Source organism: Columba livia, chromosome 1 (genome assembly GCF_036013475.1).
Source record: "Columba livia isolate bColLiv1 breed racing homer chromosome 1, bColLiv1.pat.W.v2, whole genome shotgun sequence".
NCBI lineage: Eukaryota > Metazoa > Chordata > Aves > Columbiformes > Columbidae > Columba > Columba livia.
Window position 1 is genome coordinate 93,972,774 of NC_088602.1, and position 288,358 is coordinate 94,261,131.

At 40.5% G+C, this 288,358-nt stretch overlaps 1 protein-coding gene and 3 long non-coding RNA genes across 6 annotated transcripts; 2 read left to right on the top strand and 2 right to left on the bottom strand.

Moving 5' to 3' along the window:
• Positions 1 to 28,553: 28,553 nt before the first annotated feature.
• KCNJ6 (potassium inwardly rectifying channel subfamily J member 6) lies at positions 28,554 to 198,159 on the bottom strand. 2 transcript variants are annotated; one of them, XM_021299679.2, is made up of 4 exons: positions 197,654 to 197,839; positions 148,668 to 148,716; positions 71,979 to 72,899; positions 28,554 to 31,936 (listed from the first exon to the last, which is right to left on the bottom strand). In XM_021299679.2, the coding sequence occupies exons 2-4, from the start codon at positions 148,690 to 148,692 to the stop codon at positions 31,611 to 31,613; spliced, it is 1,272 nt and encodes a 423-aa protein (XP_021155354.1). In that variant the 5' UTR covers positions 148,693 to 148,716; positions 197,654 to 197,839; the 3' UTR covers positions 28,554 to 31,610. The 2 variants fall into 2 exon arrangements, with proteins under 2 accessions (XP_021155354.1, XP_021155355.1); XM_021299680.2 differs by lacking the exon at positions 148,668 to 148,716 and having other exon boundaries at positions 197,654 to 198,159.
• Positions 36,174 to 65,294, top strand: LOC110365374 (uncharacterized). Its single transcript, XR_002424820.2, has 5 exons — positions 36,174 to 36,312; positions 37,234 to 37,452; positions 39,883 to 39,971; positions 57,982 to 58,054; positions 59,335 to 65,294. It is a non-coding gene; the product is annotated as an uncharacterized LOC110365374 (long non-coding RNA).
• LOC110365376 (uncharacterized) lies at positions 127,379 to 156,333 on the top strand. Of its 2 annotated transcripts, XR_010473566.1 has the most exons (6): positions 127,379 to 127,760; positions 132,485 to 132,765; positions 136,969 to 137,103; positions 149,581 to 149,709; positions 149,974 to 154,857; positions 155,305 to 156,333. It is a non-coding gene; the product is annotated as an uncharacterized LOC110365376 (long non-coding RNA). The 2 variants fall into 2 exon arrangements; XR_010473565.1 differs by having other exon boundaries at positions 149,581 to 154,857.
• A 14,563-nt stretch (positions 198,160 to 212,722) lies between the features above and the next one.
• LOC135579789 (uncharacterized) lies at positions 212,723 to 276,398 on the bottom strand. The gene is made up of 5 exons (XR_010473567.1): positions 276,187 to 276,398; positions 233,690 to 233,769; positions 230,837 to 230,954; positions 217,465 to 217,501; positions 212,723 to 212,856 (listed from the first exon to the last, which is right to left on the bottom strand). It is a non-coding gene; the product is annotated as an uncharacterized LOC135579789 (long non-coding RNA).
• Between the last annotated feature and the right edge of the window lie 11,960 nt (positions 276,399 to 288,358).

Here is a 288,358-nt window from a genome sequence, read left to right on the forward strand (position 1 = left end):
CTACCTATTACAGACTAGCTGGTTTTAAGGCCAGAAGTGACTACGGTAATGAAATAACCTGACTGGCATGCCGTTACCCCTAGAACTCAATCTAGTTACTTCTGCATCATTAAGTCCCTATCTTTTGGGTGCAGTAGAACATACTTTTGAAAAAGATAGCTGATTTTCCTATAGATTCTTCAAGTGGGAGGATTTTTTTCCGTGTCTCTTGAGTGATTCAGCTAGTTTATTTTCCATACTCTTGGTCCTCCTTCGGTTTTAGGACTGTTTAGTTACAGCCGCTGGCCATCAGATAGCTGGCTGCCTATTAGAATAATTAATAACTACTCTAGTTTTGAACTGTTTCACTTTATTCACGTAAAAATATGTTAACTTCAATAACCTGTGTAGATGGAGTTCCTTAAATCTCTAACTGTAAAGCTTTTATGGCTCTTCTGAAACTTCAGATGTTTTAAAATCCATTCTAAAGTGTGGACATAAGAACTGCATACAGCATCTGATAGTAATGTCAGTATTGCTGTGTGCGTGTAGTATGTGCAGGTACATTCTTGAACCTTTCAGTTTATATCTTCGCTTGTTTGTTTATACCTCCAAGATCGCATTTTTAAATCTTTCAGTCTCAGTTATTTGCATTAAAGATTGTAAATTTAGATGGTTATCCATCATGATTCCTAAGTCCTTTTCAGAACTGCTGCTCTTCCAGGATGTAGTCTTCCATCCTGTAAGTATAATGATGTCTGAACGGGACTGGTTTACAGAAGGGTTGGATTCACCTATAGATGTGACTCGTCTTCATTGTTTATCACTCTACCATCGTTGTTTTCATTAAACCATCGATGTGCTTATATTTTATTATTGGAAACTGAAAAATACCTGTGAAGATAACTCGTGTTGGAACCCATCAGAAACATCCTTTTATAATGAGGAAGTAACTTAAAACGCTAGTCTTCTGAAACAGAGTGGTGAATATGTTGTGTTGACTTATAGAACAAATATATTTCAATAAGACTATTATATGGAACTTCTGAATAGTATGGAAGTATCTTTCTAGTCTAAATTACACAACTGACTGCAAAGTACAGTTCTCGCTGAGTGCTGATCTCATGAGGGTAGTTTGTGTGTGATCCAACGTGACTTTGGCAAGTGATGTCTTTTACTTTGAGGGATGGATATTAGAATTGCACCGTCAAGCAAAGAAAGTCACCTTGCCAAATTTTAGTTTTCTGTTATATATCCCTGGTTTTCTGGGGTTCCATAGAAGCAACCTTATGTTGAGAAGTTTGCAATTGATATTTATTTGTCCACCTCATAATGATAGTTGGACTATTTTTTTTTTCCTTATCGATTAAGATACCTTGTTTTTATTTCAACAGTTATCCATACTAGCCCTGCCAAATATATATGATCTGCCTAGCCCTGAGAGATTTTGCACTTTCTGTTGTTGATTATGTTTTATGCCAGATGTTACGGAGCATCACAGAGTTCAGTCACGAGGTGATCACTGTGGCTGTCCTTGAGGTGAAGGTGATACACTTCAGGAGAAGGTGATACACTTCATAAGCCAGACAAAGGCTGCAATTAGAATTTTAAACTTCAGGCCCTTCTGCTGAATGGCAAAGAGAAAATGTAATTCACTTTAAGCAGTGTTCATAGGTTCTAGAGAGAAAGTAAGGATAGAAGATTTAGAAGAGGATGAGGGTTGGAATTGAAAGGATTTTCTGTGTGTGTGGTAGTCTAACCAATGTGAATAATAGAGGGAGGGGAGAGAAATACCCTTAGCTGGTGTGGAATTGTGCTGACCTTAATTGAAAATGAGACCAGGGGATTTTTTGGTGTGGTCCTGGTCCTAGGAGAGCATGTGAGGGAAGCCAGATAAAAAACGTAATGCCTGTGTTGAATGAGGCATAACAGTTCTACTTTGAGTGGAAAATACGTTTTTCACAGAAGTTTGGATTCCAGTAAATGAAGTGAGATATCTATAAAGTAGCTGCATGTTTTGGTTCAAGATAGATTTGAATCCAGGTTCTTTTATTAAGTACAAAGAATTGGGTCAAATCAGGAAGTTTGCTAGAGAGCAGGCATTAGAGTTGGGATGATTTTATTGTAATTTAAAAAGGCTAAATTGAAGAAGGAGGCTTTGATTTCTGACAGCAGACCAAACGATATGCTGGCAAGATCAGACTGGTAGCAGCAGCAGTAATGGTTAGAGTAGATTGTCAGCATGTAGGCAACTGAAGGGATTTAAATTTATTTACTAACTAGGGCTGAGATGTGTAGATTAAAATGGGCTAGAAGCAGAACCTAGTGAGACCTTACAAGAAGCAAATCACAGTAGATGTTATAAATGGAGTTTTAGAACTATAGGAATAAAAAAGGAAAAACCCAAGCAATGTGTGTTAGTGATCATTAATTAAAACTTGTACATGTGTTCAGTAGGATGAGAAGGGAAGCGAGGCTGACCAAAGACCAAAAAATTGTTGCCATGGAGTTGAAAAGGCAGAGGATCTATATGTCCTAAAAGATGTTCTATTGTGGATCTGCCTTAGGTCCTCATTTCTAAGACAGGATGCCCTCTGTTTCACAACAAACAAGGTTTCCTCAGCAACAGTGAAAAATATTGCAGAAAGATAACAATAAACAGTGTTACAGGTAAAAGCTGCTAAACCTCAAATAGAAAACTGACATCTAAGGAGAACAACCTCAGTATTTTTAGTGTAAATAACAAAAAAGCATCAGCTATTTATTTAAAATTAAGGCTAGTTATTTCCTTACTGGTAAGACAGAACTACCTTTGTTGCAATAATGTAATAAATCCTTCCAGGAAGAGTATATGGACTACATTTGGCTTTCTAAACCGAATTCCAATAATCCTGAAGAGCAGGTGCATCCAGGGCTGGGCAGGTTGGTCTGAATCTCAGTACTGAGAAACCTGCACGTAGATGATGCTCTTTGGACAACGGGGTGTCACGTGGCTTTAGGTGAACAAGGCAATGCAATTAAGCTTCTTGCATAGTACACTGGAATTTTCTTCTCTTTCCTGTATTCCTTCACAAGAGGTGTTTGTCATCTCTGGTAAGTCGTGCAGTCCTGCTCTTGCTCTCGAAGTGCTCCACTGAGGCAGCTTCAACAGGAATTTCTGCTTCCCACTCCTGCAAACTCCAGCATCCTGGAATACAATTGTCATCATGTCTTGGCATATGTTTTGGTTATAAGGGCATGCTATTTTCTAGAGCACTGCATTTTACATGTGAAATTCAGTTTAAAGCTGTTTGGTTAACACAGTACAAAAATGTTTTGCTTCCATAATGGTTTTGCATGCAAGCAGACAAATCTCATGGAATTGTGTACCGTAAGGGAGTCTTGCAGCATCTCCTGGGAACATGCTGGTCTTCAGTATAGATGCTTTTATAATACATGCAATGTTCTCTTGAATACATTAACCATTTGGATGCTTCGTTGCCGCAGCCTCCTGGTAGCGTCTCATGAAAACTTTTTGGGAAGACACTGTTTTGCCAGAGGAGCAACAGATGAGCAGTTTTACTCCTGCTAGAAAAAAACCCTAAGTCTAAAGGATTGCTTAATTTTTTAAAATCATGTATGCATTGCTGTTTATAATTTGTACTGATATCAACATTTTAATTCAAAGTATTTATTTGTTAAGGGGTATTGAAAGTTGGTATGTTTGCAGGACACTCTTAACGTGTTTGCATTGCACATTTTCATTCATCTGTGTAGTGTCAGCCAGTTCTCACTGCTTAAAGCAAGGGTATGGCAGTTGCATATGATTTTGAAGATGTGGCTTGGTAGCTTGCTTTTGGATTTTTCAAAAAGAACTCGGGTTTCCTACTGCTATATTGGCTTTCCGCAGTGAGCATGTGAAGAAATTTGACTCAATTTTCAAGGCAATCCATAGATCGATGTCTAAAAAAATTACTGTGAGATGAGGAAAAAGTTAAAAATGTTGCTTCTTAAATCCAGTTTTGTGTGGTTATCGCAGAAATGAGTCCTCCTGAGCACTAGTTTATGAATCTTTTGCAAAATCTCATGGATTTTAAGAATTTATTGAAACTTCAGATCGATGGGGATTCCATGTGGTTTTGAGTAATAACAAGAACAGCAGCATAGATATGCCAATAGAAATTAATAACCAACCTCCTGTAGGTGTCCCCGTGAGAAGGTGGAGGAGAGGAGATGAATGTGACAGATGTTGACTGTCAAAAGGCAATTAGTTGGTTAGTGACTGGAAAACGATGTATGAAAAAATAAAAGCTGAGCTTGTTTATTCTGAAGAAACTAATTGAAGATGTCAAGCAGAAAACCTCTCCTCCCAGACTGCCTTCTTCAGGATCTCTCTTCCCCTCGCCAGCAGAAGAGGTCTGTCTCTCACAGACCACTTGTTCAAAGCCTCCCTCTTCCTTCAGATTTTCCTGCCAACTTGTAGCTCATCCAGGACTCCCTTCACAACTCCTTCCAGCATAAAATGTCAAAAGTTGGCAGATGGGAGTTAATAATTTTGAGACTACGGAGATGATGATGAAGAGGAGTTTTCTTTAGGTAAAGCAGGCAGAAAGTCCTTGAGCAGAGCACATTCTGAGCTATTCTGTGTTTTCAACATTGAGAGACCTTGGAGTCAAGAATAAGCTGAGGGAATTTGGTTTTCAAAGCTTCAGTCTCACTTATCTCCCAAGACGCGGCTGGCACAGTTTAGTACCAGTGGGATTCCTCCTCTTTGCTGCAATGTGCCAGAGCACTCATGCATTTTTATTTTCATCTGAATTGGCCTCCTTCCTGTATAAAATGTTTGCCTTGTGTATGAGGAAATGCCATCACTTTTTTGTACGCTGTTAGTATTTCTTCCAAGAAAAATGCTGTATATAAGTTTATTCTATTCTGGAGTAACCCACTTTATTGTACTCCTCTCCATGTATGCCATATCACATCAGTCTGGTAGCTTCAGTACACAGAACTAATACCTATTTGTGAAGGGGCATTTTCTCTATCAACAAAATACGCTACAGGCTGAACCGTGACAGTGGCGGTGCCTTGAGATCAGGTGTGTCCACAGAGGTCACTTTGATACAGTGACAGCCTGCAGGTTTGTGTCCTGATACAACCTCAATGACCTGGGAGGACAAATGCAGAAATCTCAGTAGGCAGAGCTTTGAAAATCAGAAATGTCATATTCAGAGTTCTTTCATGGGGACAAAGTTGCTTGTCTGAAGAGAAACATAGTATCTTTGGCTAAAATAATTTTAATACCCTTTTCATTTTCAATAGGAGCTGTAGTTCATTCCCCTCTTCATAAACAATAGTATCACTTGGCCTTTTCGCCCCCCAGAAGTTCCCATCCTTTCTCCCTGCCGTTCACTCTGATGCCCTTCCCTACTTTCCACTCCAACCCTTGCACCCACTTGCCTACACTTTTTTGCTTTTTCCTCCTTTTCCTGTCTTTTAGCCTTTTTTTTCCCCCACCTTTGCTTTCCCTGCCTTTTCTGTGTCTTTTCCCTACTGTTCCCACTTATTTTCCCTGCTTTCCTCTGCTGCTTTGCCAGTCTCTACTTTTCACTGTATTCCTTTCCTTTTCTGCTTTTTCCTGCCTTTTCACAGCTTTTCCTGCCTCGTCCATGCTTGTCTTCCCTGCTTTTGTTCTCCTGCCTGTTCTTCCTGCCATGCTTTTCACACTTGCCTTCCTCCCCCCACCCTCTTCAATACTTTTCAGGTCTGTCAACCCCCTCTCCTGCTTTTCGCCATCTTTTCCTCCTTGTTGCTCTTTTTGCTTCCTCTTGGGTCCTTCAGGTTCAACCCTTCTCTTATTTTTGGTGTGTTCCAATCTTTTCCCAGCTTTGTCTCTTTCCCCTTGCTTTGACTTCTTTCATTTACATTTTTTTCCCAGATTTTCAGGCTGTTTCTTTCCTCCTGCCTTCTTTTCATTGCTCTTCACTATGCTGACTTCTTTTCACTGCCTCTTTCTCCTGCTCATTTTCCCTGCCTGTATTTCACACTTCCTTTTCCACCGTTCCTTTTTGTTGCTTTCCTCCTTCACTTACCTTTCACTGGTTTTTTGTTTTGTTTTGGGGTTTTTTTGTGTTTTTTTTCCCCACTGCCTTGCCTTTCTTTATAATGTTTTTCAGTTCTATTTCCCCTTCCTTTTCAATGCTTTCTGTGTCTTTCCCCTTCTTTCTGCCCACTCTCTCCTCAGCCCCCATCACCTCCCCTCCCACCCCTCCATTCTTTTCAGTGCTTTTCAGGTGTCCTTTCTCACATCAATGCCTTTCAGGTTTCTTCTCCCTTCCCCACTTTGTTTCAAATGTTTTTCATGTCTATTTCACCCCCTGTTTTCTGGTCACCTGTTTTGCCATCCCCTCCCTGTTTTGACTTCCCCTAAAACTTTCCAGGTCTTTTTTCATCTTTCCCATTCTTTTGGTGCTTTCCCATTCTTTTAACTGTTGGACCTCTTTTCCCTGCATTGATTTCTTTCCCATCCTTTTCTCATCTCTTCCTCGCTTGGAGTTCTTTTCCCTCCCTCCTCCCACCTCTTGCTTGCTTTCCGATTTCCTGGTCTGTCATCTGTGTCCTGTCCACACGTCCATCCTGTCACATGTGCCCCCCCTGCTTCCCCTTGTGTTCATTTAATTGCTTTTCACTGTTTTAAAGTATTTTCACTGCTTTCTATGTCTCCATGTTCCCCATGTTCTCTTGTTTTCCTTATTTGACAAACTTTGGCTGGCATCCTTTCCCATCTTTTCTCTTTTGACTTGTTTTCACTGCTTTTGTGGTCTTCTCTGGCCTTTCCCCTGCTTTTTCAGATCTCCATGTTTACCTTGCTTGTCTTGGCTTTATCTTTTACCTGCTTTTCTCAGCTTTTCTGACTTCTCCCTTCTTACCTTTGTCCTCCCTTTACCTCCTTGTTCTTTCCCTTCTTTTCAGGGATTTGCTTTCCCTGCCCCCCTGCCACTTCCTTTTCTCTTCACTGTTTTGATTTCCCCACCACCACCACTGGTTTTCCCCACTTTGACCTCCTTTTCCCTGCTTTTCAGAGACTTTTCCTTGACTGCTTGACTGTTTGGTTTTTTTCCTCTGCTTTTCTCCTTGCCACCTTCTTGCTTTTCTATCCTTATCTTTTCCTTCCTTCCTTTCCATGCTTTCATTCCTGCCCTCTCCCTGCTTTTCAGTGCTTACAGATGTGACTTTTCAGGTTCCTCTGCTTTTCTCTTCTGTTTTCCATACTTTTTCCTTCCTTTCCCCTGCTTCTGCTTGCCACATCATTGACTTCACTGATTTTTCAAGTATTTCCTTTCTTTTCCCCCCTCCTCACAGATTATTGCTACTCGGTCTTTCTTGCTTGTACTTCTTTTCCCCCTCAATTCTGTGCTTGTCACTGTTTTGACTTATATTCACTACTTTACAGGTCTTTTCCTCCTTCCCCAACTTCTTTTCCCTGGTTTTCACTGCTTTGATTTCTTTTTACTGCTTTCCAGGTCTCTTAAGTTCTTTTCCCTTCCCTTTTTCTCCCCACCCCCACTTTCCTTTCATTCTTTTCCTTGTTTTTCCCTTCTCTTCAGCTGTCTATTTTTCGTTGCTTTTTACTACTTTGACCATTTTTCACGACTTTTCAGATCTTTTAAATTCTTTTCCCTTTCCTTTCCCTGCTAGTCATTGCTTTGACTTCTACTGGCTGCTCTTCTGGTTTTTTTTTAACCTCCTTCCTGCTCCTTTTTCCCACTTTTCATTGTTTTGACTCTTTTCCCAGCCTTTTTCTTCTCTTTTTTTTCGCTGCTTTGGCATCTTTTGCTGGCTTGATTTCTTTTCCCAACCTTTCCCTGTTTTACTTCACCCCCTTCTCCCTGCTTTCCACTGCGCTGACTTCTCCTGCATTTCAGGTTTTTCCTTCTTTTCCCTTCTCTCCCTGCTTGCCACTGCTTTGACTTGGTTTTGTTGCTTGTCAGTGCTTTGACACTTTTTTGCTGCTTTTCAGTGCTTTGACTTCTTGTGGCTGCTTTTCAGGTCTTTTCCTGCTTCCACTTCACCACCCCGCACTCTTTGCCTTGCTGTCCCCCCCCGTTTGCTGTTTTGACTTCTTTTCCCTGGTAGTAATGACTTTGATTCCTTTTCATGGCTTTTCGAGTCTCCCTGTTCCCCTTCTTTTCCCTGTTTGTTACTGCTTTGACCTCCTTTCACTGCTTTTCTGGTCTTCCCCCTGCTCTTTCCCTGCTTTCCCTGTTTTCCCTCCTCTTCTTTCCCTGCTTTTCAGCCTTTTCACTGCTTTGACTTATTTCAACTCTCTGTTTTTTTTTTCCTTACTCATTATTGCTTTGACTTCTTTCCACTTTTTGCTTTTTTTATTTCGCCTCCTTCTCCATTCACTTCACTTTTCAACCTTTTTGCTGGTCTTTAGATCTTTTTATCTTTTCCCTTCCTTTCTCTGCTTTTTCCTGCTTTGGCTTTATGTGGCCCTTTTTGCTACTTTTCAGGTGTGTTTTGTTTTGTCCCCCCATCCCCCCTTCTCTGCTTTTCCCTTTCCTGCTTTTCAGTGCTTTATCTTCTTTAGGCTCCTTTCCTGGTATCTGGTTTTCCTTGCCTGTCACTGCTTTGGCTACTTGTCCTTACCTTTCATGTCTTGTGACGTCCTTTCCCCCCACTTTTTTTCTCTGTTTTTTCCTGCTTTTACTGCATTTTTCTTATGTACTTTTCACTATTTTGAGTGCTTTTTGCTGTTTTTCAGTGTCTTGCTGCTTTTCAGGTCTTCCCCTCATCCCCTTCTTTTCCTTCTCTTCCCTTGGTCTCTTTTTCCCCACTTTGGCTTCTTATCTCTGCTTTCCAGGTCTTTTAACTCATCCCCCACTCTTCCCTTCTTTTCCCTCCCTGTTTTTCATTCCCCCTTCTGTTTCCCTTCTTCCTTCCTCTGTCTTTCCTCATCTCCCTCTTACTCCTCCTTCCACTTCCTCTTTCCCTTCCTGCTTGTTGCTGCTTTTTCCTGCTTTGACTCCATGTTGCCAATTCTCACATCTTGTCCTTTTCCCTCTGATTTTCCCTTCCGTGCTTCTTCCTGTTCCCCCATGATTTTCATGGCTTTGACTTTTTTTTTACTGCTCTTTGGCTTTTTTCACCCCTTCTTTTCCTTTCCTTCTTTGCCCTTCCCTTCTGCTCCCCACTTCTCCCTGCCTTTTTTGCAGTTTTCCTCACCTTTTCAATGCTTGTCCAAGACATGCACTGCTCTGATTTTGCCACCGTTCAGCTCTCTGCCTTTTCCTCCTTTCCACTACTTCACTTTCTTTTCACTCCTCTTCCTTTCTTTTCACTTTCTCCCTCTCTTTCCCCTTTTCGCCTTTTCCTTCTGTCCTCTCCTCCCTTTCTTACAGATCTCTCCTCATCAGCATTCCAGTCAACCTCTCTAATTGGCTTCAGCACACAGAAAAGGAAATAAAATACATCTAAAAGTGTATGGACAAAAATAAAGTGCTGATTATCATGGAAACATCTATTTTTACTTTGTCACTTTGATACCTCAAACCTCTTGCGACATTTTTATCTCCAGTTAAATCCATTCAAACCACTTGACTGTAGTATGGAGTTGATCCCATCAAGAGTCAGAATGCATGCTGTAGTTTGCTGATACAATAGAATGGTGACGTTTATACGTAGAGGCTTGCAGATGGAGGTACAGGGGAGAAAAAAATCTGATATAACAAATGAACCAATTGATCCTTGAATGAATCATGCAGCTGAGATTTGAGAGATGTGGTATTCTAATCTTCCATGTCCATAAGGGTTCAAAGAGAGACTCTCATACTCACCATGGGGGTATCTCTTCTTTCATGTGATTTCAGAATAGACAAAGAGGTGAAAGAAAAAGAAAAAAGAAGCCCTGTGCACCTCGCCTCTTAAAATTACCTTATGGAGCCCTAAGGATTCAAGATTTATCTGGACGAGCAGAGAATCCAAAAGGAGGAGCAGCGTTTAGGTTTCTGGCTTTGGAGCATTTCCTAGAAAAGGAGACGGATTAGGATAAGGCCACTTGTACAAAAGTGCGATGTGAAATGGGTGTGAAGTATGTTCTGTTAAGATGAAAAAAGCAGAAGGGTGGCACAAGGCAAAGAGGTAAGAACTCAAGTTGGGAGTTAACGTGGGGGTCTTGGTGGCTGTGAAGAGAGGGATGATGTCCAAGCATTCTCCACAGCAGCACTTCGTGCTTTTGAATGTCTTGGTCACAGGCAAAATGGTGCAGATGGCTGGAGGTGGCTCTGCAGAATTTATGTGCTTCTCGCAGATTCATCTCTATGGGAACTATGGACATGTACCAGTTTTACATTGATGTGGCTTTGTTTCATGAGCAGTTACCAGCAGCTTTCATTTTCACCACTTTTTCTGTAAGTGCAGTAGGTGTGCAAATTATTAGTTAAAGAATAAAATAATACAATGGTAGTAAGAAATCCTTCCAGACACACTGAAAAGTTAATGTCATGCTATTTGGCTTTCATCACAATATTATCATGAACTATTTGATTGCTAGTAGTTGTAGGAACCATGTTATGACAGTATTTGAGTGTCACAAAGTATTTGTAATAGACCTAATGTCATGTTCTCAGTTTTCTAATTTCATTGGGGGAAAGGCAGGAGAAAAACATTAACCTAAGGCTTCTAGGTATATTTTACAACAAACTGCAAAAACTAGAAGTAATGAAACATCCAGAAGATATACTTGTTTCTACATTTTTTTTTAAATGTCTTTTTTTGTTGTTTTTTAGGTATCAGAGGATCAATATAAACATGATATAGGCCTTAAATGATACTAGTTACAGTTTGAAAGCAAACACTTGAATATAAACCATCTAGATAAAGGAAGAAGAATGAGAGAGATGGAATAAGGAAAACTGGAGTTAGTACAAAGAAGTAAAGAAGCAACCTGAAATGGATGAAAATTATAGCATAATTTGTTTTTTGAAAGTAGAGAACACTATTGGGAGAGTAGTAAGTCACACAGCAGCACAGAAAAAGAAAATTTGAGACAGGATGCAGCAGAAAAGAAGACAAAGACGTTCAAAGTTGAATAATTGTATGTGAAGGAACATTAATGGCAAAGTACAGCGGAGAAGGGCTCTGAGAGAACCTGTTTCCACCTTAATTCCTGGGACTCATTTATTTATTTATTAACTTAGTCTTCGGGGAAAAAAGGAGCAAAGAATAAAGGGAAAAGCGCAGAAAAGTGTTGACTTTATTCAACCTTCTACCATTTCTCCTGTCTTTTTTGTCACCTAAAGAAAGGCAAAAGGGGTGGGAGAGGTTTGTTAATAAGAGTGTTGCGTTTAAAACAGAAGGTTTTCAACCTATGGATACCTGGAAACCGATATACTTTCAAGCCTGTGAAGTTAATAATGGGAAGCAAGTCTATTGTCACTAGGTTGAAATTTGCTTTTTCTAGGCTACAGAAAGTACAAGGAACTGGAGCAAAGCATGATAGGAAATGTAAACTCAGAACCTGGTCACTGTGATTTTTGGTATGTGAGATGGAAACATGAGATGAATTTGAGAACTTCAACTTTAATTCTTGAAATATAATCATTTGTTGATTAAATTTCACTATACTTGGTTTAATTGGAAGTGAGCAGTGCCAAGTGGTGGTTGAATTATTACACTAGCTTTTTGCCCTTGAAGTTCAGATTTATAATCTGAATTACCAGTAAATTATACTGGAGGAGCCTGTCGTATTTCCAGTCAACATCTATCTATACTATAATGCTATATTGCATTTTTTTTCTTATACTATATCTACCAGTGAAGCATCAAGACCCTGACAAAATCAGTTATTTAGGTACATTTTAAACATTATTTTAAAGATAGTTTTCATGTATATGTTATGATTTGACAGTGCAAGAGAGTATTTGTTCAAATTGGGATTTTATGGTTGTGTCTGGTTAGTACTTTCTGCCTTCCGGCATCCTCCTTTAGTACCAGTCTTTCAAAGAAAAGTGCAAATTCTGGTAGAACATATAACACTTATGAGGGAGATAAAGAGATCATCTAGAATTTTATGGTCCATAACGTGTGTAGAGAAATCACAATATCTTATACTGACTTGGAAGATCTGAGGCAGCCTATGAATTAAGGAGATTTAAAGTGGAGTCAGCCTTCCCCCTGCCTGTGCCTTTCTTTTCTACAAATGTGACGCATCACAGGATTTCATTCTTTGCCTCTTCAGTCTTGCCTCTGTGACAATATCTCATCCCTGAGGAGGATGAGATATTTTCCATTATAAGGTGAGTATTCACACAAGTTGTGCAAATAGTTCAACAAATGTCCATAAAACTTCATTTCTGGAAGCACCTTTGGAATGAAGTTTAGTGGCTTCTGTGTTCAGGAAGAGCAGATACATTAAGTGGCCTCAACTAATCTAAAACAAATTTTCTGCTCTGAAGTAACAAGTCATTATTGAAAAGGCTTTTTGGTATTTACACAATTCTGATTATTCTGATGATTTTATGTATGCTATATCACTCATTAAGGTCTTTTGGCATCTATGGTAAATCCATTTAGGTTTATCTTTCTTTCATCTTTTTGTGACCTCAGGTGAGCGTATCTGGTCTTGATCTTTCTGAAAATGAATCTGCCTCTTCACTATTTCTTCCTGGCCACACTATTGCTGATACAAGCCAGGATGCTGTTGGCTTGGCCGCCTGGGCACACTGCTGGCTCGTGTTCAGCTGCTGTTGACCAACACCACTGGGTCCTTTTCCACCAAGCAGTTTCCCAGCCACTCTTCCCCGAGCCTGTAGCACTGCCTGGGCTTGTTGTGACTCAAATGCAGGACCCAGCACTTGGCCTTGTTGAACCTCATACAATCGGCCTCAGCCCAACGATCCAGCCTGTCCAGATCCCTCTGTATCTGCCCTCCAGCAGATCAACACTCCCACCCAACTTGGTGTCCTCTCCAAACTTACTGAGGGTGCACTCAATCCCCTTGTCCAGATCATTGATAAAGAGATTAAACAGAACTGGCCCCAATACTGAGCCCTGGGGAACAACACTCATGACTGGTCACTGACTGGATTCAACCCAATTCACCACGACTCTTTGGACTCAGCCCTCCAGCCAGTTCTTTACCCAGTGAAGAGTACCCCTGTGCAAACCATGAGCTGCCAGTTTCTCCAGGAGGATGCTGTGGGAATCAGTGTCAAAGGCTTTACTGAAGTCTAGGTAGACAGTATCCACAGCCTTTCCATCATCCATTAAGTGGGTCACCTTGTCATAGAAAGAGATCAGGTTAGTCAAGCAGTATCTGCCTTTCATAAACCCATGCTGACTGGGCCTGATCATCTGCTTGTCCTGTACACACCACATGATGGCACTGAGGATGACCTGTTCCATAGCCTTCCCTGGCATGGAGGTCAGACTGACAGGCCTGTAATTCCCAAGATCCTCCTTTTGGCCCTTCTTGTAGATAGGTGCCACATTTGCCAACCTCCAGACAACTGGGACCTTCCTGGTTAGCCAAATCTGCTGATAAATGACTGAAAGTGGCTTGATGAGCATCTCTGCCAGCTCCCTCAGTACCCTTGGATGGATCCTTTCTGGTCCCATAGACTTGTACATGTTTAAGTGGTACAGCAGTTCGCTAACCATTTCCCCTTGGAGTATAGGGGCTTCATTCTGCTCCCCATCCCTGTCTTCCAGCCTAAGGGCTGGGTACCTGGAGAAAGGGAACAGGATGATTCCTCCTCCATCTGTGTAGCTCTGGCTGCATACAGAACATTCATACCCACACACATAAATAGTTTCTACTCTTGAAGAGGTGCTCCATGGGAAGCTGGGGGCTGAGAGAGATAACAGGACTCTATTTTAGAGGATAGAAGTTACTGGAATGCAAAATAAAGCAATAACAATATTTGAAGGGACAAGCAAAAGGTCCTAGATTAGGACCTCTGTCCTTACAAGACATTTGGAAAGAGGGTGATGAACACAATGGCAAATCCCATAAGTGACTTGGGATGGTAAACGTGGGCAAAGTGCATGAAAGCTGTGAGAAACTTGAGAGGCACCTTACCAAACTGGGGAATTCACTGAATGGCATGTGGCCTGCAGTTGGATAGCTGGAGCTCAGAGAAAAGGTCTAGGGGGAAGGACTTGGAGAGGAGTGAGAAGAAAGGATGAAGGGAATGGAAAAATACTCATGGAGGGAGACTGAAAAGATTCAGGCTTTTTGTTAAATGAGAAGGGACAAAAAACGTATAGAGGAATTAAAAATATAACCTGGTATGGTGTAGCAGAACCTTCCACTCACCTCTTATTAGCGAAATATCGTGAAATTGTTTTGCTTGGAAAATTGAAATAGAACTAAAGTTGAAGGTGACGAAGTCAAAGCTTTTCTATGCTTTACTCTGCTAAGGCAATATAACTCATTGGAACCAAGGACTGAAAAAAGCATTGGGCAGCATATGGATAATGATTAATTAAAATTAATGACAGGTACTGAAGAGGAAAAGGACCCCCAACCTTGGAGGCATTAATGAGTTCCAATTATTGAAAGTTAGGAGAAAACTTCCTTGCTACTTGATACAAAAAGCTGCCTGTGCTCTTTTCTACTGTAGCTGCTCTCTTTGAAAGGTGGGTGCTTGCTGTAGTTGGGGACAAGATAACGAAGATCTTTTCTATGACTATGTAAGGGCTTTATGAAAGCCTGCCTGTCCTACAACCTTCTCCTTCATCACTGAATCCACATTCAGCTTCAGCTGTATTACATAAAAAGCTTCTTGTCCCTTGTTTTTGAATGTTGGCCAAACTCACACAGCTGTGAGTTCAAGAAGGCGTGTTTTAAAATCCGAACAAGACAGAGAAGGATTTAGGAGGGGTAATTGGAGAACCAGTAAAAAGTAGATCCAAGCATGCACATTTCTACTGACTTGTTTTTCCCTAGTTTAGCAAGAAAACCCTGACAAGGTAACTCTTCATCATTGTCTGAAATACATTTCAGTCCAACTCAGTGGAAGGGCACATTTGGAAAACCTTATGAAACAGTTGAATTGAAGTGGGTTCTTAACACATCTGACATGATTTGCTCATGTCTAATTATAGATACTGCTCTGTGTGTGTGTTTGATTTTTGCAGGGTGGCTGGAGTAGCTGTTTCGCTTGGCAGCGTGTGTGTTGGGCTGCCACCCTGCTCTTCATTCACTGAATTCTGACACTATGTTTAGAAGCACCAACCATCCAAATTATAATGGGCCTCATACTTTGCATTTAGACTGCAGAAGTTAAAGCCAATTAAAACAAGTGCCTCAGCATTTGATTTTTTTTTTTTTTAATTCATTTTAACATGTTCTCTTAAGAGAAATTTTAAGGGAGATTTTTAGTGAAATCTATTTTGATGTGGTACACTGAAGGTACATTTATTAAACCGGCCTACCTTTTAAAATTCAGTACACTTCTCATGCAGTCAATGCGATTTCCTCTCAAGTATTGTTCTAGAAGAAGGAGACAATATTTCTTAAATTTGGGATTGAAGAGAAGGGAAGGAAATGTCTACAGACACATAACTTCTTCATTCTCCCAATGACACATGCTGGAGCGGTACCTGCCTTTAGGCCTGTGAGGGGAAGTAAATTTACGTGTGTGCAGCCCCTTTTCTGTTTGTGCTGAAGAGATGTCGACCCCTGGTTGTTATTCGTGTGTGTGTGGGGTGAGGATAAACGCACCAAGCTGATTCTTGAAATTTAAGCTCTATGCTCACCTCTCTGCCAAATTTGCAGCGTAGCTTTAGACAAACCACTTAACTACTTCTGTCTCAGAGTTATTCACCTTGCAAAAATCTATAATAATGAAGCTTTTTTTTAAAGGTCTCTTTCAGTCTGGTGTCTCTTTGTTTATGATTTCTTCAAGAAGCTTGAATAATTTCTCTTATGGGCACAAACTGACACCATAGCAAATACAGCAAAATATTGTGCTACTCTTGACTGAGTATCTCTGCTCATTCACTCTGTAAATGGAGGGAAAGAACTGTGTAGTTCGTGACTAGTCTCAAGTAAAGAGACAAAGCAAAAGCTTACAATACTCTGTCTGCTGAAGAAACAAGAAAACCAGTGAGAGTGTATTTGAGCTGAGAAGTCCTGGACTTTGTCTAGGTGTATCGTGGACAAAAAAAACCTCACAAGACTGAATTCCTCATCTTGGGAAACATAAAAGGATATTTTGGCATTTATTAAGGAATTTTAAAAGCCATTTGCTGCGAACTACTGAAGGTGGAATTTGTGCTGTGTTTCTGGGGGCAGAAAACAAAATTGCTAACTCAGTCTATGATGTTTGAGGAGAACATAATTCAAGAGAGCGAAGACGCATGTGGTAGATCAGATAAAGTGCAGGGGCTGCAACTGTCAGCACAGAAATAACTGAAAGTGAATTTGAGGTAAGAGATATGAAGGATAAGCAGCTATTAATAATAACGAGACATTGAAAAAACCCCACAGCCGTTGATGGAAGAAATTGGAGACTGTAATGCTATTAAAAGGATTTATAAAAATAGTAAGATATGTTTGCAGGGGATGTTTCTCAGTCATGTCGGTGGAGTAATGGAATATAAAATGCAAGTTTCTACAGGTGGCACATTGGAGGCCCATAAGCAAGTTAGATCTCTGGAGCTAACCAAAATCCACAGCAGAGGAAAAACCTTACAGAAACAGCTGAACTGCTGTATCAGATGACCACAGTGAGACTACATTTGGTATAGCATGGAAAGCAGAAACGCTTGTACACATCAGTCAGGAGTGGAACGTGATGGGAAGAAAGCAGTGGATAAAGCTCAAAGAAAGTGAGGAATTTAAGCTAGCTCCTCCCTGCACCCCCTTCCCCTCCTACGCAAAAAAAAGAAAGAAAAATCCTATGAAAACCACCTAGTATTCTCATGAAATTATGATTTTGAATGGGCAGGAACCATTTTTCTTTTCTGAGTCATTGAGTCTAGACAAGAATATGAAGGAAAAAAAATTGCAGGCTCAGTGGAAAAGGTGATGTGCCAGCTGGCTTGACTGATAACAGAGTTTTTTTGATTAAGTACAACTGAAAGAAGAGCTCTCTGGCTGATAGTTCCCTCTTTTCTTCACAGTGAAAGTTAAAGAAATCTGTTTGCATGCATTTGAACATCTCTGGCCTGATATGTTATTTATAGGAGAAACATTTTCCAAAAGCAACAACAACAAAAATATTTGCTTTTCAGCATTAATATAATAATACAGCATGTCATTATGGTAAATTGTCAACCAGCAATAGCATGAACGTTTTGCATAGAGTACAAAATAGCACAGAGGCCTTCCTGCATGTCCCTTAGACCTTCAGCTTCCAAGTTACCCGAGTCTTAAGAAATCTAAAGAAAAGCATCATTTTACATGGATCATGACAAGACCATGGCAAATTAAAAAATCACTCTATGAAATGGATTATTTCACATAAACAGTCCTTCTATTCACTCCTGTTGAGTGAGAACCAGGCGAGCCTTACCAAACCAACAAGGTTGGGTTTTTTTTGGTTCCAATTGAAGCAAATTTGCCTAGAAAGACTTCATCAAGCTCTGCTAATGGCTCGTGGTCATTGCATAAGAACAATCTCACATCTCACTTGGAGGGAGATGTGGCTCCCCTTGCTGATCTCTTGGGCAGAAACAGCTACATACAGGCAGCAGGTTGTGTGTGTCTCTGGAATTAGGCTGGGAACTTGCACACCCTGGTAATGATTGTTCAGTGAGCAGTAAATATAACATCTTTGTAGTCCACCATGTTAAATGAAATTCAATGATGTGTCACTTACAAAACCAAATGGTTTTAAGATGATCTTGCAACATGCTGAGTAGCTCTTATAACATTCACAGTCTAATTTGGGAAAGGTATTTGTGCACACCCATGACCTTAAGCACACAGCTCCAGTCTTATCCTCAAAGACAAAATTTCCTAAATTGGTGTCGCAATACCTTCAGTTCTCATAGGAAAAATTATAGAATTAAGATGAAAATCTTGATGAAAATGTTACTGACTTGCTCTGCTTCCAGCTTACTTGAGCAAAACTCAAAAAGCATTATTGCTGCATGTTACGCTAACAAAACATGCATGTTGTTTGGAGGGTGTAGGCTGCTGTTTCATTTGTACAACAGCAACTGCTTTCTTATTTTTTTTGCAAGATGATACTTTTCTCAGAAGAGTTAGCTAATATTTTTCCTGTCCCTGGTCCTTTTATAGAAGCCATCAAATGTGATGTAAAATTTAGCATGAAGGGAGTAATAATCTATTGACATAATATAAAACTATATATATGTATACTCAGTTCCTTAATACCAGCAGGGGACTGAATCATGGCTAATGCTGTTTCTCCTCTTTTTTGTTTTCATAACAAAATCAAAGCTGAGAAACTTATTTTCAGTTATTTACCAACTTAAGAAAAAATGTGTATTAGAAGTCAGGTGTGGGAGTTGCTACGTATTTTAATGGCTCATAATCCCAAGTTCCTTCTCTGTTCATTTTAGTACATTGAATTTGCTTACATTCCTACCTGCTTTTCATGATTTTTATGAAAAACACTTGGAATCCAATCATTCAATCTGGATATTCATTTTAGAGGGGATGTGATACTTTCAAGTATTCTGAAGTCACTCTCCTGTTGTACAAAAAGCAAACATGAACCAAATATTTGCAAAAAGGTGAAAATTAATTAGAACTTTGGCAAACAGAAGAAATGGCTTATGGAAAGGTAGAAGTACCTTTGCTTTTGTTCTTTTCCTTCCCTTGTACCCAAAAGGACTCCCCTCTCTGATCTCTCAGACACATTTTTATTCTATCTTCACCTTTTTCTTCCTAACTGTGGGGTGGTGTTTTTTTTTTTTTTTGTATTTTATCACAGCACAAGCGCTCTTGCCCATCTTACTCCCTCGTCCATCTCTTGATGTGCTATTTGTAGCCACTGTCATCTTTCTGTGCTGTCCCTCATCCCACCCTCTCCCTTGGGCAGAAGCACCCTCACAGGGATGAGGAGGTTGTCCTCCAAGAAAGACTACTGATGTCTTGAATTCTTCCTCCTGCTGGCTTTCTTGTGTGGGGTCTCCTAGAGATCAGCTCTCTAAAGTTTGTTCTTCAGCATTTCTGCAAAGATGTGCCTCAGTCCCTCCAGAACTTATTGTAGGAGCTTATCAAACCTCTTGGATCTCTTCTCTTCCCCTTCGCCTTCCCATTCCCACCCTGTCCTTTGACAAAAAAATCTGTGTGGAAAACTCTGTAATCTGCCTCCCTGCCCCAGTCCTGCCTTGTCTGTCCCTAGGGTCAACATCACTAAAACTCAGCTTTATGGCCCAAAAATTAAAATCAAATTTACATCTAAATGCACATTTCCATATCACAGAATGTCTTGAGTTGGAAGCAACACACAAGGACCATCGAGTGCAGCTCCTGTCCCTGCATATGACAACTCCACAGTTCACATCATGTGTCTGAGGGCATTGATCACAAATTTGGGTGGAAATTACCGGAAGTCTTCTCATCTTCTTAGTGTTTCTCCATTGCATTTGAGAATAACTCTCTGTAGACAGTAACACAAAAGTTTTATGTGCAGCTTTGATTTTTCCTCCTTGTAGCTTCTATTTTTTTTGGTGGCAAATACAAAACCTTTATAGTGGTTAGTCCACATGTTGAAGCCTTGCCCAACTTAACAATAATGCTGCATCACTTTCTTTTCATATTTATCTGTTGTCTCTATCTTAACAGCTGAGACTTGTCTACTTAGGAAGTTTATCTAAATAATCTAAAGGTGTAATTTGAAGTAGATTATTTTAGTTACACAGAATCAGCTCATGACACTTACTCAAAATTTAAATGGCTTTAATTTGATTCAGTTTATACCAGTTTCCAAATAATGATCAAACAAGGCTGAGAGTTAATCATTATGGGCTTTTCAGAAGAAGCAAATTCTAAAGGACTTGAGCAATGAGGAGCAGAAATTTGCCTTGGGATGTAGCTCAATAGGTGGCCAGGATTTATTGTAGCAAATTAACTGATGAGGCAAGGGACAGAGTCCAGAATAGAAAACTGAGTTCTCACTGAGAAAACCTAGTTCTGGCAAATCAAAATTTGCTTAAGTATATAGCACATTTAAAGAAATATCTGTTCATTTGAAATCAGATTATAGTATGTTGTGTGATAATCTAGTCTTTTAACATATAAAGAAAGTATAAAGGAAAATATACTTTGATGATGTGAGAAAGTACTACCTGAAGATATTAAAAAGCAGTTTTTAAAGTGTCTCAGAGACTGAGATCTTTACCTACCAAACTCCTTATTTAAAATGTTATATTTACAGTTTATTAGCTGTTTCTCCCTATCAGTCAAAGCAGAACTCCACAGACATATGTTCTGTAGAAAATATCTTCATCCTATTGTCCTGTAACCCAAAGAAGCATTATTAAGTTTAAAGTATCCTAGTAGTAACAACGAAGCTCTTACTAGGATGGTTCTTCGAGGCAGATCTTTCATAGCCATCTTACCAAGTTAGGAGCACAAGACCTATTGGAAAGTATCTTACCATTTCAAATATTGTGCCTGTTAAGATAATTTTGTAACTTTTTACCTTTTTAAATACAAGAGTTCGTAAGATTGAGTAATTGAAAAAGTACCAACTAGAAGTGGTTGTATTTCATCCTCTCAAAAGTTGTTAGAGAGAGTGTGACAGGTTTTTTTCTCATTTTCTTTCTCCCTTGCTTCTTTTCCACCAGAAAATTATCAGTATTTATGTGAAACGGTACAACTGCCCAGTGGCTAATGATGAAGAACTTTGTTTATAGAAGAAATACGATCCGGGAGCATAACACACAAACCTCATCACTTTCGACCACCTGTAGATTCCTGACAGTTAATTTCTGTGACAGAGTATCCTCTGTTTTCATGCTAATGTTGGTGCGTATTCCTGTAGCGCCATAAAAGCAGTGACTGAGGTTTGCGTATGTGTGTTGAACCAGCTTTGAACTGTCTGATTCCAGCCCCAGCAAAGCACCCACAGGAACAGACCCTCAGACACCTCTGGAGCATTTGCAGGAAAGTGAGTTTGCAGGCAAACTGGCCACATTAACTCAGATAACATTTTGTTAATTTTCCAATAAAACAATTGCCAAACCCGCCAAGAGTAAAATACGATGTACTGATGAGGAACGTCACTTGCCTTTGGCTGAGGTGGGTGGAATTTGAGTCGATGAAAGTTGTGGCCCACTTCTAGACCTGAGGCTGCAGAGAGGTCCTTGCTCACCCACGCTTGCTGCAGCACCCATCGTAGTTGTTCTAATTTCTGTTTGTCCTCTTGCTGGATTAAATGGAAGATGGCAGTAATTGCCTCTCAGATTCAGACTCCATCCATTAGTGATATTAAAATGTGATGTTATTTACAGGAAACTAAAATACTGTCTCACACCTCTAAAATACTGTCATTTGCTGGTTTGTTTAGCAGTTAAGCTACTTACCATTTTGATACTCAGCATTAACTTCCATACTTAATTTTTGTAAAATGACCATACTAAAGAACAGAAAAGTGATTTTAGGTATTTATTATGTCAAGTGGGCATTTTTGATCCATACCCTGAGGATTTTTGGGCACATCATTTTGAAGATGTTGGCCTTTGTCCTTACTGTAGCTGTGTGAGGTTCATTCTGTGGCACATGGAAAACATTGAGAGGAATGCAACTTAGGGCTTGTTACCAGCGGCTTGCTTGCTGCACGGATTACCGAAGGGCCAGCAAGCTGATAGGAAAATATTCCTTGTTTTGAGGGCTCTATCTAGGGCTTCCAAGAAAAGCTTTGATTATTTGCTACTATTTCTTGAATTGTCAAGAAAATCCTTGATAGTAAGTTTTACATTGTATTATTGCTAAAGGTACTCTAGGGTCACAGTGTTCACCATCAGACAGGCGCTCATTCCTTAGGAAACATGGGCTTCTCACCGTGTTTGTCAAGAGCAACATCAAGAACACAGTTACCATGTTGAAGTGGTACAAAACCCCAAAACGAAGCAAAAAACCCCAACCAACCAAAACCCAACAGATAAAACCTGAAGTGTACAAGCTATTGAGATATTCAGAGCGTCATTGGGGAAATGGGAGGAAGAGCCTTTTTTCCTTTTCCCTCTTGTTCTTTTTTTTTTTTTTCCCCCTACCCCTCTCCTTTTTTAATTTTATTTTATTTTTTTCTTTCCCTTTTTATCTGACAATGAAATTTTTCCATTGTGGGACAGCCGCAATGCAGAAGAAGGCAGTCAGTGTTTCCTCAGTGTTTTGGGTTCTACTCGGAGGGGCTGTTGCGGGAGGACATTGGCATTTCTGCCAGTGTGCCCGTGTAACTCTTCTCCTTTCTCCTGCTGCTCACAGGCTGTCAGCTATGATCATTTTTTAATCATTCATTTCTTAGATGGCTATGCACTCATTCCAGGTAGATCAGGAGAGAGTATTGCCTTTCAGCCTTTAGAGGCACAGCTCCAGTTTCAGCCAGTGACTAGAGAAAGTCTTTGTATCTCTGTGCGAATTTTATGGTAGGAAGGCGATCTGACTTGAGCTTCTGCAACTCTGTATTTAAGATGATCTAACATTAAAAATTTCTGTCTAAGTCAGTTACAGCAGCAAATTGAGCCTACATGTCCCAAATCCCAGGTGGGTCCTTGGCACTTTGGTCCAAACCCTTCACAAGTCCATTTTTGTGAAAATGTACAGAATGTCATATTGGGAATAATATAATTTTAGCTGTAATCAGAGTCATGGCAATGACTGACTCATATTGTAAGGGTGGGCTTGGTGGTGGATTTCTTCACTGCTAGATATCTCCAGCAGTGTATTTTATTAAAAAAAATATTAATACCTATTCATTTTTACAGTAGGTAAACTGACATTAATTTGATGGTGTGAATTTGTTCATTATCTGCAAAGATGAGCAAAAATGGATTTTTCATCTTATTCAAAGGAAGTCTCCAGCTGAACAAAACATTTTGTTCTAATATAAAAACGCTCCATTACTTTATTTTGGAAATGCGAGGGGAAAAAACTGTGAATAGAATATTCCCTTCTGATTTGTAAAGAGATGTATTTCACTTTCTGTGATTTTTTCTCTGAAGCAGTTCACTGTATTGATCTTCTTCTAATTACCAGTGTTAATCCACAGTTTACTCAATAATTAATAATTAAGAACCCCAAATAAATAATTTTTTTACAAAACTAGAATTACTTTTGAGAGGTCGTATTTTTATGGCCACGTAGATTTTTAGCAAATCAATCAGAAACAAAGAGAGAACAAACACTGTCCTTAAAAAAGAAAAAGGAAATAGTTATTTAAATTTATGACATAAAGCCACATTTTTCTCTGCCATTTTTTTTCAGGAAAACTTCTATGTAGTTTTCTTTATTTATTTCTGTTCTGCTGTTTTTTCTCTGAGAAATGAGGCTAAGTAGAAACTTGACTCCTTTTACATGTATTAGTTATCGTATTAGGTGGTCTTGCTGTGATTTTTCTTCGAGTTTATTTTGAATTTGTGCCCCTCAAGGGATAAAAGCTTTTCTAGGATCAGTATTTCTTCCTTGTCATGTAGATGGTGGCAAAAGAGCCTAAAGACAGGGTCTTGATGAGGCACAATGGTTTTTGTGCATTGAACAATTTCTCCTTTCTTCTGAATTCAGTAAGTTTAAAACCAACGCCATTCCTCCTTGGTATTACTTTAATACATTTCACAGTGGGGGAGAAGTGCTGAATGGGATTTAAGTGATGAATTCTTTCCCATGTCTCTTCTTGTTATGCAGATTTCATTTTGTTGATTTGGCTAGTCAACTTTTTAAAATAATAGTTTTGGTCATGCTTTACTGTATTTATTAATAGTAATTTTGCACATGTCAATGAAATTATACTTTTGTATAAAAAGTAAAAAATGGCCAGTAGCATGCCTTAGCTCTGAACTCTTGATTCCGTGGCCCTGCCCTTTGGCCAAGACTTTTGTTAGGTTTCATCTGTCGACTCTTCGCTTCTCTGTATTCCTTCCTTTCCCTTACCAGGGATCTTTCGTATTTGCTATGAACCATTTTACCTTTTGATCAGAAAATGTGTTATCTTGTTTTCCTGTGTTTTAAGTATTGAGCTTATTAGAAATGAGGGTTGCTGTTTTCTCTGCTGACAGCTTCCATTTTTTTCTTACAGAACCTACAGCAAAATGCAAGCTGTGCAGCCCCCTCCTTTTGTCCCACTATTGTTCCTTAAACCAATTACAATAAAATGCCATTAGGAGAGTCAAGTCGTTCTTCAATCTTGTTTGGTAGCATCTTTAACACATTTTAAAGTGCCTGTAGTGGTCCCCAGGGTGCCTAAAAATTTGTGCCTAAAACCTACCACAACATGCGTGGGTTCTTTAGGAGTCTGGCATGTATTTGACGTGGATGGTATTTCAGTGAGGTGGTGACCTTCCCTGACTTCATCATCTCCCAGGGAGCCTAAAAGCAGGAGCAAAAGGCAGCACAAAGTTCTTACACAGTCATCTGAGCAGATGGTCTCTCTTCACAGAAATGCCTTCTAATTCCTACTGATCTTGGTAAGACCTGGTAAATGTTCAGCATTTCTGAAAATCACAAGTGGAGATTCAGGAGGTTAGCTGTAGCATCCCATCCATCTAAACCAAAAATGTTGCTGTGAAAAGGAAATAAGTTCTATCACTGTCTGAACAATACTCAGTTTGGGTTCCCCATTCCCGATCTTACTGATATTTTCAGATTAGAGATTTCTCATTAAGATATCATCATCTTTTTTTTAGAAAAGGTCCTTTTTACTTTGAGTTAATTTTGATTAGAGTTACATTAATGGGAAGATTTCTTAGGCATCTAAAGAGCACTTCAAGTGGTGCGATGCTCCAGTCCTGTTGGCTCAGCTCAGCAAAAGGCTGCATATGATGTGCTGTGCATGTGACGTGGACCGAAAACTGTATATCTCATTGCCATCCTTTCTGAACTAGAACGGTGCCATCTCAAGCACCACATTGCACATCCTTTAGTATGGATATTTCAGTGAGGAATTAAGGTCGTCCTGGTCACAACGATGGGGAAGCAGGCAGGGAATGTGGCTGTGAGGATTTGTGCTTTTGTGCCAGGCATTATCCTTTCCTCCGCTGGAAGCTTCAGTCCAACAGGTTGTGAAAAGCATGTGGAGGAAACTGTGGTGAGGTAACAGCTCTCCACCAGTTCTTCCAGTTCAAACCTTCCAGAAAAGTTAGTGCAAGTGGCTGCCTATAATCATTTGAGGAAAAAGAGCTCTATGGCTTGGAAGAGTGGCTGATACAGACTTCAAAGCAAGCTGGTAGCGGGGTGGTGACTTCCAGAGAACTGACCATGAGGTGCAGCTATGAGTTTGCAGCTTTTTTTTGGTCTAAAATAAAAAAAGAAAAAAAGGTTGGGAGGGCTCTCCCCAGTCCTGCCCTATGAGAAAAAAACCTCAAAGCATCTGGTATTATTTGAAACTCTGAAGTTTTTATTCTGTGTGGATGACACCCAAGTTAGGGAGGATAAGGGAAGAACTGTGGTTTACACTTGTGAATTTGCTTAGAATAGAAAACAGATTTCACACTTGAGATGAAACAGCAAGATATGCGGGTCTCTTCAGAATGCTATCTTTGGATGTGATGTCTGTATGCTATCTGTGTGAAACTGTGTTAGAGCATCAGTACACAGACAATAAATGGGAGAATGGCAAGTGATAAAATATTTCTGCCATTACACTGAAGTTGCCACTAAATTATAACTTATTGAAATACAGAGGATCTGAAAAAATGGAAATTGCTAGAAGTATGCTCAAACTAAATGCTCAAAATTAAGTGTGCCCTGGAATGTTTAACACCACCTCTCCCCTCCAAAAAGCTGAATCCTAGAAGTTTAAAATTCACTCAGGAAGCATAAAAGAGCATCATTTAACATGAATAATAAATCACGGCTTTCAGATCTTGTCTTTAAGAATTATTTACAGTGCAAAGCCCAAATTTATGCCTGCTTTCCAAGTGCATTCCCACACGACGTGTTTATGAGCTGAAGGAAAAAGAGCGGAAGAGAAGCCAACTTTTGTTCCTGTTTTATTAAGATTTATAGCTTAAAAAGTGTCTGAGTGAGGTAATGTAGCTGTTAAGGAGGCTGACATTCTGAAAAGAAAGTTATTTTGATTGACAGAGAGAACCAGAATAGTAAAAAGTTTATGTTTCACAGTCAGAAGCTCTGGTAGTAGCAGCTAAGAAATGTTCTGCCCAAGGTATCCAACACTTCCATTGCCATTTAGACAAATTACGTTTTCAGCATTGAGCCACAACCACATTAAATGACTGGAGGAAATGGTACAAATTCACCACTTGCTTACATTCAAATCTGCAAAAAAACAGGAGCCACACATACCCCTTCGTCCTGCTGGCCAGGGTTTCTGAGTGTAACATCATGCATCTTCTCAGGGCTGTGTGCCACTGCACCCGCCTGACAGCAAAACTGGAGTGAGATAAATTTACTTGGCTTCCCTCCACCTCCACCTCATGGCAAGGCTGGTCTGGTGAGTGGTGTTCAGAGCACATTAAATGCAGGACTTGCTGCATTTGTCCCCTTAGGAGATGCGGTAGCTGGTTGTGTTCAGAAACACAGGCAAAGGTCGTGGTGCTGCACCTCTGAAGGCAGCAGCTGTCTGATGGCTGTGCTGGCTTAGGAGGTGAGACACCTGAGCACCATGTCTTTCCCTGCCATTTAGCCAGTGAGCACCCTGATCCATAGGATGGAGGATGTTAAGGACCCAGGGAATGAGAAGTTTTCCATTCTTCCCTTAAAAACACAACGATTCAAAGCTTCTTTGGGCTAGCAGGAGAAGCCAAGAGCCAGTCAGTCCTTGGCATGGGGGCTGGGGCTCTGCCATCACTGTTATGGCAGAGTTAGTTCCCTGGGAGACGAGGGTCGCGGCTTTGAATCTCTCTGGGCTGAAGAGGGCACTGAATCCAGGTCTTCTCTCTCCTAGGCAGCCCAATATCATGCAGCTGAGTGAAATAAGGAACTTCTGCCTGGTTTTGACAGCCCTGGGTTTCCGCTTTAACCCCAGCAGAGGAACATGGGCAACCCCAGATGTGAGCATTTCCATGTACGAGAGTTAAAGCCAGAGCTTGCCCTGAAGTTAACTTCAAACCACCCATCAAGCATTTTCCTCTTGCATTTGCCAGCAACTTGTTCCACCTGGCTGGGCAGCTGGTGACTTTTCTCTGGCATGCCACCTCCTTCACCTGCCTTGCAAGGGATGCGCAGGGCTCTCACTCAGGGCTACACAATCCTCTCCACATATGCTGCAGGTACCTGCATGATTGCAGCAAGGCCCTTCATAGAAGCAGTCATTCAACTTTGATCACAAAGGTTACATTTGTTGGGATGGCTTACATCAGTGCCAATGATTATGGTTTTGTAGGGCAAAGGTCTAGATCATAACAGCTATACACATCTAAGAGAATGTTTGCCTTTTTTAATGTTTATTTTGAAATAATTTCTGAAATTTATTTTAATGTTGGTAAGATGGTATTTATTGCTAAACAGTAAGCTTCAGCTTGAAGTACTTGCTGAAGGTAGAATTCTTGCCTGGTATAAATTTTTGTTGCTCCATTAAAAGCGGTATAACTGTGTCTGTCATCAATATCTGAAAGATCTGGGCAAGGAAGAAACAATGAGTATGTTATTAAAAAAAAAAAAATAGACGAAGGAAAAAGAAAAAAAAAAAAGTGAGAAGGAGCCAGAGAGGACTGTGCAACACTGTGCACGAAGTCTGTATAAAGCACTTCTGTTCACAGAATCACAGAATGTTAGGGATTGGAAGAGACCTCATCATTGAGTCTAATCCTCCTGCCAAAGCAGGAACACCTTGATGAGGTTACACAGGAATGTGCCCAGGTGGGTTTTGAATGTCTTCAGAGAAGGAGACTCCACAACCTCCCTGGGCAGCCTGTTCCAGTGCTCTGGCACCCTCACTGAGAAGAAATTTCTTCGCCTATTTAAGTGGAACCTCCTGTGTTCCAGTTTATACCCATTGCCCCCTGTCCTATCATTGGTTGTCACCAAGAAGAGCCTGGCTCCATCCTCGTGGCACTCACCCTTTACATATTTATAAACATTAATGAGGTCACCCCTCAGTCTCCTCTTCTCCAAGCTAAAGAGATTCAGCTCCCTCAGCCTTTCCTCATAAGGAAGATGCTCCACTCCACTGTTCATTGAAGAAGGAACTGAGAGCTTCACTAGATTATGGAGAACTCACATTTGTATCTCTGGAAATTCTTTTGCTCCTGGAAATCACAAGATACTCTGAGAAAAAGACATCAAAATATATTAGTGAATTATATAGAAATGGAATGGGTCTTGGTTAATTATGTAGGCAATTATATTAAAATGTTGCTATACTCATGTTCCTTAAATGTGATTTGCCAAAAAAATTCCTATAGGGCACAGATATTTCATAGTATATTGTTTAGGATTAGGAGATGAATTTCCCAGGTTAAATTATTTACTCTTAATGAAAACACCACTCAGTATATACGGCTTGAAAATCCATTGTTAATTAACAGCATTCAATTCTTAATTGTCTTTTTTACCAGTTCAGTTGAAATCATTGACACAAAATACATTGTTAAACTGCTTAATCAATCATTGTAGAAAAATAGAGGTGTTTGATAGGGACATTCTAGTACAAAGTTACATGAAGCTTCCCAGTTGAAAGCTTTGGAGGCTTCTATTATTTTTTTAAGCTTATGTTACAAAATTGAAATTTCATAAACTTTACAGTCCATACTACATTAATACCAAAGACAATAAAATACAGGGAGAGAGAGAGAAAGAGACAAACACACACACCTTAAGCTTTAAGTGCCCTATTCACAAAAATATAGCTTACACATGCGCATGCCCCAGAGGCGGAAAGTCTATTTTTTTGTGCTAAAGGACACAAAAAAGGTTTAATTAGGGCCCTGAGCTGCTGTTCTAATTAACGCAAACTTTTGTTAAACTGCAGCAACGAATTATAGAGTGGCCCAGTAAATTACAAGAGCAAAAAGCAGGTTTATCCTCAAAGGAATGCTTTGCTTTCAGCTCATGCACCTTGCACTAGGACTGATGCGTGCGTGCGGCTCGTCGCTACCGATGCTGTGGTACCCTTGACTCCTCTGCTGGAAGGTTTCTGTCTTCCAGTGGAGGTCTGGAGCCACTCTTCCTTAAGAACACTCGGTACCCCTCATGGGTGGCCTTATAGGTGGGTTGTGATGGACGAACCGGAGCACTTGGCAGCTGGCGGTGATGGAGCAGAAGAATAAGCTTTAAAAAGTCTGTGGCCACGTGAGTGTTATTTCAGAGGAGTTAAGCATAAGTAACCTTTACCAAGATTCATAACCAGCCATCCTGGGTGGAGGGAACAAGAATCCATACCCTGCACCATTCCTTATATCACACTGCTTTGTGAAAGCCTTTTAGGCAAAATGTTTAGAGCTGAAACAAAAACCACCTTCCATCCAGCCTGACCTGCCAGTCCCTGGTGTGCAGCTCTTTCCCTGCACCTGACTCTGTCCACCTCAGCATAAAGCACAGCTAGAGGACCTACAGAAACCCCCACCTATTACCCACTCTCTGTGAAAATCAGCGAGGGGCAGTTGCTTCAGCAAAGAAAAAGGAAAATAGGTGTGAATTTAATGTGAAAGCTATATCACAGTGCAAAATTTCCACCCGCCCACTAAGTTTCTCCTGAGGTGATTTTTTTTTCTCTCTTCTATTTTAACGTAAATGTTTCTGTACAAATATGCTTCGGATTCTCTTCAGTGTATTCTTTCTTTCTGGAATAAGCAGGTATTAAAAAAAAAAACCAACCAACAAAACCAAATTAAGGCTGCAGCTGCTTCTCCTTCACTGATGGAAAGGCTGCTCTTGATGGGCCTGAGTGGAAGCCCACTGAAAGCAATGTTTTTTTCAACAGGTAGTATTTTATGTACGCCGGGCCTGACTGAGTGGTCCTTAGTACTGGGCAATGCCACGCGGTGTGAGCAGCCCCTTACGGAGCACGTCTGTGAAAACATGACCGTACATGTCAGCTCCTCTGCTCACATGAGTGTTGCCGTGTAAGCTATGCAAATTATCACTGCCCCAGTAATTTTAAAGTTGTCAAGTCAGAATATACAGGATTTACATTGATTTACAACAGCCAAGGAGCTAACCTAAGGTGAAGGAAGTCATTAGGGAACAACTGTCATGAGCATGGGTGGCAGGAACCATGTGATAAACCCCCCTAAAGCACTTCCCACAGGGATGTCACACCATCCATGACTCTACTGGACTGGCTGAGCACCGGTGCTGTCAACAAATGCATTTCATTGATCACGGCTTCAGATGAAATTCAGCTGTTTCTTTCTCAGCTGAGTAGCTAAAATCTACTCGCTAAAATGCAACATTTGGTTGTCAATGGCTTGTGCTGTTCGTGTAGCAAATTACTCTGCTGACATCCCATGGTTTTGGGTGGGGAGAAGGGAAAAGTTTACCTAGATATTGCACATAAAGGATAATAGCTCCACATGAAACATGCTTGCTATATTAAAAGTATATAGCAAATTCTGATTTGCTATGAGTTTGCCACAGTCTAAAGTTTAGGTTGAACTGCCAAAAAAATAACCAGGAATGGTTTGCCTTATTTGTAAACATTTTCACAGTATATTAGTAATTATGTTACAATTTCTCTACCCTGCTCTCTCCCAGACTTATGGCTTTTTAGAGTCAGTGAAATGATCTGTTTGGCAAACAGTGAGGTACTCTAAATAGCTGCCAGTCTGGTACACTGAAGAAAATGTCATGCACTAGAAGAGCCATAGATATAGGGGAAAAAAACCAGTTACACTCCAAATATTTGAAGAGAAATGTCTACTTGGTGGGTAGTTAGCTTTTGCATCCCAATATTTCTAGAACTCTTGTTTCTAACCCTACATTAATTACACATCTATGTACATTATTTAGAAGTTCTTTACTACAGTACTTTTGTACATGCAGTGTTTATTACTAAATGTAAAGAGAAATTAATTACATAAGGCATATGTACAGTATTGTGTTGGATTGCAGATCCTTCTGTTCACCTTTGTCTTAAAGCTGCAAGGCCCATTTCGTAGAGGCTTGTCACCTGGTTTGTGAAACCATCCTAAAATACGTAAGAACTGGATTCAAGGCCCATTTGATGAGCACTAATTAGTCTTTCCTTTTAAATCCCTTGTATATATTTCCATCGCTTTTGTTTTATTTTGTTGTTGTTGTTGTTGTTGATGTGGATAAACCTGGAGGTCTGAACTCAGAGAGGTGCTGAGGAAACCAGCAGTCATTACCAGGGTGGGGTTTCATATTCCACCATCGATAATGGGTATTGCAGCTTTAACCCATGCCTTTGATTAGTCTGTGAATCTCTTCAGTTTAAATTGGGCAGGTACATATTTCATATCTTAAGTATTTATTTTCCTGGAATTAAGAATAACAAGGAAGAAAAAAAAAAAAAGGCATGTTGGAGAAAGAACAGGGGAACAAAGAGGGAGAAGATAAAGGAGATGGTGTGGCCCTTGTGCCTCTGGTGGTTCTACACTTTGGATTCATTCTCCAAGTTGGCCACATCACCATTTCTCTCATTTTGGTCATCTTGATTCTTTTCTTCCTCTTCAGTTTCCAGCTCAGCATGCTGGTCCAACTTGCTGGAAACAGACCACGTCAGGGGCAGCTGGGCTCGGCTGGCCATCTCTGCCAGCTCTTTGGCACTATAAACTGGTGTGTTGGTCTCATATGTTTCATGAAAACTGTTGTAGTCAACTTCATAAAATCCATCCTCCAGAGTGAGGACAGGGGTGAAACGGTAACCCCACAGGATCTCACTCGTGATGTACGAACTTCGAGCTTGGCAGGTCATTCCTGTAACAGAAATGGAAGAAGTGCTGTAACAAGGACCCACAGCTTTCCCAAATCCTTAATAATTTTTTCTTATAGGCAGAGAAGTGTATGTAAAAAGGCACATGCCAGAAAAGAATTAGATTTGACATCATATGAGGTTGAACTTAGAAAGCAATTTTACAGTGTGTAATGTATTTCATGTCCTTTCCTTCTGTGCATGTACATAACAACAAGTGCTGAGTCTGTGAGCAAAGATTAACATTGCTTTATTAAATGCAGTTCTTCCCGTATTTCATCAATGGGTAACTCACCCACTGATGAGTCTCAGATGGTTTCTTGAGAGCATATGTGTCTTGCACCATGCCATCCTTTGGTTCCCCGACATGTAACAAACCCATGCTACTATGTTCAGCACTTACCCAGGGTAACAGAGGAATTTATACAAAAGCTCTTCTCTGCCAAAACCAAGCCCTGAACCTGAGATCCATGGGTTCACTTGGCTCCTCTAAAGGTTGGAGTGGCCCTTTAGTTATGCTGCTTTGAGGTTTGGGCTGGTGGACAATCCACAAATATCAGCAAAACTTCTGAAGGACGTTGTGATAGTGTGTGATGTTGACTTCAGATAACAGGGACTAACTTCTTTGTTACCTTCCGTTTACAGCTCTGGGAGCTGCTATAGGGAAAAAAAATAACCTGTAAGATACTGTATTTTGTTGAGAGGCATGCAAAGAGGCAGCTGTTCCAAGCTCAAAGTGTACTCTAGGGTGTCCTCTGGGTGAAGAAACACTGACCATGGCAGGGGCCTGTGATTTGAAGAACCTGCCCCATCTTGGGTAAACCACTCAGGGAAGCACTACAATAAAATACTAATGCTCAAGAGTGAAGGGAGAACCCAGTGGACCAGGAAAAAGAAGCAAAAACATGCTGCCAACTAAAAAGGAGTATGTAGAGAGAATGTGATTGTTTTCGTTTAATTAGTTGCACATTATTAGCTAGGTATTACTAAGCAAAATCCAGCTGAGCAGTATGTGTCAAATACTTAGTAAATACAATTACATAACCCCTGGACAAGCCTGCCACACATCAGTTATTTAGAAGGTAATCATAAGCCATTTTAAAAAATAAGTTTAATTTTTTGGGCAGAAATGGTAGTCCGTAGAATTGCACATCTTTTCTCTGCACTGCTGACATCATATAAAGTCATACAGAAAGTCTCAGGAAGAGGAAACTTTGGTAGTTTAATATCTCTGCTCTTTTACAGGGCTGTGCAAACTGCTTCACATAATTCTGCCTTCATTCTCTTCAGCCTCCTCTCCAAGCTCAGACAGCTTGCTTCTGATAGGTGAAAGCTGCTGTTTCTTGTCTTTTTCGCTTACAACATCACATTTGGAAAGGCATTTACCCACTGTTACCACCCTGTGGTACTTCAGCCCTTCTCCAGCATTTCTCTGCACTTGCTGCAGTGCCTCAGACTCTGCAGAGCAGTGGGTGACTGTCAGGGAAAGCTTCAGCGTGAAAACTGCTGCACCATACCTACCTGCTGCAGCCAGGCAGAAATGTGACCGTACTTCAACCCTTCTTACTCATCTAATTTATCTTTCCTTATGCCTGACAAAAATACTCAAGCCTTCGTTTTTCTTGGTTTTGCAGAACAAGGCATGTTCCTATTTCAAGTCTCAAGTAACGCACCAATGGAAATCTAAAGATCTTGCCACTTTTCTGTTCATTTCACAGTTGGGAAGCGGCGAAAGGACACAAAATCATCTCTTGTTACATTTCCTATGCAATTTTTAGTCCAAAGGAGATCTTCTTTCCCACAAAACGACAGAGGGAGAGGAACTTTGCAGCTCACGGAGCACTATACATTTGAGAAACAAGCTGCGCAGCAGCCTCCCCACAGGGTCATTAGTTTTGCAGCGCTCTACCAGCCCCAGAATCATGGGTGCAGTGTTGGGTAGAACGTCCCTGCCCCAGGAGAAGGGCATCAGCAGGCTGGGGGCAGAGAGGGCTGGCTGCAGGGTCTCCGCTGCTATCTTGGGCACCCCTCTGGGCTGGTCTCCTTTGCTTCTCCTTGGTGGCACAATGAGATCGGTGACCCTTTGGATGGGTTTCCCCGAAGGAGTGTGCCCTTCCTAAAACTGTAGTGTTTCTGATCCCTCTCTCTGCTGCAGAAATTTAATTTCGAAGGGATCAGGAAATCTGGGGTTTTCATTATAATGGTGATGAGGTTAAATCAAAAAACCCATAACAACCCTGAAGTTCCTCTGAAACCTTCCTGTGCTCAGACCGAGTACTCAGTGATCCTGAGGCTTTGGTTAGGAAACATTCATTTGTCTGGTGGGAAAGAGAGGGTAAAATTTCTGCAGGAGGCGAGAAGATGAATTGAATTACGTTAGAGTTAGAGCTCATTAAAAACAAAGGAGCATCTGAAATTTTGACCTGTCTCAGTTTTTAATTTAGTCTCTCATTCAGCAATGATTTAATACCTGTTTCTTTTCTACATATGATAGATAAAATACTTTCAGAACTAGAATGAAAGAGGTCTGATTTTTCAAGCAAGTAAGTTGAAATCAAGTAAAAGTCTTACCTAGTGAGGGATGTGTGTATGAGAGAGACCTTATAATGTCTCTAAGGGTTTGAGAAAGGTAATATAGAAAAAAAAATTGTATGTGGATCACAAAGATTCCAGATTAAAACATGCCATAGTTGCGGAGAACCTTGAAGTGATTGCCAGCGTGACGTGAATGGCTCTGGAAGCAGAACAGAGAGATTTCTGCAGCTCTGCACGGTACAGCTTCAGCAGCCTCTGCCTGTGCTGGCTCAGAGGTCCTTCAGCTCTGCAGTCAGCAGAGTTTCTGGAATGTTTTCTCTGCATTTACACCCTTATCATATATTATGGTGTAATTTACACACATTTTATTATACTCCATGTTTTAATTTGCCCTGTAAAAGGAAATGTGACTTATTTGCTGTAAGTTCTGAGCATGCCTTTGATTGACAGAGGAAGCTGCATTTTGTGTGAGGAAGTTTTAGGCTTTAGGTTTCCAAGTATTGCGTGATTTATTCAGTAATTGAATGGTTTATATGTAGCCATAGTTCTGTTGCACAATGACTTTAAAAATGATTTTGGTCTGACATTTTGACTAATGTCTGCTTTTAATTGGATCTCTTCAGGGAGGATGAAAGCTGGGGAGCTTTTGGAGCTACTTAGCCCAGCATTAATTTGACTTCTTCAAAATAAGCTGGGAAGTTAAGAGACCCAAATAATTCATTCTAAATTAACTAAAACTATAACTGGAAAGAATGGTCTAGTTGAGAAGGAGCTTTGGAGACCAACAAAAACCACAAGGCTTATGTCTCAGGCCTTGCTGTGATGGGTGGTGGTGGAGGAGCAGCTGCCTGCCCCTGCCTGTCCTGGATCTGCAGCTCCCCACGCCATCTGTCCATCTGTCCCCGCTGCCTGGCATGGGGGACAGCAGTGGTGTGATTAGGTTGCAGTGCAGCGGGCTGACGCTTGCACCTGTTCCCCTTGCTGCATACTGTATTTTAAAAGCACTGTGAGCTGGTGAGACCTCTGATGGTTGCCCTTAATGGCTGTCTCACGCCTTTAAACTCAAAGCATTTTTAATCAGCTGTAATGAGCCTTTGTATATGTTGCAGGTTTCTGTTAGGTCTTGATGACAGCTCTTTGGTTTGTTTGTTTTATGTGTGCACAGGCTAGGGAATCATGACTGAGTGTTGTGCAACTACTTGATTGCTGAGCAAGTTACCTAAGCAGTAGTTAATTGCTATCTTACTTCATTGTGTTTTTCTTTATTATTATTATATTTAATGTTTAGTTAAAGCTTTGTGTGCTGTGACCAGTGTCATAAGAGTTGCCACTTCTCTGTGAAAGACACACACCATGGTGGATACTGTTCTTTCACTCCCCTGTTCCCATTCCTGGCTCAGAACTATGCAGTCAGAGTTGCAAGATGAATTTTGTTCTTGTTTCATTGCAGAAGGCAAACTAAATTATGGGGATTAGGTGAAGGAGACATTTTTTTTAGGCAGCCAGTCTAACATGGCAACATTTTAATTGCTTTGCTTTCAAATGGGAACAAAACAGGTCCTACTAGCTCCACGTGCCTATTAGCTCCATGTACCTGGAATCAGCAATTAGTTCCTACTTTGGATAGTCTTGTCACCATACAGGACTAACTAAATTAAAATGCGTAATTAAAACTTTAATTTATCCTCTAAATGCTTATTATTCCTGTTCAACGGGTGGGGAGCTGAACAGCACAGAGACTTGAGCAGTGCTGCGGAGTGACGGGCGGCTGGTGAGCAGGAACCAGCCAGCTGAGCCACTTTCTGTCTGCATTTAATTTGACACACGGCCGGGCTCCTGCTGCAAGGTACCTGGGCTGGGGGGGGGATGCTGGGAACCTGCCCATGGGTTAGGCTTTGTGGGGCTTGATCACATCCATGACATTATATCCTGTTTGCTTCAACAAGGTTGGGACCAGGCTCTGGCTTCTGATAACACATGGGCTGTTCCGCTCCAGAGCACAGGCTGTGGTGGCTCCCTCTGCCTGACTGGGAGCATGGACACTATTTCAGTGCACCTCATCAGCATTTTTTCTTGCAGCTAGAATGGAAAGGTTTTATCAAACTTAATATTTGCACCATGCAGTCTATGAAAATGACAGAATAATTCCCTTAAGCTGTTGCCGATATGCGGGTAAGGCTACAACCCCACCTTTGACTGATTAGAATTAATAACAAAGTTGATGCCACCTCCAAATTCATTACTCTTGAAAACTTGCCTTGTGCAGCTATTTCGAGGTTGCAGTTTGTTCATGCTGTCTACTGCTATTTAGGCTTATGCTTTGCACTGTCTTACAGTGCTACAAGGCTTTGGAGCAGTGACCCAGAGTGGTTTGATGTATTTCTTCACAGCACACTTAATTTAAGATTTTGTGGTAGCTTACACAATAATATGTTGTGTCATGCACTCTTACCGTATACTATTTCCCTTTGTCATGGGAGCTATCAAATGTAAAATGCTATGAAAAAGTTAGAGGGAAAAGGGTACTTCGGAATAATGGAATCAAATACGTGTTTGGGCTGAAATACAGTGATTCTCAGCTCTAGGTCAGCCTACTGCAGATTACACACAGCGACAGCCTTCTTCAGATCTTTTTTTCACTTGAGGTGGTCTTTATTATAACAGGATTTTTTATTTTAAAATTGCACTCCTGTGATTAAAAAAAGTACTCGAAAAGAAGGGGGCAAGAATTATAGCCCACTACTGATTGCATCTTTTTGTCTGACAGCCACAATGTCAAGCTGATTTCAAGGTTCAGCAGTTTCCTGCTGGCCCTTAGCAGAATGGGGGAGACTTTCCATTGCACAAATGGAATGGGATGTCCCATAAGAATGACCTATTTTCAACCATTGCATGGGAAGTTTGCTTCACATTTCAGCCTGGAGTAAGACCTCAGCAGCAGAAGACTCGAGTGTGCACAGAAAACAGTGGTGTCACCATTTCCAGGGTGAGTAGAGTTTCACTACAGAATTTGGTCTGGGGTATCCAGCTGGGAGTTGAGCCTTCCACATGCATGTGCGATGCTGATATTATATTGCTTTCACCCTGTTTTGACTCATCCTTTGCTGAAGGATCACTATAGAGGTTTTGATCTGCTTTGTCAAAAGGTTCATTTGTATCACAAGAACCTTTTAAAAACAAACCCAAGCATGTAGGAAATTCTCCACCTCTTGACATTAATTCCTACAGCCTCTGTGTCAGTGCTTCTACAGTTTGGCTGTAGGAATTATGAAGTAGGGAAGGTGCTGACTTGTAGTGTTAGAGCTGACTTTTGCACCTTGCCTGGGACAACAGTGAAGATGGGAGAATTTTACTTAGACACTGTGATAATGACACTAATACTGAAGTACTTAGATGAACGCAGACCTAGTGTCTGAAACTCCAATATGGTGCTCAAAAAAGCTACAGTGACTTTCTAGCTTCACATGGGCCAGCAGTGTGCTCTGGCAGCCAAGAGGGCCGCCCATGTCTTGAGGTGCATCCAGCACAGAGTTGCCAGCCGGTGCCAGGGAAGTGACTGTCCCGCTCCGCTCTGCACTGGTGCGGCCTCACCTGGAGCACTGTGTGCAGTTCTGGGCAACACAGGATAAAAAGGATATAAAGCTACTGGAGAGTGTCCAGAAGAGGGCTACCAAGTTGGTGAAGGGTTTGGAGAGGAAGCCTTATGAGGAGTGGCTAAAGTCACCTGTTTTGTTCAGCCTGGAGAAGAGGAGGCTGAGGGGAGACCTCATGGCGGCTACAGCTTCCTCACAAGGGGAGGAGGAGGGGCAGGCGCTGATCTCTTCTGTCTGGTGACCAATGACAGAACCCGAGGGAATGTCAGGAAGATGTGCCAGGGGAGGTTTAGGTTGGACATGAGGAAAAGGTTCTTCCCCCAGAGGGTGGTGGAGCACTGGAACAGGCTCCCCAGGGAGGTGTCACGGCCCCAAGCCTGACAGTGTTCAAGAAGAGACTGGACAACACCCTCAGACACATGGTGTGAACTGTGGGGTTGTCCTGTGCAGGGACAGGAGTTTAACTCGATGATCCTTGTGGGTCCCTTCCAACCCAGGACATTCTATGATTCTAGGTTCGTATCTGAGCATTGCTCCTGTGTTTGCTAAGTATCACCAAGCAGTGTCCTACAAGGCAGGGAAATGGTCTCTGCCCTGATGACCTTTTTTTGGTCTCAAATATATTGGGTGCAATATTCGTCAGTCTGCTATTTTTAGATGTTAACGAGAATGAGAAAGCAATGTGTGCTATTAAAAGCAAGCAAAAGGCTAGGAGTCAAGAACTCCTGATTGATATCTTGGTTCTGCTGCAGACATTGTGTAGGCTTTGGCAAATTATGTAGCTTTGCTGGGTCTGTTTTGTTGGTGTGCCACAAGGGACATGCTGAGATTTAGAGGCAGTTGATGTGCTTGTAGTATATTCTCTTCCTCATCTAGACCTTCACTGTCAAATTTGTACTAAACAGTTCTCCCTGGTGTGAAAACTATTGCCTCAAAAATGTAGAGAGATTTAGAATAAAATTTCAGTAGTGCCACCAAGTTCTTATCAGAAACATTCCGTATTAGTTAATAGGTTCTCTTTAATCAAGCTAAAAACCAAAACCAAAGCAAGAAAAAACTCATGTTGTACCCTGAATTCAGCACTTTTTGCAAAGCCTGAAGCATCAGTTGTCATTGCTGGAAAACGTTGCAAATACCATGCTCTGGTAAGATATTTTTCCCCTCCTTTTTGTATGTATGTACATCTGACAAGCATTTTTTTTTCCAGTTTTATTTGAGTAAAAAAATCCTGTAAGTGTGTATAACCTCTCATTCAAAGACAGCAATGGGAAATTCCCAGGGGTTCTGATAACTTGATTTAGAAAACACCTGGAAATTGGATGTTTATCTCATCCTGAGCAATGTCCAAAGCTCTTGAAAGGTGTAAAAACTGGACAGGTGTCTGTGAGAATTTCAAAGCATCTTTGCTTCAGCGTGCCTGGGTATTGGTGTGTGACATCCTTGTGTTGTGGGTTATGAATGGTGTGTGTGTCTTCTCCATGTCCAAGCTATGCAGCATGGCCATTCCTGGCTCTGGTGCAGGAGCTGGAGAGATGAGTGTGTGTGTGTGTGAGTGCGAGAGGAAAGGAAGGGAGAGATGTGTTTTTCCTATAAGAATATACGGAATTAATTTTTTTGTTTGTTTTGTTTGTTTTATTTTTCCTTCTTTAACACTAAAAATGGTGCTTATTTCTGTAAATGATTTGATATTTCTATTTTCGTATTTCTTATTTAATCAGACTAAGAAGCTGATCACTATTTCAGAAATTCTATAGCTTTGATCTAATACCATCTGTGAATTCTGATCAGAGGTCTTTGTGGTAACTGCTGCCTTCATCACACAGCTGATGACGGGCCCAGGGACAAGCTGCACATCAGAAAATGCAAGTTGCCATGGAGTGGGCTGGAGCAGCTGGCCTGACCATCACCAATGGTAATAAAATCACACCCTCGTGGGAGAAGGCATATATTGTTAGGTCACGTTTGCACAAGAGGTGAATATGCATAGGAAACTGAGCTGATGAGAAGCCATAGTTTCTAGTCAGTGGGACTTTCTGACACTCCAAAAATCTACTTATTTCTGAACAAGCTGAAAATAAATAGCAAATATAAAAAAATAGAATTCATATTAAGTTAAATTCTAAACAGAGTATAACACGGATCGTTCAAAGCATTTTCTTTTCATTCTGATTTCTCCAAATGTGATATATTGTATAATGCAGCATCCAAATAAGAAAAAGTTGCCCATGTTTTAGTCTTTTTCAAAATATTAAAAAAATGCACATATTTTTCCCCCAGTAGATTTCAATGCCAGTGAAATAATATTTTCCAGTGGAAAAACGCTGAGTTACAAATATTAGAAATATATCAGGAATTCAATATATTTCACTGACTATTTTGTGTCTAACTTCTTGCTTTCTAACTGCATGTAGCTTAGTCTCCAAAAGGGTACATGATAAGACAGAAAAGCTTGTCTGATTTAATTTCAAATGTGCTGCCACTTTTAGCTAATACTACCATATACATTCTCAATAAATAGCTTCTCAAAAAGACAGTACAATTACTATTCAGCCAATATTTAACCTTCATTTAGCCTTATATTCAGGCCATGCCCAGCACAAATCAAGCTGCCTGATGTGTATGAATTTTAATCGTTTTTCAGCTGTGCTTTTTCAAATGGATGATGATTACATTTTTCTGTCGACTAAATCTGTGAAATTTAATATATCAAATAACACAGAGTCTGACCAGGGAGAGAAGCTTGTTCCAGAATTGGCACTTGGAGTCCTTGGAAACGAGAGACTCAATTCGGCAAAGCTGGAACATGAAGTACGAGGATTTTTCACCCTACTCTGTGTTTGACTGTTGGGACGCATTTATAGATTCAGAGGTTTCTCAGACATCGAATCAGCACTGCACAAGTGCTTTATTTCTCCTAGCAGATACCTGCACAAAAGGACATAGCAGAATTTTGTTCTAAAGAAGCCGCAGTACACGGTTGTATCTACGGCAGCTCTGCTTTCAAAATGCAAAGTGCTGAGTAAGAGGAAGACCTGTCCTGACCTTTTAAAAATGCATTGCTATTAATTCACAGGCTTCTTCCTGAATCCTGGCTCGCAGGTGGGATGCGCTCCTCCGGTGTGGTGCGTGGGCAGCCTGCTCCGCAGCTCCCTGATAAACCGCCGAGAACAGGCAACAAAGGCACTGGGCTCCAGCTGAGCCGCCTGCTGCTGCCTCACACAGGAAGGGTCCTGGCAGGAATTTTGTCTAAGCAGCACAACCTGACCCATCAGGGCAGCATGGAGCAGGGAGGATCTGAGGTGGCAGGGGGTGTACGGAAGACCCCTGGCAGCACATGAAGGCTAGCAGTCCTGTTTATGGTTTTGGACCTATCCAGCTGTGTTGCTAGGTTGCTTCCTTCACAGAGAGGATGACCAGTCAGCAAGAATCACAAGCTTTTGCATGAGTTCTTGTTGGCTTCTTATTTTGTTTCCACAGTCATAAGCAACGTCTTAATTCTTATTCGAGAGAACCTCAGGAAATATGTAATTCCTGCAAATATTCCAGTTTGGTTGCCTTTGCATTTGAGAGCACTTTGGGATCAGTTTGTTTTATGGTCTCTCTCCAGTCCCTAGATTCAGTGCTGCTGGGGAAAAACATCTCAGAGAAGCACCAAGAGTGGGGAGGGTGGGGGACACCCAGCTGCACTTCTGGTGTGCAGTGATACTGTGCTACAGCTGGCTTCCTGCAGCATGATCTCAGGCTGAGAGAGCTAAAGTCCTTTCCCTCACCTTTTATGATGGGTTGGAGTGCCATGGGAAAATCTAGCTTTGGATAAAAGGGTGAAGAAGGAGCTGCTTGAGCTGCTGCATTACTCAGCTTGGGAAAGAAAACAGTAGAACAGCTCCTGTTATTCTCTGTCCTGCATAAACCCAAAGTCTAAATGAGTTTAGCACCTCAGAAGCAGGTTCATTTCTCTCCACTCCTTGCTGGGGAGGCAGAAGATGGGTATGGGACAAATATAAATGGCATGTAGGAAATTAAGAAAACAAAATGCATCCTCTAACATGTATAAGCTTCACTGGTAAAACCCTATGCCCTTTTGAAAACCCCAGCTTTGATGTGCAGTTCAGGTGGGAACTGCTGTTTCTCAAATATGTTCAGGCTGACATTGCAAGATGCCATCGCTCAGACACACCTGCAGCAAACCTCCCAGGGTAATGTCCAGGGATTGCGTTAGTAGAGCTGGATGCTCTGCAGGCTTCCTGCTCAACTGCTGAGAATATAGACCCTCAATGCATGTGCCCCTGCAAAGGGATAGAAGCATTGTTTCTGTGAGAGCTCTTCCAAGATGGCATCCCTCAGTAAGTGTGCAGATGACACCCAGTTGGGTGAGAGTGTTGATCTGCTCAAGGGTAGAAAAATTCTACAGAGGGATCTGGACTGGCTGGATTGATGGGCTAAGGCCAACTGTATGAGGTTCAACAAGGCCAAGTACCAGGTCCTGCACTCGGTCACAACAACCCCAGGCAGCGCTACAGGCTCGGGGAAGAGTGGCTAGAAAGCTGCTTGGTAGAAAAGGACCCAGTGGTGTTGGTCAACAGCAGCTGAACATGAGCCAGCAGTGTGCCCAGGTGGCCAAGAAGAAGGCCAACAGAATCCTGTCTTGTATCAGGAATAGTGTGGCCAGCAGAACTAGGGAAGTGATTGATGCCCTGTAGTGGGCACTGGTGAAACCCCGCCTCAAATCCTGTGTTCAGTTTTGGGCCCTTCCCTACAGGGCAGACATTGAGGTGCTGGAGAGATTTCAAAGAAGGGCAAAGAAGCTGGTGAAGGGTCTGGAGCACAAGTCTGATGAGGAGCAGCTGAAGGAACTGGGGCTGTTTAGCCTGGAGAAAAGGAGGTTGAGAGGAGACCTTATCACTCTCTACAACTACCTGAAAGGAGGTTTTAGCATGGAGGGTGTTGGTCTCTTCTCCCAAGTAACAAGCAATAGAACAAGAGGAAATGGCCTCAAGTTGCACCATGGGATGTTTAGATTGGATATTGGAAATATTTCTTCACAGCAAAGGGTTGTCGGGTATTGGAACAGGCTGCCCAGGGAAGTGGTGGAGTCACCATCCCTGGAGGTGTTTAAAAGACATATAGATGAGGTTCTTAGGGACATAGTTTAGTGCCAGTGTTAGGTTAATGGTTGGACACAATGATCTTAAGGGTTTCCTCCAACCAAAATCGTTCTATGATTCTATGATTCTATCCTTTAAGATGTATATAGAGAGAACCAATCTCTTGTGGAAAAATACAGCTGACTGCTATGTAGGCTCTATGCTATGTAATGCATGGCATACACAACCCTCTTAAGGAGCATATATTAAGCACACAGTAGTAACTGGGACTGAGATTAGAACAAAGACTGTTTAGGCATTGCTGGAATCCCACATTAGCATTAATATCAAGGGATGCCTGGGAGAAAAACCCCTTTAGATGGAACGATGTTTGCTGTGAAAGAAGTATTTTCTCTAGCAGCTTGTACCTGCTGCACACTTATGCTGTCATGTCTGTGAGATAAACATTTAATTAAAATAGATTAGTGATCTATTTCACCTCTTGCTGTGCAGACTTCTTGAACAAATAATTTGAGTCTGCATATTCAGATGGCTTTTGTTTCTCTTCTTAAAATGCTACTTACAAAGAGAAGACAACATCCAAGGTCTGTTCAATCCTGAACTTCACTGACTTAGAGCTTTTTATAAATATGTCACATTTTACTGGGGAAATGTTTGTGAACCCAGGATTAAAGACAAAACAGTGTGAACATGCAGCTTGGTATGCTGTAAATTTCAGGAAATAAGGAAGATCAATAGGCTTTTGACAACAAAATCTGTGAATCACCCACAAAGTATTCTGGTGGTTGGTTGTGGCTAATGGCATTGCTGAAGCCTGGTTTAGCTGTTGCGAAATTGGAGGAGGAGATGAAAGAGAGTTCAGGATAAAGGACTTGTTTCTGCCAGGCGGATGCTGGTGAGAAGTGATGTTTGGAAATGCAACACAAATAAAGAGAAATCATATTCTATCCAAAACCACTTGAATTTTTGGTAAGCAACAAAATATTTCAGTGGGGTTGCCTGGGCAGTTTCATAACAGTGCATCCTTTTAGGTGGGTTGGAGAACAAGTTGAATGTGGGTAGGTGGTACTTGCTTTTAGAAGAGGCAGCTTGAAAAAATCGTTTTTTCTAAAGATACCTTAGCTTCAGAGGTTATATTTTTGTTTTATATTTCACCCAAAAGAGAACTGAGAGCACTGGTGTAGAGGTGCTCCGTGGTTTACAGAAGAAAGCTCTAAATCCTGATGGCATCGCTGAAATCATCATAGCTGCCTTTTGAGAAGGTTGGCTATTATCACACATCAGCCTGCAAAAAGCACCTGGGCATGGGGATGTGTGAGAGCTGGATCAGTCCAGCTCTATAGCAATGGCTAATAACACCACAGCTGCTTTCTGGCTCTTTAACCAAGCAAACAAGCAACCAGCCCTTTCTCTGGGCATTTTGGATGAAACTTAGCTCCTTGAAGGCACAGCCTTTTAGCAGATGGTTGTTGTACCTGTGTTTAATTGAGCTGGCAGCTCTTCTCTTCTCTCTGGTGGCTTACGCATGGACCTACCTCTAACCCCAGTCCAGTTCCAATGACCTGTTGGCACCATAACCCTTGGAAGGTGGAGAAGTTTTGCTCAAGTGTTTTGAAGCACATATCTGGTTTTATGAGTCTTCAGTGTAAGAGCTGAAGGGGCTCAGTGCTGTGGTCTTGTCTGAAGGACACTGTACATGGCCCAGAGCTAACTTAGCTGCTCTGGGAGGAGGAGGAAGAATATTTAGTCTAATTTTGCTAGTATTTCAATGGTGACTTTGGATAGTAGACCTTATACTCTTTCATTTTCTTAATAGGAGAGAGTTTAAGCAAGCAAATATTTGTTCATGCTATTATGTATTGTGCTCGATCAACTCCTTTATAAAAATATTTTTAGGGAAACTGTTAAACTGGCTAAGCTTAAAAATTCATCTGTGATAACAATAATCTTTAATTAAAATTTAAATTAGGTTTATTGATTCAGTTATTGCTATCTTTATAATAACAAAAGAATCAGCTAGTCCCATACTTCATGCAGCTCTGATTTTTGATGAACTTTTGTAGGCCTTCTAGCAGTTATGCAAAGAAAATCATCCGCGCCGTTAAAATCCTCCCACTGAATAGCAAGTGGGTTTTGATTTTTTTTCTTTTTTTCAGTTCATAGGATGAGACTTATTAAGCTGATGCTTTCAGGTTAATAATATTGGCTATCTGTCAACTTTAGCAGTGTATTTTTGAAATGAAGGACTGAGCAAAAACTGTTTGCCTCAGGGAATGAGATGCAAAGTCTTTCACTTTGAAACACTATTTAATATTTGAATTATGTCAAAATTTATATCTATATTTTAGCTGCTTGGCATTCTGCCTGATAATAGGTGCTATTAATATACCTGCTAGTAGATCAATGACCATTTTAGAAAAAAATAATACTTAGGTTGGTTTTAATTGACTCTGGTTTTTTTTTGAGGTGGTAAGGAAGAAGCTGATTCTGATCTTTAATTACTGCCTAACCTTTAGCAATGAGCCAAATAAAGGAGAACAGCAGCAGTAGAACCGGGATTTTAGGAAAGCTTCAGTACTACTCTCCTAATATTTCTATTCTGGGAAAAAAATAGGAACAACATATTTCAAGCTCTAGGCTTTTCAATGTAGCACTTTCCTCAATGTCTGAATTCATTTAAAAGAAAAAAAAAAAAAAAAAAAGAGAAGAAAAAACCCAGCCAAAAGTTATTTTGCTCTGTTCCTTCTTGATGTGTTGTATTTAAACTGGCTATTTCTGAGAGGAGCATAGACAAATCAATGCATGAGAATATGTGTCTGATTCTGCCTCAAATATTTCCACCTGGTGATGGAGCACATAAAATCTGAGTTTCTTAGATGTGTGCACCTCATTTATGGAGACAACAAAGAGTCCTTGGGACTTTTTAGCACACCTGAATTCTCCTTAGTTTGACAATATTTATCTCATCTGGTGAGAAAAATTAGTTGTTTTGGTAAGGAAAAGATAATGAGTTTGAGACAAGGTGGCTAGGCATGTCATAAGCCGTCTGAGGAAGCAAGGAAAAGAGGGTGCTCACACTTGAAATTGTGCAGTTCCCAGAGAAGAGGTACCTGAGATACTGCAGAGGAATTTGAAACAAAGTGACTGGGCTTTTGAAGCAAGAAGCACCCTGTATAAAAGCCTGAATAATGTCTGTGATAGGTGTTCAACACTGAACATGGGCTTGGTGTTCAGCACGGATGCTAAGCTTTTTTCTCCTGGAATGGCGATCACAAAGCACTTGTTTGGCAAAGGATTATTTGTCCTGGGTGCTGCGGTGCTGGATGAAAGCTGGTTGGGTCCACAGGGCCACGAGTTGCTCCAGTCCTCCCTGGCTGTGAGCACTTGAGTTGCTTTCAGCTTTGCAACTGTGGGTTGTTTCATTCCTCTATTTCAGTCGTGAGGTGGCACTCTTCTACCAGAAGAGATAGCTTACATGGATTTTGAGGTATGCATATATGTAAACTAAGAAAAAAACCCCAAAACAATACCAGGAAAATATTGTTGAGATATTATTGCAAAAGTTACTTTCAAAATGTCTGGGCAGGCAGGCAGATGAGACACCACCAGGATGCTGTGTGTTTGTGGCAGAAATGTAGTATTTGAAGGAGATACCTTGCTGAATTCTCTTTGAGCTAGAGCTTAGTAGCTTACTTGATTTTCTTCTGATCCCCACACAGATTTGAGGCATTTCTGTACACCAGCTGCAGACTATATTCTTCTTCATGACAAGCACAATTACACAGTCTCTTTCTTGGAGCTTTTGTTACTGCTGCCAGACCACTGCTAATTTGGAGCACTTTGTTGATATATGGTTTGTACAATAACCACTTGGCTGAAACTGGACATCCTTCACTCTGATGGTATCCTACCTTTCAGAAAATAAACTAGACCAGGCTCCCAGTTTCAGAAGCAAATGGGGAAAAATAATAAACCCAGGCATTGCTGGCCAAAGAAATATATCTCTAACATTGCATATGAACATTGAACATGAGGTTTTGAAAAATGTATGCCATAGCAAATGTGAAGCACAGCATCAGATTGTAGTCTCAGTCAGCAGCAGTTCAACCCAGGAGCCTCTTCCATCAGGATATAGCTATTCCAGACTGTGGACCTGGATCAGATTTCCACAGTTTTACACCTCCATGGGCTCCTTGCGAAGTCTCAAGCAAGCTAGCAGATGTCTGCTTGTGAGGCAGCATCCTCTGGCTCCTGCTGTGTTCCTGAGGCATGCTTACCCTCCAGGATGGGAAAGAGAAATAAAACTTGGCATGCTTCCTATGAAAGCTTGCTGATCCCTTCTCTCCTTCATGCTTGCAGTGAACCAGGCTTGGGTAGTAGGAGAGCTCAGGGACAAATATAAAGTTACCTGTGCTTCCTTCAAGCAGTGTACATCACAATATCTGGGCGGAGTAAGGGTTTGAAGACAAGGCAGGCTGAAGAAGGGGACATGAGTCTGGCTAGAGTTCAAGAAGGCATCAGAAGAATTCTGAATCCAACCAGCTCTGTGCCATACAGTGAGCCCTTCTCTCTGCTCCCATCATGACATGTTTCTCCTGGCTACCAAAAGAAATATACTGCCACTGTCTTCACTTTGTACTTACTCCAGGCAGAGATTTTTCTAACCAGCAAGATAAAAGAAGCAAAAACTGCACAAGGCAATTTACTATCTAACTAAACCTGGGAGGTGCTCCTGGGGCAGGTGACAGATTGATAGGGCCACCTTGGCTTCTTCCCCTTGTTTCTCCTTGAAGCAGAGCTGAGGATCTGGGCCCTGATGTAAGTGTTCATCACCCCCCTGAGGTTGAACTCCTGTCTGGCTAATCTGAGACCAAAGTGGACTGAGCAGTCTTGAAGAATGAAGACTATTTTCTTTTTAATCACATGTTTCTGAAGAGAAAAAGGAGAAAAAAAACTGCAATATCTTATTCCCGGCACAGATGTGAGTGCTGGAAACAAAATAAAAAATGTAGCTCACTGAGAAGAAGTTTCTTCTCAAATTTAAGTGGAATCTTTTGTGTTCCAGTTTGTACCATTACCCCTTGTCCTATCATTTCTTGGCTTTTGGAAGAGAGTGGTTTAAGTCTGGATGGGGGTGGGTTGCAAAAGTCTCTATAGGAATGGGGTTGCTCTTCAGGATCCCTTACTTTTGTGGAGTTTCTCCAGTTTTTTTGTCTGACTGCTGATTTACATTAATGCTTGTGAACCCAAGTGTGGGAATCCATATGGAGTTTCAGCAAAAGAACTCATCCAAAGGAAGTCAGCCCAAGGTAGTGAGGATGTCATGACTTGGGTTATTCATATCTAAATTATAATTCAGCTTCATGAAACTAAAATGTAGCTGACCTTACACATAGGTTTAAGAAGCAACTACAGAACTGGCACATGCTGGCTCCTGTGTGTGTAGATGATTAGCTGCTTCTCATTTGATACAACCAGAGATTAGACTTTATTCTGGTTTTGCTGGAAATGGAGGTCAATGAAAAACAATACAAATGCAGAATGTATTATACCAATAAGTTTTCATCAGAATCCAGAAGCCCAGCAGGGAACGAATTGCTGAGGCTCAGAAAGGATAGTACTAGTGATGTTTGGCTCTTATTTCCTGTGACCTTTTATCTGAAAGTCTCGAAAGAAGGGAAATATTATTATTGTTTTACCAATGGGGAAATTGAGGCAGAGAATGGTGACTTGCCGTCATGCCTCATAGAAAGTGTGTAGCAAAGAAATGCTACTGTGATGAGGATACATACATTTTGATAGCCATTTGGGGGCATGTTGGCTATCTGCTGTCCTTTGATGCGAGCCAGGAGGAGTTTTTGGCCTAAAACACTGATGCAGTTTTCATGGAGAGCTAATGTTTTGGAAGAGCATTTTCTTCAGATGCTGTTATTTCAACACAGGCAAGCTTTTGCTTGTTACCAGGGTCTCAACAGAGCTCAGTATCTTTCCTAAGACCATTTTTCTCGTTTGCTTTAAGCAGAACAGGGTAGAGAAAGCTTGTTTTGGGAACAGAAGGCAGATGAGATGGATCACGTTATGGAACATGAACACGTTTTCCCGGAGTCGCAATTGTGCTTCCTCAGCCTTTTCCTGTTCTCTGCACAGTGGAGCTCTCCTCTTCTTTTAATAACAAATTAAAAATTTCTACTCTCAGAATAATGGCGATTTTGCCTGTGGGTGCTGTGATAATATGAGCCTGTGGCATGTGCACACGCACGCACACATGTCGAAGTGAGTGATTTTTGTGGTTCTCCTGTGCCCAAAATAGCAAATCCTTGATGTGTGATCCTTAAAAATCCTCAGTCCCTTCAAAGGCTTAATGAGATAGGTTGATTATCATCAAATGAAAATTACTTCAGTAGTATAAGGGGAGGAGAAGAGAATTTAACTGTCAGCAGTGAGACAATTAATAGATTTCAGAGAGGCACTGGGACAGTTAAGACATTGTTAAAAGAAAATAACTGGGAAATGATGGATAGATCAGGCTATTATAAGTGTATGCTGAAAGTGAACTACAAATCACCACAAAATACTATGGTATGATGGGATTAAATTGGCCAACACAATGAGTGAAGCTCTGTTGCACCATCACAGTGCAGAAACATTTGGAGTTCATATTTTTGGAAAAGTTCAATGGGATTTCCTCCCTCTCCTCACACAGGAAGGCATTTGTAGTACAGAAAGCTTCACATGAAAATGCTGTACCAAAACTCATAATTAGTTTTCTGCACAGTTTACCAGGGTAGTATTACACATTTTGGCTACAAGAAAGGCCTGTAATAAATGATAGCTCTTTCAGCCTGTTGGCAGATACAGCCCAGCCATCAGTCTTGCAAATGTTCCTGAAACCATTGAAAAGTTGAAATAATTTGGAACTCTGGCTTAACACATTACTAATCACACAACAAAGGGTTTGGTCTGATTTCACCAGGCATACCAATGGAAAAAAAACCCCTATGATACTCTCAAATGCCAGCACAGGGGTAAAAGCACAGCTAATCATATGCTGCTCCCATGATTGAATACAAGCTTCAGGCCCAGTATTTCAGGCAGCATTCCTCAAAGTTTGGTCAAGTATGAAGGCTTTCATTTAACAAATCCCTTTGAGGGAAGGAGAAGCCAATTAATATTTCTTTCAGCTTCCTGACTGATAATGAGAAAGAGAAATATTATATGGTCCACTTGTGAACTGCCTGCTCTATCTGTGATATGTGCCTTTTGGGCTAACCAGTCATCCTCTTTCTGTAGCTGTCAACTATCCAGCTGATGTGTTCAAAGCCAATGACAATGGCCCAATCCATTCTTTACAAAAGTCAAAAGTATCTTCTGGCTGCATTTTACACAGAATCACAGTATGTTTGGGATTGGAAGGGACCTTGAAAGATCATCTAGTCCAATCCCCCTGTCGGAGCAGGAACACCTAGATGAGGTTACACAGGAATGTGTCCAGGCAGGTTTTGAATGTCTCCAGAACAGGAGACTCCACAACCCCCCTGGGCAGCCTGTTCCAGTGCTCTGGCACCCTCACTGAGAAGAAGTTTCTTCTCAAATTTAAGTGGAACCTTTTGTGTTCCAGTTTGTACCATTACCCCTTGTCCTATCATTTCTTGGCTTTTGGAAGAGAGTGGGGTGGGTTGCAAAAGTCTCTATAGGAATGGGGTTGCTCTTCAGGATCCCTTACCTTTGTGGAGTTTCTCCAGTTTTTTTGTCTGACTGCTGAATTGCATTAATGCTTGTGAACCCAAGGGTGCTAATCCATATGGAGTTTCAGCAAAAGAACTCATCCAAAGGAAGTCAGCCCAAGGTAGTGAGGATGTCATGACTTGGGTTATTCATATCTAAATTATAATTCAGCTTCATGAACTCTGTAATACCTAGCAACAATAGCACATCAGCTTTCCACTACATACAGTGCCACAATGAAGTCAGATCAGGCTGGCCTGCTGCTGTTTAGGTTATTGTTGTACCTTGAATTAAATTGCTGCGAACAAATATCTCAAAAGAAGGAGCACAATCAGAGCCCTGACACTGCAAAACTGAATAATGTTGTAGCTCTCACTGTTGCTAACAGGAGAAAGACAGATGTTAAGATGGCAGCTGCAGAAGAAAATTCACTTTGCAGCCTTTTTATGCTGTCATATTTAAGAGAGAAAGCTACAAGTATAACTGATTAAGTATGATGCTTTAGAGGAGGATAGTTTGGATTTGCAAGAAGCTTTGAGTGTCTTGTTTTCCTACAAGTGCTTCCATCTCCCTTGGTAAGCTAATTTTAAAAGTTAATGGCCTAAATCTTTTGGTGTGTTAATGCTGCATTGTACTGCTTCCATGGTATAAAAGAGCACTAAAGCAGTCTCCTTCTGTCGCTGGAGATTTTCTCCTGTCCCAGGGAACTGCTGGACAATATGAGTCAGCCAGAAGGGATCTTCCATGAGCCCCAACCTGCCTGGAGCAAAACCTTCTGGGGAAGAAGTGGGATGAGAGACATAACCTTACACCTCGATTTTGGGTGATGACTGTCTTGGGGCTGTAGGCTGATAGCAAAATAATTTTACAAGCTGCTGACAGAGCAAACAAACCCAAGACTAGAAGAGCACTGAAAGACTGCAAGTGGTGTTTTGCATTACCACCATTGCTCTACCCATCAGCAGATGTGGACCTGTGCCAATTTCGATTGCATACTTGGAAGAAGGCATGAAAGACAGTGAGGGATAAATGATTCCCTGCAACTTGTTTTCTCAGGTATGCTGACAAGACAATCAGTACCCTTTTTTTCTTTTTTTTTTTCCTTTTTTTTTTTTTTTTTTGTGTGTGAATTACACTGGCAGGTGGCTGTGGTTGGTACACCAGCTGCTCTGGGACCTCAGAAGAGGTGCTGAGCCAGCTGGGCATCAACACATCCACTGTGCAGTCAAAAGGGAGTCTAAATGAAAGGCTAGTGCTGTGTGTTGCACCATCTACCCCAGTCCTGCAATGCACACACTACATACTCACATGATCAGAACCAGGTGTTTTTGGAAGGTTTTTGTAAAGACCCTGAAAAAACACAGGGTGCTGCAGCAATGGTGTCCATTACAACAGCATCAATTGTGATAACATTAGTCAGAAGAAAGAGGAGACTGGCAGGAAGTAGTAATAACTTTAACTGGCCAGTTTTAATCTGCCATCTTAAGTTAGTCTGACTACGAGCCAGGGAAAGACACTGAAAGAGGGACTGACTGCATGGAGAGAACCCCAAACTCAGCTCTCTGTTTGCCTTGCCCCTCTGATGAGAGTACAAATCACGGTAAGCCAACATGAACAGGGCATCTAAAAAAGGAAACAGAAGTGAATAGGCAATCAGATAGGTCACTGTTGCAACTTGATGCCATCATATAGCAATAGCTTAAACTTCCTGCCACTTAATTCTGTTGTCATCCAAGAGACTAAACAAGCTCCCAGCTTTCCCGATTCAGACTGGTTGTTTTCCACACAAGAGCTTAAACTTTTTGTTTTTTTAGTTGAAGGAATGATCTCATCAGAGTTAGTCTGAAATCAGAGATGTGGACAGGTCTTAAGCACAGCTGATGGTTCTCCTCAATTTCAGGTAAAGGAACTGACTTTGGGCATATATATTCCTTCTTCATCTCCTACCTGGGCAATGCAATTTAATTCAGTAGGGCATAAAACCATGACTCCAATCCATGCCGAATGCTGAAGCACTTCCAGAGACACATCTTAACTGTCATTTCATCTCTACAGTGAGAACAAAAACCTGTGCTTATTTTCAAGGTGCTCATCACCTGAGACCAGAATAATGGTGGACTGTTTCCATCTTGGGTAAGGATGGTAAAAATGAAGCTTTTATGTTTTTACAGAGGCAAGAGACTGAGGAATAAACTCCAACAACAACTAAGACTCAGCAGCTTTCATCTGAAAGGCATTTTTGACCTTGTCTTTTTAATATAAGAACAGAATAGCATGGATCAAAGGTAAAAAAGAACCAGCCATCACATCTGACACACACTTCTGATGCAGAGAGGCTGTAGACCACTTCTGATACATTTCAGTCATGCTGCATGAAGCCTTTAGACACTACAGCAGCAGGAATCTGTCTGAGAAAGGGACAAAAAGGAGCTTCCTGGGTAGACAGTAATGAGACCAACAGGGAACACTTCTTCCTGGGGAAAAGAGTCACTTACTAAAGGTATCTTTTTTCTTGGGACAGTCAGGAAAGGGCTGTGGCAAAGGATACAGCTCCGAGAAATCTGAAGGACAGAATAGAAATAGAGGGGTCAAGAGTTGTTTTTTTTTTTCTTTACCCCAGGGTACCTGAGTTGCTGGGGACAAGACAAAAGGGCATGTCTGAATTTTCCTTTTTTGTTCCTATTGTGCCAAGTGTGAGGAAGCAGAAGGTTAATCAGCTGGGCCACCTGTGAGCAGAGTGGATGGCTCAGTGGGACCAGCCCTCAGTGGTTATGAGCATCTAAACAGGTGGGGTTGAGGGTTGATTCTTTGTTTTGCATTAGGCTTTGATACTTTAGAGGGGACAAAAATCTCTAGGCTAACCCAAAGACTGCTGCTAACTGACTCCCATGCTGCATTTCTGAAGGATTGCCATGCAGGAGCAGCACAGGTAGCATCCAGGCTGAACAAAAATGCTGTGTGGTGGAAAACTGAAGCTGTGGAGAAGAGGCCGGCATAGGAGCAGATGTGCCCCTTCTGCCTTGTAGGTGAGCGCAGCTTCACAACATGTCACAGAGAACTTGAAAAAGATGTTTGGATTCCAGAAAACGTTTGTCCTAAATCTCAGTGTTTTGTGGCAACGTGGAGAGGCATAACTCTCAGGGTGTACCTGTAGGTTGTCAGCACCAGAACACAACCTAGAATGTGAATAACAAGAGATGGAGAAATTTTGAACTGTGTCATCAATGTGAGCTACCAGAGAAGAACAAGTTTCACATGTTCGGGAAGGATATACATGCATTTTTTTTGTGTCCTGGGCCATTCTTATCCTGGTGTTGGTAACACTCCTGCTACTGGTTGTACAATTCAGCCTTTTGAGGTGATCAGCTCAGGTAAATCTGGCCTCTGTGTGGCAGATCTGCCTCAAGGGAGAGCAGTGAGGAAGATAAGAAATCTCTCCTTTTTCCTTTTGCCTATTCTTTCCTCTTTCTGTCTTTGTCAGAGAATGACAGATGCCTGTATGTCAAACTGACACACCATCAAGTATAATCTTGAGCTGAATGAAGGCTGTAATTTGATTAAGGGGCTCTGACAGATTTCGAAACAATGGCAGTGTTTTAAGACTGAACCTGGAGGATTTCATTCATGGTGTAGGTGCTGCATAATACAGTTTTCATAAACCTTTCCTGCTCTAACAGCTGGAACATCCCTCCATCTACTCATTCTGCTGAATTCAGAGGGACTGAATAGAGCTGAAAGATATTGTGAAAGGGGCAGGTAATGAAATGAAACTTCAGGGAGGCTGGATTCAGCAAATGAAGACCTGCAGTGATTTGACAGCTGCTGAGAGATCTGTGTGGAAAAGAAGCTGAAACTCTCACAAAACACAGAATTGGTTTGAGATTACCTTCTCAGCTCTCAGTTCAGATCAGGGTCACAAAATTAATAAACTGGTGTTACTTGGCAAAGTCCATACTTACACATGAGGGCTGGTATAAAACCAGTTGAAACTCAGCAAAGTTGACTAGAATCCACAATGCTGTCAGCAAAAGCTTGAGGTGAAAAGCTGTGGGTCAGAACTGAAGACTTTTTTTTCACTTGCGCTTTCTCTGAAAGTCATAAAAAATTTTTCTCCTGTATGAGGGCCTTAGCAGAGGGATGGGAATCAGACATGTGGGTCAGACCTAATTGCTCTTAGCTTTAATGGCTCAGATTCACTTGGACTCTGGTTTGCAGATGGGTAGATGGGATGGCCTTATGCATCCTTCAGGAGAATGCTAGGTTCATAAACTGCCCACCAACTTTGATGTTTTGGCTAAAAGATTTTGGATATAAGCAAGAAAGCTAAAATAACTGAGTATTTTCATGTTCATCCAGCACCATGAAGGACACTCAGAGGAAAGGTCTCCAGTTTCTTTTTGATGGAGGGTTAGATCACTGGACTGCCAGTGGGACATGGGCTTCACTTCTTTGGAGAGAACCAAAACATCCTAATAAATAAAGGTGTCTCCTGGCTTCAGAGAGAAAGAAGACCTAGTACTCTGTTAGAAGGAAGGGAATATCTATTTCGTTCCTGAGAGTCTACTTCAGTAGCACCCACGCACCATTCCTTGTATTGGAAACTTAATAACTTCACTTGAAAATCATGCCTTTTTGATGGCAGTGGAAATAACATGACTTTTAAACAAGTAGAGGAGACTGTCATTGAAGTCGAGCCAGTTATGTGGGAGTCAGATGATTAAGGTAGATACGATGTAGGAGGGAAGAAATACTATCATTTGGAAAAAATACTGTATTTTGAACAGGTTTAATGTAATGTTCTCTTCCAGAAAAGTGAGGTTGTTATTATTAAGTGCACTACCAACATTAGGTGCAGGGCTTGATACTCTGTTGATGTGCCTTTTCTGTAATTGTTCACATCCATGCAAATTAACTATAAAATGAATCTAACTTACTGAGTTGTACAGCTGAGGTGTGGGGGAATTATGTGCTCACTTTTTCAGGTGTAGAAACAAGGAGGCAGAGGATGAGGTAGGAGGAAATTTGGATCTCATCTGGGTTACGCCAGCGTCTGCCTGTCTGTCTGTAATGTAGCAGCCCAGGGATCTGTTTTCTGATCTTTCATTAGGTCTGCTTTATTCTTGTTGGCCTGACCTGAGTCAGACCTGCACAACGTTGTTCCCTTTTTTTTCAGAGGGACACTGCTACACCAGCCAGCACAAATAATTCATCCCTTCCAGGGTTCTTGAGTCACATAGGGCTCTCAAAGTGGCCTCTGAGGCTGCAGCCCAGCAGTCTGAGGGGCTGTTGTGTTGGTGTGTGTAAAACAGCACCTTAATTTACACCTTGGCTTAAGGCATATGCTCAGCACCTCAACGTGCAGCAGTGTCCACATCTGGCACCGCTGCCCACAGCTGGCACCTCTGCAGGCAGCCCGGTGCAGGGAGAGCAGCTGGAGGGCAGGGGCAGCACCGCTGGGTGAACGTGCCGCTGTGCCTGAGCTACAGCAGCTGCGCACCGGCTGATGCTGAAAGTTCTGTTCTTGTTCTGAAGTGGGTTTCACCTCTGAAGCTTCAGACCCCCTGCTCCTCTCTTTGCTGCCCATTGGAGGTGTCTTGCTTTTGGCGCATGTCTTCTTCACTGGACCTGCTCCTGGTTTCTCCCTGTGGGCCCAACCCAAATCCAAATGAGACTAAAAGACTCAGATGTGAGCACTTTTTTCCCCTCTCAGATCTTATTCCAATGTGGAAGCAAGGAGCACTGCTCACAATTGGGGAGTTCAAATTTAGAGCTTGATGTACTCGTATTTAGGCTTGATGTATTGCTGATATGGTACTTTTTTTTTTCTTTCTTTTTTTTTTTTTTCCCCACTAACCAAATGCTCTTGCTTTCAATTACCCTAACTTGAGAAAACAGGGAGGAAGTAGAAAACCTGCACTGAAAATCTAATAAATTTGGCATCTGAGGTAGATTTAGTGTAATATCTCATGGTCTGGATGCAATAAAATCTCAGTGTAGTGATTATGCAAATGTAATAAGCCCTGGTGATGATGCAGTTAGACCTAAATCAATGCAACAGGAATCTTTCTGTTGATTTCAGTGAACTCTGGGTGCTCTCATAGACACAGGCTACTGCTTCATCTTAGGGTCTCAGCATTTTAGTATAAACAAATGCCCTCTGGGTAGCAGCCCACAGCAATACCATTTAAAATACTATATTTTACTATCAAAATGGTTTTGTGCTGCAAACAAGACTTACCCACAAGCAAATTTCCTTTTGTCCTCTTTGACAAACCTGTACAACTTTCAAATTGGTAGAAAAAATAAGGTAAAACATAATCTGTGCTCTAAATACTTTATACCACATTATAGAAAGCAGCTATTTTCTTTCTTAGCAGAATTACTGGTCTCTGAGTTTGCAGTGGAGGAGATAATTGACCCTGAACTATCATTAGGATGACAACCAACTGCTGTGTAACTCAGCCTCTGAGCCCACAAGATGTTCTGCATCAGCAAGGATATTTTGATTTGTATCAATTAGTCTGCTTTTCTCTAGAACTTTTTCCCACAGATGTAACCAGCGTATCCACAAAATGAGTTAGAGGAAGGACCCTGTTACTCATTCATCACCTAGGCTGGGATTTGAGGGATCATGTATATTTGAGTGGCCTCTGCCCAAACACTTTTCCTGGTATGTCTTGCAATCTTATAAACTCAGTGTTTTTAACAATCTGTGGTTAAAAATTCATTGAAAAAATTATGTTTCTTCCTTGGCAGATTACAACTATCTTCAGGGTCCCTTTAGCACCAGGCCTTCAGACTCATCATAATGAAAGTTCAAGATTTTACAGTCTGAAGAACAAAAGGGTACTACCCCAGTACAGATATTGCTTTTACAAGCTATTCTAGACTGAGCTTACTATAATTACACAACATATATTGAAAATACTGTTGCTGTACATTATCACTAGCTGCTTGGAAAATCCTCTTTATATGGTTTCATCATTCAGTTGTAGTGTGACGCTACAGGGTCTCAAGATAAAGACATTATAACATGTATTATAAATGCCAGTATGGATTTATGAGCCAACCTGTGTTTTTTTGCTTTCACAGTACCAATTCTACACTGAGTACTAATCTGCTGCTGTATACCTGTTCCTGCTCTTTTTGCTTAAACTACCTGCAGGTATGTTATGTATTTTGTCCATTTAAGTAAGCTATGTCCATCCTCAAATGAAATATTAAATTGCTTTAAAATTGATTTTTCCTTATCTTCTCAAGTCCTGCATAGCTGAGACAGTGGAGATAAGGCATTCTGTACTGTATTGTGCTGTTTTTACCTGGAAGGTATCTGGTTGAAGTGTACTGCTCTCCCAGGGGTCAGTGATAGCCCTGTGCTGGCTTTTTTTGGGAAACAAGGCTGAAGAGTGCTACTCAAGGGCAGACTCCAGCTGCTGCAGCACTGCCTGGACCTCCATGGGGTTGCACAGGTGTGATATCGCCTGCATCCCTGCAGCACAGTGCACATTTTTTGGTGTCCTCACATCCTCCCAGGTGCCTGGGGGGAAGTGCAGTGTGCTGCCGAGGGTCTGGGTTGTGAGGAGGGAGGGAAGTTCCTGGCTGCCTGGTGTTGAGGTTTCCACAAAAATTGGGTAGCATCATGCAGTATCTGTTGATTAGATTGCTGAGAGGCAAACTAGATGTAGACAGCTTCCCTTGGAGAGGATGATAATTTGAGCTTCTGTGTTGGGGCTGCTGCATTCTGCCTTGCTCAGCTACCCAGGCTCCCTCCTCCGAGCTCTGAAGCCATCAGCCTTTGTTTGACCACAGTGCAGCAAGGAGACAGCCGTCCTGTGAGCTGGGTGTTTGGCACCAATGTGCTGAACAATCTCACATTTCCATCACACACTCAAAGCAGTGGTTCATATTCAGCTCGAAGCACACTGGATATTTATTTATTTGGGTTTTAGATGATACTTTTTGCTCTATCTTCCTTTTTTTCTCAAGTTCAGGGACTTTGAGGTAGGCTTAGCATAAATAATTGCTGAGATGGCAGAAGAAACAACTCATACCAGAAGTGAATTCAGCTGAGCAGCTCTCTCACATCCTCAGGGACAGACAGTGTGACTTAAATATTTTGTATAAATTTTCATCCAGCTGTTCTATAGACACACACACACTTTACCCATAGTGATGTATAAGATAGGGAATTGCCATAGCAAGTTAAAGACATCATTCCTACCCTATCCCTAAAAGCCTCTCAAGTGCCATGCGCCGTCCCTCTACTTTGTTGAAATTCCTTATACCAGTCTTCCTCAGTCACCCAAATCCCTTTTGAGCTCAGTGCAAATCAGCCTATATTTTTTCATCTCTAGCTTAGCTGCTGATATTGCATCCTTGGAGTTTTACATCACTGTTTTGACCCCCAAAAGATGACTGTGGTTGTTCTGTGTTCCCTCCACACAGGTGTCTATGTCACAGTGGGACATTGCACAAAGCTGGAAATCAAACTAGTTGAAGAACGTGGGAATGGGAGGCTGACAGCACTAATCTATCACGCCCATGCTGTTTTGCAGTCCTCAAGTGGAAGATGCTGTATGAGCTGCTGGATAGAAATTACTATGATTATTTATTTCTTTCTGTGCATTTTATTTTGTTTGTTTTGTAGACATCAGTAAAACTCGCCTGCTGTCTTTTCAGCATCACAGGTTGGACTGTTGAGCTCTTCAGAAGACTACTTTGAAATATTAAAATTGTCTGCCTTTTGGGCCCTCCTAAAAATAAGTGAGAACATAAAAAAACTGAGGAGGAGGGGAGCATGGCAATTCCAGATGTGTGATGCCCAGACCTCATATTATAAACAGGTTTTCATGCTCAAGAAACCTGCTTGATTCTGAAGGGAGAAGAGATTAATCTGGAAAAAACTTCCATGGGAACTCCTGGAGATATTTTAATTTCTTTGGTCTCAGTATTCTTCTGGTCTGCTTGAAGTGATATTTACATAGTGTAATGAAAAGAGTTTTGAGAGAGAGATCTGATCTCTGTTTTGTCTGCCATAAAGAAGATCAGCTGTGAGATCTGTGTGTTTACAAGAGTCCCTAGCTCTCTGCTCTAGTTCTGTTATCTTTTAAATGAAATCATTAGCACATATTTGTAACGGACCTGCTATACCTGGTGAAATTTTGGCTCTCAGTTCCTTTCTTTGTGACAGATGATGCACTAAGCCACATATGACAGATGGAAAGCATGGTAGGAGGTGGTGATTTGAGTACATAAGAGAGGAAGATGGAGTAAAGTATATTTTCACAGGCCGAGCATTTTCGTACATAGCAGTGTTTGCATTTGCCGTGAACAGTTTGTATGATGAAATATTCAAGATTTGTTGGGGCTGTCTTTGTGGAACGGCTTGTTCCATCCATACGCAGAAGGAACAGTGGCTGTGGAGAACAGAACGGCTGCAGGACTGCTGCAGTATGGCGTGTCTGAGGGAAAGATACCTTGACTGATACCACTATTCCTCCCATAGGTGTGGAGTCTCCTCAAATGTCACGAAGTCCCCTTCTAAAACTTGCAGTATGGGTACTTTATCTAGATTATAAATATTCATCTGCTTCTAATCTTCCATTTGCTTTTTAATTGGAGTCTTAATTGTTTATTCTCTGAGGCCATTAGGAAGCTGACAGGCACTGTACGGCTCAATTTATTTCTTTAGGGTCCTAATTCAAAGCCACCAGAGACTGAGACCTACTCCACAGGTTTGGAAGAACTTTGGGTCAGGCTCAAAGTTGGGCATTAAACATTTGATACACATTGATAGGGGGTGTTTCTGGAGTGGATTTCTATCACTGATGGCTTTTGAATACTAGAACAGTATTTTATATCCCTGTGGAGGGTAAAGGAAGGCAGATGTAGCAAGGCTAAAAATTCACGTTTTGTGTCTTAAACCCTGGATCTTGACTAATTTAACAGGGTTTTAAATGCTGTTGTAGTTGTGTTCAGGTCCTGAGGAGAGAGTCTTGAAAAGGAATTTGAGCACAGTTACAGAATAAGTTGATCTGCAGCGCAGATAAGCAACTTTCATTCAACTGTTTCTAATTCATTTGTAAGTTGAAAAATGAATACTGAATCTACTTTGAAATATTTGTCTTTTAAAATGACTTAGATCTTTGCATCATTATTCTTCGCTACAGAAAGAAAAAAAAAGTAAATTTAATTGTAAAATCAGGAGAACAGACCAGTTGTTTTTCAGGGCAATAGTTGGAGCAGGCCAGTTGTGAAGTGTGGGCTAGTGCTCATTCTGCACTATATGCTGCGGTGCCTCCCTTGAGCTGATGACTCTGCAAAAAGATGCACTGGGAAGGCTTGAGTTGCTGTCATAAGGGCACCCAACATGAGGCCAGATCAATCACTCGTAAAGCACCAAACTTGATTAGTCAGGTGCTGGCAAACTGTGGGGCAGTTGTGTTGTGAAGGCAGCTGCTGGCCTCTGTCCTCCCAAGAGAGCCTTCCCATGACTTGTGACAGGAGAAGGGCATTTTCCTCAGACTGCAAAGCTGAACCTCCTTCACTTCACAGCTCTGTAGATGTGGCTGCTGCTTTTGAAACACATTTTTGGCCAGACAAGAATCCCTGAATGATTCAAAACCTTTGGCTTCGGACTCCTACACTTTTTCACAGCATCTGTCGTGGCCTTATTGGCAATTAGAAAGTCACTGCTGCACTTATTATCTGAAGAAGTAGCTCATTTTTGTCTTCTCACTGTAAAAAAGATACTAATGATAAAAGAAACTGAAAATTATGAAAAGGGAAGGGATATTTTTCCATCCTGGAGATATAAGTATCTAAGTGTAATAAATTAATACTTCTTATGCAAGGGTGAAAAAATTGAACCTAATGGCTGGTTAAAAAAAGTGCCAACACAATTTAGTTGGACTGGCTGAGTCCTAAATTTATTTTTTTTTCCAAAGTCAGATTGATTTTTCTCCTTTAGTGGTAAGCCCCTGTCTCTTCAGTTCACATTAGTCTGCATTGATCAGAGACATGGAATAAACGTTTTCAACTCTGATGTGCCTTAGTGCTCCCCCTAAAGACAAATTTTAAATGTCTTGACTCTGTTACTGGATACAAGGCTACCAGTTGTGGTGATGATGATGACAACAACAATGATGATAATAATAACAATGATAACTGAGCAATTGCCTGTAGTTGGATTTTGTGTTGACAGCTTGAATCACACAAAGCCTGTCCAATGGAGAGAGAAGCAGGCAATCGCAGTAATGTTGGATGCCCATCTCAATCTCCCTTACTCTCTAGAGGGGCAAAAAGATGCAAAAGAGGTTGCTTGTGGCCAGAGGAGTGGGACAAAATCCAGGACAAGTAGGAAATGCTGTGAATTAGGGCAATCTTTGGATCACTCTTCAAAGACTGGTTGTCTGACAGAGCGCAGCCTTACAAGTTTAAGATTTCCTCTTCCATCAGACCTCCTGGAGCAAAGCTGGGTTGCACAGGCTGCCTGCCTGCCCACAGCAATGAACTCATGCTCCCTAGACAGTTCTGCCTCCTCTTTCTGAGGCATTGCTGTCTCCAGTGGTTCAGTGGTGGCCACAGAACAGCTTTCAAGTATATAAAACACAATGTCTTAAATGGTGACATGAGAGAACAATGGAAGCTATTAGCTGGGCTATTCATTTTTCAAAGCCATTCAGTTCTTCACAGCTATAAAATACTAGGAGGAGCTGGCTTTCAGTTTTATAATCACAGACTAATTTAGGCTGGAAGAGTTCTATGGAGTCATCTGGTCCTACCCATTGCACAAAGCAAAGCCAAATAGTATGATTTGCTCAGGGCTTTTGCAGTTCAGTTATGGATATCTCCAGGGATGGTGATTCCCTTATACTCCTGGACCCTCATTTCAGGGTCTTACCAGCTTTATGTTTTTTTTTTTTTTTTTTTAAAAAAAAAGCTTTTCCTAGTTCCAATCAGAATTACCTGCATTGTGACTTGTATATGTTGCCTCTTGTCCTGTCACCCTGTCCCTCTGAGATGTGCCTGCCTCCATCTTCTCTGTAATCTCTCAGTGGTAGGTTCAGACAGTGATAAGACCCCCTTGCACTGCCTCTTCCCCAGGCTGAACAGTCCCAGCTCCATCCACTTCTCCTTGTGTGTGCCCTGTGCTCCAGCCCCTGACTATCTTGGTGGCCCTGCTGGACTGGCTCCAGTAAGTCCATGTCTGTCTTGTACTGGGGAGCCTTGAACTGGACACAACATACAGGAGTCGGCCTCACAGGTGGTAAATAGAGAGGAACAGTCACTTTCCTCAAGTTGATGGGTATCCTTTCACTAACACTGGGCCTTATTCACCAAAAGGACTTATTTTTTGTGTTTATCATTCACAAGCTGAAAAAATTGTGCTAAGAGTTGTAGTTGAATGAATTGCTTAGAACTGTGTTTGCAGAGAATTCTACTCAATTTACTCCAATGAATTTAGTATGGGCAGTAGTGTTCATTGTATATGTGAGTCTGAGACCATTCATTTTCTCAGAAAGCCTGTACCTAAGGGCAGAGGTGGGCAGCGGTGCTTGACAGTTTCCCTCCTTGTCTTTTTCGTCTTCTAGTCTCCCTATCACTTTGGTGACATCAGGGGCATCCTGGTCTCTTCCAACTCTGTTTAGTAACAACTATGAATTAAATGACAAATCCCTTTGGGTCCCCTATTAGCCTTGGGCAGAGCTGGAAACTGTCCTGAAGCACGCATGTCGGCTGCCCCATCCCCTTCCCTTGCTATGGTAGTGGCCTTCATTCACACTGACCTAACCATACGACATTGCCTTCCTCAAGTGCTCATGGTGTGAGATCAAGTGCTGATCAGGTCTGTCTGGGGAAATTATTTGTACAGTTCATGGCTTTGTAAAATTAAACTGCTGGGAGGAGCCTGGGAACCTACAACCTCGTGTTCTTTGCAGAGCAGAGAATCCCCTAGGGTGTGTGTTACCCTTCCCACCATTTATTTCTGGGAATGTAGTGGAGCTGATCCAAATATTGCCTCTGAATTGGTCTTCCAAATGAAATATTTTCATTCCTCAGAAATCTCAAACAGGTTGCTCATAACCTCTGAAAATTTGTTTTGGGTGATCTCTTTTGTTTTTACTTTGTTTTCATGTTTTCAGAGTTTCTTTAAATCAGTGTTTCTTTATTGGCTAATCTGTTAGAATGGAATATCTCGAATTCAACAATCCTGTATTTATTTAAATCCTATTTTTTTATCAAAAGTTTTCTTCCATTCCACAGAAATCCCAATAAGTGAAAATTGTCAAAATCAGGAAGAAGAAAAATCTTGGAAAGTGTCATGACTCATTTTTTGTTTAATTTTCTTAATAATGGTGGGAATGAAGATGAGAGAGTGAGTGAGCGAGAGCACAAGGCTGATCACATGAGCTTTTTGAGCTGTTCACATTCGTTGTCACAGCAGCTGCCTCATCGCTCCCAGAAGATCCTCTTTCCATCTCTTCTGCAAATACAGCATGTTTAGAGAAGTGCAGAGTGGAGTACAACCGGAAGAACGAAATGTGGGTTGTTTGGCAATTACACCGTCTGTCACATGAGGACACGCTTTTTATATCAAAATCAACTTTGTAATAATAAACCATAGATGTTCAGCGTCACTTACTGGGACATGTGCCTAACATTAAATTAATTTTTAGACCAATCTGACTGCTGTCTGAGCATGCCACATTAGAATATGGCTGTTTGGTAGCATATTCTCAGGCTGACACTCTTGGATTGCCCTCCTCACCCACTGAACAGAGCAGGCCAGGCCCCCTCCAGGTGTGCAGCACAGACGAATGCTGCTGTGAGCTGCAGGTGGGAGAGCTGAGAAATGTTTGGCTGCTCCGTATGAACAGTCCACATGCCTACACTGCATCCCGTGCCTGTGATGCTGCTGCTTGGACTCAGGCTCAGATTCATCAGTGCTGGAGTTAGTTGACTCCTCTTCAGTGACACCCGCTCTCTGATAACATGGATAAACTAGAGCTAAGCTGCTTTGTAGTGTCAGGGTGGTAACAAACAGGCAGCGCATATCAGCAAGTCCGAACTTGTGTTCAATCTTCCTTGAAATGCTCTGACTGAGACCATTGAGACCATTGCAAATCTTTGTAATTGGTTTGTGCTGGAACCCCTTGAGGACTTTTTTTGTAGTGGCCTTGGAAAACCCAGAAGCTGTGCCATAGCGGGAGATTTTAGTGCTGGCAACATCTTCCTAGAATAGAAAGCATGTACTCATAAGTCTTCTCTGTCTTTGTCATGTATATTATGTAGCCAGTGGTGTTAGCTGCAGTCCATAGCTTTGCTCTTTTTCAACATTCTTCAGTCTTTCAGGTCAATTTTGACTTTACAGTTACTGCTCTATTAAATTTTGTGAAAACTTCCTGCTGAAGGTGAATGATCTGTCTGCTTACATTCATTAGAAACTGATGTCAAGTAAGGAGGCCTTACTATTATCAAGGAGTGTAATGTAATGTGTTTATCCTTCATTACAATTCGGTGAGACAGAAGAGGAGGAAACAGTACAATACAGCTGGAAATAAATAAGCATCAAGGGCAGAAGTGAAAAGATCTTTTAGAAATATGGGCGAGAACAGAGTTTGCCAAAAATATTTCCCACGGATTTGAATTGCAGGCTAGTTAAGTATTCTTCATAACTGGAGATCAAACATGAGTGAACAAAGTAATCAACATGAAAGAATCAGTTCATTTTGGCAAAAATTTCCAGGTCTGAGACACTGCCCTGACTCAAATCAGTGTGTGCTTAGGATTTCACTGCAGGAGCTCAGCAGCCTTGGATGACCAAAAGCAAAATTCTAAAATTAGAAATGTTAGCTATATTTTTCCTTTTCCAAATCAGCCATTTCAGAGCTGACCCTTCATTTACACCATTCCAAAACCAAGAGGACAAATGGAGCATGCTCAGATTAACAGCCGTCATCTTGAAAAGTGCTCAGAAGTGTAAAAGGCACTTCATTGTCCCAAAGTATTTCTCAGGAGGGCTCAGAAATCATGTCTCTGCTTTGTAAGCAGGTGGAAAATGTTCAGTGAGCTAATTCCCCCTGGGGAATCCTTTGACCTGGATAACACTGCTGTGCCCTCTGCAGAGAATAATTCCTTTGGTTTTGCAAAGTGGAGATCTTTGTGATGGAGACTGTGTGGGCACAGGGGACATAAGCACTGCTCAGTGCAGCTCGGCATCTACTTTCTTGGTCCCTCCAGCAATACAGAGAGTCATTCCTTGGTGTACAAGCTGGGTCTGGAGAACCAAGGACTCTGCAGTATTACCTTCACAGATGCCTTGCTTCTGGGCCAAAACTGATGGAAAACACAACTGCTTGAAGCTATGCTGGAGGTAGTGGTGTTTGTTAAGTGTCTGGCACCCCAGGGTTTTGAGGGGAGTCTGCTGCTGGTGGCCAGTGAGGGACGGGCTGGTCAAGGAGGAGGCTGCCAATACAGCTTCCCACTGTGCCCTTCTGCTGGGGAAACAGCAGCAAGGCCAGTGTTAAAGCACAGCTTCGTGATCCTGTCATTCCCCTGGCCATAGAGATCATGGGCCCTGCAAGGGATAACCTGCATAGGGTCATGAGTGAGAAGGAGTGGTGAGCAAGGACGAAATTTTGGGCCTCTCTGCTGCTACTGTGCTAGGAAAGGAGCAATGCTGGCAGCAGAAGTCTGCAGGAGTGTGCAAACGACTAGAAACTGCCCTTTCTCTGTGCTCAGGATGACTTAATATGGTTTGCAAGGACATGATGAAGCTCTTCTGCAAGTTTGATTTGTGTTCAGAACAGAATTACTTAATAATATCTAATTTGCTATACAAATGTATTTTGTATAGCAAATTAGAATTACTGATTGAATCTGAATATTATATCTGAATGTAGGTATGAAAGATGGACAATAAGCTATTGTCAAACTCTCGGTAACATGTTTGCATAGTATACCACTACTTGGAGAATAAAGCTGTAAAACAAAATGGGTAATCCTTTTTCCCTGACTTCCCTGAAAGCAATGTAGATGTTCTCACCAAAACTTTGGTTGAAATACTAATAATCAGCATATCTCTTTTCTCATGAACTTACTATTTTGCATATTATTTTGACTATTGTGAAACTGTAATTGCTTCATTTAAGCCTTAGAGTCTCCTTCACCAAACAGACTAATCTTTTCCACCTGTACAGAAAGTTTCCTGCAAGAAACACCACAATGAAGCTGGAGTGCCTTTCTTTGTTGGCATTCAGTACTCCAGCTCACGACTGCAATCACTTATGCTAACAGCCTTAATTTTCTGTTAGAATTAATAACAATGAAACACTTTCTTAGAATTAACAAAATGAAGATGTGAGCAAGGAATATAAGTGAAAGTGGTTGGTGAAAAGCACTAGGGAAAAGTGGATATATGAGAAGGTGAACCTAGTAGTGCCTAGCATTAAAGATGTTAAAAATCTTAAAACAGAAACAAAAGGAAAAGTAAAGATTGGAGAGTCATTGTATTCTGACCATTCCTGAACTGGTGATGATCCAGTTTAGAGCAGAAGCCATTTATTCTTAATTCTTCTGTTTAAATTGAATTTCAGTCAATGTATGTTGGTCGATCCCGGAGTGCAACAATCAAACCTCCTTTCATCAATTACTTTGCAGAAACACTTGGTTGAGAGAAATCCTGGTTCTTTTCTTCCTTTCGTCTATATCCCTTTAAGAAGCAATTTGAGAGCATAAACATCTCTACTTTGAAGAGCAGTAAAAAATGGTAGTGAAAACCGTAACCCAAGCAATGCTCATTTAGAGAGAAGGCGAAGTCTGCTGAGATGTTTTGAAAGACTGGAACTGCTAACTTACATATCAAAGGGAGATACTTGTTAAGATTGGGCCAGGATGAGGGGTAAATATGGAAAATCATCCAGGAGAAATAATGAAGACAATATATCAGTCAGTCAAAGGGATTGTAGTGAAGAGTGGGAACAGCTTTCTCCAATGTTTGTCTAGTTTATAGCATCATTTACTATATAAATAACCATCTATGTGAACCTTTATTGCTTTCTATACACATATCCACAGCTGGCAAGTGTGTTTGTTTACGTATCTAGAAACCGTTCTGCAAATACCGCTCTCAAGCTGCCCCTGTGTCAGAATTACAAATGCACACTATTACAAGATTATTTGTAAAATTACGCATGTGAACCTAAAGTTATCCATCTAGCTTTGACAGTTATAAATGTGTAGATCATTTTCTTTCCTTGGTGTTCTAATTTTCATGTTTTTATTTTCAGACCGGGAATTGTCAGAGTGTCATCTAGTGCTCCCTACTGGCCAGATACAACTTCACCAAGATTAAGGGTCTTGCTGGTTTAGGTTGAAGTACTTAATATTCCTTTCCTTTGTTAGAAAGTGCTGTCTTCTGTAAATTAATGCAGGTTTAGAGAAGAGATTTGAACCAGGCTGCTTATGCTGCTTACGACTTAGGAACCACATTACCAGCAAGGCTATGAGCTCTTCAGGATACTCCTCATTCTCCTTCCCCCCCTGCCCCATGTGAGAATTATATGTTTGGAAGTAACTTTTTTTTTTTTTTTAAATGACTAGTTTGCTTATGATGATACGGCCTCCTTTAAAATAGATTTCACTAGGCAAAAAAGGCTTAAAAGTTTCAAGCCTATTGCTAGGAAGAGCCTATTAAATTATCATTACAAAACCTTAATTGTAGAATTAAAAAAAAAATAAAATGAAACCAAATAAATAAATTCTTCAAATCCAAGCTTTTATGCCTGCTGTTTAGGAGAGACAGAGTTCAGGATCTTTGAGTCTAAGGTTTTTTGTTGATCCAAGGAAAAATAAAAACATTCTCATATTCCATTACTATTAATATAAATGTGCATACTGTAACAAATGTCTTAACCGGTCTCTAACAAATCTCTAGAAAAAAAATAGGAAAGCAGTAGTGGCTCTTTAATATAAACCGACCATTTTGAATGGCAAATATCAAATATTGCTGAACTGAGATCCGTATGTTAGTCATGTTCTTTCCAGTTAGTACATTTGCATTTGATGTTACAGCTTTACCATAAGGAGTAAAGGGATGCCAGAATCCTGCTTTATCAGGCTGTGTAAAGGTGGGATCAGAGCCTTTTCTGGTATGAGGCTATTCTGTCAAAACCACAGCTGTAGTCTGACGCTAAAAGAAGCATACGTGCCTCAGAAATGGCTTCTCTATTAAAGGTGGATGTTTTACTTTAGTTTTTGCAGAGTTAGTATAAATCCTTGTGATATTTCTGCTGAATTTTAGTTTGGTTAATTATTTCAATTTCATTTATGAGATGCATTATTTTTCATTTCCTGTCCCAATGTGCAATGCAGAGTTCACATGACACTGCATAAACAGTTGTGCTTCATACTAGAGGCAGACATGCTTTTGGAGCCCTTAAGATGGGAAGTATTATATATTTATAAAATGACATCACCTGCTCAGTAACCTTAAACAGAGAAATATCAATGAATAATAAAAATAATAGTCAAAGTTTATACTTTGCATTTTCCACAGTGTTCCATTTCATTAAAAGGATATTGTCAGAGTGGGGAAACTCTGAAATGAAAGAAAGAATTCACTGGTCAAACTTGGGAGTGGATTTTCTGATGAATAACACAAGGTAATGATCTCAGTCTGATTTAGACTGATGAGCAATGATACTGAGTGATGATATTGCTATAGTAGAGGTCACAGTTTCTTAGCTTCAGTTTTAATGTTTTTATATCACATGACTTTGACCAATGTTGGCAGCTATGATGGGTAGTATATTGCTTGCTGGAGCTGGATATCTTACAAACAACTTATTTTGCTGCTTTCGTTCTACATTGGGTGTAAGAAGGAAAAGTGAATATATGATGGCCCAAATTTGCATTCAGTATTTGTCAGGATGTAACCGGAAAATTAAAAAAGGGAAAACATCTAGGTTTAGTAGAAAGTTTGCATGATTGTATCTTCAACCAAAACAACCCAATACATGTGTGTAAAGCACAGAACAAGCGGCTACTTCTGCACAAGCATGTTTTAGAAATGGTACTGGTAGTTACAACATTAATCTGTCTGCTGCCATAGTTAAGGGGCATTATTTGATCTCATGCAACTGTGTGCTAGAGAGCTGACCCAAACAGAACAAAGTGGAGAAGCTTCAAATGGCAAATGTAGCTACCTATCCAGTGCTAGGGTAACAGCTTCATCCTGGGTGGCTTCAGCAGGTTTTCAAATCACTCCATCCAGTTCCTTTGTTAATATGGACTCTTCTACCATTTCAACTTAGAATTTCCCAGCTCGAGCAGTCCCCTCTCATGAAGGCTGAGAGAGGCTGAGTAGAAGCTGTGGTCAGTATCAGAGCAGCAAAGGAGAGCCCAGAGAGCCGTGTGGGCATGCAGGGGTGCAAATGAGGTGAAGGAAGGAGTTAGGGTTAAACAAGGAAGAGTGATGAGGAAGACCACAAAGCTACATTTGATGCACTGCAGAAGTATACTGTCTTCTTGTAGGTATTTTTGGTGAGATGGTTTTTATACTTCTACTACTTGCCAATCATTTTTCTGGAAAACATGATGTTCAGTAAACCTGAAAATATCCGCTGTTCTTTAGGATGTCAAGTTCATTTGGTTGCAATCCAGAAATTTCAAAATGGTTTGATCTAACAAACAGTAATTTCCTCATCATCTTACCTGAAGGTGATGCAGATGTTTGAAACCTCTGCGCCCACTGAACCTATCAGAAACACTAAACATTTCGTCTTGATTTCTCTCAGTACCACCTACTTCCTGGAAAATTTGGAAGCAGTGCATTTACCACTTCAAATTCTCTGCCAAGTTCCTTTCATATTTTTTTTTCTTTTTTGTTTTTTTGCTCCATTTTTGTCTCACACGTTTATTATATGGTGACAACTGCAGTTTTCTTCTGACACCACATAATAGATGTGTGAAACACACACAGATGTTCTAGTAAGAGACTGCTCTTTATTTCCTGGCTCCAGTTGCAAAACATGAGTCAGGGTTAGAAAGGTTATACCTCTGTCAGAGATGTGTAATCAGCATCCTCAAACTTCCCTAGTTTTTGCTAGAGTAGTGGGGAAAAATGGCAAATCTTCTTTTTCTGTACTCAGTGTTTCCTCCTCCCAAGCACATATTTTCTTCATTTTGTACTTTCAATTCCCTTGTATTTATCATATTTACTCCAGAGATTGATGCTGTCATTAATAGGAAAAAAAGTATACTAGCATTCTGATTGCGCAAGGTACAGCAGTTTTAGAGAAAGCATCCTCCTACTATTCTGGCTTTAACACAAAGGAGAAACATTATTAGCCCATTTGCTGTGTCGAGTGATATCTGATGTTCTGCTGTGTAATTGTAGGTAATGACCAAACAGCCTCTCAGCAAGACTCTGGTGACATAACATCCCTTATTTATATATAGCAGATTTAAGCATTCTGTACACATCTGCAGTGTGTAGGGAGCCTCAGCGAAACACAAAATCAGACAGATCTTTTGTGAACTGAAGTGCAACAACCCCCATGTTACAAGTTAAAACAAAAACAAGCAAACAAGCAAAAAGAGAAAACTGAACACATTATCACTTTCTACTGGATCCAAACAAGTTAGGACTTTCACATGTGAGGCAGTTATTTTGCAGTTCCCCATGTGTGACTGGAAGCAGCAGGAATTATGGTACTTCCATGTTAATCGTAAAGAGAGTTTTATATTGAATATTTTTCTAAATCATTTTATCCCACAAGGTCCTAGTGGGTGAATTGCTCCTGCAATAGAATGACAAATAACCGGGTGACATGCTGTGAAAAATTTAGAAAATGAGAAATGCTATCCCGTTTTCCAAACAGAGCAGAAACAACACTAATTCCATTAGGCAAGATGGAACAGACAATTAAACTGGGCATGCTTTTAATTTTGCAGCTAACCAGATAACTAATGTCTTTTTCAAATATAATAACTATTGAAGTGATTCCTTTAACGTGAAGCAAACCCACTGATTTTCCTTTCTAAAATTAAAGCATTTACCTTATACAAAGTATAAGAAATGTTACCTGTTGCCTCCACCATTCCTTCTAGGATTACAACAATTTCTAGCTCCTCTTTGGGTAACTGGGCTTTGGAAATCTCCCAGAAAGGACTCTGCTGGTTAATTTCATGGCTGATGATCAGTGGTGAAACCAAAAAGAGACGATCATCCCCTGTGTAATAACCTACGTTGATATCTGTCTGGTTGAGTGGTATAAATTCCCCCTCCTTTGTCTGTTTGGATTTGATCAACTTGGCTCGTATTGATGCCTCTACAATGTGTGAATTCCTAAGGTCTCCTACTCGGAACATCAGACACAGCTTTCCATCCCGCATGGAAATAACTGCGTTTGTAGAAAAAACCAAGGTTTCTGCTCTCTTCTTGGGTTGGGATATTTTCACAAACATGCAGCCAACCATGAAAGCGTTGACGATAGAACCTAAAACAGACTGCACTAAAAGCAGAATAATTCCCTCGGGACACTTGTCCGTGATGACCCGGTAACCATACCCAATGGTGGTTTCTGTCTCGATTGAGAATAAAAAGGCTGAGACAAACCCATTGAGGTTGCTGACGCATGGGGTCCACGTGCTGTCCCCTATATGATCCATATCTCCTCGCATGTAGGCAATTAGCCACCAAATCATTCCAAAGAAGAGCCAGGTCACAGTGTAAACCATGACAAAAATCAACAGGTTGAACCTCCACTTGAGATCGACTAAAGTAGTGAAGATGTCAGTCAAGTAACGGTAAGTCTCTCTGACATTCCCATGGTGGACGTTGCATTTCCCATCTTTCCTAACATACCTCTGGATTTTTCTCTTGGCACATTCTTTGTTTATATTTTTTGGCAGATCCTCTCTAGCTTGTTTGGGCAACTTTGGCTGATGAATAGTGACAGGGCTCTCTATGTCCTGCTCCATTGAGTCTTCTTCCAGTACGTTAGCTGCCATTAAAAACAAACAAACAAGAAAAAGGCAGGCATTATTTTTCTTATTATTTCTCTAAGTCAACACACAACTTCTTCCTGTATTACTGGCATGAAATCACTTTTAATCAATGAAATTATCATCCTTGTTCTTTGCTCACCTATTAGATGCACAACACAGAAGTCAAACGATGTCAAGCATTCCCAATTTGTTGCTAAATAGAATTACCTTGAAGAAAACTCATTCTTGTATCAGGTCATCCTATCTATACCCATATTTAGATTCTGCAAGATGTGTTCAAAAAGATATTTCTTCCCCCCAACCCCCTTTACAGTTTAATAAATGACGTTTATTATGTACCAAGAAAGATCTTCTGGGAGATAGCTGATATAAATGAAGAAATGGATTTGCCTGGGGGCTTCAGTCAAAAAGATGAGTACAGAAAATGAGGAATTATTGAGCTATTTTTTCTATCAATTGCATTGCTATGGGGAAAGTACTAAATAAGTATAAGGAATTTAAAAAAACCCAACATTTTTCAGAAAGAACCAATCCTGCACTTGTTGAAGGAAAGACAGGCTTTAATGCAATATATACCAAGAGCAATATATACCAAGAGCAACACAAACACATTTCCATTCCCAGGTCAGGAAATAATCCATCCTCCCAGTAACATAAAACATACAGTACTTCAGAACACGATTTCATTTTAATTCAGTATGCCTGTGGCCTTTAATTCAAGTGTGCCTTTTTCTCTAACTGTATGGGCCTACCCAGTGTTCCCCCGTAAGTGTCTTATGAGAATTGTAAAACCAGAGATGACAGTAACTGCCTTTTTTTTTTTTTTTTCTGGCTTCCCAGCTTTTTGAGACAAATGGCTTCATTATGCTTCTGTGCAAGAAAGAAGAGTTTTGCATGAAGTTGAAGAACCGGTGAGGTCTGGGGTAGCTGTTTTCCTTTTACTGGAAATCCTTCTGCACTCTGGGGCTTGTTCCTGCAGGAATTTCAGCTCTTGAACTCCTGATTTTCTCTCTTCTGGCTAACTGCTACCATTCTGCTGCCAGGCTGTGGAAAGAAAAGGCTTCTGCTGGCTCTGCCTGGGCACTTGGCTCTGAATATAGTAGCACTGATGTGATGTTTTACCATTGGTTTACAGAGCTGCTCCTCCTGAACAGTTAGGGTGTTGACCTGCATGTTGTCGGTGTCCCTTGTAATGGCCACAGTTACATTAATGTGCTGTGGTATCTGCTGGGCTCCATGTCTCCACTTCACACTGCCCTGGGCAGTAGACCCAAACCCCTTCATGTGGGGAAGCTACAAGGGAAGCCTGGACTCTTGTCCAGAGAGAAGGTTGCATGAGGGGCTGTTTTTGGTGGGACAGTGTGGCTTGAAGAGCATTCTAGTGTCCCATTCTTGGAAATACGCACTACATAGCAGATCATCTGTGGAGTCTCACAGCACCTGTAGCTTTTTCCTGATGTGCAGACTCATTCCTGTGGAGGAACATCACAGACCCTTGTAAAGTTTTAGGGGTGGCTGAAATCACAGAGTCACACAGAATCACAGAATGTTGGGGATTGGAAGGGATCTTGAAAGATCATCTAGTCCAATCCCCCTGCCGGAGCAGGAACACCTAGGTGAGGTTACACAGAAAATAAAAATCCATTGGAGACAGTTTGCCTCTCCTGACCAGCTTCACTGCCAGCCAAGCCTCTGACAGCCATACAGCCTTTTCTGTGTTAAAAGAAAGGCTCAAAGACCAACAGTAGCATGGAAACCCGATAGCAGTTCTGTGTTTAAAGACTGTGCATTCCATCCTGTGTCACTTCTTCAGTTTGCTGCTGTGTGTAAAGAGAGCATTATTCAGACTGATGGTAGCGTCAGCACTGGAAGTCATGTTTGAAGGCAGTCAGTTCTCTGAATGAACTTACCCCAGTTGGTGACAGTGTGCCTACTTGCATTATCACTAATGCTATATAATGCATGACGAAATAAACACAATGAAAAGGCATTGCAGAAACTTTGTGAGGCAGACTTAAGCCAGAAAATTTGAAGTTAAGGCTTCACACTTTATACTTAACCCTCTATTGCGCCTAAGGAAATTTTAGTCCACAGGAGCTATCACATCACGGGAGTAACAGACCCCTTAAATACTTATGAACACCCTATGAAGGCTCTGGCTTTTGAGGCATTAAGGGACTGTATGTTAGACTAGTAAAGCTGGTTTACTGTCGTTCATTGTATTTAAGGCATTACGAATATTTTGCTTTCATCTCCCAGTTAGAGTCTGGAATGAGCACAGAGACAGTGTGCAGGTGTCTCCTGTTGCCTTTGAGAATACACCTTACTTTCAACCTTGCTATTAAGAGCAATCATGTCCCAGATCTCCCTGCCTGAGCATCTCTTACCAGAAATGGCAAAGTGTACAGAAAACCATAAGAGGGCTGGGAAGGGACACGGGTGCTGATTTTATTAGTGGCATCAGGGGAAATCCAAAGGTATGTCCCCATACAGGGATACCTACTAGGCATGTGCTGCACCCATGTAGCCTGCTTTACATAAGATGTTTATTTCCTGTAGGAGTACTTGCTAGCAACAAAGCACCTTTGATCCACACAACAAGTTTTAGTCATGCTTTCAAAATGCTTCATGTTGATTAAGCCCTTGTGCACCATAACCAGACTTTCCCATCCTTTGCAGTACAAGAGCTGACACAAAAAGAGAGGTAAAGGCCACGTTTTCTCAAGCAGCCACAGGTTTTGTAGCAGGAGCGAGGTACCTGCTGTGCTCCCCAGAACATGGTGGTGGGCTGTCCCTATCACTGTAAGTGGCCTTTAGAGACCTGCCCCTTCCAACGTGGGACAGTTTTTCTTACCCTTGAGAGGTCGTACCAGCCCCGAGTCATGCAGGTATGTAAGAGGGCAACTTTGGACAACCAAAGCCAGTGGCTGCATTTAACATAAGTCTCTTTCAGTTATAGCATCTTTTTAACACCCTTGTGGACATTTTAATTTCCCTGGGAGCATCTGGCCATTTTGTAAACTCTTCAGGCTCTTTCCAGAGCTGTGATTTCTCAGCTCTCAGGCAGTTTTTGAGAGGAAAAATTAAGGTCAAGTTTTTAGTCTTTTTCTGCAAGGTGTCTGTTTACTCCTTCCCTCACCCAAATTCTCCTACTGTGAGACCCATCAAATACCTGCATAGGGAGGTTTCTAGATCAGAATCACAGCATGACACTATCTCCTGGCCTGAGTTCTTACTACAAAGTGAACCTTGGGAGCATCAATTCCCGAAATAAGTGATCCAAGGATTGTGCATCTGTGTGTTTCCATGGAAATGCTTGATGAATAAGTTTTAAACACATGGCAGGATCCCTGTTCACCACTAAGGTTGAGGAACAGCCACATATTGTCAGTGCCTTTGCCACAAAACAGTTTGACTAATTATATTTTTACTTGATATCAACCCAATTAGCTTATGCTGTTTATTTCATTTAATTTTCCTTCTGGTTATATAATGGCTGTCATGGTTCCAAGAACAAGGGAGTGAATAGCAGCTATCTCATTTGAGAGCTATTTTTACTCTCTCAGCTTTTCTTCATTACAAAAATATATACATATTATTAATCTGTGCTGCAAAAAAAATTGTACCTCTTCTGAATGCTTCCCCATCTGCCAGTAAACATTATGTTTGTTTGAACACAATGGCCAGGTAGTAATACCATGCCAATTCAGGCCAATTTAGACTACTCCATTCAAAGTACTTGTTTCAATGAGTCCCTTAAGCAAATGCATACAACAAGTATGAGATTTGAGTGACTTGTTTCATTTCCCAGCAAATGACAAGGACTTCTCCTAAATAACTCCCTGAATAGTTCACTTGTGTTTCATCGTAGCAATATGTACTGTCTATGGCTACATTAGTAAATTAAATGTGCCCAGGCCTATTCTTTAGCATGGAGGCTAAATGGAGTGGTACAGCCCACGCTTGTATTATTGAACTCCCGTTGTTTTCAAAGCAGGGTAGGTAGTCTCATGCAATCTGCTTATTAGGAATAGTCTGTATCCCATGCTAACACCTGAAATATAGCCAGGAATTGTGTGTACTCAGTTTTGCACTGGTCAAAAGCATGCCAGGGGCTTTTCTAGGAATTTTACCATAAAAGGAATTAGGTGCCGGTGCTTGGGAACATTTTATTTTCTAGTAAAGATGCAACCAGTGTTGGTGTCCTGGTCTTGTCTGTTGCAGAAAAGCATTGGAGAGGAACAATCCAGTGTTTCCAAGCACATATTTGTATTTAGAGTCTGAAGAATAACATGAATCCAGTATCAACAACTGACCATGAGTTGTACAGGAGATGCTCTCATGATCTTCAGGGCTCTGAATGTTATGTATTACTATAATCCCTTAGCAATAATTTTATCATTAGCAATGTGATTTTTTTGTACATTGGTAGTGCTTCAGAGATCTTTTCCTAGTTCTGTACAAATACAAAGCAAAAGTAGACATGTAAAGAGCATACTTGTCTAATTTAAATACTTGTAGTCTGCTTTGATTGTATACTGTATTAGAGCAGCAGGATGACCTGCGAAATAATTAGGAGGTTTAACACAGAATATTAAAATTTGTGACTGACCTTTTCATAACAGAAACTGATATAGTTTAGTGAATGTTTCACTGTAATTTAGTAGACTAATTATATCTCTTGTAATATAGTTGTGAGTAGTTTGTATGCAAATTTATTGAAAATCCACTATTTAAAAAAAATCATTTATAAACTACAAAGTGTTCTCATGGGCTTTATCGCACGTATACAAATGTTGAGTAGACATCATTTCAACCGTCATTTCTGTCTGCACACAGGTCATTCCCCACCGTCCTAATAGGATGAGAGCAACTTGTAAGTTAAGAGGGCATTTGCATTTGTAAGGTCCGAGCTTGCTTTTTGTGAGCATTTTTCAGCATTCACCTGTCACTTGCTGTAATCACAAGCCTCCCTGACACTGAACTCTTCTGCGGAATATATGGAGGTCCTGGAGGCTCTTTCTGTTCCCCACTGCCTCTGCGAGGTTGTGAGGCTTTGACATCAGAAGGCGGCATAGCGCTGCTCAGCACAGGGCATTTTCTGCAATGTTCAACACTCTGCTCTACATTGGGATCTTCTCTGTTTTATTTCTTGCTTGTGATGCAAGGAGAAGTCAGAGAGAGGAAGCAGCCGGGAAGCTTTCAAAATGCTTTGCCTGATCGCTGGCTGGTTTTAGCCATTGTTGCAGACCTTTGTAAAAATCTCATGTCTGATGAGCAGCGAGGGCACAGGAACAGATATTCTCAGAATAGAGGGGGATTTGCCTGTTCGATGAACTCAACTTGTATTGCTCTCAGTGAGATCAGGTAATCTGTACTGCAAGACACTGTGTATTATCAGTAGATATGAGGAGAAAGAGTCTTGTTTACAGAAAAAAATTGAGCTTTTTATGATCAGCTGACAATTCTAAGCCGTCATTATCACAAAATGCAGGTTTCCTTCTGAAAAAGAAAGGAGTTAGGGTCTGGTCCTGTGCTGTTGAAATCAATGCAACATTTTCTATTCACTCGGCTGGGAGCATTGTCTAGTCCTCGTTTTGAAATGTTGAAATGTTCAATAAACACTGACTTGGCAAATTAATTCAAGAACAAAATTACTTATTTGCACCCATAGAATCATAAATATAATTTCAGAGATAGCACGTGTGTGATTTAAATTTATTTTAGCAGCAGTTTTCACTAGAAACGAGATGCAAATTGAAGCACATTTATGATTAGAAAGGAGGCTGTAAGGATGATACCTTGTTGTTTCACACTACCTGTTTCATCGTTGCCTTCTAATTCAACTTGATAAAAATAATGTTCTGTATTTTCATGTCTTTTAAGCCTGTGCAGCTGCAAAAAATCAGCCTGAGTAATGCTTTGCCTCTATGCAGTACAAACATTTCCATTCATTTCTGATTCTTGGCCCTTTTATAATGCAGGATGGAAAATGAAGCTGATACACGAATTTAAAAAGAAGTCTCTGGTTTTGATAGTCATTTGACCTTGTAGTTTTCGTATTGGATTCTAACCAATTTTGTTACAGAACTCAGCACTAAAGGCTCCAGAATGCTGTTTACATCTGCTCTGCTAAACATAGTTTCATTTGAAGTACAGGGAAGCCAAACAGCCTCAGCTTTGTTATGTATATGGGGCAGTGTAAAAAGGCTACACATTCTGAACCTGTGAAGAAGTGTGGAGACAGTTGATTATCAACATCTTCTACCTTTCATTAGGCAGAAGAATTGAATTATGAAACTTGTTTACTCCCTGAAGTCTGAATGCTTGGATTCAGTGTCAATTCAGAGCCATCTCTAGTGCAAATGTCTGGCATAAAAAATAGTTTTCTGGAATAAGGAGAGTTTGCTGTTACATATCCCTGCTCCTCTATGATTAGTCTAGTTATACATGATTTTTACCAGAATTTTGGATTCCAGAAAAGCTTCAGCTAGAGGTTCAGAGCAGGAAAGAGTTCTGAAAAACTGTGAATCTACTCAAATTAACCTATTGTTTTTGATGTCTTTCTCAGCAGGTGAGAAAGATAGAAAGGATGCGGGTATTTTTGGACTTGGAAAATGAATAATATTGTCACTGCTGCTGCAAGCAGTGGAACAAGGTCAGTGGCAGAGACAGCCCAGGTGTCCCACTCTGAGTCATGCCACCTGGCCACATCAGACCTTGGCTCACGTCTAGCATTTCCATGTGGCAAAACTACTGGCAACTGCTGTAGTAAGGATAATAGGGATCATAATGATTCACAGTGCTGACAGTCCTTAATACCTGCAAATACTCTCCACATGCTTTCTTGCTGATACCTCTGCATCAGATATAGGTCTCCCCAAGTTGCTGTAAGATGTCATTGTCTGACGTGCCCCCTGAGAGATTTCTTTTATGCAGTTACCCAACTACAGCTATTTCTGCCAGTTACTATCACATGTACTAATGCCAAAACTTTTAGTTGTCAGTTGCACTATTTCTTCAGAGATTTGCTAAGAACTCAACTTTTCATCTCTGTGGGATGTACCAGGAAAAAGGAGAAAGCACGAAGGAAGCATACTGATCTGACTGTTATCAGTTTCAAACTGTTTGTGTTTATGTGCTCTAACTGCTAGAAATAAAAATAACTTTAAAACCTGCTTAAAATAATATAATATTTTGGGTTATATAAATATATATAATGGGTTCTTGAACAACGTCCTGCTTAACACAGGACCAAGTTCAAAGTTAGATTACTTTGCTCAGGGTCAAAGTTGGGAGTTTCCACAACCTCTCTGGGTCCTGTCTCAGTGCTGCACCTCTCACATCAGGGATTTTTTTTTCTTTATATCAGATTGGAATGTCCCTCACTGCAGCTTGTGCTCATTGCTCCTTGTTTTTCCCTGTGTACCTCAGAATAGTATGGCTCCATCTTCTCTGCAGCTTTGCTTTAGCATCTAACTGTTGATTTACAGCTCAGCCTTCTGGAGAAGTTGCGTGAGGGCTGGGTAAATCTGGTGTCTCCATATATTTTCCTTACTGATTATGTAGAAAAAGAGTATTCTCAAGTTTTGTGAGAAGAGTTGAGGAGAATCAGTTCCTTCTTCTCATGATTCTTTCCCATTAAAATTTTTCCAACTGAAAACTCTAGCAACAAAAATTAGCTGATCAGCTGAACCTTTCATATAGATAATTCTGACTCATTTGATTCTGCACCTCTAATGACACTGATATCTGGGGAGTGCTCCTGGTTGTTTCTGGAAGCTGAAGTGTAAATAGGAGCTTGGCTGACCTGTCCAATGCTGGTTATCTGTACTGCTAAAAGTTAGCAAGCTACCTGTCCTGGCTATGGCCCATGCCTTCTAGTCCTCTGAGACAACACATGGGAATGGTTTGGAAGACAGTATGTGCCACGGACTATTTCCGTTAGACAAAACAGATGAGACTGCATCAGATTTTGCTTCTTTTATTCTCATCTGTCAACACTGTCCAGGCAGGCTTCACTCCCTCAGACATCTCCGTAGGCCTTCATGCCACCTCTGTGTCCAGCAACATATAAACTCAGTGTGCAGCACAGATCTTTCGTTATTTCAGATAATTAAAAGTGGAAAAAAAAACACTGCCAATATCCTAATTATGTCTTAAAACTAAGAGATGTGAAGTCCACAAAAGATTCAGAGCTGTACCACTTGCTCTCAAGGCTGAGGAACAATTCCTGGCCTGATTTTCTTTAGCATTGTGGATGTAGTCAGATTGGTGATGGGCCCAGTGCATGTTCTGGTAAGTTAAAATTTAGAAATCAAGGCAGGCTGCTATTACTCTTGTCAAAGTCTACATGTCCAGTTAGGTCATTAGAGAGGAGAGAAATAGACCGTCACAGAAAAAGCTGATATCACCAGTTTTCCCAGACCTTCTCTCTCTTTGTTGTTTTTTATTTCAAATATATTCCTGTCCTTTTTTCCTCCCCTTCCTGAAATAAAGGTGGCTTTACTTGAATTTCCATCCTTGGGATAGCCCAATACAATTTTTGCCTGCATTACTGAATGACTTGAGACAGCTTTGTGCCTGAATATTCATAGAGCTCCTTGGACAGGCGTTGGAACCATCTTGACTGCTGCACAGACATTCTCTAACAGCTTGCTTTGATCAATGAACTATCATAAATACACGGCATAGGAAGAACAGAGAAGAATATTTTTGTCAGAAAGTAAGGACTCGATTCAATCAATATGCTGTACCAGTTGACTGAAGCCAATAACTTATGAAGTAAGCCTGCAGACCAAGCACGAGAACTTCTAGTACTTTCCTACAGAAATGGCAGAAGACACTGTATGTTGATACAGATCTTGGACCTGGCCAGCTCAGGGCTAGGGGCTCTGAGATGACTTTGAGAGTGTTTGTTTTTTCTCTGCAAAACATCACCTACACTGATTAAACTTTCCTTAGGTCAAGATGATAGTTCACTGGGGAAACCACCTGGCATTGACACCATGGGTAGCGTGTGTGTGTGTGCGTGACAATGCAAAGTAGCTACTACTGGCGCTACTCTGCAGATGGGCTGATTTTGCCCATCAGTGTCTTACTAGTGAAGCAAGGCTTTTGGAGTGCAGTTTGAATGCCATTGGTAAAGATGAGGTATTTGAAGTAGAAAGAACTGTCACTTGCTATGTCATCTTTTTCAAGAAACATGGACTACAGAGAACAGAGTGACTTTGAAGCACAGATACCTGATTCCTCCTACCCTCAGTTCTCAAAACAAGAATGAAAAAATGTCAGAAACTTCCTTCCTTAAATTACCTTTTTTATCCCCTCAGTTTACATCCAGCTGTACCCCAAACAGGCTGTGCCCGGGTCACAGACATTGCCTAAGTGTACTGGATTTCCTTCTTCTATTACTGTTGCATGAAGTTAAAAAGGGAATTAGAAAGACTGGGAAAATTGAAACAGCCAAAAACTTTATTTTTTTTGTCAACAGAGATTTTTTTCTTGATAAATTCTTTTCAGGCAAAGGAGAATTTCAGTGGCTTTTGTTCAAGGTAACATATTTCAGAAGAGACAGGTGCTCCTCCCTTACAAAAATGAGCCTGAATTTTAATTCAATGTTTTTGCACACTTCAGAAGAAAAAATATTTATTTTTTTCTCATAGATGCTGGGGAAACAACATTTCTGTGACTGCTGCTGTCTCTCATGGTGGTGACTTGGTGGATGTACGTAGTTTTCTGTCAGCTGATGTGACTGACATTTTTCATTTGGCCTGACATACAAAACCAAACTCTTGCATGCAATTGTTGCTTCACAAATGACATTGTCTCTGAGACCAAGCAGTTACTCTTGTTACTTAGTTTATCTGAACAGCTGCCATGTTCCTTACATCCCCTTCCTCTTCCATTTCTTACTGCAGTTGATACTGGGATTCCAGCTGCTTTCTTTAAGCTAAGTAATTAGGCCACCATTAGCTTCATCCCCTTTCCCTGCCAAAAGAAGTCACAGTGAAATACAAAGACCTAGTTTTTTGCTACTGACTTCCCAGTTTCTAGACTGCAGAGAAAAAAATAACTGAGAAATAAGGCTGGAAGTGACATTTTAAAAGACATTTAGAAAAAGTAATTTTTAAAAAACTCCATAATTTCAACTGGGTAAATGTTTTGTTTCAGGTTGTGGTATTTTGATAGCCTAGAAATAGTGCAGAATAGTGCTTTAGTCATGAATCCTAAGGAAATGAGCGTATCCATCACTGCCTGGACTCCCCTCAATCACTTTTGAAATTTTGGCTGATATTTAGGCTTTTAGTTTTCTTTCAGATCTTCAGATAGATTCTGAAACATGGACATAGCAGCATTTGACATTGATGTGAAGGCCTCGGAAATACTAAATTCCTACCAGTATCATGAAAACAGACTGAATTAACCACATTATCAGATGCCAAAGAATCTGTGTAAGAGAGAGCTACAAGAAATGTTTCTTCGTCATGAGTGCGGTTGCTACTCCCAAAGCTACAGTCAAATATTTTTTTCAAATAGCTATTCCACTTAATGGCCCTGAGAAGTTTCCTCAAAAAAGATGTTCCTACTTTGTGTGGAGCCTGAGAGTTTTCTGCTTTTATTTTTCAGGCAGTAAGAGTACAGCCACAAGTTGGATCTGCCTAATGCTCATATTTGACGTAAAGACTTCAACAGTCAACAACAGGTTTGTTTAGGTCAGAGTTTGTGGCTTTGTCTACTGAGTGCGAGAAAATAAAACTGGCTCAACTTACGCCCTTTTTTTTAAAAAAAAATACATTGTTTAGTTGAATAAGAACAAAAGATCAGATGATATTTTTGTTTCAATCCAAATTTTCTGTTACCTTTGTTTAATTTGAATCAAAACCCATTTACCCTCTCTGCAATGAGCATCAGCTACACAGGGCTTTATATCCATCTACATATGAATTTGTTAAAATATGTATTTAGGCAAGTACAATGTCAGACTCCAAATGACTTAAAATGTAAGTCAAAACCACAAAAAATGTTTCCATGTCAACAAATACCAAATTTTGTCTTGAAATAAACAATTCAATGGTGTCTAAACAACCACTTGCTATGTTATTTCACTCAGCTTACATAATAAACTAAATAGGTCTATAAACTTGTTTGAAAAAAAGAATCAATGGAATTGCTGTGAAATTGCTATAATTGCTATAATTGCTATTATCCTTTTCTAGAGTGAAATAGGTATCAAAAAAAGAATTGTAAGCCCTGAAACATTTTGTAAATTGGATTCAATTTGACCAACAGGATCTTCCAAAATATTTTATGAAGGAAAAGACATTTGATTTCAGACTTTCAGAAATGTGGCATTTCGTCTGTGAAATACTGAAGTCTAGGAGCTTTTAGCAACAGTTTCAGACTTCACATTTTCACTCTTTGTTCACAGTAAATTTTTACTTAACTTTAGGAAACAAATGTCTTCAAAAGGATCAAATAACCTCAAATTTGAAGTTTTGTTTTTTTTTTGTTTTTTTTTTTTTTTTACTTTGTTAAAAAGAATGTAAAAGTATTTTTTTTTTGCTCTTAGTTTTTCCTATAGTATTTTTTCTTTTTTTTTTTTTTTCTAGTCTAAGTGAACATAACCCATCATTCACCAGGATTGTCCCATGCATGAGTCAATAGTTCATCGGTTTCCCCTCTAAAAATAAGGTACTTTGAGAGGTAACTGGAGCCTTTCTGAAAGACTTGGAGATACTGGGATCTCATGTTATCCCAGCTGGCTAGTTTGCAACATCCAGTTTCTGAAAATCTGTTAAGGATCTTGGTGGCATTTGATTCCTGATGGCATTTGATTCTGGGTGGCTGAATGTAGAGTTTAACATGAAAATAAAATACTAGTGTAGATTTCAATTATCTTTCTACAGTATGTATGGATCTTACCAGAACAGGCTGAACCAGTATTATGTTTTTTAAATAATTGATGTTTTAGAAGGTACATTAGCCTTCAGTTAGTAAAGCTCATCTATCTTTATTGGAGCTAGCAAAGCCTGGCATGAGCACAAGTAATTCAAAGTTTTAATAGCCTTTATATGTCTTGAGAGAAAAGAGTAGTTCTGCTTTTCATGTATCTCTTGATTCATATAGGGAGAAGATCTGCTTTTGAAAGGTATGAGCTATCTTTCAGGGATTTGCTCATAAACATCAGAAATACAGATTGCTCTTGTTAGAGCTACTACCTGAAACAATAAAGATGCTGGAATAAAATGTGAATTCTATGTCTTTTTTAGTCAGGTACATGTAGTTGGACTCACTTAAAGAAATAGTTGATAAAAGAGCTGACCTTTTAAAGAGAAAACAGCTCCTGTGCAGTAAACAAAAGTAAAAAAAAAGTATTGAGCCCACAGAGGAGAGCTTTTGATAAATGAATAGACTGTAACAAGAACACACTTCTTGTGCATCCAAAGCAAAATTAAATGGAAAGCCGATAGAGCTTGGCTGCTTCAGAGAGGTTTTCATGCATGAAATAAGAGTGGAACATTTGCAAACAAATCACCTTGTGTATTGGGTAGGTTTCTGGTTTTATTCTGTTTAGAACTAACTCAGAGCCCATCTGTGAGGCAGAGGCCAGTGGAAGAAGGATAATGCTTTGCCAGAAATGAAGCAGGGTTTCAGCTGCTCACCCTGGTGCCTGAGTCCTCCAGCAGCTCAAGCACCATAGGAGCCCACCTGGCTGGTCTAAAGGGTGTGACTAGTGGCTTTTTAGATGCCCAGGCTTTCTCAATAGGGACAGCAGTTGTAAGAGAGGGCTTCTAAATCAGAGCATGTAAAATGGCAGGAATGCACATGGATTCATTTCTAATGAAATGACAAAAGCTTTAGAGGGCCTTCCCAGGAGGTCTGATTGTGCTATCCTGGTGTGCCTGTTGATGTGGGAACATCAGAGGGCATGGGTGTCTGGGAAAGAAATGAGGATCCTGGGATGTAAGAGGTGTAGGGGGATGGTAGTCAGGCAGAGTGAAATACGTGGACACAGGCATGGGCATGTTTAAGCAGGCAGAAACAGGAAGTGCAGGCAGGCAGCTGGTGTGAAAGTAACTACAGTAACGCTACAGTAACAGAGATAGGGAACTGGCTTTGTATTCGAGAGGGCGATGGGAAAGGAAGAGCTTGCAGTATTCACAGTTGTCTGGGTTTGTCTGTAGGATGAGATTCATTTGTTGTGTTACAGAGAGTACCTTTGTCTCACTCCTTGCAGTTCTGTGGCAAGACAGCCCATTTATGCTTGAGCTGTAACTTCCTTCTCTTTGTCTGGGACAAAAGGTGTTGGGGTGAATTATGATGAGACAAGGAAAAACAGGTATCAGTTTCTTTCAGTGACTTGCCCAAAGTCTTACTCAAATCCTTGACTCTCATCTAGGGTCTCAGCTGGTGCTGGATACCTCAGGACTTGGATGCACCACCAATGAGGACCTGCACAGATTCCCTGCATCCCATGGATGGTCAAGATGAAAATTAAGATTCCTTATTTCTCATTTGAGACCTGAGACCCGAGGGCTGCTTTGCTTCCAAAATGGGAAAAAAACAGATGAGAGTCACAGCTTCATTTTTTTCTCAGGGCCAGGAGCCACCTTCAAAAACCAGGTAACATAGTATTGTACTGTGTGTTTGCATGGTCTCTGGGCCTCAGGAGGCCATGGAAGATCTGAGGGTGGTAATAGAGATGGGCAGCCAAAGGCATGGAGGAGTCTCAGCACTTGCTACTCAAAGAGATGGTAAGAAAAGCCTGAACTCTTCAGTTTAAAGAGGCTGAAGGCTGAGAGGGATGGCATGGAGGTGGAAAACAGAGAATCTCAGGGTACTGTGGATCCCATACAACCAGTAGGAGATTGGTTTTAAAACAGTTACAATAAAGTATTCCTTTAACACCAGGTAGTGGCTTCAGAGGCTTGCTGTCCCTGGGAGACTGTGGAGCTGGACAATGTCAGGAAGTTTGAAAGTGGTTTGGCAAGCCCATAGATAGAGGTCTTTGAATAGACAGTGAAAGGATGGGACAGGGATGCTCCTCCAAGAGGGTTAATGCAGGAGGTAGGGTTGCAGGGGAATAGGTGGGAAATGTACCGCCAGGCTTTCATGCTCTCCCTACCATGGCATGGTAGAGCACTTTTCTTCTTATATTCTCCCAGGGGTATAATATCCCTGTTTCTCTTTTTGAAGTCATTGACACATTCTCCGAGGTTAATGGGAGGGTTCATAAGAAACAGACAGATGCTCAGAAAGATATTTTAACTCCATTCTGATAGGATAACTTTCTTGTTCACGTAAATACTGTGATTAGTTCACATCAGAGGTGGTTTGGTCGTACTTCACTGCTATGATTTCTGAGTTCAAATATAGACTCTTAGACTTATTTTTTTTCCTAGCCTTGCTAGTTGCCAAGGAGATCTAACCATGTAGATTGTCTGCAAAGGTGGTAATTAACCAGCAATGAACAAGATGGACAGAAAGAACTTATTGGTAGAAATGAAAATTTCAAAGCAGTTCTTTCTTTTAATGGCTAGCATGCAGAGGCAATCTGATAAGTTCTTTTCATACTTTGAGCAGGCATCCTCATTTTCCTTCACAGCATGATCTTGTAAACAACTGGCTTTCAGACTGGTGGTTAAACAAAAAAAATGAAAAATGTCCTCAGATTGATTTGGATGGGATTTTTTTTCAGAATATCTGGCATTTAAAAATAGGATCCAACAAATTATCCTGCCTGCCTATAAATAACAATAGTTTGGATTTATAACACAGTGTTCAGCAAAATTATAGGGTCATAAGGTAGGGAGGAGCAAAGGCAAGTGCCATTCATATAACATGTTCCTCTTTTTATCCTACGCAGACTTAGCTGGTACATGGGGTGAGGAGTCTTGGATTTGCCTTTGAGTAAAGAAAAGACAGGATTTGAATTTGGGCTGTCATTTAAGCCTGATGCTTACTATGGATGTTGGGAGAGAGGAAGGGTGAAGGAGAGGTAAGAAGGGTCTTAACTCTTACTGACTCTCTTGGGAATGCCACCTGCATTTCTCTACTAATCTAACCCGTAAATATAATACTGTTTCTGTATATAATAGCTATATTTTCCTCCTTAGGAAAAAAAAAAAGTTGAAAAATATTTACCTAGGTTGACCCAAATGTACAGATTTTAAGCTAGAATACTTAAACCACCACTTTTTCAGTAAATAGGTTATTTGCCACCAAAATGCCTCATAGGCTATGTCTCAATGTAACTTACAGGCACATCTAGGATGATGCTAAAAGAGAAGTTGTAAAAGAGAAGTTCTTTGCAATATCAATTGGGGAAGGCTCAGTGTGGCTGAGAGTTACCCAGACACAACCTGTGGGGAGGAAAGTGGAAAATCTGCCGGTTTGCTCTGGCCTTGTCACTTTAGGAAGTTTTATTGTTATCATTACAATTTTTATACAAACTGGATTAAGATTTCGAGCTTCTCTCCAACTTTCACACCTCCTATATGTCCCAATACAGACCTTATTTGTGTTAACAAATGCATATTTATTTCTATCTACACAGAATATGTGGGAGTCATGTGTGAAACGAATAATGAGAACCTGAGATACATGGAATACAAAGCAATGAATATGTGTTCAGGAAGAGTGGGGGAGACACACAGGAACCTCTTTCTTATCTGTATACAAACATATTTTTTTTTCTCCATTGGATACTGAGCTCTGAAACAGTGACTAAACCATTTATTTTGGGGCTGTTAACTCCTCCTCCAGCTTGTGAGACTGGTATTTTGCTCTGGAAGGCCTGTGCATGAAGCTGCATCAGAGAAAGTTTTATCTGATGCTTCCTCAAGCAGGCAACAGGGAGCAGTAGCAGAGCAAGCATTTCCTTCTGCCTGATGTGTCTGGCTGCTGGAGAGTAGCCCCAGACCTTCTGCTTTCCTCTGAAGCCCAAGAGAGCAGTGCATTTGTAAATCAGCACTCCCGGAGGAACCTGAAATGATCAGCAGTGCTAAAGCGAAGTGGAAAAAGCACTGCTTCTCTAGTCACAGACTGCCTCTCTTGGTGAAGGGTGTCAGAGGCAGACAGCAGGATTTATCTGCTCCCATACAGAACACTGGGAAGACAGCTTGGATAAGGGTGTAATAGTCATGCAATGAGACATTAACTCACTTGACACCTCTGTTAATGTTGAAATAAAAAAGGTACAGACCTATGTACTTTCTGTAGACTGATACGTGATAGGAGATGCTGATCACATTTCTTATTTTTGTGTATGTATAGGGACCCTAAAGAGAGCTTTATCTGAGGGTCCCCTGCAAATTTCTTTGAGACTTGGTAAATGGGGGACTGGGAACAAAGACACTTGCTGCTGCATGATCATCTAAGCCTTCCAGGGACTCAGTCATCACCTCTAAAATAGAGAGAATCTCAGCGACCTTCAGAAAGAGGAAGGAAACATATAGACCACACTGGATGTTACTTGTGCAAGTACCAAAGAAGCTGCAACTGCATTTCTAAGTTAATCTTCGTTTTGAGCTCTGATCTGTACAAGGAGCTGATGTCCTCTATGGCCACAGGACTGCCCCCAGTGTACAATATGACAGGAACTACACCTTTACCACATCAATGTATTTATTATCACTGTCTTATACAGAGCAAGCTCTGCTAGCAACATCAGGCAAGCTATTAATAACAGCTGACTGTGGTAAATGTCTATTAGTTACAATTGATTTCAGCGTTTTGTGGCTGACCTGAGCATAGGCAATCAGACCATAATACTATTCACATGTAAATTAAGTACAAGTTCCTATTGAAGGGATGATGTGACTAAATGGTCAGCCTCTTGCTTTTCATCTGTGATCAGTTTTAACAAGTTGCCTGACTTGCTTGCTTTCACCTTCCCTCTCTTGCAACTACCTTGTTTATTTATTTTTATATTTAGCATTAGTATGCCTTGTCTCTGGTAAAGCCTCCTTGTCAAATCAGTAAGGAACAGTGTTTCTTCACTCATCCTGCCCATCATACTATTTAAGTATGCTGATGTTATTTGGCCCAGGCAAAATTAATAATAGGAACTAAAAAATGCAGCTGGACACACTAGTAAGTATGTTTGTAGGAGGCAGCTATGTATTATTTTATCTCCACATAGGCGGGGAAAAGCAGTGCTCAGTGCTGTTCACAAAATGCTCCCTTTCTTTGGCAGGCTGAACACATTTAATCTTCTGTGGTGTTATCCTAGGAACATTAATGCAAATAAGGGTGGCCTGGAATCTCCTGTAAGAGAAGTCATAGCTTAGTCAGGAATCGTAGGGTGAAATTTCAGGAGGCGTACTATGCTGGGCATCAGATTTAGCGATTTTAAAGGCCCTTTTTGACCTTTTGATTAAAAAGACTCCCAGCATTTTTTCTCCACCTCCTCATAAAGCTGCCTCTGCTTTCAGTCCTTCTGTTCCATCCTCTTCCTCCTTAAAATAAATTGGAACTGTTGGCCTCTGGTCAAGTGACTTAGAGCTGTAGAACAAGGCGGTATCCATAGGAGAGAACACCTACACCCTGTTTTGCTATGTAAAGCAAGGACTAGTGGATAAAGTAGGAGTCTGGCAATTATGCAGCATGGAATCTCTGACCTGGCAAGGCACTTAAGACTGGATCTAGTATTGGCCTTGAATCCTGTTTCACTTGATTAAGTGCTCAAATTCTTGTAAGATCCAAAAGCATGGGATAAACCTTCCCTGGACACTTTGTACTTCTGGCACTTACACACTTTTGTCCAAGTGGCTGTTGCTGAAGTGGGTCTGGTACTTTCACAGTGGGCTACAAGAGAAGATACACTGCCATAATGCAGTGCGATTTGGCACTGGAAACTGGAAGCCAGCAATTGTCAGAAAGCGGTAGCCAGCTCTGAGCTGTAACAATGATGGTTTGGGAGATTTCTTTTTCCTGTCCTTTTACAAGACACAACAGCAGAGGAGAAAGAATGTAAAAGCAGTCTTTGTAATGCAGTAAATTCTGGGATAGATTATTTTCTATGACTGAGGCTCTGCCAATCTCCCTGCTGTGCGGGGTATCTGGATGCTGGTGAGGACTCCTCGACTCTGTGCCTGCTCACCTCAAGCAGTGCATGCACAAGGCAGAGAGGGTTACCAGGGAGGAGGTGTGGGAAACTGCTTTGCCACCTGCTTGCCCATAGGAGTAATGCATACAGGGAGTTCACAAAGTGTGGGGGCTCAAGGGGACACAGTTTTCCATTTCCGAAAAAGTCTCTCCAGAGCCTTCTCTTCTCCAGGCTGAACAATCCCAAGGCTCTCGGCCTTTCTTCATAGGAGAGATGTTCCATCCTTCTGATAATTTCTGTGACCCTCTTCTGATTCTACTGTAACAGGTCCATGTCCTTCCTGTACTGAGGGCTTCAGGGCTGCTGCAGGACTCCAGGTGGGATCTCACCAGAGCAGAGGGGCAGAATCATTTCCCTCAACCTGTTGCTCACACTTCTTTTGATGCAGCCCAGGATATAGTTGGCTTTCTGGGCTGCAAACATACATTACCCACTCATGTCCAGCTTTTCCTCCACCAGTACCCCCAAGTCTTTCTTGTCAGGGCTGCTCTCAATCCCTTCATCCCCCAGCCTGTATTGATACTGGGGGTTGCCCCAACCCGGGTGCAGGACCTTGTACTTGGCCTTGTTGAATCTCATGAGGTTCATATGAGCTCTTTTCTTGGGCTTGGCCAAGTCCGTCTGGATGGCATCCTGTCTCTCAGGCATGCACCACTCAGCTTGGTGTCATCCCCAAACTTGCTGAGGGTGCACTTGATCTCACTGTTTATGTAATTGTTGAAGGTATTAAACAGTACTGGTCCCAATAACAGATCCCTGAGGGACACCACTCATCACATTTTCCTGCTTGGGATTTCTAGAAACCTTAACTTTTTTTTTTTTCTTTTTTTTCCAAATATATAAAAGTAACATATGATTCACTAATTTTAATGGACATGCTGATATTCAGCTTTAATAGATCTACTTTGATGAGGACAGTCAGACTTCCTGCTAGTTTCAAATTCCAAAGAAACTTCTGCTATGGAAAGGAATATTAGAAGTACTGGAAGAATTTCATTTTTCTCCTGACCCTTGTAAACATCAGTAGGAGAAAAGTGTGTTGATCACTCTGTTCACTAGGGATATTATTAGCATTTGCTTACACTTCATAGCTTCTGCTCTGTATGAAGTGGTGAATATATGGTAACTCTTTGGAACAGAGAAGTGAAATGCTCTGAAAATGGAAAGAATCTGTTGTTATAAATGCAGGGATTTGAAGGAGAAAACCATAAGCAGAGTTTAATAGATGTGAGAGATAATATGTTAGTTGCAATGGAATAAAGCAGCAAAGAAGACTTAGCAGGTTGTGTGTCAGGATTTGTTTATTTATTTTCATGAGGCTTTTCATCCTCAATATCTTTTCTGTCTAAAATAAGAGAGGGATACTCTTCATTTCCAAGTTGCACTGGGATGTCTCTAAATGACAAACCAATTTGGATATTCTGTTTTTCTTTTCACTTGTTATTTTCCTTTGCATTGTTATCACTCTTTCTGAGTTTTAGAGCTTTGTAGCACGGGTTTTGGTTACAAAAATAGTGGAAATCAATACCATCTTAATATCTTGTGTTCTCATGGTCTTTTTTGAATTGTGTACTGTTTTCACATGTTTTCAAGGGAGTTGTGAAGGTGCCAGTCTGGCTAATGTAACTTGTCAGTGCAAGCACACTGAACACTTCAAGTTATCAGGTGTTAAACTCTCCTCACCAAATACACTAAATAATCCAGCAGCTACTGAGCTTCATACTTGTGGGTAGAAGAGATCTGAGAGCGTCTTAAATCTCTGGGTTGTAGACAGTGTTAATCACAGAGGAAAAATGCGTAACAGCCAATAAGAAATCAAGGAAGTCACAGAGAGATGTTGGTCTGTCTTTTCAAATACAGTTTACTACCCATACTCTGTCTCAACAATGTCTTTCAGCATTCAGTACCTAGCATTAAAGTAATTATTCCTGCCAAGGTAGTTGTTAAGACTATCAATATTACCCCCACTTTCTATTGTGGAATCTGTCAGCCTGCTATAGCATTTCAGATGAGGCAGTTGGCAGCTTTATGTTAAGCACTAGCCTAATGCGCATGCACACTATAAATCCAGTCACCTCCTTCCAGAAGTACTCTTCTAAGTAATTATTTTTCAGTTAAAAATAATTACCCTTTCCCTCATTCAAGCTTCATCTTCTTCTTCTTTTTTTTTTTTTTTTTTTTCCACCCTAACTAATATTTTTTAGACTGACCTTTCCCTCCAAAAGCTTCAACGTTAAGGATACCCTTTCGACTCTTAAACAGGACACTGCACTCAAGTGGATGTGCAATGGTCCATTTCAAACTGGGCTGGTACCAAGCAAGAAGAAGAGGTCTGAACACAAAACTGCCAGGAACAAAAAAACCTAACAATCTCACTGAAGAAATGGAAAGTTGGAACACCTGTATTTTTGGTTTTGTTGAGACTGCATTCTGTAGTAAGTGGTTCAGTGCAGTGGAGAAGTGTGGCATATTTTGCAGTCGTGAAACTCACTGTAGAGAAAGAGGAGATTTAGGGAAACTCAAGTAACTGCCTCCAAAGAAACTGCTAAGAAGGGAAACAAGTGGCTTGTGCGATACAGAGGATGAGACTTCCACTGCTTTGTCTGTGGACAGAGGACATATTCAAAATTGCACTTGGCCACGTAACTGCAACTGGAATGTTGTCTGGCCAATGTGACATTTGACAAAAGCAGCATTTTTGGGGGGCAAGAGAGGAAGTCTTGTGGTCTGAAAAATTTCATCCTAAAACTGGAGGTTCACTCAAGAGTTACTGATTTTTCCTTTACATATTTTCCATTTCCTTTCCTCCTCCTCAAATAGCATTTTACATTTTCAAGCTTTGTCTCAGGTGACCCTAAAGAGACTAAACCTTTTGCGTTGTGAAATTAGGGAGTTAAATGTTCTGACATTGCTGCAGTTGTATTAACTATGACTATTTGTACTTCAATTTCGTACTACTGTTTTTTTCAGAATTTTCCTTAATTTTGTGTTTTCAAGCACATTCAGTGCTCTTCTTCTGTTACAACTTCCGGCACTAGCAGACCATGTTGGTTGTGTATATCCGTAAACATGTTCCATGCGGAAGACAGAATGTCAACTGCAGTTTTCATGGCAATGGTAAGATTATTCTTGGGAATAAATTTATATTTCATTGTCAAACAAAACCATAATCCTATCACTTGGTATTAATTTCTTTTATTGCTTGAATTGGAGGGAAGCACTTGGGAGAAGGAGGCAGCCCCATTACAGTTTCTCTTGTCTGAGGAAAACGCAGAACTCCCTCCACCTAGAAAACTGAGTTTAGTGTGAATTTAATTATCACACTCTGCTCCCAGGAGCATCCTGTCTGCAGAACAGGCCCTTTTTTTTAAAACCATGAGTCTTTATGCTTCCCTGGCCTGCACGTTTGAAATAAAAACTCTGTCACTGAGAAGGACAGTCTGAAGGTTGTGGGCAGGTACTTACTTTTCAGGTAGAGCATTTCTATATGGCTTCTGTGTTTTCCATTCTGTCCTTCCAAGGGCTCTCATATAAACAGTTTTATTAGAATGGATTATCTACACAGCGTACTGCCTTCTGCTCATTTATTCATCTACTGCTCTGGCCAAGTGTCTCCTGTCCTCTCTAGTGGCTGGACAGTAAACCCACCCTATCTGTGATCCATGTTTTCAACATTTCTGTTTTTTGGAGTAAACTTCTTATATTGGATTTTTGCTTGGGCTCTTTATCTATTTGTGGACTTCTTACAGCTGGTAAGGAAAGCCCCAAATGGAAAATGAATATGCAAGAGAGCTAGAGTTCCTTCAAACTACAACAGAGAGAGAGCAGAAGATAATTTCTGGAGTAGAATCTGATGTTTTTTCATTCATTTTCTATTCACAAACTTCTAATGATTTCTTGGCAATCACACTGGAAACAATTTGATAAATACTTCTGGGACTTTCTTCCCTTTAGACTTTCCCTTGATGAACTTATCCTAAAGAGTTTGCTGTAAATATTCAGTAAGCTGGGTTTGACATCTGGGCTTGGTTCTCCAGCTGGGACTAGTCACATAAATCCCATGACGTTTTTGCCATTTCCTGGTTGGATGGGTTGGAGAACACATGGAAGCTCTGAATTTGTCACTGGGGCCATCAGTGCAGCTGAGAACCCTGAGCTTGTGCATCCACGCAGTGTCACAGCAGTGCCTCACTGCATGGGGACACCAGCCTGGCTCCTGAAGGAGCTGTTGGTGTACTGGTGCTGTGCTGAGCCTGAACGCCTCACCCAGGGATGCCACCTCTTGCTTGTGGAAGTCTTGCCTTATACCCATGCCTCTCCAGCTGTGAGATGCTCTGTGCCTGGGCATCCCCTGAAGGTGCACAGGAGTGCAGCTCTCCAATGGGGCTGATCTGCCTTTGGCCTTGGAGCTGCCTGAAAGATAGTCTGCTGGCATGGATATGCCTATGAAAAGTAGCACAGTCAGAAGGAGAAAGGCAAAAAGGAATTTTTGTTAAAAAGCTTTGCTTCTGAGCATTGATATTGTTTTGAGAGAGACCAGGTTATTGCAAGATGCTCATGCTACTGCAGGGTTAACCTTACTCTTGTCCTGTTTGCTGTTTTGTTATGAAGAATGAAGTCTCATCTTCTTGAAAGAGCTTTGAGAATGTTCTCTCACAGATGTGGTGAGCCAATAGAGCTCACCCAATATAGCTTTCCTGGCATGGATATTCAAGTCACTTGACACTTAGTGAAGACCTTTCTGATAAGAAAGAACCTTCTCCAGAGGTCCATTCCAACACTAACCATTCTGTGATTCTATGATTCTATGAAGTGTCTGCTGAGTCTTTTTATGTAAAATAATATTTCAATTGCCCTTAACATACTTTAGCCTCTGCATGCTGTTTAGGAAAAAAAAAAAAAAAAGATACCAGAAACTAATGTTTACAGGCTTTTAAAGGAACAACAAAACAGCCATTAACTGGTGGTAACCAGTGGTTAAGAAAAGCTTGCATAACTCATTTGCAAGTGGATTATTCAATGCACTCAGTTGCACTTTGCTATATTTCTGTGTTTCGTAATCTTACATCAAAGATTTTCGTCTAGCTGTTGCAAGTTCTACAGGACCAAATTGTGCAGCAGGAAAACTCTGACATGGTTGCCATCATGGAAACATGGTGGGATGGCTTATACAACTGGAGTGCTGCAATGGATGCTATAAACTCCTCAGAAGGCATAGGCAAGGATGGAGAGGCAGTGGAGTAGCCCTGTTAGGGAATGTTTTGTCTAGAACTTAATGATGGTGACAACAGGGTTGAGTGTTTATGAGTAAGAATCAGGAGAAAGCCCAACATGGAGATACCCTAGTGGGAATCTGTTACAGACCACTCAATCAGGATGAAGAGGCAGATGAAATATTCCATAAGCAGCTGGGACAAGTCTCACAATTGCTAGCCCTTGTTCTCGTGAGGGACTTCAACTTACCAGATGTCTGCTGGAACACAATACAGAAGAGAAGAAACTGTCTAGAAGGGTTCTGGAGTGTGTAGAAGATGGTAACTTCCTGATACAGCTGGTCAGTGAGCCAAATAGGGGAGATGTCCCACTGGACCTGTTGTTAGTGAACAGGAAGAACTTGTGGGTGATGTGATGGCTGGAGGTCACCTTAGGCATAGCAATCATGCAGCGATCAAGTTTTTGGTTCCTGGAGAAGTCAGGAGGTGGATCAGCAGAACTGCTATCTTGCCTTCCAAAGGACAGACTTTGACCTGTTTGGGAAACTGGCTGACAGGGTCCCTTGGAGGCAGTCCTGAAGGGCAAAGAAGTCTGGGAAGGTTGGACATTCTTTAAGAATGAAATCTTAAAGGCACAGGAGCAGGCCATCCCTATGTGACAAAAGATGAGTCTGCAGGGAAGAAGACCAGCTTGGCTGAACAGAAAGCTTTGGCAGAAACAACAAAAAAAAGGAGAGATTATGATCTTTGGAAGAAGGGGCAGGCAACTCAGGAGGACTACAAGGATGACGTGAGGTTATTCAGGCAGAAAATTAGAAGGGCCAAGAAGGCCAACAGTGTCCTGCTGTGTATCAGAAATAGTGTGGCCAGCAGGACTAGGGAAATTATTGTCCCCCCTCTGCTCAGCACTGGTGAGGCTGCACCTCAAATCCTGTGTTCAGTTTTGGGTCCCCCTCTACAAGAAAGACTTTGAGGTGCTGGAGAGAGTTCAGAGAAGGGCAATGAAGTTGGTGAGGGGCCTGGAGCACAAGTCTGATGAGGAGCGGCTGAGAGAACTGGGGCTGTTTAGCCTGGAGAAAAGGAGGCTGAGGGGAGACCTTATCGCTCTCTACAACTACCTGAAAGGAGGTTGTAGCATGGAGGGTGTTGGTTTCTTTACGCAGATAACAAGGGATAGGACAAGATGAAATGGCTTCAGGTTGCACCAGGGAAGGTTTAGATGGGATATCAGGAAAAATTTCTACATTTCTTCACTGAAAAGCTTATCAAGCATTGGAACAGGCTGCCCAGGGAAGTGGTTGGGTCATCGTTCATTCTGTAACATGCATTAGGTGGATGACTGCAAAAATTAGTAGAGATGCTTCATAAAGTTCTGTTTCTAAGCATGGTTGACTTGCATCTGAAAAAAGCAGTGTTTAATAGATATCCAGTCACCAACAAAATGTATCTTTAAATTTTAGCATGAGCTCATCATAAAAACATGGTAACAGGACTTTGAAAGTGCTATTTTACAAAAGTGAGATTAAATGGTTTGAATCACGTCTTCGCTTTTGTTACCCGATTGCCTACAAAATCCAGGAAACCTTCTTTGTTGTATGTTTTATCATGCATTAGAACTTGGCAGGCTGGTGTACTTCACCTAAGACTTCAACATACACATTTAAAATATGCTGATTGTTTTCAAAGCTATAAATTAAAAGGCTTAACAAAGCTAGCAGCCACAGGTTCCATGGAAACCAAAAGTACCTGAGTCAACAGAGATGCAGAGTCAAATGCACATTTCTTCATTTTGATTGTCCCTTGCAAGTAATCGCCTGAGCAACTGAGGTTATACCTGCTGGTTTTGGAAGCCCGTAAATTAGGTTCAATTGACAAGGTTTAAGATAGAAAGCAAAATACCCTAAACAACCCCCAAGAGAGAGAGATTTTGGAAAAAAAAAAAAAAAGTTTTAACACTAAAACCAGTTGAAGCTCTTGTTTCAACTCTGTGGTACATCCTCTCAACATGGAAATAATTTCCTGATCATTCCTATAGCATTAGTAGGGCTTGTAGCTATTAATCTGCTACCTGTCAATACACGAATCACAATATGCGTTGCTTTTGCTGGTCACAGGGGCATAGTCCTGCAATTCAACACTGCACATGGAATTTACTACAGCTGCAGTGGGTGTCACATGCCTTGCTCTAGTTTGTTACGGGTTAAGCACTCTTCCATGATGGGTCAGAAAGTCTCCGAAAACCACCTGGCTTTCCCAGAAAGGGGTTTCACTTCAGATTTCCCGAGAGAAGTAGTCTAGATCTAGATGTATTAGGTGCATCATATAAAATCTCAATGTGCAAGACACTTGCTGACTTTTGTGCACCTTTGCAAATCTGAACTTCAACCCATGGCTGTTTAAAGATTTGCAGGTAAAGCTGGCTAGGGAACAATTTGTGTTTCATGACAGCTTCTGCAGTTTTTGCAACAGCTGCTGAGCTTGTGAAGTTTTTCTTCTCTACTGAAGGAAGACCAAACCCTTAAGAATGATTTTTATAGAATGAACCAGTGGTAAATAACCCTTTTTGTCTTATGGGATCGGATTTTTCAACTTTACTTCCTTCCTGCAGTCCCTCTGACCTGATAGCCCAGTTCAAAGCTTTAGAAACCCCTTCCCAGTGCCAGTTTTCCTGAAACTGGAACCCACCTTGCTAAGGATTTTGACTTTCAAAGAAAAATGTCTTTCAAGAAATCTTTTTGTCAGAGCCATTCCAACAGGTTCACATTCCTGGCGCACTCAGCCCCTGCTCCCTGATCAAGCTACATGAGGAAATAACATAAGATGTAAGGACCTATGGGCTGTGAGACTATTCTCTGGCTCTCCTTATGTCCATTTACTTGGAGCATGAAGCCACTATAGAAAATATAGGGTGGAGTAAAGATTTTGTGCAAACTGTGTAGAAACTGCTGAATTTTTGCACATCTCTGGTGAGCTAGACTGGACTCTGGTAGCATAAGGAGAAACCTGGGCAGTGAGGAGGAGCAAGACACATGCTTGACTGAGAGAAGTGTAAAATCTTTCTATGGCTTTACTGTTCCTATGCCTTTTCTATCTCATATTTAATCAAGCTGTTACTAACATCAAGGTGTTTTGTCTTTTCACGTGAGAAGTAACATAACGTACTAAAGTTTTGAGACATAGCCAAGCTCTATATGAGATGGAGCACTGGTTAAAACATTGTCTTCCATCCAGGAACTGCCAGCTGTTGTGCCCTACATCAAGACTAAACTAACCACTGGGGAGCAATGGACTGAAGGAAAATTTTTCTGGGACGAGGAGGCTAATCAGTCAGAGAGCTGAGGTTTTCTGGGTTACCTCTGATATGAGAAGGCACTAATGTGACTATTAAGCACTAAGCAGCCTTTGATCTGTGAGTCATTTGGTATTCTTGGCCCAATGAGGGCACATCTGCTCCTCTTTGATCCACAGGGCAGACTCTGGGCTGATGATCTGCTTTCCCTGGGGGTTCGTGACTGGTTGCAATCTGTTAAGTGGACACAAGATAGTTGCCTTAGCAAAGACTGGGGACTTTCTAAAATCCCAGAAGTTTATTGACAACAGATGCATTTGTCAATCTAATTTGCTCTCAAGGCTTCCCAGTCAACTATATTGTGTGCAGCCCATTAGGCATGATCTAAAGCAGAAAATTTATGCCGTTGGGTGACAGGCGAAGTGCAGATCAGTCTCTTGCCTGTTCTAGCTGGGGCACTACCGCTCCCCCATTGTCACATCCGCTCTTTCAATTCATTCAGTCCAGGACATGCTGACACCTGTCACCTCATCTCTGATGACAACATTCAAATGGGGTGACTCATTATTTCTTAACAGATACCCAAACTGGCATGATCCCCCTGCACTGTGCTGCTTCATCCATCTCTCCTGGTCCTGCTCACCTTTCCTCTCCCCAAAATAGCTCCCCCCTTTTTCCTCCGTTAGGGAAAATACAGAAGTTGTGCTAAACAAAGCCTCTCCAAATTTGTTCTGTTTGGTCCTACCATTCTATGAAGAGGGGCTGAATTAAAGGTTGTTTATACCCTGAAATAAAACAGAAGTATTTACTGATTTTATTGCTTGTACTGCAATGACTGTATTAGGACCAAATGCTATTCAGAGTAATGAAAGGAATGGATACTTCAATGACAGCATTGATTTTGATCTAACACAGACTAATATCTAGTGCTGGCGCAATGCAAATCACAGCCAAATGAGATTTTCATTTGCTGCAACAGAAAATTATTAAAAAGCAGGACTCCGTAAATGCATTAACATATGGTGATGTGACTATGATGCTGTCTACACTCCACAGGGCTCGTGGATAACGTGTTGAACTCCCCTCTCCCCCAGCTCCTTAAGCAGGCATTTCCTAATTGAAGAAGAGCAAGTAAAGGCCAGGGCTCCTGTTTCTAGCTTTTGTGTCAAACACCAGCTCTAACTCTGACTCCAGCTTCCCAAGACCAAAACTGGATCTATCTTTCACATTTCACCTGGAGAAGTGAAGGCTTCAGTGACACCTTATTGCAGACTTTCAATATATAAAGGGGGGTTATAGGAAAGATGGAGAGAGATGTTTTACCAAGGTCTGTAGTGACAGGACAAGGCACAATAGTTTTAAACTGAAAGAGGGTAGATTTAGATTGGATGTAAGGAAGAAATTTTTCATGATGAGGGTGGTGAGACACTGGAACAGGTCAGCCAGAGAAGCTATGGATGCCCCATCCCTGGAAGTGTTTAAAATCAGGCTGGATGGGGCTTTGAACAACCTGACCTAGTGAAAGATGTCACTGCCCTTGGTAGGGGGGTTGGAATAGATGGTCTTTGAAGGTCCCTTCCAACTCAAAAATGTCTGTGAGTTCTTTTAATTTCCTTTGGATGCTGTTGGCAACATGTTACTTAGCCAAATTTCACCAGCCATCCATGGTTAACACATCGTGTTCGCAAAACTGAATAATGATCCTCCACAGGTCCTCATGACAGATTGACCTAAAGATTATTTCAGTTCACTGCTACATTTGTATATGCAATTCATGTGTTGCTGAGATCCAAAGCAGTTGGGACTGTATTCTATAATTTATGGAAGGAATTAAAAAGACATAATGTTAACTACGAGAGCAGTAACCATATAACTAGTATAGTCCCGAGTCTTGACTTCCAGTTTCATAATCCAGGCATAAATAAGACTGTTAAATGAGATTCCTCTTCTGATCAAGACCATGCATAACAATGCTGAATTTGGTGAAAGAGATAGAGAAAAAGAGATAAAGAGATATTCTGAGAATCAGGAGAGTAGACAAAATAAGTAGATGCCTTCTTTCTTCCTGAAGCTCCAACCTTAGGGCTTCTGAAAGGAAGTAATATAATGTATCTCCCTTTTTTGTAGCAAAATCAGTCTGCATCCTAACCTACTATGGTTTCAAAAAGACACCTCAACTTTTAAAAAATCCTTTTCAAAGACAATGAACTATCACACTATATTGCAAGACAGATATTTTAAACTTCTAGGTTTCCCAGCCATTGCATGCTTTTTAGGGGAAGTGTCTCTTGTGCACACTGGTGGTTCATTGCACAGCTGGAGTGCCTTTGGCAAATGAGAGGGTTATGATGACTCTGCTGGAGTTGTGCATTTCCTATGTCTCTGTAACCACTGGCACAAAGCAGCTCTTAGTGCTTTCCTGCTGCACAAGGATTTAAAGATTGCTTGGGGACAGGGAGCCCCAGAAAGATAGCTGACAGTGAGCAAAATTGATGTGAGAGGAGGCAATGAGCCCTTCCTTGCAGTGGAGTGCTCCACTAGGAGAAATGGTGGTAAGGGTCTAATTGCAAGTCCTTTGCTTCCACACATAGACACTGCTCAGAGCAAACTCATGGCTGTCGTTGTTGCTGATGGAATCTATGGGCTACCACATACAGGGGAGTGTTAGAGGTGCCCTGTCCTGCTGCTGAGACCAAGAGGGCCATGGCCATGTGAGATCTGAGGGTGCGCTCTGTAGCTCAGTACCAACATTATCAACTGCCAGGGATGACATCCTCTTGTGCAGACCTGTTGCATGTGCTGCATAAAAGGCCGTCTCTTTTCCCCATGGCTAGAGCATGGTGTAAGGAACACGAAACCTCATGTCATAGATTCACAGAATAGATTGGGTTGGAAGGGACCTGCAAAGTTCATCTAGTCCGATGCCCACCTGCCATGAGCAGGGACATCTGCAACTAGATCAGGTTGCTCAGAGCCCCGTCCAGCCTGACCTTGAATGTTTTCAGGAATGGGGCATCTCTAACATCCCTTAGCAACTTGTTCCAGTGTTTCACCACTCTCATTGTAAAAAATTTCTTCCTCATGTCTGGCCTGAATCTCTCCTCTTTAGTTTAAAACCATTACCCCTTGTCCTATTGTAACAGGCCCTGCTAAAAAGTCTGTCCCGATCTTTCTTAGAGGCCCCTTTTAAGTACTGAAAGGCCACAATAAGGTCTCTCTGGAGCCTTCTCTTCTCCAGGCTGAACAACTCCAACTCTCTCAGCTTGTCCTTATAGGAGAGGTGTTTCAGCCCTCTGATCAACTTGGTGGGGTCCTCTGGACCCTCTTCAACAGGTCCATGTCTTTCCTCTGCTAAGGGCTCCAGAGCTGGTGCGGGACTCCAGGTGGGGTCTCATCAGAGCAGAGTAGAGGGGCAGAATCACCTCCCTCAACTTGTTGGCCACAAAAAATCATGAAAGTGTGAAAATAACACACCAGCCTTTCAAACACCAAGCCTAACTTAATGATGGAATAAAATGTAAGTAATTCTGTCTCGATGAGAGAGTGTGTGTTAAGGTAAGGTAAGAATGGGTCAAGACCTGTCATTCTCAAAAGGACTAAGAAAATGAAATACTATAAAGGATGAATCTCCAGCTGGTAGATACTGTCTTCACAAAAAACCTGTTGATTTATGTTAGCTAGAGATCGCATACAAGGTGTTTTGTTAAAGTTCCGTGGGAAGAAGAAAATCAAATTTCAAGTGAGGAGAGAGCTTTGTGCTTTCAATTTAAATAATCAACTGCATATGCTTTTACTAATTCTATTTTTTCCTGATTCTTAAAGTTGACTAAATTGAAATTCCTTGTGGCCAATCAGTGTAATAGCCTCAAATAATAAAGCTGGAGAAACTATCGTCACAGTAGAAACTCTGAGGGTAAAATGATAGCAGAATCATTAAGGCCCACACCAGAAAATCAAAAGCTGTTTCCATTCAATATCAATGCATGTTGGGACCATAAACTTGCTGAAAGGCCCCACTCTTTCCCACTAAAGTGTATGCAAGTCCCTGCCCCATCAGATTTGCTGCCTTTGTTGTGCAGTAGGTTGCTGAGCTGAAAGTGCCTGTTTATCACAGTTTAAAAAATAGATATCCAAAAGGAAAATTGTCTCCTTTCAGGTACTATCTGGAATGTACGTTTGTTTGTTTGTCTTTCCAAATCTATCAGCACCAGTTTTAAATATTGCCTGAATTAGAACAAATATATATATTGATTTTTTTTCCTGTTTGATAAAGGAGCATAAAACAAGATTTCCCTGCCAAAGGGATATTAACAAGGTTCCTAGCAAAAGCAAATGCGGTAGTCATTTGTAATTCTGCACCTGCCAGATGCTATCATGAAATATGTACTTTGTTTAATTGAGGAAGGATGTTGCATTGTTTGAAGAAGTAGTTCGATTTTGTTGGAAGCTGGTCTGCGTTTTCCAAATGGACAAGAACCTGCCTTTTATCACAAAGGGCCAGATCCTTATGTACCTCACCTCAGCAAAATATATGACATCTGTGTGCCAGAAGAAAGTTCCTTGAAATCTTTCCATGAATGGCTCAGATTTTTTTACCCCTTGGTGGTGACAAGACTGAAAAGAAAATTAGCATAAAATTCACACCTTCCATGACGATAGCCCCCAGGTATTAGCAACGGCCAATATGATACTCAAGAGAATAATGGACTGAAAGCATCTGGAATGCACTTTCTTCAATCTGAGCAAGAATTATAACAAAGAGCAGGTCTCTGGAGGTGAAAGTCAGCCATTGCTAGGGATCTCTTTGGGGTGATGTCTGAATGTTGCTTGCTTGATCACACAAGGAGAGTTTTGAATTGTGGTAAAAAGTGACTCTTTCACCAGCTGTTCTGAGTCTTCTTTGCTGAAGTGCTGACTCAAACTCTTGCTGCTCTCTGTATTTTGTCAACATTAATATCCTGATTTCTATGATGTGCCTCTGATCACTCTCTTTGCCTTGGGCCTAGGCTGTACTGCAAACTTTCCACAATGGAAGTCACCCATCACAGACTACATGCATTTGTGCACACATTTGATATAAGATGCCTATACTTAACTTGTTTGAATGCTACCTCCTGCTCCAGCTGTACAAGCCTGCAGATAGAAGACTGCTATCAGCAAAATGCTTTCCCAGCCAGGTAGGCATGTCAGCTGCTGCAAAACAAGACTCATAGAATCACAGAATTTCCTGAGCTGGAAGGGACCCACAAGGATCATTGAGTCCAACTTATGTCCAACCCCAAAATTCACACCATGTGTCTGAAGATGTTGTCCAATCCCTTCTTGAACTCTGCCAGGCTTGGGGCCGTGACACCTCCCTAGGGAGCCTGTTCCAGTGCTCCACCACCCTCTGGGGGAAGACATTTGCTCAATGGCTCTGCCTACTGCAGATAGACCTCTCACGGCTTTTAGCTGGTTTACGCAAGTGGAAAGAGGGCTGTGTGTTCTTGCAAACAAGGTTTGGGTTCTGTGCCCTGCAGGGCCAGGTCAGCACTTGGTGGGTGACAGAAGGAGGGTTTCTCTGTCCCAGCAGGTTTCATTACGTGGGGCTGGTGTGCCCTACTGCACAGTGTGGTGGTGAGGAGTGAAATCCCCTTCTGTAACCAGTGCCAGTCTATCTTTCTGGGTTTCATTGTTCTTATTTTTCTCCTTGTGCCAAGTGTCTGACCTGACAAGCAGGCTTCCCTTTGACATGGAGATTACTGAATAACAGAGCTCCATGCTTTGCTTACTGGCTGCCGGCTTGCCTTCCCCGATGTCTTTTCCAATGAAAGAGATATTCTTCTCTTCTTTTGTGCCCAGATCTGCATGCATATTCTTTGATTGCCAAAACTTTCCTGCATTCAATGGTTTTATCAGTTCCCAGATGTTTATTTGCATGTATGTGTACAACCCAGCACTCCTCTCCCCACTTTTGTAAAAACATATAAATATTTGAAACAGAAAACCATGAATGCAATTTCCCCACTTTTGTTATTTTTAAGAAGTATTTCAAATACTGCAGTGTGTGGGAAAATAAAACAAAAACCAGCAGAACACACACTAATACGTAGTTTTATTACTTGTGCATTAATAGAAAAGGACTGTACTAGTTCTAACTTCAAAAGGAGTTTAGTGTTACGTTCCTTCAGCATATGGAAGGTTTGTTTGATACTGACTTGATTAGGATTCTCTTGGGATCTATTCCACATCCTGCCCATTTGTTTCCTCAGACAGATATTGTACGTGTTCCTCTGCCATTCCCCATGGAAATGGCTCATTGCCCTCTGTCTGAACTGCTTTACAAGGACGGTTGTAGGGAGCGTGTGGTAATGATGACAAAGCCTGCAGTGCATGCCAAGCAGGGGATGGTTCCTACAGAGGAAAATGCAGTCTGCAGACAACCTGCCTCCAAGTCTGACATCAGAGGCAGCTTTTCCCCTTATCTCTCAACACTTAAAAATATGCTGTTAGGCATATCTTTTGCGTGAAGTACTGGGTTTGAAAGCTGAGACAGGTGCAAGGAAGGATGAGATGGGCAATTTAGAAGCTATGGTACACGTGGGTACAAAAAGAAACAGTTCAGCAAAAGAGCTGGTTTTCTATTCTGGGGTTTTGTTGCTTTTTTGTGTCTCCTTCATTCTGAGATAGTACTCAGATGTATTTGTTCATGATACTGGAAACTTTCTTCTGGGCTTGCATAGAAATCAGAATCAGAAACAGGAAGAAATTATGGGACTGGCAAGGCTGGGTGCCATAAATGAAATCAAAACAAGAAAGGAGTGATTTTATTTTTTTTTTACAGGGTGGGAAATTGTTCCTGAAGTTGCCCTCACATGACAGGTAAGGTGACTCCTCATTGCCTGTAGAAGGTAATTGTATCTTCTAATAGATCAAGTCATATAATTTGGGTTGCAAACAAACAAACAAACATGCTTTTAGGCAGAAGGCTTCTTTTTTTTTAGTTTGGAAATGGAGTGTAGGAGGAATGCATTAACAAAGTAATGACCCCTCTGCAGGGGTAACTGGACGAAATATTCTTGCAAGCATTATAAAGAACTTTTGGTCTCTTCTGGCCTTAAAAGCAGTAGAGAAAGTAAGAAAAAAAAATCTACCTTCCAGCACAGAAGAGTATTTTTTCCTTGCTGATGTGAAGGTATGGATTTATTGAGATGGGTAAGAACAGCAGGGCTTGTAGCATGACCTGCTCAGCACGTGTGTTTTCAAGCTGGTCTTGTTGCACAAGAAGATCCTCTTCTCTTTCTCCTTGACCCTACTGGGACTGCCCCCAGTCCTTACCAGTGCCCGAATGATGCAGGTCTAAAAGTTACACAACTGTCTCCCTTTTCTGTAGCCTGTTGTTTGACTTGCTTTTTCCAGGATTGTTGGGGAGTTTCCTTTAATGGAAGGAGGTGGGTGTCTCTGAAATGGTTTTATTTTACTTTTGTGGTGTGAGTCACATGAAGTGTTCTAACTCTGTTGTTTTCTTTGTTGTCCTTTTTACCAGTTCTCAGTTGTCTGCATAAAGTGCTATAGTGCACGTATGACCATGTATCGGTCCATAACACATAACAAGTCAGCCTGTGAAAACTGCCTTAATGGGAAAGAGGAGAGGGATGGGGTGACTTGTGCAGGCTCTTCATGTGTTATGGCTCTCGCTTTCAGCAAAAGAGCTACAGTTGTTCAAGCTTTGGTTTAGGCTTAATCCACCACCATATGCTTGAGGACATGTCTACACGTCGGTGTGGTTTTATCATGTGATTTTTCTCATACGAATTGCTGGCCATCTGATGCTGGCATCCTCCTGATGTTTCATGTGAGGTACTTGATATGAAGATAATGCGTACTGGCTGAAGGACCAGAATGTGCAGAGCAGAGTCAAGGCAAAATGCACCCTGACTGGGTTTGGAACATGATTTCAGATTGTCCATGTCTACAGTGCAGAAATAAATGTCAGTGTAAGTATATATTTGCCTTTTTGCTTTTCTTGACTACTGCTTGCTTGAATCTTGCATAAGTATGGATACTACAGCTAATATGTCTAATCAGGCTGGATCAATGGGCTGAGGCCAATTCTATTATGTTAAACGAGGCCAAGTGCGGGATCCTGCACTTCAGTCAAAACAACTCCAGGCAGTGCTCCAGTCTTAGGGAAGAGTGGCTGGAAAACTGCCTGGTGGAAAAGGACCTGGGGGTATTGCCTGACAGTCAGCTGAACATGAGCCAGCCCACATCCAGCTGGCCAAAAAGGCCAACAGCATCCTGGTTTGTGTCAGAACTAGTGTGGTCAGCAGGATTACGGAAGTGATTGTCCCCCCCCGGACTGGTAAGGCTGCATCTCAAATCCTGGGGTCAGTTTTGGGCCCCTCACTACAGGAAAAGACATTGAGGTGCTGGAGAGAGTTCAGAGAAGGGCAATGAATCTGGTAAGGGGTCTGAAGCACAAGTCTGATGAGGAGTGGCTGAGGGAACTGGGGCTGTTTAGCCTGCAGAAAAGGAGGCTGAGGGGAGACCTTATCGCTGTCTACGACTACCTGAAAGGAGGTTGTAGCATGGAGGGTGTCGGTCTCCCCTTCAAAAGTAGCAAGTGATAGAATGAGAGGAAATGACCTGAAGTTGCACCAGGGAAGTTTAGATTGGATATTAGGAAAAATTTATTCACTGAAAGGTTTGTTGAGCACTGGAACAGGCTGCCCAGGGAAGTGGTGGAGTCACCATCCCTGGACTGTAGACAAGTAAATGTGGCACTTAGGTGCATGGTTTAGTGGTGGACTTAGTAGTGTTATGTTTACTTTTGAACATGATGATCTTAAGGGTCTTTTCCAATCAAAATGATTCTATGATTCGAGCTCAGTGTCAACACATTGTTCATATGGTCAAAGGAGAGTGTTCAGCACCATTGGGGGATGATTTGGCCCATATGTCTGGTTAATTTTCCAATGTGCTGTCTCCTTTCCTTTGTCTATGAAAGATGGCCATACTTCTTCTAATGCAGCCCTGCCTGGTGGGTACCTAAAGCTATGCATGACGAAAACAGGTGTAAGAGCTCTGGTTTTAAATCTAAGTGAGTGTTCTCCCTTCCTTCCACTCTGTCTTCCCTTGTTGAATTCAGTAAGGGTTGACACAGATGCAGGGGCCAATACGAACAGAATAAATTGCAGGTCACCACCCTAATTATTCTTGATATAGGGAGGAAAAAGATATTAAGAGGGAGGAGGCAAGAGAAGCCAAAAAATACATGGTTTTAGAGTAATGTAACCAATTATTTTAGAATATAATTGAACCATTAATTGGACCTGCGTGTTAACTGAGAAAGGGATATTCTTTGTTAATATGAAGCAATTATCTACTATCATTTGTCTTTTTACTGCTATGCTTTCAAGCCTGGCTCAACTATCTATTATTCCACATAGTCTATTACTAAGGTCAGCCTCTGCAGTACAGTTCAAATTTCTGTCAGTTTTCTTTTGTTTTACTGTGGCTTTGTAGCAAAGTCCATGAGGATGTTAGTAATTCTGTCTGCTAAACTGCGGGTAGATGGTCTGCAAGAAAGTGTAAAGCCACACTGAACAAAAAGACTAAAACAAAATTTTGAGTATCTTTCAGTCAAGTGAGCACTATTTATATTTGTGTACTGAATGAGACAGGATCCATGGAAAAAAGAGATGGTGGTGTAGTGTAAGTAAATGCTCTTCCATAATGTATGTGCTCTAGCAGGTGGGAATGTGAAGTTTTCCTGGGCCTTTTGAATAAGTGTATTTTAAAATTTCTCTTATTTTCTCACGGTCACACCCAGTAAAATGATTTGAATGAAGCTGACCCAAACCCAAGCTGGAAGTTTAACTTCTGCTGGAAGTTAAAAGAAGTTTAAAGTTTTGCTGTAATGGGAATTATAAGGCAGCTTTAACAATAGGTGATACAGCTGGGAACTTCAATTAGGTTAATTTGACCACATTTAAATCCACTGTGAAGGTGAGTAGAGGTCCATAACTCTTTCTGTTTGTCTGGATGCTAGATTAGGGCTTAAGATGCGCACCACCAATATTTGCTTGTCCCCAGATAAGCAGCAATGTCACATTTTCTCCCTCTTTTAGCCTGAAGAAATGTGTAATAGCAGAGGGCAAAACATCATGTTGGAAACAGAACTGCTGAACCTTTTGGCCAATACATTTTCTGTGAGTTACAAGTTAGGAAATGCCAGTGTGAAAATTTTAGTTGTCACAGCATCCTGAGCTATGTGTCAACCTGCTGGTCTGGAGCAGCCTCTCAGCAGAAAGGAAACAGCAAGCAAGAAGCTGCTGCAGATGAACAGAGCAGATGCTGGTGACTGAAAGTCAAGAATCCTGAAGTACATGCTGTTCAGAGAGGTGGCACATTTCGGGGTCAGTCCTCTTGCTGCACTGGAATTTCACCTGACTTATAGTCTAGCATTAATTAAAGCCCAAATGCTAGTAACTATAATCTCTTCTAGTATCTTCATAGAGTTTAAAGCTCACATATTTCAAAGTATGAATAAATCACCAGACTAGAGTGGAAAATCCAAGTACCATGTCTATACTGTATTCTGAGATTAACTGATCCCAAAACCTTCCTTCATCATCCATTGAGCTGCCTTTGACAGGGAGCAGCTAAGAGCGGAATCTTATAGCCAGGCCTTCTGGAAATGCGATGAGATCTCCCTCAGTAAGGAAAGGCACTGTCAGTACTGTTAACTTTCTTAACAACACTTGAGGGTGTCTTTTATTATTCAATTTATTTGGAGTAGGACTGATGCTCTAAAAGCTGTTGTTCTAAACAATAATGACTTCCATATAGACATTGTGAACTAGCCAGAGTTCAGATCTTCAAAGATGTAACCCACAGAGTATTCAAATGAGTAGTCACATTGCATTTATCCTCAAGATGTCTACTGAAAATGAAACTAGCAGATTAACACATAAATTTGCTGTTAGGTTTGCATTTCATTCTATTTATTTGTATATTATTTGCTTGTCTGATATGAATTATTTTGAAGGAAGACAGTGATTTTTTGATGTGCAAGGTGTGATTGATATGTAAATACAGATAATATGCAGGAAAAAGGATGAAGTGAAGAACTTCATGTGATGGAAGATTTAGTGAGCTTTCTTTTCTCCTGCAGGAATGGGAACTGAAGATAATAAAGCTATTGTTACACATGCTGAATGCATTTAATATTTTTAATCAGGATTAATGGACAGACACTGGAAAATTTCTAATAGTGCAGCATATTACTTCTTTTCATTTTCCTATCAAAATAACCAGTTTTGGTATGAGAGAATCACTACAGGTTGACTTGTCTTGCTGACTTCCTTTGCTCCTTTGGGCTCCCCTGAGCCCCTGTTTTTCCTGTCATTTTGAGACATCAAACAGTATTTGATCAATGCATAGTAATGCCCAAGGTTTCAGTAGCATCTCTTGGCTCTCCTAATGGTTGCCCTTTTATAATGAAGCAGCTCAAATTATATCACCTCTTCAAAATGTGCAAGGGTTCTAGGCTGCTCCTGTGCTTCCAGGCTTCCCAGAGTGCTGTCAGCCAGGGAGCATGGTCTCATGACTGCATGCTGGTGAGATCTTTGCATTGTCCTTGTTTGCTTTTGGGGTTGCCAACAGGACAAATGAAACATAGGTGGCAGAAACTGAAAATCAAAGTGTGCTAATCTAAACTGCCAAGATGCAGAGCTATTTGCTTTTATTAGAAAAAGTAACTTTTCCCTGTTTAACAAAGCAAAAAGGAGAAAAGAAGGCTGTGATTCTCTTTTTTTTTTTTTCAGGAAAGCTGCAACTCAGAGCATCATGTGAGTTTTTGCTACCAAGTTGTTTTAGACTGGTTATTACCAAATATGGAGGGGGGTGTGGTTCTTGCTGTCCCTTTCAAATTCACCCTACTCAAATGGAGTATAGCACTTGTCAGTTACAATGCACAGAGTGAAGAACATCCCATAGTGTCCCACAGGGATCCTTCCCTTCTCAAGCCACCTTGCATAAAGGATGAGATGGGGCAAGGCAAAACCTTTTCCCCCTTCCTAGCAGCTGCATATTGATGGAAATCTGTGGTAGTGCAAGAGAAAATTAAGCTGAATGGAGGAACAATTTGATTGCCTGAAGGTCTTTCTGGTACCTGGATGGAAGACCGTACAAAGAATTTGGAAGGATGAAGGAAGAAAGACTGGAAGGCCTTGAGGAGAAGGTGGTGTCCAGAAGATTCAGATTGAAAAATGCTCCATTGTTAAGAAAAAGGGATTTTGGTGCATTCTACTACTGATAAAACAGCATTTGGAAGTTTCACAGATGTGTGAATGTTCCCAGTCAGGCACCCTATATGAATCTGAATTTTCTATTTTTGAAGTTCATCCATGGTTGTAGCAGAAGACACCTTGCCATTGCAAGGATGTGAGCACCATTACAAGGAAGAGGATGAATCTCACATACTTTCAGGAGTATTTTAAAAGCTTTTGCTGCATTGTCCTTACAGGGTTTTGTAGGGACCAAGCTGGATGGAAAGGAATATGCTCAGCAAGACTGTGCTGGGGAAGAGAGAAAGCATTGCTGTGAATTTCACTCTTGCTGTATGTCATGCGTGATCTGATTTCCTTAGAATGCTTCCTGATCCTTCTTCTGTCATGTCATGCCTGGCAAAAATGTCTCTCTGCTCACTTGATGATTCTACTATCAATGAGCAGTTGTCATTTATGGTTTCTATGTCTTTAATAAGATTTAGTTTTGTGTTATTTTGACAGTTCATAATTATCTTGGTGAATTATATAGGAGTTTGGATATTAGTTTCGCTTGTTTCTGAGGACGGAAATATTATCTCAAGAGTTTTGTTCCCAGGTTGGTTTGAGAAGTTTTTCTGATAATGTGACCTATCAGTTTCTCATCTGCGGTGACAACTGTTGAAATACATCCTTTGGTTAACAACCAAATTAATCATTTTTGTTAACAATAATAATGAGAACAAAGCTTCTGTGTGTAATGAAAATCCCTGCTAGTAGCACAAGCAACAGGCTCTGGTGTACCATGATTTCCTGTAAAGATGTTTATTGTTTACACGACAACCTGGGACACATTTACCTTACTTTCTCTGATGGTCAAGTGAAAGGAGCTGAAGATGTGATGTGTGGGAAGCTTGACCTGCTCTGGATGGACTTAGAGGATGGTCATGAGAGATGGTGCAGAAGGGAGAAATCTGTCAGTCCTAGGTGACTCCACTCTGGGAAAAAGTCATCTCTGCTCTTACAAAGACTTTCACAGGCATCTCAGAGCTCTTTAAGAAATGTGCACTGTTGTACCCAATGCACCCACGTGATCTGTTTATCAATCATTCAAGTCTCTGGAGCAGCTTAGCTCCCATTGCAGCAGTCTTGTTCGTGCTGCTCAGATGTATGAGATCATGACTGATATCCAGAGAACATAAGAAAATTTGCTTGGTATTCCATGACACAAACAATAGCTTAGTTTTTGATCACTTGGAGGAAAATGAAGAGGGAGAAAGGAGGGAGCAAGGAGAGCATGTGAATAACTAAAGCCATGCGACTGATGCCTTCCAAACTGCTAAATTTGATATAGATGTTTAATTTCAAAGGCAACAGAACTAAGTTTCCTATCTGTAGTGTAGAGCTTGGAACCAACAAGACAACAGCATGCAACTGCAAAATGACTGATTTTCAACCAGATCCCCACTTAGCACTCTCACAGTTAAACATTTTCTGTAGATTATGCTTTAAAATAATTTATAGTCTCGATTCACTAGCAATCCTGAAAGAAAAGAAATGGAAGCCCTTTCATTTCTCTAAACATTTTAGACATGGGACCCTTTTGGGAAAATAGGGATTTCTTTCGGCAAGAGACCAGAATCTGCATAAGAGAGCTGTGCCTAGGTGGTGACAGAGCATGTATAACTTTGGACTGATTTTGCATCCATGCTCATGGTCTCAGGTCAGGATTTACTTCCTCTCCCACAATGACACTAAGAATGGCAAAGGAGGGAACAATAAGAGATCTTCTGTCCCTTCCCTGGAGTCCAAAACATGGGGCTTACCTCATGGTCCATACTATGCCTTCCTGCTTTTCAGTGGTCCCAGTGCTTGGGACATAAAAATTTAATGATGGATGTGAATGGATACATGTGACTGAGTGAACATAAAAGGAAAAAAAAATGCCCTGAGAAGAGATGTCAGTCTTCTTCCCTCTGCACTTTTCCCAGGCTGTAACATGTAATTCAAAATAGGAAAGTGCTTGGAGGTAGTCTAACTGCTGGTTGGTTCCAGAGACTGCAAATGCCCCTGTTCCCACAGCTCCCCCTTGGACAGGAGAAAAGTAATTTAAATAGCCAGTAGATTCTTTCACTGTGCTGGTAAGACAAACAAATTTGTTCGGTGTCACTCAATGGACAATCCTGCTTACCTTTTCAGTCAGCTTGCAAAATCAATTATAAACTCTAGATTTTTAGCTCTTGTGTTTGCTTGTGCTCCCTGAAGGACTTGTGGGACTCTGAGCAAGCTGACATGATTTGGCACTGATATGACTAGTGCAAATAACAAGTCAGCCATCTTCTCCAGGTTTAAGAATCCTCTTCTAGATTATCTTAAACTTGGAGAATCCAGTTGTGAGGATGTAGGGGATGGTCTTCCATCTTTTTTTAGTGACCAGTGAAGGGAAGAAACAGCCTGTTAGATCCAGGTAGCTCCAGCCTGAGGGCACAGCTGATGGCACAGGATCAAGGCCATGGCATTTCCTAATGGAGTGGTTTAATTTTCCTTGAACAAGAACATCAGTTCCCCAAAAGCTGACTATCTCAGGAATCAGCACCTTTTTATTTTGCCCAGCCCTCTGGTTTGCCTCATTGAGCAAACCTTCCTTCAGGCTTGGACACTAAAGGAAAAACTTTGCTGTAACTAATGTTCTGCTTACTTACCCAGCTATCACATCGACTTCAGGCTATGCTCATGTGCACAGAAATCAGACATTTAACCTTTCACTCATTAAATGTTCCTTTTGCATGGAAGCAACAGCTTTAGCATAAAGTGGCTGGCTCACAAAAATGGAGGAGTGGATTTTGATCTGAAATCACAATGTAACATAAATATAATGATAGCTGCAAAATATACATCTTCTTGTGTGTTAAAAAGGGAAGATAATTTAGGGAATCAATGTTTCCACTCAGTTCTGGGTCTTCTTCCTTCACCTTGAGAACTCTGTATCAAGCTGTGATGCAACCTGTATTATTAAAATGGAATCCCTAGCTATATCAGTCGAGACAGCTATGTCCTGATTCAATGTATGTCACCCAAAGAATGTCACATTGTATCCTTCTCCCTGAACTAGTTAGTTATAAAGAAATTCTGATGTGTTTTCACATGAAAGAAGCCAATCCTAATGACTGAGGAAGGATTCAGCCAGTAGGCTGCAAAACTCTTAAAAGCCATTTTAAAGGGCTCATCAGAAAAAGACTGCTAGGAAAACTACACACATGGGTCTTCCTCGGCTCATGGTGTCAGAGTCTTAGTAACTGGTATATCTCCCTCTGTATTATTTAGGTAAGCTCTCATCACAAATATTTTCTCATGAGTCTCTTCCTTTAAGTGGAGGTGGATGTTGTATATTAATTGGAACAGAAGCACTTCCTATCTCATTATGGTACAAAGACCCAGCATATAGTATGTGGCACACTGCATTTGCAGACATTGTAAGTTACCAAAAGGCTTTTAACAGATGTATGTTTCAGAAATTTTGAAAGACTGCTCTATTATATTCTATATTGCACATTGTGAAGATCCTGTGGGCTGAGTGCACTACACTCAACAGGCTCTTTGTTCCACCACTACATTTCTTTTTCCTACAAGTTTCCTCCAAGAGCTGGGATTTAACTCACAGGCTTTCCTTTCACTCTTCTGATTGGTCTACAGACAACCACATCAATGGTAGAGGCGAATGGCTCTATGTACTGGTTTTGATTGGGATAGAGTTAATTTTCTTCACAGCAGCTAGTATGGTGCTGTGTGTTGGATTTATGACCCAAACAGTGTTGATAACACAGGGGTGTTTTAGCTGTTGCTGAGAAGTGCTCACACAGCATCAAGGACTTTTCTGTTTCTCACAACGCCCCGCCAGCTAGTGAGCTGGGGGTGAACAAAAGGTTGGGAGGGAACACAGCTGTGACAGCTGCCCCAAATGACCAAAGGGATATCCCATACCATATGACATAGTGTGCAGCAATAAAAGCTGTGGAAACGTCTAAATGCATTTATCAAGAGCTGAAAGTCTAGATGGTGGGTTTCTAAGCCAAGAGGGCAAGCACTAGGGTTGCTATTCTTCCACCAAAACTAACTGAATTTTGAATACTTCCTAAGCAAATCTCATGTTTAAAGTTTTTGGATGCAATTTAGTAAAGAAACTTAGTTGCCCCTCAACAATATATTCAATGCAACTACTTTATTTATTTATTTTACTGTCTTCCCACATGTGGTTTCTTTTTCTGTCACAATAAATGAGCAACTGGTCAACTACAGCATGCAGACATGCCTCTGCAAGTTCTACCTAGGAAGGTGTAAACTATAGGGTTTCTTTTGGTTGGTCCAGTTTTCTAATTTGCTGGTTTTGATTTGGAAGGCTAAGATGATTTTTTAAAAGCTTTTATTTTTGCCTGTAAGTATGACAAAGGCAAAACCAACCCTACAGCTAGACCCTACAGTGTATGAGGACAGAAGCAAACTCCCCTAATTCCCACTTGGCTTGAGTGGATGACCTGCTTGAGACATTGTCTGAAACATTGCTGCCTCTTGCACTTCTACTACAGGTTTTCAAGAAGGAGGAATCTCTGCCAGATATTAGAAGAAAGAAATGACCACTCTTTATTTTAGTAAATCCATGTTTTCCTTCACAAATAGTCATATGAAGCATGCTCATTTGTAATAATTACGCATGCTTAGGCGAAAGCTATTGGCTTGAGTTTTCAATGTGAATATGGATACTTACAGTTGAAACAAATACATGTAGCCCTAGGCTCCATCAGCTTGGATGCCACTCTCCCCAGATTCTTTGTATAGACAGTGGAGGGAGAGGATGTCCTCCGGAGCCTCCTAATTCAGAGTATCTAAAATGGGCACTTAAATTAACCTATGCAGAAGCCTTGGAAGACAAGCATTCTGACACAGCACTGGAAGTTAGGTGGTTTCACTGGTTATTCTGATGTTTCATAAAATGCCCCCTGGACTATGTCAGGTAAAGGGAAACAGCTTACAAAATCCAAGAAAAGAACAAAGGTTGGTGCAAAAGGAATTGCAATTTCTGCATTGCTGAAATTTGCCATTTGATTTTGGAATACATTCTTAAATAAATGTGGTTATGTTATGCACAATTTTAGTGTGATTTTCTCACTTTATTTATTTATTTATTTTGCTAATGACTTATTACTTGCTGCTTATTTTATATCCATTTTAGACTATGAAAATGATATTAAACAAAAAGCAAATTTGAGCAAATTTCTTATTTAAATTCAAAATGGGTCATAAAGCAGTGAAGACAACTCACTACATCAACAATGCATTTGGCCCAGGAACCGCTAAGGGATGTACAGGGCAATGGTGGTTCAAGAAGTTTTGCAAAGTAGACAAGAGACTTGACGATGAGGAGCATAGTGGCTGGCCATTGGGAACTGACAATGACCATTGAGAGCCATCATTGAAGTTGATCCTCTCACAACTACATGAGAAGTTGCTGAAGAACTCAACATTGACCAATCTATAGTCATTCAGCATTTGAAACAAATTGGAAATGTGGAAAAAGCTCGATAAGTGGGTGTCTCATGAGCGACCAAAAATAAAAAAAATCATTGTCTTGAAGTGTCATCTTCTCTTATTCTATGCAACAACAACAAACCATTTTGTACTGTGGGATAAAAAGTGGATTTTATACAATAAAGGACCTCCAGAGCATTTCCCAAAGCCAAACTTGCACCTAAAAAAGGTCATGCCCACTGCTTGGTGGTCTGCTGCTGGTCTGATCCACTACAGACTTCTGAATCCCGGTGAAACCATTACATCTGGTGAGACAGATACACTGAAAACTGCAACATCTGCCACTGGCTTTGGTCAACAGAAATAGCCCAATTCTTCTCCACAACAATGCCTGATTGCATGTTGCACAACCAACACTTCAAAAGTCAAACAAATTGAGTTATGAAGTTTTGCCTCATCTGCCATATTCACCTGACCTCTCTCCAACCAACTACCACTTCCTCAAGCATCTCGACAACTTTTTGCGGGGAGAACGCTTCCACAACCAGGAGGGTGCAGAAAATGCTTTCCAAGAGTTTGTCAAATCATGAAGCATGGATTTTTATGCTACAGGAATGAACAAACTTATTTCTCATTGGCAAAAATATGTTGATCATAATGGTTCGTGTTTTGATTAATAAAGATGTGTTTGAGGCTAGTTATAATGAGTTAAAATTCACAGTCCAGAACCGTGATTACTTTTACACCAATTTAATAAATTGTTCAGTAAGAAAAGTGGGTGGATTTTCCAACCACTCAGTGTTTGATGGTGCTACAGTAAAGTTTGCTGCTTGTCCATATTTTATGGAGGCAGGAAAATCAGAGAATTGTTCATTGTAAAGTAATGGTGGTTCTAAGGGACTACAGATTCACTTCTCATTTGCTGACCTCTGTAACATGTTGGGTAAGAGTTGGATCATTTCCTGAAGAAATTCCTGATGACATATCTCCAGTCTCACCTACAGTGTTCCCAGTACAGTAGTTGGTAAAAGAGTAAGAGAAGCATTCAGTTCAAACTATAGCCTACAAGACCATAAGGAAAATAAGTGGAAGAAAAAAGGAATATATACACAGGCATAATGTAGTTCTAAAATGCAAATTAATAAAATTGCCTTCTTGATGACACAATCCAAATGACATTTAATGAAAGATGGTCTATTTTGATGTGGCAGGCTTGGAAAGGATTTCAGTGATAGTTATGCAAATAAGACACCAAAACCCCCTGCAAATTACTGATCTGCATATGAGTATCATATGCCACTAAAATTGATGAAGATTATCTGCCTCCCAAAAGGAAAAATTGTATTTTGGAAGGTGAACAAAGGAAGAAAGAAATCTGATGATTGTATGATATAATTTTTTTTTGTTTTGTTTGGTTTTGTTTTTTTAACCAGCAGACAAAGAGCTGAAAAAGTGTCACAAAAATGAAAAATGACACACAAAAAAGGGACCTAACAAAACATGATGGTTGCATTTTGTTTCTCAGGACTTTTTCTGAGCGGATGGATTATTGCTAGTGCTTCAGTAATAGCCATCACGTAAGATCCCCAGGGATCTGAGGTCCTCTTAATATCTCTTGTCAGGGAAATTTGGGAGTGCTGGGCTCTTTCTGGTTATTCTTTCAGGGGGAGCAAGTTTCAGGCATTTGGCTTCTGTTTCTAGTTCTGTCCTAACCAGCCGGGGACACTTCATGCATATCTGTTCATGTACATCTATACCTATATCTATTTGTGTGCATATACGTATTACTTTTTGCTAGTAAAACCAGCTAATTCGACAGTTTGGAATACTGAAGTAAAATTAAACAGCATATATTAATATTGCTACTAATGATAAGTAAGATCATTATGTCCACTTTATTGGTATCAGTAGGTTCTTTGGTATATTTGCTACTGCAGTTTAGAGTTCAGCTTTATCTGCATTTCATGGCCACCCATTTCATTGCTGGAACTCCTCTGTCAAACATCATAAGGTGCTTCAGGGCAAGGCTGGATTTGGATCTCTTCTTGTCTATGCCTTAGTGCTGGCGTGGTACTTCAAGAAACTGATATCTCTGCTTGTATGACACATTTCACTCAGCTGCCAAGCACACAGCTCCATCTAGAAGAAAAAAAGCCTCTGCTTTCCTTTTGAAATAGTTCTTGCTATGAGCTGGCAGTAACAGACAATCGTAGGCTCCCAAAAGACTTTGTTGTTCTTCTAGCACTATAGAGGAGGCGTGGTTAGGCTTTTTGCGTGTGCATGCCTGAGGCAGAAAGAGAGAAATTCTGGATTTTCCCAACATATCATCTCCTGTGTCAGAGTGACTGCCAGCTGACATGGAGCTGTACTGTCTGCATCCCGAGACTTAGAGCTATTTCTGAGTTGCCTTCAAAATAGTTACTCTCTGCAAAGAAATTCACAGCACACTGAAAAACGTCCCCTGTACCTAAGCAGTCTTTGAAAATCCAATGAAAGAATCACTCCAGGGCATTTCTGACTGAAGGCAGTAAGAGCAGCTTCTCTGTATTTGCTGCTCACTGATTGGTTAATGGCACTTTGGCACATCCCTGAGGGCCTTTTCTAGCACAAGTACAGAATTCTGCATCTCTGGCCCCAGGGGCTGTGCCGGGCCTGTGAAGTGCCTTGGACTTTCTCCCTGTCAGGAAGCTGGTTAATGTATTTCATGCTGCAGGATTGTGATTCCTCTTTGCCTTTACCCTTCTGCTTGACATCTGCCTCTGTTGCAAATATGCATGGAAATCTATCTGCTTGGAATATTTGTTTGAACTGAGCATGCACACAAGCAAGGTAACAGTTGATGCGTGCATGTGCTAGTCATGAAAACTAAAATTAAGCCTCTGAACTGTGTGTTCACTTGAGTTCTTTATTCCCAACTTAGAGGTCAAGTGGACACCAGGATGCTTGCAATTCAATGGAGAGGTGATGACATTCAGACTCTAAATGGTGTGTGAACTATAGCACCTGGTGAACCAGACTTTGTAAAAGAAAATTAGTTTTGCTTGTCGACCTGAAAAAACATATTTGCCACTGGGTAATATATGTGAAAAAGGTACCATTTTCATACTTATATTTCATTTCTACCAGCTACCTATTCCTACTCCATCTTTCCAAATGAGACAAAACATAGCTGTTGATGAAGGTAAAACATAGCTGTGGCTTTCTTACGTGTGAGCTGAATAACAAGATTAGGGTCAAGTGATTAATGCTGTATTGGTTTCCTGTGCAGAGTGTGTATATGAGACTAGATTTCCTCTCAGGCTAAATGGCATATTTACATTATTTGGAGAGTTCACAATGAGCAGTTGAGGTGGCCTGAGGTATTTCTGTTAACAACCTTAGTTACATTTATATTGTGATGTGTCCCAGAAGAAGACTGTACTTGTGCCGAAGGCACAGAAGCCAGGAAAATTGTTCACCACATTTCCATAGACATCTTTTGGGATGTCTAGCAAGTCTTATTAGCAGGGTTTTTTTTTTTTTTTTTTTTTTTTTTTTTTTTTTTTTTTTTCTGGCACATCTGCATTGAAACTATGGGCATTAGATTTTGTTGCCCTTTTCCAATACATGCACTTCTGCTGCAGTGCACCACAGCTCAGCTCAGACTTTTTGAAAATATAAGCCTATATTTGCACCTCTGGGAGCAACACTGCCTCACCCTGCAGTCCTGTGGAAAGGTAAAACTCATGTTTCTGAGGAGCTCAAATAGTATTTCAGTGCCTTTAAACACCAATAAAACAAAACCAAATAAAATAATAAAAGAAAAGAAAATAGTTTCACCGCTAAACATTCTCAGTAAAGTGACTATTTTTTTTTTCCCTCAAACAACTAAAGATTTATTATTAAACCTAAGCAAATACAAATGCAGAGTAATATAAAGAGCTTGACTCAGACACAGAGTTAAAGCTGGAAATAATTCTGTCCTTAATCCACTCTGTAGTGCCCTGTGGTAACATTGGTTGTCATGCCAAAAGTCTAATAGGCTGCTTACAACCTCCTTGGATATCAGAACAAATGGGCCAAGGCACATTTTCACTGCAACATGCACTGAGCTTCTCATTGCACTCCGAACCGGTATTTAAAAGAGCATTTACAAATGTAATTATTATTACCTGATTATTGCAAGACATTTCCTTGCTGTATAAACGATAAATGGAAATGTAAGTTCGGATTGTTTATGGAATACACAAACTAATTTTTTTACTCTTGCACAATTAAGTAAAGCTTGAGGTGACATCAGAAGTTTGAAGCTGTAGGCTCTCTAGTTTTTTGTTTCTATATGTCTATTTTTGGCTTTAATCACTGAATTCCTTGGCTTGGGAACTTTCAAGTGTAGTGATACCTAGAAACTATGCACACAATACATTGATATATAGCTGGATTGATTTTCAGATACATGGAAGTCATTTGGCCATTGAACTCCTCTTTAAATATTTATAAATATTCCTGAAAATGTATATATAATATATCATGTGTGTAGCGAAATTCTTTGAACACAGATTAGTGTTGTTACTCCTCCTTATGCCTGTGGAAGTGGAGTAATTGGCAGAGTTTGGGAGGCAGTGGCAATGAGCTTACTGAAAAGTGGCAGAACAAAAGAGATATCAAGTTCAGACTCACTGAGAGATCTTGTGGGTTTTTTTTCAGCACTGATAGCACAAATGAAAATAATATGTATGCCCTGGGACTGCTGCAATGCTTAACTGATTGGCCTCTCTGAAGTTCGATAGCAGCTGGTAAATAAAAAGTTGCTATTGCTGTTCAATAGCTGGGAGAGCTTTAGACAGTCCCCGCTGTCTATAGTCATACTGCCCATCCTTTAATTTTATGCTACTAATTGGTGAAAATGCCTTGTGATCAGCTGCAGGACCAGCTAATTGAACAAGTAGGTTCGATGCCTTTGACTCATTCTTGAATCAGATATGAATTTCTCCCATGACTGTCTTCTTCTTGCAACCCTGCTTATTATTTTTCAGTCAATAGGAATGAAGTAGTTTCCCTGGATCTGTAACTTCAGAGTAAAATAGGCAGAAAATCTGGAATGTCTGCAAGAAGTGAGTTAACAATCAATAAATGGTAAGAGAAATAAAGCTCCAATACTTCCCTACTACATTATCTCTTTCTCTGAATTGCAGAAGTGGTTTTAGTTTCCCTGATCCTATGCCCCAGGGCACAATTTCTATAGAGCATACAGAATATCATGCTCCCTATCAGACAGCTTTACAAACAAGTTATATTGCTGCTTGTGATTCTGTCAAAGCTGTGAGAGTGTGAACTTCTCAGAATATGTATTTATATGTTCCTTGAGCCACATTTGAGATGACATTCGTAAGATTTCTGGTGCAGCTGTGAGGGTATCTCTAACCCTGCTCTGGTACAGCATTAAGGCAGGCAGATGGTCCTAGGAAAGGGACCTGAAGGAGCTGGAAGAGGTGATCAGGTCTCCAGTGTGTCAGTGAAGAGAGCGACGTACCTTCACAGGAGGATCCACAAAAATCCACGGGCTGAGCTGCATTTACTGCCACTGAAGGCAAAGGAGCTTAGCCTAGACTAACCACTCAAGTAATTACTCAGTTTCTTAATTGATGACAGGCTATGACTGGGCCTGAAATGTCACGGAAACTGCTGATTATTTGCCTTGAAGTGCCATGCTGCAAACTGCAGTGACTGGAGAGCTGCCTGCTAAGCAGCTGAGAGCTCTGGTCAGAGACCCTGATGATGACCTCCATAGAAATGTCTGGGAGCATCCTTAGTTTTCCCAAGACAAGCCTTTACCACCCTCTGCCAGTTCTGTCACTTTATCAGGCAGATTTTGTGCCTGGTGTGAACTTCCAGTCTATTGCTATTTTACTGCAAGCCAGGTCTAAACCATCTGGTTTAAAACTAGCAGGAATGCTTGTACGAGTTATGGCCACAGCAAGGACTGCACTGCAGATATATCCTGAGGCTTTAGTTCAGAAAAAAAAGTGCAGTGATCCACACAAACTGTTTAAGCTTGTTGCATGATTAGGACCTTAGAGTCTGTCCTGTAATACTGAAAAAAGTAAATGCCTATAGTGGCTGATAAGTACTGTATTGATGTTTTTGTGGCTAACTTCTGATAAACAGACATGAGATCTTAAGTGACTTTCATTTCTTCATGAAGGAAGGCTCTTCTATCCATGAAGACTACATTTCAGATGAAAGTAATGTTATGATATGATCAATTGCAAATAGAGAAAGAGTAAATAAGGGTACAGGTAATAAGGAGCAAGGACAAATAGATGATAGCCTTAACAGTATGGTGTGTTCCCTCACATGGGCAACATCTGTCTTATTTTCCTCCATCTGCTTCTACAACAACGGATGATTTATTTTATTTCTAAGGACAGAGTCAGGTTTCTAACGTTATTCATAGAACTGCAGAGTAGTCCAGGTTGGAAGGGACTTTGAAAGACCATCTGGTCCAACCTTTTGTAGGGAAGGGAGCCTGATAAGATTATCCAGCATCCTGTCCAATTGCATAAGGAAAATCACCAACAATGGGGGCTCTACCACGTCTCTGGAGAGGTTGTTTCACTGAATGATTCTTACTGTAAAAATTTCTTTCTTATGTTGAAATGATGTTGAAATTTTCCATTCTGCTTCTGTTTTCAACAATCCAATGCAAGAAGATGCTCAAGAGTCCCTTGCAGCAGGAACATAGATGTTTGTCAGTTTGGCTAGGTGGGCTACTAGTTCTAAACCTCTGTATTAGGTTGTTTTATTAGGAAGGTAGTAATTAGTCTAAACTAGGCAACTACTGACACAGTTTAAAGCAACAACAAAATTACGACTGATGAAATATCTTAAAGCATCTCATAAACAGGTGAATTCATGCTATGATCTTTTCCTGAGGGTTTATTAGATCTTAGAAATGAAAGCTGCAATGCCAAAATCCAGCCCACAGTTGGCTGTTTTAGCCTAGGGGAAAATACAAATACATTTTCAAAGCAAAATATCAGGCTACCACAAGCCATTACAATTGTAATGTGAAATGTTATGGTACTTAGTTTGTTCATGTTGTTTGTTTGCACAAACATCATCATAAATTTCAATTTCCTTTATTCTTGTTTATATAATGATTTTATAGAAACATTCCCTTTTTTATTTTTCTTGGTGCTTCCTACTCTATGTAGTATGTACAAATACTGTTGAATCATAATGCTTGCCTTGAACTTGCTTGGTTTATATGCTAGATGGACGCTATCTCTGGACAGGGTCAATAGGTAAAGATGCTCATATGCATCAACCTCTGTTGCACCCAGGAAGCATCACTGCTGCAAATAGTTGTCAGTATTGTAGACAGCATGGTGTTGGAGGCGCAGTGGTTTTGCCCTGCAGGGGAAATTTGGGCTTTCTAGACCTAGGCATACAACACGTAGCTCTACTCAGGCATACTGGGTCCAGAGGAACCATTCAAATGAGTATGTGCTCTGATTTTTGATTTTTTTTTTAATTTATAGATAATTTTATTTTCTGTCTGTTAATTCATTCATAGATTATACCTCTTACCTTGGAATAGAAAGTATAACAGATTTTGACATGCTATTGCACTGACTTCAGTATCAGTGGGTACCACTGCTGGCATCAGAAACCTTCAGAGGCCTTCATAGCAGTGAGTTCTGAAACCAAACTCCTTATGGGAAGAATGGAAGCAAAGAGGTTTTTGATAGACTTGTAGCTCTTTATTTTTGCCTAAAACAGTGCCATCACTGCAATCTTCTGCTTCCTTTGGAAAACCTGATATCCTCGTGATGGGAGAATATTCTCCTGTTCCTTTTACCTCCAGTCTTGACTGTGGTATGGCAGGGAGCTCTCAGCAAATGAACCTAGGACAAAACACAGGGGAACAGTGGCTTTTCTTAGATGCCACATTCTGAGTGGAGGTGGGAAATAAGACCATTTGCTGTGTGGAAAGCACTGAAAGAGGAAAAAGGTGATGATTCAGTTTGTGTGTTCCCAGCTGAGGGCAAAATGCATCATAAGCCAACTGTAATTTCTGCACTTGTCCTTAGAAAATAGTGTGGGTATGTCATATAACTCTGTGGGCTTCCTTGGTGCAGAAGCCGGTGAGGGAACACAAACAGATGGAAAGCTATCAGCGTGGACTTGTTTTTCCTTAGGAATCCCAGTTAGAGCATTGGTGCCATGCTTCCTAGCTACCCTGTGATATGAGTAATTCTACCCTGGGAGCTGAAACAGGCAGGGAGGTGGAATGGGAGGGAAGGCACTTGTTCACCTTGTTTGTCTCCATAAAGTATCATGACAGGCTTTTTAGGCTGAGCAAAGAATATGTGCAAACAACTCCCTATGAATGCACACTGAGACAAGACGAAGCTCCTTAGTGGTTCTCATACTTACAGCTGTTGTCTCTGAGAATCAGAAATTCTGCCCTCTGCCACGCTGCTTATGTTCTGTGTGGCTGAACTACTGGGAAATAATGACAGCTCATACATGCTGAAATGAATCTTGCTGGGGAGCTTGCAAGTGAACCTGCATAGATGCAAAGGTGGAATAACTGCCTACTCTTTACCATGTGTTTGAGAGAACCAGGACCTGCAGGACCAGGAGGGACAGGAGAGCATGAGCAAAAGTTGTACTGGCAAACTTGTCAGGGGAGGCTTGCAAGGCATCTTTCTCAGCTGCTCCTGGCTTTATCCATTGCATTTGCATTTGCATAAGCTCTAAATCAGACTGAAGTTTAAAATCTCTCAGACATCAGCGATTTGAAGTACTGACTATAAAACTTTGCTGAAATATGCATGAAATGTATTTCAGCTAATACATTATTAATTTTGGTAATGCCTTATCTCTACCAATGCCAGATATATGGAGTGATGAGCATTAATATTTAGAAAATTTGTCATAGGTGTGTGTGCATACCTGCTGGTTTACATACCTATGCAGGTGTCACATGAATGTGACTGTGTTTCCATAAGCACTGCTTATGACTCAGTCTGATGCACACTGGAGATAAAAAGATTTGTATCAATTTTTCCTTTTAACTGTTTACTTCCTGTTTGGTGACCTTTTGCTCCTGATGCAGGAAGAGCAATAAATGCTTTCACTAACTATTCACAGGAAAAAGCTTTAAAATAATATTTTAGAGATTTTTTTTCATGGAGCATTTTATTTATATTATAAAGTTGGAATAAATAATTGCATGCTATATAGAGTAGGAATTCCTACTTGTCATGTTTTTTAAGGCTTCAAAGTATTTATCACTTTTAAAAACCTGAGTGATAAATTTCCTGCACTGCCTTCCATCAAAGCTGGTTAGAATGTATCTTAAAATGACAATTCATTAGGGTATTTCCAATGTAGCTGCAGAGCTTTCTATCATTTTCTGAACTGTATTGCTTATATAATAAAGCTAGTAGGAAATTATAATCTTTGCTGACACATGTTTCAGCTCTTGGGTTGCATTTAGTGAGGTGAATATAAAATAATGTGAAGCAATGATTACAGAAAGAAAGAACAAGGAGTTACTCCATCACTTTTCTACACTAATACAGATGAAATTACTGCTACGGTAAAATAATACTATGCTAGCTTCATCACTTTATTCTCAAGATGATACTAAAGAACTGTAATATTTTTAAATACTTGCAATTTTTGGGGGGAGAACTAGAAAAAATGAAGGTTTTGATTTGTATTAATTGGTACTATGGAAGAACTAATTGATTACTTTTTATTTTAAAACATGTATATGTATGTGTGCTTGGAGTGACTCCAGATCTATTGGAGGTTTTCCTTACATTGAAATCCAGCTTCCAAACAGATAGTTTTCTTAATCCATCATGTGATCACATTACAAATTCATTTTAAGATTAAATTCTTACTGTTCTCTTCATAATAGATAGGGGAGTCTCCTCCATCAGTTAAAGTCTGAGAATAACACATATCAATATGTGGATTTTTAGATGGAAACATGGTACAAAGTCATAATCTTTGAATAGTTGCTGGATTTTACCATGAATGCTGTGGGAATTAGCAGCATGGAGATTTTGTAATTCTAAAGGCAGGGGCTTTCTGCTGCACCGTGTTCGGGAGAACTCCTGTAGAAAGCAGATCCTCGGGTGTTCTTGAAACTGGTTTAGCTGATTTAAGGAAACTTACTTCTGTTTCTCTCAATGAAATACTAAATGAGTTAACCGCTGTTAGGTTTTTTGCAAGTGAACACGAAATGCTTGATAAATCACATTCCTTTTCTCTAGGTCGTTATCTCAGATGTCGTGCTACTGCTTTTTGTCACACATGGTTGTAACTGGTCTTGCTCACCTTGGTGTGAGGATATATTATTTGTCTTGTAGGTACTGAATGATGAAAAATTAAGTGCTTCTCCACTGTATCTGTGAGAACATATTCCCAGCGAATCTCTCAGGTGGCTTTTCATATGATGTGCAAAGGTAAATACATTGACAGTTCTTTCTTTAATGTTAAATCTCCAGTAGGCATTTTAACAACCACCACTTGCCATGTAGATGTATTTCAGTTTATGAAAACTGGTTTCTTTGTTCTTATAGGATTAATGAGCAGAAGTAACCCAGAAATGTTACCAAAACTTGAAAGAGGAGAACCTGGATCTTCTCTGAACACCATAGAAGGTGAAGAGGGCTCTGACAGCCTTCTCCACCCCTATAGCAAGTGCAGGTATCTGTCCTGCTGAGGTAGCTTAATGCTCAACTTTCCTTCCTTCCTTCCTTCCTTCCTTCCTTCCTTCCTTCCTTCCTTCCTTCCTTCCTTCCTTCCTTCCTTCTCTTTGGAAAGTTATACCATCTACAACTTTTTTGGAAAGACATTTATGTTTGACTGGGGCCAGGAGTGCCTTGTTCTGGTCTGATATTAACGTTACTAACATTGTCTCAGTAAATTAATTCTGGTTGCCACTTTCTGCCTATGGTTTATACCATACAAAAATGCAGCATGCTTGCAAATCCATCAGTGGTTTATAGCACTGGAGACATTGCTTCAGCATCTCACTTTTTTAAACACAGAGGCTGGACAGTCTAATAAGAAATAGACACAGTGGGGATGTCTGGTGATGACTGCCATGCTTTCTCCTGCCAGAAACGATCTCACCAAGAAGGAAGTGCATTATTCAGGGGTATCACAGTATCACAGTCTGGCATTAAAAGTTGTTTATCAGCAGGGACTATTCATTAGTGAAAGACAGGTCTTGCCTTTCGTGGGACGGGAAAGAGCTGGCAGCAGAATCAGATCAAGGGCTCAGCACCATCTCTGCCTACCCACCCCACTGGCAATGCATTTCAGAGCAAACTGTGCCTCTCTCCTCTTAAGTACCCTGATTGTGTGGCACAACTACTAGTGCACGGCTAACAATAAATCTACTGCTATTTCAGCATAGTTTAGTTCTGCAGTGGTTGGTTCAAGCAGGATGAGAGCTTCCTCCTGCCTCTCAAGCAGTTATTTCTGTGCCACGGGGTGGGGGAGGGAGTCTGCTGCACTAGTTTGGGATCTGTATTTTCATCTGCTGCTGACAGAACATACACATGTATCCCATCTGTATTCCATCACCATACGATGACAGGTAGCTTCCTCTTCCTTTTCAAAAGAAGAGCTGGTGTGCAAAAGTAACTGTATTAAATGAGATTTTAAAGCCACAATGTTAGCAAAATTAGGACATGAGTACTTATAATATGGTCTTTAATTGTGTTTTGCCTTTTTCTTTGGGAAATCTTCATCTGCAGAAGGAGTGAGGTTTAGTGTGTGAATCAGGGATATGCAGTGAAAAAGGTGGCTGGTTGTACATCTAATTTCTTATTCACTCATAAAAATCACAGGTGTACAAATAATTAACTTGTAATTAGATGTCCATTTAGTTCTCGGTCCCTCTCATTTAGTTGTTCGTTTTGAAAGCTTACAGAAATACTTAAGGTTGTGGTTGTCTGTCATTAGAACCACACACTCTTGGTTTCCTGTGTGTTCAGCTGAGACCTGTAGATTCTGGGTTTAATCTTGGTTGCCAAGTCGTTGCACCTGACATTGCTGAGGCTTAGCACCTTGGGCAGAGGGCCTACTAGGATGCAAACACACTGGGGCTCGGGACGTTGTTAGTTGTAGCCCTCATCTCTGGTTCTTCTAGTGACCTTTGGCAGGTAAGTCTGAGCTCCCATTTCAGTTTCTGTCTGCAAGATAGAGACAGAAATAACTTTCTTTATTGTCTGCAAGTTCCCACAGGACGAAACAGAAGGAAATGTGTGAGCAAGTGGCGTGACCTGGGCATATTAGTACTGGTCCTTCCAAGCTTGAGGATGCCCTGAAACCACAGCACTTCAAGCTTTTCACTGCAGATTGATGGGCACAAAATATGTATAGACACAACTGCTTTTTCACTGCTGCTCTCATATGTTATTGTCATGTACAGATCAGCTCTACATAGTTGCCCTTTTACGTTATTGCCAGTATAAGGTTTAAAACCAAAGCAAATTCTCACCAAAGCAGTCAGTCCATGACCACCTCCTCCGATCCAATCAAGGCTTCTGTAAGATACTTATACATTTCTACACACACAAATCTGTGCATGTATGTGTGTGTATATATCTCCATTGAAGATATTTAAGAAAAACTTTGTGCACATGAAAATTACTCTATTTTAAATAATAATAAAACCCTCAGGTCTTTAATCCCTGGTACATCAAATATTGCTTCTAGTTATGTGGGAAGAGAGTTGAGGAGGATATTAAAGCCTGAAATTACTGAGCTGTTTGTAGAAGTATTTAGTGAACGTGGGCAATAATCTGTTGTTTAAAAAGCAAAACCCCAAGGATTTTGAGTCCATGTGTTCAGTGTGCATGCATGGCACGTCTATCTAATTGATCAATATTTCACAGACCAAGAACAATTTACATGACAGACTATAAATTATAATGGCTCCAAAATCAGCCAGTATAAATGGATTCTAAGCAGTGTGAATCAATAACAGACGTTTCTCTAATAGCTTCCCCACTGTTGGTGGGAGACAAAAGCTGAAACACCACATCTGTTGTTCTGTTGCCACCTTGGGAATGCCTGATACTACATAACCCATCTAGCTCTCTGTTCTGGTCAATTTTTTTAGATTTTCTATTGAAAATCTTGGCAGAGTAATCTACAGCCCTGTGCGGAAACTTAAGATCTTCACTGTTTGTGCCCAAGCAAATCAAACTTCAGCTTGGATTTATTTAAGCACAATTTCTCATTGACTTCATAGCCAGATGTCAGGAACAGGATAGTACAGTTTTGCGGGACACATGGTTTTGTCCCCAGTAGTAAGTTCAGCAACACAATGAGGATTAGGTAGTGGTAGTTAGCGCTTCTGAAATGCTGAGTGTTTATGGAGAGACACACTGTGGCTAAGGATTTCCAAATGAACACAGTCCACTTCAGACAACCCTAATTCTCTGTCTTCTTCTGTCACACCTATAGCCTAGTAAAAGCATTCACCAATCCCTTCTATGCTTTTGTAGGTCTGCAATGAATTTTCTGTGCTCTTTTCTTTCTGACTCTCAAGTCCCTCGCTCTTTCTCCTTGGTTGGATCTCAGTCATTTTTGAGCTCCTTTAATTGTCTTTTTTTTTTTTTAAACCAACAACGACAACAACAACAAAACAGCAACTAACCAACCAACCAAAAAAAACAAAACAAAAAAATCTACAAAAGCCAGAAACACCTCTCACTCATTCCTGATGATTCTGCTATGCCTTCTTCCATGATGCGCTGAATTTTTTCCATTTATTTTGTGTGGGTTATTGGTGAAGAAACCTTTCCCTCAAACAAACAAAACAAAACACCCCAAACAAACCCAAACCAGACAAAAAACCCCAAAGCAACTCCTTCTTCCCCAGCAATTTCTGATTCAACAATTGTGTGATTTGTATAGATCTGCTAGTGATAGCAGTGAAAGCTTACCTCTGTCCCTGCCAGCATTACTTGCTTAGCCCCACTCCCATTAGCCAGATCCCTCTGTCCCAACAGTCGCTCTACTTCTTACCCCTGTTCATTTCCCCCACTCCTCTGCATGGTGATTTTGAACTGGTGATGACTTGTCCTCTAGTACCTGTACTTTCGAAGACGTGTGGATTTTATGAAGTTATACGGTTGTCAAGGTTTAAAGCAAGGTGGCAATAAACCAGGCGGCAAAAAAACAGAACAATGGGTGAAAATAAGATATTAAGATTCTGACCTACCTCTTCACTACTCCCAACTTTTCTCCGTTTCTACTGAACTGTAATTAATTCTTTGATTCCTAGTCTAATTTTCTTAAGGTCTATCTGACAGCTGAAGGTTAATTTGTCTAAGAAAGGATTTCTTACTCTCCTCCTCCCTTCCAATAAACCTCTCGTCTTCATTCTCAGTTCTTATTATCGGTGTGAACAGAGGGCTCTGTTATTTCTGTCTCCATAGTATTTCATCATTTCAGTATAATCTTTCATTCCCCAGGTTTTCCCTCAGTTCTTCGCTACTTCGTTAAGAGTTTTTATAATGATTTTATATGCCTTTTCTATCTAATAACATTACTAAAACTGCTGTAAAACGCTGTATGATATACGTAAACAGTAAAGCTGCAATTGTGTTCCCAGCCTTTCCTGTTTCTTTGCTAGCACTTTTTCTATTGTTAGTTTGAAGATTCTTCTGCCTTTCAGAAAGCACAAGAAATCAGATCCTTGTTGAAGATGTGCTCTTCTTTCCTCTGTCTATTCACCCTGCATCCTTTGACAGTGCATTTCCTCAGTATGTCCCATAGTAATGAAATTGCCAGTGAGTCATGGTCACTGAAGTATATATTCCTTGTTGTGCTCTGCTTTCTTGTGTGAACAATCTAGTGCAAGAGCTGTATTAATGATTTTCCACAGATTGCTTTTTGTACAGGTCAGTGTATGTGTCTAATAACCTAAAAATTAAAAACCGTAATGAATAACTGGCATGAAAAGGAGGAAGAGACAGTAGATAGGTGTATGGCAAGTGAATTAGCACTGAGGACAGTTAGAGCTCCCTGGTCAGTCTTATTGGAATAGTGTCTTTCTAAGCGTCAGGGAAAATACTATGGATTGCTTGGTGCGTTTCTGCATATAAAAGGGATAGGAGTGGAAAACAGGAAGAAAGAAAACAGTAATTTTTTTTCTCCTCTGCAGTAATCCATAGATGTTTGGCTGAGATGGGCTAATATTAAAATGAAAGTACATTGTCACACTCCTCCCACACCTCCGAGCAACAGACTGAACTATACATAAGAGACAGTACTCCCTAACATCTGACTGAAGCATGTTTGCTTTCACTGTGCCAAGAGGAGCATGGAAACGGTATCAACACCTTGCTTTAAAATGCTGTGAACAAAGATTAAAAAAAAACATGAACAGAAGAAGGAAACTTATATCGGGAGCTCAACTTGTGATTTACACTGACAATTTCATTGGTAAGCAATTCCATTGTTGATTTTTTTTTCCTTAATTTCATAAGTTTTTACCTCTTAGCTCTCCCTGAAGCTATAAACCACCTCAAGCATAGTAAACCAACAGCAGCTGTACCTTTCTTCTTTGGCAACACTACCTGTTCTCTTTTGCTAGCCTCCCTGCCCCTAAAATGAAGATATACTAGAAAAGTATGACAGAAGCATCTTTCCCTCCCTCCCTCCCTCCCTCCCTCCCTTCCTCCCTTCCTTCCTTCCTTCCTTCCTTCCTTCCTTCCTTCCTTCTTTCCTTCCTTCCTTCCTTCCTTCTCTCTGTCTATCCGTCTCCATTTCTCTCTTTCCCTCTTTCAGCTGCCCCTCACTCCTCACCAATACATGGTCCATGGTGATTCCTTAAGACTTATAAATGTCAGTCCTTCCCCCAGCCTCCACCCAACAGATTCTGCTGTTTCAGTTCTCCAACATCTCTTACTATATATAGCCAATTCGTCTAACGGAGTAGAAAAGAAAAATCCTTTACTTTCTGTAGGGAATACCAGCAAAGCAGCAAATATTGCCATGGCAACAAGCCTCTCAATCCATCAGACTCCTGCAGTATCTAATACATAATCTGTAAGGCGGGGATTAGTGTTGAAAAATGAACATGACATATTGTCACTTCAGGTTTTAATATCCCTTCCCCATGACCTTAATTAGCTCATCTTATTTTGGGTAATTATTCAATTTCTGATAGAAACTTTTATTTTATTTTGCTTTACTGAGGAAGCTAATGTGTGATCTGCCTTCATTAAAATGCAACTTTTGACTTTTTCCCCACAAACATGCCACAAAATGGGAGTTTCTATAGTAACACACAATGCAGACTTAATTTGAAATTATAATCTCTCGATAAAGATGAGATTTCCCCAGCCCCCTTCTCAATGTCAGTGTATTTTCTTCTTCGTCCTCATTTTTTTTTTTTTAATTAAATGGTTTTGCCATGGTGTTATACCTGTCTTCTGTTCCAAAGGAAGTTCAAATGAAGTGTCTTAAAATTAAGACCCACCATCTAACAGCACTGCTCAAGTTAAAAATATACAGTCTCAGCACAGTCTCCCACAGTCTTCTTTGTACATTATAAATTTTGTATAATTTGGTTGTTTTTTGGCCTCCTCTTTTGCTTGAACTATTAAATTCTTTTGCTACAACTGTCTGTATAATGCCATGGAAGAAGGATAACTGCATTGAAAACAACTCCACTTGCAAGAATTACTGGAAAGGCTTTTATCAAGTTTAATGGTAGGCCTTGGATTTTTACCCTCGTTTTCTAAGACACACACAATTATGGATTCTATTTGTTTCATATTCAATGTGACAACTTAAAAAAATTTGAATCCACTGACCAATTGCAACAGCCTTTAAGAAACATTTTCAGGCCTTCTGCTGTTGAGTGGGAAAATGTAGATCTGCAAGATCTTTTGTCAAGCATTTGGAAGTGGAGGTGAGAGGGAGGGAGAAGAGAAGGGTTTGATTACAGTTGGGGTCCAAAATAAGAGCATGCAAGAGTTAAATGGTTCCTGCACAACTGGACTTTCCTAGTGAGTCAGAGGGAGACAACTGCCTTCTCCTAAACACTGGGGTATTTGGAGATGGAGCTGACACATAGTGGAAATAGTCCACATGTAAATGGTTTGGTGCACCAACTCTCATTAAATCCATTCCACAGAATGAAGCCTAAATCCCATGGTTAATCCCTCCCACCAACAAAGTTCTCCAGGGCTTCAAATCAGGCTCCTCAGGGCCAGAAGGTTTACCATTTGGATTTATCCCTTCAAGCTGTGAAAAAGGCCACAGAGAGCACTGCCTCCTTCTCCTCGTGGCTCTGCACCTACAAGGGAGGGACTCCCAGTTGTGGACACCTGGATGTTCTTCACAGGCATTTGCACAAAGCTCTACAGATGTTTCTGAACAGCAAGCAACAGAGTTGTGCCAACAGCCTGACTCAGGCTTTGCTACCAGTCCACCTCTTTGCCAACAGGTTTCTTCATGCTTGTTTCAGATATATGCCAAAAGAGAAGAAAGGGTAAACTGTATTGATTTTAAGGAATTTACTGTAAAATTAGACCATTTCAAGCTGCCTTGAAATGTTATAATTGTAAATGTTGCAAATGTATGCAAAGCATATTTTTTTTTCCAGAAGCCTTTGGGAGTTCCGTAAATGTCAGTCAACAGAACAGAATCTCTTGTAGTAGGGGCACAGAATGAATCAAGACAATATCAGGATTTAAAAATCTATCACAAGCTCAAGACATGGCAACACAATGATATTTAAGACCTTGATACTGGCAGTCTTTCCATTTTGTGCACTGTTCTACCTGACTAGCAGTCAGTGTGGTCATACTTTAATGCAAGGATCTACTAATTTAAAGTTACTAACATAAAGAAATCATTTAAATGAGTTCATGAGTCTCCTTCCTTTTCATGTTAACATCATGGGCACCTTATAAAACTAGAGAGGCAGAAGAACAGTAGGAGGTTTTTCTGTTAACTTTAATGGGTTTTGTATCATGCTTTTCATGAATTCATTTTTAAACATTGCAGCCTAGCACATATGATTGAATGGATACTAAAAATATGCAGCATTCACCCACAAATTAGTACAACAGCATGAGTTACTTGCGCCTTAAATAGTAATACTCCCCTAAATAATAATGTTATCACCAAAAAGACACTCAACCACATGCAAGAGCAATATGCCATAGGAAACAAACTGACTTAGCAGGAGGTCTGTAGATAGTTCTTCTCTGCCTTATTAAAAAAAAAAAAAAGCTAAAAAAATATGTGCCAATACATCATCCTATGTTTCTGTAGGTTTCAGGGGAAGTTATTCACTGCCTATCATTTAAATAACGATTCATACAATACTAAACAGAGAAGAATAGACACTTAAACTGCCTCCCAAATCTGTCAAGTGAAAGTATAGGTTTTCTAAGCTCAACAAAAATGTGCCACTTTTAAGGACAAGTAATCATGCTATTTGTTGTCCTTTTGATTTGCAGCTAGGTTAGCAAACGCTTCGCAGCACGTGATATGATTCCATTGTGTAAGCTCCCAGGAGCAACAGAGGAAACCTGTGATGTAGAGATAGCAGGCTCAGCTTGACAATGATAAATATGTCAGATGATGACAATCATTCTGTGAATTTAGTTCTTGTGAATGAACGAAAATGGTAATTTAAAGTGTCATGATTTGGAAGCATAATCATCTCTCTATCAGTCATCACAACCAGTTGTAGGAGAACTGAGCCTGATATTGTTCCATGCAGAAAGTGTGAGCTGCATGAAGCCATACGGATACAGATTTGGAGTCAAACAGAAGCATCACATCTGACCTCTTAGATAAAACAACTGAGCCTAATCACTTACATACCACTAAAGTTCTACTGACTTGATGGAGATGAGGCAGAAAGTATGTGTTTATACAAGTGAAATATATTCTGGGTTTCGTCTCCAGTCTCTTTAGCCACACCACTCTCAGTCTTCACACTAGCTGGGTGAGGGAGAACAGGGCTCAGGGAGAGCCCTTGTAACAGTGGGCAGTGACTCTTCTCAGCCTCAGAAGTGTTACGGGTTTTCTGTCTCTTTGTAAGCTGCTACCTTGCCTTTGGGAATTTGATAGGATCTCTAATATCTTGTGACTAAACTGGAACAGTTTTGTAGCCATGCTTAGAGTTCTTATGATTGCTCAGGTGGACCCATACTGACACTGCATTAAAAGGGTCTCTGACCTTAAAACTATAGGAATACAGGTAAAGTTATCTTATAACTGCTGATACTCCTAATGTGAGGCTGGTGGTGGTGATGGTAACAGATGGTGTTAATAGGTGATGAAGAGGGAGATAGAAACCAATCTTTCAAGCAGACTGATATGAAGTTCTTCTGTGGAGCCATCCACAGAAGAACTTTTTGCCTAGTCTTTATTGGTTAGTGGATCACGATCACTTCCTTCTAACTTTCCTCCTAGTGGATTATCTCCCTCTAACTCATTGTTGAGTTGCTAAGCTGCATGTTTGTAGCCCACCAGCCAATCTCTACCAGGATTTTTTTAAAGTCTTTACTCTGTAGTTCTTTGTCACAAAGTGTTTCATAGGTTGCATGCTCTATGGAAAGCATTTCCTCAGATGTGTTGGCATTAAGGCTTTCTGATGTCTGTCCATTATTTCACTTATAGGTGTGTGGATTAAGAAATGCGCTTATGAAGTATGGTGATGAGAAATTGGAGGAAGTTCAGCAAAGAGCAACCAGGACTGGAGGCCTTCGATGCTGAAGTGAACTACAATATCTAACCCTGCAGTTCAACTATGAGGTGATTATAGAGGGGTTCTGCAAGCTGGCAAATATTTGAAGAGGGAAGACAGTGGAATTATTTACAGGAGGCATGATAATAGAAAGAAGGAGCCATCTCTAGTTCACAGTATCACAGTATGTTTGGGATTGGAAGGGACCTCAAAAGATCATATAGTCCAATCCCCCTGCTGGAGCAGGAACGCCTAGGTGAGGTCGCACAGGAACATGTCCAGGCGGGTTTTGAATGTCTCCAGAGAAGGAGACTCCACAACCTCCCTGGACAGCCTGTTTCAGTGCTCTGTCACCCTTACTGAGAAGAAGTTTTTTCTCAAATTTAAGCGGAACCTCTTGTGTTCCAGCTTGATCCCATTACCCCTTGTCCTATCATTGTTTGCCACCGAGAAGAGCCTGGCTCCATCCTCATGGCACTCACCCTTTATATATTTATAAACATTAATGAGGTCCCCCCTAAGTCTCCTCTTCTCCAAACTAAAGAGACCCAGCTCCCTCAGCCTTTCTTCATAAGGGAGGTGCTTCACTCCCTTAATCATCTTCGTTGCCCTATGCTGGACCCTCTCCAGCAGTTCCCTGTCCTTCTTGAACTGAGGGGCCCAGAACTGGACACAATACTCCAGGTGTGGTCTCACCAGGGCGGAGTAGAGGGGAAGGAGGACCTCTCTCTATCTACTAGCCACCCCCCTTGTAATACACGCCAGGATGCCATTGGCCTTCTTGGCCACAAGGGCACAGTGCTGGCTCATGGTCATCCTGCTGTCCACCAGGACCCCCAGGTCCCTTTCCTCTACACTGCTCTCTAATATGTAATTTCCCAACCTATACTGGAACCTGGGGTTGTTCCTGCCCAGATGCAGGACTCTACACTTTCCCTTGTTAAATCTCATCAGGTTATTCCCCGCCCAACTCTCTAGCCTGTCCAGGTCCCGCTGGATGGCAGCACAGCCTTCTGGAGTGTCAGCCACACCTCCCAGCTTAGTGTCATCAGCAAACTTGCTGATAGTACACTCTATTCCCTCGTCTAAATTGTTAATGAATATATTGAATAATATTGGCCCCAGTACTGACCCCTGAGGCACTCTACTAGATACTGGCCTCCAACTAGACTCCGCACCATTGACTACCACTCTCTGGCTTCTCTCCTTAAACCAGTTTGCAACCCACCTCACTACTCTATTGTCTAGACCACACCTCCTCAACTTAGCTGTGAGGATGCTGTGGGACACTGTGTCAAAGGCTTTACTGAAGTCAAGGTAGACCACATCCACTGCTCTGCCATCATCCATCCACCTTGTTACATTCTCATAAAAGGCTATGAGGTTGGTCAAGCATGACTTACCCTTGGTAAAGCCATGCTGACTGCCCCTAATAACCCTCTTATCCTTGATATGCCTTGAGATGGCACCAAGGAGAAGCTGTTCCATTACTTTCCCAGGGACAGAGGTGAGGCTGACCGGTCTATAATTACCTGGGTCCTCCTTCTTGCCCTTTTTGAAGACTGGAGTGACATTTGCTTTCCTCCAATCCTCGGGCACCTCCCCTGTTTCCCAAGACTTGGCAAAGATGATGGAGAGCGGTCCAGCAATGACTTCAGCCAGCTCCCTCAGCACCCGCGGATGCATCCCATCTGGACCCATGGATTTATGGATGTCCAGAGTATTTAATTGCTCCCTAACCCAGTCCTCATCAACTAAAGCAAACTCTTCCATTGACCTGGCTTCATCCGGGGTCTCAGGGGTACAGGGCTCCCCAGGACAGCCTCCGGCAGAGTAGACAGAGACAAAGAAGGCATTCAGTAATTCTGCCTTCTCTGTATCTTCTGCCACCAGGGCACCCACCCCGTTCATCAGTGGGCCTACATTGCCTCTGGTGTTAGTTTTATCTGCTATGTATTTTAAAAAGTTCTTTTTGCTGTCCTTGACCCCTCTCGCCAGCTGTAATTCTAAGGAGGCCTTGGCTATCCTAGCTGCCTTCCTACATCCTCTAACAGCAGCCTTATATTCTTCCCAAGTGGCCAGCCCCTGCTTCCATGACCTGTAAACTCTCCTCTTCTGCTTGAGCATACCCAACAGATCCCTATACAACCACGCAGGCCTCCTGGCTCCCTTTCTAGACTTCCTTCGTGTGTGGATGCTCTGATCCTGAGCGTGGAAGAAGCAATCTCTGAATGCAATCCAGCTGTCTTGGGCCCCTTTTCCTTCAAGCAGTCTCGCCCATGGGATTTCCCCCAGCAATTGCTTGAAAAGGCCAAAGTTAGCCCTGCTAAAGTCCAGGGTTGCAATTCTACTTGCTATTCTGTTCCTGCCACCCAAGATGCTGAAGTCCACCATCTCGTGGTCACTGCAACCCAGGCAGCCCTCAACCTTTACTGCTTCCACCAGACCCTCCTTGTTAGTGAGGATGAGATCCAGCAGTGCACCTCTCCTAGTCGGCTCCTCCACCATCTGCATGAGGAAGTTGTCATCAATGCACTGGAGGAGCCTCCTGGACTGTGGCTGGCTGGCTGAATGGTCCTTCCAGCAAACATCAGGGAAGTTAAAATCCCCCACAACAACCAGGGCCTGTGACTGTGAGGCCACTCTCAACTGCCCATAGAAGGCCTCATCAACTTCCTCAGCCTGATCTGGTGGCCTGTAACAGACACCCACAACAGTGTCACCCCTGCCAGCCTGCCCCTTGATCCTGTCCCATACACTCTCAACTCGCTCATCATCCACTCCTGGGCAGAATTTAGTACATTGTAGTTGCTCTCTCACATAGAGAGCAACTCCACCACCACGCCTGGCTGGCCTGTCTCTCCTGAAAAGGGCATAGCCATCCATGACCACATTCCAGTCATGTGAACTGTCCCACCATGTTTCCATAATTGCCACCAGTTCATAATCTCCCGACTGAACACAGGATTCTAACTCCTCCTGCTTATTCCCCATGCTGCGCGCATTGGTGTACAGGCATTTCAGGGAGCGAGCAGAGCACATCAGTTTCTCCCTAGGGGCATAGGAGGCCACCCAGTCCTCAGTTTTAGAATGCTGCCCCACTGGGACAAGCCTAGCTACAACCCCATCCCCCTTCGAGCCTAGTTTAAAGCTCTCCAAATGAACCCAGCTAATTCCTGCCCCAGCATCCTTTTGCCCCTGCGAGATAAACCTTTCCCGCGTGACACTGTCCGGACTGGTGACTTATAAAACCAACCATTATCAAAAAAACCAAAGCCCTGCCTGTAGCACCAGTCTTGGAGCCAACAATTAAGAGACTGAATTTTCCTATTCCATCCCACATCGTCCCTTGAAGATGGAAGGAGTGAAGAGAAGATCACTTGAGCCCCTGAGTCTTTCACCATCCTTCCCAAGACCTTGAAATGGTTCTTCATTCCCCTGTTATATGGCAGAATTCCATGCAGTGCACAATGCTAATGGTGAGGATCGGCAGGTGCACACAATTGTTTCCTCCCTTCCTTGAAGAGAGATAGGACTGTGCAACGTGCTTGGACTGAGACAGCAAAGAGGTCAATGCTGGAGTCTGGGATAGACTGATGTTGGGGTACAGAACAGCCTCATTGCACAGTCTTCGCTATCCCTGCATCCGGAAAAAGGACTGCACTGACTCAAAGGAGAACAGAACTTACAGGTCTCTTCCTTCTTGTTGGTTTATATTTTAACAGCACTCTTACTGTTGGCAATGACTCTCACTGGAGTCTTTTTGGTTCTCTCCTCCATGTAGTTCAAGATACTTTATGGTAAAAGGAATAGTGGTAAATAAAGTTAGAAGAGCCTGAGCTATGAGTGCAGACAGTGGTTCAGAAATAATACACTTTGAATTAATGTGTTCTGTGCACAAGAGAGAGTTTGACTTGTAGGCATTATTTTGCCTGTAATATGGATAATATGGTCCCTGTTATCCCCTGTCAAATGTTTGAAGAGCAATGGAGGCAGGTGAAAAATACAGGGAGAATATAGTCCAGCTTTACGGATTAATTTAATACCTGATTATTAGGCTTTTAAAAGACATCTATCAAAAATACCACAGTCAGACCTTTCTATCATTTAAATTGAAGAATGCAACTAGACCCTTTTTCCAATGAAGTGGTGTATTTGTTTTTCACATCAAATACTTTATCCTACCATGTTTCGTGATATTTTCTATTCATGGATTCTGGACACCTTTGCAACTAATTTTCAAAGAATAAGGGTTTCAAAATCCAACATATTTATGGTACTACCTGTTAACAGCTGTTCTTGTACATCTCAGATACCTTTTTTTTTCCTATATTGTTTTTCCCTTAACTGTTGACCAGTATGCTATGCTTATGTGCTACAACTAAAATCCATTACAGTCTTTTATCTGCTTGATAGCTCAATAAGCCTGATCAAGGTCAGACAGTTTTCTGTAGCTTTCAGAAACATTGATCCTGTTTTTCTCCATTTAATTCAACTCATCTGCTCTCTGTGAAGACAATTGATTAGACATTTTTAATTACTTCTTTATCTGGAGTAAATATGAACTTCCTGCCCTTTATGTCTATGGTGTGGGTTTTTTTTTCAGCACTGCACACTGCTCACTTCTCCAACTGAAGTCCATTGTTGGTTAGCACCTTTGGAAGATTTAAATGCATGTTAAATAAATATAGAAAAAGCTCTGCATCAGAAGAGTATTGAAAGTGTGAATCCAAGCCCTAAATAGCTGGAAATAGACAGTTAAGCATGCAGCTGGCCCAGATGTGAACATACCCATGCTGTTTAAGGTATGATGAGAAAATGCTGTCTCAAAAAAGGCTTTAGCCACCTAACTGACATTTTTGGCAACTCAGCCCCATACCAAGGTGCTTAAAAACTGGTACTTAAAATCTGAAGTGACTTCTGCTTTCCATATTAAATTTCTGCACTTGTTTAAACTAATTTTGGTCATGCACAGAAACAATGGGCATGTATTTCCTTTCTAAAGACCGTCTTATACCTAAGTGTATCTCATACCAGATCTCATAAAGGTTCACAAGTTTGCCCTACTGCTGATCAGAAGATGTTATTGCAACATGGCTATGGATGGGGTACTGTAGAAAGCAGTGCTGTGGGAAGCTGTGAAGGGGTTTTATCAGATAGCTTTGTGTTTAGACCACTTAGGTTTAGTGTAGATGGGGGCTTGCTCTAAGAAACATGTGACTGGAAAACCCAGCTTTGCTGTGCCATGGACAATCGTGATGGAAAGGCAAGGCAATGGGAATTCTTAAATAGTGTCAGACTGACTGTAGCCTCTGTTGGTGGTGATTCTGAGCTAATAAAAGTAAGTGAAGTACTGAAACACATATTACCATGGAAAATGACAATCTCAATAGAATAAAGTCTTTTAAGGTGGAAGTAGCAGGAAATGCTGTTTCAATATAAAGCGCTACAATGTAACCTATATGTAATGACTGTTCCTATCTATAAAACCAGACATTTTTACTTCATTCATAATTTGGCTCTTGTTTATCTCATCCCCAATATTTTCAGTTTAATTTTCACAAAGATTTTAGCTTAGCAAAGTAATATTAAAAGTGCTATCAAAATGTAATATGTTTTTGAAAAATCTGAGCTTCTAGAATCATATGACTATGTGAGAGTCTTGGTTTTCATTTGAGAAAAAACATTTCTGTTCCTCACACTTGCAGAGAGTGGTTAAATACAAGACCCTTAAAAGCTCAGAGAACACAAACCAAATATTCTTCACATTTTTGTGTTCTGAGGACTGGAAATACTGTCAATCAGCTTCCTGGTTAAGCCAAGTTTCTTTTGTTTCTTATTGCATGCATAAGTTCACAGTTCTAAGCCCCTGCTGGTGTTTTGCAGAAACAATAGGACTTCTTGCTTTCTTGCATAATGAAGTCCTGTTTTAAAATTTCATTCTCCTCTCAAAACCTGACTATTAAGATGGAGAATAGACTGTATTTTCACTTAATGACAATTACATTGTTCTTTCTATTCTTTTTGTTATATGCATCAGCTAATTTCTTCTGAAATAGCAACAACAATATTTATAAAAATAATAAAGTAGTACACATTCTGGTTACTTGTAATTTAAATTTAACAAAATATTTAAGAAGTTAATTTGGAAATTAATGTTATCAACCTATATATGCAATATCAAATGAACAGTAATTAGTTATTCCACTTGATTAAACATTTCTCTTTATGGCTTAGTATTTTCCACAACACTACTACTCCAGAAATACCTATCACAACAGAACTCTTTTCTTACTGAAAACTAAGAGGTGATGAAAATACATATCATGGGAAAAATGACCTACTTATTCTACTATGGCACACCCTCATGAAAAGGCTAACCATCAAAGGATAACTGGATATCTTGAAAATAAATGGTTCTAACTTCCTCAAACATGGGCAAATGTCTCTCAAATCAGCTTTCTGAATGCTTTGGAGTTTTTGCACTTGAATTTTGTGTTGTAAGAATCTGCTATTTCTAAAGAATTTGATTGTACTTGGTAGCGGTGGAAAATGTTAAACTGGATCTTTGTACTTAGAAATGCTTTCTGAGACTGAAGAATCAGTACTCTAGACTGATGAGGTGCAAACTCAAGGTTTAGGACAGGTTCTTCAAAGTTCTCATTCTATATATGCATAACTGGTGGTGTGTTCACAGAGGACAGCATTTATGCATGCACCACCAACTTGTAATGTGATAGTAAAAAGCTTAGCTTTCTGAACAAAAGACAAAGTTTAAAGGTGTAGTACTGGGGAAAAAAAAGTTGAAGTAGAAAGGTCACAATATCATAGAGCAAGACAGAGAATTTTGGATATGTATTTACTGTAATGCACCGTACATTTTTCTTACATGCCATAAAACAATAATTCAAAATAATTAGAACTGCTCAAAAAAATCCAGAACATAGAAATCCTGGCACATATAAAGCTTAAAATGCTGTGACTTTAACAGAAGAGATATTTTCCTCTTTATAAACCCTATCTACAAGTATAAGAGAGCAATAGGAAAGGGCAATAGGGACACTTCAGATTCAGACATTGGAGACAAGAAAAAGAAAGCTTTTGGGAAAAGCACTTCCTCACAAAACAGATCTCTCCTAGGGTTTCTCTGCTCCTGAAATTCTTTCAGGTTAGCTTTTTTAATTTTTTTTTTTTCTGTTTTTAGCACCCCCTGAGTAAAATTCATGGCATCCATAATTCAGGTTGTTTTATCTGGAGTCATCTAAGGTCTCAGTATTCATTATTTCATTGTCTTTGGAAGTAAATTTACAGACATTTGGAATACACATTCTTGTAATAATGGAAGAAATATCCTTATTTTAAACCAACTCTTCTGCCTCTGGCTCTCTTCACACAGGTGTATCGTGGCTTTACCTGGTAGCAGCACAAACATGACTGTTTACTGATGTGCCCCTGCTGCTGGAGAACATCTTAATTGGATGTCATTTTCTGTCTAAATGCTTTAAGGCAGCCAGCAATGCCCTTTTTGATTCTAGCCTGTAGCAAGTTCTCACTGCTCATGTCACACATTGATTATGTTGCAGCTGTCATATGGCACATGAGATCCATGCTTCTGCATAATTTGGACCTGAGACCGTGGACTTCCTCATTATCTTAGGGAGAAGATTTTTTACAAACTTGTCTGTCCAGCAGTGACCTGGAGACATCAGTCTGGATGGAAGAAAAGGGACACACTCACATTCTCACTTGGTCTTCAGCAATAAGCACATCTCTGGCAGGGCTTTTAGAAATATCAGGACCCTGAGGAGAGTTTTGCAGGTGTTATCCAAGCCTGTGAGCCGTCATGTTGCAAAAGAAGCAACCATCTAGCCCCTGGCATAAGGTAGACATCCCACAGATACCAATTACGGGTTGTGATATAGACAGCTTGCTTTGACCCAGGGCAACTCAGGAACAGGTTGCACACCCTGACTAGCTGGATAGCAGGGGAGAAACTGATGGAACTAGAGAGGAAATTCCTTTCAGTATCATAACACTGGACCTTAAAATGAATTTTCTAAGGTACTATCAAGGCATCACAATATTTGGCTACTCACTAAATGCTTTCTAATAATTCTCATTCCTCCAAGTATTCAAAAAAGTGATAATTCCTGAGGACTGGGTAGATCTGTACAAGATATTTCTCTGAATACCTATTCTTTCATATTGGCCAAATACATCAGGCTGAACATCTGGTACCTTTCTGTACTGTTTAATATTTGCTCTCCTATATTTCTTGCTGTGCTTTAGCTATTCGCAGGCAAGATGATGGCATCATTCAGGTTAAAAATGACCACTGGTGCATGGGAAGCATGAGAACAACAGGGACAGAAGAAAACAAAAACCATGAAGAAAATAATTTGGTTACTGGTTTCATTTACATACTCAGCTTTTAAGTATTCTGAGATTATATGAGGTAAATTGCCCAACTCAGGCTATAAAGAAATTTCAAAATGCATATGGATTTTAAGGCATTCTAAAGGAATTCTTGGACAGCTCCCTGGGGCTCAATGTAATTATGGTGGCTTTCTAGTAACTCTGTGCAAGTGTTGTAAAATAATAACTTAGGGCAAAGAGTGGTCTTATTCGGTATGCATTTCTGCTTCCGTATCAGCTCTAAGGGACTATTCAAAAAATTTAGCACAGTATTTCGTTCAGGTTTGCACTTTAACTGCTGTATTAAAATGATTCCCCCCACACACCTTTTGTTTTTTTTTTAACTTTCAAGGCAGACTGTTCTCTCAACACACACAAGTACAGGGCTCTGTCATGGTACCTTATATCTTTCCATCATCATAAATGTCCTACGGAAATAGGACAGAAAGTATTAAAACATTTTTTTCCTTACCAATGTTCCCTACAATGTGACATTCCCTGAGAATGGAGGCACAAAATGTGACAAAATTACAGACTTCCCTGCTGGCGAAGATAACAGACTTGGAACAACACTGCATCTCTCAGTATTCTTCTTAGCATGCAGTGTGACGTGAATCTCAGGTACAGGGATTTTCTTACTGCAGAAACATTCAGAGAATCTTTATAGAGAAAAAGAGGCAGAGAACACTGCTTGGTAACTTCATCAGAGCATTTCGATAGAGAGAAAAAGATAGAGCAGTGGAGGGAAGGAGACTGAATTTTTCTGGAACTGTGAAAAGATATGAGCAGAGGAGAGACAAGAAGTACAGCTCTTGGGTGAAACTGAAAGACAAATAACTTTGTTTTATTGATACCACAATCAAGCTGTTTCTTCAGGCCTTTGAAATCCTTTAAGGCCTCAAAGGCCTTTCTTTATTTCTTTAGTTCCAAGAAAAAGGCCCTGCAGTGCAAACCAGAGGTTCACCCTATGCCAGCTTGTTGCTTCCCCATTCCATTTCTTCCTTTTAATCTGCAATAGCTTTAAAATGAGCACTGTGGTACATTAACTAAGACTTTTCTTTCCAGCTTGCAACACAGTTTATGATTTATTAAAACTATATAAAAATGTCATTAAATCATCTGAAAATTTCATAAAAGGCTTGCATGAAGTATGAACAAATCCTCATACAAAGCAGCAGTAAATCCTTTTAAGCATGCTGTCTTAAAGAAGCCAAATAAAAGTAATTCAGAAGACAAACACGAATCTCAAAGGAATTGCACAGTGTATTTCTGAACTCATGTTCCTGATCAGTTATAAAGTTTTACAGAGACCGCTTCTCTGATTATTCAGACCATTCAGAAAGTCTGCTTCCCTTCCCCTAACACCTTTTGGTGAGATTCCTTCACATTGTTTCAGAAATGTTGTGCAAAGCCCAGCAACTACCTCACACTTTGGGCAGATGCTATTTATCTGCTTCCACCTTTGATAACAGGTTCTTCCATTGTTCCACCTGTCTCCCACCCATTCATCAAGACAGAAGTATACAGCTATCCAGCATCTAGTAATGTCAATGAAGTGATGGGATTGCAGGATGTTTCAAAGAGTGACATTGTACATCTACAGAGACTAATGGAACAAAATTAGCACTTATTACAGCAGAGAGTTTCTCTAGATTCTGGTATCATTGTCCTTTTGGTCCTTGCTAAACTCCAACGTTTATCTTTCCACTGTTAGCCACATAGGCTTTGCTGCACCATGGAGAAATATTTATTTCTTCTTACAAATACAGCAGAAAGTATAGCAATGTGGATCCTACTTTTAGCTCAAAGAATTGAAAATCTCATCTATGAATCTTCCTTAGAAACCTGAATTTTGCCAGATCGTATGAGATGCAGACAGTGGGGGAAAGAAAAAAAGGATAGAACAACATTCAGATAACAACACACATCTTTATGGCAAGAACTGCATCAAGTGCTTTAATGAGAGTTTAACTACCCTTCAGTAGGTTGCCATGTATCTTATGCCATTGCCTGTAGTCTCTTACTGATAGTATTGCTTTCCCCATGGGGAGAGGAACTCCTAGGTTGACTTTTGTGTTCAGTCTGTGCATGAAGCTTCACAACACTACATGGATGTTCTGCTGCCTCTATTGCATCTCGCAGGTCTGCAGCACCTTTTTGTGAGATAGGTTGTTTCAGATACTGTTTCGGTTGTTTCGGATATTTTATAGCTAATAGACGTGACTCTGCTCTGCAATGGCATATGTAAGTAGATACAAAGAACGATTTCAAAAGGAAGTGAACTGAACTGGGAGAGCAAAAAGTCAGAAAAATGCTGCCTTAGGAATAGTCATTCTGTACACAAACAGAAAAAATTAATTGGAAAGGACTTTCTAACGTAAAAGAGTCTTATGCATGTCTGTGTTTCTGTCTTTCTATAGTCTCTGGTTAAGCAGTGTAAAAGATTTATCTCTTTTCAAGTCAATTTATTTAAGCTTGCATAGGCTGTGGAGCTAAATAAGTTTTGGGAAAGAGACAATGGTTTGCCTGGATTTTGTCCTAAATGGTCTCAAAATTTTGTTAAGAAATAAATTATACAGTCTGAGTCTCTCAGCTACCAGTGTTAACAGGCCATTATCTAGAACCCATATTATGGCAGAAGTACAGTTAAACAGTAACAACAAACAGTTGTTTGTTACATATTTAAAACAACACTTGTTAGAAAACAGCGAAATCAATGGAAATCTTTCCACATATATCTCTGGGCATAATTCTTGTTGGATGAATCTAGCACAGGTAACAATCCTGAATAATTACACTGTATTTAGTGTGACCATTCATAAGCTTGTAAATGAATGTATGCACTAACTTGTATCAAGTAAATTAAAATACACAAGTAGTCACATTCTATTTAAATAAAACTCAGCTCATGAAGTCAAATATATAGTACCTGCTTTGCTGGATTTATGTCCAAAGGTCCAAAACAAGTGATTTAAAAGTGATTTAAACAGAAGTGATTTAAAAGTGATTTAAACAGAGCATGAAGATGATAGCAGTCCTTGTTTTGGGGATTTTTTTTTTTTTTTAAGGAGTGGAATGATTTATGATGAAGTTAGAAGTGAATACAGGGCTAAATGAGATCCCTGAATGCAAGCACTATTTTTTGGTTTTGTGGTATTATGTAAGACAGAGGAACAGATGGAAAAAGAAAGTGTTTGAACTTCCTATTTGTACTCACTCATTGACTCTGTCAATTTGGCCATCTCTGTTTCTCTGTTGGGCTTCTCCTGGGGGAACAGACAAAATAAAAACCAAACATATATATATAATATATAAATATACTTGAGTGCAAGTGGCAATGTGATGGAAGGACATTAATCTTTTATCAATATTGTATTTAGGGATTTAACTTTACTCTTAAATAGCTTGCACCTCAGAGATTTTTTCTTGTAGTCTCTGGATTGTGTCAACTATGAAGTGTGAAACTTGTATTAATTTCTCTCTGTGTATGTATGTGCATCTATTTGGAGTAATTGAAGTGATAATGGAGGATGACATCGCCCTCTGTTTTGTGCTCTGCATTAAAACTTGCAAGTGTGTTAGGACATCCTGACAAGAGATATGAAAATAACCATATCACAAAACAAAAGTACTGAAGGAAAGAAAACACTTATTAAGGAATAAATAAATTTCAGATGGAAGCTGGAGTGAGTAGTATTGTAGTGGGTCTGACACCGAAACAAACTGACTGAAGTATTGCTTCATTTATTTTGGTACACGAGGGACTCCACATCAAACCTGCTTTTCTTTGTCAGTTGTTTTGGCAATGTCCTGGTTTTGTTAAAAAACTCCAAGTTTCTCTTTTGGTGAATTTCCCTGTCAGCTAAAGCCTTCATATTAGCTGCATTTTCCTGGAGAACCAGATACATGTTTTGGTAAACATAGCAATGAAATGCAAGGTCATTGATAAGCATGGATGGACATCTCACGAGAGGGACAACGAGAAACAGGTGACCAAGAAACTGACCAACGGTGTATAACATTTCATTCACGTGAATACTTCATATAAAAGTGGGAGATCACGAGGATCTCATCTCTTTTTTCCTTCTCTTTTGCCCTTTTTCGTCCCTTCTGCTTATGGCCGACATTAGGAGAGGACCTTGCTAGTCATCCCTGTGAACAGAGGCCTAGTGACAGACTGAATCCAGCTCCAGTTGGCTGCAGAATCCAATCCAGGACTTTGGGTGCTGGCTCTGCAGTTGCTGGGACTTTCAAGATTGGTTTTGTATATTTTGTATTATTTTGCCTATTCTTACTAGTAGCATTAGTAAAACATCTTTAATTTTTCCAACTCTTTTCTCTCTGTCCTTCTTTTCCTCCCGATTGCCTGTCCTTCTTGGGAAAGGGGGAGAGGGAGGGGCAAAGGGGGAAAGCGTGGGGGAGAGGGGGTTAACAATATATCTGCCAGGGTTTTATTGACACCCCTCAATCTAAACCCTTGACAGGCATCATTTAAAAAATCTAATTATGTTTTCCTGTTGCAGACACTTGTTGTAGCTGTTGTAACAAAGCCTGTTTTGACAGAAGATTTGATCACTCAAGAGCCCCTGGATTTGGTGGAACTTCTCTTAACAGGGACCGATGCCCCTAAGTACACCTCAGCAAAAGCAATGAAGGCTGGGTCTAATCTCCTGATTTCAGAGCCACAGTTTGGGTTGAATTTAAACATGCAGCCCTTCAAAGTCCTTTAAACTCTAATTAGCTAGTTTTGAGAAGATGTGGTGGGGCTGCTCTCACCCTTAATGATGCCTGAAACTATACAAGTATCTTTGGAGACTGAGTCCCAGCCCCATGGGTAAGCAGAGCTAGTGGTTACCTGTCCCTTACCCTGCAGCTGTCTTCAAAATGCAAGCAGCCTGGATGTTCACTAATTTTAACCACAGCTGAAAAATCCAGTTGGAAAAGTCAAAAGGGAAAAGGGCTGGGTGTGAACACTTATTAATAAAGGGTGTGGGAGCCTGCCTCCACCTCTGTTGAGGCCGCGAGAGAGGGTCTTGTGGGCCGTGGGTGCGCAGATGCTAGATCTTGATTGAAGCAGCTTTTTTTTCCCCAAAAATCTCAGCAGAGGAGAGAATTTCCTCCACAATATAATTTAAATGTTCAGCACCCCCAAAGAGATTCCCCCCACCCCCTAGCTCAGCTGTGGGACACGGTGTGGATTTCTGGGCAAGGTGGCCTGAAGTAGCTGCTGGAATGGCTGGGAAGAGGATTCAGCATGGTGGCATCTCCTTTTGGGTCTATACCAACAAATAGCACTGGGACAAGCCACAAGGCTGAGAATGGTGTGAGAATGGTCCCTGACAGGTGTTATTTGACAGTATAGATGTAGTCTTCCAATGCTATTTAGCTATGACATGAGCAGACCCTACTGCAGAGATGCCAGGCTGTCACAAGAGCTACCCCTCCTGCTTTATTCAAAAGAGCAGGATTATCTCATGACTTCAGAGGTGGTGAGATCTATCCATCTCCATCTTATCCCAGTACTGGCTTCTACCTCGTGCAAAAATATCTAAAAGAAGTATTTTCTATACCAAATATGCTACCACTTGTACTTCAGAAAGCTAGAATTCTGCTAACAAAAAGCTTTCATAGTAATAGGAAACATTGCAAGGCATGAAACAAGCAGATAATGCTTCACAGCTGTATGCATACCCCTCAGAGCATTTGGTATTAAGAGAAAGGTTTAAGGTTATGTCCTCAGTCTGTGGTGAGGTTAATGCCCTAAGTCATGCTGATAATATAGCATTCAGCATCATTCATACATTACTATGAAAGAAAAACAGGAAAAAGAAAGGAATAGCACAAAACTGTCAGAAAAAAAAAAAAAAAGGTCCTGTATGGCAATTTCTTGCATGGTATTAATCATCAAAGGAAAGCACAGCACTGTGAAAATCATCAGTAATTTGTGTCCACGCTGCTTTATAATATGACCTTAAAACACTTCCTTCCACTAGAGAACTTATAGTTTATCAGGGAGGAACGGTTGGGGAAGACCAATGTTGTGCCCTGAAGATGGAAGGCTGGATTTAGTAGACTAATAACAAAGTGTGTTTTTAAATATTAATACTTTGCTCTTGCATATTATTAAATACTTTTTACTTATTATGTGGTCTATCATGAGGACATAGGAGATTAGACTGTCATATCCTTTTAAAGTGAAAGTATTAAATATAATATTTAAGGCGAAGGTTGTAAGTTTTTGAGCCTCTGAGTTCTGCTAATGATCAAATATTTGTTTTGAAGCAACTTGTAAAGGCAAGCACTAACAGAATGTACTTTTTCCTCCAGTAAAGGCATAGTCCACTGACAGGTAAGCACAGAAACATTTACATGCAGGGACACTGCTTATCTTCACTGCCGTAGTTGGAGTACAGCAGGTTAAAGAAGAAAGCTAAGGTTCTCAGGTTTATGATACCGTCACCTGTGTGAACTCCCCTATTAGAGAGAACATGAAATGGCAGCCAAGATTTAATTAATTGCTGAATTTGAAAATATTGCAAGAGTTTGATTCACTTTTCCTAACAGAAACGACCAGGACTACTGAAGTCCTTTAGAAGGTAAACTTGTGTGAATGTTGTTTCTCAATAGAATAGGTTAAAAAATGACATCCCATTTTCCATGAATTTCATTGAAAAATTTAATCTTTTTTTACTGTTATCATTGAAGTTTAGAATATTTTTGAAATTATTCTTTCACATTTTGCATTTTTACTTTTCTCTGATGATCACAAGTATGTGCACACACGCACACTAGGGAGTTCTTTTGGAAGCTCTAAGCAAATTTATCTACTTCTCTGTTTTATCAAAATGGCATATTTTTTAAAAAAATTGAACTCCTCTAAGAAATTTTGGTTTTGATGGCAGATAAAGAAGGAATTCCATCCTTCTGACAGAACGAGTTCTAACATTAACTTGGGGGAAAAAAAACCAAAACAAATTAAAATATACTTTTGGTCCTGACTTCAGCTGATGTGATTTTGACAGTAGAGTAAGACTTGGTGTATTTTTTAAAAAACAAAGCAAAGCAACAAAGAAAAAAACCCAAACCAAACAACACAGTTTTTCCTTTCAGGATGGAACTTTGTTTAAGAACAGACTGTGGTAGTATTCCCTCTTGGGATTACTGGGTAAACAAGAATTGCCTCCTCAGAAAGCACATCAAGAAAAGCGGGCCTTATTTTTCATCTCTCCTAACATAGTGAGGCTCATATATTTTGTTTTCTGTAGCTATGTAGTCAGTCAGCACAGAGTGATTTCTGCAGGGGTTTGAATCCATGAGGTGTTACTGACAGCGTACCTGTCCTGGGGCCAAGAAGCCAAATATTCCACAACCTCAGGGAGGCATCAGAGACAGCTTCTGTTCCTGTAAGAGGCTGAATTGTGTGCAGAAGTGTGCTACCCTTGCATACCTTTGTGACATGGCTACCATCTTCCTGGGTGCATAAAAAGCCATCCCGGTCTTCATATTTTAAATGATATGCACGTAAAGTGTAAGCGATAGATGATACTGTTGTGATGCAAGAAGGGACATGTGAAATGTAAATTGGTATGTGAAGCATGTTAACTTCAACTAGTAGAAATGGCTATTTAAAACATTTCTTCATACTTTTTGCACTGTTGTGAGGTCTTTCATTCAGCTGAGGGTGTAAGAAAGAAGCTGCAAACTCTCCTTTTGTAGTGGAGCTGTTTTCCCTTCTTTTATTTATTTATCAGATATTTTTTAGCTGTGTGCCTTAGTTTATTTTGAAGACTTTGACACTGATGAAATTTAAACATTATTATCAACTTATGGTGCCTTTTCTCACTGAACAGCCAGATAGATTTAAAGATATTTCCTTTATATAAGCTTCCTTAAGGCAAATAAACAGTTGCCCAATTCTAAATATCAAAGACTGTGGTGTCCTGTCTTGCATTGAATTTAATCTCAAATTATTATCATGCTGTTGCAACAGCCATGGGTTTAATGTGGTGCTCAAAGTGGTTACACAGAAAGTGTGGCCGAAGAATATCAGGCACCTTTATGTACAGCTCTTCTTGCCTGGCTGCCCATGCTGCATGGTCTGCCACAGGTTCTTTCAGAAGGCAAACAAGATGATGTCAATAGTGCTAACGAGGCAGTGCAGACTTAACCTTTTCAGTGTCATGCACGAATGGAGAGTGAGGATTGTATAAAATTCCAGACAGGGTTCAAAACCTGGAGTGCCTAGGTCACTTGTCCTATAAGGAAAAATTATTGGGCAAGATAGTGCATAATCTTATAATTTTCTTGTACTTTTTCTAATAGATTCCTCTTCAGCAGCTGTTAGCTTCAGCTGGCACAAATTGATAAGATCATGATCGTTGTTTAGTTGTTTTCCGCGTGTCCGAAACATCTCTTGTGCTTTTGCCAGTTCACAAGTACATCAACATGCCAGGAATCTATTCAAGTCATCTAGAACTTTGGATAAAATTTCTAATAGTATTTCATCAGTCCTGTACTGGCTGAGCTATGGATCAGAAGTCAAATACATTATATCCATTACACACACTTTGTGAAGCTTTGTTACTTTTGAAAGTAATTCAGTAGCAAATCCCTAGCAATTTCATTGATAGATCCTTTAAGGCAATAGCTATTCAATCACTAAATGCAAATTCAATGAGCAAGAAACAAAGAAGAACCTTTCCTGAAATTTTAGCTTAGAGTAATCTATCTTGGAATATCTTAAATTACTTTTCAAACTACATGGAAATGGTGTTATGTTTGAAACGCTATTAAATGAGAATAATACAATTTTATATAGTGTCTTTCATACTCATGACATCCTCAAATGCTTTACAGTAATGAATTAGATACTGGTTGTTAGGCAATGGTGTGTAGGCAAATGCAGCACTCATTATATGTTATTAGTTTTTGAAATAGCATACACTCTCGAAAGCATAGCCTATTTTAGGTGAAGAGGGATTGTTGGAAGGAGTTGGAGCTCTTCCTTTTAAAAATGCTGTAGGAACCTTTACTTCTGTCTGGACACATAGCCAACAAAGGAAAAAGTTCGCTTAAGAGCTCATCTTTAGGACCTCTATCAATGAGATGTGCTGCGTTATTGCATTATTTTACTATTACTAAAATTCAAGCTGTATGTAAAACCCTCCTAGATTTATGGGAGTTGCTTTTCATGCCTCCCTGTCCCAAAGCTAAAAATTAGTGTCTATCTTGTTTATTTTTATTATTCTGTTTTGCCCATCCCGAGAAAGGTGATTGGTCCCAACTGTCTGTTTCGTCTTGTCGTCTAGAATTAACTCTTGGGTAAGGACTGACTGTAATGACTACGTTTGTGCAAGACCCAGTACAGTGTGATCTCAAGCAGATTGGCTTCCTCCTCAGTTTTAAAGGTGAGAATACTAGCAAGTTATCTGCATTCCCTTGCAGTGATCCCAGCATTTGAATGGCTAAGAATACATTCTAGAGGACTATCCTGTGCTTGGCAGAAGAGGTGATTTCCATTTGCATCCATTGGAATGAGCTTAAAATACAGTATTTCAGTAGATGGTGTGAACAGAGTTCACTGAGCATGTACCTTAGCTGGGTTCACTAGAGTTATCAGGCAGTAGGGGTGAGTATGGCTCATTAATATGTTAAAAGTTATACAGCACTCTCAGTAGCTCTGATATAAGATGTCTTACATGGAGGAAATTTGCATGAAGAGCAGGAGGAACTGAATTCATTTCTCTGGGTTCGGGAAGATGGTTTTTACATTTCTCATAGTTTTTAGTTAACTTACTCATAGTTCACACTTGGTCTGTGAAAAATGCATGGACAAATCTTTGTTTTTTTTCCAGGCAGAAAATCAAGCAGCAATTCTGGAAAAGCTTGTCAACTCCCCTTAGACTCAAGATACAAAGCCTACAGAGTCGTGTATTAAATTCATTGCAAATACATTGTCATTCTGTAACTAGGAGGAACAAATATTTGCAAATTAAACAGTGGTGATGGTATGTTGTGGTTCTGAGTGTATAAAACCTTTCTAGCAGCATAAATAAATGTTACTGACTGCTGTTGAGTATGTATGAATATTTTTAATGTACTTACATCTACCAGAACCCAAATAAATAAAAACTAGTTTGAACACAATGAAGAGAAAAACTAATCTGAGAGTTTGCAGGAGAGAGAATACTGATATCTATGAAACAAACAAAAAACCCACCAAACAAAAAAACCCCAAACCAATCCAAAAATGACAAAAAGGACAGAGTGAACAATGTTATGATTTTGGCATTTTAAGTAAGATCTAAGCTGTACTAAGCCTCAGGCTTTCAGTTTTTCTTAAATAACCTCAAGAACCTCATATTTTTAAACTATTAACTTTGATTGCAGAGAATAGGAATCTAAAAATAATATTAAAAAATCCTAGCTTTGGCAGCAAACCTCAGAACTACAGGCATTTAAGTATCCTTTATTTGTTGTGATAATGGTGCCAGAAGATGCAGATAATTTTACTCACAATTGTGTTTTACATTTTTATGCTTTTAAATACTTGTTGCTTCTGCTGTCAACTGCAGAAGAGTCACTTAAGCATTAATATGAAAAGGCCATTAAAGAACTAATGGGAACATTGAACAGGGATAGGTAAATGAAGAAATATTTTGTGTATCTGAAGGACCACAGGTGGGAGTTAAGTAATGTTATGGCCTTATTACATGATTATAGGTAGGTATATTTTCTTAGTTTCTTTGCTCTAGAGGTTGCAGTATACCAGCTTAATTTTCATCTCCCATTACAAAGAACCTACAGAATGTTTGAAGATTTATGTAATTCCCTTAAATCCCAGTAAAAATACATCTCTTCTAAGCCAATGAGTTGGGTTGACTAAACACTAGGAGAGCTTCCAGTTCTGTACTTTGACAGCCAATGAACTACATGTACTCCTTGCTTTTGAGAAACTCAGCTTGGGTGTTCTAACAAATTATGGATGAAGGTAATTGCAATGGAGTATTTAAGTCTTACGTATAACATTTTTAGCCTACATTGTGAAACTAAGCAAGTGTAAGTACAAGCTGAAAATCGAGAAAAGTATCCTGGCAACAAAGTGATGTAATGATGCTATACTAAAAAGACGGAAAAGATTTTTACTTAGGGCTATTAAAATTACATTGGACAAACCAGCATAAATTCATCTCAGCAAACAATCTTCAAGAAAGAGTGGATAATCTTGTAGATGCTTTGGCATCTAAATCTTCAGACTTCAGGTAAGGTGGCTGTGTACAGTTAATGGCTGGTGAAAAGCTCTGTAATCAGCAGAAATGTTCTTACCAATTCAAATACCTTTGGATCAAACTCTTACAAAATAGCTATTTTCCTTTTTTAGGGCAAAATTCATGAATATATTCTGAATAATAACAGAAGAAATGTAAGTTACCTTGAGAAAACAGCAGCTACACTATTTTTAAAAGTTGGTGGAAACCCTTAAGTGGAGATTTACTATAGAAAAGAGACTTAAAAATGCTTATCCAATCTTTTCAGCTGTTAATAATACATAGGTTTAGGTTTTCATGAACTCATTGCTTCTGTGCTCTGCAAAGGGAAAATCTCAACTGGTTGTTTGTATTTGTATAGCATTAAATTCCAGATTTCAATAAGTATCACTCAAAGAATGTTTATAGGCTGGGGATTTCACACAAAAAATTATAGGTGGATGCATGTCTGACTGAATCTAGAAACCATTATTTAAACTTTTTAAGAGAATAATTATCTAATAAAGTATGTTTTGTTTATTACTTGCCTTGATGCATTGCAAAAATAACTCATCACTGAACAGAACAGATCAAACATTTCCAAACTGAACCTATTTCCTCAAGCACATTGTGAGACCTAAATGATGAACATAAAACTAGGGAAACTGACATTTTTCTTTGTTTTGTGCTATGATCATATTCATTCAATGGAAGTTCTTAAACAAGAACTGTCTTCAGTGTCAGATTTGGCTCCAATTGAATAATACAAGTATCTCACACAGTTTCCAATTTTAGCAGCCTTTTGTTGTTAAATCTATTTTAAAAAAATCTTCAAATGCAGATATGTTGAGAAAAAGAACAAGTAACATGTCAGATTATGCAAAAATGCTAACAATGAAAATACCTCCCTGTTCTACTGAAAAACACCTGAAAATACAGCCTATTTACTATTCCCTGAGAAAAATGGACCTTTTTGTGGCTTATGCTGATATTCAGGCTCGCTTACACAGATCTTTTTCAGATTAACTCCAAAAGCATTAAAAAAGAGAAATGCTGTGGTAAACCCAGCCTTTCTGAATTTGAGAACTGATACTTCACTCTCAAGTTGGTGTCATCCACACAGAAAATTCGGAAAATGAGAGTGTGGCACTTTCCATATGACTACTTGGTTATTAGTGACCTTTCCACCTTAGAGTGAAACTCCTTTCCCCAAACACACAAAAGTCACAGCCTTGGCCTTTGATCTGCCAGCTTTTAGAGCTAATGAAGATAATAACAGGAGCTGCAGAAGAAACAGTCAAAAAGGGACCTTCGGACATATGGCTTGGGGTTTATGTCAGCTAAGTTTAGCCCACTAAAATTTTGGATATACTGTCTAAACAAGTTATTTAGACTCTTTGTAGCATTGACAGAGGGAAACCAGTACCTCCAAAAGTAAGTTGCCTGTCCTAATAAAGGTATCTCAAGTAGATGAATTGCTGCTGGAAGTGCTCAGCTCATTAAATTACAGCTGACACGACTAAGTCAGGCACAGTATTTACTTGCTACATGGCTAAAGACAGGGCACATCTCTATGAAATCGCTGTGGTTTTGAGTGTCTTCTTTCTGCTGTGCTAAATATTTGCTCCTACCCTTCACCTCCCATTCTCCTCATGCTCACATGCTGTTTCTTCCTTTTGTTCTCTCTTGTCATATTCAGCCCATCACCTTTCCTAAAATGCTCTCTCCCTTCCCTTTTCTGTCCATCTAACTTTATAACTAACCTTCCTTCTCTCTCTTCACTTTATCCTGCACTTCCAAAAAGAACGGTTGTGAAACCAGCACACTGTTGCTATCACACTGTACATGCCTCCCTCTCTACCCCTCAAACCCATACATACTATCTTATTCAAATAGACTGTACATGTTTGAGGCCCAGACTCTCTACTGCTTGAATGGCACAAGCTCAATCATATCATCACCTCCAAGTCTTTAAATGCTGTGGTGATATTCTCTCAGTATAGGAAAGACATGGACCTGTTGGAGAGGGTCCAGAGGAGGGCCATGAAAATGATGAGAGGACTGGAACAGCTCTGCTGTGAGGACAGGCTGAGAGAGTTGGGGTTGTTCAGCCTGGACAAGAGAAGGCTCCAGGGAGACCTTATTGTGGCCTTTCAGTTCTTAAAGGGAGCTTATAAGAAACATGAGGACAGAATTTTATTGGGGCCTGTTGTGATAGGACAAGGGGTAATGGTTTTAAGCTGAAAGAGGGGAGATTCAGGCTAGACATGAGGAAGAAATTTATTACAATGTAGGTGGTGAAACACTGGCCCAGGTTGCCCAGAGAGGTGGTAGATGCCCCATCCCTGGAGACATTCAGGGCCATGCTGGATGGGGCTCTGAGCAACCTGATCTAGTTGAAGATGTTCCTGCTCATTGCAGGGGAGTTGGACTAGATGACCTCTGAAGGTCCATTCCAACTCAATCTATTCTATGATTCTATTATGCTATTTTATTATACATGATCATAAATTACAGAGAAGTGTCAAATGCTCATTAATTAAAATGCAAAACAGAGTGAAAATCAACCTACTGTTGCTCTTGCCATTTTCCTGGTGCTAAGATCAAGCTGAAAAAGAGTTCTGACTGCTCTAGGAGATTCACGCTCGTTGTCAGCTGAGGCTAGAGATAGCATTCACATTTATTGTTTCAAACTAAAATCAAAGGCTCTTTTCTGTAAAGGAATGCTGTCTTGGCACGGTGCAATGCTGCCTAGAGATCTCCAAGCAACCTCTAAAAGAACAATAACTGCCAGCAAGTAAATTAGTTTGCAAGAACCTTGCACTAATAAAACTGAGCTGCTAGTACTTGAGTTAGCTTTTTACCTAGACGTGTTGTATTGTGCCATGTAGACATATGTATTGTGTCTTGGGGATTTGAACATATTTTAACTGGAATATCTGGAAAACTCTGTGTGAATCAGACTAAAGATTTACAAGTCAGACATAGCAAATCTATGTGTTCCTTCAGATAGTATAGCTGATTGCACTTTATAGACAGTGTACTTTATATACAGTGCCATATAATGGATAGATTTCAAAATATAGTAGCTGGAGTTCTCTCCAAGTTTAACCACCCCTAAAATGAAGCTAGCCATTTCTGTTGCTTTTAATCTAAGTGTTAACAGTGATAAAATATTAATAGCTATTAGCTTCTAAAGGGAAAAATATGTGCTCTAATAGAGGTAGGATAGGATTGGATAGAGCATTTTTTTCCGCTACAAAGATAAAAAAACTGAAATGATACTACCACTCGCAGATATATCTTCTAGACTCCTTGATGTCTCTAAGAAGGCTGCCCCTCACTTTCCTACGATTGCTCTTTCCTGAGCCGTCTAAGGTCTTCTATCATACACCCTTCCCTCACTGTCACTCCAAAGGAGTCCCTACTCCTTTGACATTACAAAGCTCTGTCTTTTCCTTCAACTTTTTTGATTGTTTTAACCAATCCTACCTCTGCTGGATGTGGTCAGACCACGGGTAGGCTCAATCTAGACAGAGATGTCTCAGTGCAGAGTCTGGGTCTGACTTCCTTCTCCTCTGTGGTATTTGAAAAGCCTCAAATTAAAGTGACTACCTTGGTTTGCATTCTACTAGAGACAAATCAATTCTTCTTTTCGTTTCCTGAGTATACAGTAGTAACAAGATATCTTATTTTTTCTGTCCACCCTCTGAAATCAACCTTGATGATCCAATTCCTCAGCTCAGAATTATTTTCACTTAGCTAAATTGATTGCTATGTAATTACTAATTTGATGCAAGCTGGTGTGAATCATGGCTACAAAGGGTTTCATATCAAGCAAGTTAAAAGAACATGATGTTTACTATAGTGATTATAATAACAATTGGAAAATTTAAAACAGGCACTCCAAACACTTATGAAGAGAAAATGACTTTTTTGGGCTTTATGAGATGGCGTGTAATTGTTTCTGCAAATGGTCCGATAAATCAGGTTTATGGAACATCACCAGCATGACCCACATGATCCCAGGTTACAATTCTCAGTCTTTTTATGCAGAGGAACTCACAGTACACTGGGGCCCATAATGGCGTTTCAGTGTTACAGCCTTGGGGACCAGCATCTTGTCAAAGGTTTCATCCAGTACCTCTGAGGATTCGGTTAAATGACACCAGCCTTTTCCATATAATTTCATACTTGCTTATATTTAATCTTTGTGAAAGTACAATTTACCTTCAACTTTTCTAGGAACTTTATAATTCCTTTTCAGTATCCTATTTAAATTTGTGTTTCTGCTACTGTTGCTGATGTGTGTAATTCCCAGAACCAACATTTATTACTACTTCATTTTTTCTTCATGTAAAATGAAAAAACCCAAAACATATTCCCTCTCTCACTTCTCTGTCTTCCTCATTTTTTTGAAATCTGTTCTTTTAAAGTTTGGCGTTGCTTTTCATTGTGTCATTGCTACTTTATGGCTTTCTCATAATTTTTACTTGGCAGTTTTTGCACTGAAATTATGAGGAGTGTCCAAATTTTCCAAGCTACTAAACGTTTTCTGATCCCATTGAAGGTGTGAGCGATGAATACTTTTGGAAATTAAGCCCTGAGTGTTTTAATAGAGTCATTATCCCTGTATGTTGTCACAACAACTAGACCCTTACAGTGATTCAGATCCAAATGGAAAATCACATCCCAAATTATATTAGATGTGGGTACATGCAATTATCGTCACAGAAGGCACTTCAGTTTCCATGCTCATTTAGTCATGTTTTTCTCAGCTGAGCCTGCCAACAAGAGTACTAATTAATGTTTTTTCTAACGTGGACACCTGCCCATTAGGAGCTACCAATTCTCTGTGTACAGAGAAAGGTGTCAGATAGCAATTACCTTTTGTGTTCTGCTACTCAGGTCTCTGAAGAAATTTTTCTCACATTATCAGACAGGTATGAGACCTCTAGCACCTTTGGATAATTTTCAGTTTTCTGCTTAGGAGGGGTTCCTTTGGTTGTGTGGTGGTGTTGTTTATGGGTTCTATTTGACACAAGGTCACATTATTTCCAAAATCACTTATTTTGTGGTTTTAGGGGAATTCTAGATTCAAGGAGAAAGAAATTATTGCCATATTATTTGGCATACCCAAACACACAATTAACAGTAGTCAAGAACTAATGGGTTTATCACATCACAACTCCACTTCCAGAAAATAGATACGGAGTATTTAACTGCAGCACTTTATAATTTTCTTATACTTCCTTATTTGAAAAGAGAAATATCTCACTGCAACTCTTTAGTGAATAAAATCTGTCTTACTACTTTGAGACTCCTGGGCTGTGCTCTTCAGCACAACTTTTATTATTATGATTTAAAATCCTTTCTTCATTCTGCCTAGCACAGTACAGTACATTGTCTAATACAGAAGTTACGCACAGTATCTCCATTAGTGAAAGTCATGATAGCAATCTGAACTAGATGAGAAAAACTGAAAAAAACTACAAATTGTCTACCTCTTTCCTACCCTATTTCTGGTAGATGCATTATGACCTATTTCTTGGTTGATGCATAGCCAAATATAGCATTCTCTGTGTGTTGGTTGTATATTTTGTTGAAAGGCATCATGATTTTAATCTGATTTTCTTGATGTTCTCCAAATCTGAAGGACTCTGATCTACAGAATGTGTTGTATTTTAAATATACAGATTTTAATACACTACTCTTATCCTTCTTGTTTTCAAAAACATCTTGAACTCATTCCTCAGGACCTGTTTAACCAAGCCTAGCCACACTGAATAGTACTTTACTCTTTAAGAGATTAGCAGGGCTTCTTTCTGTGGGAAGAAACATTAGAATTTGGCTTTCTGTATTTAGCCCTAAGGAAATCACTTGCCTTCAGCAGAACCAGCTCATGCTGCAGGAGTGGGGGAGAGGGCAACAATGGGGAGAGGAAATACTATGCAGGGGCAGAAATGCTTGAAGGAGCTCAAGGCCATGGAAAAGCCAGAGAAACACACATGAATTATGCAAAGAGGGGAGGATTGCACAGCGGACCACAGTTGCATTTTGGAGAGTGGAGTTAGAATGCCTGTGTCAGCATGGCAGAGTCTCCTAGAGGAGCCAGTCAGCCTGCTGAGAAACAGTTTGTCAGCTTGGACTTAGTGCTGTGCTAACGCATTTGGGTCTTGAACAGCTGCTTGTCTAAGATGTGCTATGTGAGGGGTACCAGCCCATTCAGGTCTATCTCAGGAGGGTGGACACCATTTGATAGGTTAGTGTATAATATTCAAGGAAAAAGTAAAAGAACAGAGCTTTTGGAGTTTACGTTTCAAACTTGAAGGTCCTAGTTGCTTCCACTTATTTGACTGAAGAGTATGAAAACAGCTTACTATGGAGGACAGCTGAATAAAATTACTCTGGAAATGAAGCGAAGTTCAGTTTCAAATAGATTACATGGACATGTACATCCAAATATTTATTTATTTATTTATTTATTTATTTATTTATTTATTTTCCAGACAAAACAATGGCAGTAAGATGGATGAATCACTGGTCTTTTCTGGCAGTGCTGAAGGAAAATTTAAATGGGTGACTTCTTCTTTGCACTTTAATGGAGATGCTACAGCAAAGACTGGTATTTGATGTGACCAAAAAAATTGCCTGATTCCTTCTGTTCGCAGACATTTATGTTAATACCTTTTTCTGTTATAACCTCTGTTTTTTGTTTTCGTTGGTTTTGTTTGTTTTGTTTTTGTTGTTCCCAGCCATTTAAAAATAAAATATATTCATAAATGACCCCAGGGCTATCATTCCTTTTTATTCTGATTTCCTACAGAAAGAAGTCTGCTGTGACTACAGTGTCTTTTTTTTTCCCTCTTCTAACAACATTTCAACAGTTTTGAGATCAGTTTCAAACACATTTGTCAGAGTGGTTACAGTTTTCAATCACATTAGTTTATTGGAAACTTTTTGAAAATAAGCATTTGAAAAGGAGACATTGCTTCAACTGAACTTACTGCTAAGCAGTGGAGAATTCACATGGGATGGTTCCACAGGAATTTGTGCCTTCTGCTGCTCAAAGAATTACCCACAGATGGCACAGAATATGCACCTTCAGGGGCTCAAATGGTGACAGTTCTGTGATTCACTAAACTTAAGTAGCTTTCTGAAGCTCTTGGTAAGCCATGACAGTCAATATATTTACCCCTGGGGCACAATTTCAGCTCTAGAGTAACAGTCGTCTTTGGTGTATTTGTTTAAGTTACACGTGTCTAGGTGTGGGATAAAAATTTTAATCAGGGAACAATTTATATTTAAATGGATCACACCGAGCCTTGCTTGCACAACTTTTTGTTGCTGTGCAGCTCTTTGTACTTCTCATTTTGTTACAGCCTTCCATCTACTGAGAAGAGTATGAAGTTATGTCCTCTTCTGGATGTGATAGGACTTGGAGAATAACTCACTGTGTAACTCTCCTGAATAGAAGAGATTGTCACTTTTTTAAAATGGATTTCTCTTAGGTTTTGCATCACTCATGAAACATGAGTTTATTTGACATTTTATCCATACCCAAGTGAAGCTATCCAGTACTAGAATTAGAGTAGCAGTTTAACATAAAATATGCATGAATTAATTCCTTTTAGAAATTAATTTAACATTGTTTTCTCCCTTCTTCTGCAATAGTATAAGTTCCTTTGTTCCAGCACTTCCTGAAATGACCTGGTGCTGACTGTACAAAGTACACAGCACTGTAGTATTTTTGGCTAAACTGAAAATTATTGGTGGTCTAGAATCCTTGACAAAACCCATTCATTTGCATGCCAGCCTTCATCATGGATTAAGTTAGTAATACAGCAAAACCTCTCTAGTCAGGAACACAATTGTACACCTATTTAAGCAGATGGTTAAATGCTACTGAAATAGTTTTGTGGTGGCATAATGGAGAAGGGAATGAGGACTTGTATTGATAGAATGCTTCCATTATGGATAGATGTTCCTGAAATGATAAGCCCCCATGAAGTTATTAAGAGCATGTGCAGGTGGATGAAAGAATGTATGGGGAGAGGTGAGGAACAGATACCTTGGTGTTTTCATCCCATAGTATGCCTATTAGTACAGAAAGGCCAGTCCAATTGATTCTGGATAAGAATTAATAAAGGGTCAATTAAGTTTTTACATCACAGTTTGGACTTTTTCTGCTCATTGGGACAGCTCAAGACAGATTGCATGATGGCAATCTTACATGTGGTGTTTGAATATATAATAGTAATAGAATCCAGCAGCATGTGTATACATGGTGCAGAACAAAATGTTCTGTAAACCTTGACAGAAAAGTATATGTCCTTGCCAGAAATACATACCCTTGAAAGACACAGAAAGCTGTTAATATGTGTACAGTCTATCAGGAGTGGAAATTGAAAGGGGGAGGTGAGATAGGGGAGATTTTGTGGCCTCTATTGCCATTTATCACTTTCTTCAAAGAGACTGTAACCCATGAAGATAGCCAATCTCCTTTTAGCAGTACCCCAGATAGAACTGATGAACTCTCTGCAGGGAATTCATTCATCTGTCTGCCAGTCCTTGTCAATTATTTAACTCCTTCGGGGCTGCTCAGAAGGGTATTACTTTGGTTTAACCTTGCGGGATGCAGTGATCAGAAAAAGCACCTTCTTTTACCTACTGTTTGTGGTCTCTTTTCACTGCTCTTTCACACCCTTCCAGCCTTGGAAGTGCTGTGTCAAATTATAAAAATTATTGCTCTGTCTGGAGCACATATGGAGACTGGTAGAAATTTCATCTAGGCAGGTGCTGACACTGAGGAATGAATGGGACTAGATGTGCACCCAGCTCTGAAGGTACTTTGTGGGACCCATCTACTTACTTCGGCACCTAAACACCTTAAAGAAAAATGGCCTTTTTATTTTTTTTTTTTTTCCTAGAAAACAGTAAAGACATATAAACTACTCCAAATTATAATATATGAGTACCATGGAAGGGTTGTATTGCTACATTTCTTAGTCCTAGAAATACTAATTCTTCAAAGTGGGAGCTGTGATCTATGCTGCAACTAACACAAAGTGTGTGCTGGCAATGTTGAAAAATAGTTTTGAAATATACTTTGAGAGGTTTTTAGGATATTGTTGCACTGTGTGTGTTATGTATGTTATTCTAATCACAGAATCACAGAATGTTAGGGATCGGAAGGTACCTCAAAAGATCATCTAGTCCAAACCCCCTGCTGGAGCAGGAACACCCAGATGAGGCTACACAGGAATGTGTCCAGGCGGGTTTTGAATGTCTCCAGAGTAGGAGACTCCACAACCTCCCTGGGCAGCCTGTTCCAGTGCTCTGGCACCCTCACTGTGAAGAAGTTTCTTTTCATATTTACGTGGAACCTCTTGTGTTCCAGTTTGAACCCATTAACCCTTGTCCTACTGTTGGTTGTCACCAAGAAGAGCCTGGCTCCATCCTCGTGACACTCATCCTTTACATATTTATAAACATTAATGAGGTCACATTAATAAGGCTATATTTACATGAGAATCTCTTTACTGCTATGAAAATACTTTCACATTTTAGTAAAAAATAGATTCTGGAGTTGTAGTAAGAGGTATCACCTCTGTGACAACATCATGTGTCCCAAGTGAAATGAGATATCATATTATAGAAGTGTCCTTGTTAGAGTGGATGTGTCTGTTCCAGGATATCCTGCTAGGACAGCTATGTCAACAAATTGTCATGTCTCAAACCAGTGTAAAGATAACCAACACAAATTGTGATACAGTCTTGAAAAATGTTGTTTGCTATTATTCTCTGGTGTGTATTAGCAAAACTGTAAACTGAAGTCCTGTGTTTATAATTTCTTATCAGTTGCCCAACAGTGTGTTCTGTATTTTTCTTGCTCTTTGAAAAATCATTAGGTTAAAACATTTATTTTTTCATGTTGGACAAATAAAAATTGTAGAGTAGCAAATGTCAATAAAACTTCCTACTAAGCAAAGATTTGAGAGTAAAATGGACCTTTGAAACATCCATTTTATTTTTGCCCATAAGTAATTTCTTTAGGCTCTGAGCCAAATATCTGAACTGCCTAGAACAGAAAGCAATCTATACAGATTTTCCATGAGTGCCCTACGGTGTTCAATTATGTCTAAAAATAAATGGACTGATTATGAATTATGGACAAATCATTTCACGTGTATAAAATTGGGAATTTCCATTTTCCATTCTTTTTAAATGAATCTTAGTTGAAAAACAAACACACTGGTACCTGTCTTCTATCTCAAAAATTTTGTATTAGTCTTCTAACCAGAAAAAGGGAAAAACAATGGTATGAAAGGGACTGTTTCTTCGATTTTTTGGATGCAGTCAGAAAATAGTGCTGGAACTCAACTAGACAAGTTTCTTTGTTTGACTTTTTTAAAAACCAAAAAGATTGCACAAGCATCTTAAGATAATCTGAAAAACTGCCTATTTGCAATATTCCTATCTTTGATTTGGGGAAACCTCTTTTGTAAATGAACCTGTATTTCAAGAACTCTTGGTGCTTTATGAGCATTTTTTGAGAAGTTCTCATGTCTTTAAAAAGAGGAGTTTTCTTTTCATTGTGAAAAATTGTTCTGTGTCTTTCCATTAAGCCAACACTTCAAAAATGCAGCGTCTTTCCTCGCTAGCGTCTCCTCTTTCTTTGTTGCTATGGTTCTCTTCTGACTTTCCCACAGACGATCAGCTCAGGAGAGAGGTTGAGCTTGAATGGATCTACCTAAACAGAGAGCAGGGCGTTGCTTGTGGTATCTAAAACCACCATCTGAAGAACATGTCTAATGTAAGGATTCTTGTCACATTCTTTTAACAATGAAAAGCACATATGTGTTCGTGTATATATGAAAGTGTCTATCTATCTGTCTATCTATCTAAGTGTCTATCTATCTATCTATCTATCTGTCCATCGATCTATCTAGCTATATGTCTATATATCTATTGGTCTAACATTTGTGTGATATGAATGCCTACTTATAATATCAAGACCCAAACTGCATTGTCACATTGTGCAGAGAAATGGTATGATTGATTCATTCAGTACTAGACAAGGCTGGAATTCTGTTGGTGATAGCAAGGTAATGGTAGTGGTGACATCATGTTTCAGAGTGCTTTATGTGCAGATTTTTTAAGCCTATGAGGGTAAGTAATTTTGCCAAGTGAGATACCTATTTTTTTTGGTCAGCATTATGATGCATCACCTCACAACACAAATTGCTTCTTGTCTGCAAAGGTGAAAATCTCTTGCTTTTTGTGCTAGAGAATTGCTGGTTTTTAAGATTTCTTTATTATCTCTGACTTTTCTTGATTTTACGTCTTTTTTTTCACATGTTTATTTCCCTATTTGTCAAGAAAAATTGATCGATTATCAGAATTAATTATCAATAGGTCATTGAACAAAAAGAAAATGTGCATTAAATAGTACCTAAAGGGTTATTCTGAATAAATTTAAGGCAATGCTATGAGTTAACCTGGAGGAGATGATACAAAATTAATGATAATCTGAAATAAGTTATTTCCTCTAACTAGAACCCATCCTACAAAGATCAGCTGTTATTGGTCACTTCTATTTTCCAGTCAGGGTCAATTTAGTCTTCTGCACATACTGCATGTTTGTAAGACAGATTTTGGATTCAGTCATGTCATTCATTAACCAACTGGTAGATTAAATAATAGGAAAAAAGAAAAAAAAAAAAAAAGAAAGGATACATATTGACTCCTGTTTCTATTTTTCCTTTTTTATTGGTCATTGGGAAGGCTGATTTTTTTGCAGCTTGCATAATGTGTGCTCTTCTGTGTTTGCCCATGCTTTTGTTTTCTGGCTGGAACTGAGAATATGCTTTTATTTTGATTAGAACTAATAGAGAACAGAGGATTATATCTAACTTGCCTGGCATGTGGAGTTATAGCATTTCAGATAACTAACTTCCTTCTTTCAGTAGGCTGAAGAGGGTGTTAAAATTTGGCAATGTACATGACTTTAAACTAAGTCATGTAATAAGAGGCCTGACTTAATAAATTAAAATTTTGACAAATTCTTGTTCTCTGCCTACTAATCCCCTTTTTGTGGGACGAGAACATGCATTTCACAGCTTAGAATTACGTTAGTAATGGAAAGAAGATACATTTTTTCAGCCTGGTTAGTTTCTCATGTGTCAGTTTTCTTGCTGATTGCAGAATTAAGACCAGAATGTTTTTTGCTTATGCATGAGTGAACTTTTTTTTTTCTTTTCTCCTGGGTATTAACATATTACATTATTTTTCTTCTTTGAGTCTAATCTACTGACTCAGAATACAAAGGAGTAAACAGATGTTACACAAGTAGGCTTTTATTTATGTATGTTTTGGAGTAGGGAAAAGGTGTGGCTGCTCTGTAGCAGTGCATGCAGGAAGGCCCCCAGACAGTTTGAACTTACACTTTTAACCTGATATAAGAAGAGGTATAACACACCATAAAGCACCGGACATCAAAGGTTTGGTCCTTCGTGCTCCTATATGAACTGTGAATAGCCTTTCAAACTAGTTTTTGTTTGTTTGTTTTTCCTATGATATTGATGTATGAACTTTTGTAGTCAGCTGTGTCATAGCCTTTACAGAGTGTCCTCAGGAACAAGCATTTGAAGACTGTGCTGTAGGTCAGCCTGCACTAGGAAACCGTGCTAACAACTAAGTTAATCTACTATAAATTGCCAAAGGATCAAAAAGAAGCATTTGTGGAATCTAAGGACTAATATATAAGGCATTTACAGATTTTTCATTCTCTACAAACAGTTTAGCACCAAACTAGTCAAGACTCTGAGTTAAAAGAAATTATAAAATAAGTGCCATTCCCTTACAGAGGCATTAGTATATTAGTGTTCAGCTCTTACAAATCAACAAGTAAGAGCTACCTGTACAGTTTGGTAGAGAGATCACGGTTGCTGATGTGAGCAGGACTGGTTTTGTGCGCAGGAGAAGCAGACAGCAGAATAGTGGGAATTTCAAAATCACTACTGTCTTGCAGCTTGGTCTAGTCAGAGCTCTGGAAATTCAGGCTGCTGAGTTGACATTGGTATGCCTGAGGAGATGGGAACAAATTCACAGAATCATAGAATGACTGAGGTTGGAAGGCATCTCTGGAGGTCACCTTGTCCAACCTGCCCTGCTCAAACAGGGCCACCTAGAACTGATTGCCCAGGACCATGTCCAGGGGGCTTTTGAATATCTCCAAGGATGGAAGACTCCACAATCTCCATGGGCAACCTTACAGTAAAAAAGTGTTTCCTGATGTTCAGACAAAGCGTCCTGTGTTTCAGGTTGTACCTTGTCACTGGGCATCACTGAGAGGGGCCTGGCCCTATCCTCTTTGCACTCCTCTCTTCAGGTATTTATATACATTGATAAGATGCCCCCCCATAGCCTTCTCTTCTCCAGGCTAAACAAACTCAGCTCTCCCAGCCTTTCCTTATAGAAGAGATGCTCCAGTTCTTGAATATTTTTTTGTGGCTCTTCATTAAACTCTCTCCAGTATGTCCATGTGTCTCTTGTACTGAGGAGCACAGAACTGGACACCATACTCCTGGTGTGGTATTACCACTGCTGAGTAAATTCTTGCAGATGTGCTCATTTCTTCTCTTTTCTCTACCCAGTGGCAAGAGTGGCAGCAAGCTTGGCTCACCACAGCTTTCCCCAAGGCCTCTCTACCAGCTTTGCCCATTTACCCTTCTCAGATCAAGAGCAGCTTTGCCTGAGCTCTCCATTTTAGAGTAGTAACCTTTGACCTTACAATGCTCCTGAGATGCTTCGAGCCAGCTCTGGTGCAGTACAGCTAAATGCAGCAAGCCCTGATTGACAACAGACATTGACTCATCATGTTTTTAATGCAGGCATATTTACACTCCACACACTTAGAGCTGATCCAAGACCCATTGAAATCAGCGGGAGGCTTTCACTTGGCTTCAATGGGCCCTCTATCAGTCCCTTAATTAGTTATACTTCCATTATTGCTCAGCAGGAGTCTGAAGGCAGAACCTTGCACATTTCTGTCTCTTTTCTTGAGAACACTCCTGTTGTTGAAACACGATGTGACGAACTTCCCTAAGGTACAGTAAAAAGGGCTTTGTTTTTTCTTCCCCCTTCATGGTTACACAGAAATCTATACCTCCTTTTATTTTTCTTTCACTTGTTCCCTCACACAGTAAGCAGACTAATTACCTGCTCCTTCAGCCTTTCTACTGTGAGTTATCATAACCTCACTGGAAAAGGACTGGTAATAAAAGGGATTTCAGGATCTAGAGTTAAGCTAAAAGTGGTTTAATACACAAAAGCATGTAAGTGATATAGGCTCTGCTATCCCACTTTGAGAAGTTACATTCACACTTATGAACCTAAAATTTCTAGTGCAAATCTGTGGGAGCTGGGAATGCAACTCAGGCTGGAAAGCTCTAGTAGAGTATAATCTGCATCACTGCAATCCCACACAGCTCTGCAAAGCTAGCTCCAGCAGTAAGGATTATTTTTGAAAAAGGTTCGGAAAAGCAGAGGTGAAGATATCCTAAACTTCACTGAAACAAATAAGCGTTAATAATTCCAGATATAAACATTATAATATATGGGCTTTTTCTCTCTCATCTGTTGGACTCCAAAAACATCAGACTGTGCTTGCTTAGACTCTACTGGTCTCTACGGGGAAATTACTGCATTATACACTGGGGTGAGCATTTTTGGAAGGCTCGCTATCCTGCACTAATGCACTGTGTGAACATGCTCAGGGCAGCATTCAACTCACTCTGTTTCAGGCACCTGTAAGTCAAACATCTACTTCTGCGGGTCATCCTGTCTGTCTCTGCAGGCAATCAGGAAGAAAATGCACAGCTTTGCTCCCTCCTAAAGATGGCATAGGGAAACATTCTTTGGAGGCGTCTATCTCCTTCAGTTAGTTAGAAAGGGTACCCAGACCAGGGGCTGAACCTAGAGGTTTAAGTTCTTGGTAAGACAAGTCCTCCTCCCTTTCATTGGATGCAGTAAATATTCTCCACAAACCCAAAGTATTATATATAGCCTTCTCAGTTCTGTTTGACATGGGCATGTTCACATTGAAGGTATGGTTCTGTATGGGCAAGTGTATTGCAGGCTGTCTGGGGTAAACATAAGGACAAAACTAGAGATAGCAGACATCTTTGTCAATAAAGTGTAAACTTGTCATCTCAATGCCTGGAAAACTCCCAGTCTATCTATGGCATTATCAATACCGAAAGCTTTGGGTGCAATGACTAGGAGTATATTTCACCCAGAAGGAAAATCACCTTACGCACCACATACATATGCATCGTGTTATTTGAGGCATAACCTGTGAAAGCAGAGAGAAATCCATCTGGCCTGCCATTTATGGGCACTGCATTTTTACTGTCACTTATAAAAAAGTTATGTTAACACCCACCTCCAGGCTAAGCCTTTGCGTATGCAGGTCTATTCTAAAAACACTGCCTTTCTCAGCTGGAGAACCTGCTCCTGTTTTCCCTGTCTCTCTAGCTATTCTTTCATGTTACTGGTGCAGAATAAGACACTGAAAATGGCTGCATAATATGTATGTGTATGTCTTTGGGGAAGGTGAGGAGAGGCAGCTGTTGCTTTTATAGGATGTAGAAGTGCTTTAAAAAGGATTTTTATGACAGTGTCTGAATATGAGTGACCACTACTCGAAATTAAAACCTAAAGTAAAACTTACACAAAATTTTATCTTCTGATAATCGCATACAATTTACCTAACAGACATACTGAAGTATTTTTTGTGTGTGACATATAATACATTTTCAAAGCACAGACTTAATCTGGCACTTCATCTATCGCCCTTCCTGTCAGTTGCTTTCACTTTGATTCCATAATGTTTGCTTTCCATAAATAATACACTGCTCTTTTATTGCTGACAAAGGACAGTGGTTCTTAAGAAAGGACTTTCTTGCTTCTCTTTATTTGAAAATATTACAGAGGAATTCTAGATAGAAAGAAAGAACTTTTCTTACTGTGTTAAGCCTCAACAATTAGCAAATAATTCTACTGCAGTAAATTCTACTGTGTGAAATTGTTGTACCTGAAAAACAGACATCTACCTGCACTGTTAGGTTCTAAGTTGCCTGTGCTAATCACTTATTACAATGTATGAGCAGGCATGGGAGACTCAAGGACAGAAAACAGGCTGGAAGTGTTTCCCTCAACCCATGCCAAATTTTCCATGTTGTCAATGGACTTCAAAAAATTTCCATGATTTTTGGGGATATGGTTCTTTCCTCTCCAAATATACAAAGTCAGACACTAGCTGTTGAGTGAGATAAGAAGTCACAGAAGCTGAGCTCTGATAATTTGCAGAGCTAATCAGGTCATATTCTAACATCTAAGCAGAAAATGAAGAATCTTAATTGGAAACACATGCTGGGGCTTGGCATCATCTGCATTTCCATTATAATGCACATTTGATGGAAGCAGCACACAAGGGTTCAACGTCCTACAAGAACAAAACATGCTGCCTTTCTAAAAGCAGAAAAAAATCTTAGTCATCAACTGGACTTATTAAATTTGCTTTAACCCAGTTAGATTTCTGAAAATTCAATGATTTTGCAATATTTGTGCCTCAGAGGTGCACTGCTTACTTCTTAACTGAGGAGGCAGGAGGATGATCTGTTTAGAAGAACATGGTGGTGACATTCCCTTCCCTTGAATTGCTCCAAGGAGTAAGAAATCAATCAGTGCAGTGAAATTCTGAATCCTGCAGTTTGCTGTGCTGGAGGAATCCTGTGAGACTTCAAGTTACTAAGGCTGTTTTTTCTCTCTTTTAGCTCTGTATCTCATATTATTGCTGTCTCTTCTAGATGCACACTGGTGATGAATTCATTCAACTTTATGAAGCATGCGTGTTAGAACTGTACTATGACCATTGTCATGACACATGGGTTGATTTCCTTTTGAAGAATGCTGCGTGGATGACCTGTTCTACTGCCAGAATCTGAACTGTTATTTCCAGGACTTGCTTGGGCATCTTTTCATATCTCTGTGCTGAGCTGTGCTATCACCTCTTCACATGGGCAGATAGATCATACACATACCTAACAACTGACTGCCACAAAGAAGGTGACTGTTGCAAATTCATTTACAGTCAAGCTATTGAATTGACTGTCTCTTTGAATTTATATACACTAGCCCATGAATATACAGACATAGCTCTGCATGTGCTCACACACACAAGCATGTGGGCACAAGCATGCGTACTGTCTGCACATAGTTTAATATGCATTTTCAATTTTACTACAATTATTTTCCTTGTTATGCTTGCCAGTGATTCTAATGGACTCTTTTCTTCTCTCCTTACATATTCCTGAATTCCCTTCATGGCAAGTGAATAGAAAGGACAATATATGGAGAAAGAATTTGAGGAAAATCCTTCCCTCCAGACAACCATGTACATTTCTGGTGCATGCTGAAACTAGGACAATATTTTACTCTTGCGTAGGGTACCTCCAGTATGTTTGCAAGGGATGGTATGCTGACAGAACCAGTGGATAATATAAGAGTGATTCACAGTGATAACTGCTAAGGAAAATTTGCTATTTACAGTAAAACAAAGCCTTCCACAGACTTTTGACTACTTAACCTTTAATATTGAAAAACAGTTAATAACAGTTTCTTGTAGATTTGCAATGCTGAAGCAGAGGCATGGGACTGCATATATAATGGAACTGGGAAGCTTTCATCATTTTCAGAACTGACAAAATTAGTAGATATATAAATATTTCATCTTGGCTTATTATAAGCTGGCATTTCTCTGTACTTACTAATAACTGAATGTATTGTGGCTTAAAAAACCTTTAGCGCAGTCTACCTGAAGGTGCCTACAGCAAGCTAGGAAACACTGGAGTGGAAGGCAGATTGTTTTTGTACAAAGGGCACATGCCTTGGATATGGACTAGTAGGTTGTACAGCTTAGAAGAAGTGATAACACATTTTGCTTTTAAGCCTGTGTTTTACACTGAGATTCAGCTCATGTGTCCTGGAAGTCTCTGCCATACGTTGTCTATATGGAATTATTTGACAATTTGATTCCAGTTCTCTAATTAATCAGAGTTTAGTTAGTACCATAGCTATCTCTGACGCAGGGCAGGAAGGTGTGTGTAACGAGAAACAACAGCGGGAATTTAAAGCCAGACAAATACAAGCACAAATGTTTACTAATGTTTGCATAATAACCTGTGGGTCCAGCTGCCAAGTATGACATGGGTTCACCATTTCTTTAGCTCCCATTACAAGGCCCAGACATAGCATGAAAAAATACGCTTTTGCCAAAGACAAGCTACTACTCTAGGATTATGTAGTATGGTCTACTTTTTACAGGAGTTAGTGCAAATGAACTGATGGTGACCCCTGTTTTTAAAAACAACAGAAGAATCTATCTATGAGTCATGTTCTTCCCTTCGTTTACAGGCTCTGTCCCACAAAAAGTAGAATTTTAGTTAAAGGCTTAACAGACCAGGGAATAAAGCACTGGCTGCTATTAATGAATGGGGTTTGACTGCACAAATTCATGGGAAACATGTGACTAGCGTCATCAGATGTCCTAGGGACTTTGATCCTTTCTGCCAACAGTTAAGCATCTTTCTATAGATCCACATTCAACCCAGAAGGCAGAGGGAGTCCAAATAAATTACTTAAGTTGCCTTTGAATCACCTGCTTTTAATGAGAGTGTCTAAAATGCTTAATGCAATGACAGTCCTCTCTTCATTACATAGCAGTCCCTTCTGTGTCCCTGGGTGACACACTGTCATTTTTTTCAACTAGTTAATCACCTCTTTTGTTAAGTAAAGACATATTTTTACATTTCTATCCATTGAATGTCAAGTTATTTGGTTTGGTATTGAATTATCTATTGGAATGGTCTCCAGCTTCTGGGGGCTTGAAATAATGTAGTTATTCGTTTTAATTTTGGATAAATTTAGATTCAAGTCACGTGAAATCATGCAGTAATCTAAAAATATATACTGCAGAGTTTTTTCTATGATTCCCAAAGTGCCATAAACAGCATATACACATATATGATAAATCTAGTTTAGTTTTCTATATTTCTTAAGATAATCTTAAGTTTTGTTATCTGTGTTCAGTAGCTATTCTCCATCCTACACATGTCCAGTGAAACCTGAAAAAGACTCAGTTACAGCACATCCTCATACCACGACCATTTTACTTCAAGTTCATTCCATAAAACACAATGATGCCTGAAAACCTCAGGAGTGGAATAGGCAGGTAATTCACAAATGATTCATGAGGCTACATTGAATGTATTTTCCCAAACTGTTTCTTAGGAACTGTTTTACAACACCATTCTCTGTTTAAAAGATCTACTCCTTCCAAACATAGATGCCATCTCTGCTGGCAAGACCTACTGTACTTGAGAAAGGATAAGCACCAGGAACTCCTTAGTTCTATCAACAACTTGGTCTGTCCCTCTGTTAACAGGTCTCTTCAAGAGGATGCACCAAATTAAAATTGCAGTGGAATTTTCTGTGCAACTATGTTTGCAGAAGCTAAAGAAGGGTTAGGTGGCAATGGTGGAATTAATTTCAGCTACTCTTTCCTTCTTGAATGATGATGCCATTTCTGCTCCTTCTGTAGTCAATGAAAGCAAAGACAAGCAGGCAACAAGCAGACACTTCCAGAGATCATTTTATCCCAATGAAAACAAGATTTGAGATAAGAAATATTGATTTCCTCTTTGTTGATTCACTGCAGAGGGGGCAGTCCAACTTACTCTAAATGCCTATGTTTTCGACAGTTAGCATGACTGAAATGGCTGATTGTTATTAAGATATACTGGAAATTATGACAATTTTTCACGATTGCATTATGCATTCTTGATGAATATTAGCACAGAGCAGTTGTGTTCTCCTTTCCGGAGTCAAACAGGAATAGTTGGCATAATACAAATCGAGGTGCTGCTTAGATGTCCTCTGTCCTCCAAGGCTCTGTCTATACAAGCAAGTAAAAAATGTGCATGAATGTTGTGGCCACTGAGACTCATTTGTCTGTAATTCTGAACTGTTAGAGTGCCCACGAGCATAGTTTTGGCCTGGGCCAACTGGCAGCCTCCCACTCTCAAGTATCATTTGGGAGTTAGTATGGGCCAAAGCCCACTCCTGACAAGCAAGTTGGGCATGTTTTGGGGACTTGGAGAGTTTGGTGCAGCTGCCTTTGTGTCAAAGGACAGTCCCAGGCATTAGTTTATGATCACAGTGGGTTATTTTGCTGTGTTCCCCTTCTTATCTTTATGAGACTTTTAGCTTTAGTAAAGCCTTTCTGTTGGGCTTTGTCACAGCAACTCTACATGTCCTATAGGCGATAGTGGGTCAGGTGATGTTCAGACTCCAAGTCACAGAAAACTGTTTTTAGTGTATTACAGATATCCTATTGGTTCTGGCAAGCTAGTACTATTACACCTATGTAATTGGAAACTGAGTTAATTTAAAATTCTTCTAAACTTTCTATTTTACTCAGCTTTTCATGTGATGGGGAAAAATAATATATCTACAATGAATGCTGGCTACATAAGGGGTCATTTAGTTGAAAGGTGTTTATTTATTTCTCAGCTTCACTGAAAAACACTTTTAAGAGGTAATGTTTGAACAAACATGGTCTTTCTGTCTACAAACATTATGGTAAAAACCATTAAAATGCTCAAAGCTTGTTGAAACACTGTTCCATCTAGCTTTTCCCCTTCTTCCTTGAGTCATGATTCTCTTCGTTAGTTACTAAGTATATCTCCCATTTTACTGCTGTAACACCCACCCATAGGCCTTACATTATATAGCACCGTCTAGTATTTTATTGTGTCATCTTACAACTTAGAGTGTAGACTGCAGAAGGAATAAGCTGCAGATTTTTTACTTTTGGTTTTGTTCTTTTTCTTTCCTAATGACGAGTAACTGAAATAGAGGAAAAGTTATGTCTGATATCTAACCAGGTGTATAGTATTTCTACTTCTTTTTATTATATCAGTGACACATTCCTAATTTACTCTTGACTGATAGGTAGATAATTTTTACGTTTGATTTTTTTTTCATTTTTTCCCCAGAAGACATCACATATAGCTCCTAACAAAAGAACTGTTAACTATAAGAAATAATTTTTCTTATTCCACTTATCAAGGCTGGAATTAATAGTACTCATTCTTCAAATGATTTTTTGCTGATGATTGCCATTTTCACTTTTAAATCATATATCTAATGTCAGAAGTATTCAATGTTTTATGTAAAATTATGTACTTATGGTAGATATCCAGGTGAAACATATGACACACTACTGATGTCTGTTTATTCTGCTTTACTGATGAAGTTTGAATTCAAAAAGACACTAAGAAGTTAAACTGCAAAAATAACCCTGAAAATGTCCTTCCTTCTGCAGTGGAAGTTAAACAAGTGTCATAGATGTCATGGATTTTACATCTATTTTTCATCAAAGCTTATGGTGTAATAAAGATACATGCTAGACCCTGTAAGGATTGGGGAATACTGTATTAGAACAAGGGGAGTGGAAGAGAAGACTGCCAAAACACAGATTATAAAGCAACAAAGTCTTAGGCTCAAAGGTTATTCAGAATTGTATTGTGTAAGTAAAGGAAGTAGATCTATTGCCCAGCTGCTCCGAAGATGCCAACACTTGTTTTAATCTTGCCAGGGGGCTAGATGCCAGTGACAAAAATTAACATAGCATAACATCTGTTTTTTTGTGATTGCCACCCAAAAATGAGAAAGAAACATTTAGTTGCTTCAATATGCATGACCAAAAAGGACATAGATTATTTAGCATCCTCTTTATCAGAATATACCTTTGTGCTCTGATTCTTTCCCCAGCCTGTTGTCCTATGCAGCCTACACGTTGTATGGACTTCAAGACAATGACATTTTAGGACTGGTGTCGAGGTTCCTCCCAAGTCATAGCTGTTTATGGGGTCCCAAGTCCAGAGTGACTCAGTCAGTGTTCTGGAACCTTTCTTGATGAAGGCCTCCTCTCACCTCCTCCTCTGCCAAATGTTTTGGTGAGGCAGCCAAGCATGCTTAATCCTTTCTCAACATCCGCTCACAGGGCAGGATGCATCTGGCAGACAAAGCCAGTCTGTTGTAATTTACAGGCAACATGATAAAACAGCTGTCCTACATTTCTGAAGTGCTGAACACCTTGAAGAAACATTTGGCTAAAAGCAACGTAAAACAACTTTGAAGTCGTTTAAAGCAGAGGCTCTGTGATAGCAAAGCATAAGAAAGAATGTAAAAAGTCATCAGGCATGATCAAATCCAGCTGTTAGATGCCTGCTATCAGGAGTGGGATGCACTGCTTTTCTTGTGCCTTACTCCCTAGAGTAAGAGACAATAAGATGTTTCAGGATGGAATATGCAAGATCTAACAGGCTTGGGAAAGGTAGATTGTTATTTGTAGCCAATTATTCATGTTATAGGGGAATAGCCTATGTTGCTATTAAATTAGAATCTGCTTTTTCAGACCTTTGCTTTGCCAAGATACTTTTGAATGCTAATCTTATCGTCTAAAATACTTGCATACTTTATAAGTGCAGTTAATTCCATCATTCAGAGCATCAATTCATTGTAACTGAACACTACAGACCCAACTTGACACATCCTTCCATACTGGTAGTGAACCACTGATAACTCTTCCCTGGCACGCTTTTACAACTAGTTTTGTAACCATGACTAGGTAACTACTTCTAGACCAAGTTTCACTGCATCCTTATTAAAATACTGTGGCAGATGGTGAATTGTCTTAATAAAATCAAAATATATAACCTTCTCAGTTTTTCCTTGCCTGTGTTGATCTACTGTGGAATTAAATTAGACTGGCTTGATGCAATATGCTGTTGATAAAACCATTTTGGCAGCTCTCAGCATATATTTTCTGGAGCTTAAAGCAGTTTCTATTTTTTAAAGAGTTTAACTTAAGGTGAGTGGTCCATAATTCACCAGCCTCTCTTCCTTTTTCTGCCAAGCATCCTTCTTGTTAGAGACAGGCACCACACTTGCTCTTTCCAACCTGCTAGAATTTCCCTCATTCTCTGTGAATTCTCAGGTAGTTTTAATGTTATCTCAGACAGTCCGTTAATGTATTCTTCAGGTTTAATTGATTTGAAAGCATATAGCTTTATTTACATTGTAGCCTGTACCTTCCCAATTATAGGGTAAGATCTTCCTCCTTGGTTTGAACAGTAATTGTCTCTTGATCACCACAGGTCTTTCTAGTGAAAGCTGATGCAAAAAACACATAAAATACTCTGTCCTACTGAGTATCATCTGTAGCTTTCCTTCCTGTTGAGAAGCAGGCCAAGAGTCTGCCAGCGCTTCCTCTTCCTACTAATCTATAATACTTACATATTAATTTCTTGCTATCACTGATGCCTCTTGCTAGCTGAATTTAGTTTCTTGGCTTCCAGAGTTAGCCCATTTCCTTCAGCAATTATCTTCAACGCTATGACATAGTTTGTGTATGTGTCCTTCTTGTAAGGTCGATGTGAAATTCACGAGTTAGCTCAGCTGATCCCTTACTACATTTCTTACCCCTCTTCTGGATTCCTCTGTGTGTGTGTGAGTGTGTGTGTGTAGGCATGTGCTCTTTCTCTGAAGGACAGATTTCCTCATCTGCTGTACTTTTCTACAAAAATTCCTCACGTCCCTATGATCAACAGCTCTCGCAATCTGGGTGATTCTTCTAATTACCCACAAAAGAATTCATCTCCTGGTTCTTCTAGGTCAGTGACCTATTTTAAATCTCCAATGTATTAGCACCTTGTTGCTTTCCTCTTCTGTCATTGCCTGGATGCTTGCATCTAGTCCTTTCCTACACATAATCCATTTGGATAGGCACTGAACAAACCTACTGTGTCAGCCACCTCTTGAAGCCTCTGTTGCACCAGATAACTTGTATCTTGATCATCTAGTAACAGGTCTGTACTAATGCAAGGAAAACAGGAAATAAAAGGGAAATAATCAGACTTATTAAATGGATTGACTCACTCATTCACTTCATCCTTAATGACGTTTTCATTAATAGCCTTATGCACACCTCTGATTTTAGGTCTTTGTCAAAGTCATTGGTGCTTACAAATACCTAGTATCATAGAATTCGTTAGGTTAGAAAAGATCCTTAAGATCATCTAGCCCAACCATTAACCTAGCACTAACCACTAAACCATGTCCCTAAGCACCCCATCTGCACACCTTTGAGATACCTCCAGGGATGGTGACTCAACACCTTCCCTTGGCAGCCTGTTCAAGTGCTTTACAGCCTTTCAGGGAAGGTTGTGTTTTTTTTTTTCCTGAAAGATTCTGTAATCCTTCCCTTCAACAGCAGTTAAAATCCTCCTCCAGGAGGAAGTTTATAAGCAAAGGTGGTCTTTCTATTTGTCATGAGGTGGCACTCCTCTTATCACTAGCTTATGGAACACCATTTTGTGGTCACAGACGCCACACTCCATCCCAGTAATACCATGTGAGCAGGAAGGCCTTAACCCTAGTTCTTATCTCTTCATGAGCTTGACCATTTGCTGTAAGAACTGGCCAAGACCATGTTCCTGATGGTTACGTTCCCCGTGTTCCCTTGAGTCCTTTGCTCCAGATCTTTGAGCTTCCTAATTAATTTTATTTTTTCATTCAAGGTAGTATCAGTGTCTGGAGTAAGAAGTGCAGTTAGTGGTACAAGTAAGCTCGAATAACTTTTCAGTTAGTTCAGACTCAGGCTGCTTGGCAGTAACACATCCTCTGAATTCTTGAGTTTTTTCATAACAGATTTGGAATAGATTTTTTTCTGCCTACCAGGACAATGTGTCTATTCCTGGTCACAGGAGATGATTACTCAGGAGCTGGAAACTGTCTGCCTCTGAAGACAGATGTAGCCAACTTTATCCCTCCTCTTCCTCCTATTCTGTTACTGGTACTGTTGCAAAAACCTATACAGTCATCTACTGTCTCTGTCTTTGGAGGCTTCCTGTGTTAAAATGTTTATGATTATTTGTTTCATCTGATAGACCAATCTCAGAGCTTTCCTTCATAAGTCTTATGAAATTCTATTAAGTGGCACATCCAGTGCTGAATATCTTCCCCCTCTTGACCTTAATGAAGAGGGAAATACAGCATTTGCAAATGTAGTCCATGGCTTAGGATGAAGCATTGACCTCTGTCACTGTCCTTATTGATGCAGGTTGACAAATAATTGAGAGCAGATACTTCTTGTGGAGCTGCCTGTGTTCAGCACCCTCTGTTATGTACATTGTGATACTTGTTAACACCTTATATTTAGAACTGTCTCCTGAAACTTGTATTTGATAGCTTTTGAGGGCTGCTGGGCTAGTGGCTTACTGACCTGTTGGCCTAGATGAATTCTGCTGCTTAGTTGTAAGGGAGACACTGAATCCTGTGGTGAATTAAGGGTGGGATAGCTGTTGCAATGAATTGCTAACCTGGGTTCTGAAAATTGTGTAGCGGTGTTAGTATGAGGGTGTGCTTCTGTCTGAAGAAGTCCTGACTCCTGATAGGACTAATTCTCCAGGGAGTGGTACCACATTGAACTTTTGAATCTGAAAGCAGCTCAGCCACAGTTCTGCCTCTGTACTGTATTTTGTGGCATGCTTTATAAGCACAGAACAGAGCTTAAGGCATTACACATATCTTGAATGGTGGGAATTTAATAAGTAATCAGTATTGCTATTCATGATACTTGACCTTTATATTTTCTTTAGTCTCTGTTCAGGTACAGTGGGAGAAATTCACACCCTTGCTGAAACTCCTCTGAAATGTAAGCAAGTTTAAAAAGGTAATGTGTTTTCTTGGACTCTGTTTTTAAAACATCATTCTCTACTCTCTCCATCCCACCGCTATTCTCTTGTTCATTGTAGTTGTACTGTCTTTTATTAACAGCAGATGTGATTCTCCAGTCCATCATGCCCTATATGTGCAAATGTTGCACATACAGATATTGCACCTTGAGTCCTACTGAGAAGGAGGATTTACTTTATCTCACGTTAATACCAATGTGCTGTTTTGGAGACCTGCTCTAGTGTTTCTGCATGCTGTTCACACTCTTGAAAAGTAGACATGAAATTTTCCCATCCTGATTTTCATAAGCATATACATGACTCCCTGGAGTTCATGGCAGGGAAGAATGATGCTTATGGCACTTGAACATTGTTACTTTGTAATGGGAACTGGTCAGCTGAGAGTTTGTACCTATCTCCAAATCGATAGCTGAATGTGGCTGTGCTGTGCTGAGCTTGGCTCTTAAGCTGGGTTTGCATCCAGCTTTTGCACATGGCTGGTTATATAATACTGCAGCAGCATGGAAAGACAAGAATTACTTGATGACGAAAGTGACAGTGGAACAGAGCACTGAATTTTATTATAAAGGTGAACAGCCTCAGTTTGTGACAGCTAAGAGAATGAAGTTCTTTAACAGGGACTATGAATTAGAGGATAATTGCACCATACCAAATGTCCATCTCTCCATGTATGTAATAAAGTGCGGTAGCCCATGGATTTAATTCAGTGATCTGATAAAAAGCATGCATAATTGTGCGCTTAGTAGTAGATTCCTGTGGCCCCAGTTTGATGTGAATAGTTGACCATTTGCAATAGTTGACCATGGCATTATTCTGTCATTCAGAAATCCCCAAGTGGATGTATCTGTGGAGACCATGCTGGAAGCTTTTGGAATATGTTGTTCCCCATCCACGGCACTAGACTGAAGGCTCTATGAGCCAGGCTGTATAGTACGGAGCAGCTATATGGTCTGTGTCAACAAAGAATCTGACTGAGACTGAGAAAACACAATTTCATCTGCAGGTCAGCCTCCCATACATGTGCCCACCCATGCTCAGGAACTAGCTCTGTAGAGGTACAATTTCTGGCTGCTATAGGATTGTTGTATTCTGCAATTCTCTGGGTTTCTCCTCCTCTGGTATATGATCCATGCCATAACACAGCAGTGAGATTGCATGGCATGCAAAGCAGCAGTTACTTTGGCCTGCATCTCTTTCCATCATATATTCTTTTTATGGCACTGCCAATAAAGTAGAACTGTAAGATGCTGCGTGCTGCATCTACTGTACAGATGCTAAGCTTGAAATGTTCTTTCTGTGGGAGTTGCTAGAGGCAGGAGAGCATCACTTGGAGATACTACTTAGAAGTTCAAAGTGCTAGTAATTAGAAGAAACCACTATTTGACTTAAATCTGAATGTGTGTCATCTGAACACTCAGAGTCTTTGATGAGTCTGAGAGAGAGTAAACACAGCCATGCAACACCCTGCTTTCCCAGCCATTGACCTGCTGGCTTTGTTTCCTAAACTGAAACCTGAAACTCTCCCCCCCGCCTTTTTTTTTTTTTAGGACTGCATTCTTTGATCTTGTCCCATTTCGTGTAGAAGGGGTACAGGTCAATAAGGGCTATAATTGCTTTTGTTAAGAAAATGGAGTACTCTGTCTGCCTGTGGTTAGTGCTCTGAAGTGTTTCTTAGCACTTCCTAGCACTTCACCCCTGCATGCTCTTGGGGACAAAATATGTAACATTCTAGTGGGGAAATGAAAACCATTTCAGTATAAGTGAGAGCAGGTACTAGAAAATGGAGTTTACTCCCTTCTAATCTGGGCAAATCAGAATTTGCCTGCTCCTCACAACAGGATAATTGGTCCACTTTTCAATATACTGTTGTGTACTCCTGAGCTTTCTCATTAATATACATTGAGGAAAAGAAACACCTTCAGGAGGAATGTGGGAAGTCCCTCCAAGTGTGGAGGGTAACCATAGCACATTTTCAGAAGCCCAGTGGGGATAAAAGGCTTTGTTCAGCTGCCTTGACAAACTGAATGAAGAAAGAAATGCTGTTTTCTACAGATACAAGGAGCAGAAGAAGCAAGGAGCAAGGGGAAAATAAGTGAGCGAAAGATCAGCCACTTGAGGGGGAGTAAATAATGAGTGGGTAGTTTATTTCAGTACCTGAAACAACTGTGGTGACCTGGGGTACAGTCTAGAGACACTTGTATTCATGAAGCTAAGAAAAAAGCTGGAGAAACAGTTTGATAAAAAGCAAAGCAGGGCAGAGGCATATTTGTTTTAGAATTCCTTGTCATGCTTTTGTTGTGCTTTTATTAGTGGACTGAAATGGCAGTAGTCATTACTGTAACAGTGTAAGTCAATCAGAAATTTGACTGTCTTGGAAAAAACCTGATTATGTGGTAGTTAATGCAGTTAATTCACATTTTCAATTATTATCCCACAAGGATATGTCTATGAGGAAGATATCAGTATGCTAAAGTTCTTCCATGAGGATTGATATAGATGACAAAATTTAATTAAATGTTTCAACTTATTCCCACTGAAATGAGTAGGAAACTCTCATTCACCTCAAAAGCAGCAGCTACCTTATATGTACGACTAGTATCAAAAATACACAGTTGAAAATATCAGAAAGCAAGCTCGTGTTAAAGACTCAGAAGTAACCAAACCGAAACTCCCATACTCCTTTGTATAACTCTATCCCTAGATATCTCTATGCACTTCGGTAGTGTAGATCTACTCGCACAATAAACATTTGCCAAGTGAATGATTAAACATTTTAAACCTGTACCTTTGTTTTACTGCAAATGAGTTAAAAGTTTATTCAAATTATGTAGCTTCCTATTCCAGTACACATGCACACAGAAGGAATACAGATAAAATATTTGGTGAGGGTAGGAATTTTATTAAGTTAACAATTTGTAAAAGAAAATTCCAAATGCACTTCTGGACTGGGATGCTGTACACCTACTTTCTGCAGGGGAAAACTTTACAAGTAAAATATAAACCTTCTAGAAATATGACACAAATTTGGAAGTGATTGCCAAGTAATCACTCAATGACAGACTACTCACACAGAAAATTAAGTTACACACTGAGCATCAGCCAAGTTATCAGCAAGAGACAGGGATACTCGAAGTGAAAGGAATTATAAAATTTAAAATTGAGAATAATGAACATGAGAATATTAAAAATCAAAATACATAAGGTGTTCCATGATTACTATAAACAGGAAAATGATATACCTTCCTTTTAAGAAAGGTGGATTTAGAAGGTGGATTTAGTGAACTGATTAGTCTTTCTTCAGTCCCTGAGAAAACTATGGAGGTAATTCTCAAAAAAGCTGTTTCCAGAAACATGAAAGATAAGAACATGACCAGGAAGAGTTATCTTGTATTCTTCTCTTGGCAAATCATGCTTGATCAATCTGACAGACTTCTACAATGAAATTACTGGGTCTGTGGATAAGAGAGAGTAGTAAGTCTTCAGCAAGACTTTCGACATTATCCCATAACTTCTGCTAGCCAAACAAGGAGAACTGGACTGGATGGGCAGACTGTAAGGATGGGTGGAAAACTGACTGGACCTCTGAACTTGAAGGGTCTACAGTTTCAAGTTTAATGGTTCACGGTGTTCCTTGGGAGTTGATACCAGTTGGAGCCAGTGCTAATGCCTTCATCAGTGACTTGGACAACAGGACTGAGGGCATCTCAGCCAGTCTCCAGATGACACCAAACTGGAACAATCAGTTGATGCACAGGGAGGATAGGGATGTTACTCAGCAGGATCTAGACAAGCAAGAGGAATGGACTATCAAGAAACTCATGAAGTGGAATGAGGAGAAATGCAAAGTCCTGTACCTGGGGAAGAGCAAGCCATGAATCAATATATGCTGGGAACCAACTTGCTGGGTAGCAACACTGCAGGACAGGACCCATGAGTTCTACAGACAGCAAGTTGCATGTGAATTTGCTGTGTACCCTTAAAGCAATGAAAGCTGAGATGCATTAGTAACAAATTAGCAAGCAGGTTGATGGAAGGGATTATTCCCTTCTGCTTGGCACTGGTGATGTTTCACTAGAGACCCCCAGAGGTCTCTTCTAACCTATTTTTTCCATAATTCTGTTAAATGATTGCATAATTCTTATATTCAGTAGTGTTGATTAGGTTTTGTTCTGAGTTCATTAGAGGTCCATGATAGGGGTTAAGTTAGAGTAATAATTATCCATACACTGAACAAGAGTCTTCTCACGTGGACAAAAATCTGAATGTTGGTAGCACATATAAGATCAGGTCCTTGATTATTGTCACAGAGGAAATATTCACAGGCAATATAAAGGTAAAACATTTTATTTTCCAGTTACTTGTATAAACATCTTTATGTGGTGGGGGAAGCTTTTTAATTTTTTTTTCTTTAACTTTTATTTCTAATAGTTCTAATTTTGACCTCTGTGCTAATCATTAATACATGTTTATCTAGCTGCATCAGAACTAAACTGTTCTCCTCCTCTTTGCCTCCCACGTTCGTGTGTAGGATTAAGTAGAAGTGCTAATTCTAGGTTATTGAACATGGCTTTGATGATTACAGTTATAACTGAAGAGTAAGGTTTGAGGTTTGGCTTTTTTGTTGTTATTTTTGTTTTGGTATTTTTTTTTTCTGTTGGCACAGTTTTACCAATGCAGCTCAAGTGACTACAAAACCGACTCATAAAATCCAGTCTTTAGACTGTGACTATGCTGAACTGTGGAATATATGCTTTGAGTCTGAAGCCTTGTTTTCACAAACAAAATGAAGATTTCCTATCATGCCAGTTGCCAGTCTTTGTTCTCGCCTTTCCCAATTGCACAGCCCAGCTCCTTAGTTTGTCTTTGTCTAGAATCATATGGAGTAGCCCTGCCTATACAATAGCTCCAGTTTCACTTGGAATTTTAATGGGCCTACTGTTCAAGAAAATAATTATTCATTAGGCTTGAACTAACATTTGTTTTCTACTGAAAAGGTCCACTTTACAAAGGATATAGTTCAACACAATTATGAGCCATGATATCTCTTTCAGGAATAATATAGTTTCCCCTCTCTCAGCTTCTCATGGATCATAGTGATCTGTATAAACTGCTTTTTGCTTTGCTTTTCAGCTGACAGAATGGTTAGAGTTATCACCATAATCTGATATGGGTCTGATACTGCACTACTTGTTTATGGAATACTTAATCAAGGGAAAGTAGCAATAGCATAAATCTGAATTTTAAAAAAGAACTATGATATTTCATTGGTTGGTGTGAGGAAATATAACATGACAATTTTTATGCTTCTCATTTGACCATTTCAGCTGTGCTCACCTTGACCAATGTTGACTGACATTCCATGGAAGTTGCAACAGCTATTATTTTAAAAATAATCTACTCTGAAATATAGACTCCCAAACCCATGCTTTGGCCCTAAAGCATGCTGATCTTTACTAAAGATCATGCAGAAATACTCAGGCTGGTAATTTTTGGGGTTAATACACTGCCATATCTGTTGAAAATGTGCTGTGTTTACTCCCAGGGAGTTGCAAAACTCCCATAGGAGTACCATATGCTTGTACGGAGGAAAAATGTGATAAACTGCATTTTAAAACCACCATAAAGGAAAAGGATTAGGAATACTGGCAGATATTTCTAGAATATGTTAGTTGATTGCTTTCCCTCTATCTGCTGGCTGCACATTGGAGTTATGTAGCACAAATAAGAAAAAAGTTTAGGCTGGATTATACAAAGATTTCTAATGACAGTTTTAAGTAATGAAGTCATTGTGAGATCTGTGTCAGATCTCTCTCTCCTTTATACTAGCCTATTTAAAATAAATTTACATTTAAGGTCTGATATGAAACCTATTGAAGTTAATGGAAAGACTTTAATGCTCTTTGACTAAAATGCATATATAAGATCACATATTTTCTGTGATTCTATTTCTGTAAGAGCTTTGCAGAATTTACTATTCCTATACATTTCCAGCAAGGCTTCCTCCAGTTTATTTTGTTATCATTATTTTCCCTCATGATAATATCATGCAGGTTTTCTCTTCTGCATCTCTAAAGGCCTACCTGAGTTTCCTACCAGCCCATAGCTTAATTATCTTCTAAGATGTGAGTTGTGTGTGACTCCCCAAACCCACCAGTCTGGCTTCTGAATGCAGCTGTAATTAAAAACAAAACAACAAACAAAACATGAGTTCTATTCTTTGCAACTGGTGCAAGAGAGAACCTCTTCCTAATTATTATTTTTTTTTCTTGTACTCTTTATAACTGTTTGACTTTATACAATACTTCAGGCGAAATTCTGGTTGAAGATATATTGGCTTCATATCAGCTATTGTTACCTCTTGTATCACAAAAGAGTAAATCTATTTCCTGCAGCAAACACTGCTGGAATGCAGTGTGACAATAACAGACACTTGCTGTTTATACACAGTGGGTACTATTTCTTTTCTGGGTAGCAGTTTAGAGTACCTTTGTAATTACTTTCTATATATCCAGAAGGCAAAAGCTTTGGTAGTGTTAAGTGAGTGTGTTAACTGCTGTAGCTTCTTGTGAAATGAATTTATGAGCCCTGTGATTTGGTAAGAACTGGATTAGAATTAAAACTATAAATTTGCTAGTTGCGAGGGGCAGAGAGAAGTGAAATAGTGATCTGCAACATGCAGATGTTGCAAACAGGCCTACATTTTCAGTGAGCCATTCCAGAACTGTGGGATGGATGGGTGGGATGGAATATGGGAGTGTTTGTGATCCACTTCTAGGGGTTTTTTCCTTTCCCTCTTTTGTATGTCTTTATTCCTTCTCTTTTGAGCCTTTCTCCTCCCCACTTCTCCTAGATTTTGACCTCCTAAATTTTTACATAGCTTTTCAATCTCTGACAAGCAATGAAAAACTCAGACCCAGAATCTGGCACTGGGATGCAGCAGAAGTTTGTGGTCTCTTCTTAAAACTTTAAGCCTGGTTATAGTGAAAAAAAGTAATGGTTTGAAGAACATGTTTGAAGAACAGTGTTCTCACATAGTGCACAGCTCTCATGAGTACAAAGTCAACACTTACCAACAACTACCACAAAATCACATTGTAAAGATCCTACATGCAGTTACAGTCATCATCCCCAGAATACTGCAGATATTGATGGAATATTTTCTTAATAAGTAAGATCTGTTTGCTTGTTTCACTTTCTGATTTTAATAGTAACTTGGGTATATTTCTGGGAAGTAGATTAATCTTACTTTGTTTGTAATCCTGAAAGACTTCTGATGCATTTCATGCTTTAATGTAATTATGCCTAATAGATAGAACACAGCCGCTTCATAAAGATTGTTCATATCCCTGCTGGATACTTGGCTGAGATAAACATATATCTAGCTTATTTAACATTATTAACTACCTGAAGTATTAGAATTCTTATACAGCAATTCACAACAGCCAAGTATAGCAAGACTACTGGAGGGACGCTGCATTTTTTGTGAGACATTTGCATGCATTTGTGGGACAGCCCCAGTTTGATGTACACACCACACTGGGTAGCACTAATGGGCAGCAGTCCAATAGTCTCCTTTCTCCTCCTCCCCTATAAAAATGATGCTGGGTGAAGATTTGATAATCCCTAGTCCCCAGTCAGTAAAGAATTAAATGAGGCATTTTATTTATTTCCCATCTAACTCATATGTTTCTCTGCATTTGTACCAGAGAAAGCCAGCAGCATATGGAGGAGGGTACTGCACTGGGGCTGTACCAAGGCAGGCAGTTTCCCTTACTTCCCTTCCAGCTCAGCCTCCTTTCCTCTCTGCACTGACACAGAGACCACGATTCAGAGCCCATTGCTGTTAATGACAGCCTTGATATCCTTAAACAGCCACTGGTTTTAATTCCTAAAAAAGGTTTCCTTCTGTTTCCTTGCATAGCTATGTTCTCCCTGCCCCTGCTGTTGGTTCCAGCTCTGACAGTCTAAAGCCACCTCTGAGACCAGGAAGCAACGAGCTACTTCATGCTGCATCTGGAGAGTGTCAGAAACAATAGGAGAACAAAATAAGTTCAAGTTCTACATAATATTGAGACTTCTGTAAGGCATCTAGCAAGACAGTGATGCAGGACCATGCAAATGAGGAAGTTTACCGAGTATCGTTCTGTATGGGAGCTCCGAAGACAGGGATTCATCCCACCTTCTGCAACTGTAGATTGACACACTAATTTAATTGCTTGAGATGCATCCCATGAAACTTGGGGCACCAAATGTGACATCTCTAGAGGCCTATTGAGATCTTTGGTAGATTAAGGTTGCTCTTCAGAGTTGCCCAGCTTCTTCCACTGATGCTACAGAGGGGCCAGGGAGGCTCTACTTCCAAAGCAGGCATTGCCTATTGACTCTTCTCCTGTGAAAATCTGGACTGAGGAAAATCAACAGGGCATTACCTCTCCATGTCCAGACAGGTATTGAGCTGGAAGAAAAAACTTCTTAATTACAATCATTTAGCATAAATGTTTCTTTTCAAGAATGGGCAATTGATCTGACAAGCTGATAGAAACTGCAGACTGTGAGTGTCAACAGGAGATGCGGAAGAACGAGCAGGAAGGTAGGAATTGACATTATTTTCTCATTCTTCAAATCAATACTTTGAGAAATAATTTGGTAATTTCCCATTTTTCTAATGAATCCCTGCTCTTGATGATAATAAATACTAAATTATAGGATAATTTCTTCTTTACTTTCACTGTCAAAGTTGTCTGTAAGACAGAGTGAGATTATTTTTTTAAATAAGAAACAAAAAGCAGAGGATTTCCTGCAATGCTGCAAAGCACTCTGAGCTGGTGAACCTAATGCAGGGATGCTTATGATAAAGCACTGCAGAACAGAGTTGATTACAGCACTGAATTAACTATTCTCTTGTGTGCTCTTTCTCTCATCATCTTGTTCGTTCTCTCAGCCTTCTATTTCACCCTTTCAATCTGAACATTATTGTTTTCTTGTCCAGAAGTTTTTTTGAGAATTCAGCACAAATGTCAGCACTTGGCTTTCATAAGAAAACAAGCCCCAGCACTCAGCTCCAGCAAGTTCCACCAAACCCTGAACATAGTGGCTTCTTCAGGTCAGGCTCCAACAGTCTACGTAGATGAAATTAACGTGGAATAATACAGAACAGCTGTATAAACTTATGATCTGTTGTGTTTATTTGCCTATGAAATGCTGTCACTCCTGTGATAGTAGCAATCGGACCTAGAACTTCTCTTTCTAAAGGCACAGTTGAACTTAAAGACCCAGCATAGTCTCATCAGGGGGTATGAAGTGAAATCAGAGTCAAGGTTAAGGCTCTTTCTGTTTCTGCAGGCCTGTTGTGGGATATAGAACCATATCCAAGCTTGTGTTAAAGCACCTCTCCCCACCCATACTCTCTCCAACCTCTGCCTTTAGCTGTGGGACCCATGGCACTGCCTCAAGGCCAAACAGCAAAGATGACATTTACATTTGTGCTAGCATCCTGAAATGTCTGTGTTAGGATGATTCAGATACCTCCTCTGGTTGGGAAGCTTTTCTGCTTGGAAGGCTCGGATGTCCACACACATGTCAAAGGCTGAAGCTGAGCTCCCTCGGTATGAACCACCCACTATGCACGCAACAAAAAGGGTAGGTCGTTGGCAGTAAAGATTAATGACAGACTCTCTGGCTTAAATATTTGAATGAGCCTTCACTGACTACACTAACACAGACAGTGCTGTTAATGCAAATGCTTTAAGAAACTTAAATATCTGTGGAGTCAAAATGTGCTCCTGTGAATTGCAAGCTATGCACGAAAATGTTAAGAGTTTTCTGACTGCAAGGTTAGTTTTGCCCTTGGATATACTATGTTATTTTCCTGCTGAAGTGAGACAAGAAAATAAATGCTACTTGAAAGTTAATAATATCAAACTGAACAATGGTGTATATCATGAATGTGCACTTCTGGCCATATACTTGCATTCATTTTGAAGCCTGGTAGAATGAGCCTTTTATTTTCTAATACTAAGGTGATATATAATACTGTAATAAAGCAATGTGTCTTCTGAGGGCTTTTCTGATCTTATTGTCACTTAGATCTACAATAATCGTATGATCCCTATTCTTGTGGATACTTATACCAGAAATACCATGCTGTACCTCACACCCAGATACCATTAATAACTGATCTGAAGCTGTAACTGGCAAATAGAAGCAGGGAATCAATAGGGTGTCACATTTTAGTTGGTTTTGTTTTTTTTTTAAATTCAAAATTATATTGACTAATATTCCAGAACAAACTTCTGTTACAGGTTCTTCTCAGTTACTTTAGAGTTTCTTCTGCAACCTCTGGCATGACTTGGCACTTCTGCAGTCAGGACTGTGTACAGTCCTACCACCCATGCAGAATCTTCATTGATTTTACTGAGAATTGTGTAACTCTGAAGGTTCCATTTGCATGAACTGCAAAATACATAGAAATTGCACATCTTTTAAGAACTTTAAAATTTACTCTTTTTTTTTTTTTTGTCCTGTATCTGAAGACAGGATGTTCCGCTGGCCATATGTAAAAGCTCAAGAATAGAGTGCATGCTACTAACTAGCAAAAAATCCATTTTCATAAGCCTATAAAATATAAACAAGATGCGTTTCTTTAGTTGTCTAACTCCCTTGGCCCTGTATGATAGTCTACGAGGCAGACCATGGGTGATGAGTTAAATCACAATGGTGCTCTAAACCTCCTTATGGACATGATTCATATCTGCAGCACAGTGCCTTTGCAGCTGCTGTACCAACATATACAACTGAAAAATTCCAGTCTCTGCACATGACTTTTGACCACAGATGATTTCCTCCTCCAGCTCCTGCATGTCCAGGACTGCTCACATCCACCTCCTGCAGTACGCTGAGGTGGGGTGGCCTGGTGTGGGTTGACCTTTTGACAAAGACTCCACAACACTGTCATGAGGCTCTGCCAGAACGCTTCAAGCTTCCATGACAGCCAGCGTCCTTGGGTATAGTTAAAAATTGCAGTGCTATGTGAAAAAGTGGAGTTAGTAACATGCTATTGTTCAATACTTCTATTCATAACTAACCTATAATAAAACTACATTTCCAATATCAATAGCACTCTAGTAAAGCATCTAATGCACAGTTTTTGGGGAAAGAAACCTCAATCCAAACCAACCAACCAAACAAAAAAAAGAAAACAGAACAAAAGAAAATAAAATATCTTCCAGGAAGTCACTATCAAGCAGGAATGAAATTAAAACTTATTTTGTTTGGTTTACTGTTCAGTAAATGTAGCATTCATTTTTTAAGAAGCATTGATCTCTTTCTGCGTGACTAATATTTAAATATTGATAGTTATTATACTTGGAGTAATGTAGTCTACTACCAAACTGTCTCTACCAGTAAAAATTGTACATCCACATAAATGTAACAAGCACATTAACCTAAACTATATCTCTTTTTAAAAACTGCCAGTGTTTAATTGTCCCAATTAAAAAGCAACATTCTGCAGCAAGCAGATGATGAAAACACTGAACAGAGCTTCCAAGCTTTTAATAACAGTGAGAATAAAAGAAATAATAAACCAGAAATCTGTTCTGCAGCATGCTTCAACCACTATTACTTAAGACATAGTTTAATTTATTTGGGAAAATGCTAATATGAATTTTTTTACATCTTACTTTTATAGAAGCATATAAACAACTCCTGACTAAAAAAATCTATTTGTATATTTGAAAATACCATGAGAAGGTCATGACAAACCCAGTAAGCTTACACCAAGAGTGTCAAGAGTTCCTAATATTTTATAAGTGAAAGAAAGGATAACACAGAGCTTAACCTGTGAAATGTTTGAATAAATCCCTTGTGATGGATATTTTAGGAAAATAGAAAGGAAATGCTATTTCTGTTGCATAGCTTGAAGAAGGAAATTTGTCTTCCTTCCAAAATACCATGTTTCAATAAAATTAATATAAAACAAGGCTACAAATACATGCTTATGAAAAATAAGTATTTTCTGCTGTGAAATTATGTATCTTGGAAAGCTCATATTGAATGTAGTGTAAATGCACTGGCAGAAATTCCACAAAGAATTCTGTCTTTTACTGAACTGATTGAGGCCGTGGGAATTTCTGTTTATGTTCCTATAATTAAATTTTTTTCTTGTGTTGCTTATAGGGCAAAATAATTTTGTAATTATCTGATAAAATTATTCTGACACTGAAGGACTTACATAAAAAAATCAATAGCTTGAAGTATTATAAATGATCTGGTAACTGCCCTGAAGATCTGTATTCTATTACTTTTCCTCATTTTCCCACAGGAAAGTAATGAGTTCCCAGACCACACTTAACAGTTCTGTCCTTTATTTCCATACTCCCTATGAGACAGGTCTGAAAATGTAGAGGCTCATCATTAAGAAATTCAGGTCTCCGTTTCCATGAAGGCTTAACTCATTAGTTCACTTGGCTTGTCAAGAAGTGTAGTTAGGGCAAAATGTGGATCTACAGTTAAAAAGACTTTACTTCAACTTGTTATTCTTAGAGATGAATTTGCTTGAAGTGCCTGCATAAGTACAAAGGCTGACTAACTCCCATGTACAAACAGGACTCATCTATGTGGTTGTCTCTTCTAGGCTAGGATTTACTTGAAACAGACAATTCATAACAAAGAAGGAATGCAGGCAAAGAAGGAACCAAGTAGCTGGTGTGATTTGACAGCTTGATTATAGTTAGAGCACAACCTCAAGAGGTTGGGGATTTGGATTCAAAACTAACGATTCTACATGTATCTACAGTTTACTGCCTACCAGGACCAAGGCAAGATTAAATAAATCTTGTTTGCTTAATGAAAAAGAACATCCTGACATAGTGAACAGCACAAAAGTAACTAATACATCTCTGTCTTCCCCAGTGCACATTATTCAACATGCTGTTCTATTTTCTAGAATATTTTCTCATAGTCTGAAGAAATAATTGCATATGTAACTACCAGCATGAGATATGTATAGGAAAATGGAGCCAATAGTTTACAAGCTATGAGTGCAATAAGTATCACTTGGCTTTTGGTGAATTATCACTGACTTGGATACTTCTTTTCCCTCATTTTGTGTACTTCTTTAAACTGGTCGCCAAAAGTCCGAGGAGAACAGTTCTTAACCAGGAGGTGTTTTTCTGATTAGTTGATCATGTCTGTCTGACTGACAGAAACTCCACCTGTGTAATTGTGCACCTCAGCAGTGGGATAGTTCCCTAACCTAAGAGTGCAATTTCTTCAAGTGCAATTTATCCCAGTGCAATTTCTCAACAAGTTTTCGGAAGGAAAACAAGTCAACAACACACATTTGTCACGATTTCTGCAGGACTCATTTTATGGATGTTGTATGTGTGAATGATCCTGGTGGGGAACCAGTTAGCCATAACAAGTTACCGAGAACCACTGCAGCAGAGTCCTAAGAAACAACCTCGAGCAAATCCGTGTAAAAGATGCCATTTGTTAACGTGTTTGCTCTCACCTCCGACATGCACTTGGCTCAGCAAAGTTTAGTGGCCCTAGGTGAGGCTTCCTCTGTCTCCTGGCACCCGGTGCGGAGTGGCACTGTGCTCGGGGGCTGGCTCCAGCAGAGAAAGGCTGCGGTTTCTGGAGAGGGGACACCGGCGGGGGTTCCCTCGTCCTCTCAGCGCAGGAGCCCGATCCACAGCCCCGGCCGGCTCCCCGCCCGCGCTGCCCCGGTGCTGCCGCCGCCGCTCCCACCACTGTCCGCGGTGCTGAAGCGGGGCCGGCAGCCGGCGGCAAAGTGCCCTGCGGTGCGCGGAGCGGGGGGAGGGCGGCGGGGGGCAGGGCTGGCACGGCAATAAGCAGCGATGCGGAGCTTGCACCGAAGCAGCTTCGCCCTCCCGCCGCGGCCGGAGAAGAGGCTTCGGGCACGGCGACTCGGGGGCACCTGGCTCCCTGCAACCGCGGCTCTCTGAGCCCTGTGTGGCAGCCCCTTCCCCGCTACGGTTCTCTGGCCCTTCGCCGCCCCCTTTCACCACGAGAAGAAAGTTTGGTCTGTGGTATCTTTCCCCCCACCTTTGGTACCGGACCTGGCCGGGAACGGGCGGCGACGGGGACCGGGGGAGGGGAAGGGGGGAGTAATTTCCTATTTATTTATTTATTTAGCTCTTTCCTCCCTCAGGTCGCCATGGTGATACCGAGCTCGCTCTCCCTCCGATCAAGAGGAGACGGGTACCCCTTCTTGAGCATCCCCCTTCCCCTCCGCTCCCGCTGCTTCTCATTCCCGGCGAAGGCTCTCCCATCCCTGCCTGCCCCGCGGGGTCGGGGCCGCGACGCCCCCTCAACCTGGCTAGGGATCCCCTCAGCCCGGCCCCGGCTGCCCTCAACGCTACCCCGTCTCCCCTCAGGGCTACCTCGGCTCCCCTCAGTCTCGTCCCGGCTGACCTCAGCGCTGCCCGCCTCGGACCAACGCGACCCAAGCTCCCCGCAGCGCGGCCGTCCCCTGCTGCCCTCCCAGAGGAGGAATGAGACTGGAGCAGCCAAAACAGCAGCCCGCTCCCCCCGCCTGCCGCCGCTTTGAAGTTCTTCCCGGCTTCGGCGCTGCAGCTGGAGCGCCGCTTGGGAGCGGGCGGCCGGGCGGGACGTCCCTGGTCTCCCCCGCCCGCGGGTGCCCACTGTCGAGCCCAGAGGCGAGTGAGGGCCTCGGCGCGGCGGCAGAGCTCTGCTCGACGGCGCGGGACCGAGGCTCCCACTCAGGAGGCTCCCGCGACGGCAGGTGAAAAAAGGGCCTCTCGGTACCGGTCCAGCCCGTCGCCGTCTCCTCCCTCCACAGCGGCACCCCCACTGTCACCTCGCCGCTTGCCCAGCGGAAAACGGCCGAGGCTGCTCGCCCCCCGGTTACATAAGTAACGCACCCCGGCACTGCCGCTGTGGCTGCCGGGGGACTTGAGGCAGGGCGTTTCTCGGGTGGGCTGGGGAAACGCGGCGGCAACAAGCCGTAAGGGCACAGGCAACAAAACCCAAGCCCCGATCCAGCACCTCCTCCGCCTCCCTTCAGGTAACCGTCCCCGCCTTACCTGGCGGCGGCACGCTGCTCTCACTCCATGTCGGCTCCCCGTAGGACGGGGCAGGGCTGCGCTGCCCGGCTCTGCACCGGCTCCGGCTCCGAGCCGGAGGGTGCGTGCGAGTGTGTGAGCGCCGCTCGCTGTCACACGGCCCCGTGGATGCTGTCGGGCGTCTCCATTCCCCACGCCGCTCGCCCACCTCCCGCGACGCTCCGCCGCCTCGCAGACGGGCACTCCGTGGCAGCGGCACCCGCCGCCTGTGGGGCTCCTCTCCGACCCACTTCACGCCGCTCGCAGCGAGAGCGGGGGGCGACCGGACGGCCGCGGCGGCGCCGCGCGTGTCTGCGTGTGTGTGTGTATGGAAACGGGGTGGGCGGCGCGGCGCGCAGCGTGGCGGGCGGGCCGGGGAGGCGCGGGCCCGCGGAAGCAGCTGCGGGCGGGCCCAGGGGCTGCGGCCGGGGCCGGGGGGCTGCGCTAGCCCGGCCGGCGCGGCGGCGGCGGGTCCGAGCGCGGCTGCCGGCAGCGCCACCTGCGGGCAGCGCGGGGCGGCGGGGGCGGTGCGCCTCTTCCACGGGGGGCGGCCCTGCCCTCTGCCTGCATCGCCTCCCCGGGCCCCGCTGCCGCTGGGGGCGCCCAGGGTGTGACGGCGGGGAGTGGGAGAGCTCCACCGCCTCCCGTGGGGCTGGGTGACACGGCGGGCGTGGGGGGGGACGAGGCTCTGGCTGTCTCCCCCCCGGGAGACAGAGTACCAGCTCTGGTAGCCTCCGGCTCGCCGGCTGCTTCGGGACCATCCCACCTTCCCCAGGTGCGTCCTCCCTGTCAGGGCGTCCGAAGGAACCTTAGGTATAGCCAGGTGATAGGTGGAGGCCTGGCTTTCTGTCCCGCAGGACTTCTCTGGTCCATGGTAAGGGCTGATCTCGCACTGTGAACCTCCTTTAGGGCACTTCACAGCATCTTTATCCACCTTCCTCCTGATTTAGTCTGTGGGAAAGTAGTGTCTTTGACTCAACTTTACCACTATCAGGTTTGGTTGAAGTTGGCCAACAGATAGCATGTTCCTGGGCAGAAAGGGCAGGCAAACAGACAGATGCACACATTCAGACACTAAGAGACACTCAACTTAAGCCTCCTTTTCAGAGAAAACCTAGCTGAAAAGTACAATTAAGAGGGCATTTGCCAGACATAATCCTGATAATGTTCTTGTAGGATGCATCCTTTCCAGATAATTCTACCTTACCCTTCCCCTTTCATATCTGCATTGTGTTAAATTACCCATATTCCAAACTAACGCACCTATACAGTGAGAAGTAGAATGGGGTTATGGCTTTTTGGGTAACATGAATAATAACAATCTGCACTTTCACAATACATAATTTCACATAACACTGTGCTCTATGACCATGGATCACCAGTGATCTTATTTTTTCTCTTTCTGAGACAAAAGTAGTATTTTAACCCAGCACCACTTTAGTGTGTAGAATTTCCTTATTTGCATTTCCTTTCTCACCTCACCCTTCCTCTTCACACCTTCCTACATTTCCTAATGTACTTTCTGGGAATTTTTTTTTCTCTGTCTAATCTCATCTGAGTCAATGAATTTGGGATGTAGATGTATTATATCATGCTAGTTTAAAAAACGGCTGTGTTCTAGTTTCTTGATCTTTTTCTGTAAAAGGGAAAGTCACTGAAAAGAGCAATACAAGGCCTCTTGTTCCTTGGATAGTTGCATGACTTCATTTCTTCTTGCAAACTACTGTTCTTTAAAACCCTTCCCTTGTGCTAGGAACATCTCTACTGGAACAGTATCTCTGAAGCTGCTGTTCTAGAGCCTAGTCAACTTGTTATGTGTTTTTCATGCTTTCATTTGCCAACACAGCAGGAAAAGTGGGCATTTTCAAAATGGAGAAAGGGTTTATGTGGAACAAAGATAAATATGAATTCATGATTCTGGGCCTTTTAACTCTATTAATTGTTAAATATTTCAGGAGGAGCAGCATATGGATGGTTACATTGAACTTGGAACCACAATAATATCATTAAATTGCACAAACCCTTGTGCTTTCCAAATGGCGCTTTTTCTCTTGGGGCACACAAACTAAAATGGCTCTTGAACAGGTGCACAAATAATTATTTTATACTTAGCCTGCTGTCCCCCTTCAATCTATTTGACTCAGTTGCAGTTTTCTCTAAGCCAGCTCCCTGAATCTCACTGAAGAACGTCTCAGAGTCTACTAATACTTACGCTAGCACACACAGAAAAGATCCCTGCTAGTTTCTTAAGGTCCAAAGCAAAAGCTTGACTAGTACGTTGCTGAGATTTATTTTCCCTTTGGATTTCAGTTGAACGCCAAAGCAATACTTGAACTGGCAGTATCTAAATCTGTATTGCTTGTTCAGGTGATTTCAGTTAATGGGCTTTGACTCAGAGATCCTTCCCACCTCCCTTTGGATGGATAGTCCAAGAAATGACTTCACCAGAATTGTGCTTTGCCTGAGGGAACAGTTTATATCAAGAACCGAAGTTTATATCAGCTTGAGGTTTTTGAAATTAGTTTTGGAAAGTACATTTTTTTTAAACAGTAGGAGAAATAGAGGCATGGGTTGATAAGAAGCGGAAGGGATTTGTACATCCTACTTCAGATGCCTAACCTTAGGAATTTATATCAGGAGTCTGCTTAGGCCACTGAAGAAAGAGAGGAACCCACAAAGGGCTACTCAATGCACCTAAAATAAACATCAGTTCTGAATTGCCCTTTGGAGCTTTTTTTCTCCCTCACCTCCTGTTAATAGTATAGGGTTTGTATATGGAGACTAGCTGCCTAATCTGGGATCTGACACATGATTATCCCCCTCCAGTTTTCATTTTGCCAATGTTACACGGCATTTACATGTGGAGAAACCACTTGTCAGCACCTCTCTACGAGTGATTTTTATGTATGCTTGCCAACTGGAGAAACTTGTATTTCAGTGGAGCTACAGCTCCCAGTACAATTTCTGAATGCATCTGTTATCCTCATGACCTTATCCTGCAAACTTGTGAGAATACTTCACGTTAGCATTTTTTAATTCACATCTGTAAGTGTATGCAATGCCACCAGCTTGCTGCCTACATTGTAGTTTCAGATAGACTGAATCACCTATGCTAGTCCTGCATGTATGGGTTTTCCTCGCTGTGTGCATTCTGCAAATACAATTCCATGCCTGTTTGAAGTTTGATGAACTTGAGCCACAGCTACCAGCTCTTCCCTTCAAGTCCTGAAGTGTTTACTTTTCTTGGTGTATACCTCTCCTTTCCTCTGGAAGGGGTAAAGAAATGGATCAAAAATGTACCTGCAGAAGAATTTTGGCCACAGAATAGTGTTTCATACATAAATTCTGAGTTTTAGCTGTTTTAAAGAATCAATGATTTTTAATCTGTCTCACTAAAGGATTGCTGTTTAGCTATAAGACAAAGTTTGTCCAAAGTTCTTCTCAAAATTATGGCACTTACCTGTATCAAAAAGATTCCTGAATGCATCGAAAAACGTCTGTTTTTGTGTCTAAGATGTGCACCTCAACAGTCATATGGCTAGCTGATCCCGATCCATGGCTCTTGGATACTATCACAAACCAAAAGCACATGAAGATCAGGCCTGAGGGATTTCTGATGTGCACAAGGAACAAATAATCTGGCAGCTTTGGAGAAGCCTCCTTGCCTAGAGCTTCCTTTGCTCCTCCTCTCATTATTACACTTTTTCTCACTGGCCTAGAAAGTTTAAGTCTAGATATTGCTTCAGACCATATGGTGACAGTGAGAGCTTTTTTGCATGACAGTAAGAAAAGCTATGGTTAGAAATGTCTGCTTAAAGATCAGCTAGAACAGAACAGTTTTGGTTCACACAACTTGATAATATTGACGAAGGGTCAAAATTTGCTTATCTAACAGTAGTTTTGAATTCTCAGTAGGTTTTATGGCATATTGGAGTTGGCGAAATTTTGCAGAGCAAGCCACTGGAAACTGGAGGGAGATAAGGAGAGACTAGTGGGTGTAAGCTGTCTGATTTTGTTTTCTGGCAGGAAGAATACCAGAGGGAATTCTCTTTCCCAGCCTGCCACCCCTATTTTTTCCTTATTTACACATGAATGCATGATTTTTTGGTGTCTAACATTTCCATAATGCAATCTGGTAAACCTAGCACAGCTGTTTTGAAAACTTGCCTGATGTTTAAGATTGCTATACTGTGCAAAAGCTCCTATTTCACTTGCTAGTCTTCGCATTTCTGGATGTCAAGATAGGGGACAACTATAAATATGAAATTAGGTGTCACAGTTGCCAAGATCTATTATGAAGAGGTCTGCAATAACCTTCTCCCCTTTGCCCTTTATCTGTCTTTCATATGCTGCAGGGTGAAGTCTACCTTTCCCAATATTTTTGGACAGTACGTGACACAACGAAGCAACTTCCCTGTCTGTGATTAAGTACTTTTGTAACAGGGTGTTATGGTTTAACCTCAGTTGGCAACTAAGCACCACACAGGTGCTTGCTTACTCCCCCTGTAGTGGGATGGGGGAGAGAATTGGAAAGGTAAAAGTGAGAAAGCTCCTCAATTAAGATAAAGACAGCTTAACAAGTAAAGCAAAACCTGCACAGGCAAGCAAAGCAAAACAAGGAATTCATTCACCACTTCCCATTGGCAGGCAGGTGTTCAGCCATCTCCAGGAAAGCTGGGCTGCATCACACATAATGGTGACTTGGGAAGACAAAGAGTATCACTCTGAATGTCCCCCCTTCCTTCTTCCCTCAGCTTTATACACTGAGCATGATGTTATATGGTGTGGAATATCCCTTTGGTCAGTTGGGGTCAGCTGTCCCAGCTGTGTCCCCTTCCAGCTTCTTGTGCACCCCCAGCCCACTTGCTGGTGGGTTGGTGTGAGAAGCAGAACAGGCCTTGATTCTGTGTGAGCACTGCTCAGCAGTAACTAAAACATCCCTGTGTTATCAACACAAAAATGAAAACATAGCCCCATACGAGCTACTATGAAGAAAATTAACTCTATCCCAGCCAAAACCAGCACACAGGGGAACAAAAAACAAATAACCCAATCTAAAGCTATTGATCTGCATGGAGCATTAAAAGCTGCATACGTAAAGCTGTTTTGCAACCATCACAGAGATGCAACGGCAAGCTTGGAATTTTGCTGCATACAGAAGGAAATCTCCTCATGTTTCCCACAGTATCCCATTTGATGTGCAAACTCTCTTCCCTGATAATGTACCTTCATGCTTGGACAACAAATACCTTTATGGGTATTCTTTCTTTGTACACCGTGGGATACCTAGCAATAATATGAAACTTCCCTCCCCCCACCCCGCAAATGTAACTAATCAAATCTTGTTTAATTTTAATCCCCTTCTAGACCTTTTGTGAATAATTATTTCAACTTTAAAAATCTCAATCTCAAGTGACTCCCTTCAGCTCTCTTGTTTGGCTGGGATTTTTTAATCAATTATGAATTTGAATTTTCAACAGGTAATTTTTTGTTATGAGGGGCTGGATAAATATTCCATTTGTAGTCTTCCTTATATATATTATAGAACAGTCCATCATTGCTTTTCTGTTACTGCTTCTAGTCTTTCCTGTCTGTTTTCTCTGCCTCGCATTTCTACTTCAGCCTCCTGTTTCCTGAAATTTGGTTAATAAATACTTCTCAGCCCTGTTGCGTTATTCTGGTTTAAGACTAGAGGTCTAGAAACAACGTTCGGGGTCATCAGATCCTGTCTGCACTGTGCTGTATTGTTCTTTCCTTCCACCAGTGATGGCTGTTTACTCTAAAACCCTTTATTTTTTTAAGTCCTGCTACAACTCCTGAAGCATTACTCACTCCTCTGATGGTTAGAAATTCACTTTGACATTGTACTTAAAAATTTTGCTTATCTAGCTGAAATATTTTTGTTCAGGTAGAGAATTTTCCACTAATTTAAAACCACACTTATGTCCTTCCCTTCTTCTGATCTAATCTGTTTATAGCAAGTAACTTAAGACTCCCTTAATCTTTATTTTCCTAGGTTGAACTAGACCAATTTTTGCCGTTTTTCCTTTGTACTATGAGCTCTCCATTCTCCTTATCAGCCTATTGCTTCTCCTCTGTACAATATCAGTTTAAATTAATCTTACTGGTGTAGGAGGAACCAGAATTGTGACAGCATTACTGCAAAGGGTTCATCAGTGTCATGTACAACAGAAACAATATTCACCTCTCCCTACAGGAAACATCCTAGCTGATGGGATGTAGGGTCACATTTACTTCTTTACAGTTATATTGCACTCATGGCTCTGGTATTCTCTGACTGAGGAGGATACAGTCAATTCCTTCTCTTTCCTTGTCAGTTCAATCGTGTTTGTAACTGAGGGCAGGCATTTCTGTTTCATTCATGACTTTGCACTTTATACTATTAAATCTCATCCTACACCTATTACTCTCATTTTCAAGGTCATGCAAGTCACTGGGATATTCCCAGTTTTCCTGTTTTACAGACAGTAGTGCCTCAAATTCACATTTCACTGGTGCTTTCCTACTTCGCAATATAAAATAGTTTTGGCTATGTGCCTCCTCCTCTTCTTATTGAATTGCTACCATGCCCAAATAAGAGGAAGGGAATAACTGACTTCAAATGTCAAAAGCTAAAAAATGTGAGGCTCGTCATTAAAAATCTTAAGTAAGGTGTTGAAAATGATGGTTGCTCTTTCTTGTTGCAAAAATCACTGTAGTTTTGTGGTACTGGCTCTGATTCTGCTGTCATTTCATGACAGGGCTGACTGGTTGTGTCCACAAGATGCTCCTTTGCCATGGGCCTCATCAGAAGTGCACTACTACAGACTCAAATAGCAAACTGGCGTCAGAATGGAATAGGGTGCATATTGCAGGAAAAGGTGGCTGAAGGTAAAGGAAGATCTGTGTTTGACTGAAGGTAAAAAATGATGCTCAGCATCCTGCCATTGCAACCTGAAAGCTGGTTTGTTGCTTGGGATTAATCCTGCCAGTGGTATGAAGGGTATTTGAACTGAAAGGGCAAAAAGGCTGAGTGAATATGATCAGTTATAAAAGCAAAGAAGAAAACTCATTTTCCCAAAGGGTTTATTATAAACTGCCCAATTAAGTAAACAAAGAAGTAGTTGAAAAAACAGCACTGACAGACATCAGATAATAAAATTAATTATAAACAACAGCCAAAATGCAGCAAGTACAAACTCATCAAAATACTTAATTAGGCTTTGCAGTAGCTACTTTTCTCCCTACCGCTATTTATTACAATTATATCTGGGGCTTGGTGTCTTTGATAAGGCTCCAAAGTGTATGATAACTAGTTTTAAAGCCTTATATTCCTATGAAATTGTAATATTTTAAAATGCAGTACATTTCAGACTGACTTAGCATGGTAAATAAGGACCCCCTTGCTCTAAATGGGAAGATTTGAAAGCCGATACTGCCTCTATTTGTTCTGTATCTCTTGTGGTATTGAAGGGGCTTGAGGTACCTAACCAATATGTTAATTCTTGGCCAGACAGCTGCCATTTGTCTCATTGCAGGTATCTTCTCCTAACACTACAGGCAAACTGACATCAAGTTTAAGGTTATAAATATGTATCAATAAAAACAAATCTGTTTATAGGAAACAAACTAACTAAGCTAGTGGCACTGTAGAAAACAGGCCCTGTAAATTGGAAGGGATATATTGTCATAATTTCAGGTAAAAATAGGAATGGACAATTGGTTGATTGTCCCTTCTGAAATCCAGCTAAAAGAACTGGTTGCAGTCATATGCTGCTGAAAAAATGAGGGTGAACTGGTTACTCATAGTAACAGGCCAGATTGTGAGATCTTTCATTTTTCCAGCTCTTTCATATGGTGCAAAGTGATATTGAAAGTTTTGGATGAACTCCTGGGATTCCTTGCCTGGCACATCTCCTGAGGGGTTTGCCCTAGATCTGTCCCATAAGGACACACACTCCTGTGCCCATCCCCTCATGGTCTGGGATAGGGGGACCATCTGGGAGCAGGCTTGACTTGTCATTTCTAGGCAAGATTTGGATCAGTGCTGGAGCTTACAGAGTTCAATGTTGTGACTGTCATAACTTGATAAATCCACAAAAATAATATCTGTGCTGAAGAGGCCTTTAAAGCCTCTGAGGCAGCACAGGATTGGGTTGGTGCCAAGGTGCTAGATCTTTGTTCTCTGCCTCACTGGACTTCCAATATCCAACGCTAAGATATAGAGTATCAAAAAAAAACTCAGTGGCAGGCCATGTCATAAACCAAGCACAGAGTGCAATATCTGGTTTTTCTGTTGCCAATCTAGTATTTCTGTTGCATGACCAATGATTTTCATGGTCAATGAATGGAAAGTGGAAATAGTGTTGATAAATTGAAGGTGTTCCTAAGTCATCTATGTTTTCAAATACTTTTTTAAAGAACACAGGCCCAAATATTTTAAAAGAGTTTATTCTCTAAACTCTCCTACAACTAGAAACCTTATTTTTTCCCAGTACTCTGTGCATTGTACCAACACTTGTATCTATGAAAAGTAGATAGAACAAAAGCTGTTAACCCTCCTGTCATGTTATAAGCAAGATATTTTATATGCTTGGTTTGCAATGGTATATTTGGCCATTGGATTAATATTTATCTAAAATTTAGGGCCACAATGAAATAGGCTTTCTCTGCGAACAGTGGAGGACAGCCATTCTGACTTTTGCGTCTTAGACATATCCTAGTGTTAACGAAGATATTTGCCTTTTAAACATTTTTTTTTCCCCTGTTGTGTGGTGTTCCTCTACAGAGAGCAGGTGAGTAGGAACCCTCTACTCAAGGGAAGCTGCAGAGCCTTCCACTGAGCAGGAAAAGCAAAAGAAGTGCAGAGAAATTCCTTTCATGGTGCTCAGTGCTTGCTGTTCCAGGTGAGCTTGAGAAACTGCTGGGAGGATCAGGAAGGACACATTCCATGGGGATAAGAGATAGCAGGAAAAGTGGTGCAGGAGCAGCAGGATAAGGCAGTGTCTGCCACTGCTCCCTGGGTTGGTTGAGGCCCTTCATGGAAACAAGGAGAAGAGCAGGGGGTAAAAGCAGTGACTAAATAATTTCTATTGCTGTTCTGTCTTCCTTTGCCATAAACAGTTTCTCTGTCTGAAAGTCCATCACTCTAGTTAATATTCAACTACTTTCTTGCCTTCAGAAGATTAAAAACATCTCAAGCTTTTTGTAGAGTTGACATGAGGAGAAGGTACAGGCACACAACTCAGCAACCTTGGCAGCTCAGGATATGGTTGCAGTAACAATGAGATGAATTGTCCCCTGCTCATACTTCCCTCTCTGGGGGGCTCTCTGAGGGCTTCAATAACCAGTGTCAATTAGATACCTATGCTGGAACAGCTGGAATTAGCTGAAATTAATGCTGTCCTGAGTTACAGTAAACTGTGAAGATAGAAAGATGACTGAGCGGCACAGCTTCTTGAGAAGCAGGAGAAGGGCTGAGAGGGCAAACCTGGAGAAAAGGTCCATTTCTATTCAGTCAGAAGGAGGTCACCAGGGAGTTGTGTGGGAGCAGAAGTGTCGGTATGTGAGAAAAACTGGGAAAAGCAGATGTTTCTGGTCAGGACAAGAAAAAAATTTTACAGGAGATGTCTGTTCTGAAGCAATATTGTGTCTATTCAGACATGAACGACAAAGAGAAATGCAAAGGTCTAAATTCAGAGTTTGTATTAAAAAAAGTTGTCAGTTCTCTTTAACTGTTTCCTACCCAGATATGAAACTTAGCAGATATTAAGAAAAACAGTGTTTTGACTACCTGCAGTAGATTTCATGTGGAGTTACTTGTTATATTTCTATGTATGCCAGACAATCTGTAGTCATTAGTGTGACTGGAAGATCTGCTTTTGCCAGAATGGGATTAGGCAAAAAACCCAGGCAGCTGAATTTCCTAAAATCCACAGATCTAGTTCCATGAACATGTCAGAATAAGCAAATGGATGAGTTAGGAATGATTATACCACAAAATTTACATTCTTATTTTTCTTGAAAAACAACAAAAAACTAGGTACACTTTACTTCTGGAAAAGTCAGAAATTACAGATACAAAATAATAAATGCTGCATTAGAAATAATGCATTCACAGCCAGTTTGTTTTGTATGGTATCTACAGTCAAAACTTACTAGCCAATGTTGTGAGATTTATTTCCAACTGAGAAGGCCACAGCCAGTAACAAAGCTCAGTAACTGACGTGATTTAATAAAACACAGAATAATGCGCTCCTACTTTCATTTTCCCAAGTGAATATTAATCTCAGAACACAGCGAAAAAAGCATGTAATCACTCAAGCGTGATATTTTACAAATAAATTATATCTAAACCAAAACACATACTGGGTTTAGGAGATTCTTATTTGGCTTGTACAGGCAGTCTCAAAGGAAGTCTGAATCTTGGGAACATTTCCATAAGCTTTGATGATCCTGTGGGCAGTCTTTGCTGCAGCTTCTGCATGTCACTTAATAAGTAATCACAATTCTCCGTGAGAATGCAAACGGCATACATGCACAAACACACAGAAATATATAGAGGGAGATCCTGGTTTTATTAATGTCAACAGTAACTTCGCCCTTGCTTTCCACAAGGCTAAGGTTTCACCCAGGAGGTTTATAGATTCCAATGTTTTTTTGCTCCTTAATCGTGATAAGGGCTCATAATTACATTTCTGTCAAAGTAATAAGATCTGAGAAACAGAAAAGCCACTCTCCTCTTCTGACACACTTTTTTTATTATACAACTCATAAATACAAGCCTAAACAATGGCCGATCCACAAGCTCTCCAAACCTGAGAGGTTCATGCCCATCTCCTGAGGCGTATGCAGCCGGTGTCGCTGTGGCTGGTGACAGCAGGGCAGCATCCCGGAGGTGTGCACCACCGGCGTGCTGAGAGAGGTGGGCAGGCAGCCAGGCGAGCAGCCGGCCACCCACACATCACTGCAGCATGCCTGCCGTACGACGGATGCTTTCAGCAATCCACTTGGATGCTTTTAACTTCGAGCTTTCTGCTTCGCCTTTGATTTGTTGGTGGACAGTGAGAGGCGTCTGGACAAGAGCAGGCTGGATGATTTTAGGTGAAAAGGGATCTCGTGACTTGAACGGTTTTGGTGGAAACAGTTGAGATAGTAGGTCCAGACCTGCAGCCCGCATGCGGAATAAGAAGTCACCTGGGCGAGGGCACAGCCTCAGGTTGGCTGACAGGCATCAGAGACTGGGTAAGGGATGGATCTCTGCTACTTTATCTAGGCCAGCCACAGAACTGGCCTGGTTCTGTAAATGGATTGATGTTATAACAAAACAAAAATCCTGGTAGGTGGCTGACACCCCTGCTTATAATGGGGAAGACATTACATTTTTGATGATTCTTCTCATTTTAATTCTGGCATGAACTGAGTTAAAATAAACAAACAAATAAAAAAGTGGGTATGGAAATATTGCAGCATCAGTAGTAGGCAGTGTGAAATTGCCCTCTCACTGTAAAATGTAAACAGTAGGCATCCAAGTTTGCCAGTTCTATTTTGTAGTGCACAGCAAGGAGAAGGTTGTGTTGTTTTTATTTTAATCAAGTCCTTCCCAAGGACTTAATGTAAGGTAATACATAATATATAATGTTAGCAAGGGAAAAAAATAACTGAACAGAATAAGAAATGAGCTGGAAATGTTTCTACTTTTAACTCGCTGGTTCACATACAGTCCATGTTGGTAGCGATCAAAACTTGCTACCATCTGTTGTCTGGCTGCCTTTGTGGGTGAGCTGTATTGCTGTGGTCCCATGGACAGGTGTTTCTGTAATGACACCATTGCTACCCTTGGCAGTAGCTGGTAACCTTGCTGGTAGCCTCCAGAGACAAGCCAAACACTACAATGAGCTTAGACATGGAAATATCTTCTTGTTCCTCCGTGCCATGCCTCATTAGATTTGCGAAGTCACATGTGGGCGGATTTCAGTGCTATGACCAGTGCGGGGAGCCTCCTGTTGTACGTAGTTTGATCAGCCTTTGTCTGGTGTGGACTTCTGTTCTCCCACCCAGGAAGAAGCAACACAGAAAGCACTTTGCCTCTGGTATCCATGGACCTGTTCCCCAGGCATGCACTCATGTAAAATCTGGGCAAGACTCCCTGAGTGGAATCCAGAGGCTCCCAGCGTTGCTGTTTTTTTTTTTCTTTGGTATCCTCTTCTCACTGCTTTTGCTCCTTAACTTAGCTCGTGCCCCTGCCCCTGTGGGCTGTTTTCTCTCAGATACTAATCCACGTCTTCCTCACTTTGTTCTACAGGGTGTTTCAAAAAAGATGGACCCAAAATGCCTCATGTTGTGTGGACACATTGGGTCCATCTTTTTGAAATAACCTGTACTTCTCAGAATCCTTACTGTTCAGTGGAAAGGCTATAAAAAAGTCTTATAAGAAAGAAATAGGATGGTGATAAGTTTGCAATCCTTTGGTAGCCTTGTCAAATGGTGGGCAGCGGCCTGAAGCAGTCAAGGCTTCTCTAGCACTCTGAAGTTTAAGCTGTCAGTAATTTAGTGGATTCTTCCTGATTTGCCAGGGTCTAAAGCACTTTTTTGCCTACTGCAGCTCAAGCACTGAAAAACAAATAGCTTGTTTTCAGGCAAAAAAGAAATTACCACTTGTGTGGGTTCTGCACTCCCCTCTGTCCATCAAAACATTTAAAAAATTTAGTATGGAGTGAAATACACTGCATTGAGATAGACTATTAGGATTTCTGGTTGAATAGCGGAAGTACAACTTCTGTAATATGAGAACATGAAGACTCTTTCACTGGAAATGCTCTTTAATCCATTCAGTTTTTCTTAAAGGAATATAATTTCCATCTTGCTGCATGGGATCAAATCGAAAGCCAGTTGGTGTGAAGAGAAAGAGTCTAACTGAATTAATAGGTTTGGATTAGGCCCTTTGAGAGTACTGATGGTTTTGAGTGATTTTGCACTCTCCTGCCTCAAGAGAATGTCTTGTGTCTTTGACCATCACGCTTTACTCATTCATAAGATTTTTTTGAGGAGGTGGTATTTGTTCTGAGTAAAAACTTAGGCTGAAAAGAGATGTATTTGTACATAGTGAATGTTGCAGTTTTGATATCTCCTGTCACCACCATTCTGTGGGTGGGCTAATAGACTACAATACACGTTCACTGGTGCACCACAGTTTTTTACTGAGCCCTTGTGCGTCCTGGGTCCATGGCACAGCTTGGGAGATTTTGATGGCCTAGCTCACAGTCCAGAATAAGGGCACAGGAATATCAGAAAGGCTGGATTTTCATGACAAAATTTTCAAGTGGTTTTCCTTTACTGGGAAAATGAAAACTTCTGTGGTAGTTAGCTTTTGACAAAAGCAGGTTCTTTTCTGTTTGCAGCAGATAATTGTAATTAAATTTTGCTTAGTCAAACTCCAGATTTCCTGCTGAAAACCCATATTGATTGAAACATGTTCAGGTGGCATTAGTTTACCTCCAGCTGACTGGGAAACTTAGCTTGGTCTGTGGACATCTATTCAGTTTGAGCTGAATTTTAATTTGGCCTAATGACTTTGCAAAGGGTCCTGTGGTTGCATAGGAAACACTTCTGATTAGAGACCCTTCTGCAGTCCTGTCCTGGAGACAGATGTAAATTGACTAGATTATAAATCCCCAGTATTGACCTCAGTGATCCACTAACTGAAGGTTAATGGTTAATACTAATTAGGTAATATTTGGATATAATTGCATGACATGCTCTGTGGTGTCATTTGTATCACATAAGACAACTTCATTTGCACTCAGTAGGAAAAAAAGACTGATTGTTAATTTGTAGAGTTTATTTTTCAACACACATTTACTGATAGAAACATATTAACTCTCCTAATGATCTGGGGATGAAAACTTGTGTCACCTGTTACAAGAGACCATCTCACCTGCCTGGGGACATCAGCAGAACTTTGCAGTTCTCACTTTTCTGTGGTTCTTTTTCATGAACTGACAGAATTTCCACTCATCCCCTTTGTGGTGATCTTTTTTATGGCTTCTATCGATTCATTTTACTGGTTGGCTATATTTAAGTCTCTTTGAAAAAGTATTTCTTCAGTGGGGTTGAAATGAGTTAAATATTAAGTATTTATAACCTTGCTCATTTTCTTATCTGTTTCTTGGAAGATTTATGTAGCATTTTATCATCTCTGAAGTGCTCCTTTGGTTGTTGATGGGGGAAACTTCTCAGGCCACTGAGTCTTGACTGTCTGTAAGGGTTTTTTTTTTCCCTCTAACCTAACAGTTGTGATGCACTTTGCAGTACAATGGGTTCGGCAGTTCATCTCTGCTTTATGTCACCATTCATGGTAAAGAAAGGAGGAGCTGCTGTAGTACACAGCATCATTTTTATTTCAGTGGAAGACATTTTGTCTCCTACAGGGATTTTGGCTTTTGCACCCTGGCAATGCTTACTCTTTTACATTTCAGACTTATTGCTGAGACTTGAGGTGTCTGAATTATGCTAAAAATGAAGAACTGACTTGTAAGATGAAGGGAGAAAGACAGCCTGAACTTGTGCACCTTCTGTGCTGTCGAGGGTTAGATTGTGGGGTGACAATAAAACCCTGGCAGATGTACTGTTAACCTCCTCTCCCCCACACTTCCCCCTTTCTGCCCCTCCCTCTCCCCGCTTCCCACTCAGGACAGGTGATCGGGAGGGAAAGAAGGACAGAGAGAAGAGAGTTGGAAAAAATTAAAAATGTTTTACTAATGCTACTAATAAGAATAGAGAAAATAATACAAAATATACAAAACCAATCTTGAAAGTCCCAGCAACTGCAGAGCTGGCAACCAAAGTCCTGGATTGGACTCTGCAGCCAACCAGAGCTGGATTCAGTCTGTCACTAGGCCTCAGTTCATGGGGATGACTAGCAAGGTCCTCTCCTAATGTCGGCCATAAGGAAAAGGGACGAGATCCTCATGAACTCCCACTTTTATATGAAGTATTCACGTGAATGGAATGTTATACACAGTTGGTCAGTTTCTTGGTCACTTGTTTCTCGTTGTCCCTCTCGCGAGATGTCCATCCGTCCTTATCAATAAGTTTGCATTCCTTTGCTAGGTTTACCAAAACATGTATCTGGTTCTCCAGGAAAATGCAGTTAATATGAAGGCTTTTGCTGACAGGCAAATTCACTAAAAGAGAAACTTGTTTTTAACAAAACCAGGACATGTGCTTATGATTCCATGTCCACCCTGTGAGTAGATGACAGTAGTTTACTTAGTGCAACCAGCTCCCCATTTTCTCCCAGTTGTACCATTTCCTGGCAACCGGTCACTAAAATCAGTAGTGTTCTGATAATGTGCTGAACTGCTGGGGATGTGGAGACAGAAGACATCTGAATATTGAGGGAGTCTTAATTAATCATTTCTTGGAGCATCTGTTAGTTTAGAAATCAAACTCTTACACTGAATAGTGAAATAGTGCTCCTTGTCAACAAGAACTTTTCCCTGAAAGAGGCACCTTCACTGTCCTGTTGTGGCTTTCCATCTCTATTAGTTATAAATTAGTTATAAATTAGGATACTTTGATCTGGGACTCCAGGATTCTGTTTCCAGCTCTGTCACTCATTTGATACCTGACCATGGGAAAATATCATCTTTTGCAAAGGAATTTCTCAGTCAGAAGAAAGCCTCTGTACACAGTGCTGCAGGCTAAAGCACAGCTTTATGCTCAGATGGACAACGAACTCCTTCAGACCCAGCTTTGTCAGGCAGGTAGTCTACATAGGTTTGAGCTGTTGACAAATCCCATCTGCTCTGCTAGCAGGTGATTCTATCAGCCATGCGGGAGAGACACCAACCCTCTTATTTGTCTGGTGTCAGGCTTGTAAGTGACAAAGTTTGGAGAGCAGATGGGATATACTACAGGCAACTGGGTTATACACAGCATGGTGGAGCTCTTTTGCTCTGCAGGCAAGAGCGTGTTTGGGTGCCCTGCTCCAGCACTGGGCAGCATTGGAGTTTGCCTCTCAGCCTTCCTAACTGGTTTGCACTTCACTTGTCCCTTAATACGTTTATTTATTTGTGGTTTACCAATTTGCCTTTCAGCTTAGCACTAAAGCCACTTTCAAGTAACTGCAGAGATGGAGCCCTGTTGCTTTATGAAAATGCATCCTAAGCCTTTGTATGAACAACTCCCATTTACAAAACAGGCAATGCAATGAGAAGTGCTTATGTATGTGCTGATAATTTAATGGATAATTTAATGTATATTTTCTATGCATATTTTAAGCAAAGTATTTGAAGAAACGTAACTTGTAAGACTTTGTGATTTACATCCAACATTTTCAGGTGCAAAAGGTTAAAGAAAAAACGTATTATTGTTTTTACCTCCACTGGACACGTTTGCAAACAATCACATATGTTTAAGGGACTTTGGTGCCAGCTGTAGTCATGCCAAATGATACAATGTTTCATAAATAAACTGTCACTTATTCAGCAACTTTATTTAGGGGTGCTAAATGAAAGACTTCTCCCTGCCTAGTGGAACATGCATGCATGAAGAGAAAAATTTAAGCAATCTAGCATGTGGAATAATGTCAGTTCTCATATTTAATTACAAGTAAAGTCACTGATTCTTAGTGACTTTAAATGCATTTAGAAGAAGACCGGCATGAATATCGCAGTGTAGAATTGTGCCCTGACAATGGGTAATACTAGTTAAGCAGCAGCAGCTGGGGTGAGTCACTTGGAGGCCAGACTTTAGCTCACTCTGTGATTGTACATTTTCTGGATATGACTTGGGGAAAACAAGACAAAATTATGCATTTGTTTTTACAAAACAATATGTAAATATAGGTGTATAATATGTGGTGGTATTTGTAGAGTATGTATCACAGCTGTCACAACTGCTATGAGTATTTAAAAGGTATTTGCAGAATCTGTGCCCCATACTATTATATGTAAGTTCATAGAATAGTCTGCTTGGTATATGACTTTAAAAATACTTAAAAAAAATCTTTAAAGAAGTTGGATGATGGATGTAAACAAAATAAACTATATTAACTCTGCTCAGCATTGAGCTTGATATTTTCACAACTTGAATTATGGAAGAATTTGTGTTCATCCTGCTTTTTCTGTTAATTACTTTTTGAATATAACATGAGAGGTACTCATGAGTCAATTGCTTCCAGGGCTGGATTTAACATAAATAGAGCTCTGGCAATTGAATCGATACACACTCCCACAACTTTTTACCCTTTCCCTCCATTTCCCCAGCTTTGAATTCTTCTTCTCACATGCATAAGGCTTTATAGAAATTTGCAAATCCCTCTTGTGCTGAAAACACTTGTTCTGTGTTGTGGAAAGATGAAATGCTGCAATAGGGGTTGCTATGTTAGAAAAGAGGTTTTCTCCATGAACTGTCACTATTATCCGTATTCTTGTGAATTACGTTCACCATAACATGACTGGCTCCAGTCTGGATGCAAAGCTGTAATTATAACCATTGCATGCTGAGTGGAGTCTGTCTTGAAATACAATATGTGAGGAAAAATGATGGTTTTCCTCATATAGTGGTAAACCAGTGAAAGAGTGAGCATTTATTCCAAAAGCAATTTCTTGTGTAGTACCCACTCTGCTCATACAAAACACCTTTTGGCAATGTTCTTTGTCATGCAGAATCATTTTCTGTTTTAATGCCTGCTGAAGTTGCAGGTTGAGTTATGTGATTGCTCTGGACAGGAGGCTAGAGTAACAAGTTTCTGTACTCTCTCAGCAGGGATTGGAGTGGTGGATGGAAGAGGTGTAAACACATGTTTAGTTATGAACATTAGTCATAATTAGAATATGTGACAAGAAAAATTAGAAAGTACACAGATGAAAAGTAAATGGTTCAATAGTTATATATGACACGCATTAAAGATTTTTTCACTTGGGGCTTCAGTATTTGGGTTTGATTTAGTTTGTGTAATTATTTCAGATGCTTCTGAGACCATATATCTCTTGGGTTGTACAGAATTAGAAATACCAGCTGTGATTTTGTGCTCATTTGCACATGCACAACCCACACAGCGTTGTTCCTAGTGATAACAGCATAATGGTGGTTTTATAGATCTATTGGTGAGATAAGTCAACATTTTTATGGCTGTCATTTCTCCAGAATTAACAGCCAAATCCTCCAGTCCCTTGTTGCACTTGAGGAGTTAAGGGAAATATTTGTCTGCACCCTACTAAATATCCTAATTCCCATGAACACCTCAGCTTCAGTGGCGAATGCCATTTGTAGTTAAGATTAAACTTATTTCATCGGAGGTAGTTGTATGAATAATAACTGAGGGAGAAAAAGCTATAGACCTTGTCCCTAGTATTTTCTTTTTATTGAAAAAAATAGATCTTAAAGATCAGAAAATAAAATAGGAAAAACCCACACATTTGTTATCTATGTTGCCCTAGGATGGCAAAAGTTGACATAGTTCATTTACTTAAAAAGTAGCATCTCTGCCTTGATTTCTGTCTCTATAAGAGCATTATGTCAGCTGCCTTTGGTCCATGAGTACCACGCTGAGATTTTAAGGTTTAGAAAGATCACCTAAAAATCTATTACGATACTGCATCCTTCAAAACTTTTATCAAAGAACTTTGCTCAGGTTTTAATCTTTGATTAAAACATATATTCCAAATAACCCTCCTCAACTTCTTGTGAATGGAAAACATCATGGTATTTTTCACATGTTTAGTCACATTTCTGTTAAAAATAAGTGTCTTAAATGTGCTATGAATTTATTTATCCATCATTCGTAAGACCCATTTGCACTAGACTGAAGTTTCCTCTATTATCAACTATTTTGTCATGCTCAAGATATTTAGAAATAGTAGTTGGGTGACTGTGCTATCTTGATGAATTAAACACAGCATGACTAGCTGGTCAAAAGATGCAATTATCCTGCTGTATTCAGCATTGGTCTGACCTCAACTTGAGTTCTTTGTGCAGTCCTGGGCCCCACTGTTTAAGAAGGATGTGAAGATCCTTGAATGCCTCCAGAGGAGGGCAACAAAGCTGGTGGAAGGGCAGCAAGGCATGTCCTGTGAGGAGCAGCTAAGGAATCTGGGTTTGTCTAATTTGGAGAAGAGGAGGCTGAGAGGTGACCTCATTGGTCTCTACAGCTTCCTAAAAAGGGGAAGGGGAGAGGAAAGTGCTGATCTCCTCTCCCTGCTATTCAGTGACAGGACGTGTGGGAACGGTTCAAAGCTGTGCCAGCAGAGGTTTAGACTGGACATTAGGAAGCATTTCTCTACTGAGAGGGTGAGCAAACACTGGAACAGGCTTCATAGAGAGGTGATTGATGCACCATGCCTGTCAGCGTTTAAGAGGCATTTGGAAAATGCCCTTAATAGCAGACTTTAACTTGGTCAGCTCTAAGTTGGTCAGGCAGTTGGGCTGCATAGTCATCATAGGTCCCTTCCAACTGAATTATTGTCTTATTTTCTTTTCTCTTCGCTTCACTTCTCTATTATTCTATTCTATTCTATTCTATTCTATTCTATTCTATTCTATTCTATTCTATTCTATTCTATTCTATGCTATGCTATGCTATGCTATGCTATGCTATGCTATGCTATGCTATGCTAGTCTCCTCAGTAACTGTCTTATTTGGTCAAATCCCAATTTCTCGAACTGTACAGTGGCTTCTCCAGGCATTGTGTGTATTTATTTTTCCTGTACCTCTCTCCCATTTTTAATTTATTCTTTCTGTAATGTGGGCCATAGACCAGATCATAACAAACCCATATTATTCTTACCACTCCCACTGTAGAAACATCTTCTTGGTACTTCTCCCTGTGGAAACACAAAAATCATGTTAGTGTATTTTTTGTTGATCTATGTGACTCCCGTGACTTTAAGACCATTGCACAAACTCTGCCAGTCAAGAATCCAGTGTCTATTCTTGAGGTCTCACCAGTTTTACTAGCTGAACATTACAAGTTTTGCTCTGATAACTTTACTATTTCCACTCTTTAAAAATGTAATACTTCAATATGTTCAGCTTAACAAGCAATTCAGGTTGGTTTGCATAAGTGATCAGCCCTCGATACTACTTACCATTCATTGAGTGCTCCATGAATTTCATAAATAGTAATTTTATGTCTCCCACTCTCACTACAACAGTGAGAGCTGAGCGTGCAGAAAAGTTATAGTCTGTGAAGAGCATGAATTGCAATGATTAATTTGTATGGTCCTGTAGCACTCCTTTGCTGTTTCCCTCTGCTGATTTTCCACCTTTTACATTTCAGAGTTTTGTCCTGAAATCAGTAATTGAATATAAAATGCATTCCATAAGCAAAGGTTGATTTTATTTCAGTCCAAATCCATTATTTATATAGCCACCAAATTCTACCAGTGCACCATCTGGTAAGGAGACAACAAGTGTGAATTACACATGATGTAATTATGATGAGAAAATACAGCCATTTCTGTTATTTGTTAGATTGTATTACTAAAATACTTAGTAACGATTAGAATGTAAACTCATAATACTTTTCAGTATGCCTATAAAAATGTCTCTAAAGATTTTAAAGTATATATCCCTGTTAGGAATGTGATTCAGAATTCATTGAAACCATATAAAAGGTTGACCAAAACAGAAAGTCTTTTAAGCATTATTCCTGAAGCATAGCTTCTTAACCCCATCCTAGCTTCCCTCCACTTCTCCTACACTCTTTGTGTTTTTTAATTTTAATCCATTCATTTTAATGATGTATCTACTATTAACACTGACACATGACATGAGGTAAAACATGGATGGCATTAATTTATACAGAAGTGACAAAATTTGAAGTTCATAGTTGGAAAGATATTGTTTGAAGACATTGATCAAAACATCTTGGGCTTCATAGTGCTTACAATAAGTGTTGTAACTTGCAGCATTGTATTCTACTTTGTGTCCTTCAGTAATAAAATAATTAATGTACACAGATACTCCTAGAGTTTATGCTGGGTACACTTGCTATCTTGCTCTTTACACTTTAAAACATGCCTTGTGGGATTTTTCTTTTTTTAGTCTATGTAGAGTTTTCCCATGGTGTATCAGATTGGAATCTGGAAACCTGCATTTCCAAAGGATTTTCTTTAACTAGTCAGAAATTTGGACTAGTTTTCACTTAGGTGTTTTTCTATATTCTGGTCAGAACCACGGTTTTGGTGTGCACCTCTGCAGTTATTAAAAACCATATGTGTAATTTTTTGTCATATACTTCCTGTGTTTATCGTCAACAAATACTGATTGCAGGTCAAACAAAGCACAATGACTGTTACTCAGTAGCATCTTCAACAGCATTATTATACAAAACATTCCAAGCATTTTGCCAGTTGTGCTGCCAGTGTGCAGATATTTACTAGTAACAGTGAAAGTGACAGACTGGGTCCCCAAATTGACTGTAAAAATGGAACATTTATGTATTTCTACATATTTAATTTGAGCAGAGCTGGGTGTGAGGTAAACACATAAAGATCCTGTAAACATAAGATTAACAGAGAAGCCAGACATCCAGCATATTAATAGGTTTACTCATTTTTTTCCATGTGTGTAAGTATGTTTGCACAAGCCTCCCTCCAGATAAATACAATAGAGAAGTCCTACACACCGCTTTCCATATTTATTCAAACTTGTAATGTAAATTGTATTTCTGCTATAGATATAGAAAATCCTTACCATAAGTGTACATATCTTTTAGGCTAATTTGAAGTACAGAAAAGTTAGATTATATGAATTAGACCTTACCCATGCAGGAATTTTATGCAGTGATAAGTAATGCAGGTCTAAATATTTAGTAGAAGGAGTCATGGTTAACGTCCATTTCAGCGTTTTTGTTTACAAGTGAACAGATTTCCTTGCTAAAAGAGACTGGAACAGTGCACATTAGTTTACACTTTCATATATGAGGCTTATGAGCGAGACTCCGACAAAGACTCTGGTTTGTTTTCCTTTGCTGCCTGCTACTGAGAACAAGAAAAACCCATTAGATATAACTGGAAAATAAACAGTGAGGAAGTATATTAGGATGGGATTTTTGGTGGCTAATTAATTAATTAATTAAAATCAAATTAAGGTTCACTTGTAGATAGCTGTGTGTAAAGGGAATTAGTGGAGTAGTGGGGAGGAGGGGAAATGTGAGGTGCGTGCCTTGGGTCTGCTGATCACTATGAGTCTGGATACTAGGCTGATCACCTGGTTTGATTTTAATAGTATTTTGTGAGTTGTTGAGAGGTGACATGCTTTTACTGTTTTTGTGTACAAGGTCCTTTTAGACAAGATAGATAGACAATGACTGGCGTAAGGGTTTACTGAAATGATGGTCAGTTATAATTGCTGGCAACCTTTCTGAAGTTGCTTATTTGGAGTTGGGCAGGTAATCTTTTGCTTCCATAGTAAGCCATTTTCCTACAGATCCAATTCATATCCTCAAATGGAGGACATCTGCTTTGAAGCAGGGTAAATGATGACTGTATTACAAATTCAAGAGCAGAAGAAGTGGCTGTTGAATTTAGCCCTTCTGTAGTAAAAGCTGCAAATACCAGACCTCTGCAATTCTTTCAGAAGACACACAACAATGAGCAGGGAAGAGTGGACTTGAATATATCCTGAGACTTAAAACTGGCCTTGTTAACAAAATCTCAGTATATCATTGGATGTGTTGAGGAAAACAAGAATGTGTGGTGATTTTTCTTCATATGACTGGGTGTACAGACAATATAGTGAGCTTTCTTAGAAACAAAAATGTAATTCTTCTATTAATAAAGGAAATCTTTGGCTCTGTGACTGATTTTTCTTTTCTGAGTAGGGCAAAAGCCTAAGCAGGCTCTTCTCATAGTAATGTTCTCTTTAGTAAGGAAAAGTTTGATTTTTCAAAAAACAAAAGTCTCATTTGAGTAGACTTTACTGGGCTATATCTAACAAGTACAAAGTGGCTCTTGATTTGAAGGGATTACCTCTCTGACACACATGCTTAGTTTATTCAAATTGCCTTATGTCCATGAACTTAATTTTCAGTAGCTGAAGACTCAGCTCACTGAATCTGTTCTTGTTACTGTTGAGGTCGAACTGTCAGAAAATAAAAATAGATGTAAAGTTTCACCCAGAAAAGCGTATGTTTGTTTAAATTCTGCTAAGGCTTTTTAGTCATAAATATTGCTGGCCTTGCAAATGAGTTGTGTGGGAGTAGGATTTCTATGTGTTCATGTTATTGCCTGAAGAATAATTGAAGATGATATATTTTTTTAAACTTCATATCACCAAATGTAAATGAAAGATGCATGACAGGATTCACTATCTCGGCTACAGACAAGTCTTTTTTTCTTGGTGTTTTTCCTCAAGCTTGATGCAAATATGTATGTGAAAGGTTGGTATGGAGATTCTTGTCTGTTTTCAGCTTCAGCTGGGAATGTCATAATTGTAAGCCTGTTTGAGTGCTTAAGTCCCAGAACTAGCCCTTCTCTCCCGCCCCTCTTTTTTTTTTTTCTTGGTTTTCAGGGCACATAAAGCATTAAGAGCAAAAGTCCAGCCTTTCTGTGCTTCCCTGGCAGTTGTTATTGGAGGCACCATTTGTGTTTGCAGGGGTAAGTCGTTTACTACCTCAGTTTCAATGTTTTTCCCTCTTGCTAACTGCCAGTAAACCTGGCTGTTAATCTTAGAGTGGTGACCTGGGTGATGTGGAAAACGTTTTCTGTAACAGTTGAACCAAATCTGCCAACTTTCTTTACAGCATCACTCAAAGAAGCAGCATTAACTTAAAGTCACTGTTAGTCTGGGAAATGTGCACAGCTGCAAAAGCTTTTCACACTGGTACCCTGACTCATCCTGTCCCTCTGCATTTTCATGCGTGCATTTTGCCTTCAGTTTTTGAGGGGTGATTTTTCACACAGTCTTTCAGAAAATTACTTTACCTAGCAACAGTAAATAAGTCAGATGATGAACAAAGGTAAAGTTACTGCACAGGTTTCATCATTGCTTCTATGCCTCTTAACAGAGTTTGATGGGCAGAGCTAAGAATATGTTTACTTAATGTGAGCTGTAAGTCAATTCAGATATGAATGTTGAGATACTAAGCACAGCCTGATCTCTTATGAGCTGTGGAGTTTTGATAGCTGACTCAGGGTTTAGACTGTTCAGCATCAGCAAAAGCCTAATATTTACAGTGGAGCTGACATGAAAAGACTCTAACCGGGGATTTAATCAGCTTGGTATTTAAATGTTTGGTACCCACAGGTACCAAGGCCTAAGGCAAGAAAAAGAATTCATCACAGCATAATTTTCAGAACCCATTTTGTATTAAATCACAGTGTACATCATTTATGGAAAAATCAAGAGATTTTGAAACATATATTCTGGGGTTTGCGAGGAAAAGCTGTTAAAAATAGCTCTAGTATGACCTACAACATGTGGAAGAATGGAGAAAAAAAGAGATGTCTCCCAGGCAGAAATACTCTTACAGCAGTTTGTACTGCCTTCAACTTTGTGGAAGGTTGATTGAGGAGGAGAACAAAAGTGAAGGAGATTAAGTTAATCAGGCTAGCAAACAAAATGTATGTTAAATGTTTGCTGTGGATAATAATAATTTATTAAGTTTGAAACTTTGGAGAGCTAATTCAAACAATAGTTTTACAGTGCAAGCTTCAAGCAGAACTTTTTTTTTTTTTTTTTTCTAGAAGGTAGGAATATCAGATTATTTCTAGGCAGGGAAGAAATTGCTTGAACCTGTAATTATGCAGGATCTTCTGCTGACGCAGAAAGATAGATAAAGGCAAGATGTGCTGTCAGTATGCTGTCAGTAGACAAGTTATTCCACCAAAGAACTTCCACTCAAACCAAGGTTTCCTTTGTTTGGCAACCAGAGCAGATGGGTCCATATTGTGTACTCCAGGTTTAGGTATTATGCTGACTGCTGTGTCCCTTAACCCAGTACGTAAGCAAATTGGAAGTGCAGGATACCATGTGAAGCTTCTTCTGGTTTTTGAGGACACAGATACAAAAAAGAGATGACACACATTTTTGTCTATCCTTTGTACATAATCTATATTCATGTCACACACTTATGTTAATTGCTTTCATAGGGGCTGTAAGTATCAAGGTATCAGGGTGCTGGTAGAGGAGTTGTTATGAAATGGCAGGAGAAGAAATGTGCTCTGGATGTCCCATCCTTCTACAAAATACCTGGAGATGGGATGCACTGGGACACAGACTGGAAAGCAGTAATTGCCATAAAACAGCCTTTGTAAACAGTGGACCCTTGGTATAGGTTAGTTCCTTCTCGCCTGGTTTCAGTTTTAGTGATGGTTGTGGATAAACTATGGATCCAGCTCTGGCTCAACAAACAGCAGGACAGACTCTGGATGAAAAAAGGCAACTTGGGTGTTCTAAACATCTGTAAAAAGAAAAAAAACAAAAAAGCCATAAAAGGGCCTTCCGGGACCTTAAGCCTCACAAACACTAAAACATGGCATTTGTTATATCCCCTTTTAGCAGTTAAGGTGAAGGAATAATATAGGAATAAAAAGGACTGCAAGCTAAATAATCTGAACAAGACAGGTGAATCTCTGGTATAGAGCTACTTAGAAAACTCTTTTAATAAAATATTTGCTTTGCAAGATAAGAACTTAGACCCACAAGAGAGTTTTCCATTTATATTGTATCATCCTCAAAATAACTATGTGCATGTTTGCACATAGACATTTTGAAAACTTGGTCACTGTGGAATATGCTGAGAGGCAACTCGTGTATGTTTACCTTAAGAATAAGATTGCAAAGCCTAGAACAACCTTTTTTTCTTTAATCTTTAAGATCAAAGGTGGAAGCCCTATTTTATGAGTGTGAACTCAAACTTATAATAGTATCTTTCAAAGAACTGTTTTTGATGATGCTGAAAGGCAGGTCAGACTAGCAAGAGGCAGAACATGCAGTTTATGAGATGCTAGATGGAAAGATTAAAAAATGAATACTCAAAAAAGTAAGAGAAAGACCTTGAGTGTGCAGAGGGGCCCTGTGAAAACCTCAGAGAGGAACCAGGTGATTTTTCAGTGTGATTAAAAAAAAACAAACTCAAACCCTTCAAACATGAGTAGCACAGTGCATTTCTAAAGCATACTGCTGCAAATACATGTATGATAGACCTACTTGACATTTTTGGGATAGCTTTTATTTTTTTATAAATTGTAAAGGCTCCTACCAGGTTGATCCTCTGGGATTACCTATTCAGGTTTGAGAGGACTACATTATTCGGGAGATGATTTCAAACAACTAGTTTTCCTATAACTTAGGCAGAGAAAAAAAGGAGAAAAGTTTTTAAAATGCAAATGAAACACCATCTTGTTATCTGTGCATTTTATGATGCTTAGCAAGACTCTGGCAGTCTCTGCTATGTCTTCGTAAAATATATAATAGTGAGATGTTGCAGTGAATTCTTATTATTTGGACTCTGGGATTTGGCACAGAATTTACTACACTTCATTTACCAGAACTATCCTCTCAATTATTAACTAAGAGAACTTAAGGATGGCTATCAGCATTAATGAACAAAGTATATTATGAGAAGCTTTATGTTTGCTTATTGCATGTATTTGATTATTCATCAATTTTAAATCTATGATAATTCACAATTAATCTGTCAGCTTTTAGTGTGAATTAGCGATATTCTGCTGCATGTGTTATATCTGTTTACTGCACTTGCTTGCAATATGAAAGAGAATATTGTACAGTCAATTGCCTGATGTGTGCCTCTCTAGTGATGCACATCACTAGAAAAAAGGATAAGCATGAAAGTCGTGGATGTACTTAAGCATCTGTCTTGAGTATTGTTTTTATTTTATGAGCCTTAAGGGAAAATCTGTATGAGAGTTGCCTTTACATTTCCTTTCACTGCTAGAGGAAAGGAGATATGGAGAAACTAATGAATTTCTTCTTGTACAATCCAGCTGTCAAAAGGGAAAACTTGGTAAAGTTCTGTGTTATTCTTTCTTTAAACCAATTAACTGTTCTTTACAGATGTTGGAAAAATGGCTATCCATCTAAGCCCCTGACTCTAACTGGTCACTCATTTAAATATCTAAGTTTTGTATTAATTACTTGACTTAATATACTTTGTCTTGTAGTTGCATATTTTATAGTTTGTATTTTTTTTTTTTATCTGCTTTAGTCCTGTAAATTTGGGCAAACTTGGGGAATCTTTGTTATAGCACAGATATCAAACTTCTTGTTCAATTATTGAAAAGTATTTTCTATGTTTCCCTTAGACCCTTCTAGGATTAATGAGATGCAACAGTAAATGTTACAACTCCAGTCTGGCACAGCACTGATATTAGTGCTTATCCTGAAGTGTAAAAGTAATGTCGTTGGACATATCTTATGTGCTTTATTTGATTAAGGCTTAAAAAAATAATCATCTATTCCACTAACTGTATGAGGTTCTTCCAGAGCTTGAGAATCATATACATTTTATGGCATCATGTTGTACAGCAACATGCTCTCAGATTGGCAAGAATCATTCTATGATTCTATGATTCTATGATCTTGTTTATAAGTAATCCTGTGTGCATGTGTATGTGTAAAACAGCAAATATTATGGTTGCTCTTAGGTAATTCAAGCTTGCACAACAGCTCCCAATGAATATCATTGCCAAGCATACCTTCACAGAGCCTCATAGCAGCAGAACTGTTGTACTCCAGAGTATAGCCTGGTCCCCTACAGTGGAGCACAATGGAGTCTTTCTTGCTGTGAAGAAGTTTCATGGTACTCTGAGTACAAAATTATCTGGATGTGGATAGGCTTGCTTCCACCCAGTGGGAGGAAGCGAGGAAGCTCTTTTTAATTTTTTTAATTAACTTCACTACATAACACCTGCTGAACACCCAGTGAGCATGGAGGAAGAGAGGTAAGGAAAATGTAGCCTAGTGAGCTAGGGAGTGGAGCATCTCCCTTATGAGGAAAGGCTGAGGGAGGTGGGTCTCATTAGTTTGGAGAAGAGGAGTCTGAGGAGTGACCTCATTAATGTTTACAGATATATAAAGGGTGAGTGTCATGAGGATGGAGCCAGGCTCTTCTTGGTGACAGCCAATGATAGGACAAGGGGTAATGAGTTCAAACTGGAACACAAAAGATTCCACTGAAATATGAGAAGAAACTTCTTCTCAGTGAGGGTGACAGAGCACTGGAACAGGCTGCCCAGGGAGGTTGTGGAGTCTCCTTCTCTGGAGACATTAAAAACCTGCCTGGACGCCTTCCTGTGTAACCTCATCTAGGTGTTCCTGCTCCAGCAGGGGAATTGGACTAGATGATCTTTCAAGGTCCCTTCCAATCCCTAACATTCTGTGGTTCTGTGATTCTGTGAGCTAAATCAAAAGGAAAGAGGGTTGTATGTATCCATTGCACACTGACCAGTCAAAGTCACTATTTACAATCAGTATGAACAGTGATTTCAAAACTTTACTTAATAAATGAGAGTTAAACACACAGATGTGGAATTTTCCTATTCCTACACTGCTATACAATTTACTCTGCACAGGTAGCTGATTCTATGCACTTCAAAATTGGCTTCCTGTATTTTATTTAAAAATTACTGCACAATAAATTCTGTAACTGTTTGCCACAAAATCCATGAAACATTAGCAGGAATTTTCAAATGAAAATTGCAGTCACAGCACCTTCAGGTAGGTCTTTTCATCACTTGGTCAGCTGTTCTGTCTGTTGATTCCAACAACAACAACATACAGATCAGTAAGAAGGAAATTAAATTTTGAATATTGAGTCCCTATAGGGAATGTCTCCTTGTGGCTCCCTTAATCAAAATATGCTCCATTTCAGAGAGGAAATTAAATCAAGGTGGCCAACTTCCCTTCCCTCCCTTCCCTCTCCCCCACATGAATAGTAAGCCAGAGCCACACTGATTTATTGAGGCAAAGAGTGATTTCCAAGGGGTAAAAAGTGCATTTGGAACAAATGTACAGTGTACCTGTCAAGCAGAGCAGAAGACTATTTCTATTCCCAGACAATTCAACTGTAGTAGAAAGTCTCATTGCAGTATTACCAAGGGTGTTATCAATATCCCATGTGTAGGATAAACAGTCTCCTTTACAATGTGCTCCAGGACATGAGCCTAACCAGGTCAGCTAATACTTACGGCAAAAAAAAGTACAGATGGCTACAGATTAAAGATGTTTTCTGACATTTTCAGGGCTCAAGGTACAAAATACGAGGTGCTTTGAATGCCCCTTGCCTTTGAGGGTAGTTTGGACAGTCAGCACCAGTTGAGGGGGGGTGACAGTAAGTCCCGCTCACAGGGAGGTCCCAACATGGCTCACTCATGAGAGGACAAAGAGCCTGGGAATCAGCTGCCTTGCAGAGTGTGTACTGGGTAACTGACCCAAAGATGAACTAAAATACCAGGCCTGACATCTATCCAGATGGTATACATCCCCCCAAAAGTTTTATCTCGGGCTGATAACCACCAGCTGTGTATTAAACTCTTGTGGATTGTTTCCTCTTTCACCATTTCCAAGAAAAAAAAAGGGAAATCTCTGACACTTGGAGCAACTTTTTCAACTGATTTTGTAAGTGAAAACTCAGATAGAAAAATGAAGTTCACAAAAGAAAATATTTATTGAGTGCTTAATAGCAAGGTCTAATGGGAAATGTTTAATAGGGGAATGAAGCACCCAGCTCCTGCCCATTTTCTGTAGCACTTAGTCCCTTAGTTGTCATGTCTGCCTCCAGAATCCAGCCCTTAACATTTCCATTTTAAATCCAGTTTATAGTTAAAATAGCTCAAATTCAAGGTAAATTTTTATCTAAGCCATTAAAAAAGCTTAGTTTGAAAACGGTGGCACCTTTTGTCCTGGTTCTGTCCAAAACCACCATTTAAACTAAATTTGGCAGGTTTTATTCCCCAACTTTGGATGTATAGAGAAAAACAAGGGGACCTATGCCTGTGGATGGGATTAGAAGACTGGAGACAGGATTTCTTTCAAAAATAGCCAGCCCATGTGCTGAGAGCTGATCCCTGGAAGCCCTGCTTACTTTGTTTAGCTTATTCAACAGAGCCTGAGCTGGAAAAAAGCACTGTGCAAACACTAGACTAACGTCTCACAACTAAAACACCACCTAGTGAATCAACAATGAAGCATATGTCTCCCTGTCAAAATAAAATCGTTCACCAAACATTACCTTCAGATAATGTGTGCTGTACTGTTGGTGACTCAGATAAAGTTGGTGATTCAATGACCTATGTTGATCTTGCTATTGTTAGATTGCTATAGCTCCAGTTTCTTTTAAGTGCCTCTCTAACAATGTGGCTGATTAGGAGAATGAAGCCTTATCAAAATAAAGCTATAAAAGGCCTACATTTTGCATGTTTGTTTTGAAATGCAAGCTAAATCTTAAATCTGGAGCTTAGCTCGGTGCTGAAATGTTCAACTGATGTTTTGCCCAGCAGTAAAGTGGTCTTCACCCTCACCATTACATATTACACATGCATCCACAAACACTACAGAACTGCACTTTGAAAGTGTACTTTTCTAGAAGCAATTTAGAGATTAAAAAAAATGGCATCTGTCACCTGTGTTTGTGGAAAGAGTCTAATTTACTTTCTTACCCTTCGTGCTGTAGAGGAAATAAATCCAACCTGTTCTGGGGTTCTCAGAGCAGTTAAAATGAGGAAAGGATGATGGGAGAGGAAAATGTGTCTGTTACACATGTGTGCATGAATGTTTATCCTTCCTTCTTCTAGTCCTATGCAGTAATTGGTACGTTACAACATGGCCACTGCCAGTACAAGAGAGTCTCAAAGCTGCCATGTGTTGCTGCTTAGTAGTATAAAGCTCTACCAGCTTTTCTGCACATTTCTGAAAAATGCTGTACTGGATTTCTTGGTTATTGGAAGAACTGTCTGCATCTTCATCAAATGTATATGTTGTCTTCAGGAATTTGTCTGTTTGTTTGGGGGGATGGGTGGGGCAGGTGGGTGTCACTTTATGGCAAATTGACCCAATTGGATAAGACAATAGCCTCAATATATTAACTCACACTTCTATGCAGAGAAAACTGTATGGATAATTTGGTGTCGGGAAAGATTTAACTCCACTACATACAGCTGGCTTACCTATGCACGTTCAGTTCATGTTCATGTTTAGTCTATGCTCTTTTCCTGGCCCTGTCTATCATCACAGAACAAAGCTAAATTAAATTTTGGAGACCTTTGTCTCAATCTTCTGTCTGACAATGGAGCCCAGACAATGGTCTGACACTGAAGAGGTGCCTGAAGTATGTGACATGAGTCTCATTCATAGATGATTCTATATAAAAAGTAGATTCTTATATATATCATCTTGTCAACTGGTTGTGACATCTAAAGTGTTCCTGATAGACCTGAGAGCATTGACGCATGACCGAATAGCTGCAGTAACAAGGTTTCTTGTTGCATACTTTTCAAGGAAGTGGCTAGATGCTGTGAGACAGACTTACAAACTAAAAAATATATATTGAAAAGAAGTATGAAAAGTCACTCAAGTTGCTCCGTGCTGGAAAAGTGAAAGGGTTCCTTGCAATTTTCCGTTTATCCTGAAGCAGGAGTAGAGAATGGCAGTGATCAAAATAAACAAATGTATTTTTTATTTCCGATGTTAACTTCCCAGTGGGGATGTGGAGACACTGAATGACAGACACAGGTTTTCTGTAAAGGACCACAAAGGTCATCTTTCTTTCATTGTTGTGAAATATAAAGATGCTCTTGCTACAATATCCTGTAAAGTTGCTAGGTTGTGATTACTGCTTACAGACCTAACCACAACTCCTCCAAAATTACCTTTATATTTTATATAGGAATACATTTTATGTTTATAAAAAATAATTGGTTTTGAGCAGAGGTGAAGGAGCTAAAGAGGTTTTACACCAAATTAAACTCAGATGTGATATATTCACTGAGGACATAACAAAATGGTTTGTCACAGGGTAACAGATCTTCATACAACATGATTGCAATTCATGTATGCTTTATATTTGCCCTGTAAAACAGGATGTGACATGCAAGCACGGCTTCTGCAATGAAAGCTGGTTAAGTTAAATCAAATGACTTTTCCTTTTCTGCCTGCAATGCACATGTTAGTTGAGATTTGCAGGAGATCAGCAGGTGTATAGTTAATTATTATCTTATGGTAATGCTTGCATATTTGAGCTCTTGATTGTTACTTGATATCCTAGTCAAGCCAATGTTTGCTTCTCTGGTAGGCCTGACTGGATTGTTTCTAAAACTGGCAGCTGTCGTTGACTTGAATGGGTTTAAAATTCAAGCTAAAAATGTCTCTTTATGTAAATAAGCAACACATTTTATATTCTCAGCCAGTATCCTCTAGCAAACTCCGAATGTGTTTGTGAAAAACCCATCATTATATCTTAAAAAAAAAAAAAAAGTCTCAACATTTGTTTGTTTATGTAACATTTGTTTTAACTCTGTGAATTGTTTATGCTTGGTGGAAAGTGACTGCAAGGTCCGGATGATTTTGGATTATTTTAGGGACATCTATAACGGTGCTGACTCTTGATTTCTCTGTACTTGCACACATGAGTCACTCCACATTTCTGTTTTCCTTAGAACAGGGTTACAATTATTAATTTTGATCTGATATCTGATGCTTGTATTTGAAAGCAGTAGAATCGCCAGGGCTATCCTTATTGTCATGAGTCACATCCCATCTCAAAGTTTTTGGTTTGTCCCACTTGCTGTGGGTAATATTTGCAGTAAGCTTTTCCATATATTGATAGTACTTACACAGTGTTGTCCATGAGCAAGATATTGTGCAAGTATTAACTGACTAACACTGGCAGAACCTATGTACTGTGAGTAAATATGTCATAATCCTCAGAGGTGAAGGTAGAAGAGAGTGAGAGGAAAAGGACGGCTTTCCTTCCTTCCTCTGCAAAGAACAAGAAAAGTTTTCTCTCCTTCGGATTTACATGAGATGCTTCCCTTGTTTCTTGGACTGTGCAACAAAGATCACTTTTTCTGCTTCCATTGACTTGGGCCTTGTCTTGTCCTTGTTTTGCAGGGAAAACAACTGAGTGAAGAATGGAATTGCAAAGGCACTGTGCGATGAGTCTCTGACATGGCTGTGTTCAGACCAGGAACACTCACCTCTACGTCCATTGCACTGCACCTGTCCACACCAATGTTCCTGCCAAAATGCTTTTGCTCCAGATTACATGGGTTTAGTATGTTTCCTTGGGGTTTTGTAGCATCTTATAAACACTCCCTGTTAAGTAAACAGTCATAGATCCAAATGTCAGAAGGAAAAAGAATGAATTCACATTTGGCTGCTGAAACATCTCTATGATTACTTGAAAGAGAATCCCAGAATTTGCATGTAAAACTGTGTGCTGTCACCTTCAGGTACAAGAAGCACTTTGAATACACAGTGTACTCTTCTGATTTTCAAAGGCGAGCTCCTCTGTTCTCTAAATACAGCTTGTCTGCGGTAAAGCTGTCCTGCTGCAGGGCTCAGTGGGTAACGCTTGGCCCAGCACATCAGGAGGATTTGAGACGCATTTATGTTTCTCATATCCTGGGTGGATGTGGGAATATGGGGAAAATTGAAAACCCCTTTCTCTCTCTCTGCAGCTTAAAGTTGCTCCTACTGGCTAACACAATATAAACACAGGGAAGGTAGGACATTTGTATAGATGCATTGACACGACCATGATTCCTCATGTGCTTAAAAATAAGTGTGCTCTGGTGGTCACAATGCAATGGCTGAATTACATGAAGGTCAGAGAGGGAGAACAACATTTCACATACATGCATTTCTCGGTTTTCTTGTTCCAAGTTTAACAGGCTGCAGTCTGTAGTGGCTGAAAATGAGCAAAATTACTACTCCACAAGGCAAAGATGTTGGGCCAGGGATTGCCACATCTATCTATGTATCTATGCCAAGCAGAGAGATATATCAAGGAGTTGCTATGTGATATATTTTAAGTGACTGACAAGATGGATGCTGCAGTCATGCAACTCCTACAAGTGCTAATCAGTCGGCTCTCCAACATGCAGGCATCTAATTACAATGGAAAGCACATGTAGATCATCAAGGCTTGGTCAGATTTTCCAGACTTGTCAGATTTTCCATTCAACTTAGGCTCTTTGTTCGCTGCTGTGTGCTGGACCTTTGTCTGCTGTGTCCTATCCTCTTCCCATTGAAATCAACCAAGTCATTGTTTTTCTGATGTTGCGTAGGTTATTGAATGAGGCCTCAGCTACAGCCTGAGTTGTATTTTGATTGCTTTGTTGCTGAGGCCTTTCCTCCTCTGTAAACACATTTATACTATCATGGCCTATATGACTATCTTGATTCTAAAACAGGCGAAACAAATACAGCCCATTCTCCACTTATTATTAGCCTAGCACTTTCATTCAAATATGCCGGTTAACATCTCATGTGTTTTCCAATCTTTTGCAGTGGGTCTGCTGCAGAAAGTGCCAACTATAAGAATGGCAACAGGAAAAAAATGACTCATTTTTCCTTGAAAAGTGTAATCTCAAAAGACTGTGTCGCCTGACTAAAGTCTTTGTTTAAAATCAGGATTATGATGGCAAGGAGAGGAGTGCTGAATTATTATAAGGAGGATTTCTGATGTTAGTTCATTAGCGTTTTCAGCCAAAGGGCTATAATATTTGTGTTCTTTCAGTGAAATACAGAAAGGACTGTTAGAAAAGGAGAGTTCTGTTAACATCTGCTTTGAACATTCAAGGCACATCAGCTAATGCTTATGGGGTGATATTTGCTCTTGTGTAGAGTACAAACACAATATCTGCTCACCAGTTACCATCCAGGCTTACATGCTCTAAGAGATACCTATGATATTTACAGAGAGTGGCACAATAGTAGATTTCAGCCAATAAGTAACTGATACTCATTGAATACAGTTTCTGTGAAGCTCTACCTGAGCAAGTAAGTCATGATAATGATTTTTTTTTTTCCTGCACAAATGCAAAAGCCAGACTTCTTGATCAACAAAATGTTGCAAATGCTGCCACAGGATTTGAAAGAATCTACCCTCTTGCAAATCCATTACCTCTGACAAAAAGGCATAACCTTATCATTTATTGTAGAGGTGGACATAAAGGTAGAAATCTGTCATCCTCATCTTAGAGACAGCTATTGTCTATGTCTTCCAGGATTTCACATTTAGCTCCTCCCCTTGTTTGTGCCTCTGCTGGCCTTTGGTTGTGTGGGGCACAGGCAGGCGGTAGGCACCACCACAGCTGTTGCTAGTGGCAATGCCAGCATTAGTCCTCCCCATTTAGTTGTTTCAAGGCCACCTCAGCAAGAGTTTGAAATGGCTTTGTGACAGCAGATAAGCGTCACGGTCCTCTAAACTACAAAATTAAATAAGTGAATCTAAAGCAGGTAGCTTAAATCTTTTCCTGGGGACCATGATGAAAGGAAATGCCTTGGCAGACCTGTAGGGCTGTCCTGGTGATTGGCATCCTGAGGTATTACTGGTTTTGCAGCTTGTTGGGACCTGAAATTTCACATCTTAACACGTAGTTGACTAATTTTAGAATTCTGAGGGTTTGACAGTGAATACTATGAGCAGAGTCTGTGGGAGAATCAGCTCCTAATCCACCAGTGATCCTGATCATTGATGCTGGTGGGTTGTAAAGGACAGAGAAGACCTTTGTAAGGGAGACACTTGTCTCACTTGCAGCTGAAGTTGAGAGCTGTATGTTGAATGAGGATGGAGAGTTTGAAGAGATAAGTTTGTCTCTTTTGTAAAGAGTTGTATGCTGCACAAGAGAGATGGTGCTTATCACTATCCGTATCACAGGGTTAGGACAATTATGCTGGTGAGATCAATGAATCTTATGTAATATAAAGCTGTTAAAAGCTATATTTGTCATTTAAGCTTCCTATCTAGTCAATAGAGATAGAAAAACCCCTCTAGACAATTATTTGTTCCAGATGCCCAGGTGTAAAGCAAGAATAATTCTCACCATATCTCACTGGAGTGCTCTAAAGGCTATTTTTTTCATGCTGGGGAGAGGCTTCCATACACTTGTTATGAGCTCCATACCTAAGTCAATAAAAAAAATAAGAATTCATTATTCAGTCCTGATTTTGCAATGTAGGCTGGGGCACAGTCTGAATTACAATAGTAAAAAGAAACCACAGAGCAACCTTTCAGGTAATTTTCATTCTTTTTGTATATCAAATGAAATAGGGCTCCCATGGGGAAGAAGGGAGTACACGACCAGGTACTTATCACCATGCATGCACACGAAAAGGCTTAATTGGAATTACACAGTTCTGTTATTTCCTTGAACAGAAGGACTAATTTTGCAACCTTAGTATTTCCCTCACCCACTTTTTTAATGTGGACATATTATTTTTTCCCTGTCCATGTGTCTAGGAAGGCTACAGGCAGCAGTATGTGAGTTGTAACAACTGATTTAGTGGATGGTTTAACCATCTCAAAGGTTGAAACTGATGTCATACTTTGAGTGTGAAAGTAAACACAGAGAAAAAAAAAGAATGGTTGAGAAATAGGCATAAGTACCTGGAATAAAGTGTTCTACGAGAGAGTGACAAAAATTGCTAGTAGCTATATAAACCCAGAAGGCTGACAGGCAACAAACTTGGAAAATAGGAGAGGCATTAGGAAAGCACCAGCTCTCTCATTAAGCCTTGTACTGATGAAGTTTTTCCCATGCTACTAATTTAAGCATTATGCAACAAAGCCAGAGTTACTTCATACCCTAGAAAAATTAATGTTCTATGAAACTTGCTGTTGCTTTATGATTTTCCTATTAAAGTGGCATAAAATGATATTACATAATTTTAACAAAATGAATGAACGTTGGCCAAATTTATTTCCAATACTTGTCACCAACTGTTTCTGCAAATTGTAGAAAAAGAAAATTATATTTTGTAAAACTATCTGATACAAGTAAGAGTCTGGGAACTGTGTTTCTGAATGAACCTTGCCCTTCAGTTCCTGAGTGTGGCCATGAACAAGACACTTTGCATTTGAACAAACCTTGGAAATTGACCTTCTCCCATCTAGGAAAGGTCTATGGCTAAAGAGGGGCATGTTTATAGTATCCCTCTTACACATCTATAAGGCTTTTATAGTATCCCTCTTGTACATTGGTTTGAAGTGTCTGGAGGATCTAATCATATTGCTGGATCTTTGCACGAGAATCGGTGACCTTGTGGGAGAAATGGTACTGATGACCATCAGTGGAGCTGTGCATTGTCCGTACATTTCTGCACAAGTCTATTACCTGCTATAGAACTCAAATTAAGCTGTCATTTGTCTTTTATGTGAAGAAGTTTTCAGTCTGTTATTGGCTCATGTGTGGGTATTCATCTGGTCTTGATGAAGGACATTTCTAACAGAAGCCCTCTCAGTGCATACTGGCTATTTCAGTGTTTACAAATAGAATGGGACAGCTTGCTTTGAAAATTAATCCTAGGGTTTCCCTCTGGAGCCTTTGGTGATGATAAAAAGGAGTCTGTCTTTGCAGAGTTTACTCCATGGTCTGGATGTACATGCAGCCTAACTTGAGCCTCTTCTGTCAAACCGGTATGGTCAGTCACGGCAGAGTAAGCACATACACTGGACATACCACACACACATACTGGACCAGCATACTGGATTATCACCTTCTCTTTTGTTGTAACATAAACATTTTATCTAGTTACAGCCCTGTGAGGTTTGTTTCCCATGAACTCCAGATAATATTATTCACTATGATGTATTTTAACCTCAGTTCCACCATTCCTCAACAAGGTTCCCCAGTTAAAAGAGAAAAATGGAGTTCAACAATAACAAGTACCAAAATGTGTATTTTTAAGAGGGGATGTCTGAGTTATAGTATGAGCAAGTGACCTGAAAAGTGAATGTCACATAAAGGCAGGACTAATACCACTGCTGCTAAGCTCACTCTTCCTAACTTGATATTAGTAGCTCTCTCAGTGAATTCATGTCTGCTGGGGGTCCTAATTTCTTGCCCATGGAGGAAGCTTGGGTAAACCTTCTTCAATTAAAGGTCTTCAGTGTCAGGTAAAACTCTGCCATAATTTTTCGTTTAAAATATACACGGGGTGTTTCAGATTTGTGCATAACAGTGACATTCATCCATGCCCAGCAGGTGGTGATGTCATTGCTGAATACTTTTCTTTCACCGTGACATCGTTGGTTTTTGTCCCTGGGTTCCCACTGATCACTGGGGGCAGGCAGGCTGTTGATGTGGTGCAGCTGAACAGGCACTCCCTCTTCACTACCATGAAAATGTAGCCTAGACTGTTCTCTATTGAGATGGTGTCAGTCATTCTTCATTTTACACAAAATATTAATATGTATCAAATACTCTCACAGCCTATGTTTCAAATTACTGTGCTGGCATCCAGGGCCCTGATGCAAAGCCCACTGTTATCTTTCCAGTGATCAAAATTGGGTTTAAATTAGACTCACGTTGAATGGATTTTACAGGCTGTTGCACACTTCATTTATTTGATTAAAAAATCTGCCCCATGTTACTCTTAAATCTTCCGTGCTTATGATTTGTATCAAGCAGTCTTGTAGCTTTAGCTTCATCTGTCACAAATGCAGTTTTCGTGCAGTGATTCATATAGATATGGTGTAATAGCCTTGTCCACCATTTAGTTTTAGAATTTCATCTTAGATTTTCAGGGTATTTTTTTCTGTTTTCTCCTTAAGACTCAATGTGTTCTAGAAATTGTAGTATTAAACGCTTTCTGAGTCTGTCAACTCTCTGTACATTTTCCCCTTACTGCAGTAAAAAGACTTGGTGTCATTTTTCTTTGGTTGCCATTTAATGAAGCCTAAAATATAATTTTGAAATATTAGTCCAACCATCAAGACTTTTCACTTTTGTATAAGTAAAGACCCTCTTCATACCAAACACAGCCTTTTTAACACTTTCTGGAGGCTGGTTTGGGTTTTTGGGAGGTTTGATCTTAGACATTTTTTTTCTCATTTTCTGGTCTAATCCACAGTGATTTTCTAGGAACAAATAGGAAACCTTTCAACCACTTCTAATCAGTCCCAACTGTATCCCCCATCTGCGTTGCCAAGTACTGTATTCCCTGCTGTACAGTGAAGAATCAGAAGCATGCACTCAAATTTTTATAACAATGATTTTTTAAACACTACGAAGCAATATCACATAGCTGGTTCTGTTCTCTCCCAAAGAACTCTTGCTAGAGCTGCTCTATTCCTGTCAGAGAAGTGGTTCTACACAAGGTTAAGGTGCAATGTCCCATCTCTTCCTCTAAGCAGGTTTGTTCAATAAGAACACATAAGGGCTCTGCGTGGTTTCAGATGTGTCTGTGCACTATAAACAATGCATCTTTGCTTTGTCAAGCAAAAGAGTCAGCTAAATCTGGGAGTGAAAAGATCATCTGTCTATCACTCTTCCAAATCAGCCCTGTCAACATTCCATCAGTGAAAACCATCTGCAACACTTTACCAGACATTTTAGTTTAGTACCTCTGGAACGTGCAACCCAGTGATTGCATACAATCACATTTGGCCCTAGTCATGGAGAAACACAGAGGCAAAACCAGCTATATAGACTGTCTGTCCAATAGGTGGAAGTACGTTCAAAACATTTATTTGCCCCTGCCCACCATCCCCTCTTCCTTTTCAGCATCCTGAGACAGAATACATCTTGGGCTTGGATTATTTTTCTGTGGATTTTTTTTTTCTTAAGCTTCAAACTCATGATAATTTCTTTTAAAAACAGGACCTTACTTGTGTGCCTTTCATTTCCCAAATGCCAGCTCTACTTTTAATAGACTGGAAAGTTTCATCTTTTTTTAATGTGAATCGAAGACTAGCTGTTCAGCTTTCGATATTGATTCAGTCCTTCATCTTTGTTCTGTATTACAACAATGTTTTATGCTGAATCAAATTAGTTTTGGTACTTGACAACTGCTAAATAAAAATAATAATTTGAAAAATTATTTCAAGGAAAATTAAATTTGGAGAGAGTGGAAAAAAACAGTCTATTGAAATCCAACTTCTTGGAAGTACAACTAGGGGACAGATAAAATTTAGGTGAAATGCAAATTATAAAGACAGCTCCTTTGCTGAATCAGGCAAGTGTCCAATTCACTGTTTCCATGAAACATGGTGCTGTGTTCACTTGTCACAGACGATTTATAAATACCAGCAGGTCTCCTGCTTAGTTCTGCCGTCGCTTCAGCAGATACTACATATTTGCTGTATTTTTTATATCATACTTAAAGAAATTAACACAGATTGCAGGCTGGCAGGAAAAAAATCCCTGGGGACTGCAAGTTTGTATGCTGTCTTCGGCAGATGAGTCAAATCCCGCCACCTCTCTCCTCCAGCATAGGCTCTTGGAAGCCAAACCTTTAGCTCACACCTGCTCAACAGGACATCTCTGCTGGAATGACCTGGTCCTTTTGCTTCGTGTTGCAAGACCTGCAGACACTTGCCAGCTCCTGGGGTTCAGAATTCCTCCTTCACCACCTTCAGCTGACTGCAGGCATAAGGAAAGCAGCTACTGCTTTGCCGCACAGCCACAAAGCAGAAATCACAGCTCGGTTTTGAAACTACAATCCCTACTTATCCAGGCTTTCCCTCTATCCCCTCTGTCTTTTTCACACTTTGCATTTTACTTGAATTTGTTTTCCAACCTTGAGCTTATGTCCCCTCTTCCAGGGTCTCTTGGCCTGCGTGACTGCAATCTGACTGGAAATTGTGTATTCTCTCCCATGCGAAACATACAGACTTTCTTTTTTAAATCTGCCCGGTGCATGGCTGCAAAAATCTTCCATTGTCATTTCACATTCTAGGACTGAACAGAGGAAGTAAGAATTTTGCAGCCTTCACTTCCTGTTTGTTACAAAGAGGCTAAGGGAATATTTTTGTCAGCCATCCAAAATAGGTGGTATTTTTTTTTTTTTTTTGTTCTGCAATGCTAGGCACAGAATTCGTGAATTCATTTCTGTGTTCAGTCACTAGACAGGTACTTCCAAAATTTCAGCTTGGGATTTGACAGTATACTGAAACACTAGATGCATTTTATTACAATCCTATGCTTTTTAATGAGGCAGTGTATGTGTGATATTGCCTTGCATTTTGACTGTCTCGGCCTGAAATAGCCATTTGAACTCTCTATATTGGACAGTGCACTAACTTGGCAGTCTCACTTTCAGCTGGATGAGGTATGAATCCCAAAGTGCATTTTGTCAAACTAGACTGAGTGTATGATATGGCTTTGTGCCAGATTTAGCCTGGATCTGGGGGCCCGATTATTTCTGGTCTAGTATAAAGACTGCTGACACAAATATACTTTCTTGAAGTATTTTTTAAAAAAATTGAGCTCAGAGAGTTATATTCTACTGGCTTGACTGTTTGTATCCTTTTTTTTTCTTTTTGCATTTTTGGTCTAGTTCCTATATGGCCCACAGTTCAATGGACTGTCATGGAAATATGGTCTTCACAGCACTCTGTAGATATAGGCGGGTTTGACTACAGATTATTGATGTGATGTGATACAGAATGGAATCAGATGTTGTGTTTTGTATATCTTGAACAGAGCTTGTCTGCAATTCATTGAACAATACTTATTTCCTTTGTCATTTTTAGTTGTTGGTTTGTTGTTTTTTTTTCCCCCCCCAAAATTCCAAGCCCATTTAAAAGCATATACAGTGGTAATTAGTAGTCTGTCAATAACTGTTTTGGAAAAAGCTTTCAAAATTATCAAGACTGTATTTGACTATTTTGACCCAGAAAACTTCATTTTTGGGATCCTAGTAACAATTCTCTAAAAACCCTATTCTAATAACTCGGAAACTACACAATGTGAGTCTAGTTGACTCTTTTTTTTCATTTTTTGAGGTTTTTTTTTTATATTTCTACACTGTGCCTTGACACAGGACAGACAGATTTTTTTAAATATCAAATATTCTTGTGGTACAGGGAAAACACTTCCTCCTGGTCCCAAGCTTGAGAATGATAGACTTCGCTAGAAAATTCTTTGTCCTAAAATGTTCCTAAGAAATCACTCAAACGTATTCAGGCCCTCAGTTGCCCCCACCGGAATTTTTGATGGCCAAGAGCAAACAGAATTAATTACCAGCCTTGCGTATGCATGTCTTTGATTCACTGTAGAATAATTCACTGTAGAATGATTCACTGTAGAATAATTCAACATTAGTCCAGGACTAAAACAGTGAAAATATCATCACAAAATCTTCCTGCCCAATAAGAGCAATGTGAGGAATTAAGACTAACCAAAACTGGAGGTGGAACTGGTGTTGTTACGAAAGGAAATAGGAAAATGAGAAAAGTGTCCTTTAAAATTCCAACCTGTGATATGAAGCCCTGGCTCACTCAAGCATGAGAACCAGCCTCACGACCTTACAGGCAGAAGCCCATTAATGTTGTGGGCATCGTTTGGTGTGAGTTGTGCATGTCTTCCCCCTGCATGGTGCAGTCCTCTTCTGCACATTGCTTCTCGCGGTGAGGGAAGGGGTAGAGCCCATAGCCGGAGCTATAGGCTTTATATGCAGAATTTTAGCAGAAGCTAAATATAGGCTAAGTATAGGCTGTAATGCCTTTTAATTATTAGTGCAGTAGATCTGGGGCACTAATATAGGATTTCTGTTTCTGAGAGGTTCAAAGTGTCTCAAAAGGGACCTGCTAGAGGATTATACCCTCTTCCCTCCCAGTGTCTGAGGGTTGTGAGAATATGGTGCAGAGGGAGAGCTGAATAACTGAGGAGGCAATTTACCTGGTAACCAATCTCATGTTTGCTAAGTACTGAGAATAAGAAACCTGTGGCTCTGTGAGGAACAAATATATCCCATTAACTTTGCTGCCAGAGGAAATCAGATTTAAATTCAACTAGTAGGTGCTTTTGAAATAAATCTGTGATTCTAACTTCAACAAGTGCAGCTGAGTACAGCAACCTCAACAGAATCTGCCCACTCTTTTCTGGGCTTTTTGATTCATCGGACATGTGGGAACATGCATGTGTGAGTGTGAGGGGACTGGAGGCCCATATGTGAGGAGATCCTCTTGGCAGCCAGCATCCTTCTTCGGGAACAAATCCAAGACATTCTTGATGCACTCTTAGGGAATTAATAAAACAGAGCAGGATGGGAAACTGCTAGATGGGATATAGATACAGTGGACTGTTGCAAATGATGAGTTGCTGATATCCTTGTAACTTGGCAGGCAACTGCGGAAAGACTTCTTTTGAAATACTTTACAAATTGCACATGCTGTGGAGTGACGGTGGTCTTCCCCTGGCCACAGAGTTCATTGCAAGTGGCCACAGCCCATAGCATAAACGAGGATGGAGAACATAATTATCATATTCCCTCAGCATCTATGCAGGTGAGCTAGCAAATGGAAGTGTTTGAGGAGGGGAAAAAAAAAAAGTAAGTTCAGGAGATAGTGCCAGAGAGAAATACAAGAGATATGAATCTGAAGGAGGATAAACAAGCTGTTTTGGTCTGTGATGAGTCCCCTATGGGAGCAGCTCAATGACACCAGTAGCTTAGGTTCCCGTTCCCAGCACTGCTGTATACAGCATGGACACTATTTTTATCTTCTGCAGACTGTAACCATTTCTTCATTTTAGATTCTGTAGGATTAGTTATCTGTTCAGCATGGCATCCTAGCTACAGTGGTACTTCATTGGTGTGGTGTGTAAGGGATGCCAGCCTTGGGAAGTGGGACAGTCTATCTTCTTAAGCACAAACTGCCAGAAGAGATGGAGGACTGAGAGGACTGTAGTCCCCCAGACCACTTCTGGTGGCTGGAATGGCATGCTTGCTCCACTCCACACCACAGCAGGACATGAGTTTCTCCACTGTCTCAGGAATATCTTCCTGCCAAAGCACTTTCACCTGAGTGGAGAGATGAAAAAAGAGAGCAGGACTGTCAGTTGAGGCTTGAGTTCAGGAACCCAGCAAGGACTGCTTGCTGCAAATGAGAAAATGAGATGAGGACTTTGGGTCTGCATCAAAGCAGGGAGCACCAAGAGGTGGAGGAGGAGTTGTCTGTTGAACCAAGCACAGACAGCTCTGTTGCTGTGGGATGAAACAATAGTGAGAGGAATGAAGATGGTACATACCACTTTTTGATGGATAGTTTGGGAACCAGCTCTGTTTTCTACAGCACTGGACCAAGCCATTTCCAACAGGACCACAATAGATGATTCCAGCCTCTGCCACTATTTTCCTACATAGTCCTGGAGTTGCTCTGCCTCCATTCCCCCTGTCCCTCCAACAATCATTTCAGATTAAATTCATGTTTTACAGCATTTTTTCTTCCAAGCAATTGTGTTACAGGATGACACATTGTATTGCCAGTGTGTGGAGGAATTAGGAGTGAGGTGAGGTCAATATGCATGTCAAGAGGCAAGACTGACAGCAATTTCTTTTGTCTGTGTTGGCACACAACCAACTATATACTGTTAGAAATAAGACCCTGCCCAACATCTGGTTCAAGATGGGACTGAGGCCTGGGTCCCTTTTTGGGGTTATGTGGAGGCCTACGGGAGATTGCAGGGTTTATAGGCTAGGAAAATTACTTTGCTTTGCCTTCCAACATAGGGTTTTGTTGAATAAGAACTATTGCCTTGAGGAGTGATCTAAAGAGCTTGAGCAAGGCTCACTGCCTCCTGCTACCCCAGTCCCTGGGAAGGAAGCGTGTACACAGGCTTGCAGGATCACATCATGGGTAAGAAACTGCTCCACCAGGCTGCAGCAAGAGGACATCTGCTGGCAAGGGTACCTTGGGCAAAGAATGCTGGCAGAGGCACAAGAACCACAGCTGCATGTGGTTCTCTAGATTTTTCTCTTGCTTCATGTCTGTCGTGCTGGGCACAAGTGATTGCAGGTGTCCTATTGATCTGGTAGAGGAAAGTACTACCCTAACTGGGATATAAATGCAGGTGAATGTAATAAGGAGGCACATTAGTATTCTAGCCCTTCACTGGGACCACTTGATTTTTCCAGTCTGGGTAGAGACTGTGGCTTTGTCCTGCAGCTACCCAGATTTCAGGTGCAGAAGCTGTAGGGGCATGTTCTTGACATGGAAGTCACATAACCCACATAGATGAAGGAGACGTTTGTCCCGGAGGACTGCCTGCTCTCATATAGCCAGGACCAAACAGCATATATCCCAGCAAGAGACCCAAGTGAGCAGAGTACCTTTGACTGGCAACGTAACCATGACCAGGTCCTTGACTGCACTGAAACAGAATAATTCCATCTGCGATAAGTGAGCTGGGGACTTTGTTTCATGTTACATGCATTTTTACAACTTTGCCACAGCATATCTTAGGCTTAAACCCACCAAGACCTACACATCTGAGAAGGGAGGTGAGACATGCAGATCTTTGACACCAGACTTGGTCATTTGTCCTGCGTTCATCATATACATGGCTGGTTTTATATGCTCTTAAATCTTCAGTCAAGGAGTGCTTTCAGTAGTCCACATCTCATGTTCACATTTGTGGACAGTGAATCAGTGGGATGGTTCATCTGTGAGAAAGGGCAGTATTTTACCTGAATCTGTACCTCTTGTGGGTTACACTATATATTTCTTCATGGCTCATATATAAAGGGCTTCAATCCCACCTGGCAATCAGACACTGAGTTAGGTGCTGCCCCAGAGCTGTGACCACATCACAGGGATACAGCTACAACTGAAGGGACTGAGAGGGGGAATGAGAGTGCAGGGACATTGTATAGAGCTGGCCATGGCACTGGCTATCAGGGCACTCATAGGTTCTAAGACGCTCAAACTGGTGAGTTTGGTGCCTTGAAATCAGTGCTCAAGGAAGGAGAAAGTTCTATGCTTTTAAGTTCTTATAGCTGCAGGTGCACTGTCTGTTTCCTGACACTGATTTATGCTGCTGGGGAGCAGACAGTGCTGCAGAATGCCCTATTAGAGTTTGGTTTTGTTTACAGGCTTTCATACTCTGAAGTCCTCCATGCAACCTTCACAAATGGCAAGTTAAATGCTAACAGTTCAGTGTGTACCACAGTTCCTTGGGTGAATTAACCCCTGTATCTCTAAAGGCTTTCTGCTTGCCATCTTGTAGCATGCCTTCTGTTTGCAGCTCTCACCCTTTCAGCTAAGCTTCCCTGGCAGTTTCTTCCAGAACCTTGGTGACAGGCCCTGTGGGGCTCATGCTGTTACCCTCATGGTGTGAGCCTCAAGGTGTGAGGGCCCTGTAAGCCCAGATACTGCTGTTACATTAGGCCTCTGTGGGAACCGATGTGTGCCATCAACTGTGAGCTTGGCCAGCAAAACTTTGGAATGCAAGCCTGTCTCAACACACTGTGTGCAACAAATGCCTAAGTAGACAGAATTTAGCAGCTGGTTATGGACTCAAAAGATCCTACCTAAATTTGTGCAATAGGGCATTGCCAGCTGAAAAGAGAACGTGCTGGGCCAAGGCATTAAAGATCACAGATCATTTTTATCGATTGTCCCTCTTCCCTCTGCTTTTCCTTGTACTTCTGTCAGATGCAAATATTATTATTATGTCAAATATTAGAATCCCAGTAATATATTCCATCAGAAGCAAGTTGCATGTATTTTACTTAGTCTGGTTTCCAAAATAAATGAGTTTGGTATGACCCATCTGTCAGTCAAACCCCCTCTCTCATATCTTTTTAATCTGTTGTGCAAATTAACCTGCTACTAATTAAAATAACTAAGGTTCTGGACCTTTGGTGAAAATCAGTTTCAGTGTGTGTGAGAGACACCCAAACTATTCCCCCAGTGTGGCACAACTCAGCAATTCTGCACTGTTAATCGATTAGCTGCTAACAGATGTTCATGATAGGCAAAATATTTACAACTAACTGACTACATCTTGAGCCGTGGCTTGTACTTGTACCATCCACACTTCTTCTCACATCTCCCTGTTAGAGGGATGTCATACATGTTAGAGCCAGGGTGTGCCAGAATGAAGGGCTCACTGTCCAAGTGGAGACCAGTGATGAGTGACATTCCTCGGGGGTCGGTACTGGGACTGACACTGTTTAATGTCTTTGCCGGCAACATGGACAGTGGGACTGAATTCACCCTCATTTTGCTGACGATACCGAGCTGTGTGGTGCAGTCGACATGTTGGAGGGAAGGGATGCCATCCAGAGGGACCTGGACAGGCTTTAGAGGTGGGCCTGTGCAAACCTCATGAAATTCAACAAGGCCAAGGTCAAGGTCCTGCATATAGGTCAGGGCAACCCCAAACACAAATACAGGCTGGGCAGAGAATGGATTGAGAGAAACCCTGAGGTGAAGGACTTTTGATGAGAAGCTCAACATGACCCGGCAATGTGCATGTGAAGCCCAGAAAGCCAAATGGAACTGGGGCTGCATTGAAAGAAGTGTGACCAGCAGGTTGAAGGAGGTGATTCTTCTCCTCTACTTTGCTGTCATGAGATCCCACCTGGAGTACTGTGTCCAGCTCTGGGGCACCCAATGTAAGAAGGACATAGACCTGTTGGAAAGGGTCTGGAGAGGCCACAAAGATGATCAGAGGACTGAAGCACCTCTACTCTGAAGACAGGCTGAGAGAGTTGGGGTCGTTCAGACTGGAGAAGAGAAGGCTCCAGGGAGACCTTATAGCAGCCTTCCAGTACCTAAAGGAGGCTTGACAAGAAAGATGGAGAAGGACTGGCCAGGCTGGACGGGGCTTTGATCAACCTGGTCTAGTGGAGGGTGTCCCTGCCCATAGTAGGGGTGTTGGAACTAGATGACCTTTAAGGTCCCTTCCATCCCAAACCATTCTATGATTATATGATTCTATGACTATGACAACAACCAGAAGAAGGATGCATATCTCTAGGAAATGAGCTTGATTAGTCCTGCTTCACATGAAAGAAGTTAGAAAGTGAGATTCACCATAAGCTCCAAAAATGGTCTTTGAGTCTACTCTTATGAAACATAGTTTGTTTTGAGTTTCAGATTGTTTTAATGAGCTATCTCCCCTTCTACTCTACTAGAGAAAAAAAATAGCATTCAGGTGTGTAATTCTCACATCCACCTTACCTGCAGTTGACAACCTCATCAGTTCTCACTCCTTTATGTCTGGCAAGCTTTAAACACTAATTAGTGTATTGTATTATCATATCTGTTAAGTCGTTTCTGGCAATATTTGACAAGTTCTTATGTTTCTCCTTGCCAATCATGTTGTTTTGGATTGTGTGATGAAACAATGTATGCTCAGATCAGGCTGTGACTGGGAAGTTATTTCTTGATAATGCTAGTGACTTTCTTTTGCCCATTATTGCATTTTAGGCTGTTTATGACAGACTGTCTGACATATTAGACATAATAAAGAAGTTAATAAACAGTTTTATTGAAATCCATGTAGAAGATAGGTCAAAACTCTGGGAAGAAAACACTGTTAATTATAGATGGAAGGCTGGCTTCTGAAAGTGCTGGAGGGTCTGTTTTAAGGAGGTTTATCTCCAGTAGGTTATGAAAAAGTCAAAAGAACACATCCTTATCAACAAATATGTATGAATTAAACTTGGAAATAAATATCTGTTATATTACTTTATTGAGCTATCAAGATAAATGAGATGCCAGAAACTAAAAGATTATCTGCAGTGACATGTTGTTTTTCTTTTTTCCAGTTTTATTTCCTTCCTCAAGTTTTCTCCTCCAAGCTGAGATGCTTTTTCCTTTCCTGTGGCTCAGCTGAAAGTAAATGAGTCTTTAAATGGTTTCTCGATTCTTACTGATCCTTTCTACTTCATAGTTTTGTAATCAAAAAATGTCTTCTCAAGTATAAAGGAACAGAGTCTTCTAAAGAAACTCCACATGCTCACATAGGAGAGTATGTTATCTTTTTCTGTAGCTTGCTTCTTTTGTCAGCTATAAGATATACTAGAGCTTTAGGAATTCTTAATATGCTAGCAACGTTTTGTCTTTCACAGTCACTTAATAGTGGGTGATGGCTTGGGCTTGTAGAGCTTAATTTCATTTTACTTGGCCTGGATTGTCCCCAGGTAAGTGATAGTGGGCATTTTTAGAAAAATAATTATTCCACAATTTAGAAGCAATTGCACTTTATCATCTCTGCAACCAGAAGACTGTTCCATGAGCAGGTAAGTCAGAGGTGCCTTCCTCTAAATGTAAGAGTCCCTTGGCATTTTTCCATCAGGCTTGGGAGCAGCTTCATTAAAATGCTCTTGCAATCAACACCCACCTATGGATGCACACAATTCCATAGGGATCCTTGTGGGGGTTTTCATGTATCTTGTGCAAAACCAACAGGCATGGTCTGTAGAAATGCCTGTAATGAACTCTCTGTTTTGAAGACAACATGATGATTCCAGAACAGAGGCAGCATTTCTATGTATAAATATAAGCTATCTCCATAATCTAATACTTTTCAGATTGTGTCAAATAGGAAGACAAAGCAAAGGGACATGGATCTCTGATACAAGTCAACCTCTTGCTGAACAGTTTGGGAACACACTATTAAATACTTATGGGATAATTAGCAATGGTTAGAAGCCACCAGACAGTGTATAGGTTTGTGGGAAACTCTGAAGGGACACACAGGATGAGTGAAGACATCCTAGAATTGTTTTAGGAATCAGTTTATGATCTCTTTGAAGGTCTCTGTAAAACGGAAGCAGAGCGTTTATTTACCTGTTCAAGCCAGCCAGAAATAAAGCTGTGCAGAAACTGTAGTGCACTGTAAATTAGTGGCAATTACTGCTACTTATTGTAGCAGTAGTCTCCTGTACCTGCCAACAGCTGCATGTGGTGTTTGGTGGTGGGAAGTGTATGGAGCAGAGAGCTGGGTGAGAATCTCACTCCACTCCTGTTTTGTTATGTTGATATGGGAAGTTGCAGATTCTCAGTCTGAATTCAAGGAATTGGAACTTTCTGTGGCACTACTTGTGTGATCTATAACTCCCTATTGCACTAAGGCTCCCAGATGGTTTTGTTGCACCTTCTGCTATTCCTCCATACTGTGCAGATGTCAAACAGCCCTGTTAAGTCTCCTGTGGTGAGTGTGAGATCTTTTAGCACCTGTCTCCTCACACTTGCCTGCTGCCATGCCACATCTGACACATTAGTGCTGCTGCTGCTGCCTTCTCTTGGGGCTCTCCTCCACACATCCCTGACCAACAGCTCTGCAGTCTGTTTCCCAAATGCGCCTGGTGCACAAGGGCAGGAGGAGCTGTGGCACTGTGCTCCATACATCCCTATGATCCCCTCTGGCAGCCAAACCCTGTGTCCTTCTTTGCTCATATAGTAGGTATGCTCTGTCATTATGTGACTGGACATCTCCCAGCCTGTGGCCCCATGTGTGAATCTCACATCGTGGGACTGGGCTGGCCTGAGGAGTCTGTGGAAGGAACAAGTGCATCTGTGGGAATGGTGGCATTAGATGGCATTTGTAGCATCTAAACCTGAAAAACGTTCAGGAGAGGACATCTAAGAAAGCAAACACATTGTGTTTATACTCTCCAGCCCCATTTGTATTGTTTCACACATAGTGTTTAAGTATGGTAATGCCCTCTGTAAATTGTTTGGTTTTGTATGCATCTTGAGGAGCAAAGAAGCAATCTTCCTTTCCTTCCTCTATGTAACTTCTGTGGTTGAAGAGGGAACTGAAGAATTAAATATTTTTCAATAGCAGAAATTTATGCATGCCAGCAAGGTGAGAACTTAGGAGTGACCTCACTGGAGAACGGGATAGGGACTGAGCTGCTGGTGGAGTGAGACCACTGTTTATGGCCGGAGATATCCCTCTGTCCTTGACTTTTCACTGTGGGGAGAAGAGGGATGCAGTCTACAAAATCATTGACTATGTTCTGCTTGGAGAGCCAGGAGAGGCTGTATGGGCATCTTTGTGATGGAGAGATGAAAAACAGCAAGTATCTCCACAGCTGTCTTGAGTTGCCCTTGAAGGACAGTAGCCAACCTAACCATAAAAATATTAGTTTATAGTCCCTTAGAACTGAGTGGCTCTATAAACACTGCATATTTCTACATTGGTTGATACTAGGGTCAGCTCTTTCCTTCATTCCTCTGAAATGTAAATGCATTTCTTTATGTGCTGAGTGATTTACTCCAGTCCACAAAGGTATTTCTGAAAGGATCCAAACACTGACTATAAGTACTTGTTGAGTACTGCTTTCCATCTAGCCTTGTGAGTTATGCTTCCAAAGAGAGGGGCCAGGATTCTTGAAGGGAATTCATCTGTGTAATGGTGCCTTAGAAAAATAGACCACGTGGAGCTACTGAGGTCATGTTGACTGAGAAGTATTGAGAAATGGTACTAATACATCTCTTGGGCTGTGAATATTATGTATTCTTCAGAGTTATGTTTTGCTTTCAGTTTATGGCATTGGTGTTTTTGCCTTTGATTAAACTGCATAGGTATCTGAATTTTGCAGTGGAAAAACTTCGCATTCTAAGGAATAACATCTCTTGCCTTTCTACAGTGATTTGGTTTTGTATTTACTTATATAGCATTGTTTTTTCACAGAAGGGCTAGGTCGAAGTCACTTTTGCTCTTTTATTTTTTTTTTCTTCTTCCTATTAGGTGTTTGAGTTTAAAGAATTCCTGATTAAGTTCTTTATTAGCTAATTTGTATTGCAATTTAATCTCACTGAGTTTTTAAAATGTTCTGTAACTTCTGAGAGCATTTGTGTTATGTATGCATTTTTCAGCACTTCAACAGAAAGTACTATAAGTGCAGGAGTTAACAAACTGTTTATCTTAACACATACCCAGTATAAATTCACATTTCTCTTGTTATTTATATGATTATAAAGTAGCACATAATGACTGTCCTATGTAGATGCAGTAGGAAGTCTGGCACTATGCTTCATTTTTTGATCCAATTGTACAGAATGATATTGGTTCACAAAGGTGAAGTAGCCAGATGATTTATGGAGACAGACCTTCTTTCTTTTTAGTAAGCAAATGAAGTATTCACAGTTTTTTCTCAACTACTTTGTTTGGGAAAAAAAATATGGCCTTGATAAAAGCCTATTATTGCTTGCAAACTGCTGTGGATGGTACAGTTCCTCATGAAACCAAAAGAAAGTAAATTGGTGCTATAAGTGGAGGTGGAACAATTTGATGTTATTCATGTTGTTTGGTACGTCCCACGTAAGAGCATGTGTTTATTTCATATCTGCATACTGAACTTGAATTTCACTTGGATGAAACTTTTCCAGACAAGTGATATTCCTTAGGTGGATATTTTTGAAGGAGAGAGGAGACCTTAACTCAAATAATTCACTTGTCTTCCATAAGAGACTCAAGGAAAAAATGTGATTTTTCTCTCCAGTGAATTACTTGATAACCTTTTATTGAAGTAAAACTTCACCCCATGTGCTTGGACCTTAAACATGGATTTTAGCAAGAGATATCCTTTTGCAACTTTATGTCCATGAGCATGTTCCGGCTGAGAGATAAGCTGATCAGTTTCTTTCCTGTAACTACAACTTCAGACACCTTCAAGCTACTCAGGGTCCATGCTTCTTTGGGGAGAGAAACAAGATGCTCTCAGGGGCTCTGCTACTGAATGTGGAACCTATTTTCCACCGCTGAAAACAGATTCAATGCAGTGGGAAGTGCAACAGAAATTGGACAAAGAGCCTGGAAAAGGAGTCTGGTAGATGATATCAGGACTTAGCAGCCACAGAGGTTGCCTAGGTAAGTGTACTTGGACTGGAAGCAGGCATGAGAAGTGAGGGGAGGTTACTAGGGATCCTTGATGGAACAAGTCATGGGATTGCAATGCAAACCATTAATATTACAGTAAAAATACTGAAATCTTCCAGACATAGAGTTTCCTGTGACATAAAAGAAATGAAAACACTGCAAATTGTAGCATTGTGATGTAGAACATTGAACTATCTGAAGCTTTGTATGCGGGCTAAACTATTTCAGCTGCCACTGAAGTTTGTTGTCTGTCTGAATCATCTCACGCTGCTCTGAAATCATTGTTTCTTGGTCACTAGATGCCTCTACATTGTTATTCAGTCTTCCCATATTGTAATGGCACATGTCAAAATGTCTTGCACAGCCTTACCAAGATATTAACTTTGTTTTTAATTCAGTGATTTGACCATGACTTGAAAGTAGAGGTCCACTCAGTTTTCTGCACATAGGTGAACTGAAAATTACAATGAGGCTTTTACAATTTAACTCTCTGCCCCCACCAAACTTTTTTTGAAAGTGTTCCTTCTCTTGCTTTCTAACATTATACTCACTGAATACTAAGCCTCAGCAAGATCGATCTGGTCAGTCATTACAACAATTTATATTTTGCCACTGAATCCCATGGAGGTAAATACAAAAAAACTGACTAAATTGGGTCTTCTTGCAATGGTCTAGTCAATTTTAATTGTAGCAAATAAAAACTTTCTTATTCACCATTTGTGTCTTGCTTTGTAATAGCATCTCTATCTATGAACTTGCAGTTTTAGATAGTTAATGTATTTGTTTCCTTTTTATTTAGTTGACATGAGCTGACATAGGGATTCTGTTATGCTTGTAAGTGATGTTTTTGAGAGTGTGTTCACTTGTGTCAGGTAAAACATAGAGTAAGATAACAATTGTATATGAGGATGCTGAAGATTTGTGACCCCAAGTTCCACTGTGAAGTACTTCTGTAATCCATGTAGGAGTCAGCAATGTGTCAGGAGGAACTCTCCTACATAGATGTTCAGAAAACTGATTTCAGAATAAACAAGTTACCCTCAGCCTATTCATTTTCATAAAGCTTTTACAATATTGAAAGATGATCTCTGAAAAGAGAGGAAGATTATTGTCTCCTGTTATAGAGATCTGACTCCAGTACCATACATTACTTGTTTAAGAACCAGATTAAATTATCAATGTCCAAAACAAATTTTAAATTTAAATTATAAATCAACAAGAAAAAAAAGCAGATTAGATTATTGAAATCTTAGAGCAGTGCTACTCTGACAGAAATTAATGGAAAATGGAAAATCACACAGAATGATTAAAACACCCTGATGGATTCACAAAACAGAAGCAAAGAATATTAAATTAGTTTCATAAAATATTAAATTAAGCTTCTAAATTAAAAATACTCAGGTGACAGATATGCTTACCTCTGTATTACATTATTATTGTCTTTTAATGTTAATCAATTTTATCTTGTCAACTGTATTAAATCCTGCCACGGGTAAAGAATTTCTCAGGACACATGCAAAGTTTGTTTGTTCATTAATTTTTTAAAGAATCTATCACAGCTTGACCTTAAACTGGAATGTGTTAGGGATGGGTGGATCCAGAGCTGTCTGGCAGGTCTAGCAACAGAGTCTGCCCTGCTGCTGGAAATCTCATGCAGAGGCTCTGAAGGTAAGGACATATGCTGGAGGACATACATTAGCACAGTTAATGCCATTTACCGCCTTGCTAACTTTTCAAGATAAATAACCCCAGTGAAAATTATGATGAAGACTCTGCTTATGAGGATGGATGTCTGCATTCAAATTATTTTTTTTCCTACTTTTTGTGTCCTTAACTGTTTAGATTTTGGGTTCTCCAGGACAGGTAGTGTTTCTGGAAACTAGCAGAACAAGGTTACTTTTTTGAACTGAAGTTTCTAGGCATTAGTACAAATATGTGATGACAACAACAATGATGACTTCAGTACCATAGCAACAAAAGCAGTGATGACGTCAGTCATGACCATGACCGTACCACTACCGCTGCTTCTAAAGGCAAGAAATTTAAGAGAAGTGAAGAGCTGCTGGAAGAAATGAAGGAAAAGGAGGCAGCCTGGCTGAGAGTTTGCTTATGAGATTACCTACAGACCGAGAACAAGGAGAGGATAGGAGAGAGACATCCAGGATCTGTTTCCAAATTGTATTTATGCATGCTCATCTGAATTGCTGGACAGAATATTATAACAATCCCTATTTAAAACAAAATGTGTCCTGGTAGTTCTGTCAATGTGAATGGTGCAGAGTGGACATAATTTTCATGTAATATGTTACATCAAATATTAAACCTGTGGCATCTAAGCAGAGAATGATTTAGTTGCCAAAGTGTAGACGTGTAATGCAGTTTGAGACACAGCAGGGATACCTGAAGAATCCACATGAGGCCAGCAGAAGAGATACAGGAGCTGTGAGAGAGGCAGAGACCTTCTGGAGAGGCACTTAGACAGGACATTACAGGCAATCTCAGCTGGCACTGGAGATGTAGGTTAACCAGGTGTTCCCACTCCAGGTACCTAGTGGAGTCCGGCTCTTTAGGCTACCCATGGGGAGAGCTGCAGGTGGTCATTCAGCCAATCTGTCTGATACGTTTGTTTGAGGATGGGATGAGTTGCCTTATGGCAGTGTCTTGCTTTCTGTTATCTTTGGAGGGAATGTGAGGAAGGACCCTAACATCTAGACATTAAATGAGTTAGACGATACCCTCCTGAAGAAGCTACCCAGGCTTAGCCGCAGAACTGGACTACGAACTGGCTGGCTGAAGGAAAGAAGCCAGAGAGTCGTGGTCAATGGGGCAGAGTCCAGTTGGAGGCCTGTGTCTAGTGGAGTGCCTCAAGGGTCGGTGCTGGGGCCAGTACTGCTCAATACATTCATCAATGACTTGGATGAGGGACTAGAGTGTACTATCAGCAAGTTTGCTGATGACACCAAGCTGGGAGCAGTGGCTGACACGCCAGAAGGCTGTGCTGCCATCCAGCGTGACCTGGACAGGATAGAGAGCTGGGCGGGGAAAAATTTAATGAAATATAACAAGGGCAAATGTAGAGTCTTGCATTTGGGCAGGAACAACCCCAGGTTCCAGTATAAGTTGGGGAATGATCCATTAGAGAGCAGTGTAGGGGAGTGGGACCTGGGGATCCTGGTGGACAGCAGGATGACCATGAGTCAGCACTGTGCCCTTATGGCCAAGAGGGCTATTGGCATCCTGGGGCGTATTAGAAGAGGGATGGTTAGTAGGTCAAGAGAGGTTCTCCTTCCCCTCTACTCTGCCCTGGTGAGACCACACCTGGAATATTGTGTCCAGTTCTGGGCTCCTCAGTTCAAGAAGGACAGGGAACTGCTGGAGAGAGTCCAGCGTAGGGCAACCAAGATGATTAAGGGAGTGGAGCACCTCCCTTATGAGGAAAGACTGAGGGAGCTGGGTCTCTTTAGTTTGTAGAAGAGGAGACTGAGGGGTGACCTTATTAATGTTTATAAATATACAAAGGGTGAGTGTCATGAGGATGGAGCCAGACTCTTCTTGGTGACAAACAATGGTAGGACAAGGGGTAATGGGTTTGAGCTGGAACGTAAGAGGTTCCACTTAAACTTGAGAAGAAATTTCTTCTCAGTGAGGGTAACAGAGCATTGGAACAGGCTGCCCAGGGAGGTTGTGGATTCTCCTACTTTGGAGACATTCAAAACCTGCCTGGACACGTTCCTGTGTAGCGTCATCTAGGTGTTCCTGCTCCAGCAGGGGGATTGGACTAGATGATCTTTCCAGGTCCCTTCCCATCCCTAACATCTATAATTCTATGAACCCACCAGGGTACTCTTGTTTGAGAGTGTCAAGGAAACATTTAAGAATGTCCGCTGTGAAAAGTCATATAATGGAGAAAATACTGAGAAGCTGTTCTGTAGCAACAGCCTTTTGTTTTTAATATGAAATTTTCAAACAAGAATATTCTTGAAGACTTCCCCAGCTGGTCAGTCTTTAAAGACAGTAAAGTGGGATTAGAAAAAAATTTGTGGTGTATTGCAATTATTGCATTATATACTAGCAAGCAAGAAAACATTAGCTATGTAGACTAAAGAAATAGGATGACACGAATGGAAAAAATAATGTGGGGACTTTATCCGCTGTGCAGATACACTGAGAAACCTATCGTTACCTTTGAGGTATATTTATTCAGGTAGATCCTTTGAGGCTAATTCAATTTGACACCAGTGAAGAACTGAGCCCACCAGTTCCAGAAATTACTCACTGTTTATATTTTCTACCAGAATGAAAATATGTCTGTTCTGATAAGGTCTTTGTGTTTGCAAAAGCTGCATACTTCCTATATTGTTTTAGTAAAGGGAGAGTTTCCTCATGAAGGAACTACCCGAAGGTTATCAAAGATATGCTATATCTTCTCTACAGCCCATTTTCTATCCACTCTTGTTGCAAAAGCTCTTAAATTAGAATGGTTTCTTTTATCAGCACAGATTGGATGTGTCATGGAACAGCCAAATCCCAGCTAGGTGGTCCCAGCATGGAGCATTTATGCAGTTCTTCATAAGCAGGTGAGATTTGGATCTGCATGGACTCAATACCTGCCATGTCAGCATCCATTTTTGGAGAACAAGATTTCCTGAATCACAGTGAGTGTATTGCTGCTTCACAACAGCTAATGAGAGAACTGTGATTAGCACTGAATCTAGTTCATCCTTTGATGATGTCTGGTTGCACTGGATGTCAACTTTTTCAATTAATGGAAACAGTATTTATGGCAACCTACATGCACAAAAATGTATTCTATTGGAGTTGCTTTGATAATGGATGTATTTTTATTTAGGCTGATTTAGTCTTGGTCAATACAGAGGAAATATGCCTAGAACAATGGAAAACATTTTAGCAAACTATTCTTCTAGTAGAACCTCCATGCCTTTGTGTATACTTTGGAAAACACACACAGCTAGGTTTTTTATCATACTTTAAAACTGTAAATTTTGAATGTTCTTTGTATTGTAGCTGTTCGATTAGATTTGTAGTAGAATTGCAGCTTTGATATAAATTGTTTTGCTGCTTAGTTTTATGCTTACCATGAAAAGCCAGTGAATAAAACATCCTTAAAAAAGAAATTGATAAACATTGTCCATGTCATATCCATCTGGTAACATTTTCTAATATTAATAACCTTGGCAAGTCATGAGAGCTAAGCAAACTGCACTTTTTAATTTGGAAATGTGTTTTGAATTTAGTGAGATTCTTAAATCACACCAGTATTTTTGAAAATCCCATGTATGCAAGCTTAAAAGCCTAATTTTAGATTTGTCATTTTGAAGATGATAGTCTGTGTATATTAAAAAGTCTAGTCACTCTCTTACTCTATTGAAAGCCTAATTATTTCAGTATCTCACGGTGTTTGTAGGCCAACAGCCTTAGTTGTAATATTCTGGTTTTAGCCCGTAATAGTATTGTGACATTACCATGCCAGATTTTGCTGGTAGTGGCATTAAAGTAAAAATATAGGCTTGTTACATAACCATTTTAGTCTAAAGTCACAATGGCTCTACGTGACCCAGGTGAGTGATGAAAACAGAACAAAGTCCTAAGTTGTTTTGCATTTCAAGATGCTGCTCTTAGCAGGGGCTGCAAGGCAGGACTACAGGGCAGCAAGCAAGGCAAAACAGCCTCCTTTTGACATTTGCCAGTGCTTTGTGGCAACTCATCCTTCTTTGGACTTACTGTATGACCAAGATCTCCTTACTCTGGTTTGTGGACTGCAGAGCTTCCTGTTCTGGAGAGGGGCACATAAATGTGCTGGAGACAATGAGGTAGGTTGAAAAAGTAAGTGGGCTGGAGAACAAGGAGACATAGCTGTTAAATTTATTCTGGGAAGTTCTGGAGATGCAGAGCTTTTAGTGCAGGAGGTTTGGGAAGGAACTCTCCAAATGTCTTATTTTGTAAAGACATTTTGGAGGATCTTTTTCCTCTTTCCCATTTTGATTTTTGTTGTTATTGTTGCAGGTTTCGTGTGAGCCTCGGGTACACATGTTGCACACTTGGAGGAATTAGTTACTACAGACATTGTACCCAACCTTCAGCCCCTTACTACAATCAAGATGCTGAACAACATAAAAGGAAGTGAGGAAAACATCCTGGTGCTGATGTGTTTCAAAATGTTATAAAAGCCTAAGCGGGGAAAAGAAACAAAAAGAGTAATTGGTCATGGTTTCTAAATGGACAATTTCAACTACTCAAGGAAGGTGCGCATCTCAGAGTTAGCACATTCAAGTCTAGAAAATCTGTCAGGGTGCAGCAAGAGCTGACTGCTCCTGAAGGGCCAAAGTGATCCTATTATCAGCCATTCCCTCTCCAAGGAGCACTATCCCACAGGGCCTTGAGCTCAGCAGGCAGAGCTGAGGGGCGACGAGGTCCATTGACTACTCCTAATGCAGTAAGGGGATGAACCAGGGCCCATCCTGTGACTCCAGAAGGTTAATGAGGACAGGGCCAGAGTCAGAGACAAGCCTGGAGACAAAGTGATGATGCGAGACCAAAGTTCATCCAGGGCCAGAGACAGAGTGATGAGCTGCAACGTCTGTCCTAGGGATCCAACCAGGAGATGAACTACTATAGCATAGGGCTGAGGTCCACCCAAGAGGCAGGGACTGGAGGACTAACTACGGCGTTACTGGTGCAGTCAATGATTTTTCCAAGCTGAGATAAAATGGGGCTCCTGGGCCAGTGGGTGTGAGTCCTGCTAAGGCTGGCTGTCAGGCCTGCTGGGATACTCAGGTCCATGACAATGTCCATGGATAATGGAGAATTCATATCACAGTGTGACTCTGTGCATAACTGATAAGCTAATTTTATTTTTTCACTCTTTGTTCTTTTATTGTTGAATTTTCTTGGCAGCTCTTCCACCCTCTGATTTGACTAAATTTGAATGTTGTTGATCTATGCTGCAAAAGAGTGATTAGTGCTTAATGGTTGTCAGACATCACTCTGTACATTTATCAGACAATCTATTTAAAATCCAAAGAAGCTGTTGGAGACAAACAAGCAGAATTACCATGTAAAGAAAGTAGAGTTAATTAATCTCAAACATTTTGAGTGTATCAAGATAAGAATTTGCAGCACCCGAAGATGGAAACAATTAGTTTTTTTTTCAAATTTCCCAGGACTGAACACTCCCCTGAATGAAGCCCTGTTGGTTGAGGTAGAGTCTGAAGATGCTGCTGGCCCTATGAATGAGACTTTTGTAATATCATCGTTACTATAATAATACAGTTTTGTATTCATTTTCATTCTGTTCCAAGCCTTTTGGTTACTTTCAAATACTTCTTGCAAATGTTATCTTTCTCAGGACTAAGTGTGAGGAAAAGGAGTATTATTCCGTCTGCCTGTCCATGTTTCAGTGACAGTAGGATTCTCAGAAAAGGCCAGACTCGGCCTTTTGTAAGTATCCTGAAATTAGGATCCCACAGAACACTTGTTGTTTCTAAAAGCACTGAAACAATTTGGAATGATGAAATGGGCTACAGTTTGAGAACAGCACACTCTGAGTTTTGATGTGAATTCATTTGACTTAATAGAGAGCAAAGAAGCTGAATTGACATAAGGCTGGAAGAAAGATGGTGGGATGGCTCTCTTTGGCATCCAAATAGATGGATGACAAATCTGGAGGTGGTGCCAAAATGGAAAGACAGAGATATGCCTTGTGGGATGTAATGTCTTTTTGCCTTTTTGGTTACTCACATGGAAGACCCTCTTTTGATGCCAGTCTAGTGGTGTTACTTTTCTTTATGGAACATGATAGAAACACCGTCACAGAAAGCTGATCAACTGGAACAAGGATACTGTAAATTTTTACTAGATTGGAAGTACTGTTTATCCTGTTCAGTGCTAGTGGAATACAATGTGAACTTTGCAATGAGTTTAGTAAGAAATTAAGAATGACCAAGATGCTGAAAAAAACACCCTCCCCCTCAAAAAAAAAGCAACAACAGAACAACCAAACCCCACAACCAAAAGAACAAATCAAAATTTGTCTAGTGGAAAACACATACGAGCAGGAAGTCTGAGTAGCCTGCATGCTGGCTGTTGAACCTCTAACTGGCTGTATTTCCCCATAGACAGGATCAAACTGCTCATTTTCGATGTGCTAAGTAATTTTTCTCTTCACAGGCAAAAATCACAGAGATATCTCAAAAAAACTTATCTGTGCTAACTCCCTCTGTTTTCTTTCCTTCTATTTTCTTTCTCCTTGCAAGGATTTTTTTTTTTTTTTTTTTTAACTTGATGTAATCATAGAGACTGTGATCACAGTGATCTGTTTTCCAGTTCAGAAATAGGAAAAGTGTAACAGGGTTCCCCCCCTCTTCTTGCTGGTAGCAGTACCACAAAGTGAATGGTTGTCTCCTTTCCCCATTTCCAGGCTTTAACTAGCACTTGTATTCTGGGTCTCAGTTTGGTGTTTACCTCATTTGCCCCACACTTGAGACAGTCATGGCTCAAGTCCAGCAGTAGTTTCATTTTTGTTTCCTGCTTAGAACAAATGGACATAAACTATGCCAATTCTAGTTTGATGAGCTCTAGATAGCAACCCAATAACCTAGAGGTGCAGAGTCAGCAAAATCCACAAGCCTCACACAAGCAGAGCTTTGAGAACAGCCCAATACCTTAAATTGTATCAACTTAATAACCTGATACCACAATTCATCTTTATTTGTGTGATGCAGAATTGATGAGTTTCGCATCATAATTTATTTCTGAGTTTATTTTTGTTTGCCTGTGTGTGAGAGGGGATTTCTACTGTCACTGTCACTTTTTTTTTTTTCTTTTTTCTTTTTTTTTCCCCGTTATAAGTCTCTTTTTTTTTTTCAGCTGAGGAACTGTCATGACAGAGGCTGGCAATAAGTTTTTACATTCTTGACTCCTGTTGACCTAAAGTTGCAGTTTCAGACATATCACGGTATCGTGCTCTATGGTGTAAAAGAGAGGGTTGCATCTTCTACTTTACAATCCTCTTTCATTTTTCTCACATCTCCTATAAATCGAAGTGCTCTTTTTCTTCCTGGTTTCTTTCTTAATTTACAACAGTTCTTTATAAATACGCAAAAAGAAAAATGTTTACTCAGAATTTCAGCTTTTGACAGAATTTCTGTACTGTGTTTTGGCAGTTTTTATCATAGACCAAATCCATCATATACCCCCTCACCTTCAAATCTGAAAATCTGCATTCATATTCTTGTTAGGTTCTGCTGTACTGCATACAGGAATATTGGCAGGATGAGAGATACTTATTTGAGGTTGTCAGTGAATGTGAGAACCTTTCCAAGGAAGCCTTGGGGGAAGGGAACTTGTTCTTAAATTTGTAATTTCTGGTGAGTGGTTTAAACTAGTTTTATTAATAACTGCAGACTTTTAATAAGATGACAGCTGGTAGAATAACTTAATGGACAAGCTTGAAAGCTTTTTTTTTTTCTTCTTCTTCTACCAGAAACAAACTGTTCAAACTGCAAATAAACACTAGTGGGTACAGAATCACACATTTTTGAGATGTTAATGTGGGCTTTGCAATTTGCATATTCAATTAGGAATGGCTAAGTAGGCATTTTAGCTGTTGCGATTTGCTCGGTGCTGCAGTCCTGAAATACCTTGGACAGCTCAGGATTTCACACATCGCTTCCCACTGCACGGCCAGTACCGTGAAGACAAACTGGCTCAGCTGAGGACTGGATATGTTTCTAATTTCCAAAACTTCACTGCAGGTTGGTGTTTAGTGGTTTATTTACCCCTGAAGCAGATGGAAATCTCCTGATTTCATAGGTAGAGAAAGCTGAGTAGAGTCTGTATAAAGGTTCAGGCTCAATTTCATGGGCTAACTGAAAAAATAAAACTGCATTCTGATATAATGAAATAAAATAAACAGTGCTCTTCAAATTGAATGGCCTGCTGTGCTTTCTAATGAGATAGTTCAGTAGAACCTACAAAAGTTTAAAATCACATGCAATAAACGAACATGAGTCTTAATCTTCTTCCTCTCTGGGACACTAATTTAGCAAAGGATTTAAGCATGTGTTTACCTCTATGCCTGTTAAGCACTTGCAACACTGGAGTTGGTGGGACTGAACTTTGTTTAAAAAACTAAGCATGAGTTTTGATAAAAAGAGTTGAGTTGCCTTACTGAGGCCATGGGCAATCCAGAGCTGAGAATCAGTGCAGCAGATAGGGCCTGATGATAATCAAAACTGGCTCAAAATGTTATGTTTTGAGTATATCAGCCAAATAATTGTGTTTTTCTCAAACTGATGTAAAAAATAAGAACACTGATTGAAGCTGAAAATGGAAAAGAAAGGGTGTATATCCACTGGTATTCAGTGGTGTTGGCAGAGTCCTCAAGTGTGCTCCATGAAGTTGGTGGAATAGAATCCAGAGTGGCTAATGAGCATGGACTTGGTCCTCAATCAGCAAGTGCAAAAACCAGGTGAAATGCCTGCATTTCAGATGCAATGCCTTAATCACCCAACCACCAATATTCAGTATAACCAGTGTTCACTGAATGCCCAGGCTGACAGATTGCATGACATAAGACTGTAGTTCCTACCACTAGCAACAAAAGGATGAACAGCCAATGTTCTGCTTGGAGAAAAAGCACTTGTCATTCAGTGGGAGTCCCGGACTCAGGCTGGGGGGGTGGGGAGGTATCAGACACAGTGTCCTCTTCCGGAAATTAAACTGTCTAATAGTGTAACTCATAAAGGGCATCTGCTTCCACCATGCAACAGTCCAAAAGAGAACTCAGCATCTTTAATTGCAAGGCTTACCCTGTGGGATCACTGAATCATCTTACAAGAAAGTGCAGACTCTGCACTGTCAATCTAGGTTTACTGAACTTCCCTCTGAAGGCTTTTAGAAACACCTGACACTTTGTTTTTCCAAGATCATATAAGCATCTAATTTAGATAGTCTGAATCACCCTGCTGGGGTGAGAAGCCTAAATTTTAGGTGCTGCAATGCTACACTTAGGTGTACAAAAGGAGAAGTCTGAATACATTAATATAACATGCGAGTTAGACACAAAACACTATCAGGTTCTCAATTACAGTGTGAAGTTAATTTCAGGCTTCCATCACTTCACACTAATTAGCGGAAATTAAATTTCATTGTTGTCAACTGGGGAGAGCAGTGCAAAATATGCCAGTTCAAGATTTGTTTGCATATCTGTTCTACAAAAGATCACGCAAGACATAGACTTGACTGTAGAGACTGGCCAGAAACTTTCCAAGTGTTACAGCAAATGTATGAGGAGATGAATACAGCCTTAGCTTAATTTGAACTTCCTGATATCTAAATACCGTCTGTGGCTCCTTGATTTGTATGACAGTCATTTTCATCTTATTCTGTACAGGACAACCAGAGAAAAATCCTCAGCTGATGTTCAGTGTCACTGCACAACAGTGGAAACTTGCAGATTTATGATGTGATATGTCTTAGGTTGCCCATGAGGAATGATGAGGTGGTGTCTCACCTAACCTCAGTGGAGCTGGAGAAGTTGTGTGGGTTTTGTTCTTTCTTTTTTTCTTTTTTTCTCTTTTTTTCTTTTTTTTAACCCGGTTAAGTCGCCAGTATATGTTTTAATCATTTAGTTTAACTGTATTCCTGTGCGTATATATAAAGACTGTGGTTACCCAGTGCATATCCCTATCACTTCAAGCAGCTAGAGTACTGCAAACTCTGAAATAGAAGTGTGTTATTTTATCCTTGCCTAGGGAACACTAGAGCTGGTTGTGACGAATATGCTATCCAAAAGAAAAGTAAGTATGCACAAAAGAAGCAGGAAACAGTCTCTAAGCTTGGAGGCTACAGCTCTTTTTTGTGTGAGAGGATTTTTTATTTTTCAGGTGGTTATTTCCTCACATGAATGAAGAGACCACACAGGTGTCTCAGTGAGACAAACAGTACCAGAAAGACCAGAGAGACTTTGTCCAAACCTCAGAAATCATGTATATGCTTAGTGTCCTCAGGCAGAAGTGGTCTGAGATGAGATGAGCTGTATCAGCTGGGCTGAGCATTTCCCAGAAGTTGTGCCAAGCAGAGCGGGAGTTACTGTGTTCAGAGACAGCAAAGAAGTGTGCTGGCTAAAAGACTGAGCTGATGGCAGATATGCCAGGCAGTGGATGGCCTTGGGTTCTGTTAGGAACCCACCACTGAGCAAGACTTTGTTGAGGTCTTGTTCTGAACTTCTCTCTGCAGAACAAGTTAAGCAGAGTTCCTATCACCTCGTGTGCACATTAGACGTACACACACACATGTGCAGTGTTTACAGTCTCTCTTTTGCTTTACTTTAGTGATCAATGCTTTGATGGGGAGAATTAGGTGGAGAGCAAAGCAGTACAGAGGTTTGTGCTAATACATTAGTTCATTTTAGAGAGCTTTGATTTTTTGAACCCTGGTATCTCTGATTGAAAAAGAATAATTTACGAAACAAGGGAAATCTGGGCCAGGTATTAACTATTACTAGCAGACAAATGCACAAGGATAAATGAAGGAAGCTACACAGAGGAGGATCAATTTGTGTGAGGACCATTCTTTTTGCACATGATATTTTTGTCTCTATTACGGAATCTTAACCTTCCTCCTTATATTCTACCTTCTGGGGACAAAAGTGGAGAAGGTGATAGAAAACAAGGCTAACATAGAATAGTCTGTGATAAGTGAGCTTAGTGAGGACTTGAATATAACAACCAATATGCAAGCCGCAGTCTGCACTGACTGTAAAAGCTACAGCTGCAAAATCCTATGTGTATAGAGCTAGCTGGTGCGAGGGGGCAGGATGAGGCCAGTGAGGGACTTCTCTGGTGCTGACTCACTTGGTGAGGCTGTGGAGAAGTTGTGCTGTGCTGGGGAGATGGGCCTGCCAGGGACGGAGCAGCTGATGCCCCAGCACACTGCATCCCCATGCATGCCGGGGGTCTGCAGCCCCTGGCTCCGTGCGCATTGCCTCTGGATGTGGACTGTAACATCACCCCCTCACCCACTCTGTGCTCAGGGTCACTTCCAGGGATGTTGGCTGTGGGGAAGTGGGGCACAGGGAGATGGAGGGCAAGACATGGTTACAAATAACCGTGACTCAGTCATTTAGTACTGCAAGGCAGGACTTAGCTTCTACTCCCTCTGCCTTCAAACAGTGAGCAAAACTGATAAACATCCCACTTGCTGCATTTGTGTTAGTTCCAAAATGCAGCTTCTTCAACAGCCGGAGAGAAGGCTAGCATGCTGCCTGCCTCCTTTTTCTCTCCTGGCATTTTACTTTGTGCTGTTTTTTTCAGCTGGCCTTGGTTTCTCCAAGACAGTCCTGTCACTGTTCAGTGTATCATCTGTAATGAACTGCAATGTCTCTGTCCTTGTATTGGAAATGATAGTTTGAGGGAAGCAGAACTTATACCTGAAAGTGGCTTTTTTGTTTTTTTTTCTTTTTTCCTGATTATATCTGCAGTCTAGTTAATATTATAAAAATAACAATAGTGATGATGGTGTTAATGACAATAACAAGCCTCCCTGCAAAGTACACCTTGCTTTGGATAGGACAGTGATTTTTAAGGTATTTTGTTGCTGGTCTCTGCTTTTCTTGAAAGCTGTGGGATGCAGTATTGATGTGAAAATTTCATTGCATGTTATTAAGGGAAAAGTGAGTTATGGCAGTGACAATTAAGAGAGCCTGAAAATGTGTCTATTAAACTCTATTTTACACTTCACATTTGGGTGAACAGCTCTCAAGGGCTCCATCTGAGCAAAGTAATTAAATTTGTGTCTGAGTTTAAGGTTGTGCTTTAAGTTATAAACTTAAAAGAAGGCATGTGCTTAACAGATTTGGTCATTTGCCATTCAGAAGAAACTTGATTTGAATTATTTGAACCTGAAGTTTCATCCTTTGCATTTTCTTAGTTTGTTTTTATTAGCCTGCTCTGTTCAAGTCCTTACACCATCCCTCAGTACCACAGTACTTGGATGCTTTCTTTGGTTCATTCTGACTCTCTTCTTTGTATAGTACTTCGGTAACAAATGGTTAAACAAATGATTTTTAAAGGTCTGTGTTGCTGTCAGTTCATGGTTATGAATGACAGATGGAAGAAATTTGCTACATCTTCAACCTTATGAAGGAAATGCCGTTGAGCTGGAGGAGCAGAATTTCTTATCAAAAGCTTCACCTGCACTTCACAGGCTAACTTAGAGATGCTGAATGCAGATGACTGATCATCGCTTTACAGAGGGGACCAAGAGTCATTTGACCAGCATTGCAATGGGATGCCAGTGGAGAAAGCCCAGGGCAGGTTGGGTATGCCCAAAGTAGCCTGTCAGGAGAGGATATGCAGCATGCTGGGGATGCACAAAACCCTCTTGCTCAAGTGCTGGGGCAGTAGTAGAGATGGACAGACACAAAGCCTTTGTCCCCAGGTTACGCCATTATTTAGACAAGCGAGGCAATGCCTGCTCACTTATGGACTCTGTTCAACAAGGAGCCTGGAAATAGTTTGTTGTGAAAAGGCATCCCCATCCATTCTTTTTGTCCTGCAAACAGTAGGGAGCTCTTACAAGGCTGCATGATCCAGAGGGGTGTGTTCCTACAGTAGCCCTGGTTTTCTCACCATGCTCTCTGTGCCATGGAAACCTCTAATGCCCTGTTCTCAGGGCACTGGGGGCTCTTCCCCCACTGGCTCCCATATGGTGTTTTTATCTTTGAAGGAAAGTACTTCTCACTAGTACTTCATTGTGGTAGTGAACATGAACATCACCAGACAATAATATCTTCTATCATTTTATAAGGCATTGGGAAAATAAGCTTTAGCGGAAGTTCAGTGTGTTCATTCTTAACATATTGTACTAAGTCCAAAAGTAGTCTGCCAAGAGGAGTAATTCTATCACTTCATTTTACAATCACGGCAATATTTTTATAGCACTTAATTAAAAAACACGTCCAATATACTGGTTGTCCAGTATTTCATTTTCAGGTTTTGCTTGCCTAGAAGCCAGTGAGGAGGCAGTTCTATCTGGTGAGCTGGATGTCTCTTGCCTTCTTGAGCATGGTCAGTTTGGATAGAGGCATGAGAATTTGCAGTGTCGTGTTTGTTTCATTAACATGTGAACAAAGATGTGATTATTTCTTCTTCAGCTTAACATTGTTTTGATGTTCCTTGCAATTATTGCCTTGAAACTGGGTTGTTTTGGCTTTATGGTGGGATCTCATTGCCCAGAGAGTTAGGGGACCATCCCTAGAAATCACGAGTGTGTGGATCCTGTGGCTCCAAACCAGTTTTGCACAGAAGGTGCAAAGAGGCTGTGATCAGTCTGACAGTCTTCAGAGTGCAGTGGTGATACTAGAGAGGCTGTGTAACAACCTCAGTAGCTATCAAGTACATTTGTTCCCTTTGCAACTCTTCCTATGGTCCTACAAAAAAAATTGACCGTGTATGAGGGACAGATTGCAGACTGAACTCTGAAGCATGCTCTTGTTGTAATGTCTGCCTAGCTAAAACTTACCAGAAGATTACTTTTCATCTTCTGTGTTTCTTGGCTAAGGGCCTTTCATAGCATGACGTTTTGATGGGTAATATATTTGGGTAGGCATGATACAAAGGGCAGGTTTTGTGAGGTTTACTTTGAATTGAAAACACGTAAGGTTTTTGGTCTTGTTTGTTCTGCTATATTAGTAAACCCATAAGGTTCTAAATCAAGCGTGAAACAATTGAGCTTTAAAGTTACAATTAAATGATCACTTTATCTGTCTTTTCTGTGGCATGATCCATGAAAGCCTCTATTTGATAAACAGTACAACTGTTAATAATATAATGAATATAAATAGAAGTGAGAAGAATGACAGGACAATGTTTTCTTGCATGCTAATGAGCACGGACTGTATGAGTAAATGGGTTACTTAGGAGCGGGTGAGAGTGAAATGAAACCTTCTCCACACACATGACATCTAAACTTTAAAACCTGCAAAGATATAAATGACACTTAGTCGCTGACTGTGCCAATGGCCTGTGGATGGTCATGTGCTAGCAGAAGACATGCTGTCACAGCTGATTCATGTCTGTTTTTGCTGGCCCAGAGTCTATAATGCACATTATAAATCAGGATCTGATGATGTGTTAGACTGATGAAGGAACTGTGCTGTCAAGTATATTTGGACAGAGCTGGATAGAAGCACATAGAAAGCCAAAACCTGTTTTTGTGCAGAGGTATAAATGTGGAGTTATCTAAAATGGGAAACTGATGGAAGAGCTCCAGGTTTACACCAGAGCAGCTAGGAGCATAACGTGTCCCAGAAACATTTTGAACAGTGGCTCGCCCTTTCTTATGGATGGGGGGGAAGACAGTAATGGGGGCTAGGTGGCAGCCAAAGAAATGCAAGCTTATTTAGATTATTATGTGTATTGCTAGAAACATTTCCACCTGGGATACACTCTTAACTGCATTTTCCTAGATGGTCAGAAGATGAGGGAAAGGGTGAAGACTGAATTTAAATATATTGGTGCCTTGGAAAAGATTGGCTTTCATTTTGGTTCAGATCTCACAGTTTTAAAAACTTCTTCTGGATCCTTGGGACAGGATTGTTATGGTCAAGGCATTAGATCACAAAGACTTCTTTAAGCTCTGTAAAACAATAAACGTAGCCACTGGGATCACTAGTATGAATATCAGTCTATCTCCTCAGAAAAAAAAAACCTAAAAAAAAGTGGATTAGCCTCAGAAGAGAAGGATATGTCCCAGACTCAGAAATCCAGACAGGGAGTTCACATTTCGCCATCTGACTGTCTAGGTAGTTACAGGGTTCTTGCCATCAAGGAATCAAAGCACCTACAGACATTTTTGCTGATTGACAGTGCTCTAAAATTAGGCTGTGCCCCAATCATTAGGAGCTATTTAAAAGTCAGACTTTCTGAGTGTTCTTTTCCTGGGTGCATAGGCTAAATTTGACACAACCGTTCCTTCAGCTTTTTTTTTGTGTGTGCTTATAACAATAATAACATTATAATGAGAAATATGAAAGTTGTTGCATCCACAGCAATTGCCAAAGAGCCAAGAACCAGCTGGTTGTCAGGGCAACGGCAAGAGCACGCTGAGCGATACCCGAGGAAAAGCTTGTGCTGAGTCTTCCTTTGCTTCTTTTTAATGGGTAGTTGATGCTCAAGTTAATTTTCAGGGGCTATTTAAAATATCTTGCTGATCTAATTGTCCAAAATTTTGGAAAGAGACATTAAATCTACAAATTTTTTTGTATATTACTTCCCTCCCCTTCACTGTATGAATATGAAATTGCATTAGCTATTGTTTTCACACTGTATCTTATTCTAAACATCAAAGAAGTCTTTTGCAAGTCTTCCTCTGGAAATCATTTCTTTAAGGCTCTCCTGTGGGCCTAGAGCTGGGCAAACCAAGTGCCATTTCCACTGAGCTGTTAGTCTCTGGTGTCAGCTGCCACGGCATTGTAGTCAGCTGTGTGGGAGCTGCAGGGGAAAGCCAGGGCTCTTGGTCTTGCCTGTTGGGAACAGAGAGGAAGAGGTGTGAGGGAGATCTCCAGGCCAGAAGCATGATGGCTGCAGGCAGCAGCAGAAGAGGCAGCAATTCCCTGCTTCTCAGCACTATGCCTCATGTAGCCCTGGGGAGCCTGGTCGGTGTGAAGGGAGCTTAAGTCATCATAAGGTGTCATGCATGTCAGAGCGGTGCAGTACCACTGGCTGACCAAGAAATTTGCCTCATCATGACTAGAAGGGGCTTAAATGAATGCTTACAACTGAAATGGCACTTATGATAGGGATAGAAACATGAAGCAGCCTTTGGCTGTTGTACAGCAATGTGGATGCTAATAGAAATGCTGTGCCTTTGAAGGCGAACTTATATTAAAGGTCGATGTCCTGTTCCAGGTAGTATTACCTGTTGACATATGTTGCTCAATATCTGGCAGTCTGTGACTGCCAGCTTTGTAATATTGCATTGCAATTTTGATATGCTGATAGCAGCAAGAAATTATACTATGCACGGCATCCAGCTCCCTGTGTGGGTTTTGGTCTGAGGGGCAGTAAGAATCCCAGAGACAGTAACCAGCCAGGTTCCCAATCACAAATACAGGACACACTGCTTTTTAACCTGTACGGCTGGTGCCCAAACCCCAGAGCAGCTCTATCTAGTGCTGTTGTTATGCCTAAGTGCTCTCAGTGTTGAGGTGGTGCATTATGAGAAGTGCTCTCCAGCTTCTCCTCCTGGAGGTCTCCTGAAGGATAGTACATTCTGCCATAGTGAGCCTCCTGCTTCAATTCCCTTCTCCACCTGGGCCTCAGGACTCCTGCTTTGTTTTCTGTTTCAACCTTAACTCTGCCTCTCTCTGTTTTGCTCTGGACTCCTGTTTAGGGGGGATCTAGTCACAGTGATCCTAATATCTGGCCCATTGTGGACCATAACACTTGTGTGTGGGCACACAGCAAGACAGAAGACCTGTGTTTCCTTTCCTGGTCTGAAAATAATACATCTGAAATGCAAACACACGCTTAGGAGAAAGTTGTTATTTAGAGTGTTTTTGAAAGATTTGGCTTTTTATGTCACCTTACCTTGTTTAAGAAATGTCTGGGCATGTTTTTAAGATATATTTTCTCCTCTCTTGCCCAGTTCTTCTCAATAGCAGTGTGAGTGGGAGTGTTGAATGGATTTGATCTCATTTTAGGGGGAGAGTGTTACATCTTTTAAAAGGGCTGGTTTCCTCCAGAAAGGTTAATCATTGAAGTTGAAGCAGTGCTAGTGAAAAACAAATTGTAAAGACTGACTGTAATTTTCATGAGGTGTATTAACAGATCTGGTGAAAGAAACTGTAGTCACGTTGCAGCTTTGGTGCTAATATTTGTTCTGTGACATGTCTGGAAAGCTGGTTGAAATGCACAATGTCATCTGTACTTGTAGTTTTAAATGGAGGTGGAAGTAGCCATTGAAACAAGGGTTGAAAATAGCCTTATGGTGATGTTTGCAGCAAACATGTTTTGAACAACCCCATGTCAAGCAACCTTAACACTTCTCACAATTAGACTATCTTTCTCATGTCCTCATAGCTAGATTCTTAAATTGTGTTTAAGTGTACATGATGGAAGGGGCTCCTAGCTTGTGCTTCACCTGTTGAGAATAAAATATTTCAGAAATCTATGACATTATCTTATGTAGTTTATGAATGTTAGAAATTGCTCTAGTAACCTTCCAACTTAGGTTTATTTTTTTTTAAATTATTATTTTTTAATTTATTTCTACCCATGACTCATGAGTGCTTGATGGGAGGTGGGAGTATGCAAGTACATTATTCCCCAAAGTTGATTTGTTCCAAAATAACTTACTGAGAAGAATCACTTGGCTTGACTCTGTCCTCTGCTTCCGTGCATGACTTCGGCAATTTAAAGGGACAGACTTCCTGGTAAGAGGGACCATTTGCATTAGGAAGGCCATTTTAGGGAAATGGAGTCCCATTTTTGCAAAGCCCTGATGCAGTTTTATATTGCACCAGATTCAGACTGATTTGTAGCATACAGAATTTTCCATCCCCTCTGCTGTGCTGATGGCAGCCCTATCAGAGGAAAAGAAATGGCCAGTTATTTACTATCAAAGTTAACAGCTAGACTGAATAAAGCATGTGTTAGGATTTCTCTGTCCCAGTGTTCGCAAAAAACCTGTCAGAAAAGGCAATGTTTTGTCAAAGGACTGGTTGTCACAAAAGCAATGAGATGGCAGACACAGTCTCTATGACTCAGCTGTCAAGGTGTTATCTTTTATGTATACAACAAATATTATTTGTGTAATGAAGATAATAAGCACATATCAGAAAGGCTGTATTTCTCCCAGAGATGAAGTAAAACAGTTATTACAACATACACCATGGAAGGTGGCTTCTGTAAAAATCCATGCACAGCAGAAACATTTCTTCTATGAGACCACACTTCTATGGCAGAGGAAATGACAACTGTGCTGGTTGTATCCAGGCTCTGAAGCCAGATCCAGCTGTAGAGGAGTTGTTAAAAAAACAGGTTATAGCCCAAGGAAATAGACCTGAAGGCATTTAAAAGGAGCAGGAAAAGGAGGAATGCCTATCTCTACACCATTAAATATCATGCTGTAGCTATTACTCTTCATCAATGGCATGAGTGACCTTCCCTGTCCCCATTGCAGATCGAATGTTTTTATACTAACAAGAGCACAGTGAAATCAGGAAACTGCCATGCTTACTGTGAAAAAGCACTGGCAGCCACTGCCCCTGAGAAAGGGGGAGGGTGGTGCTGGAGAACATCAAAGCCTCATGCTTTTGGCCACTCCTGCAGAATCCCTCAGCCTGGGAGAGGCACCATGGCTACTTGCACTGCAAAGAGAGATGAGCAGCATGACCTTCATGTCTGTCATAACATAGACCATGGACAAACCCAAACAGTCAATAACAAAAGCTTAGTAGAAAGGTATGTGTCGTGGCTGAGACGGACAAATGACATAGACCAAGTTCTTCCAGGATGAAAGTAGTAGATGCCATTTATTGCCACAAGTGAATTTTTATACAGTTTTACCAATTCACGTGTCTCTTCACTATTGGCTACAAGTTACAGCAGTAACATCTCATTGGCTAATTTTGCTATCATCCATGTTACTCTTCTACTCCCTTCTCTCTCATGGGTACATCCTTAACATCTCCGGATACTCCTTTACTCCCATCTTTCTCATGGGTAGGCCTTCATATCTTCAAGGCTAATTTCTGTTCCCATGCCCTCTGTCAGGGAATCCCCGGACCCACCGTAGTCCCCCACAGGTATGTCTCAAACCTGGGACATAGATGTCTCAACCAGCACTACTGAGAGATGTTTCTTTCCTGGCTCTGAAAGATAAATTAAAATGTTTTTTCTCTTGAGAACAAAGCAGAGCCATGATCATCCTTGCAAGTGATAGTCATGGGTGCGATGCCACTGCTCGTGGATAGGAAATGCAGCCAGGAAGCGGGAGCTATTTATGCTTTCCATATCCGCAGGGATTCAGTCTTTCAGCTCCTCCATTGGTGCCCTCCCAGGCTACAAGGTAGGTTAAGATGAAAGGAGTTCTTTCTTTGTTTGAAGCTATTCATCTTGGCAAAGGAGAACAACCAGCTTGGACCTGTGTGCTTGGGAGAGCTCAGTTTTGATGTGCACAAATATTATCTCTTTGGTGTGAATATACATATACAGCTTCCATTACCAGTGTCATTTCTGGTCTATTACTGTAGCACTCCAATATTGATGTGATAACGACATTTTATCCCTGGTAATTAAAATTTAAGCTATGTTGCCCCCGATTTAATGTTCTTTTTTAACACACTTTTTTTTTTTTTTTATATTTAGGAAGCACTCCATCAGTGGGTATGCCTGTTTTTAAGAGCAAATAATTTGTATTTTAATTTCTTTCTGTTTTAATTGTGTTTGTCATCAAAAGCAGCACACATAGATACGTGGGTTTATAGCTACCCACAGTGTTTGTTCTGTGCAGTAGTGCATGGCTTTGAACAAGTTAGATAAAAAGATAAGGATCCAAGCACATCAGATTGTACCTCACTGCACAGATAATGCCAATGGAGTGACCTGGACTTCTTCAGTATGTATTCAAGTATAGGACAAAAGACTGGAATATGGAACTTGAAATCAGGGTATCATTTGAAGTTTCACATTCTAGGCCACAAAACATGATAAATTTCACGTAAGAAGTCCTCAGGGAATTGGAAGATAATTTTTCTTTTTTTCTTTCAGAAAAGGTCTGCATAGAGCTGACTTGCTGTTATGAAGCTTGGCAACACATGGGGAAAGGGGATGAGTGTCTGAAGAAGTGTTTGTGAGCTAGCTGTGACTACACTGACTGACTGTTTCTCTAATACTAATAAATTTATCAGCCAGAAAGTCTCTGCCTGTCAGCTTCTGAGAAACTCTCATAAACAATTAAAAAGAGCTAACTAATAGCATCTTTTCCCAATTTCTGTCCTCCTTTGGCTTGTCCTGCCCAACAAGACCCCTTGTCATGCAGGGTGAGGCAAGAGGCAAACTGATGTTAATAAAACTGATCTCCTGCAGCTGTGGGCAGTGAGTCAACTTTGAGAATGGAGAGGGCGGGTGGAGGGGCAGTGTGCTAACAAAAGAGGAAACCATCCAGCTCTAGAGTCATCTGTTGGTGAGTATAAAGAAGGATTGAACCTTTCGTATGTTGCTGTCTATCAGTGATGGCTCTAACACAAACATCGTCTACATATGAAACAAAATACATGTATATACATGTTTGAGGGTGCAGCCTCAAAAATTTTTATTCCTGGAGACGATGTCAATAACCTCACATGGAAGAGTTAAGTCATGTGAAACAGCATTTTTTATAGATGTGGATAATTATAAGGTATAGATGTGGTGTACATAGGAAAGAAGTAGTGTACATTAGGGGAGGCTCAGCCCAAAGGGTGCGTGGCCTTCTCTTCTGTGCAGCAACAGAGTGGGTGTGCAGAAAGCTTACAGAAAATGTACACTGCATTTATACAGGCTAGAGACAAATAAAAAAAAAAGAGTAAGTTGGTGGAAAGTAGGCAGTGAAAGGATGAAAAAACACACCAAGGGTCAGCCTGGCTATTGCATGCAATAGTACCGCAGGAAGGAAGGGACCTCTTATTGATCTGAATCTGGGAACCAGCACAGCAAGGCAAGCAAAGTGTGATTCCCAGCACGGCCAGCAGCAGAAGACTTAGAGAAAGGCAACTTGTTTATTCGAATCTTTCTGTCTAAATGTATTGAACAGGCCTCTCTGGACAACGAGAAAACAGATCCAGATACTAGTGGTTGTGAACTGATAATTTTAATGAGTGAATGTTCCCTAGCAGCTTGATTAGCTGTCTTATAAGAGTGCAGTGGGTCTGGTGTTTTAGGAATACACTTTCTGGTGATACAAATAAACACATAGTTCAAGGACTTAGAATTTGTTCGTATCAGTACATTTTGTCTCATTCCATGAAGTAGGCCTGGGATTAAAAAAATGTACGGCAGACAGTGTTTCATTCTACTCAGAGTGTTTTCAGACTCCGAGCTCACTTACTTTGAAATAAACCAGCTGTGGTTTTATTGTAAAGCAGAATCCCACTACGGATGACTGATTGATTCACCTTTTAATCGGGATGCATGGAAGATTATTGTTTTTCAGTTCATTGCCAGGAACTGTTTTGGCACCTTAATAAATCTACCGAACAGCTTGGATAAGAGGTAAAGAGATGTTTTTGGTTTATCTTTTTATGACATCAGAATAGTTTATGCCTACTCCCTATGGCAAAATAATGCAATGCTGTGGGCTCATTTTAGCCATATTCTGCTCATTTTAAATGTCAGACTCATGAACTGTTAACATATTATACTAGTTCCATTCTAGTGATCCAAATCACAGAAAACTTGCTCAGCATTTTTCATTAGGGACGTGATTACAGAAGTTAATTCACTTACAGTCTGCAGGGCTATTCCTGCCTCTTTAAAAGTTAAAATGAGTGCACAGTCATAACCTCAGAAGAATCAAATATGATCATGAGTCTCCACTCCCACTCATTTCATAAGCCTGTCTCTTCAAAATATTCTTTACTCTCTATCAAAATGCTATTTCTTGTCTCGCTCTGTAGACATGGTTATTAGACATTTCATATATAATGCCTCATACATTTTCCCACTCACAGGGGTTTAAGCTGTCAGCTGGGGAGTTTGACTAGCAAGTAGAATAGATGAATCTAATGACATTAACACTATACTGACATACTAAAAAATGTATTAAATGTCTTAAGATGTAAAGCAATATCAAATACCTTAATGTGAGCTGAACAGAAACAGTCATTATATTTTAAAGCTATTGTTTTTATAAACCAAAAGACCTCTTATTTAGCGAATTAGGCTCTACAATGGTTTGCTGTACCTGGTGATTTCTTGTATTCAAAACATTCAAGCATCCTTTTTCTTCCAAGTCATTTACGTGAACTATCAGACTTCAGTTTCCTAGATGTGTTCAAATGAAGAATATTAGGTACTTGGCCTGAATTTTGGGTTGTTCACTGCTTCTCAAAAGTGGGACATTCTGGCTTGTATATTTAAATATTGATGTAAGAATTGAGCAGGTTGGAGCATTTCAGGTTTTGGAAGTGTTTTTGTCAAATGTGTGAAAAACTGGGACATTTTCGGGCATGTACTGCATTCAGAAATCACACGTGTTCATCAGCCTACGTATCTCCAGTCCAGAAAGGAATCTGGGGGATAGAAGACTAGGTAAAAGGGAAGATATCAAGAGAAAGATACATCTCTTCCTTCCAAAGTATTCCAAAGGAGGGGCTTAGGCTGTCACCTGGGAAAAGTAGTGTCTACTCTAGAGCATATACAGTAGAGGAGGAGGTTGACCTCCATTATTCTGCATCCCACAGCCACCAATTAGCAGGGCCTTCTCAGAGGACCTGCTCTCCATTCTGTTTCGCGAAAGACTTGAAGAAACCTGGTTTTACACTGCTGCAGAATGAGACTTCAACATGCACACAGTTCTCAAAGGAAGAACAAATATTTCCATGCCCAACTGTAGGTATCAGGATATTGCTAGACACTCAGGTTTTAAAGCTTTCCTTGAAGCAAATAAGCTAAAGCAAAGAAGCGATGGGACTTAGTTTTGCAAGTTGGTTGTCTTTTGCAAAGTGAGGGAGATTATTTTGGGGAAGCAAGTCCAAGTCAAAACCTAACTTGGTCCCTCTGGTTCACCCTGAAAAAAGCCTGACTTCCTCCAGTAGTTCCAGGAGACTAGACAGCAAGGATAGGTGCCTACAATTAGGTACAATGAACACCCCCCAACATATCTGTTTTTTCCCAGCGCACTGAGGATGGTATTTTAAGCTTTCCAGCAATATCAGATACCCTACAGAAATCTTCAAAATACATGCCATCGGTTTTGAGGTAGAATTTCATTTTAGTGAAGACCTCTCTTTATAAAAGGATAGTACCATATGGCCCAGCATATCAGATCTAAGCTATATAAACTTATATAAGCTTCTGCTGTCAATGAACACCACTAGCTAAAGAAAAACGTTTTGTTCTGAAACAATTTGCCTAAATACCTGACTGACACTAATTTTCTTAGAAATTATGATGATCATGGTTACTGAGGACCCCCATCTCTCAAGAACTTAGCTCATCTCTTAGTAAAAAGACAATTCTCTGAGTTCAGAAAACCCCAAATGAACAAATCTAAACTCCTGGGGGTGCATTTTTCTGAATTTGGCAGCAGCCGTTCCTCACTTATCATGAATAAGTAAGGAGGGAATTATTAGTCTGTGAATTAAATATAGGCATTAATCCATTATTTATCTCTTAAGCAGAAACTGGTGTTTTGTTACATTGAATTGATAATGATCATCACTGTATTTTATTACATCTAGTAAGTTCTATTTTCCTGATTAAAATGGAGATCCATTTTCTGACTCAACATAGTATTTTTCATGCTAATCCTGCTTTTTTTTTTTTTTGTTTTTGTCATCTCTTTGTTATGGAATATATAGCTAAAACAAAGCATGGAATGAATTCAAAGCCTGCAGGCCAAATAATCAAGCAGTACTGGGATGTTCCCTTGATCCTTTTTTTCATGCTGAGAGCTTTATAAAGGAACCTGTAGAAAAGAAGAATGATTTTACCCACCATTACCCCTTCTCCAGGACCCAACAGCAAACATACTTGATATCCATTGTGAGTTCGTCCTGCTCCATTTGATCACTCCAGTGGTTTAGCATGACACTGGCACATCCAGACATGCAGAGAGGGAGGAGGTCTTATGGCTCCCCCAGCACATGAATCATATTGAGGGTGTGTAATCACTGATGTCTGTGACTGTGAGCTTGTGGCAGAGGTGCTGTTGCTGGAGGTGACCTCAGCCCTTGCAAGCCTGTCTGAACATTGAAGAATCTGGAGAAGCAGGGATTGAGACAGGCACCTACCTACCCTTTCATCTATAGAAAATGAAGGCAAATATGGACACTGGTGAAAGTTGTGCAGCTGCTGCCTGAACTAGCTGAGGGCAGACTGGGCAGAAAAAGCTGGATAGAGCTCATGGGGGAGAGAAGGAGCAGTGATAGGAAAGCTTGGACAGGACAGAAGAGGCATTTGGTATGAGGGAGATGTTTGTATTCAAGGACTCCTGCTCTGCTAACATATGCACATTTTTTGATTTATTTTGCAGCTTGTTTCCCACAAATACATTTCAGGAGTCTCCAGAGCCTGAGACCTTGGCTGGAAGCTGATGCATCTCCTCTTGCCCTCTGTTTGATCCTGGTGACATCTGCCCAGCAATGCACTACAGCAGAGCTGTGCCCACACTGCTGAAGTCCCCCATCCAGCAGAACTCCTTCCATTGGAGAGTGTGATGGCAAAGACAGTACCTGAGGAGGGAGACAGGGAGGGCATTGGTGACTGCTGCCTGTCTCCCACTTGCATGCTTTGTGAAGCTAACCTCCCTACAATATCATTTTCTTTATTGTGTTACCACACTGAGAGGATGCAGCTATTTTGATAGGCAGATTCAGCCGGCAGAGAGTGCAGTGGCTCTGTGGAAAGTGAGCAGCTTGTGCCCTCTTGGTTTTTATGGTACAGGACTGCCAGCAATCTGATACCTATGTCCTCTCACTGCTGGGCACACACATAGCCAAATTTCCTTCCAAGGTCAGAGTCCACCTGCAAGTATGTTTCTGCTCTTTTGAAGCACATAGTTTTTTTCTCTTAAGTGTTTTTATGAATTGAGCATGCCCCAGATAATCAGTGTGTCCACTGAGCTTTTGAGCAGTGCTACCACTCTGGTTTCTATAGGTTTTTGTAGGACCTTTCAGGCTTTAACTTCTCTGTGTACACAGCATCCTTCTCATGGTTCCTCAAGAGGATTTGATAGAGGTGAGAAGTCATAAGTGGGTCTACATTGTATACTTTGGCTGCAAATCTTAGAACTCCTAACCTTCTCTTATGTCTGGATCACAAATACATGTGTACTACAAACAGCCAAGCCAAGACTTGCACAGCTGAAGTTAGTGAGCTGTTCCCTGCAGGAGAAGGAAGATTTCAGAACAGATTTAATCACCACCATGTATATGACTGGTAATCTTGTTCCAAAATCCTTATTCCGCTGGCAGTTCTGGAAATTGCAGCTAAATGACAACTGCAAGTCTCAGGCTTCACTTTAAACTGTCGCCTGTTGATTTACTTCTTCAGTTGAGATGCAGCTGCTGAGTGTGTGAGCAATCCTGGACAGTATGAACTAGTGCTGAAGTTAGCTAAGTGGCTTGAGTGGTGCACTTGGCTTTGCATATGTGGCACTGTTTCTCACTGCTTCTTTTGCTGCTAGCTCCAGTCTTTGTGTCCTGTGATTCTGGATGTCTTTTGTCATTTTGCTTTGTTCCTAGACTGCGCATTGCAGGTAAGATAAATTCACCCAGAAGGTCTAGGTAATCTTTCTTCTCTGTGGGCTGCAGAGATAGTCAGCTCTGATCAAATAGGACAAGATAACAAAGGTATAGAGAAGGTCTGCAGATGCAGTACTGAAATCAGGGCAGGAATAACACCTAACATAGCTTTCTGGCCAGCAGCGTAGTGTCAGTGATCTTTTGGAAATCATCTTCATCTCCTGATTCTTTGCTGTGATGCTGCCAGCTCACATTTCTAAGAAAGGGGCTACTGCTTCTCTGCAGGTCCCAGTACAGCAGGAGGACCTGCTTGGACAACTACCCTTAGCAGAAGGGGAAGCCATGGCCCTGCTGAGCACCTGCATGCTTGCACCTCCTAGCAGGTTTTGCATTTAAAGAAACTATCTTGAAAGGTACCAGTCTCCTGGCTTCAGATACATACCATCTCCTCCTCCTGATGCATGAGAAATGTGTCTGTACCTTCCCTCTCCTGCTGTCCCCTCTACCTTTCAGCCTCTGATCTTGCAAGTGGAGCCCAACCCATGCCACTGCTACAGGGGTTGAGTGCTCGCTCTGGCTGCAACCACACTCTCTTCTCTCTTAAGCACAGCTGGCTCCCTTTTCTCTTCCTTCCTCTCTGCACATCTCACCCTAACATTTCACCTAACATTAGAAAGCCGCTCAGAAACAATTACGGTGAGCGTATTACTGAAGTTCTGGCAATACATCCATACTACTTTGTGGTTTTGTTCTCCTTGAATGCTAGAGGACTGTAAAGTAGCCAAAGGCATGGGCTACTGACTGGTTTCCTTTGGAGCACTGTGTCTATGAATCAGAGAAATCCTATTTTGAACCTGGATATTAGTGCTGTGAATGTGGATCCTGTCTACTAATTCCCTACCTCCCTACAGTACTGTGCTTTATCACAGTGGGACATTGTGTTAATCACTACTGTATTTCACCTGGAGCCTCATTTAATAGGGTTTTGTTGAATAAGTCAGAAAGCAAAACCCAGGTAGCTTTCCAATTACAAAATGTCTAAATGACATGCATGCTAGCTTAGCCAGTGTGCACTTTCTTTCCTTTCTTCCTCCTTTTTTAGCATGGCATTTGGTTTTTTCACAGTACTTAATTTGCCTTCATCAAGAGAGATGCTAATTGTCAATAATCATTGCTTGTCCACATGAACGAACAAGGAGAACCATATTGTATGCTGCTGAGGAGCCTGTGGGCTTGGCAGAAAAATGTTAGGCATCCCTTACTGAGGAAAGAAGAGTTCATGTTGCTGCAATATTTGGTTTGCTTTCATCCCCTCATTTATCTGAAATGTTTACTGAGCATAGCTATTACCTGTCATGGAGTCTGGAACCAGTTCATTTTCATCTCTTAACTCTCTTTCTTGCAATTCTCTTCTGCTAGCTTTGTCTCAGCTACCACAATACCAGAAAAATAAAGTAGTGTTCACAAGATTCCATCAGCCTTTAGATTTTGTTTGGTTGTTTTCTCATAGCTGACTCTATCTAAGTACAGGCAGCATGAATTTCATTCATGACCACAGACTGTAGGTTTCCTTTACAGTATTATTTGAAAGGAATAGCAGCTTTTGTGTCGCAAATATTCTTTTCTGTCCTGGATAGCAATTCCTCCTCTGAGAAAGGGTTAATGGTGGAAAATGAGACCTGAAACTTTCCAGATGCAGAAACACTTTGGGAATAACAAGGCATTTGGGGTCAGAGTCTCTGCTGCTGCCGAGGTCCACTGGGGCTGGGGTTGCCAGGAAGCCAATTATGAAGGATTTGTCTTTGGTTGCAGCAGCCTGGGGATTGCTCTAACCTGAGCTCAGCTGGCTCTGCTTCCCCAGGGACAGCACGCCCGCTTCAGATAGGGCCAACACACGTGTGCTGCCCATCCTCCTTCTCACCTAGCTGTTCAAAGCTGTGTGGAGGGAGTTTAGAGAGACAGGGGGGAGAGAGAGAGGAACTCGGTTTGCCAGAAAAGAAGTATTTTCAGGCTCTGTGCGTTTGCCACTGGAGAGTCAGACTGATCTTTGATGTATGTCCTACAGAGTCCATTGAGATTACACTTACAATGTCTTTGGGCAAGTTCAGGTTTAATTCCTAAGACCTCTGTGACTCAAGACATCTACATCCACACTGTTTTTATGGGCTCAGCTGCAAGCCCAGATCAACCCCAGACCTCCCCATAAATAGGTAGCATGGCTTGAATAACCCACTGTTTTTCTTTTGACTAAGGTCAGAGTGAAAACATGAAGGCCATGAGAGTGACTGAAGAACAAGAATTTAGGTATACACTTGAGATCTGTGTATTTTTCCTAAGGAGAGCCCATCTTCACATCTGCTCTAAATGCCCAGTTGCTTGGCACCACATCAAACATGGCAACAACCCTGAAGAAGTAGTTTGTATGATATGTAATGGTTCCCAACAGTTCTTGTTCATGTTTTTTGCTCTAATTAAGTGGCTTCTTGGCAGACAAATAAGAGCATCAATATCCATATGTGTTTGCTTTGAAATAAAGATTGAGTAGCATGCCACAGTAAAATATAGGGTTATAACAAAGCAACATACTTCTCCAAAAGAAAGAATACTGTAAAGAAAGTAGAAATGTATTTGAAAACCATTACAAATATGGAATATGCAGGGAAACACTCTGATGTTTAGGGCAAACCAAATTTCAGAACATCAGCAAAAGAAACTATGATAACCTGCAGGAAGGTGTTATTAACGTTTAGAACTGATGGCTGACACTTCAAAAGTCAACTGCATAAATGCTGCACATCAAGATGCATATTTACATGTCATAATTGAGGGTTTGACTGATTGTCTCAGGTAGGCAACATGACTGAATTGGTGCTCCTGTAGGACTGGGGCCTCCTCTGCTTTCTAGACTCTGTTTTTCTGGCTTTGCTTCCTGCCTGTTGTGAAATTGTAGGCTTGGATTTGGTTTAATAACTGTTTTTAGATCTTTCTACCATTCTTCATGAATAAAAGCACATTGCATGGCTTTCTAGAGTACCTAGACATAAGGAAGAACGAAGGAACTCTAAAAGCAATTTCAGGGGAGGCCAGGACCTACTTAGATGACATAGGAGGTTGTACAAAAATTGGAGAAAAGAGAGACTCAGTACTGAAAATGGTGTGAAGAAAATACTATTTGAATGCTGTAGAAATAAATTCTGAATTTATATGTTATCCTTGAATGTTTGCTCGAGTTTAAATACATCCTCATTATAGTTGTTTATTAATCATTAATGCTTTTTATTGCTATATATGGATATATGTTTTATACAAATACAGTGAAAACAGTGGAACTCTGAGGACATGAACGCACTTGTGTAGCTGTAGCTGACTGCAGTAGTTAGGCAGGTATATAACCTTTTGTACTGATTTAAGCAGGTTGTCAGCACAAGGGCTGTATTCATTACAGCCATTTTTGTATGACTAAACTAAAAGCTGAACACTGGGTCACACAAGGGAAATCAAATCTCTTTAGTTATCAACTTGATAATACATGTATTGCTCTGTTTCCTTGGTTTAAACAGAGCTGGTAGGCATACAAAATTATTTGACAGTGTATCTGAAATGCTGAATTACTGCAGCACTTGAATCTATTCTCTTAGGCAGGACGCTGTCTCCTATATAAATGCCAGTCTGTTTAGGGACAAATTTACAGTTCTTCAGATGCACAGCATCTACTTCATAGATTTCTTAGGCTTTGCCTAATCCATGTTTTGAGGCTGTGTCACATAGCCTGTGTGCAAACCCTCTGTTGAAGATTCAGTTTCACCTTTCCTTTATTAGTTTTGCTCTGATGTTCAGCTTACCCATCAGCTTCTTGGGATAAGCTAGTCTGAAAGTTCAGGACCAGTGTCCATTTATTCTGGGTGATTTGTCTTTGAAGTGCCAGCTTTGGCCAGACTATCCACAATAGTAACTTACAGAAATCCTGAGCATTTTCCAGTGCTGGCATTGCAGATACTTCAGAGAAAACATGTTCAGTTTTCCTTTAGCTTTCAGTCCAAAACAGCACTTGGGGCTTGGTTCTGCTCAGCTCTGCTGCAGGAGAGTGTGATGTTTTTTCCTCTTGGTTGCTCCTGAGCCAAAATTAAATAAAGCATATGGTAGTAATATGGTTTTGTCTCATCTTCGTTATTTGACACATATCTTTAACTATTGATCTGATATATAAAATCAAGTTAGGTCCCACTTCTCTTGGCTAAAAAAGGGGAGCACAATTTCCAATAGTCTAAATAGAGTTCATAGAAAATCTGCCACATTCACTGCGCTTGGCATTCCCCGTTCCTCAAACCCTCTGCCTGGTGTAAGGACTTGATTTTAAGGGGAAATGAGTCAGGTTTCTTTCTGCCAGTTGCACCAGTACACATCTCTGCTGTCTATCCCACCCCACTGACTGAAGCAGGAACCAGCCTGGACTCGCTGTTCTCTCAGGATGCTTTACCTGCTGCGACAAGTCCCACCCTTGGCAGAGCCTTCAGTCATCTTCATTTAACCTGCTGACAGCCGTGAAGTGGTTAACAACGTCAGCCTCTTAAGGTGCTCAACCCTGAAGGGAAAAAATCAGTCCTCTGTACACAGCTCTTGTTGTGAGCAATGTAAGAGAAGACCACTCTCTTTCCGACATTGCAGCTTGCTGCAGTGGGTTGTAGTTTTTAATAAAAGCTGCGTCTCTGCATGTTATCTGCTTGCTGTGTTGTGTGCTGTGCTTTCTTTCACTGTACTATATTTCTCTGGGTGATCCAGGCTGCTTTTAAGCAAAGTACTCAGTCCTACCGTGGTCTTTCTGTTTAGGAAGTGAAAGAAATTAATTGATATTTTAGCTGTCTGCTCTAGACAAAAAAATACTTTCTGGGTTTGTAGCATGTAGGTTTAAGCCATGTCCATCCTATTATAGAATATTTTGAGCAAATGGAGACATTTCAACTGGGACCAGAGCCTGTTCCCTGGATAAATCTGAGCCTGTGCTAGGTTTGTTCTAGAGTTCCCAGAAAACTGTGGGTTTGTGGGAGCCATAAGACTTTGCACCTGCCTTCCACAGAAGCTTTGAGCCAGCACTATGATATCTGTTTGCTTCTTTACACCTCTTTGATGACACAAAAGAGTCACACAGCTGAAAAATCCAGCCCCTTCACAAAAGGGACTTGGAGGTTGGCAAGTAACCATGACACTGATGGAAACAGCCAACAGTCCAGCTGCCCTAAGGTCAGCAAGAACATAGCCATAGTCTTCAATTACTTTCAGCTTGCCCTCCAGCCATGCTAAGAAGCTGAGGCTTCACAGCTGAACACTGAGTTAAGTGAACATCAACTGAAGTTTGCAATTGACTCAAGTGCCTTCACTTCCTTTTTTTCCACGAAAACTGGTAGAAAATGTGTTCATAGGGAATGCAAGAAATTAGGACTTAAAATATAACCATCTTTTAAATGTCTCAAGATATATGAAAACTGAAGAGTTTTCTATATGGAAATAGTTTCTGTATGTAGCTTCTGTTTTTCAACCCATATTTGATTTCACAGGTGTCCTCTTGCTTAAACAAGTCCTTAATGAAAATCTGTGTTGTCAGTGCTTATGCACGTAATTAATTTGGCCAGGTGAGTGGTTTACAGATATCCATAAGTTGTGCCTTCTGAGTGTCTTTTCTCTGCAGGATAAAGATTTTCTTCCCAGAACCACAGGGAATAGCTTTAATTACACCTGAGGATCCCAGAAAGGGGGAGGAGACTTTCTGTGAGGCTTCTTAAGATCATAATTGTCCGTGGGATTTATCTTGCCCAATTGCAAGGTATGTGTCTTGTGTAAGGCAATTACCTGAGTTTCTTCCATGAGAGAGAAACTGGCATTTCCAGTGGGATTTCCTCCCATCTCTAAATGAAAAACAGACAAAAGTAATTTCACTTTAAAGGTATTTCTATCTGTCTAATGACTAGAGAAAGAATCCTGATGATTTTAAACACAGCTGGTGAGTTTCTATTGGATGGATGGATAGGACAGCTTATCTTTTCAGATATGTTTGTGCTCAGCTGTGCTTTGTGCGAGTGCATTTCCTAGCCCTGAAACTGGAGGTGATACTAGAGCTATTTCTTAGCAGCCCAAGAGCTCTGGTCCCCTTCAACCCACTAGCTGTGTAAAAGAGCACCCCAGAGCAAGGTCTAAACTGGCCCGGGGCTCTGAGCACTAGAGCATTACCCTGGGAGCTCTGTCAGACACAGGCTTGAAGGGCTTGTTTTTAATTTCAAATAAATTGGGGCTTTTTCTCTGTGTGGGTTGGGGGTAGAAAATGCACTAAGCTTTAGGACAATGTTGATTGTAACACCCCCTTGCTCAGCTGCTGTTAAAAATAATGTTTTAAAATGTTCATGGACAAGTTTTTCTGCTGCTCTCTCCCACCCCCACTCCCCCACCACACCCCTTGTATTTATAGTCAGCTAAAACACTGAATTTTTAATTGTCTTTCCTGACATTTATACATTTCTGTGTCAAGTTTCCCATTTGTGGCCTTATCTTTAGTTTTCCAGGGTAATGGGAAATGGTGGACCCAGACTTTCTAAAAATATGCTTACCTCTATACAAAACACAAACTATGTTAGAGAAACCTCTGTTTCATTTTTCGCTGCAGCAACTGGAAGAGTCTTAGTCTGGGGCTCTTGGATGAGCCAAATGTTCCTAGCTGGGCTTTGGAGTTTTATTTTATTCAAGTTTTGTTCGGATTTGTCGGCTTAGGCTTTTTTCCATGCAGAGAATAAGAGAAGAAAAAACTACACTCTCCACTGGGAAAACTGGCAAATTTGAAGTGGGGCCAATGAAAGATAACAACCATGGAAGCCTGGAATGCAATTTCATTGTGTTAATTTTCAGATGATGATGCATATTTCTTTAAATAGTTCTGCAAAGTTCTCCCTCCATCCAAAATGAGTCCCTTCTCTTTCTTGGAACTTGCCAGAAATAAAAGAAAGCAATAGTAATCCTGAATTTCCTTAAGATGTTCAAATCCAGATCTGTTGTCTAGGGAATCACCTCATTTTCTCCTAAAATCTTTTACATTATATCCAGTCCTTCTGGTCCAGTGCGAGAATTTAATTCACAAGTTATTTCAGAGGTATCTGGCTTATACCCTGCAGATTTATATGATGTTAACAGAAAGTCACACTGGAGTGAAATGTGAATTCAATAATAACGTAACCCCATCCACCTTTCACCCTTTCTAAGAGCACAAAGAGGTACTGGTGGGAGAGAACCTACCAGTGGAGGCTGGGTGGCCTTTGGACGAGTCACATCTTTCTTGTCCTCTCGTTCTGGTCCCACCTTGTTCTTCAGACAGAGGCAGATCTTGGCCTCTGCTGCACTGGAAAAGGCTGCTAAACACCAGGGGGAGTCTGAAATCCCATGTGTTTCACAGGCAGTTCCCTCTCTCCAAGAACATTCATCTGACTCTATTTTTTGAAAAAAAACAGACATGACTGTAGCCTTTTGCTTCATATTACATGGTTTTCATTTTAATATCTGAACTAGAGAGTGACATGCTCATAAGAAATCTGGCTAATCATCCCTGATTGTCTGATCAATGAGCTGTCAATACCAGGTTGTGCAGGGCAACTTATCCCCTGGGACTTGTCCATGCTCATGTATAAATTGGGTTAATACATCTCAGTAGATCAGTAAAAAATTGCTGAACATGAGAGTAAATGATTTTTTATTGCCTTTCTTCTTTTTGCTTTATTGTACATTGCTTGCTTGATGAGCCTAGCTGCCATTGAAATGGACTCTAGATTCATATTACTTAAACATGGGACCAGCTCGTAAATCAGCAATCTGAGCAGGAATTTCATTGTAGCATCTCTTAGAACTATAGAATCATTTCTAGCACTAAACCATGTCCCTAAGAACCTCATCTAAACACCTTTTAAACACCTCCAGAAGTGGTTACTTCACTACTTCCCTGGGCAGCTTGTTCCAATGCCTGATAACCCTTTCCATGATGAATTTTTTCCTAATATCCAATATGAACCTCCCCTGGAGCAACTTGAGCCCATTTCCGCTTGTCCTATCACTTGCTACTTGGGAGAGGAGACCAACACCCTCCACGCTACAACCTCCTTTCAGGTAGTTATGGAGAGCGATAAGGTCTCCCCTCAGCCTCCTTTTCTCCAGGCTAAACAGCCCCAGTTCCCTCAGCTGCTCCTCATCAGACTTGTGCTCCAGACCCCTCACCAGCTTTGTCACCCTCCTCTGCCCTCTCACTAGTACTTCAATGTCCTTCTTATCATGGAGTGGCCCAAAACTGAACACAATATTCAAGGTGTGGCCTCACCAGTGGTGAGTACAATGACACAATCACTTCTCTAGTCCTGCTGGCCACACTATTCCTCATACAAGCCAGAATGCTGTTGGCCTTTTTAGCCACCTGGGCCTCTTACATGGTTGGATTTGTAGAGTTGTCACCTCCAGCAATTTGTTCCACTTATAGCACAGACTAACCGTCAGTTGCAGGGATTATCAATCCTAGGGTTTAGAAACTCTAGACTTTCTTGAAGATAACATGTGAATGTGCAAAAATGCACACAGACTATACAGAGCACAACAATCCAAATATTCTTCTGATTAGCCCTGTGTCTGTTTCTTGGTTGGCTGCTGGAGGGCAACATACTGCACCCTGGCATTGGGCAAGGGTGCTGGGTTAAGTACACTTGTGCTTCAGTTAGCAGAACAACTGGAGGAAAAGGATTTGTTTATTTGGAAAGGCACTTTGAGAGACATATGACATAAGACATAGGTAGAAGAAAACAACTAAATCCATGGTAGCAAATACTGGAAACCCATTCAACTTTTGCTGATTCTCTCCAAGATCTGCAGAGTTTATGGGTGACACGTTTTGGTAGCAAGGCATGCTGCAGGGGTGGCCTCTGTGAGAAGAGGCTGGGAGCTGCCCTGTGCCAGACACGGCCCCTTCCAGGTGGCTCCAAAATGGACTCACCACTGGCCAAAACTGAGTCCAAGCTGGTGGTGCCTCTGTGAAAATATATTTAAGAAATGGGAATTTAAGAAAAGGTAAAAAAACCCACTATGTGGCAGTTGTGAGAGAGAGGAGTGAGGGAAAAAAACTGTGGCTCCAAGAGCAGAGAAGAAGGAAGGGGGAGAGCAGCTGGGTGGGCAGCTGGCAGCTGGACAAGGTCAACCACCAGAACAGGTGGTTGTTCTGCCTGTGAAATATCTTTCCAATGCTCTTGTGTAACTGATGAATTTGGACTCATCTTCTCTCCCACTTGTTATGATTTCCCCTCTTTCATTCCCAGAAGCTATGCAAAGTTTGTAAGACTCCTCTCACTAAACCTGTTTCAGTCTGCTAAACAATGAAGAAACTTAATCCCCTACAACTCCCATTCTCAGAATCTGTATATGGTTACATCTCTCTGGAGTTATGCATGTAAAGATGTCTTTTACTACATTAATCTAGGGATCAGATCTAATTTTTAACAGAGCAAATCCTTTGTGTCATAACAAAGTCATGTGTGAGATAAAATAATTCCCTTTTGAAACTGATCTTGACTTTCTTCTTTACCATTCCATACTTAATTGCTGTCAATTCTCTTTTCTTTTTGGAAATAAAATAATGCAGAAATAATCTCAATATCCTAGGAGCCAACTTCAAAAATACCCTTGCTAATTAATTTTGTTATTTGTGTTTATTATTTCCTGAGGTGAGATTTTAGGGCAGAATATGAGCTATGCAAAGTCTCTGCATGACAGTGAAAAGGTGATGGTGAACCCTATGCTGTTTCCACCACATAACGGGGTGTACAGCTCTGTTTCCCAGTTGGCCGCCTGAGGCTCAGCATTGCTCACAGTTTAGCTAAGTGTCGCCTTTAAAAGCAGCTATGATTTTAGATCAAATGTGGAAGTGGAGGGTAACAGCAGGCTTGTCTGCAGGATTCATAGATCCGTCCTGAGTAATATTAAACTCATTGCAGGGGAGAGATGGAGTTTCTCAAAAGAGTGATGAGAAAAGAACAGAGGAGAGAGATTTCAGGACCTGAGGAACAAATGAGAAAGAGAATGATGTTATGAGTGGTGAAGGCTTCCAATAATCTGTCTGAGCTAGCTTTCTTTACACCTCCCAGTACAAACCTGAAGGAAAACCTGCTTGCTTTCTAATGTGACTGTTTTTACTTCAAGTCTACCTTAAGTGGCCACATGCAGTAAGGTGAAAAGGTGGAAGAAATGCTAAACTTAGTGCAATGCACAGTCCCAGTTCTTTGGGCCTCATTTGGGAGGCAGATTGGGATGTGATACAGCCTGGACAGAAGCCAGCATGACTCTCCTGATTCACACTGGGTTGAAATACACTCTGGGAGATTTTGCCATTTCCTCACTTGCTAGCAGAGATTTGTTGCAGTTATAAACAGATTGAACTGGCTTTGGATCCGGAG

Coding starts and splice junctions, on each gene's coding strand:
- KCNJ6 (XM_021299679.2), bottom strand. CDS start 148,692: ATGGCCAAATTGACAGAGTCAATGA. Junction 72,900..148,667: donor CAAATTGACAGAGTCAATGA/GTGAGTACAAAT, acceptor TTTTAATGGCAG/CTAACGTACTGGAAGAAGAC. Junction 31,937..71,978: donor AGGAATGGTGGAGGCAACAG/GTAACATTTCTT, acceptor TTTCTGTTACAG/GAATGACCTGCCAAGCTCGA.